We start from the raw sequence: 288,358 nt of genomic DNA, 5'->3' as shown, positions 1-288,358 counted from the left end.
GAAAAAGTACACTTCAAAAAGCCCCCATATAAGGCAGAAGTGCTGGATTGGTTTTATGAAGGGAGTAGTACTGTCTTCCCAAGAAGCACCTATGACTCAAGACATTGGGTGAGCAGGCACAAATAATTCTGGTGCTTTATGAGCAGGGGTTCCCGGCTTTCTTGACATGGCACACTGCAGACACAGCTTGTCATCCCCCCTCAGTGGGGAGCTGCCTATCACACCCTGGCCTCTCCAGCCCTGGCAGCATTCTCCACCACTGAAGTCAATGAAATTGCAGGCTTTCATCACCCCTGGGGGAGCCGGTCAGGTACAGAGTCAGCTGTCAATGGGGCGCATTTCACACACACCCCTTGCACTGCTCCGCCTGCCGATCCAGGGAGGTGAATTGGCAGCATCTGTCAACCAAAACACTGCAAACAGAGAGACAGATGCATTTTGCAAATGGTACAGAAAGGTTTTACAAGTGCCTTCATTTTACACATATCTATCCTGCTTTTACTGGAATCTGTCAGCTGAGTAGGGTATGGTGTGTAAGCATCCCCTCTACCCCAAACAAAATGACCTCAACTTAAATGTTTTTTAGAAGTTACCTCTTTCTGAACACTTTCAATAATAAATAATAAAAATTTACAAACTACATGTATCTATTTGTAAAGGGGGAAAAAAAAACGTTGCTGCAAAATATTATTTGCAACTACTGAAAATTCCAGACTAAATTGTTTGGCAAGAGATTTGGCCATCAATGCACTCAAAGAAACCGGCTCTGCAATTATCACTCATCAACCACCACCTACCAGTTGGGAACTAGTTGGAAAGGGTTTAACATGAATATAAATGAGGTGGGAGGGATATGTGGGAATGAGATTGTGGGGCATATTTGGGGGATTTTTTTTGACTTCTTTCCAGACATATTTCAGTTTACATAAATATTTGAGGGTTGGATCAGACAGGATTTGCAGCACAATAGTATTAGGAATGCCTTTGCAAAAACTGTGATATGTTTTAAATTAGTCTCTGAGGAGGGGGAGGGCAAATGAGGCTCTCTCAATGTATACATTCAAGCACCATTTCATTATTACAGACCAGAATGATGGGCTTCCCTGCCAGTTTCTCCTCTTTTTCTTGGTCTCCCCTCCCTCTTTGTGATTTCATTAGAAAGTGAACTGCGTTTTTTAGATGACTGGCACTACCTAACATTCCTTGCAGAAAGAAAGATGCTTGCTGAAGACCAGGGCTAGGCAGTACACATGGGATGTCATGTCACAAGCAGCCTCTTGCTGACCTCCAGATCTGGCCTCAGAGGGTTAAAGCTGCCTTTGGTGCCTGGGTGTGCTTGCCTCACCTGGCAAGTGTCCCTAGAAGGGCAGGAGAACCCACCCTCAGCTCAGGCTGCTTCCCCAAGGAGCAGACTGGAGGCTCTCCCAGGCAGTCCTTCGTGGGCCAGAGGCCAGGGAGACCACCTGGCAATGAAAAGGCTTTTCTACACTTTCAAGTACCTAAATCTCCAAGAAGGTATTTGAGGAAAAGCACTTGGGGTAGAAGGAGGTAGAGCAAGTTACTTGGAGCAGAGCACTGCAAGGGCGAGACCTGCAAAGATACAGTCTTGAAAAAGCAAACTATTCATTTAAATCTTACTTTCTCTTACCTAACTCTGGGCCAGCTCTTCAGAAATCAGTAGATACATTCTGGATTTAGACAGGAGTAAGGGCAATGATCTGACCTTTAAAAAGTTTTAATCTGATTCTTTAAAAAGTTTTTCTGAGAGTTGTTCAGGTCAGATTTCCTCCAGCTCTATCGTGCCAGGATAAAACAGATTTTCAGATACCTCCTGTTGAATATGAAACACTTTTATTTAAAGCATCTTTTAAATAAGAGCATTTTCACTACATAAAAGAGAGGTGAAATGCAAGAGCCTGTTGCTGAGTAAAGCAGGAAAGGGCTTCACAGTGAGATTTGATTGTTTACATTCAATGAAAGGAAAAGTCTGATTTAGAGTGCTCAGATTTAATCTCAGTGCAGATTAAAATGGTTCTATTGTGTTCTGCTTCTGTTTAGAAAGGTGAACTGAGGCTTTCGTAGGACTGTACAATTGCAGTATACACATGAGATTTACATGAAGTCGTGTCAGACAGTCACACAAAAGTGCCAGCCTGAGGCTTTCTGGCTTAAGCTGTGCTAACATGGTCTTTCACATTTTGAATTTCTACCTGGTGTTGTAAATAACCTCTAAAATCTTGGTGGGTCTGTCTGGTCATTTCCTGAGTTTCCTGTTTCTCCTGCTTGCCTGCAAAAGTTGGTAGTGCTGTACTATGGCTGTAGTTTTGCTCCGGGGGGAATCTGCAGCAGGTTACTGTGAGCACACCCGGTACTCCTCCTCAGCAGAGCAATTAGGCAGCACTCCCAGCCTCCAGCAGAAATTGACTTCTCACTGAGAGCGGAGGTGCCTCGCCCTTGAGTTCAACCAGAAACACATGCTGAGCCAGTGCAACAGATTTAACTCAAAACCAGAAGGACTCAGGATCTGACTTCTAGTGAAACTGAAATAAGCTTGGTTACTGCTCTTCCACTGCATTTTGTGCATATATATGACAAGAGGAGGCCTTAGGGCATGAAAGGGAGAGAGCTGTATCATTTAGCAAGCCAGTAAACCCAGCAGACTCCTGCGGCAGAGGCAACTTGTTAACACACACGTCCCCGATATCAGATCTCTGTTTACAGTAAATTGTCTACACTGAAATTTGTTAGAGGAAGGACACGTTAACCCAGGGCAGCACCTTATGATTCCTTGCACTGTTGGAAACAATATCTGCTCTCTGAGATTCAAAGTGACAAGCTAGGAGTTTTTAAGTTCTGCCCCAGGAGTTTTTAAGTTCTGCCCCAGGTTCAGATGGCCCTCTGCCCCTCACAACAAGAATTTTAGGTCTCTTTCGACTTTAACAAAGAGTTTATCCCTTCACACCATGAGGATATCAGCGTCCAGAACCTTGTGAGAATTGAAATATCACAAAAATGCTTTAGAGATGAAAGCAAAATAAAGTAGTGTGCATCACCTGTGTGTAAATTGATAGATTAAAGGCAGTCAGATACTATGGCAGAGGGGACAACCCCTGTGGAGACAGACAGACAGACAGACCGACAAAGTGTTAAGAAGTGATTAGTGTGGATGGCACTGAAGTGTCTTTCACACTTGTGATCAGCCAGCCTCCAATGACCAGAAGGTGTTTAACATACTGTGAAAAGATGATAGTATGCACTCAAGGCTTGGATTTTCTCTACAAAGCATAAACCTCTCTGTGGCTGCATCTCCTTGGCTGTCTCTGGTGCCAGACAGGTGAACCCTCTATGATGCCAAGAGCCAAAGTTCAGTTTATTTCACACCAGCGAGTGCAGATCAGAGCAGGACTCTTTGAACATGTTTTGGGGCTTAAGGCTTTTTAATGCCTAGAATTCCTTATGTACGTATGAATGTATTTATTTATTTGTTTGTTTATTTTTTCATGGAAGACAGCACCGTGAATTCTTTCAGTGCCATTATGGTTTTGTCTAGAGCACACAGACAAAACCAGCTGCTTCAGAGAGGACTAGGGCTGTCCTTGGAGCCTTGGACAAAATGCCTCTTAGGGACCAACAGATCTTTCCTCAATGGTGAAAAAGAAAAGAGAAAGGAAACTGTTGTCTTTTCCCTGACATTTCAGGTATATTTTCCCCCTCAAAATAACCTTTAAAAGAAGGAAGGATGACAGGAAACAGTGCAATTCAAAATTATCAGATTTTATGCGTTTGGAAATGCATTTGGCAGTTCACAGAGCAGTGAGTGGTGGAGTTACAGGGAATGCCAAGCCCAAAGTGAACCTGAGTGGTAAAATCTCAGAAAAAAAAAAAACTGAAAAACATACCAACAGTCTGAACCATTATTAGCTGTATGGGGAAAATCTGCACCTGCAACCACAGGGATATCTAATTTAAGCATCTGAAGCTTGCAGTTCTAGTCAGCATTCATCTAGTACTCTGGGAGCATTTGTTGTTTATTTTGTTTAAGCTCAGCTGTGATTTCCAGAATGGTGCACGGGTCAGGTCTGCGGAGCACCCCTGGTGTCCCCTGCCTTTGCAGCACATCAGAAGAGGTCACATCAAGCAAGACCTCACCAAGACAACTGAAGCAGCACCAAGTTGTCCAGGCCTGATTGCATCCAGCAGAGGGGCAGATGCAGGGCCAAGAGGATTTCTCCTGACTGCCTGCCAGTGGCTTGGGTGAACAATAAAATCATTGACGTGGGGAGGGAGGAGCCTCACAGCTGCTGGGCTGACTCAGTCCATAATGAACATTCCCTGCCCATTTTATAGGCTTGTCTGATCTTCAGCCCAGCATGAAGAAGTTCCTCACACATGTTTTACCTCAGCTATAGATTTCTGCCGTGTTTTGGTTCCCTTTTCATGTGTGTTGTGAACATATAAACACATCTCTCAGGCAGTTTCACATCAAGTGAAATTTGAGAGAAAATATATATTAAACTTAATTATTAAACTTAATTATTTGTCAAAGACTTTAGGACAGACTCTGCTTGAAACCCCCCACATGTTCATTAGGGGGGAGGCTCCTACAGATGAAATTGGCAGCTGATGCTCTAAGTGACCCAGGATGCAGTGGTAAAAGTGTGACCTCAGCCAAGAAAGCTAGAAAGAAGGCAGAAGTTCTTTTAGTTAGTCCTAGATGGAAAATGTAATTCCTTTTGCTAACCAGGACTGATTCTCACAACATCTCTGTGGTATCTATGAATCCTTGTTTGTCCCTGACATTTCCAGCTGTGCCAATGTGGGAAGTTCCTGGGGAAATTCCCTTCTTGTGCTTGTGCTTTGAACAGTCCTAGGTTGTGGAAAACAGCCATGCAAAAATAAAACCATGAAAAAACTTTCCTTTCATGCAGATTTAATTTTTTATACTCTCTCTTTTTTTTTTTAACCTTGTCTTCCTTTTTTTTTTTTTTTTGTTCTAAATAGAAAAATATAGATATATTTACTCACATGTTTTGGTAAATTTGCTGCTGCTAGCCACATTCCTCCCTTCCCATTGAGAGATAACACCCACTTCCATGTTCTTCCTGCATCTGGAAAGCCCCACAGATGTTTGCTTTGCAAAACCACACTCCATTCCAGCAGCAAAATGCCTGTAGCTACCTTGACAGTAATTTATTAAAATAACCTGGGAAGGCCAACACACACTGAGAGCACTGCAGAAGCAGTGAAATTAACTTCTGCATGATGTAAACGCTTTCATTATGATGAAGCAGATTCTGAGGCCAATTTAGCTGAACACTGTTGTGCTTTTTAATACTCAAAGAACAACATTTTTCAGTTCACTGTGACTAAAAAAGAGGTAAGTAGCAAACAGCAAGTGAAAGTATTCCAGGTTGCTCAAAGTTGCACTTAAAATTTCAAAAAACCCAGCAGAGCCCTGGTTTCTCAGTGTTCAAATCAAGCTAAAGGTGTCAAAATGCAAGTATAGAAATCAAAGAGTGGGCAAGGGAAACTATAGAGCAGTTATTGGGCCTGTGTAGTCATGATGAATAACAGACACAGGTCTGAACCAGAAACCCCTGTCAGGCCTCCCACCCTTCCTTTCACCCTTGAGGGCCTCCATGCCCTTCCTTCCCAGGCTGTGCTGGGTTGAGGGTAGAGTGGATCTTCCTTCCTGAATTGGGTTTGGTGTGATCAAGAAAGCAGCAATCTCAGAAGAGCAGGGCAAGCCAGTCTTCTCACTTCTTGGGTTGAACCCTCACAAGGATTTCTCTGAGGTTTCAGTGCCATCCAAACTGAACCTAAGCCTTGAAATTATTCTGCATTCAGAGTCACAAGACTCTCAGATGTAAGATCCTGACAAGTCAACCGGAAACAGAAAATGGCTCAAAATGCTTGATTAGAATATGTATCTCAGAAATGCTGCAAATATAAACTCTGATCATTGAATTGCATAATCAGACAGTCCAGAGAGGGTCATTTTGCTTTGGAGATAAACACGAGGTGACATGGGCTCTGATGAGTTCAGACATATCTACACATAATGAAAAGTGGTGACAGACACCAAAAATTAAAAAATTCTTCATTTTTATACTCTGTTAAATTTTTTACCTAATTTGTAAAATGGCTGTAATGCTTATCTCAACATTATGATTATGATGGTATAGCTGAAGCCCTTTTAATCGTTAGGCAAGAAGATTGGGTAACAAGAAAAAATGCTTTGCACATCTAAACTCTGACAGGCTATGCAAGCAAACAGCAAAACCAGGAGGAACTTGCATGTTTTAGAACCTTTGCTCCACAGTGAAAGATAGTGAGCACAGAAGTATTTGTCCACAGTTCCTATTAATATGCAATGTACAGAATTAACTGTAGGAATGCAAAGATCTCTTCTTTTGGTGAGTCATGTCTGAATATTTTTACCTGGGGTAAAAAAATCATATCTGTTACAAAACCCAGTCATAATAAACCTTCAGCACTGCCAAGTACCACCTGGAAAACAGGCACTCAACAGAGGCACACAAAGAAAGCAGATTTATTTATTCTGTGTGTCCTTTCATCCTTTTCTTTTAAAAAATGAAGCATTTCTGTTAACAAAAGAGCAAGAGAGTCTTACAACTCACACTATAATGGAATCAATTTACTTTAAAATAAAGCATGTGACACTGTACAAAAAACATAGGGTTTATTTATCTCAGTGATACCTAAGCCATATGCAGAGTTCCAGAAGTTTAAGTACTGAGGTATTATAATCTTCTGTAGTATCATGACACTCACTTGGGCTATTATACTTAAAAAAAAAAAAAAATTAAAAAAAAATACACCGTAATTTCACTGTTGACATATCTGCTTTGGAATCAGTCTCTGCTCTGGAAAGCAATTTAAAATAAATTGGGAGAGGGAAGAAGTTTTTTATCTTCCATTTTGCTCATGGAAGTGAGTTGATTTAGCTCCTAATCCAGAACTCAGGGACTCAAGGACAGCCCATCCCAGTGATTTGTTGAAGGCCATCCATTTGGAAATTGTCACAGTATTCATGAAAAGCCCACATGTGCTGTGGGGAAAAGAGTTTGAAAGGAGAGGAGGAGAAAGACACTCTTGGCATGCTATGTATTCTGCAAACTCCAGAACATCTCACACTCACAAAAACTAGGAATAAGTTTTATATTACACTAAGTTTGTAAAAAGCTGTCAGAGTTCAAGTCAAGGCTTGTATGTAAAAACTCTCTTTTCCCTTAATGTTGCAGCCTCTCCCATTATCAGATGAACAAACAGATTATGATGTTTGAGGCAGTATTCACACAAAACGTTTTTAAATTTTACGGCTTCTCTTCTGGTCATGTCTGTTCATGAATTTCAAGTGCATACATTGCAGTGTAACATCACAGGCAGACACAGGCACAGGACGTAATTCAGCCTTTCTCACGTGGAAGGACCCTGGGCCAAAAAAGTGCAGCAAAGTTTGTTGTCTGTATTTTTCTTTCTCTGCAAGAAGATATCCTTGTATTTTCAGGATAATTGACCCTACTTTGTAGATCACCAAAACTGTGTTGCAGAAGATTAGCAAATCACACAACCTGATTCAACCTGAATCCAATGCTCAAGGACAGAATTACTCTGAAGTGAGAAATAGGAAAAAAAATCTAAGCCCTTAATATCAGACCGATGAGACTTTATAACCCTTTTATGAAAAACCAGTCATCTCAAAAAATTGTACATATTTCTTGTTTTGCTCCCATATTGTTATTAAATGATAAAGTTCTAGATTAGAGAATATCTATAAATAAACTGCTATTAAAACAGCTGGCAACTTTTCCATTGGGCCTTCTTTCACTGTGTGATATGCTTTGCAACTGTAAGTAATCTACAGCAGTATGCTTAAGGAATAGCTATGTCTCTAAGACAGGATTGACCAAAACATAAATAAATTTCACAACACCTAGGAGGCATCCATTCAAAACTAGAATTGAGAAATTACACTTCAGAACAGTAAGAAAATTAGATTTAAAAATGTTCATATCAACCCTTGGAGAATTAAAATCTTTACTCCCTGGCTGGTAGGGAGTAAATTCTTATTTCTCCTACACTTCCATCTCCGGTTTAAAGATTGAGAGCTACTGTAAAACCTTACAGGCACTGCTATAAAAGCAGCTGTAATAAATTAGAATCTTGTTGAAAACTGCATGGTGAAGACCAACTAGTAGTCTCTCAATTATACTAAAGGGTCATAGTAGTAAATTGATTGGCTGGTAAAAAAAGAAGTAATTTTAATTAGCATTAATAGATGTAAGGATTTCAAAACCAGATACCATAGTGATGAGCTAGTCTGATCCTTGAAAAGCACTAAGTAAAGATTTTAGTGAGCTCTTTTCTCAGCCACATTTGTACCATTTGAGTGAAATAGTGCACCTACGCAGAATGCAGTAGTCAGCATCTCGATATATTTTATAAAACATACTAGCAGTTAGACTTAAAAAACCCCTCCAAATTGCTGCTTTTCTGGTCCTTCCATCACAATAAGGAAAAGGCATACAAAGTACCATAATAAAGAAAAGCGATGCTGGGAAAAATGAAAAATTTAGTTCAAGTGAAGAACAAAACAATGTATTTGTTTATACAACAGAAGTTGTCTCAATGCAATATCCCAAAGTCAAAAGCTCAAAGGATTCAAAAACATTAAAAGCACTCTCCTGGCTAGTGGCAATACCCTCAGTTCCAATATAGATCATAAATTTAATGAGTAAATGTATTACTACTGCAAGCATTCATACCTTCACTTAAAAGAGAATGAGCTGATACTTGGAATAGAAGTGTAACTCTTGCTAGATAATTTTTCTCTATTTATTGTATCTTTGAAAAATATTGTATATTTTTCACTGTTTGTTGTACCTTCATCAGATTTCTCTTCTAGGTCTGGATCAAAGACATAGTTGGGCTCCGAGGCAATAATTTGTACATCCCAAATAGGATAAATAATTCTTACAAAGATTTTGAATTTGAGGATTTAATTGGGAAATATGATGCAGAAATTTATAAATGGAAAATACTTATGATGCATATGAACAGCTTTATGAATTAATCTCTGCAGCCATGATGCTCTCAGGTTTGGATCCTGAGCTGAAATCTTTCTGGAATTTGCAGTCTGAAATTATTCTTGGTTTATTCGTCCCTTATTAAGTCACACTGCTTTTTGCCACTTGCTAGAGAGTCATAGAGAAATCAGCTGCTTAATTTTCAATGAAGGTAGTGGAGTTAGTTTTGATCTAAACCTTGCATTGTGAACTGGTATTTTTTTCATGGAATAAACCCCCAGAACTGACTATAACAGTTATTTTCAACTGGAAACCTGTCTGTACTAAGGTGTCTGCTAGCTACATGGAGGTGTGTGCAAGAAATGGGACAGGAAAGGCAGATTCACCTAATTGTGTGACCATCTACATGACGTTTGTAATGGGGTTCAGACCTATATTAGAATAAATTTGAGGTTCCCCACCCTGGGGATGTGATAACCACTGCTCTAGAAACACCGGAGTAGCAAAACTAAAACTAATTTCCCTGTAGCAGAAAGTCAATAAAAAATGTATAGAGGTGGAAATGTGTTTTAATGCAACTTGTGCTTTCTCAGAAACCTCTGACTTGAGCTAATATCACTTTTAGAAGTCAGCACCACATACTCAAAATTAGTGTGTTGTTGATGTGCCTTAGCCTTAATTACACTGGAGAAAAGTGAACTAATAATTGCTGTACTTCAGAGGCTCCACACCCAAAAGACTCTCAGGCTCCACAATCATCATAAATACTTGTAATAAGGAACGTTTTCTGTAACTTTTGTTTACACAAGCTTACTACTTCTGTGTCACAGCCTGCCCTGCTTCCATTGAAATCAATGGGAATTTTGCCATTCCCTCTAATGGAAGTAGCCCCTAGCACCCTGTTACACTTGATGATGATGGATCACTACTCCTTCCTTGCAAGAACAATGGTATAGCAACCATGCCAACAAATATGCATGTCCTCAGCTGTAAGCACCTCAATAGTCTCACTGGTTCCAGTGGAATGGCATAAATTCTGGAAATTAAATGCTCTTTCTGTTTGTTTTAATCTAGCTGACCGCTGGAATCCTCCTCTGTCAATTAACACATCTTTCATTAGGACACATACAAACCTGGTATAATCTAGATGCTATCAGCCAGCATATGGTTGATCTGGCTTAATATTGCAGGTCCTGCAACTGATTATACAAAAAATAAAAATCCAAACACAATAAATTTGTAGGACAATGAAGCTTTTGTTTTGGGGATCTTACAGTAGAAAAGGAAGGCTAGTGATGTTTAAATAGAATCCCATTCTGGATAGAAGTGCAGAGTATTGGGTCATCCCACCAAATATAAGAAACATATGTTATTCAACATAGTGACTCACACAATGAGAGATGTAGCATAAAGGGTAATTCTACCCTCCAAACAGACATAACTCTCAATAACTAATAATCCCATAAATACCAAGGGGCCTTATTCAGCTGAAAGTGTGTGCAGCCTTGTGAGCTTTGCAGACTGCACAGGGCCACAGATGTCAACTCCTCATCACCAGGCTACCCCTTCTTGTCCTGAAAAAACAGTGGTTCACTGCCAAGCAGTTGCAGAGCCCAAGATAGAGCTTCCCTTGTAAGTGACACGAGGCTTGATGCCACTGGTTCCTGTACTCCAACTCCACAATTCTCCTTGAGTTATGACAATAACTGGAATCTTGACTACAAAGCCAGATTGAAAATTATCTGTTTGCTTAAGAAGCCTGGTCTGCTTGGTGTGGAGGCCTTTGAACTCCTTGCCATATTTGGAGAGGAATCATGTCATTGTCATTGCAGGGGGTGCTGGATAATAAGGACAGACATTCTGAGGCTACATTGGCCTCTTCAGACTTGGTTGATGCTATGCTTTTGAACGAAGGCTTCTCACTGAGTTTCAGCACTAAACTTCCCCATATTACTGATGGAGCTACCTGGAACTTGGCTGGGTGCTTGGGAGGGGGACAACTTTTGGCACACCTCATAAAGCGGGCAGTGAAAGGGACTATTTTCCCTTTTGAAATATGGAATAACTATAGCCCCAGTTCTGGCCTAGTAGAATACTAAAAGTTAGCATGCAGCCTCAGTTGACAGACAAGAATGAAGAAAATCTTCAAGTGTAGAGCTTTGTATTCTCCCTGAGCTATAGAATAAAGACTTAATTTACTTCTGGGCCAGAAGTTTTAGTGCTCTCAAAAACACAGTGGAGTTGATGTGATCTGATTTCAGCCCCATTTTTCAGCAAAGCAAGGCGTATGTGTCCATACCATCCCTAAAAGCACACTTCTCTGGAGCTGCCTTCCAGTCCTATCTCAGTAACCTTTGAACTAATCTTGACAAAACAGTGAATGTATCCAGAAAGCCCTGAAGGTTCTGTGAAATTACGTCTTTGGGTAGAGAGGGAAAAAGAGGCTTGTTACTGCCTCACCTGTAAGCTTTTATGAGACATCTGAGGTCTCATAAAGGTCCACGAGAGAGACATGCTCATCCATACTGCTAAAGAGGTCCGTGGAGGAGCTTAGCCTCTGGGTAGCCACTGGTCTGCCAAGCTCATTTCTTTGCTCACCCATCAGCTTTGCTTTACAAGACTACAGCTAGCTTTATACAGTACAGCACCCAGCCCTGGCTTGGGAAATAGTTTGGTCAGGGGCTGCTCCCAGGAAGCACCATGAGTAAGTTCTTATTAAATTTAGTTCCTCATTCCTTCAACTCTTTCCCAAAGACATTGAACCGTCACTGTCCACATGGTCTACCCAAGCTCATGCAATGCCTATACTAAGTTTTATACTATAAACCCACTGTTTAGATGAATTGCAGAAAACTCTGCAGTCTTTATTTGCAAGCATGTTCAAAAAAACTCTACAACACACCAAAAATAACAATTGTTCCTTAGGGACCCCATCCAGAAGTAGATGGTGGTATAGAGTGACTCACTTCGCTTTACATGTCCTCAGGTCCAGGAATCAATTACCAGCTCCTTTTATTCAGCAATATAGAACTATATACATAAACCTAGCCCTTTTAGTTTTACAGAAGATTTTCATTATACACCAACAATGTCACTCTACTTGTGACAAAACGTCTTGCCAATCTTGGACTCTCAGCACTGCTATCAGCAGCTGTCCATTTTCAAGGTCTATTGTCTGTGAAAAGAGCTAGAAGATGAAAAAGGCCAAAATTAAATCAATGCTGCAGGAGCCCCTCTGAACTCATGAAGATGTGCCAGGACCTGCTGAGTGCCTTTCAGCTCAACCCCTCATTCAGAGTTAGCATCAAGTATTCCCAGGAGTCCCTGCTTTGCACACAGTACAAGTGGTTTGATCAAATAAATGCAATAATTGGACAGTTAATTGAAACCCTTTCTGGCCTGTGGTCTCCCCAGTGTGTAGAGTATGTTGAGAGGCATCTTGAGCCTGTGATCTGCTGCTTCTTGGGAGCCTGAGCTGGTGATGCATCTGGTAGGGATAACTGGCCAGCTCTTGTTCTGGGTGTTTAGGGGAGCAACAATGCCTGGGAAGGTGGGTTCTGATGTTTATTTTAAATTCCCAAGGATTTAAAAGCTCCTTTCCAGCCTTAGCCAGAATGTTGACTATAAATCCACAATTTTCGGTAATTGGACCTCATTAATAAATTCCTCTAGTGTTCCCAAAGGCAGGAGAGGTAAAACAAGAGCCACAGGGATCAGAGAAACAGGGAACTATGAGGATTCCTGAGTGTGTTGTTAATTCCACTTAATCAGCTCAGAGAAGCTCTGTATTCAAAAGAAAATAACCATGACTCACAAAATGCTCCTGCCAGTAGGGAATAGGATTCTCTCCATTTATAGTAATATTTTCCCCAATTTTTGTCCTTTCTTCCACTCCATTTTTAAGTAAAGAAAAAGACCATCCCTCAGGCACTCTGAACACCTCCCATGTTCTTGGGCCTCAGGGTAGACTGAAAGAGCTGTGCTCACAGGGAAAATCCAGCCTGGGTCCCTCAGAGCTTGTGGGAGACCTGTTCTGCAATCCCAATGTGCCAGAGGGCTTTTCCATCAGATCCAGACTGAACAGACTGTGAAGCAGAGGCATAATGAGGCAGATATGAGATTTATTGCTGTTTGAAGAGGACTCAGATAGTAGCAAGCTTCGAGACAGAGCAAGCCCCATTCTCCACTCTCCACTGCTTCCCACAGAAGGTAGACAAGTCAAACAAAGACAAGACAAATTACAGGGATAATAATTCAGGTCATGAGAAAAGCAGGGATTATAAAGGATGAGAATTCAGGAGGGTTTGCCAGGAGAATGGAGCTTTCTGGAGGTGGCATGAAGGAACACCTGAAGGGGCAGGTTCTCCAACACCGTGTGCAGAGCCTAAAGTGCTGGATTTTTAAAACAAGGAAGGCAGAATGAGTAGTCAAGAAAGAAAGTGGAAAGCTTTTGAGAAAAAATGTAGGGAAGACAAAATATTTGGTTAGAGAAAGTTTGCACTGGATTTGCAAGATGCCTATAAATTTTAGAGCATAAGACTGTGCGAGCAGATGACAAACAAGAGAGTTTGTGGAGCCATCAGAACCACTGCTCAAGCTGCTCAGAAATCTTGTCTCTGCAATTCTCCTTACCCTTCTTTCTCACAAGAAGAAATGAAGGTACTGGGTACTACTGTGTCCTCTGTGGCCTGAAGGGATGCCTGAATATCACAGAATCATTTAGGCTGGAAAAGGAATCTGAGATCATAAGGTCCAACCTTTGACTGATCACCACCTTGTCAATTAGGCCATAGCACCAAGTGCCACATCCAGTCATTTGCTGAACACCTCCAGGGACAGTCACTCCACCACCTCCTGGGGAAGATCATTCCAATGTTTGACAGTCTTTTTCATGAAGAAATTCCTCCTGATGTACAATCTGGTACTCCCTTAGCACAACTTGAGGCTTTATAGGCTGGTTCTGTCACATTCACTTGTTACCTGGAAGAAGAGATGACCCCCTGGCCACAGCCTCCTTTCAGGCAGCTGTAGAGAGTGATAAGGTCCCCCCTGAGCCTCCTTTTCTCCAGGATAAACACCCCCAGCTCCCTCAGCTGCTCCTCACAGCACTTGTGCCCCAGCCCCTGCCCCAGCTCCATTGCCCTTCTCTGGACTCTCTCCAGCCCCTCAGTGCCTTTCCTGCAGTGAGGGCCCAGAGCTGGACCCAGCACTGGAGGTGAGGCCTCAGCAGTGCCCAGCACAGGGGGACAATCCCTGCCCTGGCCCTGCTGGCCACAGCATTGCTGATCCAGGCCAGGATGCCATTGGCCTTCTTGGCCACCTGGGCACAGCCTGCCTCATGTTCAGCTGCTCTCACCAGCACCCCCAGGTCCTTTCCAGCCACTCTGCCCCAGCCTGTGGCACTGCCTGGGGCTGTTGTGACCCAAGGGCAGGACCTGACACTTGGCCTTGTTGAACCTCACACCATTGGCCTCAGCCCATGATCCAGCCTGTCCAGATCCCTCTGCAGGGACTTCCTGCCCTCCAGCAGATCAACACCACAGCTAACTTGGTGGTATACTCAAAACTTACTGAGGCTGCACTCAATGCCTTCATCCAGGTCATTAATAAAGAGATGGGACAGTACTGGGCCCAATTCTGAGCCCTGGGGAACACCATTCAACCAGCTGCCAGCTGGATGTGGCACCACTCACCACCATTCTCTGTGCTCAACCAGCCAGGCAGTTTTTACCCAACAAAGGGTGCACCTGTCCAAGCCATGGCCTGTCACATTTTCCAGGGGAATGCCACTGGAGACAGTATTAAAGGCTTTGATGAAGTCCAGTAGGCTATATCCATAGCCTTTCCTTCATCAACTAGGAGAATCACGTGGTTTAAAGGAGATCGAGTTGGTCAGGTAGGACCTACCTTTTCTAAAGCTGTACTGCCTGAATCTGATGCCTTGGTTGTCCTGTGTGTGCTGTGTGATCACATTTAAGATGATGTGTTCCATTATCTTCCCAAGCAGTGGGGTCAGGCTGACAGGCCTGTAGTTCCAGGGATGCTCCTTCTGGCCCCTTGTGGGTGGATGTCACACTGGCCACCTTCCAGCTCTCTTTGTGCATTTATAGATACTGGCTTCCTGTGTATTGCCCAATACCTGGACATGCTTACCTAATTAAGTATTACATACAGAAGTGGATGCATGTCTGCAAGGGAAACTCCATGGTCCCCTTAGCACTTCTGTGTGTGATTCATCCAGTAAATACATTCCAGGAAATCAATAGAGCACCTTGCAAGGGAATAATCCATCACCAGCACCACCCATCTCTTTTGCAGCCAGCATGACTAAGGAAAAAGTGTGCTGGACAGCAGGTCTTCCCTTTAAACATACCACTTAAGGTTTTCCAGCATAAAAATCTTCCTTGAAACATGTGGTTTGGATGTCCTGACAAGCAGCAGTAGGGGAAATATAATAAATGAAAACAGCTTCAATAACTAATCCTTATTTCTTTCTCTTTTCCATTTCAGATTTCAGACTTTCTCCCTACTTGTGTTTTGGAATCCTCTGGTCTCAGTGTCTATTTACTTTATTTTATTTTTATTAGTGTCCTTGAATGTAATGTAAGAATAAACATTTCAGTTTTCACAGTCCTGTGGCTTTTCATGGGAGCTTAGCTGCAGCCACTGTGTTTACAAAACTAAACTGCATCACAGTGTTTGTTAATTTGATGACCCTTGGATTATCCATATTTTTGATTGCAAAATTCCCATTTAAATGTAGAGTTTGCTGTGTTTTCATGGGTCCCAAGGGGAGTTTCTAGATCAAAGTTTTAGAGTCAAACAGGACCAACCAGTTTTATAGCTCACAGAATTACCAAGTTGTCAACATCTATAGACTGCTGGTGGGAACTCTGTCCCAGCAAGGACAGAGGGGACAGCCACTCATGTCCCCTCCTGAACCCACACCAGGCTCCTGCACTCAAGCAGGGGAAATGCAAGCAGGCTGAAACCTTTACCCTTGTGCAGGCCTCTCTGTGTTGAGATCAGAAGAGCCATGACTGGTTGGAGTCAAAGTCCCTCTTCCTTGTCTTAATCATTAGAGGCAGAATCTTGGAGGAAGGATGTTAGACACACAGAATCTTAAAAGCACTGGAATTATATGATGGATTACAGTAACACAAATCTCAAGTCTGGATAAGTAGGAAATTTGAAAGTAAGGTAGGCAGCATCTCCAGGTAGTGGGGAACCAGGGAATGGCAGCACTGGCACAGGGAGGAAGACATGCTGTCCTGCAGTGAAAGGGCAGTAGCTGGACTGGGTATGTCTGAGAAAACTTGCCTGGAGATGCAGGAGAAGAGTATTTGGCTCAGAGTACAGCTTAGCCGAAGAAAACAAAGGGCTGTTTCTCTCCAGTTGCCATTTATACACATATAAGCAAAAGCAAAGAGCCATACTATGGTCCCTAGAGAGTTAAGATCTTAAGGTGAAAATTATGGCATGGATATGTGTTGCAAGATGTATTAGGGAAAGAGCTAAAGAAAGGGAGAGAGCTGTGTCTTATATGAGAGATACTGTGACCAGCAAGAATGGGGTTCTAATGGGGTTTTGTTTATAACCCTATGTATGGTTTATTCAGTTCTGTCAGCAGCTGTGCCCTGTAAATATAATTTGTTTCAGTCCTGTAAAGTACAAGGCAAAACTGGCATATTTCCACAGAATTTCAGCAGGTCCTTTACCTACTGCTGGGCATGAAATCATGCCGCTGGCAGAAAATCATGCCACCTGCACAACCAGGGAGCAATGACAGATTCTTAAATGCATATTAAGGAGAAAATTGCTTATTTTAAATGCTGTGGAATTTGCTGGCAGAGAGCTGCATTAATGCAATGCCAAGATTATTTAGAGTACTCACCTCAGCAAAACCTTAAACTTCTGGAAACCAAGACACATGCTGAACATGTTAGTTCTGTCCCCATTGAGCAATGCCCCAGCTTGCCCATCGTACATATTCTGCCTTGGCACCATTGCTGAGCTGGTGGCCCGTGACCATGGGAAGCAAAGACAGGAGAGCTGCTTCTCAGTGAATGGTACCCTCACCTGTCCCATCCTCATGTACTGAACCAGCTTCCCTGAAACACCATCAAACCTATTACATTTTATAACCCATCTTTCCTTATGGAAACAAACCAAAAACCTGTCCAAAACAATACTGTTAGTTACAGGTCTTTAGCTAGCAAATTTCTGATAAATTCCATCTTGCTCCTGGTTATCCCCTGTCAAGAAGACCTTTTTAGATCCCGATGTCATAAAATGATGTCATTATACTTTAATCTTTCCCATCTGATCACACTTATGTTAGCAGCCTAGAGAAAGATTTGATTCCTTCACGCACATCTGCCCAGCTACTCTGCAACTGTGGCTGCTGCTCAGGGCACCCTCAACACACATCAACAAGCACTGCAAGCCTTTTGTGTCCTCCCTTCTCTGTTTCTAAATAAAGATTTTAGACATCTGAGAACAGAGAAACAGAAGAGAGACAAGCTTTAGATTATGTGCTGAACACTATGTATACCTATGCCAGAAGTAGAAAAGGGATACGGAAGGATGAAGGTGTATCTCCTGCACCTTGACTCATGCAAATAGTCCCCCTGTTGTGGGGTGAAGTCAGTATTGGAGTTAAGGCATATCCACATGAAGTAGAGGTTCAGCAGATTTTGAGGGCTAGACTTGAACTGATCGTCAGGTAGTACATGGTCTAGAACGTCTTTGTGAAGGGATGGTGGGGAAAGGAAAATACCTGGTGATATTCCCTGTGTGTGAATGAAATCCCTGAGTGTGAAAAGCCTTGAACAAGTACCTATGACCAGACCTGAATTAATTGCACCAAATGGGAGGGGAAAATGGGGAACATAGAAATGAAGCTGAATGAAAGTATGCAGTTTACCTTGAGAAAGGGTGATTAAAGGAGTCCTGCTCTGCACAAGCTCCAACAAGTCCATGAGCTATTCCTGCTGTGTGAGACTTGTTTCCTTGCACTATTCCCTGGGCAGCACAGCTGCAGGCTGTTTGCCATCTGGGCCTCTTCCTTAACAGAAGAGGTTATTTAAGTAAGGGGCAGGAGGGAAAGGCAGGAAAAAACATGATTTCCTTCATTCTAAGCAAATTTGACAGCCTGGGCTGAGCCTGCCTTGAGATTAGAGCACAACCTGCCAGCCCTACTGGTGTATCCTCACAGGGAGTGTGCAGCCCTCTGCACATGCACAGCCCGGGGTGCTCACTGTGCTCACAGAGAGACAATGGTGCCATTGAGCAGCCTGAGAGCACTGTTAGCTGACTGACTCTTCCATCCTGTCCTGTCCTGTGAATGCATTATTGATGGTGGTCACAGAGCTGAGGAGCTTGCAGCTTGCCTTGCGCATGGAGGCACCAGCTGCAGCTTCACTGGAATGTTACTGCTGGCAGCAGACATCCTCCCGTCCTAGCAGGAGGGAGAGGTGGGGAGGGTAGGCACTTCCAGACCAGGCTTTCCACTGCATTGTTCTTACAGCCAAATTTTCCCTTGGGATTACAAACAGCAGCCCTATGTTTTTCAGGGCTCCAGCACCCAGCCTTCAGTGTTCCCTCTTGTCCACTCCATGGCAGAGCTCCCACCTGCAGTGTGCAATGTCATCCCACATGGAAGAGAGACTGTCTGTCTCTCTTGTTCACTGTGCCTGCAAGCAAGGAAGGTCTGATAGTGAGTGACATGTGGGGTGCTGACATCCTGCCCAGCTGCTGGGCATGTACACAGCCTTGGGAGGCACAATGGGATAAGAGAAACTGTGAACAGCAGTCAGTAAAAGACAGAGAGAGCAGAGGCCTCACTTAAGTGGACCCACACCTGAACCTTTAATATGATGGGGAAAACATGTCTCTCATATGGATCTGAAGAGGACAGTGAGAACTTTGCTGCAACACAGGAAGCCACTGGAAAAAAAGAGAGGGGGCAACAAGGCTTGTGAAGAGCCTGGAACACAAGCCCTGTGAAGAGTGGCTGAGAGAGCTGGAGCTGTTTAGCCTGGAAAAAAGGAGGCTCAGGGAGGCTGTCACACTCTACAATTAACTGAAAGGAAGCTGTAGCCAAGTGGAGGTCAGTCTCTTCCCCTAGGCAACCAGTGACAGGATGAGAGGACGTAGTGTTAAGATGCACCAGGGGAAGTTCAGGTTAGCCATTAGGAAAAAATTATTCACAAAATGAGTGGTTGGGCACTGGAATCATCTTCCTAGGGAGGTGGTAGAATCACCATTCCTAGAGGTGTTCAAAGAAAGACTGGACGTGGGACTCAGTGCCATGGTTTATTTGACAAGGTGGTGTTAGGTCATAGGTTGGACTTGATGATCTCAACCTAGTTAATTTTGTGATTCTGTAAATCTATGATTCTGTGAAAATTGCTGCATCTGAAGTGGGGCTTGACTCTGCAAAGTGCGGAAGTGTGCTTTATTCTATATCACACCTCAAGTCTGTATTTTCCCATTTAAAGACCATATTTCTGTGGTTTAAAATGTGTTATTCTGATAAAGTTAACCCAAGAGACTGGAAACCTGTGGTAGCTTTAGGATGCTCAGCAATGTGTCTGCTGTACCATGAGACTCTTCTGCTCTTCCACCTTCAGCACTGCCCAGACCTAAGTGTTGATGAGATCTGTAATCTCAGAAACAACCAACAACACAGGAACCAGTCCATGGCATTTTCCAGCATGGAGTGGTGTTGTCTTAATCTGCGTTGTAATGATCTGGCATGGTAGTGCACCACTAGGCATTGCAGAAAATGCCATTCCTCCCACATCCCAATAACAGCTTATAGAATAAGAATAAGGAAAGTTCAGCTTTGTGATTCTTTTACCATAATCAAAAGTAGACCTAGCTAAAATATCTCTCCTCTGTCTATTTCTTTGCTACTAGAAGGAAAAAAATCCATTGGTATTTAACTACGAATTGCAAAATAATAGGAACTACTACCTAAATATCCATCTCATTCAAGCCAAGATTACCAATATACTATCTAGGAAAGACACAAAACAGCAAGTTATGTAAAGAGTCATTTAAGATGCAGAACTCGGGAATTAAAGAAGTCTTCCCAAAGCACAAGATTAGTACCTAACAAGTTTAGTGCTCACTTTAATCTACAAGCTCTTAGTATATGTCTGCCTCCTTAAAATGCTCAGGGCTGCTGTGTCTTCTATTGAGAGATGACAGTGAAACGTGATGGGAAAATGGTGGAACTGTTGTCCAGGTCACAAGAAGTACAATTTCTAAGTCAAGTTCCTGTCTTACATAAAGGTATTATGCCTTTTCTTAAAAGTTAAAATTATTTTCTGCCTTCTGGCTTTACAGGGAGGAGAATGTAGTGATTGGATATGTGGAGATGCAGTTCTCAGGCTCAGCTCTTTTCCACCAGAGGCAGGTATGTGCTACACCCATCCCATTAATTAGTGCCTGCTCTGGGCCTCTTGTGGAGGAGGATTGCCGTTTAAAACAGCTCTCCATGTCATTGAGAGTGTTCCCATGAAAGTACTCTGGCTTGTTAAGACATTCAAAATCAAACATGTGCCTGCCAGATAGAGGATCACCCCAGCTACAAATGAAAAGTGCCTTAGATCAGGGAGTCCATCCCTATGCTTAGGTGTGCTATAACTCTCAACAGAATCACATATCTGTTATCCTTTTTGATTTCTCTGCAGGATGCATGCCAAAGGCTTTTATTGTCAATCCAGAACAGGATCAACACAAGAGAAATTCCAAAACAGCATCAGGGAACAGTATGCTTGTTTTCTTCCCTCTCTTGTTATTTCCTCACATTAAACAATTCATTGACTTTATTGCTCCTGCCTGAGGCAAAGAAGCCTGGCAAATTTGAAGAGTATTTTTATTATTAGTTAGGTGAGTTTACTTGCCAAGCATACTTTCCCAAGTTCTCTGAACATCCTACTCATCAGTTGCTAACAAAGGCCCCATTCACACAAGGGCTATCAAACAGGTTTGCAGCATGGTTTACAACTGGCCAAGAGGGAGAGCTCTCAGGGCCTCCACTCTGTCTGGTGCTTTGGCATCCAAGGTCATTGACCATTAAACAAGACACTTAAGCCTCAGCAAGGAAAAGACTGGTCTAAAGGAAGGCTTAAGTGGAATTGTGATGCCTCATAACAAAATTGCACTTCCAAAAGTTCCTCCTCATAAATACAGTTGCCTCTGGTTTTTGGCAGAACACTCCCAAGTTACACCAAACTCTGCCCAGTATGTGTCCAGATCTGATGCACACTGGGCAGTCCCTTCTGTATGCAGCCAGTAATTGTTCCTTCTCTAATTTAATAGTTCCTCAAATAGGAGATATGGGCTCATCTGCATTTTCAGTCCAATGATGTTTATTGTACATTTCCTGTTTTCCCAGGGAGTGGCACAAGCACCAAAGCATAGAGGGCAGTAAAATTTTGTCCTACTTTCTGACTGAAATTGGACCCTGAAAATAAGATGAAATCCAAGAATTTTATTTAAGAGTGAGGGTGAGTCTGTAGAGTTTAAGAGATGACTCTCAAACAAGGCTTTTCTCAGTGAAGGAGGAAGTCAGAAATCCCAGTCCTGCTACCTCAGCTGTGGAGGTGGGCCCTTTACCAACAGTAGTACTCAATTTGTCCTACAGGGCTCTGAATTTAATCTGGGGACTCAGCTGCACTGCAGAGGCAGAGTGACTGCCAGGCAGCTGCAAGGCTCTGCTGGAAATTACCCTGGGGCAAGGAGTGGATGTGCAGAGGAGCGTGAGGGAAGGATCTGCTCAGAAATGTTGTTTGAAGGTGAATGCAACTTGTTGGTAACCTCTGCCTTGCTTGTGGATCCTTTTGGTTCAGGCAGGAATTACGGCTTGTCAGCACAGTCCTGCACAGGCCAAGTGGTAAGAGCTGTTGCTGCAGCAGTCTGGCAGAGGTGATGTGGTTGCAGACAATGTCCCAGTAGGACCTGGGAGTGGAAGCAAAGAGGAGGTGAAGAAAAGAGGATAGCTGAGCCCTCACTCAGTGGTGAAGACTCTCTGCCACTTTGCACAAGTGTGGAGGTGAAGTTGCCTGAGAGTTGGCATCAGACTGCTTTTGTGCATGTGCTCTCCGGTACCTGGGGATTAAAGATCTGCGTTGCACTTCAGGCATGCTGAGGGTATGTGGGACTGCTCCCAGGACACTGTGCTTGTGAGGAGTCCAAGCTAAAAATCCTTCATGGAAACCAGAGCAGCAGGGAGTGAACAGCCTGACATGAAGGTCTTCACTGACTCTATGCTGTCACATCAATTTCTCCAACACACCACACTGGAATCCTGTACAACCTGTATAATTATTGCAATTAAATTGTATTGCCATGAACAGCACAGTCCCACTCTTCCTAACAAGAGAGAGTCCTTTTAATCAAATGTGGCTGGAAGTAATTTTGCTGAGATTTCCTTTGAAAACCAGTTAGAATTTTTGTATTTTCTGTCCAGGGAAAGTCCAGTTGACTGTTCAGAGAGCACAGCCTGTGCAGTCTGCCCGTTCTGTGCCCTCCTCCCTGTAACACAGACTGAGCCTTAAATCCCACAATATATCCTTTTATCTGAATATAATGCATGGGGCAATGCAAGATGGAGCTGCTGGTAGAAGAGGTCATGAAGTTCCTCTGCACTAGCATTTTGAAAGGGAATCCTATAAAAAAAACCAGCCTGACATGGCTGCTGAGAAAGATCCTGCACTCTGTCAATGTCTTGGCATGTAGTTAGCACGGAGTATGGGGCTGGACACAAGCAGAGAGTGGGCTTTTTTTGGCATTGCCCACAATGAGTGTGGTTGTCCAAGGAAAGTCTGAGGGGGAGGCTGAGGGGATAGAAGAAGACAGACATGTTAAAAGAAAGCGTGTTCCTACATAATGAGACATTGTACCACATGTTTAAGAAGGAAAAAAAAAAGGGGAAAAAAAAAAGGAGGGGGGAAAAAAAAAGTCCAAGGCGGTGAAAGGATTTCCCCAGCAATGGAGTTGGGCTGAACATAGTTTTGGCTTACCATTATGGTCTATTGTGTATTTGTAGGCATGGGGATCTTACACTGGACCAGCCTTTGTGTCAAATCTAGCTGCAATGCCTGAGTCCCCCAAGCTGCCTCTCATCTGTGAATCAGCTTTCATTCGTTTCTACAAATGCAGCTGCTATTTTTTATTTAGTCTAATTTTAGCATATCTACCAGCAGCTGCAAATGTAAATGGTCCCCTTTGGTATCCAGCACGCCCAATTAGAGAAGTGGCCCACGTGAGGTATGTTGGTTTCCTCCACATAACTTCAAAAATAGACAAGTAATAAACAGTTTCTGCAAAGTATGATGTTATTACAAACTGCATTGCACAATTGTATGGGGTTTAATTTTTTTCTGATAAATTGTGAGCACAAATTGTAAAGTTTACACATAAACATTTCATTTCAAAATTGGGAAACCAAGGACTTTGTCCCTGAACTGCCACACTGGACCTGGAAACTGAAGCTCATTGGGAGCACAGAAACAGAAAAGCAGACTATTCAGGCAGCCATAGTTATAAATATAATATTGATAAATAAAATCTATTAATAAATTATAATTATTAATGCTTAATATTAAATTTTTATCAGTGAGTACCAGTCTTCAAGACAGCTGTTAGGAAATCCCCTGAACTATGGGGGGGAGGGGGGGGAAATGATATATCTCTAGGATTTTGATATATTTTTGATACATCTTGAGATACATGGTTTGTTTTCCCTGCTGACTCTCCTGCTCCCCTGCCTGTGGCTGCACCCAGCACCTGCCCAGCCCTGGCACTCACCCCACATGTGGGGACCAATGGGCATTTGGCTCCTGCCAGCACAAGGCTCATGGTCTGCCAAGGGCTCTCACACACTGGTGGAGTGCTTCAACAAAACCAGAACATTAAGACAAGAAACTGTGTCTGTTCTTCAGTCGCTGTATTTCCACTGCAAGGGTGAAAAACCGTTTTATTCCCCTTGCTGACACAACAGACTGGTCCTCCTTTGGTCTTCTGTGCATACTGTGAAAGTAATTCAGAGGTGGATATCTTTTATGCTTAGCCAAACTCAGGTTTTTTAGTTGTTGAACAATTTTGACTTGAGTAATTCCTTCATATTCTTTCAACATAAAAAAAAAATGTAGGCCCTTATCTTAAGACCATGCCTAATGATTGCTTATTTGGGGAACATGCTTTGATCTCTTGGCTTCTCCCAAATATATTTCCATTTTCTAGCCAGGGTCTAGGCAGTGTGGGATGGCTATGCCGACCATCAGATCAGCCCTATGCTGCCCTGCTGGTGTTCTACTAATCCTATTATGGCTTCGTGTATGAAAAGAGAGACCAAACAAGTTTCTGTTTATTTTTGTCTATGAGCTATGAGAAAGACTAGTGGGGTGGGAGTTTGAGAATAATAATTACCAGAACATCAGTACAATAAAATTATCTTGTACCTTTTCTCTTTCGTCATTGTTGAAGTTTCGTGTTGAGTACTTGAAACCAGCAACCCAGCTGTGATCTCACAGACCGCTGGCAGCCTTTGCTCATTAATCTTGCTGAATGGGAAGCAAAGAAAAATCTTTTACAGACGGAATAAGGCCTATCATTGATCCTTGTAAGGATGAGCACTCCACCTGGAAGAGACTGTGCCAGTTGAGGGAAACAATGCCAAAAATATTTGTGGGGTGAGTAGATGGGGAATTCAGTACTCTTGCATGAGTGCTGGGTTGGCCTATGCTGTTTGGTCATCACTTTTGGTAGTCTTTACATACTGCATTTTTACTTTCAATCATGAACATGCCACATACTAAAACTACTCCTAAATATACCTGGTGTCAGAAGCAAGCTAGATCAGCTCTGGTTGTCCTCACACACTTGAACAGCAGCATGACTTCTGCATGTGGTAGTTTTTGATTCAAATTTCAACCTAGTTACAGGGTTGTTAATACTGTCAATACCAGGTCCACCATACTGAAAAGGGAGTAAGTACAACTTTGAAAATCAGCACAGAAGAATCAGGCCTTCAGGTGTAAATTCTTCACACTTGTGAAGTGTGTAGTGGAAATGTCTTTGTGCAGTGGAAATGTCTCAGTCAAGCAGAAACACATTGGGTACTGCATGGTTTTTAAGACTGATAACAAATGGTTAATAATAACAGCTTGCTGTTTAGCCATACATCAATACTGCTTCCACATGCAAAAATGGCAAATACCATTTTTTACCGGTCAAAATCATATCACTAACAACTAAAGTACTCAAAAATATTATTGTAAAATATTCACAAAAAGTAATTTTACTAACTCCAGCTAACATGAGACAAAGCTGTTATTTATATAATTCATTGATGGAAAATTTAACACAGCTGGAAAGAGGCACTGGAGAAAACCAATAAAATTCCTCAAAGAGGGATATACTACTCTGTATTTCTCTATCACCTTATTGAAAACAATGACAGGGTTATTGGAAATGCGAAGAAAAAAAAATCAAGATCAATAATTTGTTGTGGTTCATGTCCCTTTTTTTAGTATTTGCTAAATTGCTAGTGATGCCTACTCAGCCTTTGCCAAGGGAACTAGTCCCTAGCTGAGGCCCTTGCCTCGCCAGCCATCAGTCCCACTCTGCCCAGAGGGGTGCGGATTCATGAGACGAGAGTCATCAAGTCTAAAATCACTTCAGATGGCAAAGTCAGCTTTTGCTCAGGCTAAAATTTTTTTCTCTTTAGTATTCTCACATTTGGAGGATCGCTGCTGCCACCTCTCCCAGCTCTCTCTGTGCTGCAGGGACCACCCTGCACAGGCCCTGATCTCCCAGCCCAGGCTGTGAACTACCCAGGCTGCACTCCAATTTCATGCATCACCAGAAGCCCAGGCTTCACACAAGGCAGGCTTAGGTGGCTGGTAGAACCATGGCTCTGCAACTCTCATAGCTGGGCTGAAAGAAGCTGCTGAAAAGAGTGATGGACCTCAACAAAGCTCTTGTCTTCCCTGATCCTCAACCCCTTCATCTTTGCTCCATTTGCTGATGGAGCTCCCACATGGGTGCGATCTGACTTGCCAGCACAGGGGGCTTGTCTGGGAACAGTGGGATGGGGCTCAGTGCTTCATCTTCCATACAGGATACATCCTTCCTTTTTGTGCCTCCCAGAAATTCAGTATGCTCATGGGCACTGGGCTGGCTGAGCCCTGTATTGTCCTGCATCTGCACCACACTGTCTGCACAAACCCACAGCCACTGAACCCTCCCTGCCTGTTTTCCCCCATTTCAGGTGGTGTCACTACCTCTCACAATGGACTGTTATGATCCACGAGTGAACATCTCTGACATGCTTTGCAAATAAAAGGTGCTGCATGTTCTCAGTGCTGTTCATTTCTCAGAACAAAGCTGCCTAAGAACACAGGACTTGTGCCATGTACAGTAGACATTTCTGGCATAGCTTTTATTGAGGTCAATATAATATTCATAACATTGCTAAGGGACTGCTTGTTGGACAAAAGGATTTTGCTACTGGCATTTATCTATAGAAAAGTTTTTCTGTTTTATGCCCACATACTAGCATATAATTATAGTAATAAAGTCTAGTCCCTCTCTTGAAGTGACTGCTGCCAGTATTATGAAATCATGGCAATAGTTGTAAAAATAAAAGAGGTCATAACCCCTCCACACACACACCCCCACTCTGTAGCTGATATGAAATAGCTTTGGTGGGAAAATGCAGACCTTTAAACTTTCTCTACCAAACTCAATGCATTCTGTATTTAACTTATCCTCTGAAACAGTTTGTGTTATAGGAATTTGAAAACTGCATATAACCATGGAAAAAGTCTGTACTTAATTAGCTACTGAGTTGAGCTCAGTTTAAGCAAAATAACAACCATTTCTTTGTGCTAACTTTTTAAAATTATATGCATTATATGCATCAGGCTGTCCTTACACCAAGGCTATTTGAGCATTGACTTCTGCTTCACTGTTCTAGTTTTGGCAGAGAGAAGCATCAGGAAATGTCTGTATGAAGATGCTTTTTCATGTCTACCAGGGCAAGAACATTACTTTCTCAGGAAAAAAGGCAGCTATCTTAAAAGTGCCATGATTTCAAGCACAATATGTTACAAGTTCCCAGGTGCCTCGTGGTAAAGAGTGGGAGGAAAGTCAAGAACAGGTAGGAAAAGCTAGTGCCCATATTCTTTGCAGACACTTTTCCTGGGACTTCTGCAGCAAATATCCCTTTTCCCCATTATAAATACAAATATTAGAAAAATGTGTTGGGTGACTCTGCAGGAAAAGCAGAGTGGGCAAGACCTGAGCCCCTGCATGTTACAACAAAACACAGAAGTCAACACCCACGTGCAGCACCCGGGACGGAGCTGGGCTGTCTCTTACTGCTGAGCATCTCAGGATGCAAAGCTGTACCTAAGTATTTTTGGTTCCTTTCTCTTTAGAATACTTTCACAGGGACCCTAGTTTCACAAAGTGTTTGAGCTACGCTACTGGAAGAAGTTTAACTTCCTCAGGTGTCAAGAGCAAATCTCCAAAAATCATGCCCTGCTTGTGAGTCTTACTCCTGAGATTATTTTTCACCCAAAAAATTGCAGCTTCAAATCTGGCTCTGTTCAAAAGATGACAGAACTGAAGGTTTAGTCAGAGAGTAAGAAGAGGAATTAAGACAAATTAGAAATAAAACAAACAAGCACAAGACTGCTGCATTTGACAGCCTCTTCCTGTTCCCTCAGCTCTTCATAGTTTGTGGAGTGTCAGAGGCATACAGTGGAGACAGCTGAAAAGTACAATTCCCAGCATGGCCCTGAGCGAACTGTCTTGTTTTGTTTTCTTAGCTGAGGTCTTTGGAGCCAGTGGGAAAATAAAAACAACAACAAAACTCTCAGTTGTTAATTCTTGTTTACTGGAAGTGGAAAATAAAGAAGAGTAAGCAATGTAGAGGGAGAGGAAGGTAGAAATAATAATTTACAGGTTGCCCAGGGGAGAAAAGAAGTTCAGAAAGGGTGATACAAGACAGAGGTTTTTAGAGAATGCTAGGAATTATGAAAATCTCAATTGAATGAAAAATTGGAGACTTATTATATTTTCCCTCCCGCTCCTGTATCTCATTTAAGGAGAAAACAACTCAGAAAATTAGTGCACACAGGGCACAAACAGGTTAAGCTTAGAGAACAAAATCAAAAATATGGTGACAGATCCTGTGCTTGTTTATCCTGGGGTAAATCTTGGATTGTCCCATTGGGACAACTCTGGGTTTGCCTCAACATGACTGAAAGCAGAATGTGGCCCTTGCACAATATGTCCAGATGTTCCTTTTTTCTATGATGAAAATGCGAGAGTTTCAAAGATATCTCTCAGACTGATGAAATTCACAGCCTCCACCCTCTCCCCATGTAGCTGTACTTAATTCAGCTGGTTACACCAGAGAAAACTGGACTTTTGGCTCACTGAATACTTTTCCAATGTTTTACATTGCAAACCAGGTTTGTTAGTGCCTGAAATTTAGCAAACTAAAGCTAGTCTAGTGCTTTTACAAAAACAGCTGGCCCAAGGGAAACCTTTCTGATGTCTAGGACAGCAACAATTTTTTTGCTTCTTGCCTTGTCTGCAGACTGCAGGGGCTACCAACAACCTGCAGAAGAGAATACTCCCCTTTTCTCTTGGGTATTATGCCAGATAATCAGCAAGCAGAGGGGTAATTGTTCATAACTTGCTGCTGAATTGCCTGGTGCAGGTGTATATTCCTCATTTCAGCTGTCTCTCACACTCTCTTTGGCTGGATGATCTCATTTTGCACAGATTCCTAGCACTTTGTAATGAATCCCAGAGATATAGAAAGGATCCATCATTTTATACTCCCATGTCAAATCCCGGCAATGTCTAAGCAGGTGCTCAGATATGCTGGATATCCAGAAAACCAAGATACCTGCAGAAGAAGATGGATAGTTGGTTTGACTCACTGCATTTTGTGGATGTGTTCAGTACATTGCAGGAGCCAAATACTGTCCTAATGAAACAGTGCAGAGGACTGGGTGAGAACAAAGGGGAAGGGAGTGGTAAATGTGTGTAATCCTGCCATTTTCTTTTCCTAGAAAACCCTCCACATTTTGAGGCGAAGGGGGTCATGTCTAGGAATCAAAGGTGCCTTGTCCTGCTTGGCAGTGCAGACAAATGCCTTCTCTACTTTCCAGTTAAATAGCAGGGTCTGGCAGGCTCTGCCTGGGGCCAGCTGGATCTGTCCATGACTCAGAACTTGCCCTCTGTGGCATGGCTGTCCAGGGAGATGGCACAGCTGGAATGGCTGTATGATATTCACAAACATCCTTTACCTCCTTACTCTGAGTGTATTCCATTGACCTTCCCCAGCAGTTAAGCCCTGGTCTGACACACTCAGAGTATTGGCTGGGCAGCCAAAAAACTTCTGCTGTTCTTCTGTTGTCCCCCCCAAAAAAGATCTCCATGTATCTTGTTCCCCATGAATCCAGCTGCAAAAACAGAGAAGTCAGTCACCATGACCAAAGAGCCAGCTTGCCCACCTTCACTCAAACTACATGACTGCTGGCATCATGCTGGTAAGAGTCCCCTTTGCTCTTTCACCAACTCTAGCCATGCAAACTTCTTCATACTGATCACCTATTACAACTGCATCTGTAGGGTCTGATTCTATAGTATCTGGGGCCCTTTATGGCCCTCAAGATGCCTTTGCATTGTACAGGCTGTCCCAGGACTGGTTATGTTACTCCCAGGTTTGATGAAGTGACAATAAAATGCATGGATGGGCTGCGGCCATGAGGTTCAACCCCGCTCCACAGAAGTTAACACTGATTCCAGTTTTCACAACAGAAGATATATTCCACAAAACTAACTTCAGCAAGCCAGAGCATTATTAAAATCAATAATAACAGATAAAAATTAAAGCATGGTGGTCCATCAGTGAAATTATTTCCCTTTCTTCTGTTGCTGAAAGAAAAATCCTCTCAGTTTCTTTGGCTGCATCTTTCCTGGAGGACCCCAGTGTCCCCTCCTGCTGTTCAGGGTGTTCCCTTGGTTTACCATGGTGGACCTGGGCTGAAGCAAGGTTGCTTTGCTGTCTTGCAAGTTGTGCTGCTGGAAGGAATGGGACAGCCCAGTGAGCTCCCTAGAAGGTTGCCCCTTCTGCCAGGAAAGAGAGGCATCACAGGGCCAGTGGGATCAAGGAGAGGGGTTTGTGGTCTTGGGCTAGTGTTACAAGCCACATCTCATACATGTCTCTTGTTCAGTGAGACCCTCCTCTCAGCTGATGAGCTTGGCCATGGTAAGCTGGACACCAGACTGGGTGCTGGTAATCGATGTTACTGCATTCTGGCTCTCTCTGAGTTGATCCCACACCCTCCCAGGGCAGTGGCCTTACAGCAGTGCAACATGGCCAGCCAACTTCAGCTCCAGGCTGTTCTTCCTCTGCAGAGTCAAAGACCTGCAGGACAAACACACTTTTTGCAGGACAAGTGTGCTTGCATGGTGTCCACCAAAACAGGACTGAGTCTACAGATGTTTTCCTAACACACTTGAGCACACTGACCAAGCGAACTCCTTGGTGAGCACACAACACCTGAAATAAATCCTCCATGCCACTGCTAACCCAATTTTTAACTACCTAATCAGGGAATAGCAGCAGCAAAGCAGAGTTGTTTAATACCTTTCCCCAGAGAAATATCCAGATACCCAGGGAGAAAAAAGCTGCCCTTGGGCACAGACTTTAGATACACAACAATGAGACACAGGAGGGGGGACAACACATGACATTGCCTTTGGCCAAAATCTATTTCTCAGGGAGATGTTTAGCAAAACAACAACCATCACCACCACAGAGCTCTCTGGGTTGTCACACAAAATGATTACACTGATTAGCCTTGAAGTTAAAATCAGGAAAAGAATTGTTTGGATCAATTCTTGCTAGCAGCTGAAAAGAGACACATACTTCCCTATATGGTAAAAATGCAGCTCATATTCAGTGGGGAAATGTGGATTTTATTTTCTTCAGTTACAGTGGTTAATCCTGTCAGTTCATTTTAATAATGTTTTTTATAAACCCATTCTGATCCAGATGTGCTATGTTATTGTGCTCTTTTCAGGGACACTGGGCATTTATTCCACATTTACAACACATTAATGATGCTCACAGAAAAAGAAAGGATTCAAAAGCTATGGTCCAATGATTATTTTTAACATTTTCCAGTATCTTTTTCAAAATGCCTAAATTCACTTTATCTCTACATGATAAGGCTTGTCTGCATACCAGGTTTGAAAAAAAATGATAAAATATCCTGGCTTGACCTGAGGATGACCTTTCTGTACACAAGCTCCGTTATTGTAGAGGAACTGAAAGCAGCAGTGCTTAGCAAAACCAAACCAAACAAGCCCGAGAAGCAGGCGGAGGGGCTGGAGCTGTCGCCCAGCAGAGAGGTGAAGCTCAGAGCACCAGCCCCTGTCTCTGTGCTTTGTGCACAAATCCCAGTGCAGTCCTGGGCAACCTGTGTCAGCAGTGAGCCCCAGCAGGCCCAAAGGTGCCTTCCCAGCTCCAGAAAGCCTTGTGTCTAAAAGCAGATCCAAACAGCTGTGGGCTGCACTGAAGAAATGTTCGGGAGTTTCTTTGGTTTAGATTTTGGTTTTGGTTTGGGTTGTTTTGTTTTGTTTTGTTTTGTTTTGTTTGTTTGTTGGGGGGGGTTTGGGCTGGTTTTTTTTCCCAGTCAAAGTTGCTGTAAGCCTCCTTGATTTCATCACCCTGAGCAGGGCATGTTCAAAGCAGGCTGCAACTGCTCAGAGATTGCTGAGGAATTTGGACTTGCAGTTACTCGCAGAAATTTAGATAATTACTCATTCTTTGAATGTGAGACATTTTTATACCCATGCAGCTCCTAATTACATGAGGAGCATCAAGTTTGTGATAGCCGGTGGATGCTTCTTAATGAGTACTGTTATATGATATGAGGATTTTTCACACAGACATGGGAATATACTTCTGGCTTCCTGGCATTCTTCCCACATATGAACTACTGGTGCTTTGACTTTGCTGGGAGAAGCTGCTGACCAAGCTCCTCATCTGCAGATCTCTGCTTTGCTCTGCACATCTCTGCTGCTTAGCAGAACAAATTGGGAAGTGATATTTCCCTTAAGATAATTTTTTCCTTCAGCTGAAAAACAAACCACTTTAAGAACTGCTTTGTCAAAAACTGATGATGTTTTTACTGGAAAAAGAAAAAAGCAAGCCTCTATGTAAGAGCTTAGAGTCACAGTATATGATAGGCGCTCTGTGGTAAGGGCATCTCAGTTTTCTGGCGCTGTGAGCCTGCTGGTAAGGCTGAAGCATATTCTCTAGGACACAAGGGTTTGAAAAACATTTCACTGTGCTGTCCCACCCTGAACTACTGACGCCGGGACTGGCTTGCCAGAGGAGCTGAGAGATCCCCTGCATCCCACTGAGAGGCCCACAAGGGCATTCTGCTCCAGGGCACCCCAGGGCCACTCCTGCCAGGCAGTGTCCTTGATTTTTATGCAGTTGCCCACAAGTGATGTGGTCAGGATCAGGCCAGAGAACTTTCATTCTTACAGATGGCTGTAAAAAGGTCCCTGTGTCAAAACCAGTTTTCTTTACAATATTCAGAACTTCCTTTCCCAGTGCTGGTTGATCCTTGGCCTCCCAAGGTACAGGCAGACTACAGATGAAGAAGCCAAGAGGAGTGGGGTGGTCTTGCTGTGCCAGAAGCAGTGCAGCCACCCAAGCCACTGAGTTATTAACATCCTGCATCAATTCATGTGCTTCCTGAATGAACTGTATTTTACTTTTATCGGCCATCTGTTTTTCAGACTTGACATTGATGGTTTCAGTTTTGCTACTAAAATGCACCTTGCACTCCAGAAAATATTTCCTGTTCAGGTTCCTGCCCAAGTGACTTACAGAAACTGCAAGGGATCAGACAGCGATGGAAACTTGTGACCACCTCCCTCTGCAGCTGCTCAGCGGCAGAAAAGCAGACGCAGCTGTCTGCTGAGAGGCAGCACACATGGTGAGAGCACTGCCCGCCCGGCCCCTCTGCTAGAGCAAACTCTACAGGACCCTCCATGGAGGAGGGAGTGAGAGCAGTGTCTGTGAGACTGACAGAACAGTCTCTCCTGTCCTCAGCATCACCCACCTGCGCCGTCTCTGTGAGCACCCAGCAGCCGGGCCAGCAGGAGCGGATTTGCCGGGATAATGTGTGCCATATCCCCCAGTGCCTGGGCTCCGGAATGTCCCTCGCTGGTCCCAGTGCCCAGTGTCCCCCAGTGCCTGGGCCCCGGAATGTGCCCTGACCTGGCAGCACCCTCCCTGGGGCCATCCTGACCCACGACACTGCACCAGCCCCGGCACCATGCCCTCCTCCGGTCCCTGGCATTCCCTGGGCAGAGCCAGCTCCTCCCAAGGCAGGGGCTCAGGGCGCAGCAGGTGTCCTGCAGGAGGAAGGTGTCTGGCTAGATGCAGGCAGAAGACTGTGTAAAGCACAGGGATATTTTACTTCACCTAAATAAATAAAGCAAAATGATTTAGCAGGCGCAGGCAGTTTCACACTTGTCATGAGATGAGGCTGTCCCATCACGTTCAGACCGTGTGTAAACTGTGGGTGATTTCACACTTATATCACTTGTATTTATTTCTTGCTAATATTGGTATCATGAGTAAATTTTCATAAATGAGCACAGAACCAACAGGGTTGCTCATAAGGCACTGCTTGCAAACCAGAGAAGTCTAAGAAGTCAGTGCACTTGGCATCAGGGCTACCAGGGATAATGCTGTGAACCAAAAACCATCAGAAAGGGGCATCATGGGACTGAAGCATATATAGGGACACTGCTACAATACCAGCAGGAGCAAACTTACTCAGACCAACACTTCAGTGGTTTATTAAGACTGAGTAAATAATGTAGAAATAACTATCAATAATTTAACCAGCTATTTCCTGAAACACTAGGGGATTTAAATTATTGGACAAATGTCATTTGACTAATTTGGACCTACAATGTGAAAAATTAATATTCAAACTACTTGAATGACAAATTATGGATATTATTTGACCAAGTTAAACAGGACACAGATGTATTACTTCTTTCTTAAACATATTTATGCCCAGTGCCAAAGCTGGTCTCCTGAGGGCATGTTCCTGAGCATGGAACACACATGCCTGCCTTGCACACCCCAGTATGTGTATGTGCCATCACTTTGTGGGTCACCATCTCCTGCTGCCACAGGCATTCTGACATTTGTTGAATCAGGATAAATGGTGATGTTTCTCCTCTTTCCCTCCCTATTATATTGATAAAAGTTTATGCTAATCTTGATGTTAGCCAGCTGACACCAGTACGAGGTGTGAACACAGCTGTGTGTGGTCATTCCAGAATCTGTTTATCCTAAATAAAGCATTTGCGTTTAGCTGTCACTGCCAGCTCTGACACTTCTGGGAAGGCTGGGTTCTGGGTGCAGGCAGGTACTACTGAGTTGCACAATAGCACATTAGATAACCATCTTTTCTAACAGACTTTTCCTGGAGCATTGGGCATCTAATTGTGGCTAAAAGACTGAAGAAATCTTCTTTGAAGTCACTGCAATTGCTTTGTCTGGACTATGTTGTATGGCTATTTTTTGGTCTTGTCAAGCACAGGCTGCTTGTAATTGATACAGAAAGAAAGAAAGAAAGAACGAGAAGAATAGAAAAAGAATGGAAAATGCCATGCTGAGGTGACTGAAAGTTTTTTGATATGTGAGGGATACCCAGCAGGATGAGCATTCATCTCTTCATAAGATTTTCAGAAGTTTTTCCAAAGCAAACACAGAATGTCAAAACAATAATTAATCAACAGGGTCAAGCTATTTCCTCCTTACTTGTATGTAAAGTGTGACATAGCTTTTCACACAGCAGTCTGTAAAAAACAGAAAGCAAGAACATTGAAAAAGCAGCGCTTTTGTGGCATTCACTGGTTTTGTTCTTGAACAGGCAGCATTTTTTTAAAGCAGCAAACCCAGCAACACAGGAATCTGCAAATTGTAAGAGACTCTTGCAAAACAACTCACACTTCATCTTAATGTACATCTGCAATTATAAAAGTTGTGAGAAAGTTGCAAAATAAACCGCAGCCCTGCAGGACCTGGTTCTGCACATCTAACTATGGGAAGCTGACAAAAAACCCTTTATATGAATCTCAGAAAGCACTGAAAATCGAAAAACAGGCCTGTATGTCCTTTGTGTGTCCAAGAAATTTCCCAGAAAGATTTCCAGTTTTACAGTTAGCTTTTGTACTGGAATAAAAGGAAAGATAGTAACCTTTACAGTGAATGGCAGCTCTGTGAAAGCACAATACTGTGAGAAAACATATTATATTACATATTGCATCATGAGGTACATTAATTAATTAGACAATATTAGTTTCTGTTGACATCAAGTATTCTTACTTTTCCAAATCAAATCATAGACAGTTTCACAATCAGAACAACATGTTTTTTCATCAGAGAAAAAAGGAGGTAATTATACTTTAATATCATGGCCTCAATTCTCAGGCTGTACTAACCTGCATTCTGTGAGAGATATGTGGAATGGATTCTACCTTGGACTGTCACCAGCTAGGACTTCCTCTGCATTCAGAGAATTATGGTTTCTGCACGCTACTAGGGAAAACAATCTGTGTCTGAGCTGTGAATTAGGTACTCCATCCTCACCAGCATAATTTATTGGATAAATAATGTGGTCTGGCAGGCAGGGAAAAGCCTGGGAGACGTGTCTCCCGGGTTATGTGCCTGGTTTTACTACCAGAGTACTTTACAAACACTCAGCAATGTCATAACCTTCCTGTGCCTCTGCTTTATTAATAAGGACCATAATAACTTCCACTTTTTGAGGAGTATTAAGAGCAATAGGTAAAAGATGTTGTGATTATCCTATCCTATGAAGAGCAATAGGTAAAATGTTATGATTATCCTAGAAATGATCATTGTTAGTACCAAAATTTTATTTTAAATGGTTGCAATACATACAGGAAGGAAACTTCCTAATTAAAAGATGTAGTAGGATTTAGATCACAATAGCAGAGGAGGTTTTGCACAGTAACAGTTAGAAAAGCAGAGCTGGAAAGCTCTACATTCCCATATAATTGTAGGGACATAAAGCCATATCAAGCATAACCACAGCATCCCAAACAGCATTTGTACATTGACAGGGACATAGACATATGGTAGACATGGTTGCCACAATGATCCTAAGCAACTGTAGCAACTACTTCTAGAGTTAGAAAACTTTTCCTTCTATCTAACCATGCAGACCTTTAGTTAACTTAATTACACCTTATCCCACTCATGCTGAATTTGGCAAGTAGTTTATTCTTGGATTTTGTTCCAGTAACAGCTAGTGTGTCACTTTCCAGCACTCTCTTTTTGAGTCAGAAAAAAACCAGCTCCTCACAAGCTGCATTTTCTCTTTTTGCTCTGTGAACTTCTTTGGACTTTCCTGTATTTGTTTATAACTTTAAGTGCTGAGTCCAAGTGTAGAGAATTCCCTTTAGCTGAAAAGCCTTACCCAAGCAAATACAGAAGAATTGCCTCCCACGATTTTCACATGGTAGCCTCAATAATACTTAACAGTATAACTGCTGCCATTTTTGTCACAGCCTTTTGTTCTTGCCTCCACCACAAGCCTGATGTCCTACAGCAGGACCACTGCCCACTCACTTTGCATCAGCACACTGATCTCTACTTCATAATATATCACAGCTGTCTTTATTCAATGCCATTTATTCAATGTTAGTCCTGTTTTCAGTCTAGAAAGGTCTTCCTTCTTTTTTTATTATTTTTTATCCTGTCCTCCAAAAGCCAGGCAATATTTTTCAGCCAATTTTGTAGATGCAACCATTATTCCCTTATCAAAACTATGGTTGAAAATACTGTATATAGAGAATATTCAGGTACAGATCACTGCAGCCTTCAACAGAATGTCAATTTGTTGGTAGCATTTTGCTGAATACAACTTTTTGGCTGAGTATGGATTAAACGTTTTGTACTTCATATGTCCTTAATTTGCTCACCAGAATGGAAGTTCTTTCAATTGAAGCCTATTGCCATGTCAAAAATAAGGACTATTTTCATTCTATTTTCATATTTTAATCTCAAAGAAGCACAGAAGTAATCAGAGTTAATATAATCTATTACTGTTTGTCCACTTAATCACAAATCTCTCCTACCATAAGTGGCCGATGCTTCCACAGCCACTGAATGTTTAAGCTAATTTTCATGAATTTAACTGTTGAAATAAATTTTAAATGTAGCATGCCCATGGATTTAGGCTGGCTCCCATTTAGAGCTACCAATGTCTTTAACCTTTATTAATCGTTCCCTGGGCCTTTAGGTGACTGGGCTTCCACCTGCATTCCCTGACAGCAAAACCTTGTAGCTCATCCCTTATTCTCACAGCAGCAGCCCCTCCCCTGCTCATACATTTGCCTCATGAGCTCAGCCTGGTGTATCTGCCTTGCAAAAATTCCATTTGGGAGCTATGACAGCATTCATCCCAAAACAGTCTTTTCATAACAGCATCATCCATTGCTACCCTGCTGCAGCAAGCGGCCCACATTCCTGAAGGGAGAAAGGTTCATGTAGTTCTGTATCCCAGTAGGGCTGATAGGGGGTTGTCAGGTGCCCCATTTGCCTCAAGCCTGGATGTCAGATCTGTGCAGGGAGCCAAACTCCTTCCACTTCTGGCCTGTCTTCAGCAGGACTCATGCTTATGAGTCCTTCACTTCTGACTCTGTGTGAGTGCAAAGAGCGTGAAACCCCTGCATCTTCAGCAGCACCAGGTGATGCTTGACATTGTGAAAAATGGGAGTCCAATATCAATTTCCCAGTCCTGCTTCATTTCCATAAACTGTGGGTGCCTAATTACTCTCACTGGGTGCATTTGCTTTATAGAGCCATGGTGATAGAGCATGGCAGCATTGGAGCTGGAGGCAGCAAAGGCAGAGTCTGTTAGTACAGTCCTATCCCCTTTGTAGTGCTGCTGTGGTTTTGTCCTGCATGCAGCTGCCCTAAAATACATCTAAAATCATCTGCTTGCTTTTCTCCTTTAGACATTGCATAAAACATCTAAATGGCAGAATCTGACTCCTGTTTTGTGCTGATTTAGCAGCTGGTGAGGTACTGGAGAATCAGGGTCTTTTCCAAAAATATACAGTCTGACTGCAGTGCTGACATTGCAACCTTAATGTGGTAGGTACAGAGCAGCTTATAACATCCAAAGTGAAATCATCACATTTCCATGCTGAGCATCTAGTGCTAGACAAGTGTATATTCATCTACCCCAACCCTTTCCTGGTAACAAAGAAGAAAGGCACACCTAGAGAAAACAATGGAGCAAGCTGTTTTTGGATACTATACTAAGACTAAATGCCGCCCTGCCTCTGCTGAAGACCTTCCGAATGTTGCAGCTGAGTCAATAATGTCTTTTCAAATCAGCTTATTCTTTAGCAGGCAGTTGCCAAAGCCAGAGCCTGGAGCAATCAATCCCAGCCTGTGGGATCAGTTTTCTACAGGCTGCTCACTCTTAGCCACAAGGTAACCTGTAGCTGGGTCTGTGAATGCAGAAAAAGTGAGCATCCTGCAGAGGACATGCTAGAGACTGCCCTTGTGAGGACAGCTCTGGGACAGAGGAGCTGGTGCTTTTCACCACTGTCATGTAGAACTGCTGAAATGCTGAAATCCATGTGAGATGGAGCCTGAGCCTCCCCACACCAGGGGTGTTCTACTCTGAAACACATGAATGCAAAGGCTGCTCTCAAGGACCGCCTCTGCTCTGCAACAGCTTTACCGCAGATGCTGCTGCAGATCAATGATCTGAGAAGGATCAGGGGAAGAGCAAAACAGTGTTTTCAAGTGGTTTCCTAGTTGTGGATGTGCAAAATTTGCCTTTAGTACAAGCACATCCCACATGCAAGGGAGACAGCTGACCAGGGGAATGCCAATCAATCAGTTCAAACATTTTGCCCTCAGCAAAACTAACCATTAGACTGCTCCAAACCCCTTCTCTTCAGAGTGTGCTCTCCTCTAGCCCTACTGCTCCCACAAGCACCAGTGCCTTTCCCTAGGGGCATCCAAAAGAATTGGCAGCTCAATATGCCCTGGACATAGTATATTATAGGTGTAATGAGCTTTTGGGTTAGCTACTTGTGCTTCCTGCAAACCTGCTCTCCTTTTCAGATGTTTTAGTTGTTATAGCTGTCTAATCAAGGTAGTGGAAGTTAAAACCACTTTGCAGTCAATCACATATGGTGTAGCACAGCCATTTAAGCCAATCTTTCCACCATTGCTGAAGACCTTGAAAGCTTGACAATGTTGAGAGGTCTGTACCAGGCAGAGAGAGGAGGTGATCTCCCAGGCTCCTTCCAGCCTCCTTCCAGCCTCAGGGTTCTTGGATTCTGTGAATAACAAAGTGGCTTCCTAAAGGCAGTTGTGCTGTGTGCACTTACAGAGGTGGTTAATTCATGAGACTGCTCATTAATAATAAAGCAGAGCATTGCTATGGAGAGAACATTGTACTTATTACCAACAGCTCTCCAGAGATCTGTGGGGTGCAGGATTCTGCTTCCTTTAATAAATAATGTATAACTGTTATTTCTATAATATTATGCAACTAAATAAGATTTCATGTAACCATTTCTGCTCATCATCTTTCACCTGTTATATTATTGTCTCGGTTTGTTTAGAGAGGATTACTTGTCTCCCCTTACCTGCTACATAAAACAATATCATTTGTCTTGACTGTTATAACACTCCTTACACTCCTTTTTCTGAAGGAATAACATGTTTATTGCACCTGATATATTATCCAATATCTAAATGAAAGGCTGAAATTGGGCAACACATCTCCACAGATCATCCATCACAGTCCTGATTGCTTGTGCATGTCCTTCCTGAAATGCATATCTTGCTTTGCATTAACTCACTGCAGTTTCCTCTATCCCACAAGAGAGTTAGCAGTGTTTAAGGACGTAAAACAGGCTTTAACCCGGCATAGACTTTTTCATTTTGAGGTCAGTAAGGCAGAGGTATATGACATGTATTCAGTGAATAATTTGGCCCATGCTGTGCAATCTCACTTGAATTTGGATATTTGGGAATGTTATGTCGTATGTAAAGCTCAGTGGCAACTCTAACCTTACAATACTTCTCTGACATGAGTAGGATAGACACGTGTCTGGAGTAGGAACCCAATAATTTGCTTCTCTGAAAACGGAGTTTTCTTTAAACCTCTGATATGCTCTGACATGGTGTCAGATTATATCAAAGCATTTTCCATAAACCAGTTTTGCATATGTGAGAGATGATGTCCATGGCAGACTCAAGGCTGAAATATTTAAATTATTAAAATATTTAATTTATGAGTTGTTTACAAATTTCAATTCTTTTGGCTTTCCCTGGATAATCCAGTGTATCTCCTCCTTTTCCCCATGACTAATTGGCTGCAGCCTGGATATAGAGAAGGTCTGTGTTCTCTGCAGTAACACACAGCGTCATTATCAACAAAGAAAGTTCTCCTGTTTGGTTTTTACCAGTGTGGGCTCAACATGAACATAGAGAATGCTTTAAATTCATATGCATGCTGTTATTTAAAAGTGATGTGAGAAAACCTAAAACTAAAAACTGTGTTATCTCTCATTTAGTAGCTGATCCCAATCCCCCCTCAGGAAGTTGAAGAACTTCTGTTAGCATAAGCACAGGCTTTTCTCCATCTCTGTTTCTGTCTGTAAGACAGGACTCCCTTTTTCTGCTGATTTCTGCTCAGGATAATGAAGAATTCCTCTGACTTTCACTCAGTGAGCTTTTAAACATTCCACCTAACTGAAACATGACTATTAGTTTCAAGTTTCTTGAAGAAGACTGTGGAGAAAAATTACCTAAACAAAATAGTTCATGGCATAAAATAGTGTATTTAAAACAACTACACATCATAAAGTTAAGACACAAATGTTGACAAGGCTCAAACCTATCAGGCAATTTTCAATAGGCTCCAGGAATCATAATGATCATAAGTCAAGAGTCAGCTGCAGTGATGAAATCTGCTTATAGGTAAGACAGTAAGTCATTATAACAACTCACAAGTTTTCTGAGATTTATTTAGATCACCCCCTGTGAACAGTGATGAGCCCAATCCAGTGATAGCAACAGAACAGAATGGTGTAAAGCATAACAGCAGCAATTGCTTTATGAATCTGCCTGGTAGTTTCTGTCCTAGAAGTAGTCACATTGATGTAGAGAGGGGATGGACAAAGCTCAGGGACCCACAGCTGCTGCAAAACTTGCCAGGAACATTTTGGGAAATCCCACTCACTGCCTGTTTCTGCAGCATGCAGACCTGCTCTGCTGATTCCCTCACACCTTGCAAAAGCAAACAGGTACCAGGATAATGCCACCAGTGAGACAAACTGCTACTTGCTGCACCAGCACTGCATGGGAAACAGACTGCAAGCAGAAGTTCTGGCTACATCTAAGTGAATTGATCAGTCCATTAAGCAAAGATCTCAAACTAGACTTTAAATAGTGCTGAGGAGCTCCAGTGCTGCATGCACTGGTTTCAGGTGACTATTTTGCAAGAAAACAGTTTAAAAAAAAACCTGTCTAACCTGTTGAGGCACTTGAAATACCAAAAGCACTTACAGTTTCTGGCAAAAATATCCTCAGGCAACAGTAGCTGTGCTATCTTGCATGCCCAATAGTACCTCCCTCTTGGCTGGTGTTGCTATCTGGGTACCCATCTCATTGCCTGTGGGCTTTAGGATGCAGATATTAAGGGCCCCTATGCCTAAATCCCCTGGAGAGCATTATTTTTCATGCATACCGGGACACACCTAAGACAAACTGAAAGGCTACATCTATTCTAGTGAAGAAAATGGTTTCTCTAGCCCTCAAGGCAGCTAGCATGGCACATCCATCCTGCATGCATTCAGGGCTTCACCCTGCTTTCCTCAAGCTGTTCCCTGGGAAAGGGGCCTGCTGTGGGCTAACTCTTAGCTGCTCCTCCACCTCATCTGCTGCAGTCTGGGCTCCCAGGGGCCCACACTTTGCCAGGGCTCTGCTAATTGATAAGCATTATGCAAGCTGCTGCTCAGATCTGTGTCTGGCTCTGCTCAGTCTATTAGTACACATCCCCTGTCCTGAACAATGCAGATGCTGGGACACTTCTGGCTTCACTCCAGACTGTGGGTTAGGGCATTTGCCTGGAAGTACCCTGTAGCAGTGTGGAGAGATGTAATTTAATTTCATATCCTGTTTCATTGCTCTCGAATATAAGCAGAACAAATAAATGATCAGATTTCAGAGAGAAACTGGAGATTCACATTTTTGCTCTTGCAGTGCAGATGCAAGTACACAGAGAACAGCACTTACGAGAGATGAACTGTCCCTTAATTCCCTCCCCAGCTTCCATAAGGCTCCCACTGCTGCTTGGAGATAATTTCATCTGTAAATATTGTTTTGAAATATTGGGGTTTTTTCTCCGTTCACAGACAGATTAGAATCACAAGAATATGCTGAAATGGGCCATGCTCATTCCCCACATGATAGAGCAAGAGTTCTTCTCAAAGATAATGCAAGCCTCCAGAATGAATCTCTGTTTCCTAAACTCATGAAAGAGAAGTGTGAAATAGGATCCTGTCTAGAAAGGATTTTGATTTATTGATCTGAGGATGAAGGACCTGTGTGGAAGTCTCTGCCCTTCACCTCGTGGCTGGGAAGACCCACGAGCACTGTGAATCCTGCAGGGATTAGCTTCTCCTTAATTACTTGAAGAGCAAACTGCTCAAATATCCAACCTGAGGGATTGGGAGTTATTCACAGTAATGGCTTTCAGTGCTGCTGTGTTTCTCACTGTTCTGAAAAGTAATTATGTCAGAGAAAATTTGCCAGACCTTCAACAACAGCTTGGATTAATGAATAACTTCATTCTGGGCAAATATATAGAAATATGCTCTTGTGAGCTTTGCTCTCAGCCATTTGAGTTGAGGTGCAACAATAGCAACAGACATCATACAAATCTTACATGTCTGTGTTTTAAGATCCTGGCTAGGAAATCAGTTTAAAAGGCAGACAGAAAGGAAAGGCATTTGAGGATGGTTGAGGTGGGAAAAGATATAAAGCAGAAGAGGCAGAAGTGGAGAGAGGAGCTAGATCAGGAGAGGGAACAAGCATGAGTGACACACCTGAGAAATTCATAGCACTCCTGCCAGGTCCTTAGCAAGACAGGATGGAGCTGAAAGTGCAGGGGGAAGGTCAGTGAGCAGTGAGCACAGCCAAATGGCTGAACCTGGAGCTCTGGGGACAGAGCAGAGGCCAGTGCTCTCCCACACAGCAGAATGCTGCACAATGGCTGCAGAGACAAAATGTGTTCCTGGGTGTGTGCCTGTGCGTGGCTCCAGCTCCAGCAGCCACCTCTCTGTGCCAGCACCATTTATTCCTGGATTCCAGAAAAAGTGAGTTGCGCAAGGTTGGTGTATGCTATCTCCATATAAGGCCTGGAGCGAGCCCATGCTGGCAGCTGGGGCTCTGGGGCTGCCATGGCACAGGTGCTGCTGGCCATGGGCACTGCACAGGGGTGCCTGCCCCTTCTCCCTGGGCTTGGCTGCTAAGGTGGCAAAGACTGTTGAGTCTGAGGCCAGGACTGAAAGGTGGGTTGTTGCCAAACCAAGCAGTGAAGTTGTTAGAGAAAAAAAGTTGTCAGCAGTTCTTAAACAAATATCTTTTATAAACACAATGCTGCCTGGACTGCATTGCTGTGAGCATGAGTGTGTGTTGCTGACACTAGCTCATATATTTGCCTTTCAGAGGTTCAGGAAGATGTGTGCTACATGGGTCTGAACCTGAAAGACAGAAATCTCTGTCATCCTGTGGCTGGCATCTCTAGTAGGTACCTGGTCCTCTGCCGAATGAGATTGCTGCTGGGGACCTTCCTCACCACGGCTACAGCCACGTGTTTCATGGGATGAACCACACTCTCCCAAGAGCTGAGCTTATGTGGCCAGTGAGTGATGTGGAGTCATTAAGAATATTCACAAGTCACTATTTAGCTATTCAAAGGACCCAAAAATTTTAGATGAATTAGGCCATGAAGCGCTCTGGCATTTCTAGAATAGTCTCTCAATTTGTTGCATGCAGAGTACCTTACTCCCTGAGGACTTACATACCCTCAAATTAATATTCCTAGATATATAGACAGCAATGTAGCTTCTCTTCTGAGGTGACTCTTGAAGCATATGGTCATCAGACATACAATTGCATGGAGCTACTCTAGAAATGATCCCCCTTTGTCAGCTAGCTGTACACTTTATTGACGTGTCACATTACGCGTTAAAAGGAAATGTGGTTAAGAGGGTTAATGGGGGTGATCTTTTTTTATCCACGCTCCTGGAGATTTCACCAACACAACCAGGTCATCCCTGTTTGTTTGCCAGTCACAACATCCCCTGCTCTGTGTGCTGCTGCCCCTCATTCCCCTGCCCTGGCCACAGCTGCCCCCTCTGCTCCGCTGACCGGGCACCAGCATGGGTGCAGGCCAGCGGGGTGGCACAGCCCTGGGTGCATTCTGGGGGCACGCCGGGAGCCTGGCCAAGCACGGAGATCTGGCAGTGCTGCCTAGCAGCTGTGGGTCCTTCTGGTGAAATAAGGCTTTTCCTGGAGGTCTTTGTTGTGCAACCCACAGTGATTAAGGCTTCCATGTTCTCAAAAGGAAATGAATATTTTGCAGGCTACGTAAGGAAGAATTCAGGAACTTAGGAGGCTAAGAGGGAAAGAATATACAGGCGTATAATTGGGTGAAAGATGAAAACCTTCAAAAATTGCTTCAAATGTTGGAGAATGAGAGAGGGAAATTGTTCCTCTTAACAGCAAAGTCACTGAAAGTGTTAGTAGAAGAAACAATGTGCAAATTTTGACTGGGTTCAGCAATCACCTTTGTTTAGAAAACAGAAGGCAATTATACAAGAAATTAGAGGGTTGCAAAGATTCTGAATTGCCGTAGTTCATTCTGACAAAATCAAGTGCTAATTTTTGAAATCATAGAAGTTTTACCTTTCCACTTTTTTATTTAGTAAAGGCTTTTAAAATAGACCTAAGCACTAAAGAAAAGATCACGAAATAAATATGCATCTTGAAGCAAAATGAAACATATCAGATAAAAAGAAAGTATTTTTTGCTACTATTTTTTTTCAGGAAAACTGAAAATTTCCATTTCTGTTTGACCTGCTTTGCTTCTATTCCTCTCCATTCATCAGTGTGGCCATCAAGGCAGAAAGTCCTCATACAGGTCACTCTAATGAGTGAGTTTGAAATCCTTAAGAGCAGCCTGTATAAGAGATGGATCTGTTGTGTGAAATCCTGTTGCTACTGTGAAGTGCCCTCTCTATTGAGGCATTTAGCAAACCTTTTTATCTTTGGCATCTCTGGTGCACATTGTTGTGCCAATAACATTACTGAAAACAAAGAGAAGGCAACTTGGCCCATTATTTGATAACCAAAACTAATTGTTAAGCTTTGAGCCTAATAGTGGAGTATGGGAAAGCTTCCCATTCCAACAGGTCATTTCTCATATGTCATATTAAAAACACATTTAAAGTCTTATCCTTCATCCTTTTACACCCTTTGTGAAAGGTCCCAGTGAAGTACTGGAACATAACAGGTTTAATCCAGAGTGTTTCATTTCTGACCATGCTGCAGAGGTAGCTAAGTAGCAGTAGAAGCTCATTACTAAAAACACATTGTCTGAAAAGGCCAAGGAGGAGGAACTCAGACATTTGCTTTAGCAACCTGGTCTAGTGGAAAGTGTCCCTGCCCATGGCACTGGGGTGGAACTACAAGATCTTTAAGGTCCCTTCCAATCCAAACCCATTCCATGATTCTATGTTTCTTCATAATAAGTACCATTGTACTCCTCAAAGCTTAGTGAGCTTTAATAGTACCACTTGAAGGAAGGGTGTTGTCTCCCTCCACAGAAAGTGCCTTGTGAATCCATACAGAAATGTCCTATTCTTCATTCAGTGAACTAAGGCTTTGGTTAAGATCAGCTCCAGTGATGAATTTCAGGAATGGGGGGGGAAAATAAAGCATATTTTTATGTTGCTGAACATACTGGGAAAATTTACTGAAATATTTCCTGTGATGACACTTCCATGTCTGCACATGGAAATCTTACTAAAAATTATTTTATTTATTTACTACTATTTTGAAACAGATATTTGGAATCCACAAATTATTTTAATAAATGTTAGCAGGAGGGAGTACTTGATCTTGGATAGTCTTCTATGGCCTTAAATTTTGGTTATATGGTAGGTAGTATGATCATGAGGACAATATACATAATACAATAATGGAGACATTAAAATAGCAATTAAATTAATATGTAATTCATCAGAAATATTGGTTAGCGAGAAGGGACACTATTGAAATGAAATCTTCAAAGAGAAGTGGGAGTTTAAGTCATGTGAGACATGTCTGAAAGACTACAGAGAGTTAATTTAAAGGGAAGAATCTGTAAATATATAAAAATAGCTGCCAGTTGACACCTTTTACAATGGAAGTCGAACCTAAGAAATGGAAGGCAACCAATTTTAAATGTAGGAAATTGTCCTTTTCCTTAGTGTTGTCCTGTGAAACACACAGTATTATTGCACTCCAGAGCTAGCAGAAATTTAGTATTTCTTACTTATCTGGGAGCAAACACATGAAGAAGAGAGGCAAACTACTGAGCTTGGTACAAATCATCAGCTAAGAACACAAGTATAAGGGGTGGTGAATGTGCTTTATATTTGCAAGGTTTTTACATTTGCAAGGTTTCTTGCTTCCTGCTTTGCAGTACTTACCCCTAGCCTCCCTGAGAGGCAGGATGCTTGACATGAAAGGACATCCGACTGACTTCATGTCGGTTCCTATTGCCCTCCCCCTGGAAAGAATCAGTGGATACAGGGCACTTTTGAGTGTGAAAAAGAGCCAAGAAAGAAAATGTTGGCGTGCTGTTCATGTGAGATATAAATATTTCCTTGTCATGGCTGGAGGTTTGAGAGATTTCAGACTGACTGGAGACACCGTGTTGTCACATGCCAGCCCCTTGTTCTTCACCACAGAACAAATTACTATTCATGAGGCAAAACCCTAAAACAAAGCCTGCCCTTCAAGTTCTGGTGGCCCAGTAGGATGCAGCATGGTTTAGGATGCTGGGGTATCATCTGCAGAGCCGGAGGACCCCGGGGGCATATTGCCCAGAGCCTGATGGCCATGTCCCTTTTGCATGTGCAGAGCTGAGTTATCAGCAGAATTCAGTGGACACAGCTTGACTGCTGCCAGTAAACACACCACTTTTTCAACCCATAGAGAGAAAGGGTGTGGATATTGGTTTGAGAAGTAGGGGGACGAGATGTACCAAACACACATCAGGCACATCATTGTTTCTGATGCGATGCATGGGAGTTTCAAACTCTCAGTTGGTTGTATTCCCTGAACTTGTTCAGACCTGTGATAGGAGACATCTGCTCACAAATATATCATTATTTCCAGAGAGCTTTGTACAAACAGCACTCCATGCATATAGTGATCACCAACCATGTAGCTGTATAAATTCACCTTGGTATAAAGTCTGGGCTACAGAACTATTATGTAATCAATTTTTCTTCAGCTTTCACCTCAGCTTCTTCCAGGGTCTTTCCAAGGCATGGATCCCTGTTTTCTTCCCAGTGTAGGAACACTCTAATGGAGACACGCTCTGAGCTGTCTCATCCACAGCAGGGATTGGGCATGCTCAAACAGACACATCTGCTAAGCCAACAAACCCTACGGCTTCAAGTTGTTGATTTGGAGCCATGTGGGATTTCTCTTTCTTTCTGCACCAGCTTCACTGCTTCAGCATCACTTAGTCTGTATGGGCTACCCAAGCACTCCAAAAAGAGGTGCAGGTGTTCCAAATAAGGACTGAGGCAGCCTGCCCAGGGATAGCAGAAGGCAGCGTGGTGCCTGCTCCTGTGACTGTTTCAAGCCCTTGTGGGTGGCTGTAGAGGGTGTCTCCCTCTCCACACAGCATAGTGGATGCCATGTGCTGGGTGAGGACAGGGAGGCCTCACTCTCCAGGAAGGAGGCATTTTGCTGTAGCCCCAAGGCCTTTAGCCTTTACTAAAGCAGTCACATGTCCTCTTATGTTGTACCTGATTATCTACAACACATTTTAGCTCTTTTTTCCTAGTGTTTGCTTTCCTGTCCATAGGCCTAGTTTGTGTTTGAGCCCGGAGCATAATCTTAGATTTGGCATTTCTGCAGTACACATTGCTTCTCCACTGCCAATCCCACAGAGACCTCCAGAGCACTGTGTATCTGCAGCCCATCCCTCTTCCCCTTCTAAGTCCTTATGTAAATTGCAAGTTGTGTTTACAATAGTATTACATTTTTTTTTAAGCCACTAATCAAATCATAAAATGGCACAGGCTGAAGTGTAAGTATATTCAGCTGGTACACAGTCAAGTGGAATTATACTTGTAGCATATTAAGTAGAGTATTTAAACTATTTAATGCATTAATGAGCTATCTAGATCATAGTATAGAACTGAAATAAACGTCTTTTAATATCATATCATATAATCTAGAACCAAATTAAGTGTCTTTTTTATGTGCACATTTCTGCTAAGAACACTCATAGACTCATAAAGTGATTTGGGTTGGAAGAGACCTTAGAGATTCAGCTAGTCCAAACCACCTGTCATGAACAGGGACACCTTCCACTAGACCAGGTTGCTCAGAATCCTGCCCAGCCTGACCTTGATACTGCCAGGGATGAGGCATCCACAACCTTGATACTGCCAGGGATGAGGCATCCACAACCTTGATACTGCCAGGGATGAGGCATCCACAAACTGCTCCAGGGTCTCACCACCCACTGGGCCAGCAGCAGCTCCTTCCCCAGCCCCTCACCATCCCAGAGGCTCAGGGCCTGAACACCCCACACCAGTTTCATTCCTGCATTGTGAAGATGTGGAGGGGACAGAGGAGTTCAGATACAATTGTCAAAGTACAGAATAAGAGAGAGGGAAAGTATGTGTACTGTTACTTTCTTCAGGTTTCTTTGAGCCAACCCCCTGATTTTTTGCTAATTGAGACCTATATCAACATTATTTTTCTGACATCAAGATCAGGATGAGTCCTAGACTTCTTTAATTGGTTTCTCCTTAGAAGTATTAGTTCTGAAATAGATGCCTCCCAGTTCTCTGGAAGTTTTCTAGGGCTTTAGAGAGTATTTCATATAAGCTGTGTAACCCACAAGCTTTTTTGAAATGTTCAGATACAAGTTATCTTGATTTACTGATTTATTAATGACTTTGTAATAGCTTCAGCTTTCTATGCTCCTTTAATATTTTTGCAATTAATAGTTTCGTTGTTATGAATAATTAAAAAATGTATATATACTGACCAGCTGAAATATTCCATCATTGTTGTCTGCTTCAGTTCACAATCTTAGGAATTAATTTTTCTCTCAAGTATCTGCTGATATGTGCATTAGGTTATCTGTTGTATTCTTTTCTTTACTTCATTAGTCTTTTACTTCATCTGGCTTCCTCTTTATATAAATGTTTATCAAGTTTCCACGTTTCTTTTAATTTTGCTTTATTTTTTTTTAATGTCTTGCACTTTACTTTGGTAAAGCTGGTTTTTAATGTGTAAACATTGGTTCTGATTATAGATTACTGTTTTTAAGCTACAGTTATTTATAAATAAATATCTGCTTTTAATCTCAGTTCCTCGTTTATATTTTTTCTCTGACTGAATGACTTACAATTATTTTCATGTTTGATAAATAGTTCCTTAAAAGGTCCCATATCTATTTGTATTTATTTCATATGGAAAACATACAAAATACATACATAGTTCTTTACACATAAAATGACAAAAGGGTCCCGATCACTTTTTTGCCTAAACAAACCTTAATTTGTAACTTTACAGACTCTTTTTCTTTATCTGAATATATGAGAGCAGAACTCCATAGGCTGGATATGACTGTTTTGAGGCCTTCTTAAAATTCTAGGGACACTGAAACACAGACAGCATCAGACCTCTAAAAAAGTCAACAAGAGTTCACCAATCTCTGTGACATAGGGGGGCATTTTGCTTCTTTAGAGAAACTTGTTAATTTTGGAAAACACCCTTCCTGGAAAAACTATTTGGCATATATTTAGCCCATGCTGAAGAGCTCTACAAAATGAGGCTGAATTTAAGCACATTTTAAAATGATCTCCTGGTACCTCTAGCAGCTATAAAAAATAAATCACAAAAATATAGAAAGAGCAATTGCTGTTAGCAAATGTTACCCAACTGTTGTAAATTAGGCATATGCTTAACATCACCCCTGTTAGCAAATGTTATCCAAATGTTTAAAATTGAGCATATGCTTAATATCACTGCTAAATTGCTGTAGGTTTATTCAGATTATAACCTGTTATACAATGCAGTATAACATCCATGGATGATTAGGAGAACAGATATCTCTGTATCTTACAATGTTCACATTTGTGGGTTTGCAGATAAACTGTTCACTGCTTGTTCCCCACAGCCTTGATCTACTAAAGTGTTTGAAGATTTTCTGAAATTAAAGCCGGTAAATAATCCTACCCAATCATAGGCCATTGCTGTGTTTAAAGGCCTTTCTGGTTTAGGGCTATAAATAGCAGTAACAATGCAAGTACTAGCCATCCAGATTTCTGCCTTTAGAACCTGCCACCAGTCTTTTTGAAACAGTGCCTGTCAGAGCTCATCAGTGTCCTGGCCAGCACGTCTCTAACTGCCTAGCAGCCTTGTGCTGAAACAGTTACTTGCTGAAAATGTGCCTTTGCTGAAATCAAAAATAGCAGCAGATCTGATCCAGCATGAGCTGCTTCAATCAATGTTCCTTGGCTCCTAGGATGAGTTTCTAGAGAAGAATGGCAGGGAGAGCACAGATAGAAGCCCTGCCACAGAACCATGGATAGGCTGATGCTGAGAGCTTCACTTCACCTGGAGAGGAAAAACGTCCTGCTTTGAGGAGTTTACTGCCCAGGGTAAAACAAACCTTTCTAGCCCAGTGAACATTTAATTACTTATACAGTATGAATGGTAGCAGGAGGAAGTGCCCCTTGAATGAATTCCCAGTAGCAATCCAATGGAGCAAGGATTCAAACCGTCTCCAATGCCCTGAAAGAATGCCTTGCTGAGTGAGCTACTATGCTGGTATAGGGATCATAGCTAGGTCTGCCTCCCATTTCTGGCTAAGGAAGTAAAAATAATAATAAGAGTGTTAAGATTAATACATGCAGCCCCTTTTTGGCAGAATAATAGGGCAGGAATGTGAAAAAAAAAAATGATCATATCTCTGTATATCTGACCTCCTGAAGAAAGTGGAAGTAAAAAGAAGAATGGAGAAGATCTGCTTGCAAAGCAGAAGCAGATGTCCTCGTGGGCAGAGTAATGAAACAGTGAGTTTGCAACCACACCATGAGAAGTGAGAGCAGGTGCAGTGCTACCTGTGCATTGAGGGACAAGCTGAAGGCTTGAAACACCAGAGCTCCTTCAGAGAAGTCAGATGCTCACTCAAAACAAGTAGCAAAGAAAAGTTAGTTAGTCTTCTGTTCCTTGGCTTGTTTAGCTTGATGGAAGCAAATAAAAACCTGTGAAGGGGTCATGACACAGTTCTGTTGTTCTGCTCCTACTGGATCTGGCTGACCTAAGAAAGCAAAATGAATGCATGGATCATCCAATCCATGAGGTGGAACGGGAGGCCAGGGTCAGCCTCCCAGCTGTTCGCTGTGCAGCACCAGTGCCTCCCTTACAGCCACATCTGCTATAATAAACCCTACAACCCCTGTCTCTTTGGAGGATGCTCTACCATTTCTAAATCACTCAAGACTTCAGCCTAGCTTGAAAAATGTTCAGCGAATGCAAATACTAAGCTCCAAAAACATGTGAGTGCAAACATATGGTGGTCCAAGATGCTTATGCAGAAAACAGCAAAACCTTAAACAACATCTGGAAGCAAGCCTGAGTAAAACCTCATTGGCATTTTCCTCTTCACAAAGTGCAGACAGGGATTTGTCTTAACCAAGAATTAACCAATTAACTGTTGATTAGGGAAGGAGGGAGGAGCAAAGGCTGGTTTGCAGTGGTCTGTGGAGGTTCCCAGCAGCACTGCAGCACACCCTGATGTGGCTGTGCTGTGCTGTAGGCAGCTGGCCCCGCTCAGGCGGGTCGCTCTTCCGAACCGCGCGCTGGGGAGCATCCGTAGGGAAGGCACCGCCGGCTCAGGAATGCCGCGCTCCTGACACTCTGTTTTACCAGTTGTCAGCTCTGTTTATAAATTGCCCACTTATAGCAAATCCACCACCTGCTATGGACGCCTCAAGCTGCCAAGGGCTTGAACGTACCTCAGAAGAAGCCATTTTGTGCTTTAGTCTGTTACACTCAACTCTTTGGTTAAAGCAGCTTCCCAGAATTTGTGAGGGCAAGTTGTTTTGAACAAACCTCTGGAACTGCTTTTCATAGACCTAAGATGTACAGTATTCCCTTTCAGAACAAAATAGCAGATCCACTAGGCCTTGAACATACTATCCGATATAAGCACAATATGTTTACCCTTTACAGCACCTAAAGATGAATTTAGACTGATAATTCAGAAAAATCCCAAAACAATAGTAATTTAAAAATTGAATCTTTTACTATTTTGTTCAACTGATTTGCAATTTTGATATTACTGGAATATGATTGTTATTCATTAATAACTCCCAGGTGGAAAATATCAGATGCTTGGATTTGTTCAAACTTGATCATCACTTCCTGTAACCAGCCTCCCTCAGCCTAAAGGTGCTCAAACAGCAAAAAGTTAACACGTGATTACACACAACAGAAAATGCAAAAGTCCTGTGCCAGACTCATTTCTGGGCTGGCCCAAGCATAGCCCAAAAAAACAGCTGGGTCTGCTAACAACTCAATTACTGCTGCAAAAGCAAAGGAACCCCAAGGAAAACCTCAGCTGCCAGTCTGTGGAGACAGAGATTCCAGAATTGCTAATAACCAGCTAAGAGGAAAGGGGAAGGGCTGGAACTGACATATCTTCAGCTGAAGAAGGACTTTTGGAAGTCTGCACAATGCAAGGTGTTCCAGGTTTTGGAATTTTTTTCCTCCTCCCCTGAGGTCAGAAATAGCTCCAAATTTGTGACCTTCAGGCATGGTACAATCAGTCCATTTATTAGTCAGGTTTTGGGTAGGCTTCAGATGTTCAAGGGGTGATTAGGCTCAGAGATTTTTTATTTTTGGGGGGTGTTTTTTTTCCACTGGGGTTAGTGGTTTGTTTCTGCATTTCTTTCCTTTTATGGGTTATAAATGGTGTAACTTGAGATCACTATGGCACGGGCTTTCCTTATGTAACCAAGTCAGAATTAATATAAAAGTAAGTGAAATATGGCCATGGATGACTTGAATGTATAGATTTCTGATTCTCTCTGGACTGTTAATTTCATTTGTTCCAGTGCAAAATTGGCCCAAAATGCTATTGAATAAAATTCTTGAACAATAGTAGTCTTTTACCCAGGTCAGGCTGATTCCACAACTCACAGTGACCTTGGCCTACAAGCCCTGTGGGGCTGCCTTGCAGCTGGACCACGCTCACTCAGGAAGGGTGTTTGCACCGTGAGCAAGGTGGTCCTGGTAATCTGTATTCAGGGAAGCTGACACCCAGAGATGCTGAAGACCAACAGTCTAGAAGCACTTCATTAATCTGTGAAGCTCACTGCTCCAAGATAAAAAGAGGTCAAGTGCTCAAGAGGACTCCAAATGGATTAGCTTTTGTACTGCTTCTGCAAGCTTCTAATTGCACTTGACATTCACAGATGACAGAAGAGAAAACTTCACATTACAAGGCATTATCCAGTCCTCCTTGTTGTTAAAGAAAAAAAGACAAAAAAAAAATTGTCCAAACAATTTCTCTGGGGCATGTGACAAGGTCCAGTAAAAGAGAAACTGTTTACCAGAGAGATACCACTGCAGTACGACCCCTCCCAAATGCCTCCCAAGTGCCTCCTGACTTGCCAAGAGCTAAGCACAGGGGCAGGGAACGCCGCAGCAGCAAGTCCTCATCACTGCTTGGCTGGCCCAGGAGGTGATGACTGTGCAAACTACCAGCAAAGTGTGCAGGCAGGGGGCTGGTGGGACAAGGATGAGTGCAGTGTGAGTGCAATAGACGGGCATGCCCAGCCAGCAGCCACCAGCACCTGTGGGAGTGGTGGCAGTGTCCTGGGCCTGTGACAAGGGAAGGCAGTGGGCCAGGAGCCGCCCCCTGACTCAGGGCATGTCTACCTTGCTGCAGCCCCAGGCTCAGGCACATTCCTCAGAGGAAGCTCTGCATTTATTTCAAAACATTGGTAAAATTATTTGCAATACATTGGAGAGGACTGTGTTATTGTTCTTTCCCTCTAAAATCAAATGGAGCTGTATACATTATGGGGACAATATGCATAAAACCCAATATTTACCAGATTTCCCGGGTACAACTTAAAACAATGAAATAATATAGTTTTAAGCATATGATCCACACATTAACACACACAGTTTGGAAGTATGTTTCTTTCCTCTATTCATTATGCAGAAGAAATCTAAAAATAAATTCAGATATTTGAAATACACTTTAGACCTTTGATGCTCTAAATGGATGGATGTCTAATTTTATTTCACTCAATCTGAAAAAAAGCTTTACACAGAGCACTTTGTATCCAATTTTAATGTTACTCATTTTTGTGGTTATGATTTCAAGGTTTTAAAAATACCAGAAAAGTATGAACTTACTGGCAGACAACTCTTTCACACCACAAATCTGCTTTTCAGACTTCAAAAATCATTTTTAAGCACTTAAGTCTGAAATTGTATTACTTTCTCTGAACATAGATTGGTAGTAAAAAGAGATTATGCACATCTAAATTCACATTTTTCCACCAAATATAGGAAAAGAGAGCATCTGAAGCCTAAAAACAGCTAAGAATAATTGTCAGTAAAGAGATGGAATCCCACAGATAGGAAGCAATATTCATATTGCAGTTTTAGGACACTATCAGACTAAAATAGGAAGATATAAACTTCCTAGTGAACTTTTTACTTCATCAGGAATGCTTAGGTTTCCTACTCTGCTTACATTACTATGCCAATGGGTCATTTCAGATGATTTTTTTTCCCTTCCCTTCCCTTCCCTTCCCTTCCCTTCCCTTCCCTTCCCTTCCCTTCCCTTCCCTTCCCTTCCCTTCCCTTCCCTTCCCTTCCCTTCCCTTCCCTTCCCTTCCCTTCCCTTCCCTTCCCTTCCCTTCCCTTCCCTTCCCAGAACTTCCCTTCCCAGAACTTCCCTTCCCCATTGATTAATGACTTTCTCCATGGGGAGGGGAACACCGCAGCAGCAAGTCCTCATCACTGCTTGGTGAGGACTGAAATACTCAATATAAATACAGAATACTGTTGAATTGTTGAATCCCATCAGTGAAATCCTTTGGAAAATGCTCAGCTGGGTGTACTGGCACAGGTAAAATTCTTTACCAGAGCTTAGAAGCCTGGGTGTTGGTGAATCGTGTGCAGCAGGCATCCAGTGAAGGGACAAATAACTGTTGCAGACTTGCACATTTTCAAGATCAAACTCTTACAGTAAATTTAGATATCTGAGAGGACAGAGTGTTACTTTGTCACATTTTACTGATGCGAGAGATACCTGCACTCATGCCACATAGCTTGTACAGGCATGCAGTCCTCCAAAGAAGCTGCAGCTTTTGGCTCCAGTCAACAGTACGTGCATCTTAACACATTACTTTTGTTTAGGATCTTGGCTGAGGGCCCAGCCTTTGGGTCACCGAGTGGATATTGCACAGAGGATATTTTCCTGTATTTGGTAACACCAGTTTTTCTCATAAACATGTCAGTATTGCGAAGCGCACATTTCATTTTTCATATTCTATATTTTCACATGTGCACCTCAGTGGATGGCATTATGCATGCAACAGCAGATCACCTACAAATGCTGACTTGCAATGGCTTCCCTGATCTCTACTATTTCTTCAGTTCCATTTGCAATTAATTTGCTGATCAATATGCCCCTAATGGGCACCTCCACTCAGCAGAGAAACTTCAGAAAAGCCATTTAATGGCATTCTGTGTCATTAGGATGATGCTGCTTGAGCAGGGAGGTTGGAGCAGATGATCCTGTAGTCCTTTCCAGTCTTACCAATTCTGTGATTCTCTGATTGGTCACATTCTGTTGCTGAGAGGGTTTCAGACTGTGCTTTGGAGTAGGTAGCCCTGCTCCTCAAGCCTCCCCTGGATTTTTTCTGACAATTTATCTACAATAACTAATACACTTTGACATTCTTTTCCCTTCCTACAACCTGGTTCCATGCAGTGTGATATTTCTTCCTACAATCTATACAGGAATACAGCATCTAATAACACGCTTGAATTCAACTTTCCTTGAAAGCAACAAGGAAAGAATTAGGCCTGAGTTGCTGCTACAGAACAGATACTATGAGTGATACACAACACACCTCAAAGATCTGCACAAATGGTTCCCATGGAACGAAATGCCTCCTCTTTAACAAATTAGGATAATTAGCATTGTAGCATATGTAGAGACAGAAGACTTCAGCAACTTCCTTTTAGTGCAGTAGTTAGCTTGAAGACTGAAAGAAACATCACAAGAAAATTACCAGACTCACCTGTGTTCCTACTGCCTGATATCAGGGCACAGTGTGTGAGATCAAGTGCTTTATTACAGGCTATATCCTGCTGTATTAATTAACCTTTTACAGAGTTTAGTCACGGGATACAGCTCAAGAAACCTAAGCTTTCTTCAGAGGTAACTTGCCCAGAATCTGGCCAGGTCACCTCACACCATTTAGCTCCCCAGACTTTAGTTTCACCATCACTGAAATGGGGCTAACAATGTTTTCTTGTGGTGCTTTAAGATCAGCTACTGAGAAAAGGTATTTTGTTATTATTTACGTAAAAATCTGTGTGACTTTGTGAGAGCTATGCAAAAATAAAGAGAAGATTAATACTTTCCCTGAAGTGCCTAACAAAGGACATGAATCTCCCCGAGGCAGGGAAATACTATTGTCACCCTGCAGCAGGTAGGCAACCAGCCACAGGCTACCCCTGCTGCTTTCTCTTCGCAACCACCTCACAGCCCCTTCACACTGACACACAAACCCAAAACTCTCTGGACACCTGCCCTCCCACCAGCACCCTGCTACAAAGTCACACTGCTTCACAGCTGACCTTGATCGAGATCTGGATCCTTGTAGCCATAGAATAAGGTGACAAGCAGAGGCATCAAGGTTCCACCCAAAAGAGAGTTTGGCTATTCAAAATTATGAGTTCAGAGGCAATCACCAGCCACAGTAAGTGTGCCACAGAAGCACGTGGAAAATGAGAGGTCAGGTAAACCATCTGAATCAGCCAGTGAGAGGAGATGTGAAATCTCCCATGTAAGCAGCCTACAGCTGGCTATTACATATTGGCAGCAGAGTCAAATTTGAAAAACAGAGAAAGACTAAGTGAAAGAAAGTGGCTAATTTCGATGCCTTCAGATCAGGATTTCAGATGGAAGACATTGCGTCCCAGCAGGCAACGTGTTTTATAAATAATGCTTCCCAGCTCTTTCCCCTGCAGACTCACAAGTGTGCGGCAGGCTGACCTTCACAGGTTTTGTTTTGGGTGACTGGCTGTCCCTTGGGAAGAGCCTGGGCCAACTCTGGACTCGTAAGTGAGCTAAAACTACCCATACACTGAAAGTACATCCTGCAATACTCAAGAGCTTCTTGCAAATCCAGCTTCCTGTTAGCTTGGGTACACTTGACCACAATCTTGTGTATTTCCTGGTGCACCTAAGCACCACAGCTGGTCTATGAATAGGGAAGAGTTAAATAGAACTTCCTGCCCTATCCCCCCCCCCCCCCCCCAACTTTTTTCCCTCCCTCTTCAGCTTTCTGGCTACTCACAAATGATCAGCAGGTCATTTTCTAGAAGTCTTACACAGAGCTTCACAGAGAAAATACTGTCACTATAATATTGCTTTTTGTGAGTCCTAGCTTCTGACTTGTGGGAAAAGGAAAATAGTGCTATGTCCCACAGCACAGTAAGCAAAACATATTTCATTTTGGAGTAGACTACTATAAAAGCAAATACTAAAAACTGCTATATGAAAACCTCAAGGTATTCACCAAAACATTTTTAATCTTTTTTTTAAATTAAAATGGTGGTGTTTTTCTTCCTTTTATATATATAGAGGACACTTTTTTTCCCAGGATGCCTTCCTGGGAGTAAGTTTTTGGGATTCGAATGGAATTTAAAATTAGGCTTATTTATTTATTTAATCTGGCTAGATACATGACTGGCACTTGGTTACATTGTTTCTTCTTACAGTAAGTAAGCAACAATTTTCTTTCTCATACAGCATTTCATTCTTCATTTGGCAAGAGTTTAAACACATCAGTATTAGCAATTGTAACCATATCCTGAAATAAACCCACTGATGTGCAAGATACCTCCAAGTCTTCTTTTAATTTCAATTAAAAGTTAGTAGAAACTCTTCCAGAAGGAAACATAACCAAAAGCAAACTATTTTAATGCTGTAAGGACTAACACTCAGGCAAAGTTAAACACAGCTCACTGTAAATTACAGGGAAGACTTTCCAGGAGTATGAAAGGATATAAGCAGACTAAATTTACTTTTTTCACTAGAAGAAATGACAAAAAAACACATGACAGAAAGAGAAGTCATCTGTCTAATGGTGAAACGAAGACCCAAGGTAATGTTACTATGACTACAGTTGTGAATATTCTCCATATTACCGTTCGGATTTATGCCCATCCTTGCAGACAGATTTCCAATGTGCAAGCACTGAGGAGAGCAACCTCTCTTACGAAAATCATCTGCCATAAAAGACCAGACAAAATGGAGGAGTGAAGAGATGCCCACTTGCACATTATCTGAGAGTAAGCAGGGCTGTGATAGAGCTGTAGGCTTGCTGAGGACAAACAGGAGAGAAAGCAGAGCCTGTAGGGCCACCACTCTGTGTTTTATATAAACAGATACTCCCGTGTCCCGACCTCCGGGGCCAAGAAGATATTCTTGTTCAAGGTCACAAGGAAAACAGAAGATGTAAATAGAGCCTGGCAGTTTTTGAAGGAGAAAGGCCCTAATTACATGGAGACAGACAGACAGGCTGCCTGTGGAGAGCTAGCTCTGCTAGCTAAGCATGGTGTAAACTGGGCACCTCCTGAAGAGCTTTCCCATTTAGTAATCACTTACAAGATAGCTAACCTAAGTGAAATCCCATGTATTTCATTAACAGATACTGTCACTAAAATGAAACTGACTTCCTGGATTCTTTCCAATAAAGCTACCAAAAATAGTCTCAGTCCACTGCCAAAAAATCAACACAGTCCAAATTCCCATGGAGAGAATCAGAGTGTGCTTTTTACTTTGTATAATTACTCACCAATTATTGCCATGTACCTCACTTGGAGTCCAGGAGCCACTACTATCATCCATAAAAAGGAGGCTGTGTAGTACACTATTTCTTTCTTTTTGTGTGTGCTGAAAGAAGAATGCTTATAGTAAAATAAGGTACTTGAGACAACATTGTATTTAGGGTCATTAGATGGATCAGATAGAAAATACACTGTTCTAAAAAAAAGTATTTGTCAATGTCTTTATATTAACACTAAATAAGGTTAACAGAAGTACGTATAGAAGTCTAGGGAGTCTGAGAGCCAAATCTCATGAGATGTCTCATCTTACTCAGAGAATTATGCATTTTTTAATCTCTTTAACTAGCCTAAGTGACTTGAATAGAATAATAATTGAATAACTCACAATATCAGGTCAAAAAGACATATTAATTCTCTTTAACGTTTCATCAGAAAGAAAAAAAACCCAAAATAAATAATTCTTTCTTTGTTGCTCTTAACTGATCCAGGCCTTCAGTCCACAGTTATGGGACACTACTCTTTAACTGAGAGCAGCTTTCTCCAGTTTAATTTCAGTAAAAGTAATCTTTGGGGTACTCTAGATGAACCCAGATGGCTCTTAAGAGCTGCTTTAAAATTAAGTACTTGTGGCTAAGCTTGTATGTTCATCTGTCAGCTATAGAAGTTTGTTTGCATGATAGGCTGTGCTATTAGCATTCAATTTCTATATCTCTTCTGAGCTTTGTGTGAGGCTCTGATCTGTGCCTGCCTTTGAAATAGGGCAGAATCAATATTGTTTCAGTTGTGATTAGGCTCATTTTGTGTGCAAGATACACAAGAAACTCTCTTCCTTAAAAGTATTTCCCTGCAACACAGCCCTGTCATTGTGAAAGGGAACAGGAAATGCTGTGAAAATTGGAGATGGTTAAAGTCAGAAGAATATTAATTATGTAGTGGGAAATTTGCTGAAACAATGCTTTTCAACCTTCTTCTGTTTGGAAGGCCCCAAAAATCTGCAAGTGTATATAAACCACCTATCAGAAAAAGAAATTAACTGGCTAATGTATTTGTGTTTGGGTTTTCCTTCACACTTCAGAGGAGTAGCTTCTGAGCTACAGCACTGGAGTAGAGATTCCATCTTCAGAGACCAGGATGTGCCACAGGTTCTTCATGATGTCCTGTGGTGACAACCTCAGTTACTATGATTTTAACCACAGAAAATGTATTCCATTCAGCAGCAGCATGATCAAATAGCCTCTCTGTTTGAGCTGTTGCAAAGAAAAGTCAAGCTAGTGTCTTCTGAAAATTGTTTGGATTTTTCTTGACTGATTACTATGCAGCTTTAATAATACTTAATTTGATACTTCCTGTCTTCGTGGATGACCTATTCCCAACGCAATAATTCTTAATTCTCAGTGTTAGCTAGCATGGGATGTGATGTTCCATGGTTACAAAGCTATGACCTTGCTGAATAGTATTGTATAATTTGACCATACTTACTGATCAATTTATATCTTAGAACACTTATTTGTCCATTTTTAAAATATAAGGGGAAATAATGTCAGTATCTGTCTCCTTTCTTTTCTCCAATTTTATCTAGTAAAGGTTATTTTTACATTTCATCCCTCTGCATAACTGAAAACAAATCTATAAATTCTCTCAGAAATATGCAACACATGATAATCAAAGTATCACCTATGTATAACCCTTCCATAAGCAAAGAGCCTTAATGTGTTCATATCTTTGCTTTGTCTTTAGAGAAATAGAATTTCAGGATAATTTTCTCATATTTGGGGTGATTTTAGACACCAATATTATTTCTTATTCAAGTACAGGAAGCATTTACATTGTAGGCATTCTTTCTTTCATAAATACATAGTAAAGGTCTATTTCTTGCACACAGATGCCCTGCTTCTCTGAACTTTGGGAAATTATGATACCTTCCCAGGATGAATCATAAAAAAAGATTCTTGCTAGATTGAATTTCAACAGTAAGAGCCTATAGCCTTCAGCACAAATAATCAACCATGGTGACAAAAATAGTTGGTTATTTTTGGTAAATGAAAAGTTTTGAATTTACACTTCAACACAATTTTTTCTCTTTTCCTGTATCTCCATGTTCATACTGTATTTCATTACTGGTTATATTTACAAGGCTTAGAGAAACTGAAAGGAAACAAGAAGGAAGGCTTATAGTTTAGAGGTAGTTTGTTGTATAAAAATACTTACACTGATCATAACACCTGGTGTTATGATGTGTATGAGAGACAAGTGCATATTTCCTGATTGTCAAAAATCTGCATCTACTAAAGCAGTCATTAGACATGGTTGGAAATAAAATTTGATTGTTTATTGACATTTTCAACAGAAAACAGTGTTTCCTATTTAACTTTTTACTAACAGCTTTAAACTTGTGATTTGATTATTTTTGTGTGCAAGATATAGGAAAACCTCTCATCCTCTGAAGTATCTCCCCAAAATGTGGCAGACAACACCCTGAATTTTGTAAACATGTGTTTGTAATTATAGTACATGGGTTCAAGCCATGCAGAAATAGTATGTGTACACTAGCAAAAGATATGGCTCAGACCTTTTGTCTGCCTGCTTTCTGTATCCAATCATGATTTTTGCTTTTCTGACAGGGCATTTTATTGCCTCAAAGTGACTTTTATCTGTGCTGCAATTCCTCCTTCTTTTTCCCTTAGGTATTGACAATATTCTGAGTGCTGAGGGCATTGAAGGCCCTGAGGTGACTGCTTGTCTAAGGACAGAATAAGATGAACTGCAGAGCAGAGCCAGGCACGCAATCTAACTCAGAGCCAGCCTCTGGTTTGCAAGGCTGCCCCATTTTCTCTGTGACCAGGGCACAGCATCCTGGTAAGTGTGCATTGTGCCCTGGCTACAGCTTTGCTTCCAGAGCAACACATGAATGTACAGTCACGCACATTTTGAATTAAATTTTCCAGTGTTCACATCCACAAGCCTGCAGGAACAGAATCTGAAGTGCAGCTCTGTAATAGATATACTCAAATATATATTCTGGATATTTTTTTCACTGTACATATTGAAATGCAAATGACAGGGTTTTACTTCTGCTGAAAGATTAATGATACTTAACCATGGATGTACATCAGGTAACTTAAAATCCAGGAAAGTGCCTCTGTTCCTTTGAAAGTGATTCTGTCCCTTGGCTCACAGTTGTGGAGAGTGCTGTGCCTGGGTGCATCTGAAGTCCCCAGCACTGCTTTCAGCAGAGCAGGTTCAACCTGGTAAGAGTAGTGATTTTCCTGAAGGGTAAAATCGTCTCTTGCACTGAAATTCCAGCTAACCAGAGGGCCTTCAAATGGCATGAAAGAAATACATATATAACAAGTTCTTTAATCCCTCAGGACCTGATGTGCCATAACAGATTCCTAGTCAATTTTTAAAGAGTTACAAGGGTGATGTTAAATTCTATATGCTTATGTAGTTAGCACTTAATAAATATGTGCAACATGACAAGTTTCATGGCCAGCTGAGTAACCTGCCCAGTGTTCCCCAGACAATGGGATATGAAGAGGCATTCCAGCACAGATATCACCATCATATCACCATGAGTGCCAGCATGTTTAATTTATTTCATCTCCATAAGGCAGTGATAAAACTTTTTATAAGCTGTATTTTGGAAAATACATCCTGGCCAAAAAGAAAGATCTTGACCTTTCTATTCACTTTTTGAGTCCAGGAAAGTATGTTTAACCCTGAAATATCACTTTGCTATAAAAAACCTTCTATTTATGTTAGACACCACTGCCTCCTCCCATGTCTAGATTCATGTGTTCCTTTATTTTTTCAAGAGGGAAATTAATCTTCCTTTGCCTTTAATATAACTGCCATAGGAATATGTTTTCCTATTAATGACAATGCAAATTTTATTCCAAACTCCATAGTGAAGGCAGATATTCCCCAATCTGTCCCTCTGCCCCTGTTAGCATCTGGTCTATTATAGAGAAGCAGAGCCAAAGCTCTAACAATAGAGTTCAGACAAGGCACCCAATGCTGTATAGCAGTAAGAACAGTCTAATCTTTTATAAACTGTGAATTACTTTTCCTGGACATAAGGCTTTCTTGTGTATCAAGCTGACTTAAAAAAAAAAATAAATAAAATTTCATGAGATTTTTTGGAGGGAAGGAAAGGGGCAAACCTTTCATTGATCACTTTGTTTTTTCTAGGCATGAAGATAATTATTCCCCCAATTTGTACAATGAGAAATAAGTTGAGAATATATGCATCAAGTCTGAAATTTTTCCTGTTATGACAAAAAGCTATACATGGTTTTACAGAGAATAAACTACTTAATTTAGGCTATAAGTCACTCTTTGATAAAGCCATTTACATTTCATAAAAGTACTATATTATTGTGATGGAAGCAACTATGGGGCTCCCTTATCCAGGCAGAATACCACAGGTTATGTATGACAGCCATACTAATTCCATACAGTGCTACTGCTGCAATCCTTTCCTGCCCTGGAAGTCTTGGTTTCCCATTTAGAAACATGAACTTTTCTCATGATCATTCCTTAGTCTCAGACGGTCAGCTGTATGAGATGAGGATATGTAACCTTGAAGAAATGTAATAATATTGGCATTTAGAAATCACTCTGTAGTCTTTTTTAAGTGCTACCACAATCTACCCAAGACCTGAACAAGAAATTATTCTTATTGATCTTATTATTCTAACCCAATCCAACCTGCAAAATGACCAATACCTTTTCTTTTCAGACATGGTGAGTCATCACAGACTTTAGTCTAACTGTTTACTTATTTGACTAGCTCTGTAAGAAGAAAACTAATAATAAATAAAATTATTCCATGAAATGTTTATAATTCTTTTTTCTTTCTTCTTCTAATTACAACTGTTAGAGGGTGTATTTTCATGGACTCAAAAAATTACAGAGCTTTATATTATAAAAATAAGTGTAATCAAAAGTAAACTTATGCTCTACTCTCAATAACATTCAATTTTCTTTTAGAGTAATATGATGCTGCATATCTATTTTGAAGTTCTCCTAAGTAAGTAGTATTGAGTGATTCACGCGGGCAAAGGATACAATATCAATGCACCTGACCACCTCTTTACTATGAAGAAAGTATCATACATAGAAAACGTCACTCTTGGGTGTTGTTAAAAGCATGTTTTCCCTCCATTTTACACTCATCACCCAGCTGATGAGTGCTGGTACAGGTCACACAGATTTCAGTAGTCCTTGTTTTACATAGTGTAGACTGAGGGCATGCAGAATTTTTGACAATTTTTTCTTTTTGAAATTAGTAGCATTTGTCTAAATGCAAGATGCTTCTTTGCATCACTTGCAAGATAAACATTGCTCTAAGGGATGGTATAATGCTTATTTCCTTTCAGATCTTCAAATTCTGATCTCCAAAATGGCTCTGGTAGAACTTTTCTTATGTTACAGGTTGTTAAAATGTGTGAATGTATTGCATCTGAAAGAATACTGAAATTTTGCATGACTATTCTACATTTACAAAATTCAGAGTTTTCTGTGCTGTGTGCGTGCAGCGCTGTATCCGTATGATCATGATTCATCTCCTCTGTCTTTCTCAGCTGCTAATTCCTTGCCAAGTTCTACAGTTCTACTGCTGGGTGCTTTGTAGTGTATAAAGATTTGAAATCAGTATGAAGTTGGCAACAATTTGAGAAATAAGTTAATAAAGCCCAATGCATTATTTATTTTTAAAGTCCTGGACAGTTTTCTTTCTCAAGTTAGTAGCATAAATCACCCCTTTTGGGTCTTGGGCTAGGCCTCTTTCAGTTGATGTTTCACAACATCTGTTTCACAATGCTGAGGCAACAGACAAACTAGTCTGCCTTGGCAACAGGCACTGCTTGCTATCCATTTATATTTCTTTTTAAATATTGCTGTAAAATTAGGCAGGAGGGGTTGCAGCAAAAAGAAATTTTAATATAATTGCCTTAATTTAGAGATGAGATTAATGCTTATCTTTGCCTATAATTGCAAGAACTTTATATGAGGTGTAATTGATGCATCCTGATGAAACTTCAAGTGTCTCAAGCTTCTTCTCAGCAATACATGGGATTGCTTGTGGGAGGCAGATGGGATAGCTGAGGTGATGAACCTGTGTTCAGGTCCCTGGGACCGTGTCACTAGGTCAAAGTCCCAGCGAAGGGGAGGTGCTGCTGCAAAGCACATATTCTCTGGCTGCTCTTACTGGCTTGCCAAGCTGCTGCCTCTGTCTCTTGGCTTCCCAGTGCAAAACAAAGCATGTTTGTGCTTTGCTGCTGTGTGGGTATCACAGGCCTGCAGTGGGACACGTTTGTAACTTACCTTTACATTTACAACAATGTAATATAACAAGGACCTGTCCATCCTCTGGCCCTTAGAATTCTCCTGCTGCTACAGGCAGATGATTTGCTATTACTCCAAAGCACACAGATGTGGTGATTTCTTTGTCTGAAGACAATAAACTGGATCATTTCCTCATTCTTCTTATTTACAGAAGGAAATATTAGAAGTCACAAATATGAATGGGCTGACAGTAATCTGTATTGCCTTCTTCAGGGTCTTTGATGTTGCAGTCTCAGAAAACATTGTTGCTTTGTGCATTGTGTCTTGAAATCAGGAACACTTTGATCTACATTTAACTGCATGTACTCATGGCCTTTATTTACATAGTTCAGATATTAGGGAATGACACTTCTGATCATAAAAGCAGTAGTGCTGATCTTTTAAAATTCTGCATGTATGGTTACATAACTGCCTTGTAAAATGCAAGCAGACCCTCTGTTTCTTACCTTTATTAACTGATTTTTGTGGTTGGTTGGGTAGAAGGAGGCCAAGCAGTGGTTGGACAGAAATGATGGTCATGTCTCAGTGTCCCATGGCTGTGTCCAGCCTTCTTGTCAGTCTGTGTTCAGAGGGAAGGGACCTGTTTTATTATCATGCTCCATCCCAGCATATCCTGCTCTCAATTGTTTTCAAAACCTGCCCATCAGAATTTCCCTACTAGTGTGGCAGCTACAACCAGCCATGGAAGACAGTCCCTCCCTAGAACATGTATCACAGTGGGGTGAGTAAAAAGTATGCAGAGCTGTAGGATCTGATGGGACTTGGTCATGCCAGGACCTCCCACGGTTGCCATCCTTCATGCACATGTGCATGGGAAATGTCACTGCAGAGGATGAGGATGGCTGTAGGCCCTGACAGTGTCCAGACAGGAGGGGACATCACCAGGGCAGGGACAACAGGGAATTCTGAGACCAAGCTACCAGGCTCAGAAGTTTGGTGATGCCTTGAACAGATCTGCTTCTGATGGAGAGTCATGTTTAATGGTAATCCAGTATGGACAAGGAGACAACCCAGACCAGAGTGCAGGGCTTGAGTGTGACACACACCACTTGTGATCCAGAAGGCTATAAACACATGTATTCTCCAGCTCCAGTGTTTGGAGGTTTATGCTCCAAAAATGTTCTAATTTTCAGGTGGCGAAAAAAAAGTCCCTGTTTATAAAAAACCCACAAACTAAAGTAAAAGAAATTAATAAGAAACATATTTATTTAATTTAAAATGAGGCAAGGAAAGACTTTTCTTCATACAGCAACTGTAGGAAATGTAAAATGTGAACAGGTAGAAATCCATGGCTTATTCCTTCACATTTTTATTTGCAGCAAGTTTATCCACATGTGTATCTTAATTTCCTGTACTGTATTCTTCTTTAAATATACATTGGCACAAAGCCTGCATATCATTTTACCCTTCCAAAAGTATTTTAATATATATTTCAGAATTTTCAACAAAAAAAGGATTATTTAATTGAAACTCCATTTAATTTATTGCATATAACTTTCCTTCTTTATCAAGTCATGTCAGATGCATGAGCTGACAGTTTGACAGCTGTTCTTCATTTAATGGTACTGTCAGCAGTTACATAAAAGGATAACATATGATTTTGTGAACAAAATTCAGCAGGAGTCCTGATTTAGTGTCTCAGAATATGCCTAATATGTATCTGTTGCTCTGTATATAATTTTATTTTTCAGCACAAGTAAAAAACTAGTGAAAAATCCCCCAGGACTTTAAATATGATTTCTTATAATTTTGTTACTTTTCTATATCTGAAGTGATGATTTCTAGAGTTGTAAAATGACCACAGTGAATTTGTGTTCAAGAACTCTAATGTACTCATGTTTATATAGTCTGCTTCTAATTTTGTCCTGATGTACACATATTTCTCATAGCAAGATACTGTTCTATGAATGAGCTTAGCAGGAGACACTGAATAAATACCATTGACTTCCATTCTAAGCAAAATAACTTTGGTAACTTTCATAAATGCCCACCCTAATTCTGCTTTAGTGTTACTTTAGCGACTATTCATCATCAACTGTTCTGGGAAAACCCAGCAGTATAAAAGATTATTCATAGTTATACAGCAATGTATAGAGATGTGTGAAACTAAATATATTTTAGATATCCCCAAAGAAAGGCCTTAAACATAAGCACGTCATTGTTTTAGAAATATAATACTTCTACCCAAAGTTTACCACTGTGGTCAGAACAAAAACTATATGCCAAACGCTGTTCAAGATGTGATTACATTTTTATGTATGAATTGTTCCCTTAACTTCTTCTGCCTTGTTCTAATTATTAGTAATGCTAACTAAACTATTTAATATATGAAAATTATAGTTTCAGATTGACTATTCCCTACACAGCATATAACATGGATGTTTGTACTTCTCTTGGTTTGCCTTTTTCCCTGAACAAAATATGTATCTGTCTTCTTAGTTCTAGCTAGGAATTGATTACAAAATGAAACTGTGGTACCTTTCCCATGATCACATCCTTCTTGCAAGTCAGTAGCCTTTAGAAGTCCAGGCCAAAAAAGTTAGACAAAGAAAAAGGTTACAGATTACAATGATCATGCTGATCTGCAATTTTGTCTCTATTGTTGCAAAGGGAAGAAAGAATATCAAGATCTAAAAAAGGGCTAAGTATCATTTGTAACATGAACTCAGTTTCTTATTCATCAGTAAAACTGAGTTAATGACAGTGACCAATTAATAAAATGCTTCTGCACACAAGACCTGGCTAATATAAAAACCCAATTAATCCCTCTTCTACCCTAGCAGAGAGACCATACCATAGAGTATTTCCACACAATACACAATTGAGTATTTCCATTTTTCTGAAATGAAGAACTTTCCTAATTCAGTAATTCTGCAAGACCTTATCCATTCTCATGATGGTGGGTTGAGGTTTTTTTTCAGCTACTACAGGCCAACTTAAATGCAAGATCTGTTGCATTCACATGAGGACTATTGAAGTATTGCTTGGAAGGACTCTCCTGAAAACATGCAGATCAACCTCCTGCTAAAGGCAAGCCTTTTGCCAGCACTAAATCAGATCAGTTGCGGGGCTGTTTAACTCAGCCTTGGAAACCTCCAAAGATGAAGGCATGACTACCTCCTTAAGATTCTGTGGTAGAAGAACATTTAATAGAAAAATATCCACCAGCAGACCAGCACCTGATAACCCAGTGTTAGGACAGCCTTACTGATAATATAAGCTCCACTTATCTCAGTATTCTGAAGATAGATGGAAAGTGAGGTGGTGTTTCAGTACAAACTTGTTTATTCCTTCTTGCTCCTTGTTAAAGCAGTTGTATCTTCACACATTGGCTGATTTACATCCTGCTATAGCACTGTACTTTGACTCTTAGATGGTTTACTTGTATCTGAATATAACTTTGGAATGAATTATCCATGGCCTGACTTTGATGGAGGAAGAGAGGCTCTAGATATTTTAGAGGTGCTTCCAATATTTTTCACATGGCAAACCCTAAAAGATGAGCTGTTATTGTATTTTAAAAATAAAACAATACCCCACCACTTTACAGTACACCCAATAAGACCTATTATTTCAGGATTTTTTTAAGTTTAATGTGATTACCATGAAATCACTGATATATCATTAAAATGTTAACAGAAATTGATCCTCAAAGCACATTTATGTCAGAAAACTTGAAAACCCCATGTGGTTTTGTGGCTGAAACACTGAATTAGGCAGACAGTGTTTTTTATTCCCAGCTTTCTACTTGCACACAGTAAGCAAATAATTTCATATGTTCTTTATCTGAAAAACAGAGCAAATGGCAGTAACCTACTTTACAAAGTGCTTTGAGATCTATTGATGAAAAAAACTAATTAAAAGATTTGCCTATACTAAATAAAAGGTCTTATCTCTGGAAATTACTCAAGAGGGCTTCAAATCTTCATACAAGCAGATTACTCTGATGGAAATATGTTCCTTAAGAAACTGATTCAGTTAAATCATTGCAACTTCTGTGGTACAAACAAGACCAAAGAAAAAGCCCGAAGCAATAACTGCAGGAGAAAGGGAATGCCTTTGTAGGTCAAGCAGTGTAGGGTAAAATTTTTCTGAAGCAAGCACTTCAGTCTCAGTCAGTTCTCATTAGCTTTCACCTCTTCCTGTTCTAGCTTCTGATCACACTGTACAAATGAACGTGCAAATAACAGCAAACAAAGTCCAGCCTTTTTACCTGAAGCTAAATCACACATTACTGGGTGTGCAATATAAACTGTATTTGAAACTTTCAGTAGATTGTGCAGGCATGGAAGACAATTAAAAAGAAATAAGGAACAACCTGTGCCAGACATGAACTTCCTAGTGTATTTTAAAGTAAAGATGATTCATTTTGGCAGCAGTTCAAAACCTGGCAGTGGGTAGAGAGGGAGACTTAGCCTGAAGGATAGATTGTGTTGTCGCTGTCATCCTTCCTCATAGTTTTGTCTGGAACAGCTTAAGAGCCTTTTCAGCAAAGCATGCTGAATCAACTTATTCTTGGCCAGCTCAGTTTGCTTTTTGCTGAGCCCAGTGCAGGCAAAGAGGAGGGTGTGACCAGTACAGCCTCTTTATTCTGCAGACTTCCTAGCCCCTTGTCATAGTTTCTACTACCCAGAACTAGCTAAAATTGAACAGGATTCATTGCTCAAGGTGTCTTGTGATAGGAGTTGTAGCTTTTGTGCATGTTCTTTAAGTGCAGAGGAGCTGTGTTATTCGCTATAATGCCACCACAATCCCCTGTGTCTGACTCATATAATCTAAAAAATTATTAGAGCTTAAAAATATTCATGTGGGGTTTTTTTGCTGTAACTGGAAGACAGAATAAGTACCTTGGAATGTAATGACCTAGATGAATTAGTTCAATCCTAGATTACTTTCTATTAATTTGTGGGGTAAGTACATGTGTTTGCAGTGAAGAGAATGAAACATTCTGCTTTACATGAGTTGATAAGCATTCCTGAAAGAGCACTTTGATGTTTGAATCTAAGAGAAACAGCATCTTAAATGTAGTCAATGACATCTACACCAAGAAACACTGAACACAAGATCTCTCTCTCTCTAAAACATTACTTGCTGGGGCAGAAAAAAAGGCTAAGATATTACATGGAAGCCCTTTTATCATTTCATAAGGAAATGGGCCAATGCCTGGTGTCCAGAGCAGTTGGTCTCATCTGATATAATTTCCAGCTTAGACCATGATTTTTCTGAGTCATAGCACTTTTCTGAGTGATTTAATTTGTCCATGCTTTAGGAGTTGTTGTTATACAAATACAGCATGGATAGTTACAGAATTACACTATTAAAAGTGTAGAGATACCCAAACAGTTCACTTTACAACAAATACTGTGTTTAAGGAGATCTTCATATCACTATTAACATACCTTTCAGAGACAATAACACATAGAATTTTGGTTTATCAGAAGTACTTTTCATTTTTTAAGAGGTTCTTCTGAAACTGAATTTCTCATAGGGACAACATAATTATCAGAATCATAAAAGCTGTGCTTTGGGAAAGAGAGGACACAGATGTTGCCTTTCTGGGCCTAGGGACCAGGAGTGCAGGAAGCAGGAATGACAGCAGAATCCTTCCCCTATCCCTGGAGTTTAACCATCAGGGCCATGACTGGTGCTCTGCAAAAGCTTAGATTGCAAAGGAGAAGTAGACAGGTTTTGACTCTCTAATTCTTGAGCTTCTGTATATCCTCTTCTAGACCAATGAATGCCAAAATACTCACAAAATCATATGGTAAGCTTAGGCTTACTAGCAACATTTTCATTCATACTTTCCCATCTTCTGCAACAAGACTAGAATGCGAGACATCAGTGGAATTCAGACCTCTGACCTTGTGAATATTCACAATGAGCATGCTTTGAAAGCATCATACACTTCAATCTCAGGACAGCTTTTGTTGTCTTTGGTGTGGTACAATTACTAAAATAAGATGGTTGGAATGCCTTTCCATGTACCAAAACAAACACCTTCACATGGTTCTGTAACATGCATCTGCACCAAATATACTATGGTTGTGGTTTTAAACAAATTGTTTGACATGTTTACAAAGCTAGTCTAAGTTTCAGATATGAATCACTGTTTTTCCAAAAAGTAACAGTTTATCTCATACTTTGTTGAAAGCAGGGGAAATAGAAACATTTTCTCTTCATAGCTATGACTTTGCCTTTCTTCACATCATCAAAATGCATTTGAATTTAACTTATCTATTTTCAATACTTTAAAAAAGAGGGAAGAATGGAGAAGACAGAAGTTTATCATACATACCTCTTTAATATGCTGTCATTAGTGATATTTTAGAATGAAAAATAAGAACCAAAGACAATACTAAGAAGAAAAGATTATAAAGAATTTTGTTTTTATTGACTGATTAACATACATGTTCACATGAGTTAGAGAAATAGTACTGGTTTATTTTATATTTAAAGTAGTTGCTTTACACCATTTCTATTAGGGGAAATACTGCATTTGAAAAATAGGATTTTTTTAAACTTTCTGCAGGCTTTTCCAATTGGCCATATTCTTCTTTCATAACTTCCTCTGTTGATACTTTTCAGATGCTCTTCAGCTGTCTTCAAACACCGGACTACTTAATATGATAAAAAGATGAGCTGTGTTGTTCTTTGATACCTATACACTCATGGAGTAGTGTATATACTACCCCAAATCCTTCAAAATCTGAAAGAGCAGCTTCTAGTGGACATGTATATACAGAAATATGTATCATATCAGACCATTGTGTTGAAACTGAAGATTCCCACAATGCAAATCTGAGTCTTAAGTATCTGGGGGGATTTTTAGAAATTTGGAAAAGAAAGGGTATCTAGTCAGGGAAAAAAAAAAAGATAGCTATGTACTGCTTAAAGATGCAGCAAAAGGCAATCTCCTCTACTAAAATTTAGTTGGCAGGATAAGAGAATAAAGGATTGACCTGAACTAGAAGGGTGCTTTCATATACAAAGAGAAAGGTACCTTTCCTCAAAGTTTAATGAGTTTACACCTGCAGATTAATGGATATCAAAGCTAGGCTTTCCTCATATTTAAAATGCTATTTTGTTGCTGCAATAATGTGCAAGTGTTTCTACTGAAGTAAATCCAAATAAATCTGAGTTCTTTGTGAGAAAGAAGGAATATGTGTTGTCACAATTCATAGTAAACATGGGGAGTTAGAATATACAAATAAATTTGAGAAAAATTCAGAAAGTTCTGGGTTTAGGAACTCAAAAATAAGGAGTATAATTTTCTTTATTTAGTATCAACAGTCTACATTTTATTTTATCTCTCCATACTTCATATATACATATTTCACTAGAGGCTGAAAGAAGTTATTAGAAAGTGGCTGCAGTAGTTCTTACTATAGACTGAAAGGTGTGCTACCACCCTGTGAAGGATCCTTTGTTCTGGTTAAACAGAGCAAACAAGTAGTTATAATCTCAAGACTTCCATGACTAATATGGAAAAGTGTTAATACACATTCTTATCTTGGATAGAAATTTAAGGGGAGACTGTTCATGCAGCTTATAATTAAGATGTTAGAAACCACCTAAAGAAATGAATATAATGAAATCAGTGAATATTTGTAAGCAAAATCACTTTCCAAATCTTGTGTGTAGAGGAATGAAACTAAATGCAGCATCTCAGTACTGTTCCTTTGTTAATGACATTCAAGAGAAAATTGTGACATTTGTTTTTTAACTGATCTGACTTGCACTGTTAGTGTCATGATCAGAGAACTGGATTAAGGCTGTTACACAACTAACTGGAAGTGGCTTGCATGGATAATACCTTCAACTGTAAGTCGTCAGTTATGCTCTGGAGACTTGCAAACCTTGACTCAAAATCTGAAAACTTTTGGCTTGTACCACAAAGAACAAGGAAGATAGGCAATCAGTCAAAATAAATTGTGTATCCTACCTTGGCAAGCATTAGAGTAATGTACCCTCCCAAATCCACACAAAATGTTTTGTCAAGGTCATTCCTTGCTTCTCAAAGCCTTTCATAGTGCAAACACGTAGAGCATTTGAAGTCAGCTCAGCTTTGTACACTGATAATATTTTTAGGTTACATCAGTGAGATGAAATGATCAAAATGAAAATTGCAAAACCACAAAATCTAATCCAAATCCACTAAAGAGGCAGCATATATATGTAACACACATATTAAATGTATTTGCATGTATTTATATTACATGAAAAATCACTTTACAAATGTCAAAGACCACCAACTAATGCAACAGCAATTTGCTGTGATTTCAGTATCTAGAAAAAGGATTATAAGAATGCAGAAAATAAAGGATTTTTCTATTCATGATTTATTGATAGGATTAGTATCCAGACATCATAAAAATTACAAATTAATTGGGTGTAGCTAAGGAAGCTATGATGTAGAACAGCTTGAGCTTTATAAATGAAAAACCTCAGGAACAGCAATCAAATTCCACAGGTATTGCTTATATTGTGGAATAGATAGAATATTTTTTAAAATATCATATCAGTAAAGTAGAACACAAGAAAGGTCAGAAATTTGTTTTGCAAAAATATATTTTATTTCTTTATATTTCTTTTGGAGCCAGCTTTTCATGAATTACAAAGATAAGATTATTGATTTTAATACCAATCAAAGACTAGAACTGAAATGTTACTTCCCTCAGAAATCTCCAGTACAATTTTCTCTTTCCAGAAATCACATGGGAAACTTTTTTATGACTCCTGGACTCCTACTTATTTATGCACAGAACACGTTGAAAGAACATCATGTTCAAAACACTTTGTCATTGGATAGTCAAATGCCTACTACTGATGTCCAGATCATATGGTTTTTAAAGATGTTTAGTTTAGATGATAGCTTTGGACACCAGGATTAAATGGCTTTGGAAACACTGTTCTCAGGGACTGTGACTGGCACACAAGCAATAAAGTAGTGCTGTGCCAACTACATTGCTGGAGGGAATAACAGAGATTTAAAAGCCTTTAAAAGCCATGCAGACTTTTCTAAAGAAAAGGCTGCTGGTGGTGGTGATGGTAGAGATCTGACTGTTTGGATCCCAGAACTATTCTTAAGATCTGTAGACTCCCTGACATTGTTACAGCTAATAGTTGTTTGATTCACTTCTACCATGGTGCCAGAAAATTGGCAGGTTTGGCATAAAGGGATCATATGATGAGCTAGGCATGGATGTTGCTGCTGAGCTTTATTTCCTCCAACAGCTGTGAGGTCCTTGGCAGGTCCACCTGCTGGATTTAGGAAGTGGAACAGCACTGCCATCATTGCTGGCCATCATGAATGGAAGCATACAGACATTATGACTGGTGGGCCAGGGTGGAATGAACAGAAATGAAAAGGAGGGAGAGAATGTGTCAGGCTGGATGCCATTACTGCACCCAGAAATGATTATTCAGATATGCACTGGCTCTGGAGAAAGCAAGCAGGGTTCTCTGTGGAGTGTTCCTGCCAGTCTCTTGTCCGTCTGGCAATTATTCAGGGAGGCAGTTATCCAGGGTTATCTGTAAAACTGTGTCACTCTTGTCTGCTCTTCTTTTGCAGGATGCTCAAAAGGATTGTGTGGTATGTGCTGGGTATATCAATCACACAAGACTGTTGTTTTACAGCCCACAGCCATGCTGAGATATACCAACCAGGCTTTTAATGTTTGCTGATGGTTGAATGCTTATGCTGTTTTCAATTCACTGTCCTCTAGTTACTGCAGCTGGCACTGTGTGATTCTGCTGCTGGCAGAGCAAGGGTGATGAGCAGCAGGCCGAGGAAAAGAATAACTGTAGGTTCCTCTTCAGTGGGAGTGAGGAAGTGGTCCTTCTTCCATCCTGTTGAGACAAAAATAAAAGTGAAATTCTTGCATCTGTTTCTCAGTAATTTGGAAATCTGTAGCTTCCAGGAACAAAGCTCCCACAATTTATTAAAAGCTGCACTTCTATTTGTGTCTTTGACTCATAGAACAGAAAGAATAACAAACACCTAGGCTGAAAGAGATTTAACAGTGGTAGCAGCAGGGTGAAGGAAAATTGAGCTCTCAGTGTTTTTCTGAGTCTGAAATGGTAGAGTTGCTTTCCCCCAGAGAGTTAACAGATAGTGGTGCTTGCAATAGATGGAATTGTTGATCCAGGTGAGAACTATGCTGTCAATTTAGTAGTCGGGAAGAATATAAGAAAAAGAGCTTATGGCTGCAATAATTTTGGTAGATCTTCATAAGTGATGTATGAGAAGAGGTTTAACAGGTTTTGCTCAGTTCATTAATACATATCTTTTGAGCAAGGATTCGTCTTGAAACTCAATAATATTATATCCCTCAGCCTTGTGTCATGCCTTAGGTAGGTAAATATATTTGTTACGCAGTTACAGCTGGGAAAAATTGAACCATGAAAGGATCATGACTTATTCAAGGCCAGAAAAGTCCTCTGTAGTACAGCCAAGAAGAATATCCAAGTTAGACATCAAGCTATCAATATTCTAAAGAATATCTGAGGTCAAAAATTGAACTGATTTCAGTAGCTAGTGCAAAATGTACAAACAAATGATAAAAAAAAAATCAAGGCAGCAGATATATTGTAGAAGGACTACACTTTAGCTTGCTGATTGCTCTGTTGCCTGTTTTTGCCTGTCTTTCATACTTAAATTGCAAATTCTTTGGAAAGAGATCACCTTTTTGCTTGGGATCATATGGTACATAGACCAAAAGGTTCACCAGTTCACAAGTAGATGCTACAGCAAAAAAAATTGTTAAGTGAAAGGAATGTGACTAGACAATGTAAGAGTGTTGTAAGTAGCATCATCACCATTATTTCTTAAAAGGAATTGGGGAACTGTTATTACATGCTTTGGCAGAACAAGGAGATTTAAGTACAGCTCTTTCCTTATACTATGTGTCTGAAACCTAGGTCAAAACATCACTTTCAGTTTCACAGATCCAAAAATCATTTTTAACAAAAGTTCAGTACCATGTGGACTGAAATGTGAGGGGAAAAAATCTTTAAATGTGTTTTCCATTAAAATATTAATGAAAAGCATAAGTAAAGAAAAAACATTAAGGAAAGAAATTTATAAATAGCAGTAGACTAGACATTCCCAGTGTGTGAGCAAAACCTCTATAATTTTCTGTAACAGATTCCAGTTTTACCTGACATTCTTTCCCCTGAGAAGTGGTACAGGATCCTGATTTTCTGAAGGAAATTTCTTCTGAAAGGTATACCTGTTATGCTGTAAAGTAAGAATAGTGCATCAGCAAGATGGCAAAGCATTTCTACAGAAAACAGTAATGCCAGCAGATTTTCAGTAAGACCTAGGAAAGTAGCATGAAAAGGTCCTCAGATTGGTTCTCATTTAGTTGCTTGACTTTTCCATTACATTACAGAGGAGTAAACAGGAAAGGATTTTGGCTTACGAGCAGGTTTGTTTTCCCTTTCTCACAACGGAAAGAATGAATAGAAGATAAAGGTGGGGATAAGTCTTTCTACACAGACTAACAAGATGTGGAGAATCCAGATTGTATACAGTATTAAAACACTTTTTGCATGTTTAGTCAAGACCAGAAACTATGGACTGTGTTATCTCTCATATTTATTCTGTTTGTGCATGATGATGCCTAGGTTATGTATTCAGGGGCACAGCAGATCCCTATCTCTAGCATGTTGAAAATTGTTGATTATTCATTACACTGTTACAAGTTTTGTGCAACAAGGAAACTCCTTGGCTTGCAAAATCTTAGTGTGTTCCCAAACAGAAGTTTCTTTGTGTACAACAGTAGATGTTCCAAATATTGCACGATGCTAATTTGAGGCCAAAGGCCTCTGTTTCATAACAAACCCTGGGTGCCGCTACTTGTGACTAAAAACTGCTAAAAGTCTCAGGTTACCTTCTAGAGCTGTGTTTTAGATAGACTAGGAAATAATCTGTGCAAGAGGTAACTGAGTATCTTTCAGAGCCCTTCGGGAAGTTTTGTACTTTTTTTTCAATCAGGTGAACTCATTTATTTGAGTGCAAAAAATTTTAAGAGCAAATGAGAAAACACAGATGTCAACCATCATGTTCAATTTCTGATTTCAAAGTGGTAGAGCCTTTATATTGTGCATAAATCTGTATTGCATGCCAGCAGTACACTACATAGTGTTCCAGAGTGAGGAATGGAAGGTGGGTTTTATTATCCACTGTGCTTCTTTCTCTGGCCAAGGCACTGTGGAGAAACACACATTTGGAAAGAATAAGGTGAATAAAAGGATTATAGGCAGAATGTACTTCATTAGAATTGAAATTCAACCAGTAATGAAAGGATAAACAACCATTATAAGGCATGCCATGCATTTTTAAATGATAGAATACTAATTCCACTTTGCATCTTATCCAAAAGTAATGCAAAACCTTGACAGACCTGGCCTTACTCAAAAGGCAAAGTAATGCCTTAACAGGAGTGGCATTAGCTATTTCTTATTGTGGTGCCTCTCACTGTCCCTGTATTTTATATTTTGCCCTGTTCTTAGCTCCTTTCCAGAAAATATTTCACCTCAGTGTACATGCACACTCCTCAGTACCCCACTGCCACCCTGACATTTTCCTTGAATTTCCTGTTTCCTTCTCCCCTGCTGGAGCCTTCACACCCCGAGAGAGCTGTCCCCTTGAACTGTCATACACATTGTATGCACCCTTACCTCCTAGATTTACTTTTATTGAAGATATGCTTCTTCTTCTCTGTATTCTATTCCAACCAATCACTAATGAAAGGGATATTCCTCTTCCATTTGATGAGCATTTATAAAATACCTAAAGTCATCTTCTTGTTCTGTTTAAATGTCTTTAAAAGCATAGGAATTTGTGTGGTTATTTTCTTTCTTTTTTCTGTAAATGTGATTTTATGGCAGAAAGGAATATTTGAAAAGATATAATAGTGCACTGATTTGCATGGAACTAATTTCATGCTGCGTCTACAAAGTGGATACTTTGTTATCTTATTCCCATGAGTAACATTCTCACTTTGTCAATGTGTCTTGGTCTGGGACTCTTCCAGAAAACTCTTTCTAATTTGCAGCAGAGGCTTTAAGTGTCAAATACCACCTTTATGAAACTCAGAATTAATTTATATCTCTAAGTTGTACATTACAAGAGAATATTAGATGATCTGCTTATCCTAAAGAAACCATACTTGCAAGATGACAATGAATTCAATTGACCTTCTGAGCGTCCTTCACTGAAAAACTTGCACAAGGACAGTGGTGGTGCGGCATCTTGGCAGACCACCTAAATAATTCACTCGGTGTGACCTCAAGGCTTTACCTATTGATATTATTCTGCAAGCATATAGAGCACAAAGAGTGTCCTCAGGTTTTTGTCTAGAGGGAAAAACTTCTTCCTATCTCCTCATGAGAGGATGAAATCACCGATCCCAGCAAATTGACCATACTAATAACCATTGTTGAGACGCTTAGTTAATGTTACACTTGGATGTTACACCAAATTCTGAGAAAAAAGCCTGAAACATTCAGCTTAAGTGCTTTGAACTGTGTGACTTCTACTTTATCTAAAAACCACACCATCTTGAAAACAACCTTGTATGCATAGCAATATTGGGTTTTCGTTTTCTCATCTCAGATCAAACAGCAAAACCACCCCAATGCGGTCGAGAGAAAACCCCGACAAGTAGAAAATTTACTTGAACCTCCCAAGGTTCGGTCATGTGATGTCTCCTGCCTTTCTTCTCTCTCGCAGTCTCTCAGGAAACAGCCGCAGCGGTAGGTGTGCGTGGCAGGGTATAACCCATCTGCATGTGCGTTCCTGCGCACACATGGAGGCGGGCGTGCTCCGGGACATTAACGCTTCTCCGTCGTTTGCAGACACGGAGAATGAGGACCTGAGGATGAGGGGAGCGGCGCCGGCCCACTGAGGGCAGCCTGGCGAAGGACGCGCGGAGGCTACGAGCGGGGATGTGCATTTAATTTCCTACTGACTCCGGAGAGGGACGACCAGGTGAGCTGGGGCACACTGGAGAGGCGATTCCTCGGCCGCACGCAGCGAGGCACCGCGGGCGCTCCGCTCCTCCCGGCCGCTCGCCGGCTACCAGGGCAATGCTGGGGACAGGAGAGGCTCTCATTACGGGGGTGCGAGCGGGAGCGCTCCGAGATCTGGGAAAGGCTTCTCCGCGCCCCGCACGGGGGAGCCCGGCGCGCCTGCCCGCCCCGGGGCCACAGGAGCCCCTGCCGCTCTCCCACACGTGGGGAGGGCCGCGTGGGGGCGCGGCCACGCTGGGCGCCTCCACCGGCTCCCGGGCTCGGCCCGGCCGCCCGGACGGACCCCGGCTCCAGCTCCAGCTCCAGCCCTGGCCGCGGCCGTGGCTGTAGCCCCAGTCCCGGCCCCAGCCCCGCGGAGCAGCGGCGGTGGCGGCGGCAGGCGCGGCTCCCACTCCGCCCCGACACCTGCGCGGGGGCGGGCGGGGTGCGGCCCCGCGGCACCTACGGGCGCGGCCCCGCCCCCGGCGCCCGCCGCCGCCAATCCGCGCCCGCCGTCCGCCCCCGCCCTACGCCGTTTGCGCAGGCGGCGCCGTTTACGCAGCGCGCTGTCCGCCGGCGGCCCCCGGTGCCCGGGAGCCCGATGTGACCCGACAGAGAAAATGGCGGCGGCGGCGGGGGATCGCGCCTCGTCATCGGGATTATCCTCGGGCGGCGGCGCGGAGGCGGCCGCCGCCGCCGCCTGCGGGAGCCTGAAAGGCGGCGCGGTGGCGGGGAGCGTCGCCGGGAGCGCCGGGGGGCTCTTGCGGGAGGCGGGCGGCGGCAGCCGAGAACAGCGCTCTGACTGGAGACGGAAGCAGCTGCGCAAAGTGCGGAGCGTGGAGCTGGACCGGCTGCCGGAGGCGCCCCTCTTCCTCGCCGCCGCCCCGGCCGCCTCCTCCTCTTCCTCCTCCTCCTCGCCGGAGCCCCCCGAGACGCTGCTGCTCCACTACCTGCCGGGGCCGCCGCGCTCCAGCCCCGCCAGCCCGGCTGCCTCCCCCAGCCGCTGCTGCGCCGAGCTCCTGGAGCCGCTGCCGGCGAGGAGCCCGGCGGGGACGGACCCCGCCGCGGAGCGGAGGATGGAGCCGTCCCCCGCCGCGAGGTGAGGGGCGCCTAAGGCTGAAGAGGCGGGCAAGGGTCGGTCCCGGCGGGCGCTGCGTGACAGCGGCGGCGTCGGGGCTGTTCCTGCGGACGGGGCTCCGGGCGGGCTCCGCCGCCCCGTTCCCCCCTGGCCGCGGGCCGGTAGCGGATGCGGGGGCGGCGGGAGCAGACGCGGAGCGCAGCTCTGGGGTGCGGCGAGCAGAGCTCGCCCGCCTTGCCGCGGGGCACCTGGTCCGGGGCTGAGGGAGGGGCACGGCCGGGCCGGGCTGCCCCACCGGCCGCAGCTGTCAGCGGTGCGGGGCTGCGCGGGAGCCGAGCCGAGCCGCGGGGGGCGGCCCGCCTGGCTGCGGGGTGCGTTTGTGCTTGACTTCGGCCGGAGTCCCGAAAGGCTTTGAAGTGTGAGCTCGGGGCGGTGGCGGGGCCGGGGCCGGATGTGTCAGCAGCCATTGGGGCTCGGGGCGAGCGAGCGCGGAGCTGCCCGCGGGGCCGCGGCCGGGCTGCGGGCGGCGGCTGAGCGCCTGCCCTGCGGGCTCCCCGGGCGCTGCCCGAGCACTTTGCTGCAAAACCGAGTAATCGACTTTATTATGTCTTTATTTTCTCCTTCCCCCCTCCCCCCGACTTCTCCGAAGTCAGATTCTAGTTCGCAGCTTCGCGATAATGCAGAACTGATTTCTTTTAGTAAGAAGAGGAAAGACTTTGAAGCATAAATATCCTCGTTGTTTTTCTAGGAGAAAGTAATTTTGTCGTGGTTTAGTCTAGGTGAAAAATTTCAGTGGTTGTATTCAGTGCCCTGGTGTTTGCAGCCTATATTTGCCTTCTATATGTACTAATTGATAAGTCCACTTCCTTGTGATCTGCCACTATTTTGCCTGTTTAACATGTGTGCAGCTATTCAGGTTGAAACGAACTTATGCCCGCAGTGAAGCAGTTTAAGTACTTTAGAACACATTTCAGCTTTAACACGTACTTGCTGGGTCTTACTGGTGTACGTGTGTGTAGACACTGCAGTATGACCAGGTAATTTTGATGTCAAGATGACAATTTCACCTGGATCTCTTGTAAGGTTTTATCTGGTGTGTACTCTGTAGTTTTAGAACTTAGTATTAACACCCATTGACCTATTTTAATGATGCCTTATAGTTTGACTCATCATTTAAACCTCATAAATATATTATTCCTGTTTGGACATATGGCTTGTGTGTTCTTTTAGTTGTTTCTTATGTCAGTCAAACCTCAGGAGTATTTTTTAAAGGTTGAATTACCACAGGAGTACTGTAATAAGAACAGTTTTCTAGACCAATGTCCTGTTTATATGTATTCTCAGCAATTCAGATGGATTTTGGCCTGTGGCTAGGGCAGTGTAAAATACTTGTTGTGGTGTGGTTGTGCAGATAAGAAATGGCTCTGTACTTACAGAAGGATTAGCAGGAAATTGTAAATGTTTTGGGGAACGGTAGTGATGTACACGTTTTAGTGAGTGCCTGGTCCTTTTATAAACTCTTAGCACCATCTTTGTTTTTATAAAGTCATGATATTGTAATGTACTGCATATTGTAATACATTAATAATGTATCAAGTTTCATGGCTTTCAAGAAAAAAAAGAATATGAGAATATGTTTGAAGAGGCTGAGTCTCATGGTGATAGCAAGTGGGAGTCAGGCTCAACGCTGGAGGTGCAGGAAGGTCAATGTGTGTTGCATCAGTGGTGAAACGCTGCATCCATCCTTGCTGGCTGGTCCCACAGCAGCAATGACAAAGCAGCTGTGGATTTTTTTTCCTTTTCACACGGGCAATTTTGCTTACTTTTAGGTACCTGTATTTGGCCAAATCACTGTGTTGAGTGTGTATACAAGTTAAAATACTTGTAAGCACTTTGTGCTATTTGACTAGGAATGTTAACAAATCTTAGAAAATACTGAATGCCAAAAGCTTTTCTCTTAAGTGTTTCAGTGAGTCTGCTTTGAGTTTATTATAAGGCCAGTTGAAAATACATAACAATTTTAACAATGATTGTCCTTCAGAAATACCCATAAATGCTCATTAATTATCTCAGTAATTCTGTGTGCTGTATTACCAATAAACAGATATTAGACCAAGTAGTACTTTATCAAGCTGCTTAAAAAATTTAAAACATCTATCTGTCCTCATTTTAATATTGACTTGTTTCAGCTGGAGGAGAGAGCCTAATTTATATGTGAGTAACAGTAATACACATTAAATTTGCCTGGGCAGCTGTTGCCCAGATATTTATTAAGAGGCAAACTTAAAGGCATAATTTAAAGAATGTTTTATCAGGCAGGCTTTGAATGCAGCTAGTTGTGCTTTCCTATAAGGATCTACTATTAGTTAGAAGATATTATGCTTGCTCCAAAGTCCCCCTATCAGTCTCTTTGGTATTACAGTTACTTCCTTTTAAATAGATTCTCTGTTTCTGTTTATGCTGGAAGAACTTCTTGAGCCTCAAAATGAACCTGAGAAGGGAAACTGACTGCTTTTGAATTATAGATGTAAATATTACCTTTTTCCTTCAAGCTCTCAAGCATTCTGCACATCAAGCACTAGAGTGAATGTTTTCACTTATAGCAGTGAAGGGTCTAAGCTATCTTATATCACTGTAAGAGAAGAAGGGAACTGTTTTCCTAGGAATTGCAGCTTCAACATGATAAAGCACTTCAGATCTTTTATCCCATATATATTGTTTATTGTCAATCTATTGTTTTTGTTCATAACAAGAGCCAAATAGTGAATTCATTGATAACTGTAGTGTGATTTCTTGTCACATGAGGGAAATCCATGGAGATAAAGAGCACTTCCTTCTCTGTGAGCTTAACAATATGCTTTTAAAACATCCAGACCTTAAAGTGATATTTGTATCTGAAATTGGTGTAGATGCCTTATTACTTTCTCAAGTACACCATTAGTTTATATTGCTGCAATCATGTTTTTATAAAAATGAAAGGAAATAAATGGTGCAGTTCATCTGTGTGCTATAACCACGTACTTTGTGACTTCCATGAAAATTAGGTGTTTGAAAAGGCATGTGCTAGATAGTTCAGCTGCAAGGCTCCCCTTGTAGATGTTTATACTGTATTTTTCTGCAGTTGGCGTTTGACACATGCTAGAGGAACCAAAGTCACACTGTAAAGCTGAAGTTTTGTCTGTATGTACAAGTGTGTTAGTAAAAGCTCATCAGTTTCAGCCCTGTTTATCAATTTGTAGGACCTTTGATGACTTTCAAAGGACATGAATGCTTCTAACAGAGCACTGGGAGATGTAGTGGGAACAGGAGAGCATCTACAGTGATCGCACAGCATGGCCAAGGATTTTTTTGTCACTGAAATGCAAACTTTTTCTGTTTCTGTCAGTATGTAGCTAAGGTAAAAAAATATATATCTTATTATTAATCTTGGCAATTCCCAGATAAGGTAAAATATAATTATGTATTTTATCCAAGTCTCTAATGCTTGATGTTTGTAACCATCTGTGTAAATAAGCTACCAAATTTTCTGCTTCCAGTTTGAGCAGATACTGTGGTGAGAGAAGATTGCCTTTCTACCTCTTCTGTGCTCTGCAGCTTGGGAGTACTTTTGGAAGAGGGTCACCTCACCCTCTACCATGTCTGATTTTTATCACTCTTAGTTATTGCAAGTGGTAGGGTTCTGCTTAAATGCTCTGATCTGGTATGGCAGTTTCTTTGTTCCTGTGCAAAGTAAATAGATTGTAACTAACTAATCTGGAGCTTTCTGTCTCATTGGATTTAGTGATACTAAAGGTTCAGTCTCTACTGTCACTCAGTGGAGTCTAAGTCTGCTCAGTGCAATACCTGTGTGTAGACGTGTGTAGTCATATCTTACCCAAAGGCTGAACATGCAGAGCACAAGATTTGAAGAGCAGTGTTTCCTTCTGTATGATGGATTTGAACTTCACAAGACCTTTTAGTATACTAGCGCTTTCAAAAGTAATGGTGCAGCTGTGCAGAGATTTATGCTGCTGCAGGGAGGCAGGAGGCAGGAGTAGAAACAAGAATCTGGGGGTGTAATGACTATGGGAATGCTTCTGTTGGCTTTCACTGGCTTCCAGTATTGGTGAAACTTGGCTTAAGCTTGTTTAAAATACAAATTACGCGTTGCCATGTAGCTGTTTTTTAAACAAACTTGTAAAGCTAGTTTTCAGCAGAAGTGGTGATAAGAGGATGGATCTGGTTTGAGTTCTGAGTTTCTAAGGCTAATCTGAGTGTTCTCAGAGGATTCTCTGCAGAGACCTGAGGGTCATCTTAATTTACTTTTTATCCGCTCTGCACTCACTTAAAGCTCTAGAATTACAGTTCATTCTTTTTCTTAAGGCAGAGTGGACAGAAAGCCTTTTAAAGGGCTTCATTACTTGTCTCTGTATGACAAGGAGAACGTGGTTAAGTGGAGAGCTGCTTTCTGTTGCCACTCTCCCTTTTTATCTTTACCCGAAGGCTGAGTGTATTGCCTGCAGGGTTGCTTCCGCTTTCCAGTCTTACACTGCACAAGTAGAACTGGAGTGTTCTGGTCTTGACTATTTTTTTCCTGTATGTTTGGAGTTTTGAGGGGGTTTTGGTTTGGTTTGTTGCTGGTGGGGGGAGGGGTTGTGGGTTTTTGGTTGGTTTCTTTTTTTTGTCTGTTTCTTGGATTGTAGGATTTGGTTTTTCTGTTTTTGTTGAGTTTTGGGAGTTTGTTTGTTCTATTTTGTTGTAGTTGTTTGTTTGTTGGTGTGCTTTTAGAAGATCAGTTTTGTTGACTATTGGCTGTAAAATGTCCTGAAAACACAGCAGCTCTATTTACTTGCTACCAAAGAGTAACTTGAAACTGGAAATAATTTATGTTCTATCTGGAAATGGATGAAATAGTTTTCAAATAGTCATAATAAAAGGTGATAGAGGCATCAATCCTTCTTTTTTTTGGCTTGTTAATGTCCAGTTTTGTTTTTTTTAAATAGTGTTCAGCATGTGATGATTAAATATTTTAAGATGTTTGCAGAAAGTGGGGTTTTTTCTTTAAACTTAAAATGTCATGGAGTATTCCTATTTGTGAGATTAAACTGTAATTCAAGACAGTCTACCTTTGTTTCACAGTATCTCCATATATTTCATTGTGTCCATGAAGTGTAAACTATTCAAATCATTCATGGAAATATAGCATAATACTGTCTGCTCTCATCTCTCTTGTCCTAGTATTCGAATTAGTAGTTAAATGACTGCTAATGTGAGTATTATGCTGGACAGCTTCAGTTCTTTCCTAGTATTTCCCATGCTGCTCCTGGTACTGCAGCTCCTTGTCCAGGGTCACTATGGAAGGTGGAAATAGAGTGCTGGGAAGTGAGTTGCATCTGCTTGACATCACTGACACCTGGCCACATCTGACATCTTGTTTTCTGAGCTCTTCCCCATCCTCTTCTTGAGCCTCCAGTCATCTTGCTTTTGAGCAAACTGAAATGAGTTCTTATTCATCTGTCAGCAGTGATGATCAGGTACTTTGGGGAGCTGGCAGTTCACCCTCAAAGGTGTGTTTCATATATGTGTTTCATTTCAGTAGTTATTTCTCTGAAATACCATCTTTCAGCCTGATGATTTTTGAATATATAACCATTGTGTTTCTCTCTCCAGGACTTTTCCTTTTGGATGCTGAAAGAGCTTGGTCTAAATATTTAAAATGCTGAAGGGGAAAAAAACCCCTAACCCTAATTTGTCATAACAAATTGAGAAACAGTTAAGGGTTTTTTTTTAATACAAAGTGTTTATATTACCTCCCTTTCTACTGCAAATAAAATGTCTGCACAATATAATTTTAGTAATTCTTAGTATTCTTTAAAATGGAGGCTTCTAAGGTCAGTGGATGATATTTTGCCTTCAGATAATATGTAAGTGCTCTGCATTTGGAGATGTATACAGAAATGTAAGTATCTGTCAAAGGTGTGGTGAAGCTTGCAGCTCATGTACAGTTTATTGAGCTTGTCAGATTAAGACACACTAGCAGGCTAGTGTTTGTTTACCACCATGGCTAAGACAATATTGCTATTGCTTTGAATTATGACTGTACTTTTGATTTCTGGTTGCTGAATATATAGTTTGAAAATTCTTGCTTAGTCAGTGACAGTTTTTCTGTTTATCTTTTTTTTTATTTTTTGGTTTCTTCTTTCATTGGTTTAGACGGTGGAGTTGCAAGGTCTGATATTAACAGTCTTTTCAATCTTTTTTCTCTGATTGCAGGTTTTAACTTTAGCATTGCATCTATAATTAGTGTCTTAAATCTTTCCATAAGTAAAGATCTGAGATGTCTGTTATTTCACTAAAGGAAATGCCTCTACAGAACTCTAGGCTACAGGATTACAGTTTTCTTTGCTTTATGTAAGAAATTATTGCAGTTTTGATTAGCATGGAAGCTTGCTGAGACAGTGTTAATGTATTCTTAAAAACTTGGGATAACTTAACTTTCATATTAAGGACCTGCTTTGCCTATTATTTTGTTAGATTATTTATATAAATAAAACATACAAAATGGCTTCTGTAGTTGAGTAAAGTTCTTTCACACTTCATACTTGAAATGGAAGAGTGAAGAGTTAGTTTTTAATTGTGTGGAGCTGGATGAAGTTATTCTTAAAACTGTACTAATATACATAAGTTTATTTTTAAAAAGATATTTCAGTAATGCCTCTATATTGATCCATAAAATGGCTTCTCCTGTAAAGATAGAATTACCATTGATTTTTGGGGTTTTTAACTGTAAGTTCTTCGTTGATTTGTAATGAACAGCTTATTACAGTCGGTCTCCTGATCTCTGCAGGCAAATCGAATGTCCCAGCCTGTAGAAAGTGCAAGGGCTTTGGGGTTTTTATTAGATTTTCCATGGTGTGGAAACTATTTCTAAAATGCCCACTAAATGCAGCCGAGCTTTTCAGTATCTGCCTGCTGGGGGTGGGTCCTGGTTTCTGGCAGGGTCACAGTAACCAGGATCACTTGCTTTCTCTTTGAACCTCCAAGGTTAGGGCTTGGACTGATGGCCTCATACGTTCTGCTCCACACAGCCTTGTTTACACACTTCCTCAAACATCTTCCTAAAATTAACTAAAAGTTAGTTTGTTCCCTGGAGAAGAATTTACTGAGTTGCAACTGCATGTTTCTTACCCTTCCCAGAGGCTCTTGGGAGGAAGAGCAGGGGTACATGGAAGAGAGATCTTAAGGACATGCAGATTGTTCTGCATTTGCTTTAAGCCAGTAGTACAAGAAGAGGGAGAAGAAGCTTCCCGCTTCACTCCCCTCCAGCCTTGTGGACAAGAAGGTATAAAATGAGATGGCTGAAGCCATGCAGAGTTCTGGCAGAGAGCAATGTAGGTGGCCTTCGGTGTTGTCATTTTAGAAATACCTTATGCCAAACCTACATGGAAAAGTTGGATCTGCTTGGTTTCTCTTGCTGTGAAGGTTACCATGCAGACTGAGTGCCCTTTTTTGTGGTGAGAGGGCACATAATAAAACAATAAATATTTGCGATTAAGCTATTCCATCTTTTCAAAGTTGTAAGGTATTTTCATGTAAGGATGTGTTCAGCATTGTAAAGCAGCATATACTGATACACTCGTCAAGCTGAGTGAGAAAAGGTGTGGGTTGGCAAAGTGTTTGACCTGGGAGATTTGTGCCTGCTCATTGTCTTTGGCTTATGCTGCATGCCAGCATCCTCTGTTCAATGTGGTTACTTTTGTCACTCATTTCTGCTATATTGCTGGTAGCAAAGGATTCAATCCTGAAAGAGAATGCTTTTTTCTTGTATAGATACTTCAAAGCCCAGTGACTCCAAGTTGACTCTCTTAGGAATGGAAAATATAGGAAAAGGGCTTAGAAAGTACCAGAGTATAATATAAAAAAATGTCAAGTGTTTCCTCTACCTGAGAAATGCTCATTATTTTAGCCAAAAAGAATTTCTCAGTCTGAGGGGTTTTTTTATTCCACAAAAGGAGAGAAGTCAGGATTTGCAGACTCCTAGACTGTCTGCAAATCCTGTCTCTTTTCTACAGTAGAAGATGGACTTCCCTTTCTGAAGAAAAAAAAAATTGTTGGAAAGGTTTGGTCTGAACATTGCCCGTTGACATGTCCTTGAAAAAGGTCTTGATGACATCTCATTCAAATGTTTACTGTCTGTTGCAAATAAAACAGTGCCAGTAAGTTTCCTTGGCTATTGCTCTTTGGGATACAGTTCAATAATAATGTCACAAACCTTTGTGAAAAGTGGCAGTTCTCAGAAAAATAGTGTCTTTAACCAAGCTGAGTATGGTGGTAAACTATTGAAACTATGAACTATGGTAAACTATGGTAGTAAACTAATGAAACTGCTTACTGTTCATCTTTCTAAACTCACTTGTTAACTCACAAGTTATACTTGATCTTGAAATTCTTATTTATATTGAAAACTCTGAAGTATAGATTAGTAGCTCTTTTGTGAAAAGTTAAGTGTATGTATGGTAAGCAGAACAGTGCTACTGTATTGCAAGATTTGTCTTTTAAGCGTGTGGTTAAGTTCCAGCACGTTCAGGTACAACAGTAAACCGTCTTGTCCCGGTAAATGTGCTGAAGTATTTAATTCTCCCTGGTGTCTCAGCAGTAAATTAGTATGCTCTACTGTTAGCTTGTTCTGACCTGCTCTGAGTTGCATGTTTGTGGCAGAGTTTTACAGTTCTGCTGCTGCTAGCGATGATGCCCAGCAAAGCCAAGTGGAGAAGGAGAATTGATTTGACACTTTGAAATCAGCTACATATGAGCTGCATTCCTTTATTTTAAAATTGACTGCAAATGAGAATAGACATCCAGTGCCAGGGCAAGCCGCTTGTAGACCCTGGGAATCAAGACTGCAGGGCAGAGCACAGCCAGAACTTTTAGATTTTTGGCTTCTTTTCAGCCTACCGGGTAGACTGTTGAGGAACTAGCAAGGGGAACTAGTAGGAAATCTGCCAGTTTCTGTCATGTAGACAGAGTTCCATAGGAGCTTCATCAAAATAGGTCTTTCACTTTTTCTTATTTGACATGATTTTTTGAAAGTATTTCTTCCCAGGAAGCAGCTTAGCTTGTATGCATTAGTATTTCAACTGTATTTAACATACTTGCATGTGCATAAGTAGTTGCGACCTAAATAGCTAGAACTTAGACAAAAACACAGATTTTAATTTTGGGAATGAGCCTCTAGGAAAAACCTTAAACAGTGGTGGAGCCTTATAAGGCTTTATTGGTATTCTTTGTGTGCAACTGTTCACTTTATGTGTATCTACCATATTTGTAATATTGGTACCTTAGCCTGAAATAAGGCAGTTTATCACTAAGTACGTGACTAACTAGTGTGGGGTTTGTTCAAAACATAAATTCCTCTTCAGAGGAAAATTGGTGCCTGAATTTACCATTATGCCCACCTTGGAGTTACACATGACTCTGTCAGTGTTCTGAGTGAGCTTTCTCTGCTTATCAGCTCTGTGTAGCAGCTAGCAGCAGGATGAAGCTACCATATCTGTTGTACTAGGTAAGTTCTCTGCACCTTGTGGTATGCAGCTACATAAAACTTTTTCTAGGACTTGTAAAGTTAGCAAGCTGGATTGCCTCTGATGCTTCAGGCACTCGGTACCTCTGTAGAATTTTGCGAGGAAAAAGAAGGATGCAACATCTGGTTATGTAGTATGTGCTACAAACTGCAAGACCTCCTGGCTGTAACAGAACCTCTACATAGAAGTGTGTGTTTTAATTAGCACGCTTAACTTGCTTTTGCCTAGGCTATGCTGATTTTTGGTGCATACTGATTTGTTAAATATCTAAAACTCATGGGTTTGTCATGATTAAAACCTGGATTGAAAGGATACAATGGTGCAGGTGGTCAAATCAAGATGGTGACTGTTTCTTTAATGTGCCTAGGACCTGTAGCTATGAATAGTAAGACTTAAGATTTTTTTAAAATACTCAGTTTGTTTCATCCAGCTTATTGGGAAATAATTCAGGTCTGTTCCATTAATGTTTGTGAGGGGAAAGACTACTGAAGAAATTTACCTTCTCTGGTTAACATTGGCACAAAAGCTATATTAAGTTTTTCTGATCATAGAGCCAAAAGTGCTAAAGCTCTGATTGGCACAACTAGTAAGCAGGCAAACTGGATTAGACCAACGCCAAAACCAGATGCAGGACTGATTTATACTACAGCAGCATTTTCAGAAATGTGACATGTCATCTATGCAAAAGAGCTCAAATGATGATACTACTTAGGACCAACTGTGTTGTGTCTCCCCTCTGTGGGGAGAACACAGCTTGTATTATGAGAGCTGATGCCTTAGGAAGGCTCTTTTTTTCATATTGTCAGTTGATCTCTGGTTGAGAAGACACCGTTGCCTCCAGATCTCAAAATATTTGTGCATCAGACATGGTGACAAATAAATTTCTCATTTGGTGGAGGTACAGAATAGGCATATGGATTTTGTGCTATTAATATTTTTAAACTACTGAATTTTGCTTGAAACCACGAATAATTATGCAAAGTTTTTTGGTGTAGTTATTATTGGGCATGGTTTTGGCATTTTTTTTTACTGTCAGTCTGTCCAATCTTTCCTCATGTTTCTTTTTAACCACTTTGGGGGAGGAAAAAACGCTCTTGTTCTTTTTCTCCCATTAAGTTCATTTTAGAGAACCAGCATTTCACTTTATCTCCTGAAGGCCCAATGTATGCTTCATTGCATTTCTGAATCTCATTGTGAAAAGACCTGCATTTTGATACTTAAAAGGAAATAGGAAATGAGACAATATGGGTCTAGCACTGTTACTCCCTTTCCATGTTCAAATAAATGGCATGTTTTTATAACTGGGAGGGGATGAAGCTGGCTCTCACAAGGGAAGTGGTTAGTTCTTACCATGGTGACTTTTGATAAGGGTTTGTTGGGCTACTGTATACTTATTTGCACTTGCTAAAATAATCTATAATGACAGGATTTAAAATTCTTAACCCTTTCTGTGTAACTGCATTGGTCTTTCAGTTGTTGTGAGTGGGCAGCCAAGGAGTAAGCACTGAGAACTCTGCTCTTCCATATTCATATAGCAGCTTGTTTATAATTTTGTGTAGGTGCATGACTGGCTAGCTAATGCTTAACCCAGACATACTAAGCAAGTATGGGAAGTCTGTCTCCTGAAAGTGGTGACCTTCCCTGTGGAGACTGTTCAGAGTGATACAGTTTGTGTTGCACATCTGAGCGTTCCTGAGGCTGACTGTGCAAATGCCTTCTGGTTTTCCAGGACAGGATTACGTGACAGTGTGTCCTTCACTGGTTCTGGGCTGCGGTCAGCCTTGTTCAAAACATTTCAAAGGTGTGTTTTCTTTCTGATGTTTGCATGGGCTTGGGGCTCTGTCACCCTTTGCTTGTCCCAGGTTGCCTGACATTTTAATGTAGCAATTAATTCAATGGGTGACATGAGTCTTCAGCTTCTAGTTCACAGTCAGGTCATTCCAGTACCTAGTAAAAGATTAACTTGTTGAGAAAAGTATTTCCATAAACAGTCCATTAGCAAGTCACAATTTCACATGCAGACTTTCCCCCAGCTATCCCCCAGGACACACCAGTGTGTCCTGGAAACTTGTTTTTATTTCTAGACTTTTATATATTATTGTGGTTTCATAATGATTTGAAAAGCACTTGCACACCTCCTTAAAGAAGTGAGACTGGGAAAGCCAGTTACTGTCCCATATTTGAGACGCTGCTGCTGACATACAAGTTTTCATGGTAAGAAATAAAATTAGTGTGATATTTGCCTGATCTTTGAATATTTTAAATTCAAATTTAATAAGTTATCTACATGTTTTAGAAAATGCTTTTTTGTTCTCTTTTTCTTAGGCATTTGTCTTGTAAAGGTCTTTCAGAATAGTATTCTTTTGGCTGTAAAATGAGCATATTGCAAATGTGTTTCAGTGGTGGTGGTGAAACTTTTAAGATCACGCGTTGATTTTATGTGAGTCCTTTTAAACTGAGTATGTGAATATGCCATTAAACTGGAGCACTTTCTAGTTGTAAGAGGTATAGCCATCTTTCCTCCACTTTTTTTTCCTTTAAAGGAAAAAAACCTTACATGGTGTAGAAAAGTAAATAAAATTAAATGGGATTATGAAATTGGAATAATCAGACAAATTCTGGGATAGAATTATTACTGTGCCACATCGTTGCAACTGAAGCTGAAAGTCATTTTAGAGAAGTCATAGTACAATGGGGTAATCACAAGTGGTACTCTTAACTCATAAAGCTGCCCAATGCTCAGAGTTCTTGGTATTCTGTTTTAATTTGTTGCTGCTTTACCATTTCATGTGCTGAATCAGTGCTGATGAGTTTCTTGGTAGCACCTCAGGGAATTCAGGTTTAGTTGTTGTTACTGATTTCCTTTGAGTGAAAGGTACTTCCTCTACAACAAGTGGCATAATTTATCCTTTCTTAAGTTGGTTCAGTGAAATCTTTGGCTTTTATTTCCCATATTTTTATGATTTCCATTACTATTCTTCAAGTCCTAGTTGTGTTTCCTATGTTTAAATATGTTGCTTTAAAAAACAACATTGTGGCTTAAGCTATACTGATTTTTTTTGTATGGATTCTGATATTAAATCTTTCAGCAGATTATGGAAATACGGACAACACAAGACTGAGATTTCACCTATGATTGTGCAAAAAACACCCATGAAACTTAAAGGAAAACTTTACTAAGGCAGATGGGACAATCTCATCTTTCCAAATAAGACTTAATTTTCTTGAATATAATTAGCTCACCATTTTTCTTTCACTAATTTCACTAATTTTCTTTCATTAATTTTGAATGAAGTCAGTTATGGCTGCTGGCAAATGCGCGAAGTCACTTTAAAATCTGTAGATTGGTCAAATGAGTCTAATACAAAGAGTGAGGAATTTGCTTCAGGAGGAATTAAATAATAAAACACAAGGATAAATACTCTTTTGAACTGTGCAATTTAGATTTTTACTTTCTGAAGATACTTTAACATAATTGTGGATATAAAGATTTATAGAAATCGGTTCTGGATGAGTTTGGCTTCATCAAATCAAAAATGGATTAAATGAGCTGGGCCTCACCTGTGCCTTAAGTACTTGCTGGTACTTGAAAAAGGCTCAGAAACCATACCAAAACTTCAAACTAGCAAATTCCTCTTGGTTTGTTTTTGTTTGTTTGTTTGTTTTTTATATCCAGTTGGGATTCTTATTCATTGTAGTCCCATTTTTACTGTGAACTTCCTCCCAAAATAACTGTCAAATCCCTTATTCAGTGATTTGGTTTTGGTTTGTTTTGTTGTTTTTGGGGGGTTTTTATTAATACTGGAGTTTTAAAACATGTTATTGTCTTGTATTGCTGTTTTCTAGGTTGATAGAACCTTTGTCTAAATGTTCACACAGAAAAGAAACCTCATTTTAGTTACACAATTTTTTAAAAATAATTTTTAATTTTTAGTTACATTTTTAATAGTTCTGAATTTCTCATGTTGGTATTTGATTTATATGTTCTCTGGAAAGAAATGGCTCTTCTGTTCTTTTTTCTTTACTCTGCCGTCTTTAACTAGAATTGCTTATGCTGAAAGTAAAGGTTGGTTTTGAATACAGCTGAAATACAGATTTAGTTACTTAAATGTGAAGCCTAAATTTGGAAACAGCTTTGGAACCTTGACATTTTTTATAAAATGAAACTGCTCCTTGGATGCTTTGATATGAATTGGAAAGCTATTTTAATGTGGAGGAAGGGAAGGGAACAATACAGGAAAATAGTCACTAGTAGTCTTACACCTTTTTCAGAAATGTAGTGCCCTTTTTTTTTAAAGCTGACAGAACAAAGCACCAGAAGAGTGCATTTATCAGCCAGTTTCTCCAAGTGATGTGGTTTATTCTGACTTGCTAAGGAATGAGTACACATTATTAAATGTTATTTACATAATTACTTTGAAGTTGGAAGTAGTTAAGAATCTTCCAAGAATAATGCAGAAAATTTCCTTTTCTCAAAATACATATCTTGCTTGAGGTGCTTTTGGTTAAAAGTCTGAGATGAGAACTGGCTTTCATCCTCCAATTTGAGCCAATAAGTTTTGGTGTTTTGCTTTTTTCTTTTTTTTAAATGGACCAGGATTTGTTGTTGCATGAAGAATTTATGAGATGGTTTTTAAACAGAAATAGAAAATTCAGTCAGTGTTAGTTTAACCTTCCCTTAGAACCCTGAAATAAAATTAAGTGGAAAAGCTCTGGAAACCAGATTAAAACACCCTTGAAAGCACAGAATTCACTTACTGCCTTTCTAATTTTAGAGCATTGTGGTGGTCAAATCTATATGAGATTTCATAAGAAACGGGTAATAAATTGGAGTTAAAACTCTCTGATATGCATTAGTTTCAGAAATTCCTGTTAAAACTACAATGCAGAAAGAGTATCTCAGTGAATTAAGTGCTGTGAAGTTACTAGGCTTGGAACTTTTAGGTTAGGTCTGAAGTGAAATGACAACACTTGCAAACCATCAATCTGCTGGGCCTTTTGTAAGACAAGATGGTTTCTCAGACAGCCTTGAAACTTGTAGTCTGTGTTGGTAAAGATTTGTGTCTGCCAGCGGGATGTGGAAAGGAAAAGAGTCAGGACTTGGCTTTGCTGAAACACTCTGGACCTCTTCAGCATTATCATTTATGGCCTCTTCTTCTGTGTTTGCCTTTGCGGGTTTTTCAGGTGTTTGTTCTTTTTTTCTTCACTGCACTAAACAGTAGGGAGAAAAGGAGGGACAAAATATTCTGTAGTGAAGTTCTGTACTAGATTTTGGGAGGTGGGCTTATGATTCTGGCTTCTTACCTGAAAGCTCAGACACTCGTGCTATGCTTGTTTAAATAAAGTTGTTCTTGTTGGTGCAAGATTGTATAGATAACGTTTGAACATAAGATTTAAAATTAAGTGCATATTCTTTCCTAATTACACCTATGTTTCAGTTTAATACTTAATTAAATTTATTGAATGCTCTTTAATAGTGTCTTATTACCAAGGAGGTCCTGGGAAGTACAATTAAATCCCACTATTAATACCAGAAGAGCTCTAATATATCTTGTTCTTATGACAACTTAACAATGTTTCGCACTAGAAATTGTGCTTTAAATGATCAAGTGAAGCAATGAGGGGGTATACATTATAATATCAGGATTTACTTAAAATTATAACAAATAATTGGTGATTATATGGAATGAGAAAATTATTCAGACAAAGATAACATTTTCTTCTCACCCCCCAGACACTAGTGGCGCTTGTGCGTTTGTGTTTGAGATTAGATATAGACATTTTCGCTTATTTTTCTCATACCATGTGTATTTTGCTGCCCTTCATAAGGGACAAAAATTATCGCTACGTTGATTGAATAAAATTATGTTTAAAAGTTCAGATAAGTTGCTTCCCACATTAATCATAATTTTTTGACAGCACTTCCATTCATGGGCTAGATTTCATGATCTTTTTTCTTCTTAGTAGGAACATTGCTTTTAAATTAATGCAGTTACATAAATGCAAACCTCTCTCTTTGCTTATTGGGTCCTGGACTGAGAAGAGAGTATGATATGCTGTGCTATGGATGAAAGATATCATCGGATATGGATAAGTAGTTTACTGTCTAATGCACCGTGAAACTAGAAATAAGTTGTAAATGGAACATCCAGCTGCTAGTTACATAGTAACATCTCCAAAATTAGACCATGTTTTCTTTACTATATTACTTTCAACTAAATGTATTACATGTGAATGACACAAGTTTTCTTTTGCTGTAAAGATAATAACAGTATAGTATCAATATTTGCATTTTATGAACTGAAAACAACTTTCCCTAAAAAAGAAGGCAGATCTAAGGAGTGTTTTCTCTCCTAGATGAATCTTTAAAATTACTGGTATAAAAGTTTTCTGAGATGAATTACAGGTAACAAGTACCTTGCAGTATTTGTAGCTTACCTCGTGCAGCTGAATCTTTAGGGATGGTGAGTTTGCTTTCGACTTGGTGCAAAGTCAAGAGGTAACACAAAGAACAGTCCCAGTGAGTATGTTCTGCAGTGCAAGAAAACAAAGTCCTCATCTCCAGCAGAACACTTCCTGTTGTGTTCTTAACAGCTCTGTTAGAGTAAATTGTTCATTACTTAAACAAATCTAAGGAGAAGCTGAACTGTGACATTGGATTGTAAAATTCAGTTCTGTGCTGATCTTACCTTTCAAGTTTATTTAATTACGATGTACTTCGAGTCAACTGGCATACTATTCTTTTTGGAACACTTCAGTGCAAAAGTCATGTAACACGAAGTCACACACACACATTTCCCTCTTCTAGTTTTTGAAACAAACTGCTGTAGTTTTACTTTGTCTGGCCATTTTAGTTTTTTTTTTAATGTAATAAACAAATTGCTTTGTAAAACATGCTCAGATATTTTAACAGTGCTTGAAATTAACTTCTGTTTTTCTGATATCTGCCTGTCAATAACTGTTTTTTGTAGAATTTTTTGCAAGCTGCAATGCAAGAAGAGAGAAGGGGTTTTTCTTAGTCAGATAAGAGAAAGCGAAAGCATGCAGCTGACTTCGGCAAAATGCTTTTTTGTTCTCTTACTTTGCAAGAGAAGGAGCCCTTATGAAGCTTTCTTAAACTTTAATTAGTAATTTGCTTTGTCTTAATGCTGTCTTTGTTATGACAAATACCACTCTAATGTGTTTTAGAGATTGTGAGAATGCATCTTTCTTGATCAGTGTCTGGTCATGTTCTCGCTAGGCTTTGGGAAGAGACTGCCGTTTTATTGTAGATTGCCTCAGAAATCTGAAGTGGTTTTTTTTGGTTTTGTTTATCTTAAATTCTGCTGCCAGCTTCCCTTCATAGCTGAGGTTCCATTTCCAGTGAGATAATAAAACACTAGCACCATCTGAGTACAGTAATCTGTTCCTGTCTGCTTGTTAAATGCTGAAAAAGTGACAGTTGTTTTGATAGTTTTGTGAAGGAGGAAATTACTGACTTCTTACTCTTTGTCAGAGACTTCAATGCCTACAGCAGGAAGATCTACTAAGATTCCAAGGAACATGTTCCAGGACACAAAATGTTTCTGTTTTAACTTTACTGTTTGGGAGGAAGCTAACTGGACATTTGTTTTGGTTTTTTGGTGGGGTTTTCATTTGAGCTTTGTTTTGTTTTTTTGGTGGTGATGGTGGCTTTGTTTGTTTGTTTGTTTGTTTTTGCTTTGGGTTTCTGTTGTTGTTTTTTATGGGTTTTAGTATTTATAATAATTTTCTGATTTTTTTTCTTGTATAATTTAGAAATAATTTTTTAACATACCATGGTGCAAATAGACCTTATTTTTAAGATTTTTTTTTGCTAGTATAGTTGCCTAAGGGAAAACCTTCATAAAGTGGAGCTTGCCTTTCTTCTCCTCTTCTGAGTTGTATATACATGATAACACTGACAGATGTGTATGTTGAATGTCTGATGGCACAGACAGCTTTCTTTAGAGTTTTAACATAAACTGTACTTCTACAGTTTCTCCTTTTTCTGTCCCCAAAAGGTCAAGTAGGTCACTCGGGTTTTTCTCTCTGCCAGTTTAATTTGAGTGGGACTTACTCATTGAATAATTTATTGGATAATTGTTAGTGTAGTTTAAATTCAGTAGCATATAATGGCATTTCTGGTTTAACATTTTCTGAACATTGAAACAGTGGAATTGCTTGCATGTTTCTTGTGTAATAATGCTGATAGTGTGGCAAGAAGTCAAAGACATGGAATATGTTCTGCCTAGAGAAGTCAAAGACCTTTTCAAGATAAACTTAGTCAAAGCAAAAATAAGGAAAGCAAAGCCTGTACCTGTAGATGAGTGCATTTTCTCAATACCTCCGGAGGATACCTGAGCACTCTCCTCTCTTTTGACTTGCCTGCAGGAGCAGTTTTGATGGCTACAACTCTTTTAATACTTGCATGAGGGTTTTAGAAGAAGCAAGAAGCTCAAGGCATGTGTGTGTCTTTATGGTAATTTCCTTAAGTTACTGTATTCCCCAGCCTACAGTCTTCCTGGTTTATAACAGTGGGGGTTTGTTCCCTGACCTACATTTATACACAGAGGTGGCATATATATTCAAATAAACAATGGGCATTTACCTCTAGCATGTATCTTAACGATTTTCTGTACTGCAGTTATTTCCAGCATAAAGGTTTTTTTTAGTTTTGTGGTGTGCTGAGTGAACACAATTTTTACTTTTTCTCTGAGGTCAGCTCAGCATGTTTTAAACCTCTTGGGTCATTTTACATGGCATGCCTTCAGTTTCTAGAGTCTACAGACTACAGTCTACATATGAAGCAACAGATGAAAGATAAAGCAGTTAAAAAATAAATCAGACAAATTCATGTGGAGGTATCCTCCTCTTAAACAAATTCAATTCATTGCTGAAGCCACCTATTGGCTGGTGAAAGTGGGGAAGAATCTAGTGGGAGGAGCTGCTCAGAGTCTGGTGTGGTTTTATCTCAGCACGCACAGATAGTTGCAGTTAGACAGAGGATGCTGGGCTGGATGGACTTGCAGCTTGGACTTACAAAGATGCTTCTGTGGGGAGATCCTGTGGAGCGACAGACGGTGCAGCTGGGAGCCTTGTGAATGCACAAGCTCTGCAGTTCTCTGTAAGCTCTATTCTTATGCTTAGTCATAATGATATGTTTCCTTTCTGTCCTGGAAATGTAGCATTTTCTTTCTACAATAAAGAAACAAAGGAAGTTGTTACTTTTGGGGGTAACTTCTTGAATAGAAAAAGGAAAAAAAAGGTGGTATGACTTGCTTTCAGTGTTAAGCTTTGTAATACATTTAGTCTCCTGGCTTAAGGTCATAACTCATGCTATCTTGCTGGGTTGAGAACAAATTTCAGCTTTTGAGGACTGTTGTTTCTGCTCTGACAGCTTTATTTTAGTCATAAGACTTTCTTCATCCTACAGAACTGTAGTCTTTAGTATGGTAAATCTTATTTCTGCATGTGGGGGATCTTCTGCACTAGAATAAATCTGTCTTACAATGCATGTGTATACTGTAAAAGAAGCGTGCTTGTCAGAAGTATCATCCTGTTTTGTTTTCCTGGGAAATTGTTGGAGCACTACATGAATTAGGTTGGAGATCAAATCCAGACCAACAGTTTTCCATTTTCTCGTCTCCATCTTAAAGTTTCAAAATGTGTGGTGGTATTTTGGGGTTTGGTTCTGAAGTCAGATCAATATCAGTAGGGATAAATAGAAATGAATAAGTTAGGTAGAGAAGAGGAGCTCCTTAAACTGACCTTGTGTCTGCAGAGATGGTATATGGGACTGTTTCAACAGGTTACCTACCCAAGTTAGGATAGCTTCTGGCCCCTTCTTCTTTGGATTGCATAAAAAGCTATTTTTCAGAGCCTGGGTATTACCTCAAATGTTTCTAGACTTGTTACCACTCTAGTTCTAATGTTAGTACTTGATCTAAGAGTACTCTAGCAGCAAATTCAAAATTCTACTTGCATATAAATATTTTAGGTACTCCATTTCATTATTATTTTTTAAAAACTTGGTATGATTTTTTTAATGCTTTAAATCATCTTAATCTATAAATCTGAGATGTTTATGTCTGAGGTTGAGGTCCATGACCAAACTGACAAAGTACACCCAGCACCTTAGTTTTTCTTTAATTGATATGGAGTGGCAGAGAGGGACATAAGAAGAAATGAAATTTGGATATGTTCCTTAAGTAGGTTTACTTTAAGATGAATACTCTGAAAAACCATTTTAACTTTTTTGCTTTTCATTCCTCAAGTTTTTGAAAGCTGCTTGGTAAAGAAATAAAAAACTTGTAATTTTTACTTTTTCTGTGTTGTCAGCTGGAATAAACTCTCAGTAACCTCTTAGAACCTCCAATTTACACATGTTCTCTGTGACATTCAGTTTGATAACATCCCCAGAGACTCACTTCAGCTTTTTTTCAAAGACTTCATTATAATGCTAAAAATACCTTAATAGCTCTGTCACATTCTGCTTGTAAATAGGAAAGTCTTAGAACTTTGTTTTGCTGGAAGCTGCTTTATCTGGCAGAAAAATGTAGTACTTCTGATATTTCTGTTTTGTGATCTAGTTCAATTCTGGCCTGTAGGGTAGATTTTGTGTTGAATTTCCCCTTTATTGTATGAGTACATGATTAAGTTGAAATACCAGAAGAAAATTGTCAGCTGTACTTCAGTTTTTGAGACAAACATTTGGCATTCCTACTTAGTTGATTTTGTGTTTTCAAGTGAGCTAACTAGGGAAAATGTTGCAATTTTTTTGTGCATGACAGATTTTAAAAGATTAACTACACGGGTTTTTTTCTTAATAGCCTTTCAATATTTTATATTATATTTAATTTTAGAAAATGAATTTTAAAAATTGACCTCAGAAAGTAGTTATTTTGAAGTAAACTGCATAGAAAACAAAGCTTTCAATCGCTACTTCAGTCTGAAATTTTACTCTAGCTTTATATGTCAAGTCTAAGAGTGCCCTGCCCTGAGAAGGGGAGCACAGCCGTCTCATGAGTCTAGATTCACATCACTGCTGTAATGACATTTCCTCACAAACACCTGGACTGTGTTTAAGTGTGGCCCTCAGCAGTGGCATGGCCTTCAGTCTGTGGTTTGTGTGTTCCATCCAGTGCTGAATTGTGTCACACTGGTTGCAGTGACAGTGTTAGGTGGTAAATTAAAAACCAGGAGATGCTCTAGGAGATGAGGGCTGCAATTGTGCTTTATCTCTCTAGAGCAGGTAGATGTGTCCATAAACAAGACCACATTTTCTGACCTTTTGTCATTAAAGTGTTAATTGTGAATTAATTCTAAGGAAACTATCTGAAATCCAACTTTGCAGGGGGCAGCATTAAGGCTTAGTACATAGGAAGATCCAGGTAATGGGTAAAACATATCTGTGCATTAAAGTAGTACTCATGTTGAAATTTCCTTGTAGGGAGGAGTATGTATGATATGCTTGCAGCAGCATACAAAGTTCTTGCTTTACAACTTAAAAGAGCTATGAAAATACTGTCCTGTAGACAGAGCTTTGTGTGGCAGGCTTTCTGCTTAACATGTTGATTTTTAAAATGCTTTATATGTTGGTGGTAACAAAAGAGAATATGAAATACTTTTGCTCATCATCCTTCCATGGGTGATGAGGGATATTTATACCAGGGATTGACAAAGCACATGTGCTTTTCCCATACAGCTTTAACTTGTCCTGAAAGTTATTTTTTTCCCTAACAACCACCACCCCCCCAAATAAAAAACAAACCACAAAGCCCCCAAAATATTCCAAGTACAGTGCATGTGAAACTGAAAATCAAAGTTCTGATGCTTTTTTACAAAAACAAAAGCATGCTGGGAAAATTTGAATAAAGCATGTGCTATTCACGACTGAAGTTTCTTTTGAACTATTTTAAGTAAATTACAGAAATGTTCTCATTTCCACTACTGCCTGAATCATACTTACAAATTCCTAATAATGATTGTTGTTAATCAGTTGGTGGAATAAAACCAAAGTAATTGTAATTTAACTTTTCCTTATTTTAGATTGCTTGTTTCAAATGGATGATAGACTGGGCATATTGTTTTTTTAGAGGGGCCTGCTGAGAACTGTGGAAAAATTGTAGTTGGGATAATGAAATACTTTCAGTTGAGGATGTTTTTGAGAGTTGACTTCTGAGCTAAAGGTATGAAGGGCCAAATATAAATGCAGCCACATCAATTATACTAGTAGTCTCCAAATCTGCACAGTCAGGGAAGACATTTTAAAAAAAAAGGAAAAAAGTTAGAAGCTGACATATGACTTGATTAGTTTCTTTTGTAGAACAGGTACTTCTTCTGAACTACAAACCTGCATATTTCTCCAGGATTAACAGCTTAGTTAAAAAAGCTAAAATAAGAAAGGCAGGGTTTCTCTGTACAAAGGTACAGTTTTGAAAAAAGTCTGCAAATAAAGATATTTGAAAACCATGCCGTAAAATTACTTTAGAAGGCTTTCTTAACAAGCCCAAATTTACTTACTTGAAATTCTAATTTCAGTATGACCTCACTTCTTATGTGTAATAGTGAAATGTCATCTTCCAGACAGAAGTTTCTTTACACAAGTTTCTCAAACATGTTTCACGAGAAGTTTGAGAAAATCCTGGAACTTTTTTGTTTGTCTGTGAGGTTAAGGGATGTTTCAACCAATCAAAAGTGTTCGTAATTATTTTAATTTTGGCATATGGGAAAAAGTTTTCTTTTATGCATATCTTAATTTTTATTAGTAGAGTTAATGTTATAAAAGCTTTAGTACATTCAGCTTTTCTGGTTTCACAGAAGAACTAGACTGCTTTCATGTCACTGTAAATTTCAGGTAAGCCTTAGTGTTTCATGAGAGCCTAACCACATGTTTTATATCAAAATTTTAAATTGATTCCTTTGGGTGTGGAGGCCGTAGTGAAGCAATGAAATGTTGTCATTACAATGCAGAATATTTAGACATTGTGAACCTTATGTGGGGACATCCCAGCATTTTTCATATATTCAGAATATTCATTAAAGGATTTTGGTTTTATTATTTTAGTATTCAAAATGGAAGCTTAATAATAATGTATAAATTTCAGAGAACTGCTCCATCAGTTGAATTAACTTAGATGGGGTAGAGGTCAAACACAACTGTGGACAGGAGATGAATGTTTGAGGGTTGCATTGATGAGCTTACATGAGTAGTCCACAAAAGCCTATATACTATTGCAGAACAAGCACAATGTTTGTCTTTTGGGCTATGTGGGAGAGCAGTTAAAAAATCTGAAAATACACTTGTGTGTTAATGGGTTTTTTTTATTATTTTAAAGCCATGGACTTCACAGTGTGCTGCTATCTCAGCTGAAGCAGTGCTTGAGGGTACTGCACAAGTGGTTACTAACTGCTTCTTGTCTATAAACTTTCAGGGTCCTTTACTAGGGATAAATTTCATGCCAGTTCAAATTTTTCTTGGTTGCTGGTTCATGGCTTGAAGTCTTTTCTTGCAGTTGTGCTTCAACTTTATTGTTGAAAAGTTTCGATGAGCACAGACTTGCTGCCACCTACCTGAAAGATGATCTGAGTAGTTGTTGGTTTTAAGTGATTAAATGGTAACTGATATCTTAACTGGTCAATAATGTAAAGAAAATCATGGCCTTTTGTCTTGAGTGTTGACAGTCAATTTCTGATGAAGCAAGAAGTTTAATGTGCAGATAGTTATAAAGAAGGATCGGTCATCATGTACTTTTTGAATCACTGCATTTAGATGACTGCCAGTCTTAAATATTTAGCTCAAATCCCAGGTAAAGCTAAACTTGAATTCTAAGTGCATCATTTTAATTCTGCTTCTTGAGTTCTTTTTTTAAGGGTAAATAGGTGAGAGAAAGATATTTATAATTGAAAACATGATTCCTCTGCCTGAAGTATACATATATCTCTATATTCCTGTGCTCCAAAAAATTATACATTATTTCCACTGAAAGTACCTTTGGTGCTTGTCTTAGAAACAGTGCAGTAGTTTTCTCAATGGGAAAGTAAATGAGCTCTTTTGTAATCATATTTTTTTGTAGCTTCAGCAATGTGAGGCTTCTCCATGAAAGATCAAGATTATCTCTTCTTATGTGCTTGCGGGTTAGGATAAATGAAGAATCTTTGTAAAGTTACTTTTATGTAATATCTATCCATGATCATAAAGCAAACAGTGAGTGCTGCTATTACTTTTTAATATTTTTGAAATAAGTATTTTAGGGATTTTTTCAGTTCAACTGTTTAGCTTTTTATTGTTTTTTGAACTCCTTTGTATGCCCACAAGACTTCTGTTCCATGATTGCCTGTCTTTTTTCCTTTTTATATGTTTCACATTTTTCACAACTTTTTTTCCTCCTTTTCTGATTCTTCTGGATGAATAAAAAGAAAAGGTAAATGTAGCTACTCTGATTCATCAATAATGTATGAAAGTTTAAGGAGGTACAATTATTGTAACTCTTTCCCAGCCAAACGCCATGCTCCCAAATGACCCTTGGGAGGATGTAGTAATGAGCAGTAATTGCTCTTACTCAGCTATAGTGCTGATTAGAGAAGACAGTAAAATATTAACTATCCAATCCTGGAGAGCCTTCCTGCATTCCTCTTCAAAAGTGTTTTTAACAGCAGTAGGAGCTTGTTCAGCATTCTGCCAACTGTACATACAGGTGACATGATTGTTACTCATGTTACTTAGTGTTTGTTACTCATTTTAAAATGTTACTATTTATGTTCAATATATTTTGTGGTCTCAAAGTCCTGTGTGATGTCAGAGACCGATTTGTTCCAACTACGTTGTTCCATAGTATTCTAGCTGTAACTACGTTGTAGTTCCAACTACACTGTAAGTACAAACCAGAATGTTTGAATAAAGCAGTAGTTGCAGATGAATAAATATCTGTGTAGATTTGGGGATGTTCCACAGTGTGGTTCATTTTTTCCAATAGGTCATATATTTTAGTCTTTTTGTACTGCCTTATGCATGCAGTGGCTTTCAGTGTGCAAAGTTGTGGTGTAATGAGTAAAGTGATGGTACTTTAAGAATTTTTGCTAAACAATCACTCCACACAATCCTGGAGGAAAGATAATATTTCTTAAAGCTGGCAAGCATGGGAATACTAAAAAGTGCTTGAGTCAAAAATTGCCAAAATAAATGCAAGAAATTACGAGTAGCCAAAGCATTTTCTGGTGGACAGCTGAAAGGCAAAAGTGAAGGTGCCACCCTCAGCTTCCTCCACAACATTTTAAATTCACATTAAGTGAATGCTATCTGATGACATTCTGCATGAAGTGCAATTTACCTTCCGCCCCCCTCCACTTATTACTTTTTCTGTAATGAATGAAGCCATAGTTCTAGAGATCTCAGGATAGTGGTCAGAGTGAGATGCAATCAGTGTGTAGAGCTGTATGTTCTGAGCAGTGGTTTTTATAAGCAGAGGGATGACAGTTCTTGGTAGCCCACAAAACCTTCAGGTTGGGAATAGTCTGCTGGCAGTCAGTGTGCTAACTGAAATCTGAACATAATTAAGGCATCTCTATTCACCACTAGGGTCTCTTTAAGACTTAGCCCTTCGTGTCAAATACTTCATGAACCTGGTCTTAGAAGGACCACATATTTGTCACTAGATAAGAATGAATTAGTTTTGCTGGTTTCATTTTTTAAGAATGTTTCACAAATAGGAAAACTGATACCAGCTGACCTAATAGCTCTTACTGTTACATCATCCCTGAAGTACTGTATAAACCTTCCTACTGCTTTTAATTCCTCTTGTATGGTATGTCTTGATGAAATCAGACTATTCCTTTTCATATACTAGCATGTTTTGCATAAGTGCAGTATCTGTCTATATTATCAGATTCTGATGCATCTTTCTAGATCAATGTAATGTTATTCCTCTCTTTTTGTGGGGGGGTGCCCATGTTTTATGATGCTGTTATTAGCAGTCGCTTGTGCATACTTGAATGTATTGTGCCTAGGAGCCTGGGATTAAATGGTTAATCTGTAAACTTCAGTGCAAACCTTTCTGATCAAATGTGATTTGCATGGAACAGTGTCTTTCCTCAAGTCACTGCTGACAAGCTGAAATTCTCATGGAGTAATGCTTCTCTTGTGTTATGCTTTCACACTGCTGTGTGAATGAGTCTGCAATTTGTAAGTCAGTTTTTAAGCAAATGCTAAAAATACCCATTTCCTTTACCCAGACCCATATCAAACGGAAATGAGCTCATTACATTTTTACTCTGACAGTATGTAATTTCTAGTTAGTATCAAGATTTACATTTCATAATAAGTATGCATTGCTATAAATTAAAAACTTAAATACTTTTATAAAACTTAAATATAACTTAAATACATTGATATAAGTAAGATGGGAAAGCAGCAAAGTTTTAAGATCAAATCTCGGGAACCCACTGAAGATAAGAAACAATGATATATTTTTAAGAAGTATACTTACTGTCCTATATTGACTTTCTTGTTTTGTTATATAGCCCTGATTTATTATTATGGAAAAATATTTTTATTGCTTGCTAACTTCACTGATTTTTTTTAATTTTTAAAAATTGTCTTGCTAAAGACTCTCTTCCTTATCTGGTAAGATTCCTGTACTTTTCTCTTTATTCTGTAGATTTTAAGGAGACAAAACAGGAGTTTCTGAGGCTGTATCATTTTTAGCCATATGCTCACAGAAGTTTTGAATGCCTTTTCCTCTTTTTTTTTTTTTGTCATGGTAGCTTGTTGTTTTAAAAAATAAACATTTGCAGTAGTAGCTGCCATCGTTAAAGTGGATGTAGTTAGTGTATGGTTGGCCTGTGGTTAGGTTAGCTGATAGATACCATCAAAAGTTCTCGTTGTTCCACAGGAGACAACCCTGTTCAGCACAGAGCAGTCTATACCTGCAAAGCCACTGCATTGTGAGCACTAAGGATCTGCAGAACCTAAATCTGGATCTTCATGGTGAGAGCCAGTTCCCTGGTGGCTCTCTGCTGATAGAAGATAATGCTCTTCAATAGGTATCTACCATAAGTGGTTCAGGGTTGCTGGGGTTATATTTTTTTCACCCAGCAGTTACTCAGAATAGGCTTGCAAGGAATTTTTTATGTTATTTCTGCATTGTAGGAAAACTTCTTGTGACAGAGAAGAAGGCCAAAGTGGGCTAAATGTTTCCACAGAGTCAGAAATCTCTGTGGAAACATTTAGCCCACTTTGGCCTTTGAGCAAAATTCAGTGTATACATGAATCTTCAGAGCACAAGGCCTTTTTGAATGGGTCTGACTGTCAGTGAGCAAGACATATCTCTCTTTAGTGCCTGTTTAGTATAGCTTACTCTTTATATCATGATATCACACTAATGATATAAATTCCCAATGTGACTTGGATTGATAAATATATAGACAAGAAATATGAAAGGAGGAAAAAAGATAAAGCTTAAACTTTAAAAAATTAGTACCAAATAACAGAACATAAATTTAAAAAACAAATTGGAATGCTTAGAATACTAGGGGCCTGCTTCATGACTTCTGATTGCCACTTCAGTATAACTAACTGATAACAATGATAATTGGTTGTAATTGTCAGCAGTGTATGCGAAGAAACAAATATAACCCTGGTGAGAAATAATGATTATCATGAAAGCCTGTCAGTCAGATCATTCTTCAGAAAGAGCAGGAGGAGTCCTGTAAAATTTCTTTCTGCATCCCTTGTCCCCTTCTGTGAGGCCAGACTAAACTAACCAGTTATTAAGACCTAAAATTTGTAGAGTATGTTGTGTTTGTTTTACAGAAATAATATATATAAGCCTTCAGTTTTTTTCATTTGCTTTCTTTCATTGTTCATTTTTATGATCATATTTTGCTGAGAGAACTTTCCACCAGTAATCTCTGAACATTTGGTATCTACTGATGATTCTGCCATTTTGAACAGCACCAAGACATTCTATTTTTTTTCTTATTTGTAACTATTACAGAAATAATTTAGTAGGTTGTAGCTTTTAAATTCTCCTGTCCAAGTTACTTGTTTGTATCTTATTTCCACCATTCTCATTGAGGGTGGAGAATGTGATGCAGGTTTATCTGCTTAACCCTAGTATCTTAAGCTGATTCAAAGCATAATTTTTTGTATAAAATATCTGATGTTCTCTACTGGTGACAGGGGAGTAAAATTGGCTTAGAAACTCTTAATCCCATGCATTATGTGTGGAGATGTTTTATTCTTCTCTGACACCTAATATACAATAAGAAATTTTGTCTTTAAAAATAGGACAGACGCTTGAAGCAGTAGGATATGTACTGGACATATTGACATATCAAAATCATTTCCAGTGAGAACTTTGTTTAAGGAATTGTATTTAATTAATTGTATTTAATTGTATCTCAGGAACCCTACATTTAATTCTCATCTTTCCATTATTGGCTTCCGAGTTCTGCATCAGCGATGGCCGTATCTGCTCCGACCTGATCCTTTCCATGTGTTGGCCAATCACATTTCAGCTAGTATTCCTAATTTGAGCTAGGAATTCATCATTCAGCCTTGATGAATCTGGGGCAAAAGATCAATTTGGTGCCTAAGAGATCAAACTTCATTCTAGAAGTGAAGAATTTGATTCTGTTAAAAAGGGAGTTGACTTACATGATACCTAACAAGTAAAAACTTGTTCTTCCACTTCAGTAAGAGCTAGAGGACAGCTCTAGAGGGCTGAGCTGGGGGAAAGAATCCCTAACACCTGTGTGTGAGATCCTACAATCTGGTGCTGGTGAACTAGTCGTATAGCTGTCAGTGAGCACTCCTCTTCAGTCTTTGTAATGACATTACTGCTGTTTTTGAAATAAGACCCAGTGCTATGTTGCACCATGATGGGGATAGGACTTGCATATTCTCTTCAGCTGGCATAACATGAACTGAGCATACTGGGTTCTGATCTCTGCTGGGATGCTGAAGTTTTTTATATAGTAATAAGTATATGAACCTTTATAATCTCATTTTGGGTATATTAAGCAAAATTCATAATTAAAATAATTAAACTACACAATTATTATTACCTTTGGGTCTCTTGTATCAATATAAATTATCTACCTCCTGGAAGTCCTACAAATTCTGTTCAATAATGGCATAAACTTTAAGGGTTTTAGAGATAAAGTACCAAATTCTCTCTCTAAAGCATTTAGTATGGAAGTGTAGAGTCCGAGAGATCATGTAACTTTACTGCTGTTTTGAAAACACCTGTGTGTACACCCTGATCAATCTGGACTGTGACTGGCTGACTAAATAATGAGAGAAAGAATTAGAGAGTCCTAAGAACTTTTCTGTAATACTGGTGTGAGGTGTCTGATAGCTTTTTTAAGAAACACATCGGACAGAAACCCATTTCATTAGCTTCGTAGCAAGTATCTGTTGCAAACAGAGGCTGTTGTTTCTTGTTTTGTAGGAGGACTCATTTTCTGTGGCTACTGAATAATGTATCTCAAAGGATTAGCTAGGTGGTTTCAGAGCAAGAAATAAAACAAATGTTTTATATAGGTGAATTTTACTTCATAGGAGCTAGAAAACCTATGCAGGAAATCTACCTCTGTATGTTTTGACATCTGTCTTTGGAGTTTTGAGCCTTCATCACTGAGGCTCAGATGAAGGATGATCCTGAGGTTCCACTGAAGGGGATGGCTCAGTCTGTGCAGTTAGGCTTTGATTGTGAATATTGTCCTGTTAGCAGTGAAATACTCTCTTTGACAATTGCACCTTTTAACATACCAGCCTTGGAGGGAGTACTCTTAACAGAGTAATACAACTAAATTTCACGCTTCTATAACGTCCAGCTAAAGTGTCTGTAACTATTTTAGGAAGCCAAGTACCTTTGTCTCTAGGATGTGTAGCACATTCAATTCTATTGTTAAGTGGCAGTTGCTGCCATTTATTACCAGCATGAGAAAGTTCTTTGTCAAGATTTTCATAGTATGTGCCATACCTTTTGTATTGTTAGAACGGACATGTGTAGTTAGATGGTAGGTATCAGCAGTAGCAAATCATCAGGAGAAGGAACAGGAGACATGTCAGGAGGTCAGACCATGGCTTGTCCATCTTGCTCTGTTTCTTATTTACTAGTCTTGATTTCATTAGAAGTACTTAATGGCAAAAGAGAAACCATGAGCAGTGCTGGAACTGTGGCAGGAAGCTGTCTAACATAGTAGTAGCTGACCTCCTCAGTTCAGGGAATGGCTAACTCTTTTGTCCCTGTTCTTCACATTGAGCACTGCTCCTATGTGCCATGCCTCCTGGCAGCCTGGCCAACAGCCTGGTGTTCTTGGGACATGTTGAGGCTTGGATTGCATTTAGCTGGGTGACCATATTCTTAGTTCTTGCTTAAGATCCTCAAAATGAGATCTTTATATCTCATCTAAGGTCACTTCCATTTGTGATTGTTATAATAGATAGCATTTTTATTGGACAGATTATAAAATGTCTGCTGTACGTGTTCTTTTTCATCCAGTGCTCTTCCATCAAACCTGTTAGTAACTCCATTGATTGTTCTGACATAGCTATGTTGTGACTACTTCTGTTCATAATGTTTCTTCTGGTTCCCCATGGTTTGACCACTGCTCATATGCAAGTTACTTTTGCTAATTTGCTTCGGATGTTTAAAAAAAAAAAACAAACAACTCAGCAACTAATAATTTTTCTTCTTGCTATGACTGGATACTTGCAGATATAGCATATAGAACTTCCTTTCCCTTTCTTGGTGAATTGACTCCTCTTTCAGCTTGTGTTTTTTCTGTCTTCCTGCTGCTAATAAAATGTGTCCATTCTGGCTATTGGATAAAGCTTTTTTACCCATACAAGATAGCAGGGAAGCCAAGACATCTAATTGTTGAGAAGTACAATGAAATGTACAATTGGCAAACGAACTGGAGCTACAGTTGAGCTTTCATAGGCCATTATATACTTCTGTAAGAAAAATACTTACAGTGAATTCACTAAGCTCTTAGAAATAAAGTTTGCTTATGTACTTTACCATAGTTCACTAAAATAGCATGTGTAATGCATACCTCAGTATAAAATACTGAGTCATTGATCCATAGAAAACAAGTTGTTAATGATCTAGCTACTCAATTGCTGTTTGCAGGTCTTCAAAACTGAGACACAGAAATGAAGGACATTTTGCTTTCTCTGGTCTGTAAGATGTTGCAGTGATTGTTTCCATGCAGTGTGTTAATCTTACTGTATTGAGTTTTGTAGTTCATGAAGCAAATAATCCAAAGTTAATAATGGAATTATTAAAGTGTATATCAGTGATCTTATGCATTAAACTCCAGTATTCATCACACTGTTGACCTTGCTCAGTACTCTAGAACTCAGTTTAGACCCATTTCTTTGGAATTTCTTGACTATTAATACAGGAGCTGTTGTCTGTTGGTTTGAAAATACCAATACAAAGAATTTAGAAGATACTTGGAGTTGGGGAAGGGAGGCAAAGTTAAAAAGTTAAAATTTATCAGAAAAAAAGTGCCTTTTATCTTTTTTTCTTTGACTCATGAGAAGCTGAAACATTTAAGAGCAAAATCCTTGCTTCCTAATGAAGCACAGAAGTGGGCTGTTGAGAAATGTAAGGCTCTCCTGGCTCAAGCATGTTCTCTGAGGTTTGTTTTTAGCTTGCTCATTAGCATTGTACTCTGATTCAAATTAAACACCACCTGAGAATCATTGAAGTATGTGGCTATTGCAAATAGGTGCTACTCTGTGAAGATCAAAATACTCTGTACACTGCAGGATGAAGTCCTTGGTGGAATATGCTCTGGATTTCTTGTTTTTATTTTGTGCTGAGGTAAAGTGATCTGATACTGGCAATCTAGACATCGCTGTGTAGAAAAACATTAGCTTGCCTGGAATAGATGAGGGAGTTTGCTTAAGATGTAAAAAACAAACAAACAAAAAAAACCAAACCCTGAACCGTGTAGGTTCAGGGTCACAAGGTGAGGGTATCTTGCAGTATGTAGGAGTTTGGTGCAGTCACAGGAAAAATATTTTTTCCATGGACCCAGCAGGTACGAATATTCTAATGAATATTTTAGCCAAGGCTTGCTTTAAAATATAAAATATGAAGTTGTTTCGATCACTTAAGAAGTTGTGCTCCATAAGTAAAAATAAATACATATGGATAAACATACAACTTAAATTCTGCAAGAGATAACTGATATACTAAGCAAAAGCTTTCAGACACAGTTGGTCTTTCCCACCTGCGTGTAGAGAAAGCACAAGAGTTCTTTGTGCAGAAAAGAGTAGATCGGTTTAGCTGTCACATGAGAGGAAGATAGCTGCTTCTGCTTTTTAGAGAACAAGCAGAGATTGTAAAGCCTCTACTGTTGTATTACATTGTTCATGAATTCAAGTCCAAGGGCCTCTAAAAGACTTTTTTTGTATCAGTTGGGAAGTTAATCATGGTTATATGAACAAATGAAATACTGTGTGGTTCTTTCACTACTGGTATTTTCTGTCTAGTATATGAAGTATTCGTGCAACCGAGATGGTTCATGCCATGAAGTAACTAATATAAAAATAATCATGTTTTAACTTGTGCCTATGTTACTTAAGAGCTGTGTTCTTATAAAATATTTTTTTGTCCTTGAACAGATTTTTTGACTGAGGAAAAAATTTAAAGTTGACTATTTATACAGTAGTTTCTTCTGCATTTGAAATTTTCAGGCATGTTTTTCATTTGAACTCTACCTACTGCTATAATATCTTTGGTTTTCATTAATTATCACTACTTTTGTGTCTGTATCTAGAAGGCAGTGTTATGGAATTCATTTGCATTACTTTTAAAATTAAGCAAGCATGAATGCTTTACTACCTCTGAAAAAACATTCATTCTTAGGTGGATTTTGTTTCTACTTATAAATATTTTTAAGTCCTTAATCACTAGAACCACACAGTTCTGCATATCTAAAATCAGTTATTAATAGTAGGTTTAGAAGTTAGCCTGAAAGAAAATATATTTTCTTTACAGTGTCCATCTGCTTATTACATTTCAGCACTGAACAGGAAGTATTATTTCCTGCCTCACAATCCTTTGTTTCCTTTGTCTCTACAATAAGAGAAGAAAAAAAATAACAGTACTCTCCTTCTGACCTGCAAAAACTTCTCATTTTCTTTAAAGCATGTTTATTTGTGATAAATGACCTCAGTAATACAATGCTGCTGAAGATAGGAATTATAATTTTAACATAATTTTATTGCAATGAAGAATGCAGGGGATATATTTTTAGGTCATCATACATAAATGCAGTTGTGACTGCATGGTTAAATGTTTTAGAAGCTGAGATTGCATGGAAGAAAGCAGTGCTTGTAGCTAAATTATTATTTACTCTCTTTTTAAGTTGTGATTTTATTTTTAGAATAAAATCTCATTCTGACAGTTGGCTTAATCAAGCTTGCTTATTTTGAAAGAGATTGGCTTCAAGAAGATGGGTGGGGATCATGTGCTGCTGCTTAAGAATGTGGTTTTCTTGGTGATTTAGCAGATAGCTCAGCAGAATCAGGAAATCTTCCAGACTGTTCATATTTGTTTTTCAGTGTCTGACAGTATTCTTGCCTTTTTGTTGTTGCCAGCAATCACAAGGAACTACTTTGCTGTAGGTGAAAAAGTACAAGCCCAAATGGATTAAATTTTCATTTTACAGATATGAACTTGCTGTGAATTTTTGCTCTTACTGTATTTTGCTCTTACTGATTTTAAGAGCTCATGAGCCATTAGTCACCTGGAAAGAACTCACAAGGCCACTAGCCTTAATTTTGTGACTTCTGTGTCTAGTTTAAATACAGTTTAGGCCAGGTTGGATGGGGCAGCCTGGTCTAGTGGGATGTGTCCCTGCCCACAGTGAGAGGGTCAGAGCTAGATGATCTTTAAGAGTTCTTCCAACCCAGGCCATTTTAGTATTCTCTGATACTTACTGTGTGTTAGTTTATGAGTTCTCTGTTTTTGAGCAGAGTTAATATATGAAGAAGCACTAGGTACATAGTTTCATGCTTGTGCGTGCTATGATTATGGGAATTTTTTGTCTTTAATTAATATTAACTTGGTAAATAATTTTTAAATGAAGAAAAAATGTATGAACCATTGCAATATTTGTGAAGCCTTTGATTAATGGCTTGACATTACATAGAGGATAATTTTTGTATTGGTTTTGTATTTGCCAAGATCTTCGTTTTTACTGGGTATTCAATGCGACAAGCAGTGCACACATTTTAAAGAAATATCCTTCTAAACAGGTATTCTGCTTCAAAGGGCAGAAGAGATTAGTTGTAACTCTTAAAAGGCTTTTTGTAGTCTGGTGGAAATAATGTTTTAGCAGCTGCATTGTAAGGAGAGGGAGAATAGGGTGGCACAAAGTTTAAGAATGCTGTGACATTATACTTCAACTGAAATTAATTGTGTTTATGACTTTTTTTCTTTGCTGTAGTCGTGACATGGAGAATAAAGAAACCCTTAGGGGGTTGCAGAAGATGGATGACCGCCCAGAAGAGCGCATGATCAGGGAGAAACTCAAGGCAACATGTATGCCAGCCTGGAAGCATGAATGGCTGGAAAGAAGAAGCAGAAGAGGCCCTGTGGTGAGTGTCACTGATGGAAGGACAGCATCTGTAGCAGCTATTGCAAATAAAAATCACTTAAATTTCTTTCTATTAGAAACCTTTTTTTCTTTGCAATGTCTCTACTCTTAGTTGTGGTGCTCGTGTCCGTTTCCTGTGTTTGTCAGGGCAGCGGGGCGGGCTGAGAGCAGCGTCCCGCGGTGGTTGCTGTTTGTTTTTGAGCCCGGGCGTTATCGGGGCGCTGCGCTCTGCGCGGCTGCGGCGCTGCTGCCCTCCAGCGACCGAGGGTAAAAACCTGCTAAAGCCTGGAGCAAACGCAAGCTCTGCTGCTCCTTCAGCCAGCTCTCCGCTCTCATGAAGCTTGCAAGGCAGTGTTCTCTCAGCCTTTTGGATCCTGCTTTGGCATAAATGGCTTTTAAGAAACGTAGGCAGATCAGACCTGAAATACTTTAGGAGTAGTTCCAATTCTATTCACTATAATGTTGCTTAATTAATACCCATTACTTACCTATGAACGTAGTTGGTTGATATGACTCCCATGTACCACTAATGTAAAGTTAAGATTATCTGATGCAATAGGCAAGTGTCTGGGGACAGCTTTTCTGGAACAGAAATAAGAAGGTTCTGTTGGTTCTGTTGTGAGAAGTAATGTTGAAAATACTTAAAAGTGCACCAAACCCATTACCTCAAAGGTTCAAATAACACAATTTTAACTTAAAAAATTTAAATGTTCTTGGGTTACTGAATAGGTTGAAATTATTTCCCTCCTCAGCCCACTTCCCTTGAGGTTTTTGGATGTGTTAATACAAGATTTGGTGCTCTAGATTCTCAGTTACTATAATTTGACACTTCTGATGTTTTTAACACAAGTAGTTTGTCCATAGGTACATGAATTTGCATTTTGATCTTCCAGACAAGGAGAGGCATTACTGCTTTGATATTACTGCATTAATTGATAGGAGGGAAAAAAGGGTTTTCACTGTTCTTTATATTTCTCTTGTATCTTGTTCGCTTTTGTAACTGGGCACTGAGTCCAAGTATCTCTTACTATCCTGAGGATGGAAAGCCCCTTTCAGTTTTTGTCTTAAAGAGACTTCTGGAACTTTCTAGGAGAGATGTGCTCTGTTTATCTGAGTCGTTGCTTGGAACTTCCTTCCAGTGTTGAGTCAAGCCTCTGAGACACTGAGAAATGAAGAACTAAAACTGAATCTACCCAATGTGACTGTTTTTAATTTGATTGCCAGGGAGGTTACTCTTCTTATGCATTATGTGGGTCTGGCTGGCAGAAAGCTGAAATAATGTCTTGAAATATTCCAATTCTCAATGTCAAAATTTAGTGTTGATGTAACAAAGCACTACTGTGTATGTGCTCCCTTTGCTTGAGCACCCCCTCTATCCACCATGCATAGTGGTTAGCTCAGTACTGGATGTGGTGTAGCTGTTTTGCTTGTATGGCAGACAAAAAACCTGGGCATGGTTTTTACAAAGAATGGGATACTTAATTTTGCTGGATTACCTCCATGTTTGAAGTCTTTGTTTTGCAAAAGTGTTGTGTTAAAGAAATAGTAGGCCTAGTATTTTTCAGCTGGTACTGTGTGGAATGCATGGATCCAGTATTATAGGTCTTGATAAGAACAGTACCCGTAGAGAAGAAAATTATCTTGGCTTCTACTATCCCAGTGGGGAAACAGCTGGTTTTTTTAGGTATCATGAATGATAGTTACAGGAGTACTTTGAGAATCAAATCAGTTTTTGCCATAACTAATATAAGCTGCACAAACTGACAGGAAGAGGTTCTTGCTTTTGTGTTGCATATAGATCATTAAGCTAATTCCTCTCAAATGTTAGTAGTATGGCCTAAGAAGTATTTGGATATCCATATAACAGCTTAATTACAACAAAGGAATTATTGATTAATTTGCTTTGCTTTAATGTGAAATTACCAATTAATAATTTTAACATCTGGTTTAATTCCTGCAAGGTGGTGAAACCTATCCCTGGAAAAGTAGATGGATCAGAAATGAACAAACTCTGTCTAGATCCTCAAGCTGAAGGACATAGCACTGCTTCTTCACCTACACAAAAAGGAAGACGTAGTCCTTCTCCTAGCAGTTCCTCTTCATCATCTGCTAGGACAGTTAAATCTGAGTCACCAGGTGTTAGAAGAAAAAGGGTATCTCCAGTGCCTGTAAGTTGCAAGCTGTGATGTAATTTTCAGTTTGGCTATATTCTACAATCTTGCTTATAAGGGCAGCTGGTCCTTCCTCTGTAGAACAAGATGCTGATATAAGGAGGTTATTACAGGATATCACTTGAGTGACCCATATATCTCATATGGTATTTCTCATGTGTGTTTTCTTTTTCCTTCAGTCCTGCTTTCATTTGCTAGGGAATAAACAAAGAAATATAAGTACTCAATCATGAATACATGTATGTTTTCTTAGCTTGATTAGCATGAAGAAGTGCTGGTAGATTTTTGTTGGTGAGTGGTTTTTTGTTGTTGTTTTGTTTGGTTTGGTTTTTTTTGTTCGTTGGTGAGGTTTTTTTTTCTTGTCTTTCTTTTTTTTTAATAACTGTAGTCAGTGTCTCCTGCCTGTCAGTTCTCTGGGCAGGTATAGTCCATTAAGGATGGGACTGTGGATGAGATGAAAATTCCTGTGGAAAAGTCTTACTGGTATGCTGTAGTGATCCTCTATTTCAGAACTTACCTTTATGTACAGATTAGGGAAGACTTATGCATGTACTTTGTTAGAAGTCTACACTTACTATCACTGCATTCTAGAGAACATCTAGAATAGAATGTTTTGAGCAAGAGTAACTGGCTTAATTAAAGAAGACCAAGAGTATATTTTGAGCAATATCTAACACTCTAGCTTGTTGTAAAAAGGGTCATCAACAGTTAAATTCACAGTGCAATTCACAATGCAATTAGAGGATAAATAAGATCTAATTGGTTTTATTTTCCCATTGTTCTAAACAAGTTTTTCCAGTATCAGTTAAAATATGTACTGCCATTCTTCTGAACTAGAGATAAGTATCAGAAGTTACAAGACAGAAGCACTGGTCCTTTCCTCTTGACAAGAGAAATTGAAAGGTTAAATAAGAGAAAACAACTATTTTTACCTGCTTGGGATTTTTGTTTTATATTAACTCCTCACATTAAAAACATTAGAAATCTAGTTTATATTTTACTTATATGATGGACAGTGAATTCATTATTACTTTCATCCTAACATGAAATTCAATGCATACAAATAAAAGCAGAAGATCTGAAATGGGATGGAACCATTAGTGCATCTCATAATGTTAGAAATGTGAAGAACTTAAATGAAGACAATCTTCCCAAAATGTTTGGGCCATTTACTTTTTGATTATGGGGAAACAATATTAAAAAAACCCCAAAACATCCTCATCTAAAAGTTGCTTAACTGGTGGAAAAGGGAGCAAGCTGTATCTTTTTTTTTTATTTTCTTTGGAAAATAAACTTTTGATCTTGAAGTTATATTCCCTTTTTTAACCTGCAGTCATAGCATTTTTTCATTTAGGAAATAGATTAGTGTTACAGCTATATAGAATAATCTCCTTTATGGAGTCATAAGTCCCTTATTATCTTCAGATTGAATTACAATTGATAATTCAGTAGTAATATGGTAAGGCAACCTATGACAACATGAAAATAAGAAGCAATTTGAAAGACTCCTTTTGTGTCCTGGTGTCAGACAAGCTTCAGCTGCAGAATTTCAATTTTCTTCTGCCCTTGGCTACTGGGCATGGGAGAAAAGTAATCCTTTTAAATCATATAGTCGAACAGATTGTAGTAGTTCCAGGTTTTGGGGACGCTTACTCAGTAAATAGATAAACAAACCATGCCTATTTAAACATTTTTTTGTCCTTTGGCTGCTCATGACGGAGGCATTGTGTAGTTTCAGAGCGGACGGATCACACCGCCTCGACGAGCCCCATCTCCGGATGGCTTCTCCCCGTACAGCCCTGAGGAGACAAATCGCCGAGTCAACAAAGTGATGCGAGCTAGGCTGTACCTGCTGCAGCAGATAGGACCCAACTCCTTCTTAATTGGAGGCGACAGCCCTGATAATAAATACAGAGTGTTTATTGGGCCTCAGGTAGGGAACATCTTTGTGTTGTCCATAGCTTTTATCAATTCATAGTTAACCTTGGAAAACTGTTCAAAGCCAGATTTGTTCAAATGATGATCACTGTTCTATAAATTAATGTTTACAAGTTCTAATCTGTACTCATGCACTACCAAAATTGGTTTGTAATTTGCAAATTACATTACATTTGAAAAGTTTCTCTTTTTTAAAAGAAAAAAAGACTCATTCTTAGAAGTGGCTCTGAATTATATGTCTTAGATGTTCTTGGCTAAAATTTGGTCAGTTAATTCCTCTATTCATGGAATGTGTATAAATTACAAACACATAATTCTCTTAATAGTGTGACAATTTCATTCATACCCATAATTGAGATCCTTTTCATAGGCTTTCTTGGTACTAATGTGATGCAGTACTGGGACACATCCAGGTTGGGTGAACAGAAGCATGTCATTTAAGTTTGATTGATGTCATCTTGTGACATCATACTTCCAGTGTGAAGCATAAAAATAGCTTCAGTTGATAAAAAAAAGAGGGGGGCAGGGGAAGAAAATAAATTGAAAACTGGTGTCGTAATTTTATGCATTCATGTATGCATTTCTTAATAATATTTTAGGAATTCTCTGTTTTTGTAAGGTTATGCAAGAGAACATTTATGCCTATATATGAAATACTTATTTTTGTTGAGGGGTGGGGATGTTCTATGATACACTTAAATGTGGAAAAATTGTCAAGTCAATAGAACCATAGGACATTCTTTTCTTTGCAGACTTGTAGCTGTGGCCGTGGGACCTTTTGTATTCATCTGCTGTTTGTTATGCTGAGGGTCTTTCAGCTTGAACCTTCAGATCCAATGCTCTGGAGAAAGACGCTGAAGAACTTTGAGGTAATCAATTTCTGATAGATGTAATAATGATCTAGAATACACTCCATAATGTCTTCAGGACACTATCTGAAACATACTGAAAACTGTTAGATTTCAAAGTAACAAGAATATATGTTTATAATTATATCTTTAATTCAGTCTCAGGAGTTTTGTAAGTGGAAAAAATTACCTGCAAATATAAGACATAACTGCATAAATAGTAGAGAGCTGTAGTTTGATGAGTAATTCAACTCATGAGATTTTCTATTAAGATTTATAGATCTGTCTCACTGATTTGCTAAAAGGAAGAAAAAATGTGGGTATTTTGAAGTAATTGTGTGTATACTTTAAGCTTATATTTATTTTCAATAAGCAGATAAGTTTTTGGTGTAAAATGTTTCTTGTGATCTTTTTAGTAGTAAGACTTCTGAAATTGCTGCTGCGACTGCTAATGCATTATTGTGAAGGTGAATAGATTTTTCCTGTTAGCAGTAGTTTACGCTTTGGTAATATGACTTTTAATTACAAGATATTCATAGCATAAATAAGACTGTTGCTATCTTTTTCTGATGTTAGGTTGAGAGTTTGTTCCAGAAATATCACAGTAGGCGTAGCTCGAGGATCAAAGCTCCATCTCGTAACACCATCCAGAAGTTTGTCTCACGCATGTCAAATTCTCATACATTGTCATCATCTAGTACTTCTACATCTAGTTCAGAAAACAGGTTAGTATTTTTTAAAGGAATTACAAGCTTTATTATGTAGTTTCAGAGTCACCTACATTCTTTTCGTTCAAAGCTGCGTTCATTTCAAGCCACGTTAAGTCTCTGCATTTGCAAGCAATCAAATCAAGCATACATTAGTCATTGTGGTACCAAGTGGGCATATTTGTTTTGTAACTTCTGTTTGGAAGATGTTAAGTAAAGTTGTGAAAATAATTTTGCGAAACAAACTTTTAAATCTTGAGTGCAGATTGAAGCATATGTCAACTTTGGGAGCCTATTGTTTGCAACTTTTTTTTTAGTACAGCACTTGTGCAAATGTTAACAAAAGAATAAATGTGATTTTTTTTGTCTCCTGTCCTGCTTTGGAGAAAAGCTTGTGCCTCTAACAATACACTGAAAAATGTTTAGGTTAAATGCACACTATATAAACACGTACATGAATATAAAAACAGAAGCAAGCATATGTTTTTAAAACTACTTAATTAAAAATGGTTGATTAAATTATTTTAAGAGAGCTATTAACATACTAGTTATGCCTGTGAATTCATGCCTTGTCTATGAATTTCCAGTGATGTGTTATTCTTTCATATTTTTTTCCTTGACTATTTCTACTTGAGTTCTTTTGTACATACTTTTCCATGGTTTTGAAAAGATACTGATTAATTTTTTTAACAAATAATTTGTGCTTGCATAATTTAGTGGGTAAACTCTACTTCATTTAGAGAGGTCAGACCAAAGACAGCAAGCCTAATTGAGGCTTTGTTTTGTATGAAGTGGAATCTAACTTAAGGAGTACTTTGATATGTTACTTTGTGATAATGAGCATATAGTAAGATGAATATATTCAGACAGGTTTATAATTCTGATATACAGACTGCCTTTATTCTCATTTCATCTTTTACTTATTTTTCCAAACTGTGTCTCTGTAAATAAGTTGCATAAACAAAGTTGTTAAATACATAATTACTCTGGAACTACTTACCTGGCAAGCCAGTTCCTTTTATGTCAATGCTTTGTGTAGGAAATCTTTTTTTTCGCCACAGGATTGTGAACTTTGCTGCATTAGTTATCACTTCTTACAGGAGGAAAGATTTTCAGTTGTTTGCCAGTACACCTCGTGGTACTGATTCACCCTGCAATACTGATTCAATCAGAGAAGCTACTGTTCTGCCTGTCTACTGTTCTGTCCAAATATAAATGTGTATGATATAGGAATTGAATAACACTGAGTATCAGATTCATTTGAGTTAGAAGTTTACTCAGTTCTGATAGTTCCTGTGACTAGCAATTATGTTTTGCTTACTGCTAATTTGTCAAAAATAAGTTTCTAATTAATGTATATTTACATATACACACACATGTGGAGAATTATTTTTAATTGTAAGCTTACTTTGTGGAGCTTTCAAGGAAGAAACAGCTTTGCAAGCATTTACAGAGAAATAGAAAGGAATACATGTGTATAGAAATAATGCATGTACAAGTTAATTTTATTTTGAAAATATATTGTTGGTGAACAAATGCAGGATGCCTGCAAAGTTTTAGATGCACACCAACTGTAATTTATTTTTTTTGCCATGAGTAATTAGAGTTTTGCATATTTAAACAGTATTGCAGTAGATTTAAAATCTGTGCTTTTCATTGCATGTTGTTTAAGTTTAGAAGAATTTTTTTTGGCAAATGGTTATCCATTTAAAAATGAAAGCGGATAAAAATAAAACAGAAACAGCAAAAAAGGGAAAATAGGTTTTTTAAATATCTGTATGTGACATGTATGTTAGTGTTTATGCGAATCTGTTCCATCAGTTTCTGTTAGTGGCAGAAAATTCTTGAGTAGTTGTTTAGTTTTTGAGTTTTAATATGTTCATCAAAGAGTATTTACAGTTTCTTGTAAAAGGCTAAAAACTGCCTTGTGACTCCTTACTTTGAAAGAAATGTAATGAAAAAGAATGTGAGTAGTTTTCAAAGTATAAGAATTCGTTGGGTTTTCAAACCCAAATGATAAATTAAAAAGTGAAGGTTGGTTTGTTTAAAGAAGCCTTAGGGAAAAAATGTTAAGTGCCCAAAGCTGGGCCTTTCAATCTCTAATTGGTATCTGACCTAGTTTGAAAACATGTCATGTGTTTTGTGACTTTCCCTTTCCTTTTAACAAAGTGTTGTCTGTACTCAGTGCTTCTAAAAATCTGGTTGCTTACTTATTCAGACCAAGGTTTAGGAGAATGATTCACGAATAGCCTAAAGTTATCCAGAAGTGATTGTTCCAAACTGGAAGTTAATCTTTTCTCACTGTTAAAGCCTGTTCTGAATTCTGATATGCCTCTTCTACAATCACAAATGTCTCTTTTTGTAGTATGAAGGATGAAGAAGAACAGATGTGCCCCATTTGTTTGTTAGGCATGCTGGATGAAGAGAGTCTAACTGTGTGTGAAGATGGCTGCAGAAACAAATTACACCACCACTGCATGTCAATATGTATGCTATCTTTGTTTTGTCAAGTTCTGGTGACTCTAAACCTGCAAAAGTATTATAGCTTAGTATGTTTTTGAGTTGTTTGTTTTATGTTCAGTTAAAAAAACAGAAATCTGCTTGTAAATGATGACTGGTAACTCTCAAAATTTGGTATCATTCAGGTACTATTGATACACCTTATTTCATCAGTTATTCACAAACCAAGTTTGTAATTCGATGCTCTGATAGAGAAGTTACCTGCAGGTTTAGAGGTTCACCTGAGTGAAAACAATATGTCTAATTAGAACAAGGTTAGGAACGGACTTTCAGCTCCCTGTGAATTGGCTGTAGAATGCATAAAAGTCATGTAGAGCTAGCTAGGGTTATATAATGAATTATGAAGTGTGTTTCTATAATACATCAAATAAAATATATAAATATTTGCATTTTGCATTAACAAATAAAATTTTTGTATATTTGAGGTAAAAAAGGACCTGAATTTCAGTTCATAAATTAAAATATTAATTGTAGTACTAAAGTGAAGCATTTGTTCATGCAGAAAAAAATGTTTAAGCACCCATATTTTAATGCTCAGGCTGTTGAAAGTGGCTTAGTTCAAAAGCATTAGTTATGAAACTAATGTTCTTCAGTAAAACTTAGAAGTAGTTATTCCATCTTCTGGTTTTGTACACTATAAAACTTCAGTGCATATGATCCTGTTGCTGTATTCCAGGGGCAGAAGAATGCAGAAGAAACAGAGAGCCACTCATCTGTCCACTCTGTAGATCTAAATGGAGATCTCATGATTTCTATAGGTGAGGATTCAGTTGGTGTACAATAAGCTATCTGTTTCTGGATCTTTAATTGATATTTCTGAATATGCTGCATTATTCACCTCAGATATTTAATTTGCAATCTGTGTTGTTCTTGATCCGTAGTCATGAATTACCAAGCCCTGTGGATTCTTCTGTTCTCCGTATGGTTCAGCAACAATCTCAGCAGCAGTCAGCAGTTGGATCACAGAGAAGAACTCAAGATAGCAATTTTAACCTTACTCATTATGGAGTCCAGCAGATCCCTTCTACATATAAAGATTCAGCTGAGCCATGGATTCAGGTAATTCTCTTCTGTGAAAGACCTAATAGACTCTAAAGTGTGAAGATGGGTTTAGCTGAACATGGGGTCAATGCACTTAAAAATGAGAACTTGTATTTCCTTAATTTCTGCTGTTATTTTTGTCTGGTATAGCCAGACCTTGATTTCAGGACTGTTAATGTCTTGAAACTGACTTCATACTTAGTAGTTAAAATTCTCTTAACAGAGTTTTTATAGAACCAAGTAGCATCTAATTGACGATGTTTTATTTCTGTCACAGAATCTTTTGTAATACACTGTGCCTTTGGACATATTTTTGCTGTCAGCCTTGATGACTTTTAACTAGAAATATCTTTCCTCTTTTTCATTGCTCTTATCAGGTACTTAAGTTGCAGCATTTTTCATTTTGACTCCTGTAATGTTGCTTTCTTCCTTGGCAGGTATTTGGGATGGAGCTAGTTGGCTGCTTGTTTTCTCGAAACTGGAATATACGAGAGATGGCACTTAGACGTCTTTCCCATGATGTTAGTGGTGCTCTGTTACTGGCTAACGGTGAAAGCACTGGAAACTCTGGAAGCAGCAATGGAAACAACACAAGTGCTGGAGCTCTGGGAGCAGCTAGTGGGTCATCTCAGACCAGTATCTCAGGAGATGTGGTGGTAGAATCCTGCTGCAGTGTGCTGTCCATGGTCTGTGCTGACCCTGTCTACAAAGTGTATGTTGCTGCTTTAGTAAGTAGTTGTTTACTTGTTGTATTCCACTAATTTTACATTACTTCATTTTAGAAGGAGGAGGAAATGGGAGAAGATAGGTGAAATCAGGAATCCTAATACTTGTTGAGCAGAACTGGTGACTTTCAAGTATGCTTTGAAAGTGGAGTGATCAAGATACTCATCATAAGTGAAAGGACATGATTTCACTGTCACTTGCCACAGTGCTAAGTATTGACAGTATTTCTATGTCTTTTCACTCTCAAAGAGGAGTTGACCAGTTTTAGCAGTGAATATGTAGTAAGCTATTTATCCTTTGAACATCTCACTGACATTTTGAACACAATTTATGTAGAACTAAATTTACAACTCTTCAATGCTTATTTACGTTTCTTTAAAAAAATTAAAATTGTGTATCTAGTTGGATTTCATATGTATTTTTTTCCCTTTCTCTTAGAAAACTTTAAGAGCCATGCTGGTGTACACTCCCTGTCATACTTTGGCAGAGAGGACTAAACTACAGCGACTTCTCAAGCCAGTTGTAGAGACGATACTAGTTAAATGTGCAGATGCTAACAGGTATGATGTCTCATGTACTTCATTTTGGATTAATACTGAAATACCTTAAAGCTTCATTTGGTGCTATTCATGTGTAACCAGTTGGTGTTAAAATAAAATGTGTAGGTTGTAAATATATGTCATTGTTTTGCTAGCCTAACTGCTGCTTGCAAACTTCTGGCTTGAAATATGTAGCCTTTGCAGGCAAGTGATTGTATAGTTTGTTTTTGTAAGGGCTTTTTGTCCCCCTTAAAGTAAAGGAAGATGTTAGGTGTAGTCATGAACCCATCCCTCCCATCTCCATTTTTGTTGTTTTGGCCTATTTCTCATGACTCTCCTTAGAGCTATTAGCAAGTACTCCTTAGTATTCTTCCTGCTTCAGCAGAAGTTGTAACATGTTTGCCATGAAGTAGTAGCAGTAACATTATAGTTCTGATTTGTAGTTCAAACTGTAATGGTAGGAGATAGCTATTTAGGGTGAGCTCCCTTGGCTTGAGTCTTCCTGTCCTAGGCTACCCTGTTTGTTCTTCCAGGCCAACCATTTCTTTTCCTTCACTGTAAACTACATGAACTAGAACTCCACCAGCTTGAGTTTTGTTTCTCAAGGTTTAGTTTCTAAACAGCATTTTTTTCTGAAACTGCAGTTAGAGATCCCCCAGCAGCAGTCTAGCAAGAGAATATCTAAAGTTAAAGTAGTAAGTAAAATAGAAGTGTTTTTATGCATTTGGCTACATTTGGCAAGAGAACAAGGTAATTTGAGATTTTGTTTGTATATTAGTGATAGACATTACATTTCTGGAAGTATCTTGGTAAAAATGTCACAACCTTTACATTACCATTGTAAGGTAAGCTTACCAAGAGTGGGTTATAGAAATTTACTGGAATAAGGTGGTGTGAAATCATTTTACACATAATTCCTAGGTGATGATTTTTTAAGTATAATGAAAAGGATGTTTTTCCTTGAAAGCATTTGCTAAAGGAGTTCTTCTTTTGGTTTTACTTTCTTACAGTCGAACAAGTCAACTTTCAGTCTCAACGCTATTGGAGATGTGTAAAGGTCAAGCGGGCGAGTTGGCAGTTGGGAGAGAAATACTTAAATCTGGTAATAACTTCATATACAAGTAAATTATGCAAGCAAATAATACTGGAATTTATCAAGTACAAGCATAGCAAAGAGAACAATATTCCTGTCAACAGTTTGGAAGGGGGCTAATTTGGGCAAACAATGAGTAATTCTGTATGATATAGTTCTGATCTTTGTGTAGACTCTGAACGTAATACCTAATCTTCATTTTATCAACTTTTTTATAGGATCCATTGGTATCGGAGGTGTTGATTACGTCTTAAACTGTATTCTTGGAAATGAAATTGAATCTAGCAACTGGCAAGCACTGCTGGGGCGACTTTGTCTAATAGACAGACTTCTGTTGGAATTTCCTAGTGAATTTTATCCCCACATTGTCTGTGGAGATGTCTTGCAGGCCGATACTGTAGCTGACAGGTACTTTCTTGTACTCTATACAAATGTTAGTCTTTGTTGAATTTGTTGTTGTTGATTTCATAAAAGAAGTAACTGTTCTAATTCCTGTAAACAATAACATATGTTTATATGCAAAGTGTGCTTGCTTTACAGAGTGAGTAGTTGTCTTTTTAAAAACAACTGACCTGTGAAGCATTTTTGAAGCACCAGTGCAACAATAAATCTCCTTACTACTTCAGAACTGACAACTAAATACCTTGTTTTGAAACCGCTTTTTTGATACTAGTTAACTAGAGTATGTCAGTTTATAAAACACCACTTTTCTTTTTTTAGGTATAAGAAGCTTCTCTCCCTCTTAACTTTCGCCTTGCAGTCAATTGACAATTCCCACTCAATGGTTGGCAAACTGTCACGGAGAATATTTTTGAGTGCAGCAAGAATGGTAGCAAGAATGCCCCATATTTTTGTAAAGCTGTTAGATATGTTGAGTGTGACAAGCTCAACTCATTATGCAAGGATGCGTCGACGTCTGATGGCAATAGCAGATGAAATGGAAATTGCAGAAGCCATTCAGCTGGGCATGGAAGAAATGCACTCTGGGGAATGCCGACATGAAGACTTTTTACACCTACCTGTGCCAGATAACTCTCCAGAAAATACAGAAAATAATACTCCTAATAATACTGTCCAGTTATCAGGGAAAAGTGGGAAAGGTTTAAGTGACAGAAAACTGAGTGCCAGTCCAGATGACATTTCTGAGATGCTAGCTGGGCTTGCTATGGGACTTCCTGTTTCATCAGTAACCACTGAGCAACCAAAACCAGCCATTCAAACAAAAGGAAAACCCCACAGTCAGTGTGTGAACTCTTCTCCCTCATCCAGTCATTCCCAGTCACTATTCCCAACACTTCTGTCTCCATCAAACCCATCTGTACCAGCTGGCACTGTAACAGATGTCTCTAAACTCAGACCTCAGGGATTTGTTCCCTGCAAACTCCCCTCACCTTCTCCTCAAACACAGCGGAAACTTTCTCTCCAGTTTCAGCGAAACTGTTCTGAAAATAAAGAACCTGAGAAACTCTCTCCGGTTTTCACCCAAGCCAGGCCATTGCCATCCAGTCATGTACATAGGCCAAAGCCATCACGACCCACCCCAGGTGATGTGAACAAGCAAGGAGAAACCTTAAAAAGCAGTATGACACTTGACCTGAATGATATTCCCCAATGTGATGTCAATAGCAGTGCAGTTATACCAAGCGAGGAGACAGTGTTCACACCAGTAGATGAGAAGTGCCGGCTGGATGTTAATGCAGAGCTCAATTCCAGTATTGAGGACCTGCTTGAGGCCTCCATGCCAACTAGTGATGGCACAGTTACGTTCAAGTCCGAAGTTGCAGTTCTTTCTCCTGAGCGGGCAGAAAATGATGATACTTACAAAGATGATGTAAATCATAATCAAAAATGCAAGGAAAAGATGGAAGCTGAAGAGGAGGAAGCTTTAGCTATTGCTATGGCAATGTCAGCATCCCAAGATGCCTTGCCAGTAATTCCCCAACTACAGGTTGAAAATGGTGAAGATATCATAATCATTCAGCAGGATGTAAGTATACGCATGAGAATTTAGGTTAAGTCTCAACTGAAGGTCACTGAAGTGATAAAGCAGTGCTATTATATTTCAAAAGTGATAGAAAACATGAAGGTGCTCAATACCCTTTCATAGGAAATGGGATATAAATTTGAGAGTACTAAAGGAATCCTTCCATGTTATTAAGAAATCTAGAGAAGGTGTTTGCAAGATAAACATTATATCATGTATCAACATTTAAAGTGACAAAAAAGAAAGTGTAAAATTGGGGAAACCAGGAAATAAAACAAAAAAATTTAAGCAAGAGTAGAACTGTACTGAGTCCTAATGCTGATTTACTTTGAAGGCAATTGTACATAACCAAACTAATTTTTTGAAAGAAAGAATGGGAAAAGATCTTGTCATCCTATCTTGAGAGAAGATGGAGATACTTTATTAGTCAGGAAAAAAAACCCCATATATATTTACAAATAAACAAAAAGCACAAGAAATAATAATAGATTAAAGGAGTATTGTATTTGTGATCCTTTAAGGCAGCAACACATAAAGCATAAAATTTGAGGGATAAATTAAATAGAAAACAGCCTGATTTTGGTTCTATTTATTGTAGGTGCAAGCTAAGGCCTTACCTTAAGCTTATTTGTGATCATTTGAGGTAACAACATGTTAAGCATAAAATTGGAGGGATAAATTAAATAGGAAACAACATGATTTTGGTTATATTTTGGTAGGTGCCAGCTAAAGCCTTAACTAAATGTGAGTCAAGGAATAGAAAAAAAATTCTGCTCCTACTTGTGTCCTCTAATCTTGCCTTTCACCTTCATGTAGTAACACAGAGGAAGCTCTGTTTCATGTAGTAGAGTATGTGGGTTACAGAATACTCTGGTGCTCTCATCTATATAACTATAAACTATATGAACCTATATAACTAGCGGTTCAAGGAAGTGTAAGGGAGAGGAGAGGCATGTAAGCTTGGATATTTTCTAACACTTCAGAATGTCTATATTTTAGATGCATGTTAGTAAACTTGGAATTGATTTTGAATTTAATTTGCAGACACCAGAAACCCTGCCTGGACATACCAAAGCAAAACACCATTACAGAGAAGATGCAGAATGGCTTAAAGGTCAGCAAATTGGTCTTGGAGCTTTCTCTTCCTGTTACCAAGCTCAAGATGTGGGAACAGGGACATTAATGGCTGTAAAACAGGTAAATACTTCAGGAAAGTACCTCACTTTCTTGTTTTTTCTCTTTCAGACCTCTTGTGTTCCTGCTTCTTCTACTCCCTGTCATGTGTTCTTACATGAAACATAATTTAAAAAACCTGTATGTGCATGTATTAACTTAATATATACAAGCTTTTTTAGTCTTCTTAGAGTGAAAAAAAAAGGCCTTTGTTCTATGCCCATTTTCTTCCATAGTTCTTCAAGTGTGTTTTCGCTTCTATCAAGTTCATAAAATGGTGATTGAGTTAAGAATGGAGCCCAGATAACTTGATTCCAAATGAATGCCCTATTTGCAAGGTTGCTATTTTAAATAATTTCTCCTCACTTGTCAGGAATATTTTCCCTATAACTTTAAATGGAGGAAATATAGTTTAGTATTTGTATCTTCTGATTCAACTTTGCTAACTAACTAAAGGTAGCTTGGAGGTGAGTATTCTTACTATTTAAATTAATAGATACAGAAGTTGTGGCTGAGAAGAGGCACATGCTTCAGTCAAGATTTTTGAAGGTTTCAGGTGTGAGTAAATTGTTCACACTAGAGCTGCCCTAGGGCTGAATTAGTAGTAACAAAACAGATGGCAGTTTAGTCCCAACACTTTTATCAGTTCTACAATGATAAAAGTGTAGAAAATGAAGTAAAAATCAAGTTTTACCTATGAGGTAGAGAAAATGTTTTGAAGTTGCTCAAGGAAAGAGTATGTGCCACCAGTTCTTCCTTCTTTGAAACTCTTTTGCTTGTGAAAAAGTGGGACTGTCCATGTGGTCCTGGAGAGATGATGATGGTAATGCCTGGGGAAATTCCCGGCAGCATACCAGTATGTCATATTTAGTATGGATCACAGCTGAGATTGGCTCCAATTACATTACTTCTGATCTGTCAAGTTGAATTTCTGTAAGAGCTTTAGTTATGAAACATTTATCATTTAATTGGTAAAATTTTATAAGGGATATTCAGAATCCCATTTCAAGCCTTTTCTTTCTTCGTTTTTCTCAATATTGGGAAACCAAGGGTTTTTTCCTAGTTTAAACAGAGTTGAAAAAAGATGGATGTTTCCCCACTCTGTACTTGGAGAAGATTTTGTTTGTACCCTAGAAGATCCCTCTTAATTTCCTATGACTGTCTCACATGGAGATATGTTCTCAACTGGTGGGGTTGGAGGTAAAAAAGTAGTTCCAGAGGGTGAAAACCTCTTCTTCCTGCTGTACTGAAAGGCGATTACAGGACTTGTACTTAAATTAGTAAGTCTGAATATTATATTTCAAAACAGGTGACATATGTCAGGAACACATCATCTGAACAAGAAGAGGTGGTTGAAGCACTGAGGGAAGAAATAAGGATGATGAGTCACCTGAACCATCCTAACATTATTCGAATGTTGGGTGCTACATGCGAGAAGAGCAACTATAACCTGTTTATTGAATGGATGGCAGGTAAACAACTGATGAAAATAACATTTGAGTCTTGAAATGGTATTGCATGGCTTGAGGTTGTGAATTTATATTTTCATTGCTGTATTCAGTCAGTGTAAAGGTCTACTTAGAGAACAGCTGAAGTGGATGTAGCAATATTCTTAATGGTGCATCCTTTTGTGATTTGGAATTTTCCAAACCTAATCTCTTAAAACAGTTGGAAACCCTGACTTTTCTTTCCATTTCCGACTCCAAGTGAGAAGTTTTAAATTTTGATTTATTTCCAACTGAAGTGCATTTTCAGTGTATCTGTGTAGGTATAGGTTATTGTTAAAAATAACTTTCCTAGAAAGTTTGGAATACCTGTCACTTATTTTGTCCCGAGATTTTTCATAAGAATTGTGTCAGGCATTGTGTAGAGGTATTTAAGAACATTTAAAGTAAGTTTCAAATAATAAGTAGTAAGTAGTGCTTTTGGAAAAATTAATTCAAACCTTAAACCTCTTAACTGGTAATCTAGTAAAAAAATTGAAGTGTTTTCATAAATGTGTAGACCAGGGACAAGAAAATCTGTCTTTATTTTGAGAAGTAGTTTTATTAATTTTATGAATTTTGTTTGCTGCTGTCCAGTTACCAAGTGGTGTTTTATACATCCTTATTTGCTGTAAATTAAAACCTTGCACCCTAAATTATGGTCAGAGTGCAAACATGCAAAGCCCCCAAGTATATTTCATTACAATAAGTAGTGCAAGAAATATTTTCTCAAAATTTAGAGTGCTAAACCTTTTAAGTGTAATTTTTTTCTGAAATATTATTATTTAGGTAGTTAAATGTCAGGAATTGCATTTACCTCATTCAAGCCCAGACTATATTACAATACTCTAAGAGAAAAATTTGAAATCCAAAATCTTGAGAATCTGTTACCAGTTTTCGAAAATAGAGGAAGATACTGCTTTTCCTTGATTGTCTGCATAGTTCTATGTATTGGATGATAAGAAACGTAAATTAAAATATTTAAAGGGAATACTTGCTGGAGGTTGCACTAACCTATTGCCTCAAAAAATAGTTAATGTTCTGCTGTTTACATGTTAATGTTGAAGTGTGGATAAAGTGTTGTTTTTAAGGAATTATAAAATCATTAGAAAGCATGAAGACTTTTGTCTTTAATATGTACAATTCAATTTAGAAAGTAATTGAAGAATGAACGACGTAGCTTTTTGACTACAAAATTATTTAAATTTTGGGAGGAAGGGAAGGGAGAAATATAACTTAGAAATACTAATATAGAGTTCCAGTTTTAGGATGCAGTGTTGCACTCTACTAACAGAATGTATTAATTGTTGATAGAATATATTGTTTTGTCTTTTAGGGGGTTCCGTTGCTCATTTGTTAAGTAAATATGGAGCCTTCAAAGAATCAGTTATTATTAATTACACAGAACAGCTTTTACGTGGCCTCTCTTACCTCCATGAGAATCAGATAATCCATAGAGATGTTAAAGGTGAGAATAACTGATAAATTCTTTTAGAATGAGTATTCAAAAAGCAGCATATGTTTTGGCCTGAGATCTGTTTGTTCTCTCAGATACCATCTCAGGAGTGGTATTTCTACTGGGATTGTCTGATCATTTATAAGAAATTCCATAACGGAAATTAATCAAAATGCTACTGAAATTAATCAAAATGTTTGTGGCAAGCTTGTGGGTATTTGCTACCTGTACTAATAGTTTGGAAAAATTGTCTGAGTTGGTTAAAATAAGCTAGTAAGTTACCATGCAGTTTTAAAACTACTGCTACTTAAATTAATGTTTATGCTGAAATGATAGTAAAATATGTGAACAAACCAAGATAAAGAGGCCAGATTTCTAATGTGTGGAGATACTGTGATGAGTTTTCTTACTCCATCCTAATTGAACATATACAGTTGCACCCTGAGTAAAATGTGAACTTAACTGGGAAATACCAGTCTTACTGAATTTTTCCCTTTAATGTCACTATAGCTGTCTGTGAACTGGAGGTATATTTATATAAGTAGAACATTCTGAGGGCAAATGTGTCTTTACTAATTCTTTTTGAAACAGTAAAACTTTATATTGTTTGTAACATCTTTAAAGCAACTCAGGGTTGCTTGATCATGAAATAACTTCAAATTTCATGAGGAGCTACAGGCAATGAAAGCCTCCAGGACTTTGGGTCACCATTTTCTTCCATTATACCATCTCCAGGCATTGTTCCAGAATCCTGTGTGTTTGCCCTCCTTTGAAAATTTGATTGCCTCTCGAAATCTCTTAGCAGCCTCAAGCTGTGTGCAGTATCATTCTGGCATAACAGAAAAGTGAGGTTATTAGACCGTATTCTTGATTTTTAGATTTCCTTGATACTGAGGTGGGGAATGTCAAACTGTTTTATAATTTTGAGGAGCAAAAATGTTCATCTTTTTCCCTGTAATAGAAAGCCAACTAGTAGTATTTTTATTGTACTGTTGACAGGTGCCAATTTGCTAATTGACAGCACAGGTCATAGATTAAGAATTGCTGATTTTGGAGCTGCAGCCAGGTTGGCATCAAAAGGAACTGGTGCTGGGGAGTTTCAGGGACAATTGTTGGGAACTATTGCATTTATGGCACCAGAGGTAAGAAACCAACTTTTAAAGCTATTTCAAAAAGTTTGTTTGAAGTCTTTAAGCTAATTCATGTAGCCAAATAACAGAAAATTGCTTTATGTGATTCAAATGTGTTTTAAATGCCTTTGTTCTAAAGATTGGGAATGATCATGGCAATGATGACATTTCTTTCTTGCTATCATTGTTTCAAGCAGTTGCTACAAGATATTGTTATCACAAGTGTTGCTACTAATGCCCAAATGACCATTTGTTCAAAAACTAGCCATTGCAAGGTACTTTGCTTGCTACTTGGTCAAGCATTTTATTTACTAGTTCTCCAGACCTGTGTAAATCTTGTGGCATTTACATCACTGGTCGTTCTCTTAGCCTGAAATGTTGATCAGAATACACTTGTTTGATGATGTGTTGAGGTTTACGTCTAAATGACTTAGAGCTAAGATACTTTGAATTATATAATCTGATTTTTGGTGTCTGTCTGTTCAGGTCCTGAGAGGTCAGCAATATGGAAGGAGCTGTGATGTGTGGAGTGTTGGCTGTGTTGTCATAGAAATGGCTTGTGCTAAACCTCCTTGGAACGCAGAGAAACACTCCAATCATCTTGCTCTGATATTTAAGGTATAGTATTTTGTTATTACCAATATACTACAAAAAAAGACACGTAATCTTGTGTACAGCGATGTGAATTTTAGAAAAGTGTGTAGCAGGGGTTGTTGCAATAGGTTTTTTTTTATGTTGGAGCTGTTAGCACAGAAGCAGTACTGGTACCAATATCATCATACTTGCTTCTTAAAAAAAACAACAAAGAAACTGATACCAAAAAAGAGATACGAATACATGATATTCAAAATCATTATAGAATGCTTTGTGTTGGAAAGAACCTTAAAGATAATCTAGTTCTACCTTCCCCACCATGTACTGGGACACCTTCTACTAGACCAGGTTGCTTAGAAATGTCTGATCTACACTATAAAAATATAGTGTAACAGGCTAAAAAAAAAATTAGGAGTAGAGTTGATCTTAAATTAGGCAGAAGACTGGGATGTTAACTTTTTCTTACATTCCTGTAAAATACAGAAGCTCTTTTTTCCATAAACCATTGGTGTAAGTATTCATATTTCACAGTGGGGAAAGTCCTTTTATAAAAGCCTAATATTCCACAATCAGATTTTTCTGAAAGATATTTTCCAATATGCCATGCTATATATGATTTTTGCCCCTTCCTTTGCTTGCTAGATCATTCATCTTGGCATTCATTTTTTATACTAAAATTTTTTATACTAAAAAAAATAAAAATTTTTTATACTAAAATTTTTTATACTAAAATTAACTAAAAAGTTAATTATTTTTAATTCTAAAGGTCCAGTTGAACTGTAGACATGAATGAAGAAAATACTGCTGCAAGTAAAGGAAGTGTTTGCAGAAAACAGACATTGCACAGCAGTGCTCAGAAATGTTCTAAGTAAAATCACTTGTGCTAAGAGATGTAATTGTCTTGGTTCTGCATCGCTGTGAATCTGCTGATGCCACTCTAGTGTTCCCAGTCATCCTGCTTTAATCCAGCTAGATAACATTAAAATTAATTTGATTGGAAGGGATCTGTGTCTTTCTGAGAAATATTTGCCTTTGGAGTAGTAGCAGAAGTACACTAAAGGCAGTGCAAGAAAGCACACCCAGTGTAACTTCTTGTAGCATAACATCGCTCAGCTTCATCTCTCTCTATGGTGTCTCATGCCAGTTAACAGTGAATGCAGCTAGTAGACTAAAGAATGTCCATATGTGTGCTGTAGGAGTTTTTCCTGTGGCCTGCTCTGAGATGATCACTGCAAGATCTTGCTGTGAGGAGAACTTTTAGAGAAAAGTATCAGGAGGGAGTCAAATTAAAAAGCAATAGGCATAAGGACAATAAACTGAAAGTAGTAATGTAATCTTCAAACTGCAGTAGGAAACATGCTGAATGGAGAAAAGTTCATCAGCTGAAATACCAGTTTGTAGAATGTTTTTGGACTAGGAGAGGAGGCATTATCACTGACTTCTAAAAAGTTATTTCCCCTTGTTCAGATTGCTAGTGCAACTACTGCTCCATCAATCCCTACACATCTGTCTCCGGGCTTGAAAGATGTGACTCTTCGGTGTTTAGAACTTCAACCTCAGGACAGACCACCTTCAAGGGAGCTGCTGAAACACCCAGTCTTCCGTACTACATGGTAGCTACTTATTTGTAAGGCTGAAATACTGAAGAAAATGCTACTGAATATACAGTAACTGTCTTGCAGTGCAGTTACGTGCAGCAAATTATCTTATTCTGCTGGCTTTAATGATAGATACATCAAGAGCATAAGGCCAGTGGAGGACCCTACCTAAGTATGTGATTGACAAATCAAAATCTTTACCTAAGCTCAGTATGCAACATTTGACAATTCATGCAGAGATTTGTAAACTGTGCCTTTTCAAACATCTGGCTCTATGTTAACATAAAAACATTTTTCCTTAAATCTGCATGATTATTTAGCAGATAAGTGACTTTTATTTTATTTAGAGCACTTTTTCAGCACTATTAGAAGCTGAGAGGCTCAAGATCTATTTTAATATTGCAATCACTGTTCAATTTCACATGTAGATGCTCTGCAATTAGTAAGTTTTCAATACTGGTTAAAAGGACATTCTGTATCTGTCCCTTTTAATTACCTGATGCTCTCTGAGTAACAAATCCAAATATTGATGGAAACTTTAAAAAAAGCATTTGCCTTCCTATAAAGTAATAGCAGGCACTCATGGTTCACTGTGCATTTACTGCTGGCCATGTAATTTCTTTTGAAATCAAAGTTTTTCTTTGTATTTTTAACTTTCATGAAAAGGGGATATTTTAAAATAGTCTTTAGAAAAAAAGATGCAAGCTGTGTCATGGAATATTTTCCTGACACAAGAGTTTTAAAACCAGATTTGCTGGAAATCTGGGATAAAATGCCACCTTCAACAAGGATGTTGAAGGCTCTGATAGTATAGGTTATTTAATAAACAAGATTGTTCTGTATAAAGCAACTTAGTCTGAACCATGCTAGAAGTTGTTGAGCCTTTTTTTTCATATAGCAGTTTCTTCTGGCAAATCGTTTAGAGAAGTTTCATGTCAAGGGCCCCCCAAACCCAGCTTCCATTAAAGTTTTTATGGGAGACTTTGGCATGTACTTCAGTGTGAGCAGGTGCCAAATGAGCAAATCTCATTCTTTGTGTAAAGAAACTGAGGTTACATTCTCTACTGATAACAAGTTTTACCTGCTGTTTTCCTTCTGCCGTACATCATCTATTTACTGTAGCCATTAGTGGTAATTTAATTTGAAAATGTTAAAAATATTACCATAAGAAAGGTATTTATTTTAACAAGAAACAAACTTGGACTTGAAGATCAAGATAAAGTAAAATGTGAAGTAAAGCTTCACCTGTAGTGCAAAACTTGTTGGTTTTTAGGAGATGTGGGGGTTTTTTTTAAACAGTTTTTTAAAATTATTTTAAAGGCAGGTTTTTAGATTCTGATGCATGTAATTCTGAAGGAAAATGGCAGCTTTTTCTTTTGCTTTTTTAAAAATGGGGATCTTTTTTAATCTAATAATGATTGTGTTTAATCCATTTTGAAAAAAAATACTGTTCATGTTATAACTCTTCAGAAGCCAGTTGGATTGTTGGACTCAAATAGAATTGGTTATTTTCAAAGACTCAGGACAAACTAAATAAGCTATAGTACCTTAAAAGTGTATAATACAAATTGGAAGCAAGACATCTTAAATATAAGTTTACATGAATGATAGTGCTCATACTAATAAAAAAAAAAAACAAACCATGTCATTAGTTGTGAATGTGTTTCTTTTGGAAATTTTACATTCCTTTGTTTTTGAAGATTGGCATACTTTGAAGAGTTAAAAAGATAATACCGAAATGTGAAGTTTGGTAGCTTTGTTTTGTACTTGACTTTTTTTTGACCACTTTAGAATTTCTCATTCTAATAAGATTGTTTCCAAGTCTTTCCTATGTGCAAGCTTTAAAGGATGCACTCTTGCCAATTCATGTACTGGAAGATCAGTTTTCAGATTAATACTGTTTCTGGCAGAAATGTAAACTGTATAAACTGATGAACCTCAGCTAATCAGTATTACTATGTAGATCACCATGCCTACCACATTTCAAACTCAAACTGCCTCTTAGGTGTCCAAATGCATTTGTTTGAGTTTGCATTTCCCTCGGCTTGCTGGTAATTGTGGTGTTTTTAAAATGGAGATGTGATGTAATATTCTTATTTTCTTTGGATCAAAGCTGGACTGAAAATTGTATTGTGTAATTATTTTTGTGTTCTTAATGTTATTTGGTACTTAAGTTGTAAATAACGTCTACTGCTGTTTATTCCAGTTTCTACTACCTCAGGTGTCCTATAGAGTTTCTTCTACCAAAGTTCACTTTCACAATGAAATTATATTTGCTATGTGACTGATTCCTAAGACTTCCAGGGCTTAAGGGCTAACTTCTATTAGCACCTTACTGTGCAAGCAAATTTTACAGAAATCTCTGGGTTAAGAAATTTGGCTTCATTGTATCCTTTGTTATTTTAAATATATCAAGATATTTTAATTAAAAGTTTTTACCCCATTGAACCAATTTTATATAGTATAATTTCTACGTATTTTGGTGTTTTTTGTCTTTATAGTAAATAAAAGTTTTTGAACAAACTTTGTCCTTTGCTTACTGTAAGACAAACACATTCCTTTTACTGATGGAAATAAAATATTTCTGGTACACTTCACTGTTTATACACAATTTCATACACTTGATATATCAAGACTTATTTTCTAATAAAGGGCAGCAACAAAGACTAATTTTTTTAAATTTGTGATAAAGAAAGGAACTTCTCTTATGACAGCACTGTTATCTACGAATCTCACTTGATTATGCCTTTAAGCCAGGAATTGTCTAAATTTTGCATTACTGCAAAGGTAACAATTACCTATTTAAGTGAGCTTGTTAGGTCAGTTCTGGAGCCATTGAAGTGTGTGTTGGAAGTCAATCTGTTGTTTTATGTTTCTGGTGAAATCATTCTGTTGCTTGAGATTTTAATTGCAAACTTAAGCCTTTTATCATCCAGGCAATCCATATATTGCAAAGCTGGGGCTTGTTTCAGTTCTTGTCTTTCTCCAGATATTTTTGAAATTTTAAAAATTAATAATTTTTTAATGGAAACAGATTTCAACTATATGCTTTCTTGTGACTATAAATTTTGTATTTTGAAGGACTGCACTTTTTATTATTTTTATTAGGTATGATACTTTCTGCGGATAGATAAAAGTGCATCAATTCAGAAAAAACTGGCAGCAGAAATCTTCAAATGAATTCTAATACCTGATTTCTCAAATCAGAAAAGTGTACTACCTGAAATGTCAGAAAGGAAAATACGTGGCAAGGATTTAGTAGGAGATAAACTTACTATAATGTATCTTTACCTGATATACTATAGAAGTTCTGAATCCTGCAGTACTGTGTCCTACTTGTGCTGTTGCAGCCTCCTTTTCAGGAAGGAGGGAGGGCAGAGGTCTCTGGTGCCCAGCAGACGGCAGTGAATTTCAAAGACATCTACTTAGGAAACCAAGTATGTGCACAGGGCACGTCCAGTTCTTCCACAGGCAAAGGGAAAGCTCTGTGCCTGGTGTGACTTCTCCGGTGGGAATAAAATCACGTTTCTGCGTGTTGGTCATAGGTCGAAGGTCTGATGGTGTTTCATCTTTGCAAGTTCTCACTTGAGGCTAAGGACTGCCTCCAGAACATGTTGGAATGTCACGTATGTCCTTTCATCACATGAAAGTGGGCAACTTGTGTGAATGGCTGTTGTGACCTGACAGCCCACCTCCTAAAGCTCTTTATTTCCTTTACCAACTTTTCAATCATTGCTTAGTCTTCCTTAGTAACCCGAGTCCCGCTGTGACTACCTTACTTTCAAGAGCCACAATATGCATATGATGTGGTGACCATGTATCTTGTTTTGTGGTTATAGCACACGGCTGCTGAAACCAGAGTTGCAAGTCTCGAAGACCTTTCTTCTGTAATTACCGAGGAAGGCCAGGAGATGGCAGGGAAGCACTTTGCAGCAGCCACTGTGCCTTTTCCTGCATTTTCCCTCAATTTCTTCAGTTCACACTAGCCCTTCCCTCAGCTCCTGTTCTTGGAAAAGATGAGGCAGGCCAACAGTGGAATTGAAGTGATTGTGGAATAAATCAAGGCACAGCTTTAAATATTTGTAAAGCTCTGAGATGGTAAGTTAATTCTGATAGTTACATTGCTTTGATGGGCCTGTCTCGAATTTCTGAAACCCTTGGCAAAATTTCAGGTCCAGAGGAAGGAGTGTAACCTCTTAGAGTGTTTTGAGGTCTGATTTCTCTCTTTACTCCAAAACCAATTCTCAAATGCTCTGTATTTTTTAAACTGCTTTCTGAATAAAGTAAAATACATGCATACATGTTCTTTTTGTCCCAGTTCATTGGCAGTGTTAAACTAAAACTGAAGATAAAGAGCAGCATCCAAAGATAAATTTTTTATGACACTAGGTATCCAAGCAGCCAAAGGACAACAGTGACCAAAAATTATTACAGTACTCTTATCTTTACATCTGTGGTGGTTTGTAGAGAATGGTTTGGGGGCCATTGCTAATTTTTGAAGACCAATTGCTGAATGATTGTTTTCCTCCCTATATTTTTTTAAATTACCTTAGAGATAAGTGATGGCAGAATGTGGCACCAAAAGGGTTTATGCCCCTGTTTGTAAATTCTTGTGATTTGTAGTATATCCCTTCAATCTGTGTACTTCGATGTTGCTGCTTGCTGTACATCAGTCAGTCAGAAGCTCCTTTAAATCTACAGTAGCTTATGATGCTACAAAGTACAACTCATGTCTCCTTGTGACCACAGCCACATACTAGCTAAAACTGTGGACAGAAGTGTAACAAGGCTCAGGTCTATAACTGAGCCACTCATTTTATGACATGGATCACAACTCTGGAGGACAAGTCTTAGGAGGAGCAGCTCAGGGAGCTCAGGTGGGGGTGGGGATGGGCTCAGCCTGGACAAAAAGAAGTTCAGATGTGACCTCCCTGAAAGGAGCTTGGAGCCAGGTGCAGGTCGGCCTCTTCTGCCGGGAAACGGGATGTGAGGATGTGGCCTTAAGCTGCTTTGAGCGAGGTTCAGGTTGGATATTAGGAGGAATTTCTTGGCAGGGAGGATGATAAGACATTGGAATGGGCTGCCCGGGGAGGTCGTGGAGTCACAGTCCCTGGAGGTGTTTAAGGGAAAATTGAACAATGATCCTCACAGTGGCGTTTGGACATAGGCTGGACTCGATCTGAGAGCTCTGTGACTATCTGAGACACTAAAAGCCCTTAGAATCGCTGGAAGCAGGCACTGGATGATTTTGGAGAGGTGCTCTGACAGTATAAGGAGTGGTCTTTAACGGCCGCTTCTCGATAATTTTTAAACCACCTTTTCATCTGATCTTGTCTTTCCGGACTGTTCAGTACAACACAGAAGGTGCAACTTAACATTGTTCCGAGAGAACCGTGTGTATTTCCGTCTGTAAGTGTGCACCCAGGAGCTATGCGTTTTCATTCCCGGTGCCTGCAGCTCTCTCCGCTCTGGGTACTGCGCCTCGTTACCCGCGGAGCGATAGCCGGGCCCTCACCCCCGGCCCCTGCGCTCCCCCTCACGGCCCGCCCTCCGCTCGCCGCCCCGCCGGCCGCTCGCAGCCAATGGCAGCTCAGGACACAAACGCGCCGGCCTGTGTCCGGATCGCGGATTGGCTGTTCCAGTTTGCGCGGGCGCGGCGCGGCAGCGGGGCGGTGCCGGGGCCGTGAGGGAGAGGCCGCCATGCTGCGGGAGCTGCGGCGGCGCTGGCGCTCCTACAAGTACCGCTTCGTGCCCTGGCTCGCCCTCAACCTCCGCCGCCAGCGCAGGTGAGGCGCGGGAAAGACCCCGGGCGCCAGCCCAGACCCCGCTGCCCCTTGTCGGGATGTTCTGGGGCGCCGCAAGAGCTCACTCAGATGTGCTTTAGCATTGGTCGCCCCTCGGCTGTCATTAAATACTTAGGGACATTAAAATGGTGTTTAACGTTGTAGATAGAATAGATAGATAGATAGATAGATAGATAGATAGATAGATAGATAGATAGATAGATAGATAGATAGATAGATAGATAGATAGATAGATAGATGATAAAATAAATAATTTCTTCTTGGTAAGATGTGTATGCCATCGGAAACTGGTGTTTGAATTTCAGTTATTATGACATGGTTATAAGTAACAAAATTATAATAAGTAACTAAATTAAAACCTTCCTTCCCCATGCAATATTTTTCTTGCCTTATTTAAAGTGTAATGAACTTTGTATTTTTTAAAATAAACATTATGATAATTATGGTTTATTTTCGGTGCTTTTTTCACTGAGAGCTCAGTAGGCTTTAACTTACTTGTGGTAAATACTCGGAGATGATGATTTATAGTAGAACAGTACTAGTTTTTACTAAACGGTCTTTTCCAGTGTTTTAAGAACAGTGGCTTTAGCTTGAACAAGCATGAACAAAGCTTGGGGCTTTCTAAAACAACAGTGTATTGAAGTTACTGGTGCTGCAAAATGGCTCTTCTCTATTTAGAAAAAAAAAAAAGTAATACATGTTTCTAATTTTAAAATATTGTATTTTCTTTACAGGACCCTTCGATATGTTCCTGAAAGCTCTCAAGACAAAATTATTGCTGATGAAGATGTCTTTGAAACACTACTGAAAACATTTAAAGCTCTGTTCATAAATGACTTAAGTAGACAAGCAGATATTCTGGCCTTACTTCCAGAAGTCAAGTGTCAATATCTAGAATTACTTTCTGTGGAGCAGAAGCAATCAGAAGTAAAGTCTTGTAACCATCAGGGTCAGCATGTGTTTAGTCCTGAGGAGGTTTTGTTCAACACGCTTGGGTTCACTGTTAGCAGAGACCGGAGTTCGCTGGTGTCTGCTGGAACTGGAGTCTTTGTTACCAGAGGTTTTGTTCCGAGGGGGACGGTTGTGTCTATGTATCCTGGTAATGGAGTGTTCATATTTTTGATTAAGTTAGATGGGACTTCTAACCATCTGATCATGGAATGCCAAAGATCTGCACTAATTTTTATTCTGTGGGTTTTCTTTCTGTTATTCCTTAGCAAAATCACCAGTTAAGCTGCATGAGAATATTTATAAACTATCTGGAGTTATTTTGGAAATATAAAAAACAATATTGGGAAGGATAATTTTGTTTATAAAAAAATTTTAGTAGTTAAAGCCTGATTTTTCCTGCAGCTGCAAGACTTGTTTCAGATTCTTTAAATGTAAATGTACAGGAGAAATTTAAACTAGATGAACAGAACAGTTTCATTCCTTGGGGTTTTCGTTTTGGTTCAGGATTTGAAAAATGAGGTTTGAGATCTCCACACAGGTCAGTAGACAATTGCATGAGCTTCTTCAAAGTACAGAAGTACAAAGTGGAGAATGGAAATAAAACCTTCATTTAGCAGAACTTTATTCCATGAAGTGTGTTTGGAAAAATCAGTACTTCTCTCTTCATCATTTCTTGGAACTGTATTTGCATACATTTCTTAAAAAGGTTGTAATTCTGTCAGTATGGCCAAGCTAGCAGCTCTGCTGAGTTGCTTTGGGTTTGTTAATGTTTCATACAGCAAAATCATCCCCCGTGGTCTCTGGCCTGTGCCAGCAATGGAGGATCAGGAGCAGCTGCAGCATTCCCTGGGCAGTGGAGTGCATATTTTGGAGTGCCTGGCCACTGCTGTTGAATACTCATGGACTGACTGGTTGTTGAGTGACAGTGAGAGCGCCTGCTACTTCTGCAGCGCACGTCAGATTTCAGGCACACACCAGATGTGAGCGTAGGCTCATTCAGAGTCTCCTGTGACTGCTCTTATAGCAAAACAAGAGGATGGGCTGTTGAAATGCCTTCTCAGGGTATTGACCTGCCATGCTGGGCATGGGACCTGTGTACAGGCACTGCAGCCTGCCTGTGGCTTTGCCTGGCTCCTTGTGAGATTGCAGTGCAGGATTTCTGCAGAGAGGTGCTGAAGATGTAGTGGGTGTGAGGGATGCAGGACAACGATTTCATGAAAATTGGCAAGCCAGTCAGCTTGCCGGTTGCTTTTCTCTGCTTTGGAAGTCGTGGCAGGTTAAATCCTCCCCTCAGATTTGGGAAACAGTCTGCTGAAATATTTTGTTCCTGGTTTGTCATTTTTCATCTCCTGGACCAAACAAAATCCCTGTGGTAATGGAGCGAGGTGTTTCAGATTTTTTGGTGAATCTGTGTGTATTTTTCAAGAGTCCTGGTGCAGTAGTAATAAAACAGCTTAGTATCTTAAGCTGTGTTCTCCTGAACAAGTATCACCTGATGTTTTCCTCTCTGAAGCACGCTAGTTGGCTTTAGGGCTTTATCTGGCTCTCCCAAAGATACTAATTTCAGACCTTCTATGATTTTCTGTGAGGCTTCTCTCTTTATTATGTATCAGCTCATTTACTTGAGAGGGGATTTTTTACATCCCAAAAAGTTATGTCTGAAAGTTTGTAGGTTTACAGATGTCAGTGTCACTAAGTGAGAGGGGATTTCTGTCCTACCCACTGTCTCTCCTTTGAGTTTCTGTGTGGAGGAGACTGAAAGCCCATTCTGACAGTTAACTTATTTTCTTCTGAAATAATATCTGTCTTGCAACAGGTACAGTATACAGAAAGCATGAGCCCATCTTTTTCCAGTCCCTTGGCAATCCCTTTATTTTTAGGTGTATTGATGGTGTCCTTATTGATGGGAACGATAAGGGACTGTCAAGATCAGTGTACAGGTAAGCAGAAGAAATAGAGGATTGTCACTCATCTGATTTAAAACACAGATACTCCTCATCTTCCCTGTTTCTTACCCTGAGTTTTACATGATTGTCATCCACCTGTGCATTGCTCATAATGCAAACAGCACAAGGGTGAGAGATGTTGGATGTGATCCATTATGTACTTGTGTCTTCATCTATAACACCAGTGAGATGCATTTTGCTGTAGAGACCTTCCTGTACAGAAAATAGTTGTACTACAGCAGGATGTAGTGTAAAAGTATTGAAATGTTTCTGAACTGTTACTCAAACCTGCTTACTTCATTAAGTCCAAGTCCCTGCTCCTTGTGGGACCTACCTAAAACTGAACCGTGTGACTAAGAGCATCACAGAAACATTCCTTGAACTGTGACAGACTTGGTGCTGTGATCCCTCCCCAGAGGAGCCCTGTGACTGGCCACCCTCTCCGTGAAGAATCTTTTCATAATGTCCAGTCTGAACTTCCCATGACACAACTAACTGGTTGATTTACCTTAAGATATAATTTGTTGCAATTTGTGTTTAAATACGATGTGAAAAGAACTAGGAGGTTGATAGAAATTAATACCTAGTTTGAATAGTACTACCCACGAATACCAGATTTTAATTTTTGGAATGAGTTGAAAGCTAATACTGTAATGAGTCTTGGCATTTTAAGAGATGAATGAAAGGTGTTGACACTTCTGTAATGGTAATGTTAGATGTTGATTTGTGGAAGAGTGTGTGGTAGTTTGGTGCAGGTTCTTCCACCAGGGTCTGAAGGACACCACAGACTAGTGGGATCTGTTGGTCTATGCACATGCCCTCCGCCCCAGGTGGGTTGGGCAGCTGTAAGTTTATGCAGTGGCCATTCCTACAGAGGAAGCAAGATAACCTGTGAGGTGAAGGAGCCATGATCCACGCTAATGCTGTTGGGCATTTCAGGTCTTGCAGCAGAAGAGATCAACTTGGCCCTTTTCAAATGAGTGATGAGAGCTGGCTCACAGCCACCCTGCAAAACCCACTGGCAGTGGGACAGTACGTCAACAACTGCTCACATGGTAAGTTGTCAGGTAAATTTTCCAAGAATGTGTTTGGCTTTATGGATATAAGTTATTTTGAAGGTGACAGAACAGGAAATTGATCTTATGGGGGCAGTAGTACTGTTTAAAGCAAGCACTTAGGGAGTAAAACTTTTCTGAGGTTTTTTTGTCACAGCTGACTGTTAGAATCCTTCCATGCAGCAACACTTCAAATACACTTTTTCTTTTCTCACTGATGCCCCAGTTTCCCTCCTGGTATGTAGAATGAAAGGCACACACCCCAAAAGTGAGATGGTGGGAAAGGATATCTGGCAAAATACCGCCGGACTAGGACAATTTAGAGTTGCAGATCAAGTTTCCCAGTATTGTTCCAGAAGGCTTTGTGAGAAAACTACCCACGGTGACATGTACAGTAAGATTCTATCACTGCTCACTTTGAACTGTAAGACCTTTTTTAGACTTCCTTACATTTATGCACAAAATCTAGGAAATCGTTGTCTTAAGTAACTCATGGGAACAGTTGTACTGTACAGAAAGTTGAATTGATACCGTACTCAGCTTCTAAGTGAGTTTCATAGCCTGCATTACACTAAAGATTCTCTGCCTCCAAGTAGCATTCAGAAAGGCTGCTGGAGAAGCAAAGCTTGCTGGGGATTGGCACAGAGATACAGAGGTGTTCCATGAAACTGTTTCCTCCAGGTCATGTGTATGTGATTTTTTTCCCTGCCTATTTTTCTGACATATTTTACCACAAGGCAAAAATATTTTCCTTTTTTTTTTTTAATTGTAAAAGCAAACACTGTGTATTTGACACTATTAGCAGTGCTGTAAGCTACCCCGGTACTAAACAAGATGTGCCTCTTCATTGACATGTTGATAACTGGGCAAAGCTCCTATAGTTGATTGCATACCTCTTGTGTAATTCAAAATAGGCCTTCAGAGGAGCACGGTACCTCCCAACAGAGAAATGGTTTTCAGGCTTGGTGAAGCATCTGGTTCTTCTGTAGCAGCACATTTGATGTTTTTACACATCTCTAATCCCTATCTAATAACTTTTTTTTTTTTTTTTAATTCCTAGAAAAAGCAGCAAATGTGTGTTATCAAGAGTTTGACGTGCCGGGACATTTTCCAGTAGAACTGAAACAGTATCTTCCAAACATCGTCTACAGCCATGACATAGAGAGGTTGGCAGCAAATGAAAGAGCTCATAGATTTGTATGATACAAAGCATACTGCATGTGTAAAGAAAAGACAGACATGGACGAAAAATAACAAACCGTATGAAGATGAGATACACAAAAGTGTGCAACTATATGGGGGAGTTACCTCTCTGAATAGACTAATTTTAATTATAAGACTCCTCATTCTTTTTTCCACATTTTCACACATGAAATCAGCATATCTCTGAAGACACAGTTTTACAAGCAGTGTTGCACTATAGTGCAATTCTTCTGAATCCCATAAAGCAGTAGTTGTACTTTGTATTACAGTACTGAGGCTTTTCAGTACATATCTCAAATCTGTTTCAGTCTTGACTAAAGCCCTTCTGAGATAATTCAGATTTAGGCTTCTTACTCTCTGTTCTCCATGTCTTCTGCTTATGTGACAAATAAGCAGATGAATTTGCAAGAAGAAACCTAAAATTGTATTGAGACAAGTGAAACACTGTGCAATATAAGGACATATAGTTACAGTACAATTAGTAAAATTACAACATCCTCTTTATGACTTGAAAGTCCAACTTTTTTCAGAAATTAGAACACTTGGAAATATTTCTCAGATAATCCTTTTAATTTCAAGGATGTATAAGAATTTTAGAGCCGATCATCTGAACTTTTAGTGTAATTCTGGAGTTATTTAAGTACTCTGAAATTTCATTTGAGAAAGTTGTGGTGCATATTGAAAAAACGGCTTTTCTGATTAAACTTAGAGTTTGTTGAGTGAAGGTTAAAGATGCTCTTGGAATCTGCAGATAATTAAGTGCTAATAAAATAAACAGTAGGACTAAATTCTCAGGAATGCCGGACACTGTACTTAAGGTGTGAAAGCACATAAACCATAGGACTGCTTCAGGAAGGAGGAATTTTGCTCTTGCTTGGAATCTGTCTAAGAAAATATGGTCTTCTGGTCATCATTTCTCCCAGTGTGCTGCCACCAGACAAAAATCCCATCTGCTTCTAGGTGCTTGCTTCAATACTGATGTATACCTTGCTGACAACATAGATTATCTGGTTTCTAGATCTTTTTATGTCTTATGAAACAGTTCTCAGTACTTATTTACCTTGTTTCATATGTTTCAAAATGGCCTCACACTAAATTTCGAATAGTGGAGACTTGAGTTCATGCTGTTTTCCACTTCCGGGTTCATCAGTACGCTAAGCATGTGCTCTCCTTCCCAGAACACTTGCTTCAGTTTTAGGGCATGATCATTCATTAAAAGGAAGTTTAGAGGAGTGGGTTTCTACCCCTCTAAATTTCTCTGTGCAAAACTGCCTGCCAGCTCCTGATTTTAGCTGACTGAGGGAGCTGGGGTTGTTTATCCTGGAGAAAAGGAGACCCAGAGGCGACCTTATCACTCTCTACAGCTGCCTGAAGGGCAGCTGTAGTCAGGTAGGGGTTGGTCTCTTTCACCAGGCAACAACTGACAGAACCAGAGGACACAGTCATAAGCTATGACAAGGGAAATATAGGTTGGATGTTAGGAAAAGGTTTTTTATGGAAAGAGTGATAAAGTACTGGAATGGTCTGCCCAGGGTGGTGGTGGAGTCACCATCCCTGGATGTGTTTAAAAAAAGATTGGATGTGGCACTTGGTGCCATGGTTCAGTTGAGTTGTTAGGGCATGGGTTGGGCTCAATGATCTTAAAGGTCTTTTTCACCCTAGTGATTCTGTGGTCATTGACCCATCCCTGCAGATGGCAGCAGGTCTCTGGTGCAGATAGGAGCTGGCTTCCTGGGTGGTGGTGTGCCCTAGGAGAGATGCTTTAGCCAGCTGGCACCTGTGGACAGGTGTGTCCACAGGAGTGGCTTCTGCTGCATGAACTTTGCTGTAGCTTCTGTTCCTGTTTGAGTAAGTGCGTCTTGCAGTCTTGACTAATTCTTTTCATCTCTGAATGATTGTGTGGAACAATTGAATGGAAATGCTTTTTGCATACCCACATAGGCTGTTGGTTTTTAAATTACATTTGTTTTGCTTATATTGCTGTCTGTATTCCAGTGTTGTTTTCCCATGTTCCCTGCCCTCCATTATGCATATTACTCAAAACTAATCTGGATGAGGGCATTGGTTTAGCTTCTTGAAGTGAAGAATTGAAAACAATTTAAAGGAAGATACAACTCTTCATTTTCACGTGTTTTGCTTCTTCTTTTACAGCCACTTGAGGTGTGTAGTTCTTGTCACTCTCAGAGACATCAAGCAAGGAGAAGAACTTTTTTCAAATTACTACACTGTTGTCAGCTGAATTATCAGATTCAAAACTGAAGAAATCTGTGTCAATAAAATATGTATGGTGCCTGTACTTCAAGTTTCATCATCATTTTTGTAAGGGAAAACTGTTGTTTTACCATCCAGAGAGCAAAACTGTAGAAATTAGGCAAAATTGAGTTTCTCTGAAAATAGTCCACATTTGATGCACAGGTGAAGATTTAGCTATTTACATCATTAGGTTCTCAGATGTTGCTGTTGTCGATATTTCTGTAGTTGTACTTGGTGTTTAGCTGTCCATAAGGTAGTTCATAAAATTAAAACCTAAGTTCTGGGCATGTAATTTAATCTACCAGATTGCACAGTTGTCTGTAACTGGGACTGTTGTAATATTTTTCCATTTAATTTCCTGTGCTTTAAAGGGATGCAGCTCATAAGAATGACTATCCTCTTGAATTGTATAATATATAATGCTAATCCTCATAATTCACAGTAGTTACTAGGTCTATTTTTGGTTTTCTCGAGGCTGACCCCTTTGATATCAGCTTGCTTTTAAAAAGCACAGCAGTACAGGCAGTTGTCCTGATCCTTTATGAAGCCCATTTTGGAACCATGCTGATGGGCCCTCAGTGCACTGTCATCTTGAGGCCAGCTTGAGCCGCTGGCTTCAGCTGTGCCAGTCCTGTGTGCCTTTAAGCCTCTCCCAGTCCTGATTCCAGTGATTCATGGCAAGCTTCCTGGCATGTAGCAACTTCCATTGCTTTTATTCTGCAAGAGAACTTCATTAATCAGTTGCTGGTATAAACAGGGCCAGCTATTCCCACGTTGAGTTTTGCTGCTGTCTGCAAACTGCTTTCAGAAAGATGAAACCAGTATTTAACTGCAGAAGTCCAAGCAAGTCTCCCAACGAATTTGTGGTTGGCATAAGCTCATGAGAGAGGAGGAGCTGGGAAATGCTGTGCTGTTACAAATTGGGTAGTGGCTGGGGCAGCCAGGGTGCCCTGCTTAGCTGCTGAGGCATCATCTCCTTTTCAGAATGCAAAGCTTTGTTCTGTTTGCATTATGTGGTGTGCTTCCAAGCCTGAACCTTGCGTGTCACATTCATTTGGAAGTCCTTCACTGCCAGAGGAGGCTGGCTATTTCAGCAGTTAACCAGCTGTAGTTAACCAGCAGAGCTCTGAGACAGTGGCATCAGGCTCAGCATGGGTTGTGCAAGTTTCATGATGATGCTCAGGGTGACTTCTGGTGACATTCTTTGTGTCATCACTGCTTGGTAAGGTATCAGAGCAGTGATCACCACTGCTAAAGAGGAATTCATCCTCCATGACTCTGAGGATCCCTTCTCTCCTGAGCTGACTCTTCTTCTCAGCTCTCTCAGAGGTTATTAGGACCTCTTGATCTATGGAGGAAGCTAGATGTCAAGTGCACTTGCATCCAGGGGGTGTGGTTCCCCAGGGAGCTCCCATGGCACTCTGGAAGGAGGAGAGCAGGAAAAGGGGGTGGGGGGGTGGGGGTGTGTGTGTGTGTGTGTGTGTGTGTGTGTGTGTGTGTGTGTGTGTGTGTGTGTGTGTATGTGTGGGGGTGTGCGTGTGTTGCTGCTTATTTGTCCCTTTTCCCTTGCTATTAAAACTGCTGTTCTTTCCTGGCCACTGCTGTTCTTTCCTGGCCACTATTCATCAGACCCTCCCATGATCTGACTTGCTAAGCACAGTAACACCACTACCACCACCACCACCACCCCATGCTTTCTCTGCTATTTTGTTCTCTTCTATTGCAGTGAGCTGAAGCAACTCATAGAAAACAGCTTCTAGAAGGGCCAGAGTGAGCCAGAGAGCAGGAAGCCCATAGGTGGTGTCAGAGTTGACCGATTTGACTCCCTGCTCTTACAAAGCTGTGCTTTCAGACAATTCTATTTTGCACATAAAGGTGATGCTGTACTTGCTCACTGCCTGCCAGGCTGCTTTGCTCCCCACTGCCAGTTGCTCCTCCTCGTGCTGGTTCTGGAGCTCACCTGGCAACACAGGGAACCATGTAAGGAACTGCAGCAAGAGGGATTGGTGATGTTCTGCCACCTTGAGAACTGTACATGTCAGGCCTGTTGGCATAGCAGGCAGGTGCGTGCCAGCCACAGCAAAGGAGCAGGTGGGGATAAGGAGTCATGCTGCAGGGCAGGAGTGTGCCCATGGCTCAGCACGGTGAAGGGAGCAGGAAAGCACATTTCTGCTGGGCCATCCTGACCTTCTCCCCTGTCAGAGGGACAAGACCTACTTACAGAGAGGGAAGAGAAATCCAAGAACTAGTAGAGGAAGTGTTTTATCAAACTGATAGCCACGGTTTATGCTTGTAGTGTTTGTTGCCTTGCAACTTGCAGACAAAACAAGTCAGTGGGCGAAGCAGCAGCAGTGACTGGTTGGGTAGATTTGGAGGTGAGGGTTAGGTTATGCTGTTCATAGGATCCCCGAGCTCAGCATCACTTGAGCAGCAGCCCCAAGCCCTGTCTGGACCCGGAAGCCCTCGGCAGCCAATCAGCCACTTTGCCAGGAACAGTGCAGCAGATTTAATCAGCTCCAAGGAGCTTCAGCAACCCAGAATGCAGTGAACAGGAACACAGCAGGATGACCAGGAAGGGATCCTTTGACCATCTGTAAGGAGCCAATAGAGACAGATAAACAGACTCATTATCTGGTGGGAAGAGCCACAAAAAGATCCTTTCAGCCTTGGTCCTATTAGTGTAAGCTAATATTAGCATAAGATTCAGTTGTGGTGTTGCTGTGCAACAGAGCTCATTCCCCTGCAAGCTACTGGAGTCACTGACCCAGCCATGTCAGAGGCCTCCAGCCGGACACAGACCTGCTGATGACAAATGTATCTCTCCAGAAATGTCTGATGCCTCTCAGGCTGGGCCAACAAACAGTTCTTTTGCAGAAGGTGCTGTGGTTGAAGAGATGTGTAACTGGGTGAAGGAGCAGAGGAAGAAGTGAACAAGTTAAGTAGCATTTGAGTGAATGAGTAAGAGATTGACCAGTTGTTTACAGAGAAGCTACACTCTCAAGACTCTCAGGAGTCTCAAACCTCCATGGTAGTGGAGAAGCTGATGGACTCAGAATCCTGCAAGGTAATTAGCCAAGGATCTTCTGAAGATGAAGGCTGAAAGCAGATCACTGCATGTACCAGGAGGAAGGCTTCTCCTCCTGAAAACAATTATGAATAACACCTGTTACAAGAGATATGAGGCCCTGGAACTAGAAGTCCAGACAACAGATGAGGTAGGTAAAGATCCTTCTGGAATAGTGAGGCCTTGTAAAACAACACCACCTGTACTTCACATCACAACATGTCTTTTAACAGAAAAAGGGGTGGCTTTAATAGGAGACTCCCTTCTAAGGACAGAGGGACCTGCAATCGGACCCAATGCACCAGGAAGTCTGCTGGCTCCCAGGGTCTCAGATAAAGGATTTTACTGGGAAGCTCTTCAGTCTAGAGGGGTATTTGATTACTTCAAACTGGCAGAGACAAAAAACCAAAGAGAAGTATGAGGGCCATTAAAAGAGCCTTCAGGTCCCTGGGACAACTGGGAGTCTGAAGGATCAAGAGTAACAGGTAGTGTTTTCCTTGATTCTTACAGTAACAAAGAATAATATTGATAGGATGATGAACCAAGGGAGTCTCAGTGCCCTGAGCTGGAGGACCATGACTGAGAATGATCAGCTCCCAGCTGACCCTGAGCTTGTGTGGGACCTGCTGCCCAGCTGGATCCCTACAAATTTATGGGGTCTGACAGGACTCATCCTATCAGGATGGATAGGATTCATTCATCAGAGAATCCTAAAAGAGCTGAGTGATGTTGTTGCAAAACTTCTCTCAATGATTTTTGAGCAGTCTTGGGAATCTGGAGAGGTTCCATCTGTCTGGAAGCTGGCAAATGTCCTGATTTTCAAGAAGGGAAAGAAGGAGGACCCTGGAAAACACAGGCCTGTCAGTCTCATTTCAGTGCCCAGTAAAATCATAGAAAAGATTATTCTGGGAAGTATTGAAAAACAGCTGGAGGACAATTCAGACACTGGTCACAGCCAGCACAGCTTCTTGAGAGGAAAAGTCCTGCTTGCTGAACCTGATTTCCATTTATGACGAGGTAGCACATGTAGGAAAGCCAATTGGTGTGATCTTTTGGATTTCACTAAAGCTTCCATTGTTCTCTCTCACTGTATCCTTCTGGACAAAATCAGCTCACAGCTGGACAAACACATCATGGGATGGGTGAGAGCTGGCTCATGGGCTGGGCACAGAGGGTTACAGTGAATGGGGTGGTATCAGACTGGGGACCTGTCACCAGGGGGGTTCCACAGGGCTCCATCATCAGGCCTGTGCTCTTTGACATCTTCATACATGACTTGGATAAATGATGAAAAGGAATACTAAGTTTGCTGATTACCCTAAATGTAGAGGAGCTGTTGACTCCCTTGAGGGCAGAGAGACCATAAAAAATTAGATGGGCAATAACAAACCATATGAAGTTTAACAAAGGGAAGTGCCAAGTTCTGCACCTGGCATGGGGCAGCCCTGGATGTACAGACAGACTGGGGAATGAGAGGCTGCACAGCAGTGCCATGGAAAGGGCCCTGGGGCTCTGGTCCATGGCAAGTTGAACATGAGCCAGCAGTGCCCTGGCAGCCAGGAGGGCCAAGCATGTCCTGGGGGCATCAGGGACAGCATCACCAGCCAGGCAAGGGAGGGGATTGTCCTGCTCTGCTCTGCACTGGGGCAGCCTCACCTCCAGTGCTGGGGGCACTTCTGGGTGCCACAGTATCAGACATTAAACTACCAGAGAACATCCAGAGGAGGGCCATGAGGATGTTGGAGGTTCTGGAGGGGAAGCCGGATGAGGAACAGCTCTGAGGTCACTTGGTCTGTTCAGCCTGGAGACTGAGGGGAGACTGCACTGTAGTTTTCAGCATCCCCAGGAGAGGAAGCAAAGGGGCAGGCACTGATCTCTTCATTCTCATGACCAGCGGCAGGACCCAAGGAAATGGCCTGGAGTTGTGCCTGGGGGGGTTTAGGTTGGGTATCAGGAAAGGATTCTTCCCCCAGAGGGTGTTTGGGCACTGGATCAGGCTCCCCAGGGAAGTGGTCACAGCACCAAGCCTGCCAGAGTTCCAGAAGTGCTCAGACAATGCTCTCAGACACATGGTGTGCAGTGGGTATTGCGTGCAGGGGAATGAGAGGTTGGACTGCAAGCTGCACTTGGATGATCCTAGTGGTCCCTTCCAACTTAGCATATTCTATGATCCTATGACTTGGCTGTTTGTTGCCTAAGCACTCTAAGGACTTAATCTTATCTTTTTGCTGACAGAAACTCAGGTTTCCTACCTAAATGGAAGTATAAGTTACATAACTGAATTGAGGGGAGCTTAAATATACACATACGAAAATACAACCATTTTTAAGACTCCAATACTGCAAGGCTAACAATTAGTTGCATCAAAATAAGAACTAGATGGGGTCAGTCCTAATCATTTATTCTAACATCGACCGTTATGCTAAACAACTAAAAAAGGGAGGTGCGGCTTGTAACTGAAATGTTTTGGATAGGTATTTTGTTTTGCAGATTGTATTGGCCATCATTAGAAAGACATCCTTGTATGTCTCCATCAGGGGAAACAAAGCTCATTACTTGGCAAATTACAACTTCTGTTTAGAATTATACCAGCTTGTACTCCAGTCTAAGTAAAAAAAATAGTAATTTCTTTACTTGAAGATTTACTGTGTCAGCCAGTGTAAAAACAAGCATGCTGGGTCTAGGAGAGAACTCCACTAACTCCATCTGGCATTTGACAGAATTGGTACATAAGATTTTACAGCTTTTCAGGGTCTAAGATCAGTGCTTGTTGTCTTGAGGGACTGGAAAATCAAGGCAAAAAGCATTTCAAACTGTTTAAGTTCAACATTAAGGCCTAGTAAAATTTTTGTATACACAGCTGTAATCTAGCTTGACATGGATTTATGAATTTGGGTGAATTTTCTTTCCCCAGAAAACAAGTATGTGTTCCATACAGCTTAGATACAGTCTGAGCTCTGGGTGACACTGCTGCAATATGTTACCTTGAAACTACAATTAAGTCCCATCTGAGATTTGCTATACTTTAGCCATGTTTTAAATGTCTGAGGGAAACCATTACTCATTAGCTACCTGCATCACGATGTGCTGCATTTTTCACTCCTTGGTGTACCTCTACAAAGATGGTAGCATGTGCAGAGTCCTTAAAAAGTGCATTCAGAGTTACTGCTAAATATCTCTGGAAATGAAGTGGCAAACACAGTGTAGATGCATGAAGAGATTTACAAATAAAGAAAGGTTTCCAGACATTTATTTCTGGAACTGTACACCAGGTATTAAAGTACAACAAATACAAAATAATGCTCAAAAAAATCAGTGTTTATGTACAAATATTAAAACCAATGCAACAACAGCGACTTCCTCTTGAACATCTGATACTAAAACATGTTCCGATTGTCACTTGATTTGTTGTTATGCACAGGGTAGTTACTTTGAACTGAGAATAACTGGAATCTCTGTTTTATTAGGAAGACTATAACCATTCCTACTTTATTGTACAATTGATAGCATCTTCCTCCTTCTTTCAATGAAAAATAGGAATAATAAAAATAGTAACCTTGTCATTATCTTACAAATAACTGTATTTTATTTCCCTGTCTGTAGACAATGTGCTTGTAATGCTGGGCAAATAGCGTCCCTGTTGGTCAGTTTATCCATTAGTTTACATTCAAAGTTGAAATACTCATTAGAAACTTTGGTTAAATTAAGTAGTATCACTGTGTCCTACTTGAACTGAAGTTTTCCTATATTTTTGCCCCTCAGTTTCAATTGCACAATTCACTGACCTAATTGTACACAATTTCATATTCTTCAAACAGTATTGTACATCCTTCAAGTAAATTCAGCAGTTTGACCATTACAAGAGGAAGACTAAACACTTAAGAACCTAGCATGGGAAGATGACGTGTGACCAACTGTGGTATTGCTATAATCACAGCACCAGTTACACTTCTACATGAATCTGCTACCCTCTTTAGATTCCCTGTACATAAAAAGGATACATTTACCAACACTGCAATTGCCCATTATGGATTTTTTGGTTTGTTTGTATGAAGAAAACACGTGGCAAAGGACAAAGAATTCATCACAGTTTGTTACAAGAATTGTGCTTCACTGTGTAATAGCCAAGGCATTGTAATTTCTTCACATGGTTGCAATTCAGTTAGCTCCATGCTAACTTCCAGAACACAATTCTTTTAATAAACAGTAACAAGTTCTCCATTTAAATGTTTAAACTGAGAGAAAAAAAGTAAGTCCAGCTTTTAAAAGTAAAGTTCAATAAATAGCTATTTTACATGGATAAAGTCATAGTGGTACAAATTTATGGATGTCACATCAAGCATGCACAAAAATGTTACTATACACAGAAGTAGTCAGAAAATATTGAAAGAGATATCTAAAAAGATATGAAGAATTTACATATTTACGAAATCTTGCAAATTATTGCCTCATTTTAACAAGGAATTAAAAGTAAACGATACCAGCTAGCTAGCCAACAGGCTAAATAAGATCAGCATTTATATTAGACTACCCGGATATCATTTTTCTCTCATATCATTTTCTGAATTTTGGTCAAAGTCTTTATTAAATAACTAAAGTGTCCATTCAACTTGCTGACAACCCAAACCTTAGACAAGTCTCTGCCTACTTTAAGAGCCCAGCAATGCATAGATAAACTGAGTATATTACTGCATCAACTAATGAAAATGGGCATGTTCATTTAAGTGCAACTGGTATAAGCATTCAGTCATCCTTGTATGATTTTTATACAGACCAGCCACTCACTGTAAACCCATAGATAAACTTGAATGTGTGACAATGGAAGATTATGGCCAGAATTCTACAAAATTACTTAAAATGGGCTGATTCATAAACGAAAGAAACAAGGTACAAAGTTCAGCACAAAACACAGCAGTAAGAAGCTGAGAACTTGGCTAAAAATGTCAAGAGTACAACACAGGGCCAAGGCTACCCGTTATTTACTGTGTACTTACTAAAGTTACATATTTCAGATGTTTAAGTTAAGAACGGATTACAAAATCATATCTACTTTTGTCCACTGTGCTAAACTAATTTGTTTTTAATATGAAAAATGTGCTATTGCATAAACACTTCAAAGCAATCTTCATTACAATGCTGTAAAGAAAACTCCATATGCTGCATCTGAAACTTGGGATATCAATGCAGTTCACAGTATGTGTAATAAATACCCTCTTCCCTTTCAAATATTAAAGTCACTACCTTCTAATTACTCAGCATAACCTTGAAGCAACTATTGAAAATAGCAACAATGCAAACTTAATTGCTTGAATAATGAAAACAAATTAGTGGCAATTAAACTTGTAATACAAACAGTGCAAAAAAAAAAAAGTATGGAGGGATGGGAGTAATCCTACTGAAGGGAGGTTCAGGTTTTCATTGGAACACCCTGCAAGTTGTATGCTACAAGATCTTACAAGCCAATACTATGCTTGCTTCCTGCAGCAATTGGAACAAACATTTGCAAGACAAACATCCTGGATGGCAAAATTGCACTCAAGGTTCAAAATAAAGAGATGTAATGAAGTTAAATAGTTGCTTTTATGAGATGCATTTATACTCATCCTTTCCTATTCAACCATAGAAGTGAAGTGCCATTTTGAAGCCAATGACTCGCCAAAACAAATAAATGCAATCCACGCTAAATAAAAACTTTCAAGCATGTACTTCAAGGTTCTACTATTACTATATAAACTAGATAGTCCCTCAAAACTGTAATACTTGAACTGCAGTGCTCCAAACAACTTAAGATGTCTTCCAAATGTAGACTGTTTAGTGGTAAATCCTAAGCTGTGCAGACTGTAGCTTTATACATCAGCTGCCTTAGGAAAGTTAAGGTACACGATTGCATTACTCTTCAAAGTTGTGGACAAACCCCTTCCAAACACAATATAGCCTAAAACTCATCTGTTTGAGCCAGTAAGTTTAAAGTACACAGACGTCTATGGCAGCATGATTACTTCTCTGTAAGGTAGCCATAACCTTTAATTTTGCAACAGCATTCAAGTATAGATCTTCACTTTACTCATCTTAAGTCCCTTGTGCTAGCTTCCACCAACATGAATTTGCTGCTTTGTAAACTGAAGTGCTCTAGTTTAGTATCACATGAGAGAAGGTTCCATTTAAAAAACATCCTTGTATGTTTGTGCAGTTTAAAATAAACAAACCCATCCCTGCCTTTATAAGGGGGGGGAAAAAAATGCTACATTGAGCAGGGATCAGGATCAGTACCTGTAAACATTGTTATTCCACTGCATCCATTACGGCAAAAGTAACTTACTAAAAAAGCCACTCCAATCCGTTCAGAACTTCTGTGCTGGTTTTGAAACGGTGGCCTCCGTCTACAGGCTTTAGGAAAAAAAACTGAAGCAGAGCTTAAAGCTGCATCACATAGTTCTCTTAGTCCCAAACTCTGCCACACATCCTATGACATTTCCACATTTATGGACTGAAAAAAGAAATTACTCTTGATAAATCAAGATATAGTTCTATACATACAAAGACATCACTGATGTCATAAAGTTCAAACTTCCAGTGAAAGACTAAGCAAACCTGATAGCTCCCATCAAGTTTACTACTACTGCATAAAGTACCCACTGTTTGTTTAGTTTTCCACAGTCATTCTGAATGAAGGGCAGCATGTTGGAGAGTGTGGGTATTGATAAAACCATTTGTCTCATTTGCAGATAGACTGCTGAAGTCAGCCACTGAAACAGCCATTTTGGCACTGGTAATGTGGTGTGTGTGGTTCTCAAAGTCCACACCAAGGTTATTTACAGAGACATCATTCATGAAAGATTCTGGGACAGCAATCCCCATTTTCAATCTCTTCGCAGGTCTTTCTGCCTCCTCACTGCACATGTTCATTTGGTTTAGCTCTGAATGATAAAAGCCAGTCTCAAATAAATTAAAACAATCACTTTCACCATTGCTAGGCAAGTTAAGCAATTCTTCTGTTCCAACAGGCACATGATTAACTGGTGCTCGGGGTAAGCTGTCCATGGGAGGAAAAGCATCATCCAGGCAGTTCACATCTGAAGTGTGGCAGACTGTAGCTACACTGTTTGTCAGTGCTGGAAAACAGATGAACAGAAATGCAAATGAAATAGTTGCTTGCGTAGTTCCAACAAAGATTTTTTTTTTCTTGATTTACCTGTCAACTCATTGGCAGTGATAGAGTTCAGAATGCTTAGCTGTTGGTCAGGAATGGTTTCTGTTCGACTATTAGATGTTAAGGCTGAAGAATGCACTGCTCCTCCAAGGGATTCTGCTTCATCTACCAAACGATCCATGTAGTCCCTAAAAGAATATTGCATCCATAATTTATTAGGTAACTAGAAAATAAGACCCGTAAATGACGATAGACTTAATTTCAGTTGCCATAGCCACTGAAGCTTTACACTGCAATGACAGAAGTGGGGTGGGGGCGAAGTCTTCTACATTACATAGATTTGCAACAGAAACATATTCCAATAACATTTTACTTACGTAACTCCTGGATGATGGTTATATTTCTTCTTTCCAAATCGTGTTTGCTGAGCAAAGTAATCATAACGTTCAGACTTCTTCCACATGTAGTAGAAAGCCACACACTCAGCAACTGTTCTGGTTCTTACCTAAAGGGCAACAAGAAGAATTGACAAGATTAATGCAAAGACTTAGGTTTTGTCATCTTCCCAATTCCCACTCCTGCAATATTGTTAGTTTTTGTTGTTCTGGAACAAATCTTTTCAGACTTCAAACAGACCTATAGTTTCAAGTATTACATTTGTTCTACTCAATGCATTACTGGAATTTTTTTTCTTAATCTAGGATGAAGCTCTATCTACATCTGAAGTACTTAGACATAAACATTTTTTAAACTAGGAGATATACCCTTTCTTGTGAGGGAAAAAGCTGAGCAAGTGAATGATCTAAGAGGAGTGAAGTACCAAAGACTCTGGATATGTATTTCTTTGGGGGAAGTCCAGAACTGTGGAGGCTTTGGCAACAGAGTTGTCAAACCAGAGCAGTAAATGCTTAAACAAAATAAAACTGTAATCTTGTTGAGAAGGTAGTAAGGACTGAAACATTTCACATCATCATCACATCATCCACAGTTCCAATTTTACAACTCTATCCAATATACAATGCTATCCAATACAGTCAGGCAGTAAAATATATTTGAGTGCTTCCAAACATACAGAAAGATCAGTGGTGAATCCAAAATGCCTCGGGGGCAGTAGTAAACCTTGCTAGTTTAGGCACAGACATACCAGGAAGGGGAGGAAATTAGCAGGTGTCCATATGCTAATGCATGAAGTCCCAGTTAACAAAGCTCTGCACTGCAGTGATAAGGAAACACATCTTGTTAAGCTGCTCCACACACTACATCTTGTCTAGCTGACACTTCCTATGTACAAGTGACATCACCTTATCTGTTCTGGATCCCAGAACTTTCCCTAAACTTTCCTGCTTTTTGCCTGGGTAAAAAACACAGCAGATTTCTTAGACAAATTCTGGACCATAGTGACACATCAACACATGTATTTTGTTCCGTGTTGGAAAACGTTATGTTTAATCTCTGATGCATTAATGCTTATTGGTAAAGTCCATTTAAAATCTCAACTATCCAAATTATTTAGGATGGGCCACACCAGGTACTGGGTAAGACCAGCAGATAGTTGCTGAACAGCAACCACAACCCTACAAAGTTCACCTGAAATACAATAAAGGTTCCTAAAGAAAGAAACCCTTTAATATAGTATCAAAAACATAAAAGAGATATACAAGACATTTGGACATATTGATATTGTAACTATTGCTTTTTGATAAAAAGAATAATAAGGCCTATTCTTCAGGCACAGAGAAGTCAATCAGAAGCAATCCAGACCAAGCTCAGAACTCATTTTATGCTCAGAAAAGAGAGTGTTATGGATGACTATACCTTATGAAAACACAGAACTCAGCCTGATTCTGTAAACTTGCACCTTCCTGGTGATAGAATAAATTGGGCAAAGATGCATTCTCCCCTCCTATAGCCATGGTATAGAAATACTGTTCACTTCTAGGAAAGGCATGAATTTAATTTGAATTGTAATGCACATGCATGCATAGAAGTAATGTCAACTTAAGCTGATTTCAGAGACAGTATATTAACTCATCTCACAATGCCTAGTATTTCCAATGACATTTGGAAACATTAGTGCAAAAGAAAGGAAAAATTAGTTTAAAAATGCCAAATTTATTTTAATATTGTTCTTATTTCCCTGTTTTATACGGCTTCTGACAAACAGATTGCCTTCACATAGTATCATACAATTTACCAACTCTTCCATTTAACTGTAAAATACTAACCTTGTTTTTCTGTATGAGATGGAAGTCTTTTCCATACATCAGAAGTGCATTTTCAAAGCTTCTGCATTCTTCTTCTGACCATGCCGTCATCTCTTCTAGATAATTATAAAAGTAGCATGAGAAACTTGATTTCACTCATTAATCTTTTACAAAGAATAAAAATTTTGTTCCTAATGGAAGAATATTCAAATGCATTCTAAAAAGAAAGTAATTCAGTTATTTAGATCATTTTATTCCCCTACTGAGAAACTATCCTACCTGAAATTTAACATTCTTCTTTACAAAGAATGATCTAGAAGAGTTTGATTTCAGAAATCTTTCATACTTGAAGGCAAAGGATATTTCAAAGGTTTATTGTTCTTAATACATTTGTCATCAAAAAGTAGTGATTGATAAACATCACTGAGGTGGTGTTTTTTCTCAATATTTCTTGTTACACAGGACACAAGGAACAGTGGTTGTTTGAAAAAAGAGCAAAAGAAAATCCTGTCTTATGGATGGCCCTGTTCTGAGTGAGCATCACAGACAAAAGGCCTGAGAGAGCTCAGCCCTGCTGTGCAAACCACAGGAGCAGTGCTAGGCCCACACCCTCCCAGGCACTCAGCAATCTAGGCCATGTCTGACCCAGGATCCAAGGACCAGCCTGGATGTCAGCCGTGGTGCATGGCACTGTAAATCACAGCTGAGACACAGGGTGGGATGAACTGTCATCAGGAGGGCAATTCCAACCTGACACTGACAGCCAGATGGATCCAGCATGAGACAGACTGCCCAGAACATACAACACCTTCCCTGATATCATAAACCCCCTGGTGAGGTAGTTTTTCCACACTTGGAAAAGGCATAATGCACCATGGAGGAGCGCCTCAGCACCCAGCCTAGGTCAGGAAGCCATACAACACCAACTGACAGGGACTACAGTTAACATGATTCAGGCTTTTGAAAAATAAGGGATATCAGGGAACCCAGAAAAAAACCCCAAATAACCACCTGGTCCTAAAGAGCCACAGGGGGTCACTTCTAACCCCATCAGATCTCAGATCTCTTAAGGAGAAACTGCAAATTTCTTATCTCCTTTTTTTTTTTTTTTATAATTAAGCCTACATTTTCTAAAGCTGGATTTTGGTTTGACAAACAACAACAAAAATCATTCAAGATTCTTGTTAATTTCCTATCTTGACTGTAGCTTTGGGTATATATATAAGTAAGGAGGGATTTTTCAGATCTCTTACATTCATAATGGTGATTCAAAAAGTTTCCACTCAACTAAAATGTAAAGCCAGTGGGGCAAAATGCATTCACACATTTCAAAGTATCTCTGGAAGCAGACACTGAAGACTAGACCTTTTTGCTCCCAGATAAAAAGCGATAATCACTCTACTGCACAGCTGTTTTTTTCTTTCTGAGCCCCATTAATTTTGCATTCCTTACTACAGAGTTCTCAGCCTTTGAAGAGGAGAAAACAGCCCCATGGAAAGTCTCACTGCTAAGAAACTCGCCTTGGAGGGGTATATTTTTGATTTCTGTACTGAGAACAGTAGTGAGCTTCAGTGGGTAGAGTGGATCATAGTATAAAGGCTACTTGAAGAGACAGACACTGACAGCACTACAGAATCATAGAATCATTAAGGTTAGAAAAGACCTCCAAGATCATGAAGCCCATCCTTTGATCAAACACCACCATATCAACTAGACCACAGCACTAAATGTCTTATATCCAGTTGTTTCTTGAACACCCCCACGGATGGTGATTCCATCACCTTCCTGGAAAGTCCATTTCAATGTTTAACAACCCTGTCCATGAAGTTCTTTGCAATATCCAATATAAACTTCCCCTGGTGCAGCTTGAGGCCACTTCCTCTCATCCTATCACTGGTTTCTTGAGAGAAGAAGCCAACCCCCACCTGGCCACAGCCTCCTTTCAGGCAGCTGTGGAGAGTGATAAGGTCACCCCTGAGCCTCCTTTTCTCCAGGATAAACACCCCCAGCTCCCTCAGCTGCTCCTCACAGCACTTGTGCCCCAGCCCCTGCCCCAGCTCCATTGCCCTTCTCTGGACTCTCTCCAGCCCCTCAGTGCCTTTCCTGCAGTGAGGGCCCAGAGCTGGACCCAGCACTGGAGGTGAGGCCTCAGCAGTGCCCAGCACAGGGGGACAATCCCTGCCCTGGCCCTGCTGGCCACAGCATTGCTGATCCAGGCCAGGATGCCATTGGCCTTCTTGGCCACCTGGGCACAGCCTGCCTCATGTTCAGCTGCTCTCACCAGCATCCCCAGGTCCTTTCCAGCCACTCTGCCCCAGCCTGTGGCACTGCCTGGGGCTTTTGTGACCCAAGGGCAGGACCTGGCACTTGGCCTTGTTGAACCTCACACCACTGGCCTCAGCCCATGATCCAGCCTGTCCAGATCCCTCTGCAGAGACTTCCTGCCCTCCAGCAGATCCATACTCCCACCCAAACTGGTTTTGCCTGCTAATGCACTGAGAGTGCACTTGCTCCAGATCATTGATAAAGATATTAAACAGAAATGCCCCCAGTACTGAGCCCTGGGGAACACATCAGCAGGGTGTGATTCCATTCACCACCATTCTCTGGGCTTAGCCATCCAGGCAGATTTTACCCCAGCAAAGAGTGCCACTGTCCAAGCCATGGGCTGACAGCTTCTGCAGGAGAATGCTGAGGAAAAAGGTGTCAAAGGGTTTGCTGAAGTCTAGGTAGGCAACATCCACAGCCTCTCCCTGATCTACTAGGTCTTACTCCTCCATCTATCCCTTACCATTTTAATGAGAGTATGACAATTCCATTTGAACTGGAATTGGTATAGGTAAGGACTACTAGTCCTTAGGATGGAATTTTGGCCTCTAAGCTGATGCCTCAGGTTTTAGCTTTTATATGTTTCAGATTCTGTGCTGCTTTAGTGTGTGGTTCTGAGCTTCATATGAAGGGATGGTAAGCTCTCTTCACAGAGAAGGCAGACAAAACAATTCCTTTCCTAGCTTGGGACCAAGGACAACCAACCCAAATTTCAGGCCCAAGAGCATAAACAATGGCAGAATGAGAAAGAAAAACAAGAAGGATGGGACTTCATAACCTAAAGCTATAACTGGACAATTAACTCCAATATGTAAATGAATCAGAACTTATAAAAGTGAGAGACCTCATCTCTGGTTGCACATTTTGCGACCATTTTGGGTTCATCTTGTGTGTAGCCCTGGCTGGGCTCTTGTACTGCCCAACATGTAACCATTAGGCCTTTTAATAAATCCTTACTTTGCTCTTGAACTCCATCTAGCCTCTGCTCTAGGTCACCCTTCACAAGGCATCAAAGCTACAAAAGAACAGAGGTATTTTTCAATCCTGAAACAGGAACCTAAGTTCCAGAGAGGTATTGGACTTAGGATATAGCCCTACAGCTGACATTTTAAGGGCTACACAATCTCTTCTTGTACATGACTTTTTAAAGCATTCTTCTTATAGTCCTTATTGCCCCCTTCAGCTTGACCTTAGTGTCCTGATTTTGGCTGAGATAATTTTCCTTCTAGAAGCTGGTAAAGTGCTGTGTTTTGGATCCCGTATGAAAACAATATTGATAACAAATTGATGTTTCAGCTGGTGCCAAACTGTGCAATTAAGGACATTTCAGTGTCCTGAGCTCTGCATTGCTCAGGTGCCCCAGAGGCTGGGGGAGCATGGCCAGGAGAGCTGACCTGACCTGGCAAAGGAATGTGCCATGCACAGACCAGCATGGCCAGGATGGGAACTGGGGGGAGCTGCTGGGGATGGGCTGGGCATCAGTCAGCAGGTGCTGAGCACCCGCGTCACTGTGCATCACTGCCTCCCTGGGGCTTTAGTCCTCTGTCTTTCCCTTTCATTACAGTTATTATTGTCATCAGTATCACTAGTATTATTACTGTATTCTTTTTTTGTTTCCATCATTAAACTATTCTTAGCTCAATCCCAAAGTTTTACTTTTTTCCTCTAATTCTCATCTCCACCAGGAAAGGAGGCGGTGGGGCAGACGTGAGTGAGCAGCTGTGTGGTACCTCAGTTGCCAGCCAGCGTTCAGCCACTTGGACACCCGTGTCTCACAGCACCTACGCTGCATACACTCAGCTTCCCTCTGGATCTGAGGGCTATCTGCCAGAATATCAACTTACAGCAGAGCTCGTAACTCATTCCACTTCACACAATACACATGCAAAAATACAGGACAATACCCCATCTTTGTTAAATGACAGAACTCTGGTTTTTATTTAAGGGATTAATAAATAATAAGGACAAACAAGATGGAAGCCCATTTTCCAATGCAGACTGAAGGAAAGCTCTCCATGCCCCATGGAACTATACAACAGAGCCTGTTCAGGGCTGGCATAGCACAAATGTTAGCACAGAGTGGGGGCTTATTTATGTACCAACCTACATTCTGATTTTAGTACAAATGTTATCAGACTGTAATCAATCATGATCTCAAAGAGGTATTAATTAATAGTGGGCGAGAACAGCTTTATAGCAGCAGAATCGCATCCCTCCCCACCCTTCTCCTCAATCTGTTTCATTGTTACAACAGCTGTGGAGGAAAGAAGGGAAGGTCAAACGCAAATCCTCAGCCTTTCTACAAACTGCAAACTTCTGTAGCAGAACTTTCAATTGGCCAACTGTCAGATTACACCTAATTTGTGCTCAAATCATAATGACAGGGATGTGCTTGATAATGTGATTCCTACTCAAGGATTTTCCACACAACTTTTTTTTTTTTTTAAACCACACTTTTCTGAAAAAACAGGTATTCCCTTACCCTGAGATGCCTTTCCATTTGAGCAGTATCTCTCAATTGCTTCTTTAACATTATGGCTGCTTTTAAGAAGTTCATACAGTGCCTATAAAATAAAAAAAAGTCTTTAGAAAAAGTCCAAGTTTTCTAATATCCAATCTAGACTCCAAAACTAGTCTTCCAGCGAACATATCTAGTGTAAAAAAATAAAGGATTTATCTTTACATATGATGAAAATTTAAAAAGAAGAGCCAAAACCAAAACCACCCAAAAGCTGAGGCAAGATTTAACTAAAAAAATGTAAAACACTACATGCAATCATTGAAAAGGCTGAATTTGTCAACAGTATGACAATCAGAAACATCACAGATCACAAGGCTGCTAACATTCAAATACTCAAGATTTTTAAGCATGTGCTTAGAAATTTTAAGTAAGATCCTGACTTCATAATATCCTACACTGAGTAGCAGTGCCTTTCTAGTACAAAGCAGAGAAGGAGACCACATGTTAATTACAGAGCTCTGTGTCACAAATGGAACAGGATATAAAACCTACTTGTTCATTGTCCCGTGTATGTAGTCCTTCAGGAATTCTGCCAATCATTTTTTCATTTCCTGTTCTTAAGGAGGTTTCAAAAAGGTATTCCTTAACTTTACTTTCTGAGATCACATCAGGTTTCCAAAGTAAATGGTCTTCATTTTCATAAGCTGATAAAACAGAAATCCATTCATGCCATGTATAACATTTTTAAGGCTGTAACATTAACAGCTGTTTCACAAAGAACAGGAACACAGAAGCAATCAAATGAAGCAATCAAATCAAGCATGACCATACCACTTTTAAACTGCAGATCATTTTAGCTATTTAGTAATTTTGAATTAAAATTTGCCAAAAATTACATAACAAAATGGCAATCTATATGACAATGTGATTTGTTTTTTCATTCCATAGCAACTGAATGCTGTTAAGAACTTGGTATGTTGGATGCTTTAAGTGGTTTGGATGTACAGTCCTCCACAGTACACTGAAATGACATCTGCAATTCTCAGATAGCTTATTTCAAGGATGATACAACACACAAGAGCTGACCTGAACCTCTGTTAGTCTGTGCATATGCTTCAACACTAGATTAAACTATAAATCCTTTACTCTGATCAATAGATGTGATTACAATTGCACATCATGTTTTATGTACTCTCTTGGCAATACAGAATTTAATACAAACATAGAATCCTAATGGCTGTACAGTGGAAAAGATGGAGATGCTCAAAGCTCTCCTAAAACTGCAGGAAACAACATTAGGCTAAGGTGAAGAACGAAATGACACAAAGTTCTTTTACAGCTTAATAACACAGAAAGCTTTCAGTCAGACACGTTCCAAGTGTAAAGTTTATAGGAGTGGAGAACTGCTTTCTAGCTCAATTCTGGCAGCTGGATTACATAGCACAAATGTAAGCCCCTATCTGCCATCACTAGTTCTTCCAGGCATACAGAAAAGGCTTTCATTTAACCCTCCAGCCCTACTACCAAGCCCAACCTTCCGGAGTGCTGGTGATACTCCTCTTCAGTTGTCTTTATCAACCAAGACAATGCAGTGCTTTTTGCTGGAGTCCATTACTAATAACCCCAAAAGAAGCTCCTTGAGCTCTCTGATCTGGCAGCTGCCCCTTTGCTCTCGGCCATGCTATCAGACAACACTTTCACTGCTTCTCTCTACTACCAACTCATTACAGAGAAAACCATCAGACTGACCCCTCCTTGGTCATCTTCTGGTTATAAGAACTTCCTTAGTTCTTGGCTAAGGATAAGTCAAGATGTGGAAATAGTAAAAGAACTACCCACATAAATCCAGTCCTTACTTCTCCATTTTTTGCAACCCACTAGCACACCATGCTTGAATCTTAAAAAACTGGAGTCTTTCCCAGATCTTAATCAACACAAAGATATTCACTTCCTAACACTTCCAGCTCCATTCCTACCAAACATTCTTCTCTATTGCAAAGGATTATTCCTCAAAAGAGTAAGTGGAACTGTTAAAAAGATTCAATACAAGTCACTCAAATAATATCCCCCTTAAATGTTAAAGAACCTTACAGAATATCAAAAATTTACAGAAAAAAACCACAGAATGCCCTTCATTTATTATTACATCACCCTACCTGTTTCTTAATTTCCCAGCTATTCCACCCATGACCAAATTTTTTTGCATTATTTGCCTTTTTAATTTCACAGCTATATGTGCTATGTTTCTAAAGAAACAAAACTCTATTAAATAAGGATCTTTTTTTCCACTCTAGCACAACTGCAGTTTTTAACCTAAATTTGCACTGAAGTAACATCATATTTAGAACACCTAATTTTTAAGACACAGTATAATAGGACCTATACAAGGAAATTTAAAATAGCTTATTGCTTTGTTTTCCATACCAATTTTGTAACTCACATGATTTTACCTGCCAAAAAAAACAAGCAAGGAAAGAGACTGTTTTGAACCACTCCAGTGTAAACTAAGTTACATGCTCATAGACCAGCTATGATTCTCCAACAAAAGTAATTCCTAACTCCTACAGTGAGTTGACACTTGATATTACCAGACACTTCAGAATAAAGCCTCTAATTTTGACATAAGAAGGTCCCCTCTAATTTGGAGAGTCACATTTCTGAGGTGTAAGTATACAGTTGTGCTACTTCTATTTTCTAGTACCTTTTTTTAATGGTCTCTGAGACTTTGGCGAGGTAATTTAAATAACATTTTTCTATCAAGAGCTATGTATAAACTTAAATAAGAAGTAAAACAATTAGAAGAACATACCCTTTTCATCATCACTGCATCTGCCAAGGTAAGCTGGAATTTCAGCCTGGTACTGTGAACCAACCATTATTTCCTGAAAATGTAAGAAAGATGAAGAGAAAAAGTGATCAACAATATTTTGCATATACAAGTATAAATAATGTCATTAACCTGGCACATGACATAGAATTCCTAAATGAAGGTACAATTTTAGATACATACTAAAAATCTTACTAGATTTTTTTTAACAGCAAAGTTCTAACTTTAAAAAATGTAATTATTACCTTTCTCAAATCTTCAGATGAATTACCATTGTCTGCCTCTACATCTTCACCATCAGACTCCTTATCTCCATCACAGGTGGTGTTTGCTTCAGAAACAAAGAAGTTTGCTTTTAGCTATGAAGAATTTTATGTTCAAGGATAAAACTACAAGATATCATTTACTTTTGAAAGGAGCACCTGCTTTTATTCAGGGAGACACGTATTGTCTGTTGAGCCAGATTTCCACCAAAACCAAACTAGAAGGAAGTCAGAACTATTTATATTTGTATATTTGGTATTTGTATTCGGAACTATTTGTTATTTGTATGCTGCAGAACTGAAAGATTCATCATCATTGCAAATGACACAATTTACTGTATTTCCAACTGCCAAAAGGAAACAAGACTTTTTTTGGTTGATTTTCTCAATAAAAGCTTATACATAGAGAAAAAGCAGAAAATTTCCAGGGCTATGACACAGCCTCAGGTTAATCACAAAGAGAGTAAAGCTGAAGGCATGCCTTTATTACCTACTAAAACCTTTCAACGGAAGTTTTAATGGGTATTCACAACATTCCTTGAAACCAGGCTGCCTTAGCACAGAATGAAGATACAGGAGAGACAGACAAAATGGAGTAGGTAAAAGAGAGCAAAAGACTCCTTATTCCTCTCATACCTTGTTTTTTTCCTTCCCTTAGGAAGAAATACAGCAGAACCCCCCAAACAATTCAAATACATTACTCCATAGAATAACTCATATTTTAGATCTGGAATGCTGTAGCACTGGGTTCTGAAGCAATTCTACTGTTATAGTTGTATAATCCCCAGCAGAAGGGAATCTACAGTTGTGACACAATTACACCTATTTGGTGTTCCTACCAACTTCAGAAAAAACATAAACTGGGCTGAAATTTTAGCCTGATCACAACTAGAACATCATGAACATAACAGACAATATCCAAGACTACATGGACTGATGGTCTTCTTCCATAGTAATTACTAAAATCACCAGTCTATCACTTTTTGGTTTTATAAGTAGCAAGCAAGAGGCTAACCTGAATGAATGGAAAAATATGCTTGGACAATCAGGCAATTATTTTGCTCAATTAATGTAAACTCAAGGAAACAGTCTGTGGTGTATCTTAAAACTTAATGTTATCTTAGAATCTGGGAAATGGACAGAGACCAGAAAAAAGATGGAACTTTTTTCTGTGCCAACAGCACAGAGAACTGATATCTCCTTCCCTAAAATGGTGGATATTCGACCTTAAAATGTCCAGCCTAATGTTCTAATAAAGTAACATTTTGAAAGAAAACCATGGCAGCAGAGAACAAAGATGACTGTTTCTTAATCCTCAGTACAGATGAGGGGCTAAACACATTTCTCTATGAAGCTGCCACACTTAAAATGTCATATTCATTAACAGTTCCCAAGTGCCACCATGTTTTGGAGTTTAACTGAAAAGGGGGCATTACAATTTTAAAGGTTTTTGTATCTCCCTTTCAATACAAATGTCCTGCATTTATCAGACAGCAGCATGCAAAGGGCTATGTTTGCTGGTGACTGAGGCAGCACAATCTCTTTATTCCCCCCTCCTCTACAAAAATGAAATTCCCCATGTAATACCTTAAGATATTTTCCAAACTAAAACTGTGATATAAGTCCTCCATACTGCTCTTAACTCTAGGACACCAGTGAACAAATGAGATGCAACAGGCAATGAGGAATATCTCATCCAGGTTGGATAACTGAACCACTGGTTCTTTCCCATCATAGCTCCATGGATGGTGAAATTCTGGTGGTCATGAGGTTTACAGGCGCCATCCCATATAAAACTACTTTGGCTCACCCCATGAAGTCCTATGGAAAAGTGCTGAGTGTGTGAAGGGAAATAATCACAAAGACACTGAATCCCAATTCACATCCACAGGCTGCACAGAGGAGCTGTGGCTCCTGGTTTAAAAGCAGCAGCAAAAATTTTAGTACAGAAACACTAATTTAAAAGATGGGTTACATGTTCATATAATTCACTATGGAATTCCACTAACATGGAAAATCATGAAGGGTGTTCCTCAATACTGTGTTAACTACTGACTATGAAGTCATTGTATTTATAGAGAAATGAAGTTTACTTGTGCTTTGAGCAGAGAACCAAATGTTAAGTGTTTTAGGTATTCAGCAATACCAACCAAAGGCAACGTTCATGTACAACATCCTGCAAAGCACTGGTTTTCAACTCCTGGTCAGTGAGTAGTACTCCTCAATTTTGGTATTTTAAGGTATGAAGCTATACATAATGCTATGACTTTTTGAGTACTATTATAAAATTAGGTTTCCTACATCTTAGTGGCCGAGGAAAGAAGTCAGTAGCCTCATGTGAAGTAACTGACGGTGTCAAGTCATCAGCAGAGGACTGTGTTTCTTCATCATCACCCGACAAGAGGTCTTTAGCAATTTCCTCCTGTATCATTAAAATAAAAAAAATTAAATCTCAGAGTGACTATAAAATACAATTCATGAGCAACTTAGATTCAGCCAATTGTAAGCCTCATTAATTAAAATGAATTACATTCCCATAAGAAAATGTAGCAGACCCTACTCCTTTAAAGAAAAAGCCAGTTTGCTCCTACTAACTCTAAGAACATAACCTTTCATTTCAGAGTCAAACATAGTGGTTCCCCTCTGTCTTCTATTAAAACAAATGCACAAGAATGAACTTCTGCAAGGATCAATCTCACATGTTCCTCCAACTGCTTCCAGTAAGAAACACCAACGTAAACTGCCTCACGTACTTAGCATTCGGTCATTCTTTGCATCACAGATACACTAAAGCTTTAGAAGCCTACTAATGCCTCCTAAACTCTGGGAAAAAGCCAACCAACCAAAAAGAAACCCCCAGCCCAATTTTTTGTAGACTTTGCCAAGAGGATACTTCTAGGTAACAAAACACCAAAAAATTCTGACTTTTTTGTAGGTTAAAGAAACAGTATTAAGAAAGAAAAGGCACACTCTTCCTCCACTCACAGATATGTTTGAACTCCTCTAACAGAGATTTGGAAGGGAAAGAACTGTATTAGACAACTAGCCGACTACATTTTTGTAGCCTCAACACAATCGTGAATCATAATGAGAATCAGATGTGCAGAGCCATCATTATATCCTTCTTGCTGTGGAGTTAAACATTACATCATACTCACAGGAAAAAAAAGACATATACTTACTACTTGCATACTTTCTAAGCTGAACTACAAGCTGCACATGCTTTGTGGCCAAAAATCAGAATAAAATCTCAGAATTTAAAGTTAACTTGCAAACCACAAAAGCTGAAGTTTCAGGGTTTTGTATCAGCAATGCAACACATATAGTCACTACACATAAAACAATCTCTCACCCCCCATGGCTGAGACCTTTCTGAAAGATTTGCATTTGAAAATAAAATTGCAAAGCATTCCAGAGTACATTTTCAAGTTATTTTCATACCATTTTTTGGTACTTGATATGTGGTTGAAGTCAGAGTTATTTCTGGACATCGCATATTTTATACAAAAATCCCACTTCTTAACTAAAAATCCCACTTCTTAACTAAAAAAACCCAAAACAACTAAAAAACCTCCTACTTAAAATTCTTGACATGTATTTCAGAAGAACTGTTGACATTTTCAGTTTTCTTTTGCACTAATATAGTGACACTAAAGTTGCTGTGCACCATTATCAGAACTAGATGTCCAATACCCTTGAAAGGATCCCACAGTGACAATAAATATTGAAATTACCAAAGGTGTACTTTGTAACATCAAGAGATTATGACGTGTAATTTAAAGCCATCTGGATTTCTGCTTTTAAACAACAATTCAAGTGAAAATGATTCAGACTTACTTTATCTAGAGTCATATCTGGAAGTTCATCTGCAAGTTCACTTGGAGAGCTATTTGCACTGGAACCTGGCATAACTGGAATCGTGGGCTCATAGCCATAGAATGCTAGTAAATCTTCCAATGGCATGTTTCCTTCCTAATACAAGAAGATTAACAACACGTCAATGTATTGTCAATTACTTGTAAACAGTGCAGGCCTAAGAGAATAAGACATATTTTGAAGAACAGAAACAAAAAACAAAGAAAAACTAAGCTGAAAGCAGGAATGATTAAAGGTTTAAAATATTGTGATTCTATGATAACAATAATTCATAAACATGTCTCTTGGCATATAGGGAAGTTCTGTCAAGCTGTAGGGGAAGACATTTTATTGGATGCAACTAAAGAGTAAATATTAAAAATTTGCTCCTTATCTGATTGCTACTGTAGAACATGATTTGTCAATATTTCTTCAAGAGAAATATAGAAAACCTTGAACACTTCATTCTTACACAGCTATAGCTGCGCATGTGAAAACCCCCACTGAAATAAGCCAATACAGCAACTTCTAAGCCCTTCCTTTTATCTCCTGCACAATGTATTTTATATGAACCATTGAGAATGTAACAAGACAGCCAAGAAAAGGCAAAAATCAAGAGAAAGGTGTGATTTTTAACTTGTCTTTTCCAATACCTTTTGATCAAGTGATTCTAATAACTATCATCATACTTTCATCCTAATACAATTAATAAAACAATAAACAGTGAGGAATTTTTTTCATTACCTGGTTCAAGACATCAGAGTATGAAAAATATTTTCAAATATTTACCCCTTTAGAAGTTATACCTCTAAAAACGTATTGTCGAACTCATACACTATGTATGAGTTTTTTCTTTAGCCAGGCAAGGTTTTAGTCCTGTAAAGACTTTTCACAATGGGTAAATAGAAACGCATGTCCAATTCTTTCCAGGATAAGGACTTATAGTAATAAAGTGTTTAAGATGAGTGTATCTCAGTTCTTCTTTCTTCTATTACAGAAGCAAATTTTTGTAAAATTTTGTAGAGTAAAACCTCCATTTTAACCATCAGACCTGGCAAACTGCTTCACTACTATAACAGCAAGCTCATAATCAGCAAAAATGTAATTTTAAAGGTAGTAAGGCAAGAAAAAAAACATCAGGAGTACAAACACTGTGAATTCCACATGCAGAAAACTTGTTTTTACATGGACTACACAACCACAGCCTTGTATTTGATGCTAAAAAATACACTTTTTCAGAAGTACACTGACCAAGACCTGCAGTTATGCTGAGGGGTGCACTAACAGTAATGCAAATAGCACCAATTTCTCGGTGTTCAGTGTTCAGCAGGCATGTAGAATGCATGCTACACTGCCAGGGATGAACAAGAGGTGTAAATATGAAAAACTTCTTATTAAGAAGTGTAAAATGGAATAGAAAAAGCCAAAGAGCACACTGATCATTTTGTACATCTGCTGAATGCTAACCTGAGACATAGAAATACCATTTATATAGCAAATTAATGTGACCCATTATGCATAATCCAGGGTTGTTTGTTTATTGGAAAAGTAAAACCTGACCGACATAATGAAACACAGCTAGATGCCATTTTAATAGTATGCAAAATGTACAGTTTCAACATGCAAGAGATCTTAGATAACAGGCCTCTAAAACCTATGCCAGTGACTTCTCTACCAAATCAAATGTGCTACTAAATCAAAGAAAATATGAGCACCAATACCTTTAAGAAGCTAACTTCAGCCTTTTCTGTGATGATGCACTGCTACATCCCAACCTGACTTTTCCTTTTATACAAGCAGGAAACGCATTTTTGCAGAAAACTGAACTATACAATACAAATTGAAGGGCAGGTTGAATATTCTTTTCACTAGAAAAGTTACAATATGTATGAAAAGAAAAATATGTATAGAAAGTACATATGAAATATGTATAGAAAACTACAATATGTACATTCACAAGGAAGAGATTCCTCTCTTACCTTTTCTAAATCTTCAATTTCAGAGCTGAAATTTTTGCTTTCTTCCATCATTTCCTCTTCTTCAAGAGTTCGCTCATCATCGTAATCATGTACCAGCATTTCAGCAGATGGGTCAAAGTCATGATCCTCAGATGATAAAGAGCCAACTATCAAAAAAAAACTTAATGTGAGAAACTATTTCCCCTGTACCAACATTAGAAATTAAATCCCAGCAAAAAAAAAATTGCATTAATTCTCTTACAAACAGGATCAGAACTCTCAGTGGAGTAACAAATTTGTAACTACTTGACAAATTCAGCTGCTTCTTTAGATGACCTTTCCTTTTCATATTTTTAAGTAATAAGGACAGCTTTCTCTCTTGCTACAAACAGAATAGCAGAGAGAAGTACCTAAATGAGCAAAACTAAATTTTAGGAAATACAATCCCAAATTAGTACTTTACTGAATAAAAGATTGTTCAAAACACTCTTGAAATCATCATTAAGCTACAAAGCACACACATCAAAAGATATCAGAAGCTGCAAGACTGTCATCTACAGACTCTGATTTTATTGATCTGATTTATATGGTAACAAGCATGGTTGTTCACTGGCAAACAGATAACTAGGTAATGAATTAATGTCCTACTAACAGCAAAGTAAGTGAGATTCGCTTCCAATTGCTTTAGCCTTACAAATGCATCTTCTAATAAAATTAATTTGTAGCACTAGATCTAGAAAAATACAGCAGAATTTCAAGAAATGCTATGGAAAATACACTAAAAATAACAAAATGCTTCTAATGGATTTCATTAATTAACAACCCAGTGTGATACCTCTGTGGTCCAACAGACACTTTTTAGTTACTGAAGACAATACTCAGAAGTATTCAAAAAAGTACTATTATTTTAAATGCACTTTGTCATTTGAACGATTATCATTAGTCAACTAATTTTCAAGACGAAAATATTCTGCATCAGTAGTCAATATTCTGCAGTCAAGAATCACCAAATTACAGGGTTGCTTTGCTCTTTAATGTTCACTTCTTTATGGCTTTCAGGCTGGAGGAAAAAGAGAGATTAATATATTTCTCTTCCACTTCTGCTTTCCCCTTATATACTAGTGGTCTGTTGCAATCCTTAGCTTTCAAGCATCAAAGAAAAGGTTTATCAAGAATTATTTCTATCAAGGAACTTCTTCAAAAGTTTTGAAATAAGTAACTACAAATTTTCAACCCCCTTCAAAAAATAATACAATATTCCTCTTTGCAGTGCTTTCAGCCTTGAGACAGCTGTATATACCAACACTTCTGAACCTTAAAGAACGCGGCTTTTCATCATTTATGCTAAGTATTCATTCTGTACACGCAGGTAATTGAACTTTGTTCAGCTTGTCTAAGACAAAGCTATCAAAGTTTGTAATATCACACTGTAGAGAAACATTCAGGCCAAAAATGCTTTATAGTCACATGCTATTCATATTATGGTCTCACAGAACTTTCAGCACAGCTGATGCTACTACAGCTCCAATAACGACATTATGCTTTTAATCCTACTGTTGGCCATCACATCATGCTCAAGTTTTAAGAAAGTCTCAACCGCCTTAATCTAACATGCATTTACAAGGGTGTGATCAAGATTATTGATTCAAATTGCTTTTCTAACTCACTTTCCATTTAACTCAAGGGGAAGTTCTGTTCCATAGACTTTACATTAAGAAGTCCCACTTCTCCTGTAGTTCTGAAAGTTCAACACCCCATTTAAAATATTCAAAACTATGTTGAAAAGTACGAACTCAACAAATTTCATAATAGTTAAAGATGATGACAAACACTGCAGAATGCCTTTACATAGAAGCAAGTATGTTCCCCAAATACTTGAGAAAAGCCCTGCTGATGTTAATGATGCTTGGTTATATAATGTAGTCCAAAGAACCTTAACAGCATTTAGTTACAGCCTTAACATATAATCATAACTTGTTATGATTTTAAACATTTTCTGTTATTACCAAGAAGTAAAAAATTTAGACAAGCCTGTAGTTATCAGCAACAAGAGAAGCTGTCTCTCTCCAAGCTATCTGGCTTTACTGAGGTGCTGCCTCAAAAGTGCTATACAACTCTGATTTCATTTTTGGTACCGAGGAGCCAATTTCTAACTGCAACTGGACTTAAGTGAAGGATTCCGTAGCGCACATCTCCTCTTAAAAACCTGGCAGGCGGTTAACAGCGTGCACACGAAGCCTTAGGAAAACTATGAGGGGATAAATTTGGGAAGGAGCAGCAAGGAGAGAACGGCGTGCGGGCGACAGGCCGGGTGCCGATGCAGAAGGTGGGCGAGGACGAACCTGGGCTCGAACTCCCAAAGGAAGCCTGCAGGGAAAGGAGACAGCGAGATAAGAGCGGGCTCCCAGCGGCCCGGCAGCAGGCAGGGCCCTTCATTCCACGCAGCCGTCGGAGCTGCCCCTTTTCCCCGCCGCCCCGCTTTTCCCCGCTCCCCTCCAGCCTCAGCCCCAGCATCCCGCCCTGCTGGCCGTTCCATCCCGCTCACCCGCGCCCATCCCTCCTTCCCTCGCTCCCGCCTGCCGTTCTCCGTCCCTCCTCCTCCTCTGGCACAAGGCCCCCCCCCCGGGGCCGCGCCAGGCCCGGCCGGCAATCCCGCTCCCTCCGGCCCCGGCCAGGCAGGACGTGTCAGGGACCGGACTGGCCGCCGCCTCGTCCCCGCTCCCAGCCCGGGGCTCGCTCCTCCTCCCTCCCTCCGGGCGGTTCGCCATGGCCCGCGCCGCAGCGGCGACACCGCCGGCCCGTCCCGCGGCCCCTCCGCCGCCCGCGGGCCGCGCACCGGCACCGCGCCCGTCCCGCGGCCTGGTCGCGCAGGCTCCGCCGCCCCGGCCCCGTCGCCCCCGTCGGTCCCGCCGAGCAGCCGCGGGGGCGCCTCCCGGGGGTGCCGGGGCGGCGCGGGGGCGCTGCGGGCGCGGGGCCCCGCGGGGCGCCGGGCGAGCCCCGCGCCCGGCCCGCTCTGCCCGCTCACCTCCGCCATATTGGGACGATGGGGCCGAGCGGCGGCGCCGCGCCGAGTGCCCGGATGGCGCCGTGAGCCAATGGCGGCCGCGGGCCCGCCGGACCGTCCGTGCGGGCGCGGGGGGACCGGGACTGGCCGGGCCGGGCCGGGCCGGGCGGGGCGGCGGAGGCGGGGCAGCGAGCGCCGGGGACCCGCCGGGACCCTCCTCTGGCGGCGCCGCCCCGGCCGGCGACGGCGCTCGGCCCGCCCCAGCCCGGCCCCGCCCGGAGAGGGCGCCCGCCCCGGCGGCGGAGCGGCTGCGGGGGCAGCCAGCGGAGCGCTCGGGGCCCGCCAGAGCCGTGTGACTCCGACTCCCCGGGCCGGGAGCGGACCCGGCCGTGTCACCTCGGTACCGGGTGCTGGTGTGCAGGAGAGCTGGCGTCACGCTGACCCCTACGCCATAAGTGTCAGGAAGATGAAGCAGAACTCCAAAGCCTTCAGCCTTTCTCGTGTGCGTTGTCTGCTCTGACAAACAGAGAAAGTAAAATTTACTTTGCAGTGTTTTTATCTAAAACGTGCCATGTCTGTTACGTGCAAGTTATATCTACTCCTTTTTACACAATCACGGCATTGTCAGACCTGGAAGGGACCTCAGGAGATTCCCTGGTCGAAACCCCTGCCACAGGGTGGGCATTCAGTGTCTCAAGAGAGGGAGACTCCATGGCTTCCCTGGGCAGCCTGTTCCAGTGCACTGCCACCCTCGATGTAAAGTTCTTCCTCATGTTTAGGTGGAACTTTTTTTTATTTTAATACATGGTCATTACATCTTGTGCTGTTGCTGGGCACCATTGAAAAGAGTCTGGCACCATCCTATTGGCACCTGCCTTTGAGATATTTATACACATCAATGAGATCTCCTCTCAGTCTTCTCTAGACTAAACAGGCCCAATTCCTGTAGTCTCTCCTCATTAGAGATGTTATGAATGAGGTCCCTATATGTCTAGAATTTAGCAGCAATTTTAATTGAGCAGCAATTTTATATAAAATAATGCAATCAAATATAATCAAGCAGGTACAAAATAATTTCGCAGTGGTTCAGATAAAGCATAAGCAAAACCAATCTATTGGGAAATAGGGAGGGCTTCCCACCCTGCCTCACATACAAAAGGCAAAAGGATCCAAACACAACCTATATACTGTATGCTAATACATATTCATCAATATTTTCCCATAAATCTCCTCTTTTTGATTTTTGAAATCAATGCCACTAGACTGCATAGCGCATGCTCTGCTTGTTTCTAAGGGGTCTTCTTTAGCTTTTGGTGGTCAATTCTGATGAAGGCTTGTCATCATCATCACTGTGCTTTGAACAACCCCACATGTGCTCCAAGTCTTGTGTTATAGAAGTCAGCATTATATTCCAAAAATAAGCCTTATTGTTTCATAGATACCTGGAATCATTTAAATTTTGTCCATTTCAAGGTCGACTCTCTAATTATCCTGAGGTCTATTCTGTTTTGGGATGTTATTTTTCTCAAACTACATCCTGCATCCTATTTTCTCATGAACATCTGAAAACATCTGTTTTGTGACACTAATTACATACCCTTTTCCTCTATTACTTTTTAAAAAATATTTTCTAAAATACTGATATAGTTACAATTGTTAGCATGAATCACATTCATTTATCAGAGATGTTCCAGTCCCATCATCTTTGTTGCCATTCACTGGACACTCTGGTATTCCTTGTCTTTTTTGTACTGAGGAGCCCAGAACTGGACACCGTACTCCAGATGTGGCCTCACTACGGTCAAGTAGAGGGAGAGGATCAACTTCTCTTCACCTGCTGGCCACGCTCTTACTGTTCTCTTAGTAGCAATTTTTCCCACTCTACACATAAAGTTGGGTTGGGCTGTCTTTAGTTTGATTCTTTCATCCCAGGTTATAAAGACTGATGCTTTTAATTTTGGATTCACAAGTTCCTGCTTCTGGCCAAATTTCAATGGCCATACTTGCTATATTGAATATTGCTCTGCTGCAGGGGTGGTGTGTGTCACAGCAACACTCACAGGCAGCAGTGCCCAGGCTGTGTCCCACATGGGCACTGGGGAGGCTCGAGGCTGTACACAAAGTGAATGGCTGCTTTGGATGCATCCTAAGTTTGGTTTGGAGACAGTTTAGAGATCTCAAGCTGGTTTAGGTACCTGAATAGGAGAATTCTACAATGCTCAACTCATTCTGCTGGGACCTGTTGCTCTGAGAATCAGAGTAAATGAAATTGTGTCATGCTGCATAGGTGAGTCTAACGTAATTCCAGGACTCAAGCTGTTTGTATGCCTTTGAACTACACAGCAGCTACAATATAGTCATACTGCCCTCAATGTACCTGGGGTAGAATGCTGACAATATAAAAATCACACAAGTCTTTGCAGAAACACGTATTTTATGAAAGTTATCACAGTCACTGGCAGCTTCATCAGTACCTCAACCTCTGTTGCTTGATCAGCCTTCGTGTTCCTTGAAGTTACCTGATAAAAATGGTCAGTATCAGACAGATGAGCTCTGTCAGGGCATGCTGCACATTAAGAAGCAAGAGTCAATCCTTTCCACTCAAAAATTAAGAAAGCAGATTTAATCTTTTCCACCTCTGACTGATCCAGAATGCCATTATAACCCACGAATGTTACTTAGTCTTTCTAAATTTTGTTCCCTCTAAATACGAATCCAGTTCCCTATACTCTTGAGCCTCAGGTTGGGTAAGGCAAATAGCTTCTCATGGACTCAGAATGTGTAACACACACACAGGCCTGTTCATATTATCAATAAAATTGCACAGAAAATGCAGCAGGAAAAAAAAAATCTCAATTCAGGAGACTACATATTTGCTCCTATCTACACTTTATTAATAGGAATGCTCTCCAATTTGGATGCAAGTACCTGTTTCCTAATTCCTGAAGTAGATTACTTCAGAGTCCTTTGACTGTTTAACATGATTAAGCTTTTAAATGGTGTGCAATTTTACAGAAAACTCTATTGTTAATTTGCTACTTAAAATACTTTACCAGATTTAGAACTGAGTTTTTAAATTATAATTCAGTACTCTTTGAAAAAATAGTATGAGCTCAGAGCTCTATCACAGCCGGTCATGATGTGAATTCCAGAGCTGCCATATAAGATGCAGCAAGTATTCTGGAGAAGCTACTGCTTAGAGCTGTGGACAGGGGGCTGCAAGGAAAATAAAAATTACTGGATTCTAAAGCATAACAGTGAAAAGAATTTTCACTGAGATTTAGTTTTACACTTGGGAATTGTAGCTATACAGGAAAACATACAAATATTTGCACATTCCAATACTTAAGATAAAGAAAAAGAAAAAATCTGGATCTTGAAGGAAAGAGTTGCTTTGATCCTGTATCACAGTGGGGTTTGAATTGTAATATCTATAATGCACTTGTATTCTATGCTGTTACAAGATGTTTTACTTCCCAGAGATTTTTACTTAGTGCAGATCAAGATAAAGAGTGAGGATGGTGAATTACTGGGCTAGAATTGTTTTTAATAGAAATGGAAAGGAGCAGGGATGTGATTGCACCACATTTCAAGGTGTCTTTTCTCTTGAACTGGAATCAAGAAGATGGGACAAAAATCTGCCTAAACTGTACTTTATGAAGTAATGGAGGATGATACATTATATATGTTTTGGCTATATTTTATAATGGGATTTAATCTGAAACAAAAAATTGTTTCTATTAATTGAAACAGTAAAGAAAGTACAAACAACTAAAATTAATTATAAAAAACATGAAGCAAAAAAACTTGAAACAAAAAACCCCAACAATGCAATGAAACTGAGCAGTTATAGATAGGGAATTTTAAGACAAAGAGGGCAGAAGCTCTAGAAAAAAAATCTCTTGATCTGTAGCATTTTTTTTCCTTCATTCCTAAAGAAGGGTAAAATTTAGTCTTTTGCTTCCTGCACTCTTAGCGTGTGCTGTGAGGAAGAGAGACATGTGATGATCAGAGATTACCATAAACATGTTTGAAATCTTAGTTTGTGTCTGGGTGGTGTGGATATGTGCTACTTTCTTACTTCAGTCCACACTCTTCCAGCAAACCATTGCCCAAAGCCCTAGAGTAATGGCCTCAAATAGGCCTTTCTGTAGGCATAAGGAAAAAAAAAGCAAAGCCTGCTTGTTCAGGAAATGGAGCTGGTCTTAGACCTTTTTTTGGCTGTATCTGTGCTAGTAAATTAAATATGCTCAGGGATGTTTGCTTGACATTAAAACCACCAAGAAGCACAGAACTTCTGTCCAGAACACAGAACTTATGTCCAGACCTGCACGTATCTCTGCAGCCAAAACCTCTACTTCTGTCAAAGACCAGCTGTTGTAGGTGGACAGTTGAACTCAGTAACCTGAACGGTAATGAAAAGGAAGGCTGCTGGTCATGAAACACATGGGAACCATCCTAATAGTTTGATGTCAAGGATGGCTGTGTCACAGCAGTGTTCAACTTATTGGAAAAGAAACATTATAAAAATACAAAACACTATCTCCCACCAATCTATATTCTTTGAGCTTTCGGAGGAGAGGATGAAAGGAACCCCATCTGTGTACTAGGCGTATGGTTTACTACTCCTAATCACATTTCTTGCTGTGCAGATGCCATCAATCTGAGGATTTTATTTCAACAGAGAGTGGATGTGCAGAGAAAGTTTAAAATCTCCTAGTTGTTTGTAATGGCTTAACTCAGTTGTCATCTAAATACTGTGCAACTGCCTGCTCATTTTCCCCAGGTAGGGAGAAAAGTCAGGAAAAAAAAGTAAACTTGTAGCTGGAGATAAGCACAGTTTAATAATTGAAACAAAATAAAATATAATAATACAAATTATAATGATACCAATAATCATCAACGTCATCAACAACAATAATAATGAAACAGAGAGAGGAATAAAACCCCAGAAAGGCAAGACATGCTCAAATGGAGTTGCTTTTTACCCAATGCAGGATGTCCAGCCTGTCATCCTGCAGCAACAATCAGTACCTCCCAGCCAGCTCCCCCAGCTCACATCCTGGCCATGCTGGTCTGTGTATGGCACATCCCTTTGGCCAGGTCAGGTCAGCTCTCCTGGCCATGCTCCCCCAGCCTCTGGGGCACCTGAGCAATGCAGAGCATGGGACACTGAAATGTCCTTGGCTATGTTTGGGGGTCACTGCTCTCTGAAAAGCTAACACGTGCTCTGGGTTTCAGAGCAGGGGATGCAGGGTTTTGGGAAAGGTTCCACGCGGTCTGGCCAGGACGTTGTAGACAAAGGAACTCAGGCATTTTAAGGTGCTCAAGGAGCTGGCTTCCCTGGGCATGAGCAGAGTCTGCTCTCTTTAAAATACCAAGTTTTGAGGTACAGGGTTCAGAGCCGGGGGGGAGAAACAAGACGAGCAGAGGTACATTCCTTGTTATTTGGCTTTTTCTCCATTTCCCTTTGTTTGAGCAAGACTGCTCGAACTTGTAAACTCCAGAACACGAATTTAGCTGAAGACGTATTCCCAGACTTTCCCAAGGTTATCAATTCATGCCCTACTTTGTCCCAAAATTGAATATTGTGGACTTCTTCAGGAGAAATTTGTGGGAAGTGTAGAAAAAGCCACCTTATAAACTGTTTCAATTTTCCTTTAGAGAATGTTACATTTCCACTAACTAAAATTCTAACAATCTGATAATACGCTCCTCTTAGTGCTGTGCTTAACTTAGAGCCCATTTTAGATGTAAAAGGCACAGTACAATCTCCTGCCAACCGAAAACAAAACCAAATCAGCTACTGATTTCCAAAAAACCGCAGTTAAGGAACGAAAACACGCAGATGTTTAGCCCTTCACAACGCAGCTGCTTGAACTGCTTTTAAATGTGCCGCTGGCAGCGGTACGGAATCGGAACTCGCCAGGCCGTGCCAGGGGATAGACAGAGCCTCCCCGGCCCGCACCACGCGGCAAACCCGACAGCAGATATGCCCGGTGCCGCGCCGAGAAAGCCCGCCGCGCTACGCTGCAAACTGCGCCGCCATGGAGGGGAGGGCCAGGGAGAGCCTCCCCGCGCCTCCGAGCCGCCGCCGCCGCCGTGCGAGCCCGCCCGCGCGCATTCTAAAAGCGGCAGAGCCACGCCGCTGTGGGCTGTGCCTGATGCGCCATCGCTCCCGTTCCGCGGGGCTGCGCAGCCTTTTATGTGCTCTGAATAAGAGCAAAAAAAGAACAGATCTCACGGCAGAGACTGTAATACAAGCTTCTACCCCCCTAAGGAGCAGATATACTCACCCCAAATCGATGCTGTTGGTGGCGTGGTCTGGCAGAGTCTTCTCTTCACCTGAATAGGACTCCTCCAGGGCAGGAGGGGCAACCGTATTCTCCTCTGGAAAATTTGCTCACCAGAAAGGAGCTGCACTTTCCAGAGGCGCAGAACGTCCGCGAGACTTCTGTGGGATAAGTCCCAAAGTCTCAGCTGGAGAGCTATGCTGTCAAAGCTCTTCCAGCGGACGCTAAGCTGTCTTAAAGTCTTTCTGAGGTTCTGAGGTTCCGGGATGTCTTCTCGGGGCTGCAGGATCGAGCAGCCTCACGTTGGGTGCCATTATATTGGAATTAAATACCAATATAGGCGGATGGAACGTGCCTGGGTTTGTCTGGCCCTTGCTGCTTGACCAAGGGCAGCAGCTGTGGTGGTTCCACCTCAGAGACACCTTTGGCTGGCTGGGTGCTGCAGCTGGGCGCTGGGGACAAGTCCAGGCATGCAGGAGCTCAGGTTTACCTCTGGCGGAGAGCCTTCAAGGCAAGGTGAAGGAAAAGGAGTCGGGTTCTGCTGGAGGGTTTCGATCCAGAGCTTTATTCCTGGCCCACAGGCCTCTGAATGCAGCAGCAGCTCCAACAGAACCCAGGAACCGCGTGGTTGCTGTGTCTCTGAACCCCGGGGAGAGGGGGAGGGAAGGGGTAGGGTCCCACCGACCAGGTAACGGGGGGAGTCTCAGGGGACAAATGACACCTGGATGGCCCAATGTTCCCAAGGGTTGAAAGGCATCTTTTGAACTTTGTCAATCACACGATGCTCTTTCTAGAATGCCAAGATTGATGGACAGCACTCAGCAGGGGGCAAGGGAGGGGAAGGGAGAGGGTATTGGCACACCTTGGGAAAGAACCGGGATGACTGAGACAGGCTATTACATCACACCACAACAGCTGTGGAAAGTATTTAATAATAATAATAAAAAAAATTAAAATAGCAAAAAACACCAATAAGCAACAATTTAATTTTAGGAGTGAGCAAAGCACCTTATTTTTGGTGAAGCTTACAAAAACTGAAAGATTTATAGCGAGATGTTTTATCTAGACTTACAGATATATGACTTAGACATGTAAATAATTACAGCACTGTTAATTGCACAAGAGATGTGCACCAGAGGTGGTTTAATATGTATACTTCAATTTAGGAGATTTTTACAGAGGTCATCTAAGGAAGGCTTCCTAACAGGGATCTACCTGAGGCTGCAACCTTCGGCCCTCCTTAGATTTTAACACCTCTGGGATGGATAACCCTGGTGTGAAGGAAATGAATGCTCTGTTAAAGGCACAGCTTTCTCAGGAAGGTCTTCTTGCACAGAGAAAGCATCTTTCTGATCACCTTCTGATCATGCTGAAATGGGACTGCCCTTGCAATATAACTGAAAACAACTGTTCCTCAGCTATGCAAAGAAAAACAGACTATCAAGTACCTCCTCTGTATGCCCTACTGTTGGTCAAGGAGGAAGTTTTTAATGAAAAGGTAGGTATGCCATTCAATTATAAACAATTGACAGCCTAGTAAGAAACAGTTTCTCCTTGGTATTGCACATTGCTGGTTTTGATTTTATAACACTTGCAGATGTGACACACATTATGAGGGAAAAAACCTATTGTGTTTTTTAGTGTCTCTCAAAGTATTTTAAATGCATACACAATAGCCATCATAATTCAAAAAAATATTTTCAAGAAACTTGTCTTTACTTATTAAAGATATGCTATTAGGATTTCTGGCACCATTTCTATAATGTAGTAAGATATCTTTGTTTTGGGAGAATTGGGGGGGGAGTATTTCCTAAACAGGAGGCTTGGTACTTGTGTTTTGAGGGTATTTTGCCTATTTCTTTTGAGCCAATTTGTAATAATTACAGAATCACAGAATCCTTTATGCTGGAAAAAACCTCTGAGATCATAGGATACAACCTTTGATCACCACCTTGACAATTACACCAAAGTTCCATGTCCAGTAATTTCCTGAACACCTCCCAAATTGGTGTTGCTCTGGTAGGACATCCTTTCCTAGACCCATGCTGGCTGGGCCTGATCCCTTGGCTGTCCTGTGTGTGCTGTATGATGACACTTCAGATGATCTCCTCTATGACCTTGCTGGGCTCCAAGGTCATGATGAGAGGCCTTTAGTTCCCTGGATCCTCCTTCTGGACCTTCTTATGGATGAGAGTCACATTTGGCAACCTACAGTCAACTGGAACCTCCCCAGTTAGCCAGGATTGATGATAAGTGATAGAAGATGGCTTAGCAATCTCTTCTGCCAGCTCCCTCAGTACCCTAAATGTAAAAGTTCACAGGATGTATCATTGTCTTTCAAAGAGTTCATGAAGATACACATGCTTTCCAAAAACTTTATACTGTGCACATTGATGGGCAAAAGTTGTAGAAAATCCTTACAAAAACAGTTTTCTTCACTTCAGTTGGATATGCAAAGTTTCTAAATTAATCTAGTAATTAAAAAATGGGGGAAACAAAAAAAAATTGGCACAAGTTGGTGCCAAAACAGATTTTGCAAAGAAAAAAGGGCTAAAGCAAATAAAATTGGCCATGAAACAAAACAGCATTAAACTGAGATCTGCTTGTATTTAGGAATGTGCAAGATCCTGATACATGCCAGTTATCTAGTCTCTTTATTTCAAATTTAATATGCTCTATGATCACAAGTTAGCAAGGCTAATTTTAGGAAAAACACAGATTTCGCTTTATAGAGACAAGAGTAGGGTACGGAGAAGCATTTAGTCACTTGGTATTGAATGTTTAGATCACAATTCCTTCAACATAATTCCTTTTTTATCTAAACACTTTCTTGTCATTAACAGTTACTATTTTAAGGGTTCTTTTAAAATTTAGAACAGTGAATATTCACTTGATATTACTTCGTAGGTGGCAGAAGCTGAGTACATTTAGAATTCAGATGCATAATATTTTGGAGAAGATGTATACAATGACTTTGTCCTTCAACAGAAGAAATGTAATGTAGGCAGTGTTCACCTGGGACCTATTTGAAGAACAGTTGCACCCTCTTAACCTCTATTTATTATCTCTCATAATGAGGAAGGAATACTACTTAATGAAGATAAACCATTCAATTGGCTTCAAATAGCCCTTAGCTTCATACTGCCCAGTGTTTATGGAATGTGTTATTGGAGATGGGTGCTTTTACTGGTGAAGGGGAAAAAACTACTAGTCAGGCTATTTTCAATTACAATATGTGTGAAAAACTTGAAAGAGAGAAGCTGCTCTTTTAAAAGCTTGGTTCTAAAAGAGTTTCTATCTCTAATTAGCATAAAGAAAAGCATGGCCTCCCCGTTTTTGTCCTGGCTTTTCACTACAGTCACCAAGATACTGATTATTTGAGATAGGAACAGACATTATCTTGGGAGAGGGAAAATGATCAATTTATTTCAAGAATATAGGTCACATTTTTATAATTCAAAATTAATAATAAGGTATTACTTCAAAATATGGACTGTTAACTATAGCTTTATTGAAGTCTTTGCCCAAAATTCTGGTCCTGTCAAAGTCAGTGGTAATTTTATTATAAAAGTTCTTCAGAAATTAAGAACTCAGTAAGAACTTATGTTTTAATTTCCAGACCTGTCTTGTACTTACTTGCTTATTATATTAAATGCATTGGATGCAGAGATGTTCGGAACTCTTGCAAAATCAAGTAACTAGAGGTTATACATAATATAATGCAAATAATAACAGCCAATTATTTTATACAGTCAAACCCTATTGTCTTATTTATGTAGACAGACCCACTGAAATCTGGAATAAATTGGTAAAGTCACCTTACCTTTCCTACCTGGAAGGTATAATACATAAAAATAGACAAGCCCAGATACTTTACACTAGTGTTCATCATGTTATTGCAAATGATAATGACTAGATGTTGTTGTGCACTTTTTTATACTGCTTCCATTCTTTTAATTTTGCTACTTAAAAGATAAGTGAACATGCAGCTGAAAGATATTTAAAACTTTGCAGTAAGGATGATTCATTAGAACTGTGTTTGTATTGAGGAACTCTCACTGTGTTTTTAGGAACTAATTATACAAATAATCATTTGCTGAGAGAAACATACATTAGGATTGGGGGTTTTATTATTAACATTAGGTGGCCATTTCCTTTCTAATTTTTAAATATTGGGCTCCCTGCATCAGAAACTTTCTGGATCAAATCTGTATAAATCAGATTTAAGCCTCTTACATAGAAATTTTTATTCTGGCTTTCTGTCTGATCTTTTGGTTTGGATTGGTTGTATATTGGGCACACTGGATTTTTAAGAAAAGGTAAAGTGTTTTGTACATCTTCTGGAGTGACACAAGAATGTGTAATAGTAGGAAATTAATTATATTTCTATACTTTTCCATAGTATTTCCTTAATTAACAATCTGAGTGTGTACTCTACTCATGTAAGTATCTTATATTCCGCTACTATAAATGAAAGCACATTTCAAGTGCCTGTGAAAATACATTTTTGGTCTTGTACTTCATCTCATTCGGTGAGGAAGGAGAGGTGGTGGGGTGTCTTTGTACAGTAGGGAGTGTTTCAACTGTTCGAGCTCAAGGATAGTGATGTCATAAGTTTGAGTTCCCATGAGTAGGAATCAAGGGGATGGCCAACAAGACAGATATCCTGGTGGTTGCCTGTTCAAGACCACCTAACCAGGATGAAGAGGTAGACAAAGCATTCTACGGGCAACTGAAGGATATCTCATAATCACTGGCCCTTGTTATTGTGGAAGACTTTGCTTTAACTTGCTGGATCTCTGCTGGAAACTCAGCACAGCAGAGAAGAGGAATCCTAGGAGGTTCCTGGAGCATGCGGAACACAATTTCCTCACACAGATGGTGTGAGGGAAGACCTCACTTGACCTGCTGTTTGTGAATAGAGAAGGACTGGGGGTGATGTGGTGGTCGGAGGCTGTCTTGGGGATAGTGACCACAAAATGACAGCTTTCAATTCTTGGTGAAGGAAGAGATCAGCTAAACTTTTGCCTTGGCCTACCCAGAGGGCAGACTTTGGCCACTTCAGGACAGTGGTTCAGAGAGTCCCTTGGGAAACAATCCTCAATAACAAAGGGATCCAATAAGGTTGAACATACTTTAAGAAGGAAATCTTAAAGCCACAAGGGCAGCTCATCCCTATTTGCGAAAAGATGAGCTGGAGGGGGCAGGGAGAAAGAAGACTGGCCTGGCTGTATAGGGGGCTTTTCCTGGAACTCAAAGTAAAAAGGAGATTTTATGACCTTTGGAAGAAGGCAACTCAGTATACAAGGAGTATACAAGGAAGAAGTGTACAAGTGTATTAGGTCATGTAGGCTGAAAGTTAGAAAGGTAAAAGCTGAGCTAGAACTCAATCTGGCCACTCCTGTGAAAGATAATTAAAGGGTTCTTATAAAAAAAAAATAACAGCAGAAGGAGGACCAAGAAAAATTTCCATATCTTATTGGATGCAGAGGGAAACATTGTACCTAAAGATGAGAAAAAGGCTGAGGTAGTTAATGCCTGCTTTGGGTCAACCTTTAACAAGAAGACAGTGTTATCAAGGCAACCAGCCCTCTGAGCTGATAGACAAGGAGCAGAAGGGAGCCCCTCTCCAAGAGAATTCAGTTAGTGACCTACTGAGCTGCTTAGACATCAAAAGTGTAGAGGGCCAAATGGAATCCACCCAAGGATACTGAGGAGCCGGTGGAAAAGCTCACTCTCCCTCATTTACCAATGGACCTGGCTAACCTGGGAGGTCCCAGGTGACTTGAGTGGAGATTGGCCAATGTGACACCTATCTACAAGAAGGGTTGGAGGGAGGTTCTGGGGAGCTACAGGCCTGACGTTAGTGCCTGGCAAGGTTATGGGACAGATCATCTTGAGTGCCACAGTGCAATCACATGGCATGTGCAGGACAGCCAAAGGATCAGGCCCACCCAGCATAGTGGGAAAAAGTAGATCCTGCTTGGCCAACCTGATCTCTTTCTATGAACAGGTGATTTGCTTGGTGGATGAAGGAAAGGCTGTGGATGTTGTCTACCTAGACTTTAATAAAGCCTTTGATACTGTCTCCAATGCCATTCTCCTGGAAAAGCTGGCAGCTCAGGCAAGTGCTCTGTTCACTGGGTAAAATCTGCCTGGATGGCTGGCCCAGAGAGTGGTGGTGAGTGGAGTTACATCCAGCTGGTGGCCGCTCATCAGTGGGGCTCCCCAGGGCTCAGCACTGGGGGCATTTCTGTTTGATATCTTTATCAATGATCTGGATGAGGGGATTGGGTGTGTATCCTCAGACAACACCAAGTTGGGTGTGAGTGTTGGTCTGTTGGAGGGCAGGAAGGGAGGGATCTGGACAGGCTGCATTGATGGACTGAGGCCAGTGGCGTGAGGTCCACCAGGACCTGGGTTGTTGGTTCATAGCTGGGCCAGGTGGCAGAGCACTGCCCTGCCTTTCCTGCTCACGTTTGGCATCAGGCTGTGCTTATTATGAAGGGACACAGGGAATGCTCCCACACCCTTCCTGGGAATCCTTGCTTTTGCAGCACAGGTAAATAGGACAAACAACTTCAAAGATGAAGAGAAAGGAGGTTTTAATGCACTCAAGACTGTGATGAATCTTGAATTCTTGAACCTAGAAAAACACTGCTGGTGTTAGAAACTGGAACTGGGGTTTAAATACTCAGAGTTGAGCTGAAGATTAATGTTTCAGAGCTTCTGAATTGTTTCAGAGTTTCTGTCAGTTTAAAGATGAAATTATCATGTGCTTTTTCTACTTTATGTTCTCAGTTATTGATTTTTAGTTTCTAGTAATTGTTGCTTAGTTCATTTGCTGTTAGTCTGGTAATTGTTTAGTCAAGTTTCTGGTAATTGTTGCTTTCTAGTGATTTCTATCAAGTTACGAAAAATAATTTACTTTGGCCACATATACATGCCTGTAAAATGCATTTAAAAGAGAATCCTACAGTATGAGATAATTTTTGTCAAAAGTCAGTACATAATCTCAGTTTCAGTGCATAAACTGAGATTATACACTGACTTTAGACAAAAATTATTATAATTTAATACTAATTTAAAACTTGTGGAGGAAACTTTCAAAGAAAATCCACAATCAAATGCAGGTGCTACGAACGCTTGCCAGCGTTCTTTCTAACGATATTGAAATATTAATTTTGTTAATTTACTTTTTTACCTAATTAATTGAAAAAACAATTTTGATTGAGTTGGTAAAAGGATTTCAAAATTGCAAAACAGTGATTTAGGCATTTAGATCCCAGGCAGTAAGAATCCTCCCATCACTTCTCTCTCAAAAGTGCACACTCGGAATAACTGTGCGGACCTCCAGAGTATTTGCACTCGTGCGCTTGAACACCGAAGTGTCGATTTAGCGAAGATTCTGATATTTATTATTAATGAGTGGTTATTGGTTTTTACTGGCCTCGGGCCCCTCCGGCACCGCGATTAAGCCGCGCTGCGGATGCGGGCGGCGCTCGGTGCTGCGGAGCCCCGCTCTGTCCGCGGCAGCGGGCATGGGAAGGGACCTGCGCTTCCCGGGGCCCGCGGCGCCGCGCTTCCTCCCGATGGGGATCTCACCGGCACACACTGGGCTGATCCAGGGCCGCGCTGGGCGGGCGCTCTCGCACACACACGCGGCCTACGGGCCTTCCAGCCGGGGTCCCGCCGCGCCCGCCCGGGCCGGCCCGGCTCTCGGCCTCAGCGGCCGTTGCCGGCACCGCCTCCACCTCGGTGTTCGTTGCGCACGCGCAGGCGGGGCCTCGCCGCTGCACGGTTAGTGACGGCGGCGCCGGGGACTCCCGCCGCGAGGGCGGGGCGCGCTCTGGGGATTCCCCGTCCCGCGCGGAACCTTCGGGATGGTTCCCGTAACGTCACGGCGGGGGCGGTACCGCGGAGCCCCGCCCGCTCCTCCCTAGGCTCCCGCGCGGGGGCTCTCGCGGAGCATGCGTGTGCGGGTGGGGAGCACTGCGGCGCGGAGCGGAGCCATTTTGAGGGAGCGAGGCGAGCGCACGGTGTGCGCGTGCGCGGGAAGGGGGCGGGGGCACTCGCAACAGCCCGGGACAGCGCCGGCAACGGGCGCGGAGCGGATACAGGGCAGTCGGGCCGCCACGCTCCTTTCCCCTTCGTGCTGCCCGGACCGCCCTCGGGGACGGCACGGGGAGCCGCCCCCGGCGGGGAAGGCGGGGCGGTCGCCAGGAGGGCCGAGGACGGGTGCTTGGCGGAGCCGCAGCGGGAGGTCGTGGACCCCGAGCGCCGGGGCTCTGTGTGCCTGCACACCCCGAGAGCTGGAGTTCTGTGTACCCGTACACTCCGGAGCGGGCGGCCTGTGTCCGCACACCCCGGCAGTGGCGTCTGCCTGTCCCCGCAGCCCGGGAAAGGAAGTATGCCCCGGGCCGCGCTGGGGCTCCCTCTGCGGCTCCCGCTGCCCCTCCGGGAAATGTCCCTGGCCCAGGTCAGCGCGTCCCGCCCGCGTGCCTTCTGTACATCTGTTAGCTTCGCCAATAAAACGAGACATGACCCTTGCTTTCTTTGCCTGTTTTCCCCCCACTCTCTCCTCCCAGCCCCCACTGCCCGTGGCTCCAGGCCCCAGCCTGTTTTCCTGCCGAGCGGGGCCGAGCGGCAGGAGGAGGTTTCCGCTGATAGGCTGCGCCCCCCGTCAAGCACTGCCGCCGCCCTCTGTGGCTGCGAGTGGAGGTGTAACCCAGGCTTCCGCTCGCGGGCTCGGCTCCGCGGCTGCATCCGTGTGTGCTCTTTGGGATCCAGGTTCCTGCTTGCTTCTGTATTTAAGATTCAGGCGTGTTTGGGTGTTGCTTGCTTCGTGGTTGTCTAACGCCAGTCCGAATTTCACAGGGGAGAACTGATTTTTCTGGTTCTTTTTACCTTAGGTTGCTTGAACGATAGAGTCAGTCATGGATTGTTTGTAGCCTTTTGCTTCAGCTGGCAGAGAAGAGAAAAGGTGGACACTGACCTGCAGCAGTTCTTCCTGTGAAAGGAAGAAATATTGGACATTGTTCTGGGATAATTTGCGCGTGCTTTGTCCAGAAAGGGCCTCTCAAACAAGCAGTAGACATCTGGGAAGAGAACTGAGGAAATCGTGAGGTTTTTTCTTCTAGCTGTGTCGAGCACATCACCCTTGGATTCTTTTGTCCGCATGGCATGGATACATAGCTAAATTTATGAAGTTCTGAATACTTCAGCTGCAAAAATAAAGTGCTTTCCTCTTTTTACGTACTCTTTTTCTTCTCGGCAACATTCTATCTGAGTCAGAGGCTTAACCAGTTTTGTTAACTGGCTGCAGGTTAAATGTGGCCTGAGTCACTGTGGGGACGTTGCTGAAAAGTTTCATGGCAGATTTTTTTTCCCCCTTATTTCATTTTTTAGATTTTCTGACATAGTCTTCTCTCATTTTGCAGTGAGACCGATTTTATAAATGAAGAATTTAATAGATGTTTGTTTATACTTGTTTCTTTTGTATTTTATTTAATATTTTTCTTGAAAAATGTTGTTGCTCATAAGCAGTATGGAGGTATCCAGATAACTGTTTACAAATGCCTCTGCTACCGGAAGGTAGGAAATTTCTACAGTTCATATGTGAAATTTGGATTTTTGATATCACAGTCTGTGGAGTAAAAACTGTATTTATTTCACTTGGAGCTGATGCTGCATATAGTGGTATCTACATGCAATAGACAAGAGAAGAAACTGTCAGAGAAAATAAAAGGCTTTTAAGACAGACATTGGCAGACTTTGTAAATAGCCTTGCAGAATCTGTAAGCGAGGAGGATGGGTAGCTGATTTCTGTGCGGTCAAATCTATGTCAAAGTGCCACGAATGTAGTATCAACAGGAACTCGGGATATTATCTCAAGGAAAACAAACTGGAAAAATATAAATCACGCAGTACTAGCACCTTGTGTCGTCCTCTTGGATTAGGTAAGTGTTGTAGTGTTCATAAATCAATTTTCACTTGAAAAAACATTTTATCGGTAGAACAGTTAAACCTGTAATTTTTACTGGTTAGAGGTTCTTTGGTGGTTGTTTTTTGTTTTGTTTTGTTTTTTGAGAATGTTGAATGTTGAAGCTTGTTAATTTTTACTTGCTGGCTTTTATAATGGAATAATTCCTTAAGACTTTGAAGAATACAGCTACAAGGAGAAATGTAAGAGTGTGATTTTTATGTGAGATTAAAAAGTAGCTATATCTAGATTAAATCCACGAGGAATTTAGCCTTTATGTTAATGTTGTAGTCTCAAGAGTAAATGTTACATCTTTTTGACCAAGTCTTCTGGATAGGTTGCATGTGCCATTCCTTCCATTTGTGTTAGATGTGTTTGCAGCATCAGGCTAGTAATAATATAGAGGGGTTTTCACTCTTTTTTTTCCTTTCCACTATTCTTTGTCACATATGAAAGCCAGAGGGTGTTTTTTACCAAAAATTATTTTACTGTCTATGCAGACTAAGTTTTATCTGTGTTGATATTGTAAGATTGATTTTAGTGTATTTACCTGTTCTGTAATGGCAATGAATTGGACTGACTGGTCTGCGAGTGTAGCACTTCAAAAAGAGCTCCTTCTCCTTGGAATGATACAAAATTAAATCTAGTGGTGAATTGGCTTATCTTCCTTGTTATTTTTAGATGTATTGTAGTTTTCTTCAACCCACAGGGATTAAATATTTTTTAATTTTGGCATTAATGTGTTTATAATAATTTTTTGTAGGTTTGCATTCAGCAGAGTGCTACTGCCGGAAAGAAAATTAAGATGGACAGAGCAACTTAATTCAAAAGTCAGTGGTAATTTTACTGAAGTTCTCTATCCTCTACCCCACCCTGATGATTCATAAGGCTTTAAATAATTAAAGCATTTTTGGGTAGACTTTAAACTGAGCGTCTGGTAGAGGTTACACTTTTACCTCAGCCGTCACCTTCTAAAATATTTTTGAGAGCTTCTCCAATACTGAAGTAGTGAACTAGTGGCAGTAGTGAACTAATGAAAAAAAGGTTTTCTTTAAGGGCAGTGCGAAGATATTTGGGAAGTTTGCATGTCTTAAAACCTCGTAGAAAAAGTGTAGTTAAGCATGTGAAACTGTATTTAAAAATTACTGCAGTGTATTTTAACTCCCGTGGCTTGTTATTTTGACCACAAATGAAGGACTTGCATCTACATACGTTTTGTAAATTCTTAGTCTCACTGAAGTTCTTATCTCTATGTTGTCAATATCTAAAAGTTGAACTACCTTCAGTTTTGTGCTTTGGATGGTCTTGCTGCTTTGTTATCTTAACTTCTGTTTCAGTTTTGCTGTTTTGAAAATATGGAAACTATGGAACAGGAGTAGGAGTCTGTTGCTGTAATCTCTGGCTATGGCTTGTGGCTCTTCTGTATTGAGTCTAGGTGTGGCTGGGGTTGACTGGTGAGCTGAGCCACTTGTTAAAGAACCAAACCAATAGAAAAAGAATGATCTTGTATATTCCTTTACTTGTATGACTATGATTTTTTGAAAGCATTTGATAGATGGAGAGTTCTGGTGTGAGTTGCCATTTAATTTGATTGTTGTCTATTGTATGCGCATGAGAGTAATAGAAATATTCACTTCTTAATTCATAGAAAAAGTGATGTGTTGCTTGTTTTTCCAAGCTATTAATTTTCAGTGCCGACATACTTATATTTCTTTTCAAGATGCTCTCACTGAAATCAAGGAGCTACATCCCCCACTTACTATTTTGGGTGGCATCTTTTTCTACACTCTTCTTCTTCTGGAAGTTTTGAGGAGTTTGCTTTTTAGCTTCATTAAATTATTTCTGTTTTTACACTTCTCTGTTTGCTGGTAGGATAATTCTTTTATCCTTTCACAGTACTTACACTTGGGAAGTAGGGGAAAGGAGCACACAAGATTCATAAATGCTTATGGTTGAAAGGGACAACAAAAGTTGGAAGGTCCACAAAAAAAATCACTGGGTTTTATACATAAATTGCACACTTGGCATTGAAATGGGTATGTCAGTCCCTGGCCTACTATATAAGCACACAGCTTACATAGTAGGGATGGGGTAGAAAGGAAGAGAGAAGGGAAGAGATGAATTAAGGAGAAGGAGAGAGAGAAAAAGGAAAGAAGAGAGAAAAAGAGATCACCAGCCCTGACTCCTACTATTGGTCTGGCTATGGGGTGTCCTGGGATGTGCAGGCAGGGTGTGGTGGGGTAGCTTTTTAGAGGTAGTTTCCTTGTCCTGAAACAAAGGTTTTCATTTTCTATGTAGATCAGTTATCTTGTATGGTCCATTGTTTGAGGCCTTTCTGGAAATGGCTTGGAGGCTTTTGGGGGATCCCTGATGATCTCATTATCCCCCTGTGGCATTGGGCTTTGGTCAACAGTTCATGCTTGCTTCTGTGCTGGTTCTATCTTTTGTTTTTTGTCTCTCTGTGGACTAGAATGAGGATGCTTGTCCCAGAAGAGTGCTGTCCTACCCCTGCATGGCCCCTTCTCCAGCCATATCTCATTTTCCACAAACCACTGGTTGGCTCTGCAGTTATCCAGCTATTGGTGTTTGAGATATACACATTAGCCCCTTTTCTTCAGGGATTCTATAGGAGTATGTTTTTTTCCTATTTGTGAACATATGTGTTTGACAAGGATTCAGGAGTGTTTTGCAGCTGTGCCCTTGCACCCTAAACATAATTCATACCTACTGAGGAGAGAACGCCAAGCATGCTGGTCCACTTTCATTTCTTCCCTAGATTTTTTTTTTTCCAAGTGCTTTCAGTCTGTTAAATGCTTTACAGACAGCTATGAAGATAATGTCCTTGCTCCTGAGAGCTTATACTTTAAACCTTGATGTAAACATATCTTTTGTAGAGGGATAACTGTCAGCAGGTTGTGTCTTTTACTAATGTGTTTATTCTGGTAGGTTCTTAAAATGGGTGCATTTGTACTGGCTAATTCTTCAGAATGGTGCAGGTTGCTCTACTGTTTGAAAAAAGTGTTGGTGGAAACTTTCGAGAAAAAGTACCCTTTAATCCTGCAGCAAAGATGAAACAATTATATCAGTAAAATGATAGAGGCAAATTGTGCAGATATTTAGTGTTGTACAAGTTAATGTACTTTGTGCTCCTTTTATTTTTATTCTAATGAGGTTAATCTGTTTAACTTTTGTGGCTAGCACTGTTACAGTGACCGTTCATCAGTAATGTCTGAGGAAGTTGCTTTTATTTCCTTTTTTTTAGTAGTAGGAATAAATTCTGTCCTGCAAAGACAACTATTTGCAGACCTTACTATAAACAGATGTGAACAAAACTTGTCACATTTTTTGTTTTGTTTTTTCTTGCTCTATGTGTTTGAGTAACTGAATGTGGTACCTGATGATAATGCCCTATGTGGTGCTATCAACTCTTCCACAGTCTCCTCCTTTCCACCCATGTCTTAGGTAGACATACTCAGGGAAACAGCTGAAATAAGAAGTTATCTGCTTTATATGCTCAGAATAGGGCAAAACTTCTGCCTTTATCAGCTGCTACTTCTTTCTCGTGACAATTCCCAAGTGCTGAAGCATTCCTGGTGATTTCCTACATAATATATGCTAACATAGTGCAGTGATGTAATTCAACTCACACTTTAGCTTTTGAATTTGTACCTTGTTAAAGGGCAAGAAATGAGCATCTATCAGGCTTTTGCTGAATGGTCAGTACCATTTAGTGGAATCATTGCACACCCAAGTGTGTTACACTCTCAAGGAGAAGAAATCCGGCTGTAGTGAATTGAAGTTACTCAGTTGAACCTGGCTGTAAATGTGAAGTTGTTTCATGTTATGAAATAACTTGCATTTTTTTAAAAATCTGTGTTTCAGTACAGTGCAAAAACAGAAACTTTTTTTTTTTGTTAAAAAGTCATAATTATTTTATCCAAAGGATTTAGCAGCTTCATCTATATCTAAAACATTTCTTAAAAGATGTTTTGATTGTTGTGACATTTATATTTGATTCACAGAGGTAATGTTAAAACCTGTTGCTTGTGAACCATAACTGTATAGAGTAAGGGGGACCATATGATAAAAAGCAGTGCTCATATTCTAGATCCTTATGCAAAACACAGTGTGCTTTAATTGGTTCATTTTCCCATAAGGAATTTAAGCACAAAGTAGAAATGAAGGTGGATTTTTTTTGTTGGGTTTTCTATATTTATGCTAAGTCTCTGTAAAGATAACTATTAAGTCTGTGGCTGTACTAAGGAATGTGTTGGCTTTAATTGGTTAAAAAACTGACATTATGTTTTGACTCTGCATATTCCTCATACCTAAGTGTCAGTGCTCAGATCTAGCAGAGGACCTTGCTCCTTCCTTAGTGCTCTGCAGGAAACCTTAGTTTTTATACTTCTTTTTAAAACGTGAGGCAAGAAGTTTAATTATAAATTGTATGGATATCATCTTTTGTTCTTCTGTGTTGTCCAGTGGTAGAATATATATGAGGACAGTTCTGTATTGGATGGTGGGGATATCAAAACTAAAACTAGAAGTTTTGCTTGCTCTGCAGTAGCGTGATTGAGAAATAAGAGGCTACAGTTGAACTGTTTCAGAGTTTTTTGTTTAATTGGTGGGGGAGACCTTCAGAAGTTCAGCTCCCTTTCCTTTCTGTTGAAGGTATGAGTCTTAGGCAATAAATTTTAGAGAACCAAAAAACTTAAGGGAATTACCACAACCAAGCCTAATCTTTTTTAAAAATAGTTTTTCATTGAAATGCCACAAGGGGTGGCATGATACTCTTTCTTTCAGAGTGTTAAAAGTTTGACTGTAAAGATGTAAACTTTTTCTGTTGTTATGGCTGTTCATTTACACAGAGAGGAAAGAAAGAAGGAAAGAAGGAATCTTCAGTTGAAGTGTTTGTCATGCTTTTGCAGCAATTTGTGATCAGTAGAAATGCTTCCAGTTTCAAAAACTCATAAAGCTTGTGTTGTAAGAGTTTGAATATTATTTTCTGTTTTAGTGACATACAAATTTTGAACAGCAAAATAACTTAAAATTAGCTTATTTTGATTTATTGGAACTACATGGATCACAGAATAGTAAGGAAGATATTGAGTAAACTGTGTCTTCAAAAGGGGAATGAAAATTAAGATTTATAGATTTTAAATAAAAGTATTGTTTAGATCTTATATTTAGCAACTTGATTTCAAATTAGTGCTACTCTTAACTAGAGATAGCAGGGAGGCATAACAGAGGGATCCGCTATCACTGGAAGTTTTTCTTTTGAAAAGAGAAAAAGAAGATGTGTTTTATGGCAGAAGAAAAAACTTTTGGTAGTGTGGGTTATTTTTAAGATCTGCTTAGTATGAAAAAAGTCCTGAATGATCCTGTATTTGAAGAAGGAGTGTGTAGGCTGATGGCTGAGTCTTGCGCACGTAGTTTCTTTGCCTAATTCAGACCAATATTGGTAGTTTTCCTTTGGCTAATGATAAAGAGTTGAAGCCAAAATTTGAAGCTGGCCCATGGTGGGAGGACTGAAGGGCCAGTGTTCCAACTATTTTGTTGGACCCTCTGAAGTTCATACATATGCTCTTGTTTGTCTTCTGATGAAATAAGAATTTGATATGTATGCTGGAGCTCATTATCAAGGAAACAAAGCAGTAGCAGCAAATTGAGACACTGAATATAACCTTTTCTTTCCATGCTCTTGTAACAACATTGTAGTGTGCTTTAATTCTCACAGCTTACAACATTCTTCTAGCCCGTTGGTAGATATTATGGTAAAAATTACATTGACAGAGTGAGGGTGGTTTGTCAAATGCGTGTAGTTGAGAAGTGAATTTGAGGATCCCCTATGTAATTTGTGGTGTGCTGTACTTACTGTGATAATAATCTATGAGGCATTGGATTAAAGCTCATAGGAATGTGCTGCTTAGATATGCATACATACTATTTTTAGATTCCCTTGGAAAATATAAATGTGTATATCATGTCAGTGCTTTTAACATTTATTCTGTTCAAGGTTTTCTCTGTGCAAATCAATTGTTTCAGCTTCTAAACTGGTCTTCAGGGAGCATCAAGAAATTTGTATCTCTTTTCTAATTTTTGTGATTCATGGCTTGAACCTTTCCTCTCCTCCCCCTATGGTTGCTAAATTTGAAATTCCATTCACCAGCTTCAAGTATTCCTTGCTGTTGTGAGTTTATATTGCCTTTTGTTTTAATGGTCTTTTGACAGTTTCTCAAGTTTCCAAGTGTCACAGAAACCATTTCCTGAGAAATGATACAGACTATACAGAGAGAAAGCTTAAGTATAGAACCTGAAGATACAGAACTGATTTCCTGTGGTTTTCCTTGTCTTCTGGTGATGTGTTCAGCTGACAGGGTTGTTTAGGTTTGTTTTTTTTTCCAGTTTTGGCTTTATTTTAAAATTTGTTTTTCCTACAAAATTCTGGTCAGCTCCATTTAAATAGGGTGTAGCTGTAGTATGGTAAGTCCGTTCCAAAAGTACATACCTTTTAGCTAAATTTTTAAACTTTTAGTTAAACTTTTAGTTAAATTTAACTTTTAGTTAAAACTTTTAGGTTAAAATTTTAAAATGCAGAAGTTTTGGCTATTTTACTGTATTATTGGCTAGGTTTTTTTTCTTATTATAGTAATGTCACTCTTTTATCTGTTTCTTCATGTTAGAACATTATGAAAAAGCAAAACTGTTTTTATTTATTCTCACAGTTCAGACCGATAGTGTTACCAAATGTATCTTATCTGCAGTAATGAAACCAATTTTAAGCACTGAAGATGAGTTTCTGAGCTGGAGAAATACTTTAATTTTGTTCACTGGAAGAGACTTCCCTGAGGTTGTTCACTACCTGTGGGACTGTCTCTTCCAGCTGAATACTGGTTAGACAAGTTAAACAACGCCCTTAAAATTGGGTGGAGACTGTCTCTGGTCTCATGTCATCTTCAAGTTCTGCTGTGCCTTTTTTCTCCACCCTCAGTGAAGAAAGAATCAGGTTAGGGAACACTTAAATACCATTGTAAGTCCATGGGGCTTGCCAGGATGGTTCCATGATGGGTGTTCCATTCTGCTGTGTGTGCTGATATTATTGCAAAGCCATCTTTGAGAGGTCTAATGGTCATTGGGAAGGGTTCTTGTGTAAGAGAGCAAATATTAATTTTGTCATCAGGAAGGATGAGAAGGAGGATCCAGGGAACTACAGGCCGGTCAGCCTCACTTCAGTCCATGGGAAGGTTGTGCACTAGCTGATCCTGGAAACGTGTTTCCAAACATGTGATGGACAGGAAGGTGAGTGAGAGCAGTCAGAAGGGCTTTATGAAGGGGATGTCACACTTCAGCAAGCTAATAACCCTTTACAATGAGGCAGCTAGCTTGGTAGATGAATAGAGAGCAATGGATGGTATTTGTCTTGACCTTATTGTGTTTTTTGACATTGTCATGGAAAAGGTGACAAGTATGTGTGAAGTGAGCAGTGAGGTATATCCAGAGCTATCTGAATGGTCAGGTCCGCAGGGATGAAATCAGTGGCACAAAGGCCATTAAGAAGAAGCTGTTCCAGTGTACCCCAGGGTTCACTGCTGGAGCCCCTGCTATTGAACATCTTCATTGAAGTCCTGGACAGTGGAGTAGAGTTTACCCTCAACAAGTTTGCAGATAATATAAGAAAGGGGAACTGGCTGATACAAGCACTTGATGTTTGGTCTGCTGCATGGAAGAATGTGGGTAGAGGATCCTCATGAATTCAAGGGAAAGTGTGAATTTTCTGGAACAGCAGCTGCATATGCCAGCTAGAGAAGGACCTGGGGGTGCTGTTGAGCAGCAAGCCAACCTCGAGCCAGCAATGTGTCCTTGTGAGGAGTAAAGTGAAAATCTCTGTGCAACATTAGGAGGAATGTTGCAGGCGGGTCAAAGGGAGTTCAGTTTTGTCCTTCATACAGACTTGTTGAGGCCACATGTGTAGGACTGTGTTACACATCCCTCCAGGATGTGTAACACTCTTACGGGCTCCCTGATACAAGAAAAGGTGAGGCTTGGCAGGGAGAGTTCAGTAAAGGACCACAAAGGTAATAAGGAGACCACAGTATTTTTCCAATGGGCAGAGGCTGATATTGATTTGAAGTTCTAGGGAGGTAAAAGTTGGCCATTAGTCTTAGATTGAAGTTTAGGGAAGTACAAGTTCGCCATTAGTCTTTCAGAGTTATCTTTGGATGTTATGTTTTAATTTTTCAGGTCCTTTCCAAATTTAAAATTAGTAAGCCGTTAAACTCACTTCTCATGTAGAACTGTGAAGATGCAAATGATGAGGGAGACTTTAGTTTTGTTAATACTATTAATGGGACTAGAGGCTCTAGGTACAAGAGAACTGAAATCCCAAATGCTTTGATTACATCTGCTTTCTCTGCCCTGCCATCTTGCAGTATTTCAGAAAGTGATTTTTTTTGCCCTGCCATCTACGGGCTCTCGTGTCCACTTATACAGACAGTGCAGAGATTGCCTCCAGCTCAATTCTCACAACAGTCACTTTTCTGATTCCTGTATTCCTGAGATGCTCTGCGGCTATTTTCAGTGTTGTGTAAATCTTAAAGGGAGATTTGATTTTTAATGCTGTAAAGGTTTGATGAATACAATTAAATCTAGAAGAAATTCTGGGTAAACAATTGTCTTTAAAAGGGACCACAAGTGACCAGGTGAATTATGTTTTTGTGTAAGTAGCCTTTGTTTTCATTATACGTTTAGGGCCAGATTAAATACTTTTGTCAAGGAATTTGCTATTCTACTGTGTCATTAGAAGCAGTGCAGAAGACATTATATGAGTTTCTACTATGTGATAGTAGTCTGCTTACACAGTAAATTTTCTACAGTATGAGCTGGAGACCTTCTTATTTTATTTTTAAAAAACTTTATTTCTTTTTATTTTAAATGTTATTTTTACTTTATTTGTAATTTATTTTTAGTTTAGTTTATTTTAATTTTCATTTCAGTTTTAATTTTATTTATTTTAAAACTTTGTCTGTGCTAACTGTTTTCAGTGTTTTACAGATGCCTGGCATGGGAGAAAAATAGTCTAGTTCTGTCTTCATGTCTTATCCTTTTTCTTCATAACATTTGGCAGCACAAGTGCTTCCTGGTGTAGTGCAGCATTAGTGAGGTGGTACATAGACACAGACTCTGTCTGTAGTGGCTCTGCAGTTACCCTGTACTGACTCTGGTATGTCACTGCAGTGTATTCCCATTTTTTTGTGCTACACAGAGATACAATCTGGAGTAACAGATGCCTGCTGGGGTTCTGCACTGTGCTTAGCCTGTGGTGCTCTTGGGCTCCACTAGGGGTTGGAAAGTAGTGCCAGGTACTCCAGTCCGCCTGCTTGGTGGAATTGCCCCGGAGTGAACAGCATGAAATCCATGACTAGCATGGCTGTGGTGGCAGCTGTCCCAAATTTAGCACAAATGGTGTGACAATGAGCAAGCATTTTGTTCTGCCTGTGTCCTCCACCCCCCTCTCCCCAGTAAATAAATAGAGAAAGAAACCCCAAGTGTTAAATTAATTTTTACTGCAAGAAGTTACAGAGCTTTATTAAAATGCGACAAATTGTGTTTGTTAGAGACAAGATGTACTGCATGACACTATTTCAGCTAGTTTGTTTATCTGCATCTCCTTGATCTGTGTATTATGAACAAGCTTTGCAAATGAAACGTAAATGTTAGTAAGTTTGCTTGTAGCAGTAAGAATGAATGGTTGCAGATAAAGTGAAAATTTTAGTATTAAGATGAAGTTTCAGGAAGCACTTTGCTAAAGTAATCTGAAAGTAGGCTAATAGAAAAATTCATGAATAGAAGGGTGTTCTCTGCTTTTGTATTGTGTTGAATTGTACTTGTATTATTGCAGGAAAAAAACAGAATTTTACTTATGTTTTAGTTGTAATGGGTGTTCTTTGTGCTTAAAAAATAGTTTTTTCAACTGTATATTTATTTCAAATAGCACAGGAGAGAGAAAAAAGTGGCTGGAGAGACATCACACTTGTGTGGTTAGCACTGAAAATAGTGAAAAAAAAGTGGATTAGCTCTTACAGTGTTACTTTCGTGTAATGCATCATCCTGCATGCTAAACTCTTTAGTTACAATGATTGGGGTCTGATTTAGAAGTATAATAGAAATCAACAGTTTCAAATATTTGTCTAAGTCTTAAAACTATTTCAGAATATTGTTCTTATGATTTTCAGGACCTTGTGTCTGTCCACCTTCAATCTACTGTGATTGATACCCTGTGATTCTGGTGGTGTTTTGGATTAACACATCTCCTTTCTTGCTGAAATTTTCTCCTTTAGATGTTCATAACCACTTTTTAAATAAGTCTTATGTCTTCATTTTGTGAGGCAAAGTAAGCCAGATTCCTTAGACAATTCATGTTCCTGATCACTGAAATAGTTTGTTATTGCATCAAATAAAGTTGAATCCCTCTGTTGTTGTTGTTAAATGTGATTTCACTTGTTTTGTGTGAATTTAGAAAGAAAAATGTAGTAGTGTGAGGAAAATTTGCTATAGTCTTTACTGTTTGATTTCTTAATTAAATTTGGTAAGCACAATGGTACTTGTGGTAACCAATGGTACTTGTTTTAGCTTAATTTTTGTTGTTTTTGCAGGTTTGGGTGTTGACCCTAAATGTGTTTCTTAGCCTTTTCCCAGAAGTCTTGACTCTGATTCATGCAGTAGCTTTCTGATTCCCTTTTCATAGCATGTTACTTTTTTTGTAAGACAGAGACTATATATCAGTTTTCCCCAGATACTATGCAGATAACACAAATTCATTTAGAATATAGGGTTTCCTACTGGTTTACAACTGCTAAGAAATAGTTTCTGTCACAAAAGAACCTTGTTGACTCAATCAAAAAAAGCCCAGCCCAACCTTTTCTGTTGTGTTGGTTGGGTGTATTTGGTGCAGTCTTATTCCAGCTGCAAATATGGCTCAAAGCAGCTGACTGAGTAATATTTATTACAAATCTCTTCACTGTACATTATCTGGAACCAGCTGTTCATTATTCCTTCGCAGTCAGTACCTTATTATTGAAGATCATACTTCATAAAACTTCAGAATTAAATTTTATTTAATTGAATATTGGATTAATTACTGCATGTTACTTAAAGCAAAATTCTTTACAGACTTCTTTCAGATTCTCCTCTCAAGATGTAAAACTTAAAACCAGGATTTCTTTCTTTGCACTAAACTATTCTATTATCCACAACATAGCAACACATTACTTTTATCTAAATTTATGGGCTATGGAAGACTTTTGTTACTAAGGTCACTACACTTTACTTGAATTGGTCACAAGAGGCTATTGCTGAGATGAGACAATAGTTTGACCAGTCCGACTAAAGACTTTTAAATGTATTGGAGTGTTAATAGTATGAGGATAGCAGTATTTCAGTATCCTTTTCTTATCTTTCTAGAATTGTGCAGCTCTGCTTTAGTAGCTGAGCGTCTGAGCCAAGTAAGCTTTTGCCACAGTTCGGTTAGAGAATGGCAGATATGTGCTAATAGGGAATGGTGACTTAAACATTCATTATGAATTTTGGGCCTGCTCTTTTGTTACCAGCAGAGTTTCTGAAAGCACTGGAATTGTCTGACTCTGTGGTATTTACCTCACTAGGTTTACTTCTGAAAGCTGTGTTAATGCTGGGAGTGCATCAGCTGCTTTATTAGTGTTACTGAACAGTGTTTATGTTGTGTGTATGCAAGAGAAAACTTGCTGGTAGATGTATAGTTTCATGTCAGTGTAATATAAAGCAATTTTATGCTACTGACGTTTGTTCTATTCAAATACTTAAAATGTTGCTTTTGTTTAATTAAAAAGTAGTAGATAGTGTGTATGCGACCTAAAGAAAGGTTGCAAAGGCTTTCATGGACACAGAATGAAGATGCATATCTGACTCTTTGGGGTAGCTTAGGTACAGACCTGAATAGCAGGGAAAGAAGGTAGAAAGAACCTTTTTAGTGTTAGAATGTGTTGCAGTATAATTTGATAGTTGTTGGTCCAGCTTAAGTTGGAAAACAAGCAAGAAACGCACTAGTGTTGGCAGCCAAGCTGATCACAAAGGTTTAAGCTTAGTAAATCCTGCCTGTGGCAGTAGAGGTGCCTTGCTGACATCCCATTCTTATGTTTTGTGATCTGTTTTCAGATTTCACATTTTCGCCTTTGAAAAATACCTTCCTGAGAATGAAGAGTATCCTAGAGCTATCAAATATGTGTCAGATCATTTGAACAGAGATCATGCTTATAATAATTTTTTCTTTACATATAGGGCAAACTTGTTGGCAACATCAGAAAGCTAGCAGCTGTAAGAATGTTTATGAAACCTGGTATAATTTGGAACCAGTAACTTTAAGCTGGGTAGACTATGTCCTCTAATACAGTTTTAAAATATCTTTTCCTGACCTGCCCTTTGTTTCCCAGTTTAATTTTGTCTGGGATGTTTGTGCCTATTCAAAGTTAGAAAGGTTTAATAATGAAAGAACTCTCTGTTCCCACGTCTAATTGCTAGACCAGGCATATGTACAATTAGGTGAAAGAAAATCTTTTCTTGACTTAGGTGTGGACTATCCACAGGAGTTGTTTTTCATGTTAATGCCTAACTGCAAACCTCTGAGTTTGGTCAGGTAGTTTCTAGAAATACGTCTGTTCTTTTTTTCTTGCTGTTTTTTTTTTTGTTAAAACTATTTGGAAGAATTAGCCCTAAAAGTTTGTCTTTTATGAATTTGTTGAAACTTATATATATATATTCTGTTGCTGACTTGGCTCTGAGTATTGTGTAGTTTTGGCGCAGGTCTCTGTCTTAACCATTTAAGTTTATTTCTTTCTAAGAAAAGGACTGACTCATACGACAGAGCAGCAATATCAAATTTTTTTCAGAGCTTTTTAGCTGAGAACATGAGGAAGACTTGAATCTCCTTCTAGAAAAATTTTTGCATGAAGAAATAGGCAGCCAGTGTCGGTGAGCTGTGGGAAAAGGTCTTTTTGCAAAATACCTTTTCCAGTCCTTGATTACTTGGTGATCACGCAATCTTTTGTGCAAAGGATAAAAGGTAAGTCTGATAGTGAGTTAATAACAAACTCTTCTTGTGGCAGTTGCATAAATAATGTTAGGAAGCTTGACTAGTTTTCTAAAAATTTTAATATAAATCTGTTAAGTCACATTGTTAGTGGATCTTTTGTGCTGTAATTAATAGCTGATGCACCAATAACTCAGTGATATTTTGTGGAATCTTTAAGTTTTCACTTAGTATAAACCTAATCTTACTCATTGTTTTCAGACTGTAAGTGCCTCAGTCTGAAGACTTTGTTGTTGCTGTGTCAATCTTTCAGTACTGAAAATCTGTCTTGATAATTTCTGAAGATATCATGATTCTTCTGCTTGAAGAGAACTGTGTCCAAGTGAAGAGGAAGAAACTTTTTTCTTGCTGGAATCTGCTTCTTAATTTAACATCTCTTCGTTCATTTGTAAACATATGCCCTTTTGTATACTGTTGCTGAATGGGATATCAGTAAAAGTAAATGTCGTTCCTTTTAGGAAGAGAAGCGATTTCTGTGATGGTTTATTGACTCCTGAATTTTGTTAATTTATATTTTACTAGTTTGATATAACTGGAAATACTTAGGAAATTTCTCTGGATTTTTTGCTGAAGTTGGTGTAGGAGTGAGTTGAATCACTTCAGCAGAGTAATTTTAAATTAGTTATTTGGGTGAGACATACCTTTAACCTTGTCCCTGTTTAACTGTACTAATTGTATGTCCTACCCCACAGTTTATCCATGGTATTGGATGTTCCCAAAAACTTAGATATGAGCTCATGTCATTAAAAACAAACAGCAGCTCAACTAAATACAGTTTTACATAAGTCAAATCTTACAAATCTATTAAACTTCCTTTTAGAAGCTGGAACAGTCTTGTCTGTTGATGGAAATCTGCAGTAGCATGCAATATTCTGGTTCAGGCTGGAGAACAACCATAATTATGAGTTACCAAGTTCAGATTCCACATCTCTTAGTAATACATTACAGCAGCCAAAGATTAAAGTGAATTATATCTGTGCTCAATAACAGATTTGCACTCTGCTGTGCAGAGATGTGGAATTCACGTTTATTTGGGCCCCCCTATAGAATGTGTGTGGGTGTTTATTATATTTTCACTAGCTGGATTTCTAACAGCATGTATATCGTACTAGAAATTTTTTGAGTCATTGACCATTTTGCCGTGACTAGCTGCAGAGCACGGTTTGGTTGCCCTAGTATAATTCAGGGAGTGGTTAATCCATTTCTTTCCTGTCTCTGCTACAGTTCAGCTTCAGGTAATACAGTTCACATTACCTTGTGTTCTCTTGCTTATTGAGTAATATTTTCTTACCAGTGAGAACAGTGTAGGGTAGAAAAAGTATTTGTGGGTTTTAATAGTAAACCATTACGTTCTTTGGCCCATTTTCAAACTAGAGAATTTTACTGGATATTGATACTCTGGACATATAGACTCTGTTTCCATTGAAGAGAGGAGACATAGAGACATTGTGAGGTTTGTAATGAGCCCAAGTATGTAGGTTTTTCATAAGGAACTTTCATATGGTTGCTGCTGAGACTAACTGTTAGGGATTAATTAAAAATATCAGCTTCTAGGAAGCTAATAAAATAACTTGCCAGGTCCCTTCTAGATAGTACCAGAATGTATTTCAGCAAGCTAGTTTTGCCATAGTGTTCTTGATCAGACCTTACACAAGATGCTTCATCCCATTTATAGGAGGAAATAAAGAAAGAAATGTTACATTTATATTTTCATAATTCCTGTGATATATTTGATTTATATGACATTTTACTAATAAAAACACAGATTTGATATTGTAAATGATATGATGATAGATTCTACATCAGATCTGTGAGGAAAACAATACGGGAAAACAGAAGTGAAATACTGAACAAAAGACAAGAAGTGTAATCCCCTTGTATTTTCTTCTGATTACAGGGACTTGCCATGAGGTGCTAAGCCTTTTTTCAGTGATTCGGAGAGACTGGACCTAAATGGCGCAGCATGACTTTGCTCCAGCCTGGCTTAATTTTCCTACTCCACCATCATCAACAAAGGTATGTTTTGTATTGTTGTTTTGAAAAGGCACTCTCATTATTAGGGAAATCTAAATGTCATAACCTCAATCACAGTAAAAATGCCAATCTCTTAATGAATACTGTGATGACAGATGACTGCAGTAGTTTTTTGCTTCAGCAGTTTAGTTTATGGAGAGAAGCACATATCTGGCCTTGGCTGTGGTTGGTTTAAGACTGCCTTCTTCAGTTGTTTAAACTTAATTACTGTGTTCCATGCTAGAAGTACCAAGACAAAGCATGTACTTGATGTTCTTGTTTCTGATTTTTAATTGTGTCCTTTAAATTTTAAGGGAGTATTATTCTGTCATCCAAGTGATTAAAAGTATGCTTTTTTAGAGTTTCTGAAGTGGCTCTGCAGTTGATGGTGGAATGCTTGTTGCTACTGGTGGAGTGTGGTACTTTCATATTGTTAGGCATCTCCACTCTGGTTGTTCATTTAGACTACTGTTACTTTATGTAATGGGACAGCTTGGAAATGGGAAATAATAATCTCTTTTAATTGTTAAAATTAGTAAATATTCCTGGAAGTCTTGAGTATATCTATCTCAGAAATGTTTTTTCTACTCTTTCTTAATTTGTGCAAATGCAGAAGCAGAGTCAGCAGTGGATATTAAACTCCTGTTATCTGTTTCCCTATTTGTAGACCTATCTTCACTCTTATTGTTTGAATTCAACATTTATATCTGCTGCTATGAGAATTGCTTTGTTTTTTTTTTTTTAATATATAGACTTTGTGCAGTCTTTCACCTCCATGGAAAATGCTTGGCCTTGAGAAACTTAGGGCAAATAGGTATTAGTAAATGCACAGAGAGATGGCAGTGTTAATTGTGTTCCTAATGCTTTGATTCTGTATGTCTACACAAACATAAACACATTTTTTTAGTCAGGTCATTGAATGTCCTTATTTATATCACTCTGTTTATGTCTCCTCTACTGTGACCTAGCTAGATTCTTTGTTTAGTATTGTCTGTTTCTGGGAACATAAAGCCTATCTGTTCCAGGATACATAGTGTCTGAAAATCCAAATTAAGAAGCAGTCTTTGTTTTCATTCTCTGTGATTTCTGATTAATTCAGCTCTTTTGATCTGATTTTTTCAATGTAATATGTTTTAAATTGGAAAAGTATTTGCAGCTTAATTGATATGGTGTCACAATTGCAAAACAATCTTCACTACATATTTAGAGAGTCTGCTGCAAGAGCTTTACCTGCATGCTTTATGTGCCAATATAGCAGGATAAAACAAAGTTCCAGAAGTGCTCTAGCACCACTGGAATATATCTGAGGCATTTCTGAATTGTATGCAATTTTGTTGCAAGTGCATTTTTCCTTCCCTCTTTGATGATTATTTGCCTCATGGAGTTTAGTTAGATTTTCTTCTCTTTCAGAAACTCCATGTTGTATGTATTACTCTGTTGTAATATTTGTGTGTCATTGTTGGAGTGCACCTTATTTCCCTGTATTACCTGCTCCCTCAGTGATGAGCGTTCTGTGATACACAGCCCATTTGGATTTTAAGTGCTTGAAAAGTCTGTTTGTAGTTCTTAGTTTGCAGAATAAGACTTGTGATTCCTCCACGAGGCAGGTCACAAGTGTTGTGGCTCCCTGTCCCCTCTATTTCCTAAAATAGACTTATTTTCTGCTGTATAGCAAAAAAGCAGAAGAGAAAAGCAGGTAAGAGGGATGGAGATGACGAAGAAGACAAGGTGTCTCATGTTTCATGCAGAATGGAGCTGGGGTGAGGCTATGGTATCAGCAACATTTGGACATTTTAAACATTTGAGAAGTAGAATCTGAGCTCTGCTTAGTCAATTTTTATATTCCTGAAGTGTGATCACTTTCAGAGATTACACCTATAGGACCCTGGTTTTCCCCTTGAGCCCGTGGTAGCTGAGATGTTTTTTCTTACATAGCTTAAGGCTGGCATTACAGAAACCTGCTACCAGGAAACCGTGATTGTGAATGAACTTTTTAATGTGACATACAGATTGCAGCTTGATTGTCGCATATCATCTATTGCTGCTGATTTCCATTTAACAGCAAGCTTTTCTCATCTCTCTGTCAACTACACAGCAAAATCCACCTAAATAGGTGTGTGTCTGTCACTCAGTGGGTTTTGTTCAGGTCTGGAGCTAATGTGTTTGTGTCAGTGCAGTATTACAAATGGGCAGCTGGAATGGGAAGGTGTTGTGAATAGTGAAGCCATTTTGGGACATGGACAGAACTTTTAAGAAAGTTTTGCTGTGAAAAAGGTATGGGAACATTGCAGATAGATAAAGTCAGTTTTACAGTTCTCTTTTACTTCTTGTTAAGCAGTTAGACTTCCTGTATGTCTTAAAATCTATGTTGTTTCTATCCCTTTTTCTTGTTTGGCTGAACTGGGTCAGATAGTTTCTAAATTTACGGAAGTAATCAATACATTTCCTTTTGACTACGAAGCTTACTGTCATCTCTGCCTCGAGAGGCTTCATAGGCAGGTATCTCCATCATGTGGGGAAAATGCAAACTGCATGATCTTTGCACACTGTTCAGAAGTGTTGGATTCCTGATAGCATGTACAACTCAAACACAACATATAAAATGCTGTCAGTTATACTTTGTAAAAATGTCGATTGTTTTGAAGTTAATACAAAAAAGAAAGTTAAATTAAAAAAAAAATCTTTAGATGTTGTTGTATGTAAATGAACACATGAAGTATCTTCTAAAATTTCACCTAAGATTGGCAGATCTAGTGCTTTCTGAAATTTTTGGCAGCTCAGTCAAAATCTTTTAAGGATTTTCTTTCACTTAAATATTTAGATCAATTTGGTAATTTTTGAAGTTTTTATTTTAACAATTTTTTGCAGTCTTCTGGCTTGCTCTCTCCAAGGAGAGTTTGTCAAGTAATTCATGTCCCATGTCTCAGATTGAGAGGATAGTCCCTGTACATTTGACTTCTAAAAATAACCAGTCTAAAAATACCTGCTTTGATTTTTAAAGATATACTTATTTGAGTTTGAATTTTAAGCAGTGAATATTGAACAGCACCTTGAGCTCTACAGGGGTGTTTTCCATAGAGCTTTGGGGATCTTTTTTTGTGTGTGTGATTTCCTCTGTGGGTTAGGTGGGAAGAAGGAAGTAATTTTAAAGGTACACCCAGAGAGAAGTTATAAGGAAAATACGGGTTGTGTAAGGAAAAATGTTTTTTAGTTTAATCCCTTTAGGTATGAGTTCTAGGCAGGATGTAGTTTGATTTCTTGGTGCTGTTCTCAAGATACGATTTTAGTTTACTACTTATCTTCCTACTGATATTTTAAAGATTTATTTCTTTAAAAATTCTTTAATGTGTGCTTATAAGCTGAAAATTTGAGGTATCTTTGTGAATCTGGGCACTTCTGATTCTAGATTTTATTAGTATTTCATAACTACTTGTATTTGCCTTTTTAAATTGTAATAATTCCAAGATTAATGAATTAGGGTTTGTTTGAGTATAGCTGCCTGGGGTGGAAGGGATTCCTTGCTTTCTATGGAATGCCTGTATGTAGCCTCTGCAAATCCAGATTAAGATCCCAGACTTCTTCTCAGCCTTCCAAATTGTGATCTTCTGTCCTTTCTTATATTTTAAAAAAAAATTTCTTCTGCTGCAACACATGTCACTTATGCTCTGTTTTGCTGCCGAAACAGAGTAGACACTTCTTACCTTGTGTCACAGGCATGTGACTCAAGGGCTGTTTCAGTGTCCTGGATCAGAAGATGCAGCTTCCACTTTGTTAGCCTGAGAGATGGTGACACAGCTCTGCATGAGAGGACTGCTGCATTGCCTTTCATTCAAAATTCTTGTAAGAATGAATTATATACTGTCAACAATGTGCATGTTACAGTTCTGATGATTAAGTTGTTAGTAATCAGATCTCAGGTCTACCACTTATGCTCCTTTGCAGTCATCGCTGAATTTTGAGAAACATTCTGAAAATTTTTCATGGACAGAGAATCGTTATGAAGCAAATCGCAGAAGACACAATTCTTCGGAAGGGTTTGATCCTAACACTGGAAGGCCAAATGGAGGTATAATTTATGGAATACTGTGAATATGTTTGTGTCATTTCTTTGTAGCATTAGCTAGAAAGCAATTCTGATGATGACAGCTCATGTGTGCTAAATTCTTTTTCTGCAGTGAAAGAGAGGTAATGGAAAGACATATCTGGGAGAGGATGTGAGCATAAGGGTTGGCTAAAGTGATGCGATTGCAGGTGTATTTCTCTCTTGAGTAGAATATGAATGTTGAGTTAATACTCTAGCCAACAACATATAAAATGAGTAGCCAGAAAAAGAGATTGACTTGTTGTAGCATTGGCTGGCTATTTTCTCTCTGGCACTGTTTTGTGAGATCCTTCCCTGCTGCTTATGCGATTGAAAACTTGTTTCCTATGCTATTGTATCCCAGTGTATAGAGCTTGTGATTTAGCTTTCTTAACAATTCTGCAGAGTAAAATATTATTTTTAAATGGTTTGTAGTTACATTTATTTAAAATTTTAAAATCCAAGGGCATTTTGGGCGAAAAGAGAGGAATGGTTGGCGTTCACAAGGCAGAAATGGTCCAGAAAATATAAACCGACGTGGAGGGTACCATGGTGGAGGTTCCCGTTCTCGTAGCAGCACCTTCCATTGTGGAAAAGGCCAGGGACTGCATGAAAACAGTGTACTTGATAATGAAACCCAGAAAAAGGAAGAAAAAGAAGTACCCAACCAATTTGAGGCTGAGGACTTCGTAAGTAAATTGTAATTACAATTAAAAAGGTTTCATTTTGTCTGCAAATACCATTTTGTCCATTACAAGTCGCTTCATGAGATTTCACCAGTTTCAGATCATCATGTAAGGAATTTTCTGTAGGTAAGGGAGTGTTGGTAGTTTGTCTAATAACTTGTTTCTCGTTTTATAACCAGATTTTTCACTTATATGTTTATTATTGTTATTTGTGTATTTAAGTGAAACTACAGTTGGATTCCTATCTGCTGTGGTATTGTGTATGTATTAAATTCTACACAGTTACCTTATTGGAATCTGAAATAGTAACAAAGTAATTTTCATGCCTGTGGCCTTTGAGCTCTGATGCTTTAACCTGCAGTTAGGATGTAAGGGGAAGGGTGATCTTACTCTTTTGAAGAAACATACATGGCTGGTTTTTTGCTTTCTCTGCTGCTGTCATATAATGGCATTGGCTGCTGCCTGAGATATTTTGTTAGAGAAGAGAAACAAGTGAGCATTGTCCTGTTTGGTTCCTGGGGGAGGTGTTTAGTCTGTCAGCAGAGGTCATGCTGCTGGTGTTATTGTGATTCTTTAGTTCATTCATCCCACAGTTCAAGGGTTACTTCTTTTAATAATGACAAAACTTTCTTTCAGCCATCTTTAAACCCTGAATATGAGAGGGAATCAAACCAGAATAAATCTCTAGCTGCAGGTGTGTGGGGTGAGTATTTTTGTTGTTTTTAAATGCAAAAATGTAGCAGAGATCTGAAGTTGTTTTATTTGAAACACAAGCCTCTTTTTAGAATTCTAAATGTATAGATTGAGAAGACTTCAATATTATTACAATGTAGGTATCTTTTTGTTAAAGGGTAGCACTTCCATATGCGTATCAGTTAGCTAGTCTGTAGATGCCACCACAACTAATACTCTTTCCCAGAATAAGTATACATCTTTTTTTGTAAAGGTGTCAAGAAATCTTCACCTTTATTTTCAAGAGGAAGTGCAATGAAGGCTGGTCACCTAAATAAGTGGTATTGATTGCTAGCTGAAGGCTTTGTAAAATGTGTTGGAAGAATTTGGAGAGAAACCTGGGAGAGCTGGAAGAGTAGTTTAGCTTGCAGAGATTTAAGGTCTCTTTCTGGAAGCAAATGTCTTATGCTGTTGGTTGTGTTTGTGTATTATTTCTATGACAAATACAATCCTGGGCAGGGACATTGGGCAGACCTGAGGTCTGGATTGTTTTCTCATCCTCACCTGAGTGTTTGGCTAACATTTTACAACTTCTAATGGGCTTTATGTTGTCAATTGTTTACCCCAAGAAAGTGGTAGCATCAGATGGCAGGGGGTTTAAAGTAAATGTACTCACAATACGAACATTTCTCTTTATTTAAAAAAAAATAATTAAACATGAAAACTTTTACTTGTCTACTTAGACTACTGCTAATACTGAGATTTTAAAGGTATTTTAGTTTGCTGATTCTTTTCTCGTCCTTAACCGGTATTTTTTGCATGATAAGTAATATTAGATGTAAGCCAACCCCTGAACATAAATATCTAATTGCTGTAAACCTTTACAGCATCATAAATAATTGGACAGCTTTCTGGTTTTGTGTTGTTAGCAGCTTTCATGTGATAACCTATCTTTCAATAAAAGAGTTGTTTTTTAATTGAAAAACTGAAGGCTGTTATTATTCCCTTTAGAAGGAAAAATTATTCAGGATAGAGGAGTGTTATGATCCCTTCTAATATCTGTTAAAAACATAGGCATCTTTTAGATTCCATTTTACCTTGTGCATATGTGATGGGACCTGTAAATATTATGAAAAATCTTGTCATGAGATTTAATGAGAATTAAACTTACAGTTATGATAACTATTTTGTAGCATCTACCTGCTAAATAAAGCAAAAGTCATGTATTCTTTTAAGAAAGGGTTTGTTGGTTTTTTTTTAAACAGAGGGTATAGTGACTATGTGAAGTAGAATTGCTTGCAGGGAGAGGAAATAATCCTTGAAAAGGCTCTTAATGTAGGAATGCATGTACAAAAAAAGATATTTTTTTTCTTTTTGAAAATTTTAGAACTGTTTTAATGGATGTTCCTTAATGCTGCTAAATGGCAGTTTTTCTAGTTTGATAGCTGACTAATTTGTATGTCTCCTAATTTGTTCTCCAATGAACACAGAAATTTTGTTCTGTTGTGTCCATATGAAGCATGGAGCTAGAGAAACTCGTCATTGCCATGGTCTAATGTGTAGTGCACATCTTGTCTCATGTTTATAGAACCTCAGTGCAGAGCTCTAAACTGAGCTGTTAATAAATATATAACTAATTATTCTTTAGGAAATCTTAAGGGGAATATGAAAGCCATAAACTCTTGTGAAGTTTGAGTAACTATCAACAACTAACAGTATTTTGATTGTAGAATTACTACACAGGAGTCTCTAGAAATGTGTAGCAGGTTTCTTTGAAGAATATATTTTCTTTTAAAAAGTGCAATTCCTGCATTGCCAAGCGAAATATTTTTAAAATGATGACTGTAGAAAATGGAACAGAACCTGTGTTTTTCCAGGTTCACACAGTATGTTATTTGTGGAGCTAATACTGATTTATGTTCCTGGTTTATGCCTGTTTGCTCTGGATCAGATGGCTGTTCCGGTACTTTATGAACTAAAAACTAGTGAGTTGTGTACACAGACACACATACACACACATATCTATATACACACACACTTCTTTTTTTCTTCCAGAGTACCCTTTAAATCCTAAATCTAGATCTCAGAGAATGCTGGTCATTAAAAAAGGCAGTACAAAAGAACTGCGGATATCTGGATTCCCAGTAGTGGGAAGCCTTCACTCGCAGCCGGTAAGGAATGGAACTGGCACAAGTGTTTATAAAGGATTAGTCCCCAAACCTGTAACTCCACCTGCAAAGGTGAGTATTGGATACCAGTGTTATGAAAAACATGCCTAGAAACATCATGCTGTAATTCTCAGTGTGTTTATTTCATCCCTGAGAATACTGTTCCTACATTATCATGTATTCAACACTTGCAAACTGCAACACACCCCAAAAATGAATAGAAACAACTTTTTTTACATTTTTCTTTTTAAATTATAATTTAGTTTCTCTTTGCTTCTCATCTACCCCTTTTTAGAAGTGCAACAGCTGTACAAGGGAGAGTAAAAATGATGGTTTTTAATTTATGGAATAGCAGTCCCTTTTGTATATATGATTTCAACAGAACAAAATAAGGTACATTTTAGAGAGGTATAGTCAGCCTATTACCTTCAGAATTTATCCCAGTTATAGACAGAGATGACATTATAACCTAGTAGAATCATTCTGGTCTCTTTCCAAATGCGACTTTTCATACACATAATCAGAATATTCTGAGTTGGAAGGGACCCACAAGAATCATCAAGTCCAGCTCTTAAGTGAATGCTCCATATGGACTTCAAACCCATGACCCTGGCATTATCACCAGGCTCTAACTGAGCTATTCTCACTGGCTTCATCTCTATTTTTTTGTTTCAGGAATTTTTCTGTGCTCTTGAGAGCCATATGGTGGATTAGTTCTTAACTCTGTAACATTTTGAATCTAAAATAATACTTTCAGCTGTTGAAGTCCCATATTTCATTTTTGATACCTCAAATATGAGGATCTTAATTGTTTTGAAATTTTAGTTTTTATATAAACAGCGTGAACAGTATTTATGAGCAGATGAATTGCTCATAAACAGCCTCTTTTCCACAAGAAAACAGATGTTTGCACTACATTAAGGTTGCAGTTATGATTTGCTTTTGCTTAATCATTTTTCTGAAGATTCTTGAAAAGAATCCTTTTTAGTTAATGACTCTTTACTTCTCTGTTTATTCTTCTGTCTAGCCCACACAGTGGAAAAGCCAAGCAAAAGAAAATAAACTTGGGAATGCATTTCCTCATGAATCTGCATATGGTGTTGGCAGTTTCAGTCCTTTCAAATCAACTGTCAAGGCATTTGCTGTAACACAAAATTTAGTGAAAGAGGTAAAGTAGTGGCTGTAGTTAAATATATAAAACATTTAATTTGCTTAAGGGAGGATGGTCAGTAAATTTTGTACAGAATTGTATTAAGTATGTTTTTTTGGAACTTAACATTCAGAAAAGGTGGAATGCACATCACTAGCCTCAAAGTACTGCAGTTTCCTTTGTAAGTTTGATTTAGAATAAAAACCCATATTAGAAAATACAGCCTGATACTTTTAGGCTTCAAAACTGCTAAAGGTATTACATGTTTCAGAAGGCCCACATAAACCTGCATCTCTGGGTTTACATCTACAAACTGTTTATACCAAAATACAGATCTTCCCTCTACTTTTGATTGTGAATATATGCAAAATCTGAAAGAACAGATACCTGTGTCTTTAATTAAAATTTTTCTGAATGAACACATTTCTAACATTCTTTCTTTTTCTGACTTCCTTCACTAGTGTAATCGGTCAAATTCTTCATCCCCTGTTGACAAATCTGGTCAGCTTCGTTTAACAAAATTGACAAGAATGCGGACTGATAAGAAGAGTGAATTTTTGAAAGCATTGAAAAGAGATAGAGTGAAAGAGGAACATGAAAATGAGAATCATGATGGGCAAGAGAAGGTAATTTTTTTCATACTTACTGTAGATCCAGTAGGTTTCAGACAAACAATAAACTACTTCTGATTTTGCTGTAAATAGCTGTTAAGTAATGGTTTTGGATCCCTAAATGAAGGAAAGGAATTACCTTTTGATTAATTTTAAAACATTGTTCCAAGTACTACTCTTCCTCCAGTGCTGCTTTGTAGTTTCTTTTTGTCTTTCTGCAGTATCTGTTAGTGCATGTTGATGACTTAAGTACTTGTGTGTCTTTAGCAACAATAAAAAGGATAAATTAGGCTTAGTAAACTAATCATACATGAATTTATATTGGAAAAGACCTTTGGTATCGGGTCCAACCATTAACAGTACTGTCAAGTCTGCAAGTAAACTGTGTATTCAAGTGTAACATCTAAGTGGCTTTTAAATAACTCCAGGGATGGTGACTTAGCTGCTTCCCTGGACAGCCCATTCTAGTGCTTGACCACCCTTCCTTCCTGTGGTGGAAAGTCTTCCTGGTGTCTAACCTGAATCTCCCCTGACACAACTTGAGGCCATTTCTTGTGTCCTGTCACAGTGTTGGCCACAGCTGGCCACAGCCTCCTTTCAGGCAGCTGTGGAGAGTGATAAGGTCACCCCTGAGGCTCCTTTTCTCCAGGATAAACACCCCCAGCTCCCTCAGCTGCTCCTCACAGCACTTGTGCCCCAGCCCCTGCCCCAGCTCCATTGCCCTTCTCTGGACTCTCTGCAGCCCCTCAGTGCCTTTCCTGCAGTGAGGGCCCAGAGCTGGACCCAGCACTGGAGGTGAGGCCTCAGCAGTGCCCAGCACAGGGGGACAATCCCTGCCCTGGCCCTGCTGGCCACAGCATTGCTGATCCAGGCCAGGATGCCATTGGCCTTCTTGGCCACCTGGGCACAGCCTGGCTCCTGTTCAGCTGCTGTCACCAGCACCCCCAGCTCCTTTCCAGCCACTCTGCCCTAGCCTGTGGCACTGCCTGGGGCTGTTGTGACCCAAGGGCAGGACCTGGCACTTGGCCTTGTTGAACCTCACACCATTGGCCTTGGCCTGTTGATCCATCCTGTACAGACCCCTCTGCAGAGCATTCCTGTCCTCCAGCAGATCAGAATTCTCACCCATTTTGGTGTCACCTGTAAACTGACTGAGGTGCACTTGTCAAATCATTGATAAAGTGGTTAGTAGGGAGCCCTGGGGAGCCCCACCCATGACTGGCCACCAGCTGAATATGGCTCCACTCACCACCACCCTCTGGGCCCAGCCCTCTAGGCAGTTTTTACCCAGTGAAGAGTGCCCCTCTCCAAGCCATGGGCTGCCAGCTTCTGCAGAATTCTCTGGAATACTGTGTCAAAGAAAGGTTTTATTGAAGTTCAAGCAGAAAACATCCACAACCTTTTCTTCATCCACTAAGCAGTCCCCTGGTCATAGAAGGAGATCAGGTTGGCCAAGCAGGACCTGTCTTTCCCAAACCTGTCCTGACTGCGCCTGATCCCCTGATTGTCCGGCATGTGCTGTATGATGGCACTCACAGTGGTCTGCCCCTACCTTCCTTGGTAACACGGCAAGTCTGACATGCCTGTAGTTCCCTGGAATCTCCTTCCAATACTTTTTGCAAATGAGCATCACGTTTTCCAACCTCCAGTTGCCTGGGACCTCTCTGGTAATCCAGGGCTGCTGGTAAATGATGGAAAGTAGCTCAGTGAACTGCCAGCTCCCTCTGTACTTTTGTGTGAATTCCACCTAGTCCCAAAAGACTTGTGAAGGGCAGTGTTTCATACCCTGGCTGCTAGTTATCCTATAAAACACAAAAGTTTGTTCTGCTTCTCAATGATTCTCAAACCATTTTCTTTCTTATTAGTGTTTAGGTAGCCAGAAGTTCTCTATTCTTGGTCTAATCAAAGGAGCAATAGCTCACTATATGCATAAACCACTGGTTCTAACTAATTGAGAGCTTGAAGGCCTATAATGGCTGTGTATAATATGCATCAGGTTTCTTTCAGTCTGAATTGATTTATGCAGTGTTCAATTGATACTAGAGAATATTTGTGTCAAATGCTACCAGCCACCAAATTATCATACCAGTTATCATAGTCCAGGTGAAGATAAGTAGTTTATTATTCAGAATGAGGTGCTTACAAGCCTGTTTGCTGTAAATTAGTGGTTTAAAATGTCTTATTAAAACAAAAAATCCCATAAATTAGAAATCAGCCAGATAAACAAGTGATTTTGAGGAAGCGAATTAGGCTTCTGAGATATTAAAAAGGAAACAGTGCCAGTGTACATTGCTGATAAAAGTGAGACTGACTTTACTGACCCTGATCTTATTTCAGGCAAAATGCAATTTGCTGTAATGGGACTGTGTAACTAATGTGTCAGCTAAGAAAAGCCTGCATCTTTTCATTAGGTATTCTGTGACTGAGTACCCTGAAATGGATATTAGGGATAGTTTTGTTCATGTGTTCAGGAAATACACAAAGATTTTGATTTAAGATTAGAAAGATCTTAGGAACCATCTAGAGATTCAGAATTATGAAATAATGAGGCAAATTGTACTCAGCAGCTGAATCACACTCGGAAGGAGCTGTTTTGTCCTATAGAACTGCTTAGTAAATGTATACATTTTTCTTGGTATTATGTGACATATTCTTCAGGCATATAATGTAACAGCTGAATGTATGTTTACTGGGATATGTGTTCTTAACAATATCGTGCTGACTGTTCTAATATTTCTGAAAGCAGACAACATGTGAGTGGGAGGGAAACAATGGTGGTGTTGATCCTGTGCTCTGAAGTATGATTTCTTACAGATGCAGAAGATTGCATTATTTCCTCCTCCTATGGGTAATGATGTTATATGCCCAGTTTAGGGATTTTGTTATTGAGAAGTTGTTAACTAATAATGATTGTACTCTTCTTTGTTTTTACAATTGGTAAGACTTCTGAGGCTATTTGTCTCATTGATAAATATGAATTACAGGTTGCTGAATGAGTAGAGTAGAAAGAAATACCTCATATTTATAGACTAAAGACCTTTTAATCTTTGAGTGAACCTGAACAGTCATCTTTGTAAATAAATTTTCTTCCTGATTTGTATTTAATGTCTAGTAATTTCCAGTTGGTGTTCACAACAGCCTGAGAAGCTAGGGTTGAGTGCATGTGTGTAAGTGAGCTTGTCTGAATTTAAAGAGCAGTATGCAGTCTTTCTGAATTCATGGCAGAGACTTTGCTATTTGAGGTATGGGTGTTGTGACCTGTCCCTTAGACTAAGTAAACTTGAGAACTCATATACTTTCAGACTTCTTCTGCCACATACAGCTCTGATATTTACTTAGGAACAATAAAAATTCAACAGCCCATTATTTCTGTAAGTATGAAGAACAGCTGAAGTAGGTTTGAATTTTAAGAAGTATGAAACTTTGCAGGAAAAAAATTTGGGGAAAAGCTTGTGAGGTGCTTTCTGCATTATTTGATCAGTAGTGTATCTTAGGAATTCTGTAGCATGCGGGTGTTGCAAATGCCAGAACAGAATTACCTGTGAAGTACAGAGTCTCTCCATTTAAACTTAATTTAAACTAAACAGAACTACTGAATTGCAGCTCTTCTGAATATGTACTTGTGGATGGAATTAACTTTTACATTTTGTAATGTAAAATTATTTTTGTATTTAGGATGATGCGTCCTTCAGCTTGCATAACAACAACAGTCCTCATGGTGAGAGAGATATAAACCGAAACTTTGAAAATGAGATTCCGCAGGAGAACGGCAATGCTTCAATTACACCTCAGCAGATCATTCAGTCTTCAGCTTTCCCTCAGGCAAATGTTCTTTCAAGCTCACTTGAGGCAGAGCATAGGTATGTACCATATAAAACATAAAGTGTTTCTTCATGGTAGCTGATCATGTTCATAAATTCTTGCTAGTGCAGAAGTCAGAATCTGAAAATTGAGAAAGCATAAAATGTTTCTTGACTAAAGTAAAATTTATCTTTTAGACATGTACTAATTTAAATGAGATATACTTTGTTTCTTAGACCTGTGTACTGATTTACATCCAATTTTTAAGTAAAGAAAGTTTATTTCTTAATAAAGAATATAGCAAACTACATAGTGATTTCATCCCTCTGATTTTGGTCTAGGTGTCTGGGAGGAACAATACATGTAATTGCTGTTTGTATTAAAAATATTTTAAGTGCTGCATTTTATATAAAACTTCAGTGAGGTTTTAATCATTATTAAAGTAGTTAATTATTTTTGTAGCTGACTTGTTGACACTATTAGTGATATCACAAGACAGTCCACTGGAAGGTGAGAAAGTAATTTCATGAAAAGGATTGAAACAATTCTATTATCCCAGTAATCCAACTGCAGTAGCATTTGGTAGATATGAGAATATCTGGATAATCACAACCCAGTCTTCTGTCAGATTCTTATGGTTTAGACAGATTTTTTTTTCAGTGATAGTCTATACATTGGACTAGACAACTCTTCATTTTGTAGTGCCTGTAGAAGAAACTTTCATTTCCTCTTACTCCTCCTGAGTATGAAGAGTACAAAGCACCCTGCTCAGTTCCTTTTTTCCCACCAGTGGCAACATCACTGCCATAAGTGACACCATGTGGGATAAGTCCTGTCACTGGAGCGTTGTGGATGGTGGCAGGCTCCTCAGGAGGCGCAGACAGCAGGAGAGGTGGAGGAGTGGTGTTGTATCTAATGGATGGGGTGGAATATTTGAAGCTTGTGGCTGGTGATGGCATGGTTAAGGGCCCCTGGATAAGGATTAAGGAGCAAACAAAAAAAGCAAATGTCCTTGTTGGAGTCCACTGTAGGCCACTCACCCAGGATGATGACACTGACTGTCCTTTAAGGAGCTAAGGAGCACCTCTAAATCAACTGCTGCTGTCCTAATGGGGGACTTCAACTTGCCAGATACTAATTTGGAATACCAAAAATGGAAAATGGTGCTTGCCATTGTAGGGAGAAAATCTGTGACTTTGAGAAAGACAGAATGTTCTTCATCCAGAGGATAGCTGGGCACTGGAACAGGATTCCCAACAACACCAAGCCTGACAGAGTTCAAGAAGTGTTTGGGCAGTATTCTCAGTCACAGGGTATGATTCTTGGCATTGTTCTGTTCTGGACCAGGAGTTGGATGCCACATTCTTTGTGGATCCCTTCCAACTCAGGATATTCTGGGAGTCTGTGAAATCTATGGCCACTAGAGGCTCATGATTTTTTGGCTGGCAGATGGGAGTCAGATCTAACTCTTAGTTTTTCAATTCAAATTACTTTAAATAGCCTTGTTAGGATTTCTGGGCAAATGTCTTTCTTCTGTGGTATCCCAGAGAGGCTGTGTGTCCATACTGCCACAGTGCTTTGGCTGTGAGCTCAGCACACATGTGGACAGATGGTATGGTAAACCTTTTTGTGGTAAATTGCACAATGGGTCACCACCTTAGGTCCCAGGTTACTTTTGCATACCTAGTAAAAGTATTGGCACATTTGGTACAACAGGGCTTCCTTCCTGCTGGGGAAGTTTCCAACGTGCAGCAATCCTGTTGGTATCAAGTTGGCTAATCCAAATAATTTTTTTATGTAGTTCATCCTTCTAACCATTCTAGAGTGGTGTCAGTTTAAAGGGACAATGGTGCTGCTAACATTACAGAATGTTGCTTTAAAGTTAGTTAGCTATTAGCCTAAATTTTACTTACAAAAACAGAAGCTCTGTCGCTATTTACTTCACTGAATCCCATGCTTAGGTCTGAGCTTGCTTGCAGTAAAACTGAAGCTCAGCTAACTATCATTGAACTGCATTTAGCCTTGTGTTTTTCTGTACAATATATTCTCTTAGAGTTTTGGATGGCTTGATTGTTCCTGCCTGTTATGCTTTCCGATTTGGTCCAAATGCAACAGAGGATACAATTTCTATTTCTGTTACTGTCTTACTGATTTTTTTTTTTTTAAGCAGAGTAGTGCTTTCTCCTTCTACAATTCCAGGATTTTGTTACAGTTCTAAATATGCAAATTTTCCCAGTGCACGTCCACTCACTGTATTGGGATATAGAGTTCTTTGTGGGGAGGATTGTGTTGACATTTTTTGCTGATATCTGCCTAAATGAAGTGCCTGGTATATGGTGTCAGCTGTGAGTTTGTCTTGCTATTTTAATATATACACTGTTTTTTAGCTATTAAGTGTCAGCTCTGGCATACATTTTAGAAACCTCTTTGCTTTTTGTAAAATAGCTTTAGTCTGTTTTAATGTTTAAGGTCAAAAGATACCTGGTTTACCTGAAGAAGGTGCTAATCCTTTTGGAAAAAACTTGCAGCAAGCAAACTTAATGACTTCATTGTTAAATGTCATGGTATCTTCACCTTCAGATAATCTCTCTTTTTATACGATCTTCAAATGTAAAACCACTTTCTTCCTGCTCAGATACTGCCATCCTTCTTTAGGAGCTGGCCAAAACATGCTGATAATTGCATCTTTGTATATCTTAAGCTTAGTTACGAGAGGAGTCTTTCTTCTCCTCATTTCTTCCCCTTATCCCAAAATCCACTCCTAGCTGTTTGAGCTGAAAAACCAGCATGTGCTGTTGGCTAAGACTCAATTGTAAAGAAGCCTGACACAGCTCTTGACATTAGCATGTGGTATAAAAAATAAATCACATGAGGCCGTTGCATCCTGAATTGGTTTCCATCGAGGGACACCACCAATATTCCTTATGCTTTGCTCTGCTTTGTTATTCAGGAAAACCTCCAGAGTCCTTCAGTGTGTCTTTGTCTCTTCATATTGTTCTCAGGGGAGTGAATACATTGCTGCTTCACTGACAGTTTTAAGTTATGTTAAGAAAACACATTCTTACTGTTCTGATACAGATCTCTTGCCTTAGAATAAAGGTATAGTTTTTACCACACATGGTGGTTGGATAGGGTCATCTTTAAGGGACCTGAAAACTCAGCTTCTGTGCTTTACATAGCTTTTACAAGACTTTGAACTCACACTTATGTAAGAGTTTGTTTAAAAAAAAATCTGGCTGATTAATCAATGAATTTGTTACAGGTCTTCAGATATGTATGTAGGCAGAGCTTGAAATGTTTGAGTGTGTGTAGTAAATTCCTAATGTTGTCCTTCTTAATTTAAAGGTTGTTAAAGGAGATGGGCTGGCAGGAAGACAGTGAAAATGATGAAACATGTGCTCCGCTAACTGAGGATGAGATGAGGGAGTTTCAAGTCATTAGTGAACAGGTAAGACAAAGTTAATTTTCCATTATAAACCTGCAGTTAGTTACCCTAGATGCCTTCCTTTGAGGAGGATCTGCAGTAATTTTGATCATTAGGGATGTTGCTGTTGCAGTACCATTTCAGTACTGTGCTTTTGGAAGTACAGTTGCTTCAGAAAAATCGGGTACCAGTGCTGACTGTAGCTCAGGCCTATTCACTAAGCATCAAGGCAAGGGTAGGGTGTACTTCTGGGTAGTTTAAGTATTGTTGGTGGTAGAAGTGCACAGGCTTTCCCTTCTTTTTTTTATTTTTTTTTATTAGGAGTGTTGAGTAGACCTGGTGGGGTCAGTGAGAAAGAGTCAGAAATGAGAATAGTGTGAACATTTGGTAATTCCAATATTATTTGAAATATTAATAATTTAATAGTGGAATATTAAAATTTCAAGTGCTTGTTTTAGTGCGCACATTCTGCATGATATTGAAAATGTGGTAATTCCTTTATTTTTTGCAGAATCAGCTGTTTCCTTTCTTCAGTGTCTTTGAATTTCCAATTGCTGAGATACCCATTCCGCTCTGCTGCAGCATCTCTTCTGGGCTCCTTCCCTATTGTCCTTTGCCCTTCTTAGCACAGATGTTTGCAGCACTGTGGGAAAGGGGACTGGATTGCAGGGAGACACCATGAGGGAGAAAGGATCTCTGGGGCGAGATGTGTGGGGACATGGGTGAGAACAGGGTGAGCTCTCATTGACTGCAGGAGTTCAGCACAACTGGAGACACTGGGATACAGGTGGCTGGCCAGAGGTGAAGGCTCACAGGGCAGTTATCCTTTCTGTGTACATATGAAAAGCTGTGGATCCAGTGTAGCCCAGAGGTGAAGATGTAAAGAGTATTGAATTGCAACAGATTGTTGTGTTTGGCATTTTCTTTCTCTAAATGTGTCATGTTTTCACATTTCAGTTACAAAAAAATGGCCTTCGAAAAAATGGCATTTTGAAAAATGGCCTCATCTGTAATTTTAAATTTGGCTCCTGGAAAAACAGCACTTTCAAACCTGCTCTGGAGAATGAGGATTCTGAGACAAGCAGCAGTGATACATCAGATGATGATGATGTGTGAAGACTTCTGTAACATCTGTAGAAGTCCATTTGTTCTTGTGAAGATTGGGGATGTTTTGTCTAAGAACAAAAATTGTCATTTATGTAGTAACATGCCCACTACAGAAAGAATAATGGGACTTTCCTCTGAAGGAAGCAAGGAATGTTCTGTTGGGTGTGTTGAAAATCATTATAAGTTCTCTGTAAACGAATGTTGTAGAATGAGGCCTTGTGTTGACCCAGTGTTGACTTCCATCACTGAAGCATTTCTGACTAGCAGTGTGACAATGTTACAAATCAGAGTTTCTCACTTAATAATAAAAGCAAAGAATTGTGTAATGTCTTGCAAAACTTCTGTCTTAAAATGTCTAAGGAAGAAAAGGGCAGCTTGACACAGTGTTTTGCTTGCCAAGTCATTTTTTTCTTACAGTGGAAATCAGTGAGTCCACTTTGTACGCAAAAAGGGCAATGTAGCACGTTGGCTACAATGAGCAAAGTGCACTAAAACTCTTCCTTAACTGAGTTGTTGAACTGTTCTACAAATAACTGCTCTTTAGCCATTGGTTGTGTTGTCGTTGTTATTAATGGCAAAAGACCCTGGTGTTACAGTTCCAAATTTCTAGAATTAACTTTTAAATTGAAAGCTTTAAGGGGTATAGCAAGACCCTTATTCTCACAGTGACTTGTGGGAAAATAAGCAGTTTGATTTTACTATTTGACATGTGGAAAAATCATTACAGTGACTGGATTGAATTACATGGGAAATAAACTGATTTACAGAGTATTGTCTCAGTGCATAGCATCACGGGTATTGTTTTTAAGACAGCTAAGTTTGTTTGCATTTATATTACATGTACTCTGGCAGCAGTGCAGTTGTGCATTTCAGTGCAAAGTAAAAATACTTTCGTCATTAGATCTTGCTTTTATAGCAGCAGAAGTATATGTGTGCAATAACCACCTCTTTTGCTTGCTCAGTATAAGACTTTTTCTTTATGATCTCACATTTAAAAACCAATATTGTATTATTTATAGTTTTAGTTGGTTTATTTTAGTTCTTTAAATGTTGTCCACAGTTGTACAAGCTGTGTAGCATTAATTCATAAGCACAACTGCTCTTGGGGATGTTGCATAAGTTTATAATATAGCACATATATATATATATGTATATGTATATATATATAGACACTTCCCTGTCAAGATGTTTTTGAATTCTACTACTTCTTATAGTAAATTATTTGCAGTTTAGAACTTGAAAGCAAAAATATTTATAAAGTTGAGATTCTGTCCATATTTCTTTAGGAAAATACTCTTTTTATAAGGTGGCATCAATTTTGGGCCAAATTTGGTATGTTTCTCTTTTTTATTTATTGCTAATTTAAATAGATATTTCTTTTCAAGAGGTCAGTTTTTGTATTAGAAGCTGCTTGCAAATGTTGATGTAGTTAATTTTGGCATGGTGTATTTAAATACTCAATTTCTAATCTCAGTTTAAGAGGATAAAAATGTTTCTTTTTTAAAAAGAAAACTGCCATATCTGTAATGATGTTTTTCCTACCTGCTTGCCTTATACACCTTTTTCCTTCCCTCTCCTGATTTTTTTTTACTGACTTTGACACATGGTTTGTTCACTTTTTGGTTTTTACATACTATAAACAGGATCTTCTGCCTAGCTTAATTATATAGTGATATGTGGATGCACTGTTTTAATAGGAAGTGAAAATGTTTTTTTCTTGGCATTTCTCAAAGTGGGGTGTAGGCTTCTCCCCCTTCTTTATTCAATTTTACTTTATTTCATTCACCTCAGGAATTAACTCTGAGAAGTTAATGTAATTATAGAAGAGCTGTGTTAAAATTGTATAGACTTTGGAAATTTACAAGTTGGAACTGAGAAAATTATCTTTAGAGGAAGTAGGAGTACTAGTCATACTTGGTACTTCTTCTTTGCTAGTTTATATCCTGAAACTGATAATGGAAGCGCTGATTATAATGAACTGTGGGCAAAGCAGGTAACAGGAATTGGGCAGTGGTTTTGCTTTGTAGAGTGAAACACTTTTATAGCCTTCATAACTTTTCTCTGTCTGGTTTCTCCTCTTGTGTCTGCTGATACTTGTGGATTAATTTCTGGTAGGTTCTACAAGTTCAGAGACTCCTCATAAGTGTGTGTGGCCCCTGGCTTAAGTGGTTTTCTGCCTGCTCTGTTACTTCTGTTGGCCCTTCATGGCAGTGTGGGAATGGGTGAGATTTGATATTTCCACTGAGGAACTGGATTCCCTTATGTTATATTTGCTTGTGACAAAGCTGAGTAGAGTATCTGTGATCTACTGTGTCACCTTAAGAAACTTTTAGTCACTTACTGTGGGAACTCTTTTAGTTTTTTTTTTCCTGGGAAATGTCACTCAAAACAATGTTTGGTTTTTGTAGTATACTTCCATAAAATGTATGAAAGCATTTTATTGTTCATCTTCCTTTTTTTCAGTGCTTGATGATGTAGAGAAGAACGAAATTGGATTCTCTAGTATTTTACAATGCAACCTTATGCATCTTTGACTTTGTTCCAATGCACTACAATTTAAGTAGTGCATTGGCCTTTTTGTTCTCTTATACATAAACCATGATCTATTCCCAGAATAAGTCCTCTCTCGTTTTTCTGCTTCAGCAGGTGTCTGTGTTAAAGGATTGAGAAGTTGGTGACTAAACTTGCCCATTTCCTTAGTGGGCACTAGTAAGCTTTGGAGATACTTTGTCAGTGCTGGGTTAACAGAGCTTGACTTCAGTGGTGTTAATCACAGGTGGCTGCATGCAGACATGATTTGAAGTCACACTTCTCTTCATCTTCCTGGCTTTATTGGCGGAGAACCATGTATTCCTGGTTCCCTGTTCCAACCCTCTTCAAAAGCAAACAGTAGTGATCACTCACTGGTTTTTCTGATCTGCTGTTGATGGAGAATGTACTCTCTGCCTGCTGCTGGCATGGAGGGTGCCTAAGTTTATGGTGGGGAGCTGGCGATCCTTCACCTCATTCAGAAAGACCAGAGGCCTCCCTCATTGGCTTGTACAGGGCCTTTCTTAAGGTGTAAAAGAAGCTAGTTGTCTTTGTGGAAAAGTGTTAAAACTACAGTAGAGTTGTCCACTGATTCATGTTGGGCCTTGTCAAGAGTCTGAAGAAGATTTTAATGGTCATCCCAGTCTTTGAGAAATGTTACCAAGTGCAAAGGAAATTAATTTTTATTCTCCTCTGCAGTTGCCTGTGAGGGATAAACATCTGCTTGATTTGAGATGGGGGACTTCAACTTTAGTGTTTCTTTTTAAAAGAATATCTATTTTTCAGTAAATGCATTTAAACTACTGGCTACTAGAATCTGGAAGTAGAGTTTAGTCAAGGATGCCTTTGTTTATCCATTTTCAGTTTGCTGCTAGGCAGCAGCTGAGGTAATTTACTGATCTGCAGGGAACTTTTGATCTGATTAAGGATTATTGCACTTGAGCACCAAGGGTTACTGGCTCATTAGGATAATAAATATGCTGACTAGCTGGTCATCTTTCCTCATGCTGTTGTTCTTGGTCATCAGTGAGTTTTATTGCAAACTGAATGAGGTTTGTTTTGTAGCCTGGATCACTCTGCAGCTGTCCTTAGAGGTACCTGGCAATGCATTTGCTAAACCAGCACTGGCAGATCTGCAGAGCAGTCTGGCTCTGGATGGGGCACAGGATAGTGCCAAAACCTCTTCTCTCACAAGAGGTTTGCACTTCCTCAGGAGATTTGTAAGCAAATTCTGAGGTCGGTCTCTCTTACTGGATTGCCATCTGGAGGAGATCTTCAGACTGAAGAAAAACTCACTCCTTCAACCAGTGGGTCAGTGGAGTTTACTGCTGACTTCAGTGTCCACCACAGTCTGCTTCCACCGTAGTCCCTTGTGCAGATCAGATCATCTGATGGATGTGGGAGGTCTCACAGGCCTGTAGCAGCATGTCTTCCTTAAATTCCTGAAAAGATACCCAACAGTAGGCTTGGTATGTAGACTTCATTCTTCTTGGATATTCTTAGTATGCAGCTATTTATTTCCCTGGCACTGGCATGATTTTCATAGAGAAATGCTGTTCCATACCTGGAAAGCAAGTGCTCATTTAGTTTTGTCTTCTATGCAGATGAAAGATACAGCTTTGAAGTGAAAGAGTATTTTTGGTAAGTGATGCTTGCTGATGTCCAGGCAGGCATCTGCTTAATAGACTGATGGAGCTTGGGTCAATATGGGAGAACTTGAGTTCCCCTTAGGAGATGTGGGGAGAGAACTCTTTCTGTGAGTACTAAGCAAGACACTACTAAGTTTCAGCTTGGGAAGCAAAGGGAAACAAACTCCTTTCATTCTGTCAGGAAGTGTCAGATTTGAGAACTGTTGCAGGAAGTTGCACATGCTTGAGAACTTGGACCAGCCTGGTGACCTGAGCTATTTCGTTTTACTAGTTTAACAGGCTGGTGGTGTGCTGTCCTGAGTTGTGATCTTCTAAGCCTGTAGGTTCTGAAACAGACCTGTGCATTAGGTACCAACATAGGGCTCCTGGCTGGCTCTGAACCCAGAGGGTGCCTGGTGTTGCCTTAGTGTTAGCAGAGTTGTGTCAGGGAAGGTGGTACAGCTTTTCCTCCAGTCAGCTACTTGGTGTAGCCAGTACAGGAGATGGTGTGCAGCTCTGATCCAGCTTAATCTAGCATGGTGGCTTTAGTATTGTGGCTTCCTTGTTCCTTTTGTGTGATAGCTTAAAGTCTGGGGGCTCTGTGCTATTCTTATGTCTCGGGTAGATGGTTGTTAATTGCTGCCCCGAGATGTGCAGGATGTCTCTGTTTCAGCCCGCATGTCTGAAGAACGAGTCAGAGCTCTTCAGTTTTCGGTCTTGAAGTTGTTTATTAACTCTTGTCTATAAAATTTTCTTTCTGCCCAGCCGAGGTCTGCTCAGCAAGGCAGCCAAAGGCACTCTGACCGCCCCTGAGGTGGTGTTGTTCTTTTATACTACAAACTACATATATCATATTTACACTTAATTCCCAATACCTATCACCTATGTTAGACAGTGCACTTCTACTCTAAACCATTCCCAAAGTGCCAGCATCACTGCAGAAAATGGAGAAGAAGAAGAAGAAGAAAGGCTAGACACCCCCAAGTTCCTCCATCTTGTCCCCACAACCCTCATACCAAAAATCCTAAAATCTGTATTTTCACCTTGTGATAATTTTATTATTATACTATTTAAACATCTGTGACTTTCAGGTCCTCATACAAAGCTGGTAACTTGCTCCAGGGATCATAATCAAACCTGCAGGTGTTCTGGGCTGTGTGCCAGGGTCTCCGAGCCCCCCAGTGGGGTCCTCAGCAACTCTGGACACCCAGAGGGATGTAGTGAGTTCTGACACTTGTGTATTCCATCTCCCCTTGCTTTCTGCTGAGGACTCCTGAAGCAAGTCAAGGAGCCTCCTGTCTGGGCTTAAGTGACTGCATCATGGATAGGTGAAAAAGAGAGCTTTGAGTTGTTCAGCATACATGTGCACACACTGTGTGGCATGGATGTGCTCTATTAGAATTTGAGTGTAATACAAGGGGACATTGTAGAATTGTTAGCAGTAACTTATTTTCTCTGCTTGCCATTTGTGCTTGGTTTTACTGATGTTCTTGTCATGAGCATCACATTTTTTTCCTGCCTTAAATTAAAGCCAGGCTGAAGGGGCCTCTTCCTCAACGACTGGGTTAATTTTTTATTTTCCTAAAACATTGCTTTAGGTAACAATTCATGTTGTTTGTAAGGATAATGAAAATGAAAGCTGTCTGAAATGAGCTGATCTGTAAGGAACTGACATACACTATAAGCAGCCTGCTGAGTCAAGCCACTGTTTATGCAAAGCTTCATTACCAGAAGCTGAGAAACACTACTTTAGGCATTGGAAGGCTGTTTCAAAAAGAAGCTCAAGTATGAATGTAAATTACACAGATATTTTCCTAAACCCTCACATGAACATTTATTTTCTTTGTTTCAGTTTTTTTTATTGTCCACCTCCAAAGTGGGCATGCACAAATAATCTTTGTACAGAATAAATGCATTTTCATAATTGAGATAAAAGAATTAGTTATTCTGACAATGCAATTTGTAAGTATCTTAGTGTTCCAGATAAATGATAACTTAGTATTATTTGATTTTTTGTCTTTCCTTTTATAAACTGCTGAAAAACAAGCACATTGTTGTAGATGAAACTGGTAGTACTGGCTACCTTATGTTTCCACTGGCTGTGGTTATGGTTACCTTATGTTTCCACTGGAAGAACCTGTTCCTGGTCATTTACTGCTGAATATACTGTGGGACCAGTTTTCCCTGTCTGACCAAGCCCCTCAGCACGCAGCTGCGGGCTGGCAGAGCCCAGCAGATGTGCCAAAGGCAGATACACTTGTTGAGAACTTAGAGACAAAAGGGGGTAAAAATTTTCAGTGATGAGGGCAAATGGGAGCAAACAGTCTCATAATTTTGAAAAGTAAAGGTCTGCAGTAAGTTTGTCCTGATTATGTAGTTGGAAAGTGAGTCTTCTGATGACAGAGAAGCATTCTCCCTGCCTGGTGGTGGCTGGTTTTGTGTTAGATTACAGCCAACTTCTGTTGCATGTGATGATCCCATATTAATGCTGTTTCACTGTAAGAAAGTTAACGTCTTCACTGGTTCATATAGAGGTTTGATGGGGTTCTCTTATTTCTTGTTCCTTTTTTTTGATTAGTGTTGGGAGAACAAGCAGATCGTGATATGCCAGGTTTAGCAATGAGGAAGCAAGATCCTGATTTTAGTGGATGTTTGTGCAAATTCTTACCTTAACCTTGGTAATTTACTGACTTGAAGAAAATGGACCATACTGCTGGCTAACCACAAGGATACAAAGGTAAGTTAACATTGAAGGACTCAGCACAGAAGTACCAGAGGAGGGGAGTAGTTCTGTGTTTTGTACATGGCAGGGATGATGTGTTAAGTAAGTCAAAACCAAATACTGAGTTAGGCAGATGTCCTGATGTCCTGCCAGGTGAGTGGTATGTGCTTGTGCAATTAAAAACGTAACAGTAACACATGCCTGGGAGGGCTTGAAGATTGCATGTGCTTGTGCTTCCTGGCTTTCAGCAAGGTTCTCTGTTTATAATCTTGACTTTAATTTTCTTTGAATACCTTTCTTGTGCCACTTGACAAATCACAGAATCATGAGGTTGGAAAATACTTTTAAGACCATCAAGTCCAACCCATGCCCTAGCACCTCAACTAAACCACAGCATTGAGTGCCATATCAAGTCTTTTTTTAAACACATCCAAGAATGGTGACTCCACCACCTCCCTGGGCAGACCATTCTGGTATTTTATCACTCTTTCTATAAAAAACTTTTTCCTAACATCCAACCTATATTTCCCTTGCTGCAGCTTAAGTCTGTCTTGTTCTGTGAGTTGCTGCCTGGTGAAAGAGACCAACCCCCACCTGACTGCAGCCACCTTTCAGGGAGTTGCAGAGAGTGATAAGGTCACCCCTGAGTCTCCTTTTCTCCAGGCTAAACACCCCCAGCTCCCTCAGTTGTTCCTCACAGGGTTTGTGTTCCAAGCCCCTCACCAGCCTTGTTGCCTCCTCTGGACCTGCTCAGGTGTCTCAAGGTCCTTCCCAAACTGAGGGGCCAGAACTGGACACAGCACTCAGGGTGCTGCCTCACCAGTGCTGAGTACAGGGAAGGGTGACCTCCCTGCTCCTGCTGGCCACACTGTTCCTGACACAGGCCAGGATGCCACTGGCCTGTATGGCCACCAGGGCACACTGCTGGCTCATGTTCAGCCGGCTGTTGAGCAGTACCCCCAGGTCCCTTTCTGCCTGGGCACTGTCCAGCCACACCATCCCCAGCCTGTAACCTTACTGGGGGTTATTGTGGCCAAAATGCAGGACTCAGCATTTGGACTTGTTAAACCTCATCCTGTTGGACTCTGCCCATCCATTCAATCATTCCAGGTCTCTCTGCAGAGCCCTCCCACCTTCCAACAGATCGACACACGATCCCAGCTCAGTGTCATCTGCAAATTCACTACTGAAAGCCTCAATCCCCTCATCCATGTCATCAATAAAGATATTGAAGAGGACTGGCCCCAGCACAGACCCCTGAGGGACACCCCAGTGAGCAGCCCCCAGCTGGATGCAGCACCATTCACCACCACCCTCTGGGCCCGGCCATCCAGCCAGTTCCTAACCCAGCACAGAGTGCTCCTGTCCAAGCCGTGGGCTGCAGCTTTTCCAGGAGTGTGCTGTGGGAGACAGTGCCAAGGCCTTGCTGAAGTCCAGGTACACAACATCCACAGCCTTTCCTGCATGCACCAGGCAGATCACCTGGTCATAAAAGGAGTTCAGGTTGGTCAAACATGACCTGCCCCCCTAAACCTGTGCTGGCAGGGTCTGACACCCTGGCCATCCTGTGAGTGCTGTGTGCTGACACTCAGTATAAACTGCTCCATAACCTTACCTGGTACAGAGGACAGGCTAACTGGCCTATAATTGCCAGGATCCTCCTTCCCACCCTTTTTTATGAATGGCAGTCACACTGGCCAGCTTCCAGTCCTCTGGAACCTCACCAGTGAGCCAGGAGTGCTGGTAAATGATGGAGAGTGGCTTTGCAAGCTCATCTGCCAGCCCCCTCATCTCCTGGAATGGATTCCATCTGGGCCCATGGATTTATGAACATCCAAGCATCTCAGGAGTTCTCTGACTGCCTCCTCCTGGATAACAAAGGGACTGTTCTACTCCCTGACACCATCTACCAACCCAGGAGGACAGCTGTCCTGAGGACAAGCCATCTTCCCACTAAAGACTGAGGAAAAGAAGGCATTAAGCACCTCTACCTTCTCCTCAACTGCAGTTACTGAGTTCCCTCCCACATGCTGTAGAGAACAAATGTTGGTCTTACCCTTCCTTTTGCGGTTAATATATTTGTGAAAAGGCTTTGGCCTCCTTAATTTTTTTCCTACATGCCCTAGCAACCCCCCTTGAATTCTTCCTCAGAGACCTGACCCTCCTTCCAAAGATCATGCATCCTCTTTTTATTCCTAAACTCCTTCAAAATCTCCTTTCCCATCCAGGCTGGACATTTGCCTCATTGTCTCATCTTTCAGTACATGGGGACAGTCTGTTCCTGTGCCCTCAGGATCTCAGTTTTGAAGCAGGCCCACCTTTCCTGGACTCATTTGTTTTCAAGGGCTGCTTCCCAAGGAACTCTCTGAATAAGTCACCTAAATAGGCCAAAGTCTGCCCTCTGGAAGTCCAGTGTAAGAGTCCTACTGATGTTCCTTCTTTCATCAAATATCAAGAACTCTATAATTTCATGATCACTCTGCCCCAAGTGGCCTCCAACCACCACACCTCCCATCAGCCCATCTCTATTTGCAAACAACAGGTCTAACACAGCTCCTCTCCTGGTGGGCTCACCCACCAGCCACAACAAAAAGTTTTCCTCCACACACTCTAAGAACTTCCTGGACTGCCTCTTTTCTCTGTATTAAGTTCCCAACAGATGTCTGGTAGGTTGAAGTCTGAAACATTATCCAGCTGCTTACAGTATAAGTTGTCCACCTCTTCATCCTGGTTGGGTGGATGATAACAGACTCCCAGTAGGATGCCAGCCTGTTGGCCTTCCCCCTAATTCTTACCCAGTGGCACTCAGCCTCATCATCATTAGTTTCAATACCCACAGCATCAAAAGCCTCCCTGGTATAAAGGATCATCCCTTCACCTCTTCTCCCTTTCCTCTCTCTTCTGAAGAGGTTGTACCCGTCCAGTGCAGAGCTGTGTGTGTCATCCCACCACATTTCTGTGGTGGCAATTTCATCATAGCTCTGCTCTTGCACCAGGGCTTCCAGCTCATGTTTGTTGCCCAGGCTGTGCACATTGGTATATATGCACCTCAGCTGGACTGCTGATTTCACCCCTAACCCAGGGGACTGCTTCCAGAGAGCCCAGCTGCATCCCCTTCCCCTTCAAACCTAGTTTAAAGGCCTCTCAAAGGTGGTCCTGATATTATTTTCCTGTCATATGAATGGGAAAATTAAGACTGAAGAAAAGATGAGAAAAAAGCTGGAGCTTCTGTAAAATTGCTAAGGTATTTTTAGGAGCAGACACAATTCTGTGGGGTCTTACATTCAGAGGGCATCCTCTAAATGACCCAGGGTGTAGGAGTGCACCTATCTAAGAGATGCATCACTGCAAGAGTAGGGTGGGAGTGGGGAGAGAGGCCAGAGCTCTCTGAGGAGAGGGAACTGGTACTTGACTGAAATGGAGTAAAAAAAAAAAAATTATGCACAGTCTGGCCTAGGTCAACACTGGGCAGCCACAATATAGCTTAAACCTTTTTTTTTCTTCACCTTTTTGTTTGGGTTGTATTTTTTGTGGTTTGTTTGAGTTTGAGTTTTTGTTTATGTTTTTGTTTTTGCTTTTTGTTACTGGGTTTTTGTTTGTTTGTTTCTGTTTTGGTTTTTCCTGGGATGTCTTTTTTTTGGTTTGTATTTGAATTTTTGGTTGCTATTAAAATTTCTGAAAGGCAGATGGCCTCACCTTTGAATTTTTAGTAGATTTTGTGATGCAGATACAGCCAACTGGTAGCAAAAGAACCTGCTGTGCTTGGACTGAGGGAGCAGGACACAGACAAGACACCTTCATGCACTAGGACTCATTGGCTTCTTTCCCCTATGCCCAAAGGCAGGTGGCAGCTACAGGCAGAGCTCTCTTCACAGAGTGAGGGTGGAGAGATAAGGCTGGAACAGAATCTTCTCTAATGAGCAGTAGAAAGCAGTTTCTGAAGAAATAGTGAGAGCCAGGGTTGAAGAGGACTCTGCAGAGGCATAGCTCTCATGTCTGTGTGGTGGAAACAGTAGGGCAAAATGAAGGATGGTCAGCTTGGCTGTGCTGAGTAGAGGAGCTTCTGCAGTGGATCCAGCAGCTGGGCTGCAGCTGTGGATCAGGAGCTGGGCTGCAGCTGTGGATCCACTGCTGGGTCTGCTCTGCCTGGTGGGGCTGTGGGGGCATTCAGGGGTAGAGCTGTGAGGACAGACAGTGACACCCCAGCTCAGAAACGTGCCTGGGGGAGGAGGAGAAGCTGCAAGGAGAAGGACCAACCATATGAAAATCAACAAAGGAAGGTGCCAGATTCTGCCCCTGGGATGGGGCAGCCCTGGATGTACAGACAGACTGGGGAATGAGAGGCTGCACAGCAGTGCCATGGAAAGGGCCCTGGGGCTCTGGTCCATGGCAAGTTGAACATGAGCCAGCAGTGCCCTGGCAGCCAGGAGGGCCAAGCGTGTCCTGGGGGCATCAGGGACAGCATCACCAGCCAGGCAAGGGAGGGGATTGTCCTGCTCTGCTCTGCACTGGGGCAGCCTCACCTTGAATGAGGTGCTGGGGGCACTTCTGGGTGCCACAGTATAAGAAAGATACTAAAATATTAGAGTCCAAAGAAGAGCAACAAGGCCTGGTGACAGGCCTTGAGGAGAAGCATGTGAGGAGCAGCTGAGGTCACTTGGTCTGTTCTGCCTGGAGGAGACTGAGGGGAGACCTCACTGCAGTTACAACTTCCTCGTGAGGGAAAGAGGGAAGACAGATACTGATCTCTTCTCTGAATGACCAGTGACAGGACCCGAGGCAATGGCCTTCTCAGGGGAGGTTTAGGATGGATATTAGGAAAGGGTTCTTCACCCAGAGGGTGTTTGGGCACTGAAATAGCTCCTCAGGGAAGTGGTCACAGCAGCAAACCTGACATTTCAGGAGGCATTGGGACTATTCTGTCAGGCACATGATGTGACTCCTGGAGATGGTGCTGTGCAGGGCCAGGAGTTGGACTCAGTTGTCCTTGTGGGTCCTTCTAAACTCAGCTTTTTTCTGTGGTTCTGTGACTGATGGAAGGTGAGTGCTTACTATTGTATAGGGCAGACTGTACCTGGTGCAGGCATCAAATGCCTGCAAGGGGACAAGTGGATGCCTGAGTACTTTACAGGGTGTTTAAGCCCTATCAAAGAGTAATCATGGAAGCATGTGGAGGAAACGTGGGTGAAATTCACCGGCTGAGCAGTGAATTTTGCTCAGTGGTATGTGGATGGGGGAGGCAGGGAAGCTGAACAAAGGAACCTGGTACTGCCACAATTTCACTGTTAATTTTTTTAAAAAAAGATGATAGAACCCCTCTCTGCTATATGAGGTAGCTATTAGGATTTACCAAACCAGGATGGACAGATTTCATTAACTAATATGTGGGAAGCCACAGCAAAGCTGAAACCTTTTTGGTGACCTCTGAAATCTTGGCAGAGCTGCGGAGGGGCAGGGGGCACGGTGTTGTTGGCTTTACTGGGATGTGATCTGATGGAGCTGGTGGTGGGGGAGCTGGGTGCTGAGTGCGCTCAGCCCCTGCTCCAGGGAGCACTGTGGACCCGGGAAAGGTATTTCATAGCAGCTCTAGTGTTAGGGGTGCCCAGCAGAAGCTATGTTCTGGCTGCTGTTGCCATCATGTGCCAATCAATGCATGGTGGGTGTGAGGAAAGACCCCACTACTGTTGAAATTTCTTCCTGAAATTTTCAAAACAAGAGGATAACATATATAAGTCAGTGCTGCAGAGGGCACTAGCACTCCGTCACTCCCCTCAACTGGTGTGTTAATTACGTAGGGCTATCGATGTAATTCGAGCAGAAGGGAGGTTTTTGCAGCGGCGCCTGCAGGCTCTACAAGCCAGAAGAGGGTGCTGGAGATCTTCTGCTTGTTCGGCTCCTCCTCTGCTTACAGCTTTCGTGGAACTACTATTAATATGGTTTTGTTTTTCTCAACTAGTGTACCTAAGTATTCTGGGATTTTTTAAAAATACTTTACTGTGGCAGCACCTAAATGCAGAGAAAATTACCTTGTTCATGGAACTACTTTGATACAATACATGCCTGTACTCATAAAATGCATGAAATGGCAGTCTGCTGTAAACTGGAATTTGGCTGATCATGTTCTTAAGCAGAACAGCCTGCATGGATAGGTCTGTTGTAAATCAAGGAGGGAAAGATCATTCTGACATATTTTTAGCTACACAAACTCTCTGCATACAACATCATTAGTTTAAAGAAAAGTTTATGGAAATAAAATCAGTTGTGTTCTCTGTTCTGCTGTGGTTCTCCCCTGAAGTAAATCCTCTGTTTGTGGTTTGCAGGCTGTCTTATGTACTGAAATGATGCTGCTTGAAAGTTTGCAGTTAAGTTTGGGTAAAGCTGATGTTTTCCCATTAAAACTTGGCCTCTTTTGAGATGTATGCTTGCCAATTCACAATAGGACAGGTACTATTTTGCTTTAAAAAAGCCAGTTAAAATGGACCACAGAATAAGGCTTATTCTGATTCTGTTAATCAGTAAAAGCTGACACCAGAGGACAGAAAAGATGTGGTTGAAACATGCTCTCATGTTTGCATTTGCAGCTAGATGGTTTCTCCTCAGAGCTGGGATGATATGGCTTTCTGTAGCCTGCAACATGCAGCTCACTTGTAGGAGTTTTCTTTTCCAGTGGATTTTTATAAGTCTTAATCTCTGTATGCCCTGCAGATGCTTGTTGGAAATGAGCCATGAGTGCTTATAAGATGTTTTTGTAGCTTTTGGACAAAAATCTTCAATTTTGAGGGGCTAGCAATTTTGAGACACCTTTAACTGGAGATGTAATTGCCTCATTCAGAGATGGAGAGCAAATCCCTTGCTGTTCAGCAATAGGAGTAACAGATACAATGACTGAAAACAAGACTTCATTACTTGATTTTTGACTCTTAATTAGAAGAAGATTTCCTTTAGCTATCCATATCTAAGGGAGTTAAGCAATACAATGTGTTAATGTGCCAGCCTGTCCTTACAGGTATGAGGTGATACTGCCTCTCTTCCTCAGGGAGATGGGCAACACTCCTCCCTAGTTTCTTCTTTAATCAAAATATTGGAGAAGGAGATGCTGCAGGTGTTTGTGTCCTCAGTTAAATGACCTTCAGTCCCTCAATCACATCCTTCTGTAGTTGTGGACATGTCCTGCTCTGTGGGGCTAGAGAGCTGGTTAAGCATTTTTATAAATAAAAACCACAGACTATATTTGTAATGGAAGTCAAGCATTTACACAGCACAAATCTCTTTTGTGATAGGGCTTTGGGAATTCATATAGGCCCAAGTGAAATAAAGGTGCCCACTCTTGTCTCTAGCTCCTTGGAAAACAGCAGGTATCCATCCAAGATTGGGAAAGTAAATCCATAGACCTTTTTCATATTACTTCTATACTGGAGGAATTAATCCCCCATCTGCCCACACAAGAGCTTTTTCTCTCTCTCTCATGCAAACCTCCACTTTGTTCACCATTCAAATCAGGGCCCAGATTTTCACACCTTTGAAAAAAGACCAACCCAAACCACACTTTCAAAGGGTAATTTGAAAGAAATCCTCTGCCTCATCTTCTTCCAATTCTTTGGTTGCTTTTTTTGCCCTCTAAGAAGAGCTTGGGCGTTTCAGTTCTCCCTTCACTCAGCAGCAATACCCCGAGTGTTTCAAGTCTGAGGATTCCTCCCCATCATGCCAGAGGCAGAGCAGATTACATCTTTCACAGGTTGGTGGTGGCAGGAGTGGTGCAGAGGCTGGGGTGTGCACGGTGGGTGCATCTCGCTGCTGTAAGCAGATGGCATCACTGTGCCGCAGTGCTTGAGGCAGAGCTGTGCAGCAGAGGGAATTCTAACAGATCCAGACCCATAAAATCATTTTCATTGCCTCTAAGACAGGCCCAAATCATTCTTTTTTATAGGAAAGAACATTTTGTAGTCTATCTTGCTGTACTGATAAAGGCAGAATACATGAAGCACACTAAAATATGAGGGATCAGGCTGCTGAGACAGCAGGTGCTTGAAGGAAGACACTTGGGCTTACAGTGGATGGACAGTAGAGCAAGGTGAAATATAGGAGAGGTAACTAACCCTCTCACAAATGTCACTGTATGATGTGATGTAAGTATGCAGATGGCTCTGGAGGTGAGAGTTTTAAGTAGGAAATATAATTTTCTTCAGCAGAAGTATTGAAGTTTTCTTGTTAAACTTTTCATGACCTTCTCTTGGAGAGGTTGTAGCAAAAATATGAAATCTATTAAAAATACATTGTGAGTTTTCTAATTATTTTTTTTCTTATCCCATAGAAAACTCTTAAAACCAATGCATCTGAGTGCGTGTGTATATGCACATATGTAGAATTCTTTAGTTGTATAATGACTCTGAGAACAGATCATATTTCAGTCCTTAGTTCCGTTTTGAACAATCTCATTTTTGTGGAATGTTTCATTTTTTTCTGCCTTCTCTGCTACAGGTGTTTAGAAGTTTAATGCTGTTTAGAAGTTTAGAAGTTACATGCTGTTTAGAAGTTTAATGCTGTTGCTGTAGGCTCTAAGCCCCAGGTACCCAAAGGTACATAGGTGGTTGTAGTGGGAAGACCTGCAGCTTTTGCTGAAGGTGCCTGGCTCCACAACCTGAGAAAGTGCAGAGGAGTGCCTGACTGCAGCTTGTGCTGCTTTGTGTAAGCAGAATATGTCCTTATCCTCCCTCCAGCCTGGGACTACTTCTTGAGAGTAATAACAAGTTACTGTCTATGTTTGTTACTGATAAAAATCCTGCCTTGATGAACCAAAATATAAACTCTCTTCTAAGGCCTGAACACTCACAGGTTATTTTCAAGTGTGGTAGGTATGGAACAAATAAATCTAAATGGGGATCTCGAAGAGAAGATTGGGTATTACCATGCTGTCTCCTTCCTGACCTAGCTCTTCCATCACCTGCAGATGGCACCTGTGCAGGCATAATGCCTGCAGGTCTCTCTAAAAGCATCTCTTCGTGTCTGGTTCTTGTGCTGGCCACTCAGTTTTCAGTATTAGTTAACCACACATTGGCTTTTAAATGTGGCAAGCAGTTCCCCTCAGAGCAGGGAGGGTGCTCTGTCCCTCTGCCAGGCCTTTCCCAAGTGTGAGGAGCACTGCAGGGCATGAGGCTGCTGCTGGGGTCCCTTCTGGGGCCCACTGATGCTGGTGCACCACCAAGCACAGTAGAAACAGTTCCCCTCTTCAGGACTTTTCAAGAAAACCAGTTTTGTTCTTGCTGGAGTATGTGATTAATATTTATGTTTGAGCAGTGAATTGACTTTCTATGCAGGGAAATCAGAGGCAACCTTTCCAAAGGTTATTTGGCATATGTCTAAAAAACATGGTGTGTAGTTGAGAAACAGAGAACTCTTCTCACACAGTGTTTGTGCATGCAGATTAATATTTTCTGGGGTCAAAGTGAACACTTAGTCCAATGAACTCGTCATGTTTGTTTGTTGGTTTTATAGAGCTTACCGCGTGCTTGGGTTTACATTTGGGAAACAAAAGCATCAATCAGCAGCTCTTGGCTTTTGTGTATCAGATTTTTCCTAAATGGAATGCAAGTACACTTTTGTAGTAATTAGCTTTGTGTTGAAATTATTTATTATACTCTTTCTAAACCATCACATGAATAAAATAAAAGGGTAGGGGCAAACCAATTTTTTTAAAACCAATACTTCTATAACTTGTTACCTGCAGGTCTTAAATCTTAATTTTCTTCTGTTTATTCAGAAATGCAAGTTATTGACTTCATGTCTTATTGATTTTGAGCATTTTCATATTGATTTAAACAAATTTCATTTTTCTTTCTGGATCTCTGTAGTATTTCTATACACAGGTTTTATAAACAGCAAAGTTCCCATGCATCAGAATAATATTTAATTTGCAGACATGTAGGGACAGCTTGACTAAACCATATTTCTTTTCTACTGAAAATCAATATTTTCTTGGATCTAAGGCCAGCTGGCAATGTTCATGTAAGTATGCTGATTTGTGTTTTATGAGTCTTAAAATCTTATTTTATTCTGGTTCTACAATGCTCAACAAAAGTACTGGGTGGAGTTGGTCACATAATTTTTATTAATATTATGTCTAGCTGAACAGGATTTACACAGCTTTCTTCAGTAAGGAACTGACAGAACTTCACATTTCAGAATTGTGGAATGGTGGAGGCTTTCAGGGACTGCTAGAGGTCATCTTTCCCAACCTCTTTGCTCTCTGGAGCTGGCTGCTCAGGAGGGTCATGTCCACATGGCTCTTGGATGTCCCCAAGGATGGGCAGGGGGTTAAAATTCAGCAAGATTGCACTCCCTGCCCTGGTAGCAGGGAGTGATATAACCCTGGGCTTGTGGTTCCAGCTTCTGCTGGGGTTTACCCCCAGGCTGGTGCCCCTGCTGGGTCTGTGTGTCCCTGTGGCTCAGGGCAGCAGTGGGGCTGTGTGTGGCCCCACGGGCCCCACTGTGCCACACTGGGGCACAGCCCGTGTGACCTCTGCCAAAATGCTGCCTGCCCTGAGTTCTGCCCTGCAGAGCTGCCCCGGGGAGGCTCAGAGCTGCCAGCCCACCCTGCTGCTCTGAGATTTTCCCTGTTATTGCTGCTGTAGGGAGAGTCTGAAAGCTTTTGAGTTCCTCAAATGGGATTGCCCACAGTGTGTCAGTTGTGGCTGCTGCCCTGTTGGAGCCCCGGCAGTGCTGGGGGAGGGCTCATTGCCAGGACAGGGTTGTATGGCCCTGGCCACCCTGCCAAGCCTTTCGTGATTGCTAAGGGCTAATAACTACTGACAGTGGGGACTGCCTGTGTTCACTGCGATCAGTCCATCCTCTGTGTTTATCACTGCCAACAAAGGCACACAAAGCAGGGGGGGCAGATTGGAAATGCAGTGGATAGGAAGGCAGAGGAGCAGTCTTTGTACAATACTTGGAGAAAAAGTTTTAGCAGGCCTGAATACCTGGCATTTGACCCCCTCCTCTTAGAGATGAAGCTGCTCTCCAGAGTCAAGATATCCAATAGTTCTGTGTTGTCAGGAGTGTGAGAATTGATCCTTAGGGAGAAGCAGGCCTTGGGAAGATGTGTCCCATGCCCAGCAGAGTGGTAAGAGCTGCCAATGTGATCACTTTGAGGGCATGGAGAAAAAGGTGGTTGTCTCTTAGATTCCTCCAGATTCTTGAAAGTTAACTGTGAACACAGGTATGTTTTTGCCAAGACAAACAAGCAAATGGATATTTAGGAAAACAAAACAAAAAAATTCTGGAGTTTAGGGGAAAAAAACTTATGAATGGCTGGAATCAGCAACAGGTGAAAAGCTTGTGTGTTAAAACAAGCCAAATACCTGATAATGTCAAACACTGTTCAATGAGGGCAGGGGACAGATATTGCTCCCAGAGAGCTTGCAACTATTTATTCAAGGCATAATCCCCTGGAATTAAAAACATGAAGAATTTTGTCTGTAAGTTGTGCCACTTGCTTGAAAGCAGCACTAGTGTCTGACCTAAAATAGTGAATACCATACAAATTGAAGAAATATATGGGTAACTGGAAGGACAAGTACGTTATCTCTGCATTTCTGCTCTTCCAGAGCATGAAGAAAACGAGCCTTCCTGACATTTCTACAGCATTTCTTCCCATTTTTTCACAGAATGCTCCATCAAAATAGAGCCAGCTCCAGGGTACTCCAAGTCAGGTTGTAGTCAGGTATTGGGAAACTGGAGGCAAAGTAACTACTCATGTGTGCAGGGGTGGAACCTGAGAGGGAGACTGTTTTCTGGCACCTGGGCTCCCTGCATGTGGGGCTCCCTCCTTCCCTGGGTTTGTGGCATTGTCAGCTGATGCTGGGGAGCATTGCCAGGTAAATTGACCAGGGTACTCCCGTGTACTCATTGTTCCTGTAGTTCCTGCTTCAGTGGCCTTTGTCTTGCTTAAGCAGTGAGGAAGTTTTAGCTGCCTTCCTTCTGGTTACCAGGGTAAGTCTGGCCACTGCTCTGTAATAATTCAGTTGCACAGATCTGGCTTATAAAGTTCATATGCTCTTTTTAAAGAGTTAAAACCTTTCTCACGGTGGAGGTAAGATTGTAGTTAAATCTTTCTGTTTATTAAAATGTACTCATAAAATGGAGCTATATTCACACTTTCCCAAGCAATCCTTAATATGGTATTAGCAGTTGCACAGAGTCACTTCCCATATCACTATAAGATGGCTGTATTTTATATAGCAGTGGAGTGAAGGGGAAAACAGGCAGCAGGTTATTTCCACAGCCATGCTTGTGTCCCTCCCTCCTGTTGTGCACTCTTTGGAAGCAGGTCAGACTTTCCTGAAACACTGTTTTTTGTGAATATCTTTACAATATGGACAGACCTGCACAGAACTATTAATAGTCATTTCGTCAGTGAGAGGAGGAGAGATCTGAGGTTTTAGGGGTTAAGGTATAACAGAGGTGGAAAATGAACAGGTGACAATTCTTCTAATAGACACATATTTAATGCTCCAAGCACTGTTCAGGGGAAGCAGTGCCTTGCTCTCTGTCTACTCCCTTCCAACTCGGTCAATCAGATGTGCAGAAAGCTAATGAACTCTTTTTCAAACAAGTCCTTAATCAGGAGCTAGTGCTGTAATAATTACATCCTAGTTCCTTGAGGGCTCGTTGAAGTAGTTACTGATTTAAGGACATCTTTGGCTTGAAAGTGCTTATGTGAGGGGGTATTTGGAAAGCAATAAGTAGCTCTAATCTTCTCAGAGGCCATGTTTATTTGATTGTAATATAAATAATGCAGCAGACTCTGGGGAAGGTTATTCCTTGTGTGTATTCTGGTAGTGTTTGAAGAGGATACACCTTTGGAGGGTTTGCTATATTTAGGAGTTGGTGTCAAGTTCTAAATCAATAACTTATCTGGGAGCTCGTGCATGGATTTCATGAAGTGTGCTCCTGCAGAGATGGGGACAAGCACTGCCTACATATGTTGCTCTCACAGTGAGGCCCCACCATGAAAAGATGTTACATAATGCATGTGAAAGCTACAGCTCAGTGACTGAGGTGGAAGATAAGATTTCAGGCAAATGCTAAGTGTGAAATCATAGCTCATCAGAAATGGATGAGCTCCTACTGTGCTGGATGTTGTGTTCAATATCTTGATGCTGAAGTTCAGTGGCTGATCCTGAAGGCCACGTGCTTTATAACAGAAGTGTAAGTGCATTAGATTATTTGGCTATTGTAATTATTTTTCCAACCAATGGCAGAGTTTTCCCCAGACCCATTTAATAGAGGACATTAATGCTTAGTGTGATTTCTTGCTCCTTCACATTGCAAGTCTGGCAGTGCTGGTTTTGGAGATCTGTGGGAGGTGGCACATTGCCAGCGCCCTCCAGTTTGCAGGCAGATTACATTAAATGTACTCAGAGACAATCAACTTCCTTTTGAAACACTGGGAGTAGTTTTCCATACCTTAAATTAAAGAAGCTCCATCTACGTCAAACTCTTGATTTCCAGGAAAGATGAAGATTGTTCAGCAGGATTGTATCAACACCAGATTTTTTTTTAACCTAAACAGTATCTGACTAAATGAAAAAGCCCTAGCAGAAACTGCTGACCTTTTGCATGATTACAGACTCTGCCCTGCTGAAGAACTGTAAATGAATCATCCTGCAGTGAAATATAAACAGGATGCTGTCCTTCCATTGCCGCTTTGTTTACCAACATGTGCTCATCAAACTGCAATGGTATCAAATTAGGTGATGACAGCAGTTTATAGCAACACAGAACCAAGGGTCAGAGCTGTGGGAGTGGGTATTAACCCCCCTTCCCCATCCCTTAACTGCAAGCATGGACTGAAGCAGTGGAGATCCCATCCCCTACTTCCAGGTCTGAAAAGTCCTGTTTTGAGGCTGGTTAGGGTAAAGGTTCCTGATGATGTCTGAAGTGCATGGAGAACTTGATTTGGGACTTCCCTCCCTTCATTCAGGTTTCACCTGGAGCGACAAAGCTCAACCAAATCTCAGAGTGAAGTGAGAGTCATTGCCTCTCTTTTCTCCTGCCAGGTTTCTTGCCCACATGAAAGTGAAGCACCAAGATGCCACAGTTAAAACATGAAACAGAGTAGCCAAAATCACCTTGCTGGTTTGGTTCATATTGAGGTTGGCTGTGTATTCCTATTTTGGTCCTTATGCTGCTTTTTTTTCTGCTTTATAGGTGAAGCCACAGAAATCTAGATTTGCTCTCTGTTTTCTGTAACAGCACCAGGAAAGCAACCTGATGCTAGATTGGAGCAAAACAACTGCTGAGCTTAGATGGTTCAAGAAGTCCTTGGTAAAATTAATGGAAGAGATTGAATACACAAACTCTGATTCAGGGAAGCCTGTAGGTACAATTTCCACAGAAATTATCACAATGGTGCCATTCTTCTTGCACTCATGTTTCTGTTCTTGGCTGCTGGGGAGGCAGGGTGCCCAGCTGGACCTAGTCCAAACATGAAGTTTTTCATATGGGTAGATTTGGTGAGTTTTAAATTAATAAAAATGACTAGAGTTTTGTGTACTTAGTTGACTTTATGGTATTTTTGAAATCTATCATGTTTGGTCTAGCATTACTGGGATTTAGAAGGGGGCACTGATTTTTATGCCTCGGGCATCCTGCAACTATTTCAAGGTCTCAGGTTCTTAAAATAGTTTGCTTGGTATGAAAGCCAGCATGAATGCATAGCAAAATTGTAGCAGATTATGGAGGCAAGTAAAGAAGAGAGAGAAGAAAATTATTTAGAGATTCTTTAGGGAGTATAGAGTAAAAGGGTGCAAGGGTATGTCATATACATCAGTGTCTGTACAACTGAGTTCACAAATTCAGCTGTAGTAGCTCCTGTCAGTCTCTATGCCTTTTTCTCCTTTTACATTACTGCTGTTTACTCCCTTTTTGACAGTCTTGTATTATATGACCTCTGTTTTCATAAGACAAGATGATTGAAAGGAGTTTGAAATATGTTTGCAGGTCCCAACCCACAGGACAACTGAAGAGTTCAAAGATTATTGATGATCTTTCTGAACCAAAATAGCTCATGTTTGGCTTGGCTTTTAAAAATTGAAATCAGATAATCCTGGCAATAATGCTTTTAGGATGCTTGCATTTGAGTTTGTTTCTTGCCCTGCTACTTTCCTCCTTGAAATAAATTTAGCTACAAAAGACAGCTCCTCTAATTTCCAAATTAAGCACAGAATTGAAAGGGATAGCAGGAACTGGACACAGGATTAGTCTGAAGTAAGTAAGGAAGCCTGAAGCACAGTATTAGGCCAGCTCATGTGAGATAAGGACACATCCTGATGAGTCCTCCCCTAGTCCTGCCTGGTTGTGTGTCTATTTGTTTAGTTATGGACTTCAGTTTGGTCATCACAGCAGGCACACTGAGAGCTCTCTGGTCTCTAAAGATATCACAGAGTGGATGTAAGCAGCTGAAAATCCTGCTTGTAGAGTTGTCACTTGCTCAGTCAATGGAAAACCTGGGAATAGAGACATAGAAATGGAGCTTTTCTCCACTGCATTTATAAAAATGATCAGATCTCCATGGGAAACTTCAGGTTATTTTTTTTTTAACTCTGTCATCCTTCCTGGGATGGTAGGAGCAGGGGAATTCTGTATATTTGGGTTTTTTTATTTACGTAAGTGAATTCTAGAAACATCATTAAATTATTTGTAAAATATGAACTATGCTAAGATTGTCTTCAGGATTAGGAATGAATCTGAAGAGCTTGCACTCAAATTAGGTCTTTTTTTTCTACCTTTTTTCCAAAATTTGTGTGTTCAAGGGAACAGGTGTGTGCCATAGCCTCCAGCTAGAACAAGAGGCTCTTGCCGTTTGTGAGAAGTCTTTCTTTCTGGAAAGACTCTTTTTGTGACTTAAAATGTTCTGTTTCAATAAGACTTGGACTATGAAGAGCTAAGGTCAAGTCTCATATGCCTATTAAAGGATAATTTTGGATTTGAAAAGTTTAATGATTTGTTACTGGATGCTTCTCAAGGACTGGTCTGTGAGCCCTAATTTCCGCAAAAGTGAACCTAGGGAAGGGAAATGACACCTTAGGCAACTGCAAAGACGATTCCACTGAGTGTTGGAAAGGACCTTATTTCTGTTATGCTAATTTGAGAATTCATAGTGTAATTTTTTCCAGATAGGTCCTGTTGTGCATATCAATGCTTATGTGTGCTCTGTGATTCCTTTTGCCTCTGGTCCAGGTCTTCTATTCCAGAAAACAGGAAAAAAGCACTGATTTAAGTAGTGGGTTACAAAGGACCATAAGGTTTTGCAATCTAGCGCTGCTAATCGTGCGCATTGCAGACACCTTCAAAAACTGTATTTTCTAATTAATTTCACCTTTTCATAATTTTGTCACAAAAATGACACTTTGCTGAGAGGCAGCAAATACTTTACCTATTGCTGTATGCCTCTGCTTTGCGGCAGTGGTGGTTCTGAAGTTTCCTATATAAAATACTGCCCAGGAAAATGCTGGCTTTGTGCTTATCCTACTGCCTGGGAACGTCTGCTGCTGCATGATTAACCATCCTCCTGGATCAGCCAGACATTGCTGTTTGGAAGACTGCCCCTTATCTTTCATCCATTCACTGGCCAAAATTATCTCTGCTACTCTGAGTTTATGATACAAATGGGGGTGTAATTTTGGCACTGGCAGAGAACATCTACCAGATCACTGCTGTCAGGGAAGGGTTTTAGTTCTAGAGCATTTGCCTGCTGGCTGTATAGTCCTCCATGCCCCAGTGCCCCATGAATTGGCTCAGATGACCTTGATCCCTTGGTAAGCTGATTCAGCACTTTGAATTGGGAAAAAAACCCCCCTAAGTCTATTTGATTCTTTCTGAGAAAAGTGAAATGCTGTCTTCTGGTGAGTGTGAGGTGTTTGCTTGAACCTTCTTTTAAAATGTCTTCCTGGTTTTCACACAATCTGTTTGCATGCACTTCCTGCTGAACTTTATTTTTCTTCAGAAAAGAGGTTGTTGCTACAGCTCTGCAGCTGTTCCAAATGCACGTTAGCATGAACAGTCAGCGTAGCATCTCATAAATCACCAATGTATCTGAAACCAGCTGAGCCAGAAGGAAGCATACTAAGTGCTCACAAATAGTGTGTTGTTTGGAAATGGTATGGTTGATGGAATGAAATGGTCTTTCTTGTGCATCTTATCCTGACAAAGCTCATCACTGTTTTTTTTTCTGTTATTTTAAGCTAATGGACTAAAAGGCTTTTTAATATTATGCAATGAAGTAGTTAAAATCAAACAAAGCAAAGACAGTTCAACAATTTTTTATGTGCTTCACTTTTCCAAAGCTCTTTGCAATTTGTGCAATCAGGGTCATTAGGAAAAGTGTGTGGTAGGAAGGCAGAGGACAAAAGGACAGCAGATAGTAATTTCTTAAATGTAATAATTGTTTGTATAGCGGTCAATGAGAGTTTGCTCTCAGACAGTGGAATGGATCAGGACTACTTGATAATCTTCCTTTGATTTTCCATATTTTCCATAACTTCCCTGTCAGTTGCCTGGGGCAGTCTATTGTTATGGGGCTCCAGGTGATGATGTGACCCTGCTCAAGCCTCCCAGTGCCTGTGGCTGATCCTTGTGCTGAGCTCAGCAGGACAGGGAGCAGATGGTGGAGGACGTGCAGGGGTCAGTGCTAGTGAATCCTCTTTTCTGAACACAGGATTGAAGTCCTGCTCTCCTGGAGCCTGGCCCTCCACAGAGCAGAGCACTGAACCCCAGCCCTCAGGCTTTTTAGTGAAAACAAATTATTGCAAATGTTGTTTTCAAAAAGGTTACCTTGTTTTGCAAATGCTACTTGCACTATTCTCTTGTTTTGTGCTTGTTCTGGTACATACTGGGCTCAAGGTGGAGTTTTAATCTTGCTTTAAAGTCTGCACCCCCTGGGTCTCTACATTTAAAGGTTTTTTTCTTGTAATCCACTATTTATGCTGATTTATTTAGATTTTTCTTCTTAATGTACTGTATCTGAGTCCTTAAATTCACAATAACTTCTCTCACTATTAGATGTCTTTTAGTTCACACCTGTACATGGGAAATTATTTTCAAGCCAAATTTCTGAGTTTCAGATTCTTGGTAGATATATCAGGGTCTCAGAATTTCTTTGATCACTTTTATTTTGCAATTGTCAGTTGAGGTCATGGAGCAAAGTATGTTTTTCTGTTTTGGAGATGATGAACTGTTTGGTTCATGTGGGCTTCTAATACTTTTCTAAGGTGGGAAAAAAGTTGGTGAGTGAGCAACTTCTGTGGATGTTTACCATTGTCTGTGTGGTTATCAGCACACAGCCCTTTAATTAAATCAGATAACAGCTAATTGCCCAGAGTAGGTATTTTTCTAATCTAACACCCCTAAGGACACTTTTTAATGAACACAAAAGCAAGATTTGAAGATGCTGGAGCAGCCTTGTCTCCTAGCTAGCAGCAGGTCACCAGTCTTGCTGTGCTGTGTGTGCTGCTGTGTTCCAGAAATGGCAGAGCTTCCTTCTAATCCTCACTTTAAAGGAGAAGGAAATTTTTATCTTGCTCAGGTAAAATATAAGTTAGTTTATATTTCTAGAAGCCATGAACTAACTATAAATAAAAGAGCTGACATCAGTTGCCGTGACTTCATGGATACCCAAGCTTGCTCTTGAGCTGGCACAATGAGTTCTCATCCAAAAGAAGAGAGTGAGTTGGGCCTTGGTCTGTTTCAATGAGATTTTGCTGAAAACATGGGAGAGAACATGAGAGATTAAAGGAGTGGGAGGAAGCACAATAAACACAGGTAGGGAGAGAGGCAAAATGTGGGAAAATACCCCCTAAGAAGGGGAGTCAGGCTCGTGTTGTAGAAAGGCTGTCTCCTCCTTCAGCAGCAAAAATTTGCTTTATTTATTAAGGTTGTTTAATGGGTTCCCTTAGAAGACTTTTTATTTCTTTTTAACTAAGTTTCTTGTTACTTCAGCAGATTTTGACTGCATGGGCTGAAATAGTGGGTGTTGTGAATCTGTCCCAGGTGAACTGTGTGTGTGCTTTTGAAGGGGGTTGATGGAGAGTGTAGAAGGCTTTGCCCACGGCTACCTGAATGTTACAGGCAGGCAATGCTGGATGGGGAGAGGTATGAGTGGCTGGGGACAGCTCCACCTTTCTAGGTTTCTGTTTTTCCATCCTGGCCTCTGTTTCTGCAGACTTCCAGTGAGTGATGGTTAGCTTGGCTTGGGAAATGAAAATGCCTTTGTGATGAGCAGGAAGAAGTGAAGCAGTGGCTGTGAAATGGTGTTAAAGGAAAATATATAACTGGGACAAGAATATTTTGTCTGTGGTAGGAAAAGGGGAGGTCACAGCTGGACTAGGTCATGCAGAAAGGTCCAGGATACTCCTGTGGAGCCTGGGAAGGGGCAGTGGGGGTGAGGAACACCACGACAAAGTTCAGTGTCAGAGTAACAACATAATTATTTTGTCTGAGTATGGTTTGAATACTTGTCAGTAAATAATATCCTCCACAGGGAGAACCAGAAATATGGATTGAGCAAAAACTTTTGTAGGGAAAGGGCTGGTTTACAGCATCTTCCAGTTGTATAGTTCTGGGTAAAACCTTAAAAAATTGCCCACAATTTTCCCTCTTTTCTTTTCATTTAGAGATAAAACGGATATTCTGATTTTTTAATTTGTTTTCTTTTCTTAAAGAGCAAATCAATGTTACCCTAAACATTTACTTTTTAAGAAAGAATTAATGAATGAAAAGGGCAAAGTTAGAACAAAATGTTCTGAAAATATTAAAAAAAACCAAATAATAAAGCAATAGTAATTTTCAGAACACCTGCTTTTACCCTGAAATCAAGCTGAGAACCAATGCCAAAGCAGCAGTCTTGTCTTGGCTAGGTAAAAACATTTATGTCCCAACAACATTTTGAATGCAACTCTAATTCTGGTGTTCTTTACCTTTCCCATGATGGCTTTTCACTCTTAATAACAGTCTTCTGCTGCATTTCAGTGTGATCTGGAAGGACACTGTTCAAGTGGAGGTCTGGGGGCTGTATTCTGGTTATGCTGAAATTGTGGGCCTCAGCTGTCTTCAGCTTTTCACAGCAAAGGTCTGCTTATCTCTTTTGTCTGTGAAAGACAGGAACAGAATGGAAATACAGAGTGGAGGGGGAAAACTGTGTGGGAGCCTCTGGTCCAGGGCAGATGGCAGGTGATAAAGACTTGGCCGTGATGCTTGGCTAATGAGCTCCTTCTGAAAAGGGCAGAAGGACGCATGAGAATGCCATGGTGCACCTGCAGCTGCAGCTGAACAGGCAGGAGACTACTTTCAGAGACGTCTGAAGACTTTGTTGTTGCCAAAGTTGCTTTGCCATAATAATTGGTAGCAAAGCAGTTTCGACTGAGCCCAGCATTCAGCTTGCATTGGGTGTTTTAATGAAATGTTTTTGCAGGCTGCCAAACTATGCCCCTTCACTAATAATATATAAAGCAATAGGCCTGTGGCTTCTTTTATAAGCCTATGTTTATATTTGTTCTACTGAAAGGACCTAGTTTTGACATAGTTAATTAGTGGTAAGAACCCAGAATAAAAGCTTGCAGGTCTGAAGGATACTTCAGCTCTTCACAAGCAGCTCTGAAATATCTGCTCTCAGAAACTTACTGTGGTTGGTTTTGGTTCAGGCAATACTTCAGTGTGTGTATGCTTTCATCTGCTGGGCTGTGGTTCCAGAGAGCCCTGACGAGGCATGCAGCTGCTGAATCCCCAGATATAGATGTGATGCTTAACTGTGATGCATTCTTTACTTGTCTTCAGTTTCATATCTCGTGGGCCAGTGCTGTATAGCTGCTTGTGCATGATATGCACAGAAACCACTGCACCTTGCTGATTTGTATTCACCCTTGTAAACAGCAGCTGATTAAACACGTAGAACAATACTAAATTTCGAATGGACATGTGAAAGGAAGAAAAGTAATAAAACTTCAGGAACAGTTGTAAGGCAGAATATGACAAAAATGTATCAAATAGTCCAGTCATTCTGTTCCTCTGGGAAGTAATTTTTTCTTAAGAAAGGGATTTTTTTAGCTCTGTGTTCTTTCTGTTAAATGGAACATATCTAGGCTGAAGCTGCTGAGATGCAATAAATCCAAACCATAAACAATCAACTCACAGTGTAGCTTTTCAAGCTACAAGAGCATCTCTGAGGAAAATCTGTTGAAATTCATATTTACCCAATCCATCTGGCAGTGCTGGCATGTCTTGTGGTGGCTTTTATTGGAGATTGTTGTGAAATGTTTACTTTATTGTTTTTCTTCTTCTTTCCACACATTCCCTCCCAACTCCCACTCCCACACTGTGACCTCACAACAAAGAGATTAACCAGTCTCTACCACAACTGCTCTGGAACAAAAAGAAAGTATGTGTTTTGCTTTTTGAGGAGAGAAGGTTGGCAATGATCCTTGGCTCTGATTTTGCTAGTGCAGATGAATGTAGTTGTTTTCCTGGAATTTTGTATGTACGAAGTTAAAAGAGCTACTTGTGTGAATAAAATTAAATTCTTACCTTGGTTTACAAAATTGAGGCTATGCTTTCAGACATATGGGTATTTGTTTTCTTTCAACAATTAATTACAAATGATGGAAAACTTCTTTTAATGTGCCATTAGGCAAAACGTCATTAGGATTGGTAATCTATAAAAGGCATTTAGGTCACGGATAATTTCCAGACTGAAACTAATTCTCCAGCATTTTAATGACTCTGCCCCCAGTGTGCATTGTGGGAGTTCCACTGATTCTATTGGACTGTTCTTGTTTCCTTGTCTTGCTGCTGCTCCTTCTGAAAGAGACTTCCAGGGAGGTCACAGGTGACAGCAGCGTGAGTAGGGCTCTAGTGACGTGCTCTTTAGGTCACTGAGGTAACAGTGCATGGCAAACGTGTTTAACTTCCAATAATGGAATAATAGCCACGAGGACAAATGACTTGTACTCAGTAGCCTTGCATTTAACAGATATTCTATCATTCTGTTACGTTAAAGATTTCTCTTCCATGAGTTCCAGAGGAGACATTGTAAGATAAAAAGCCCTTGTTCCACTGGATTACTACAGAGGAGAGAAGATGCAGCCTGCTTCCTGATTGTGTATAATAAAAATTGAATACTCTGGACTGTAAATCAGAGAAGATACCATCACAGCGTGCAGCCCAGATGAGAGCTCAGCCACAGCAGTTTCCTAGATTCTGGCATTTCTTCCTTATCAGCCTGTAACACAGTGGCATGAGCAGATGCACTGACACTGCTGAATAATATCACTTACATGTTTGTCTTGCTGGCAGAAAAAAAGAGAATGTACAGCTGCCCTGCTATCTTCACCCTGTTAAACACTCCTGTTACAATGGGAAGCGCTCTTCCTGTTTGGATTGTTTTATTTTTCATTTAAAAAAAGTCTCAAATTAAGGAACCAAGACTCAGAAGTGACTAGGGTTTTCCTGCACTGGCTAGTGTTCATGTTAATGTAGGTGCTGCAGAAGTATATAATGTTGAGCCACAGGCCCCAGCTCCCCATGCAATGAGCAGGAGAAGGGTGTGTGTGTAGGGGGGGATTCTGTCTGTGAGCTCCCATTCCCACCTCAGCTAAATCATGTGGGCTTCAGCAGTACATGGACTCTGTGAGGACAGTAAAACAACTTATATGTGCTGTGCTCTGTGAACAAAATAGCAACCAAGTCACTAGAAAAAGGGAAAGGTGTAAGACATTTCAATACTGGCCTTGAAAGAGACATTTTCTTGCCAGATGTGTAGTGTGGTAGATGCCAAATGACCTGAAGGATGGGCATACCCAGAAATTTGTCATCTCTTCCTCAAGTATAGTGTTTGATTTAATGAGGCATTATCTCTCCCTGCAGACTTTGGTTAGCCAAATTGCTTCTTTTATGATTAATGCTACAATGCTCTTCCAGGACAGCCAGCCCCAAATGCCCTCTCTGAGCTGCCTGCCAGATGCAGTGCTTCTGTCCCTGTGGGGTGTCATCTCTGTGTGGATCTCTGTCTTCCTCAGTTGTTTCTTTTTCAGACTCAGGACTCTGAAACCATAAAATCCCAAACTTTTCCTTCTTAGCTGGAAATAATCCACACCTTTGAACATTGTGCCTCTTCTCTGAACCCTTCCCAATTTTATTATGGGCTGCTGAAGATGAGGGTAATAGAATTGCATACAGTATTCAATTTATGGATAAACTTGGATTTATATAGGGACATAATGGTCTTGCTTTTGGTCTCTGTTACTTTTCCAAGAATTCTTATTATTCAGTTTGCTCTTTCAACTTCTACTGAGCACTGAATTGTATTTATGTAACTATTTATCATAATCTCAAAATTTTGCTTGAGTGGTAATGGTTAGCTTGCAAAACATCATCTTACATTGGAAATTAGGATATATCATTTTTTCCTTTAAGACTGACTTTATTATTATGTGTCCTGAATTTCTGCTGTTATTATCTCCAGTCATTCAGTTTCATGAGGTTCTCTTCAAATTGTTGAAGATTGCCCTTTTCAACTACCCTGAAAAATAAACATCAGCAATATCACCACATTGGTGTTTCCACATCATTCTAAATTTGTTCTATGCCACAAATCCCAGTGCAGAACCTTGGAGAATGCTGCCTGTCACCTGTCTAGAAATCCTTGGTGGATGACCTTGCTGAGATGCATCCTCTGACAATCATACATAGACCTCCACACAATTGTGTATCTGTCCAGACAACTCAGAGAGGTTTGTAGAGGAAGGTGCACTTTTGGGAATCAGTTCTGATGTTTTTCAAATAATTTCCTCTCTTTCCATGTTGGGTTAGTGTACACCCATCATCCTTGATTCTGGATATATTCATGCTTCACAAAACAGGAAGGCATCCTCAACACTGTGAGGTCAAGGAAATGCTGAGCTGGAAGGGTCAGTTTTGGTTACTCAAGCTGTGAGACCCCCTGCTTGAAGTGCATCCTGTTGCTTTTCTCCTATTCCTCAGGTTTGTGTTGGTTTGACCAGTGGAGTCCTACCTGCATAATTTATCCCGAGGTCATTAAGGAGACTGTGAAATGACAACATGGATGCCCTAAGACACAAGTGAGGGGACAGTCCCTCCAGAGGGGCAGTTCTCTTCACAGCTCAGCTTACAGTCAGCTCTCCTGAAGCTGCCTGCACACTTTAAGAGTTCTTACAATTATCCCTCCTCTAACTGAGCATGTAGTCTTCCACATGCTTTTAGCTGGTGTTTATTAAAGTTTGTTTCCTTTCCTTGCTTTTTAAGAAGCTTTTAGTTTTCTTCCTAAGGAAAAAGAAAACTTCAGCCTGGGTTTGTCTTTGATACATTTGTGTTTTGCAGTTTCTCTTTCACTCTGTCTTCCTTAGATGGCTTTTTCTCATTTGCTCTATAAACCTTAAATACCATTGAGCTTTGGCTAATATGGGTTGTTTTTCATAGTTCACTAGGCCTCCCTCTTCTTTCAACATGGACTATTTTTTCATATTATCCACTCATATTGTGCCTTCACTGACTCAAGAAGTTGTAGAAAATATTTGCTATCAAAGCCAAGATTCCATAGAGGAGAGCCTTCAAAAGTTTTGAGGTTCAGTTTCCTTCAGTCAATCATTTCCTTCAATCGAGCATGCACAAAATCTTTTAGTTGTGCTTTCACTTTATTTGATGTAATTTGAATGTTCATACCTTTAGTCCTATCTTCTTTGCTGCCTATATTAGCATCTTCCTTAATCAATATTTTATTTCTGATTTCAATGTGTTTTAGGTCCTATCTATTCATCCCTGTAGTATTAGAACTTTTCTGACTTATGTAGCTGAACCTAGCCAGTTTAATTGCTGTTCAAATGTCACACACAAACTCAAAACTTCTCACATCGTTACCATGCATATTTACTTCTAAAACATTGTTTCCTCTTCAGTCTTTTCTCTTTCTTGCCAGCTTCTTTGACTAACTATGAAATTATTGATACCCAACTCATTTCTTTGTACATGTGAGTGCATGTTTGGGTGTGTGTTGAGTCCTGCCAGTAAACTGCTTTACTATGCATTAGCTTGCTCCACTAATAATTTCTCAGAGTTCAGTATTTGTTCATGTTTCATGCTAATTTATAGAAGTTCAGTCTTGAGTAATACACTTACTCAGGCTTTGGAGTATGTAAATATTTCCCTTCACTCTAACTCTGAATTACTCTGGAGGATGGTGAAATTACATGGAAAACACATGGTTTTTCACTTCATTCTAAAAGGAATTAAGCTTTACCTAAGTCATATGTGATGTGAACTAAAAGTTATTCTATTTTTTTTTTTCCATTTGAGTATGGTCATACTTGCAGTAAAGTGTCTGTGGTCTTGATTTAAAGAATTACAGAATTGCAGAACAGTTAGAGTTGGAAGGGACGTCAGGAGATCATGCTGTGCAACCCCTGTGCCAGGGAGGGGTCACCCAGAGCAGGTGACACAGGAACACATCCAGGTGGGTGTGGAGTGTCTCCAGAGAGAGGGAGACTCCACAACCACTCTGGGCAGCCTCCTCTGGTGCCACCCTCAATGTAAAATTCTTCCATGTGTTTTAGTTTATGGACATTGTTTCTTGTCCTGTTTCTGGACACCATCAAAAAAGGAAAAAATCTGGCATCATCCCCTTTGCACCTGCCTTTGATATATTTATGAGCGTTAACAAGATCCCCTCTCAGTCTTCTCGAGAGCAGACAGACCCATCTCCCTCAGTGTCTTCTCATAAGAGAGAGGCTCCAGACACCTCATTGTTTTTGTACCCTTCTCTGGGCCCTCTCCTATATTCCCTTGTCTTTCTTGAACTGTGGAGACCAGAACTGGGCACAACACTGTTTTTGGTGCTTTGGCAAAAAGGCTTCATCAATGTATATTGCATTTATTCCTGTTAGAACAAATTCATTGTGACAGTCCAAGAGTTTGGGTTAATTGCTCTCCACTGCTAACTTGAAAAAAAGGACTATTGGCTTCCCATCAGATTGTACAACTCAACCCCATGATGGAATAATGGAATAATGTATTGGTTTGACATAATTTGCCTCAGATTAATTTAAGGTACACAGCAAAAATATTTGATGTAAGCAATACCCTATCTGGCACACTGTTTAGGCTCAAGCATAAAAAGAGCACATAGAGAGCAGAACCCATTGAAAGATGTCTGACAGCTGGTATTAATTGAATAGATTCAGGGGATTACATGAAATTGAGGCAGCCTGAGAAAAACTGCTGCTTCAGTGGGGATGTTCAGTTCTGCTCAAGGGTGATCTGACTGAATGACATGCTAATAATTTTTGAACAAGAAAGTCTAATTCCTTCTGCTGCTTTTGCCTAATAGGGGGAGACCTCTGTGCTCTCATAGCACCAAGCCTATGAGCAGGGCTCATTCTTCTCTGTCCATGCTGTACAGATCACAACCAGACCCCCAATGTTAAAATTCACAACAATCCCTGCTAAAGAAATGGTAACCTCATTCCACTGTATTTCTAAGGTAACTCATGCTTTGCTAGTAATTCCCATCTCCTCCTTGGGTCACCAACTCTGTTATCTGTATTCCATTCCCCAGGTGATGCCACTGACCTCAGTTATTCATACTTAGATAGTAGTACATTGATGTATTTTCCACGTGTAACAGTGCACTGATACAAAAACAAAGTAAAAAAGAGATATTAAGAAATACCTAGGTTGCAAGATTAAATATTTACAATGTAAAGTACACCAAACTGAGCAGTATTTTGAGCAGCCTTATTTAGCACATGCAGTACAATTTAATTTTAAATTACAAGAAGACATATCCTGCTTTGGCCCAGGCACTCAGCCTTCTCTAGTATGGAGAACCCAGCTGCTCTAAATCCTCACTGAAAATGAAGACCAGATGAGGCTCCTCTCTCTAGCATCAGCCTTATTTACATTGCTTTAGGGGATGTCTAACAGGCCAGACAGGTCCTGGTCAGGTCCCCTGTCCTTCATCTGATGGGGCCTCTCCAGCTGGCTGGTCCAAACCTTGCTTCTTCCAGTTTATGTGAGGATCAGCAAGGTGTTCCACTGGCGACTGCCACCTCTGCCTGATGCCCAAGAGTCCAGTTCCCCATCCAGACCAGGGAGCACCCTGACCCAGCCTCGTTGAAGGCAGCAGAGAGGGCAGCTGTTCCTGGGGCAGCAGCTGGAGCTGTCAGCAGCCACAGCATACCAGCAAGCCTCTGGTCTGTAAGCTGCTTCAGTCTGGACAGATTTCCACATGAACTGCAAAAGCATTCTAAATAACCAAGGTTCATCCTCTCTTCTTTATCTCTCTCTCATAATTGGCTGCGATCCTAGGTGTCTTCTAAGAATGACTCACCAAGTTCTAGTGATTTCTTTTACCCTGACCTCTCTTCTCAAACAAAAATGGCTGGTTTTACTGAAAAATTCCAGAAAGACTGGAACAGATATCCAGTGTTGAGGACTTAAGTTGGAACAGTCTGTCTGGGAAAGCTGAAATGGGGAGCATAAGCAGGCATTGTTTCCTAGAGGAGGGCTAGTAAGGTAATTAAGCACATGGTGTGCTAGTAGTCATTTATGATGTCTTCGAAGGAGAGGAACAGCAGCTGATATTGGGATTTTAGGACTGCTACATAAACAGTCATGATGCATTCTCTCCATTCACATAAGGATTTTTCTAACACCTCATTAATTTATTAAAACTGGACAGCAAATCTTGAATAAAATAATGGCAATGATCCCAGAATAATTAACTACAGATGGCAAAGTCTGTTTAGTTAAAAACACACACAGAAAACAGGATACCATTTATTGTTGCTGTTGTCTCTGAATGTGCATGTTGACTTATTAATAATTTTGGGGCATAGTGAGTGGTTATGTCTTCTTGCTATGATTACTATTTATTTTCAGCATCTGTTGAAAACTGTTGTTTTTGTGGTGCTGAATAAATCATTTTAGGTACAGGAAACATTAACAGTGAACCATCTGTTTTGGGATACATGAAGATCTCATTTAAAAGTGACATTGAATAATCACATTTGCATTTTGAACTTTTAAAAAGAGAACTTATTTTTTAAACCATGATTGTTTGTGTTAACATTTTATGTTTTCCTCCCTTACAGAATCAATAGTTTTTCTCTGCAAAAAAAAAAGGATTCTGTCTCTTTGAAGTTATTCAAACTTTCAAGCTTCCCTAAATCATACGAATTCCTCCAATCCCTGGAACATGCATTAATACATTTAGAAGGATTATGATGGGCAGGTGCAAAAGTTTTTTAAAGTATCCTTATAATCCTAATAATTAAAAAAATGATGAAGCAGTTATTAAAATGCAATGCATACTTTTATAGCCCAGATGTTCCCCTTTGTCAGGGTGCAGGATAACCCTCAGGATTTCCTCCTCATCTGGGCTTGTTCTCCAATGGATGAAGCCAGTGGGTGTCTCTCCACTGCTGCATGTGTGGCACAGGATCCAAAGCTTCTGAAATCCATTCTGTACAGATTCCAGAGCTGGGAGATGTTTGTACAGCATGTATGTCATGTGCACAGCATGCCTGAGTGCACTGCCACCACGTAAACTGGTGCCTGGCAGGGTTTAAAAATTCCAGGGCATGCATTCCCTCTAATCCTGGTGGAAGCAAGTGGCAAGGGTCTCACAGGGATGAAGGCACCTAAACAAGACCAGGTGAAGGTAAAGCTTTTAGCCATGCAGATCATCTGAGCACTCCCTTTGCTGCCACTACACAAAGCCAGTTTGGGCAGTTAATTTGTTCCTCTTAAGATCCATAGACTGAACAGGCCTTTGGAGATTCACATCCCTTTTCACTAAATGCAGAGGAAACCTTGGAAAGCCTGTTAAGATTAGACAATTTTGTTTTAGGTATCTGTAGGCAGAATGAATGTCTCCCATCACAGAGAAGCTCCACACCTCCTCACCCTTGCTGAGCTTGGCAGTGTCTACTGCCCTGGGTGCATGAGGGTGATATCATTGATTTTATCCCATCATGTTCATTCCCAAAATCTCATCCAGGGAACAGATTTGCTTTCTCAAACCAGCTAGGAGCAAATCTAAGACTCTGGTAACCTCAATAAAGATGGTGCCTGGTGGCATGTCCCCCAGCTCACAGATTACTCCAAGAGCTGAGGACAAAGGCTGCCCTTCTTTGGTGTCTGGGGAATCCCTAGCACCTCAATACCACCTGTGCATTATAACTTTGTATTTTAAATTTATTGTTACTCATGCTTTATAGTGAAACGAACATGGTTACAGATAGCTGGTAATCACTGAAGCAAACCTGGGTAGCTCTCTCAAGTAACAGGCCTTATTTCTCTGAAGAAAATGGGACAAAAAATTAGGGCCTAGCAGATCACATCCTGCAAAACAGTAGCCAGTTCAGAGGAGAGAACTAAAACCGTAGCAATTTTTTCTCTTTAAAATGCAAACAAACTCTCCACTAAGGCAGAACATTTTCAAACTCAGAAGATGAAATATTTTCTTGCTGGGTGTTTTAATTGCAAAATACTGTTAAATCAAAATGATATACTGTGAGTGAAGATGTGGCTATCAAATTCCATGAATAAATATTAGGGGAAAAATTGTTTGTGCTTTCCTCACAACATCTCCTGAAAACTGTAGTTTTGGAATTTAAGAACCCATACTCTTCTGGTCAGAGAGATTGTGGTTTTAGTGAATGAAAAGTATAGGACTTAGAAGGCCTGTAGCATACATAGTTTAGCAAATTGATACTGGAAATTACATAGCTGCAATCTTAAAACATCAAGGATTAACCTAAATAAGTCACAGAATATTCTGCATTGAAAGAGACCCACAAGGACCATCCAAGTCCAATTTAAGGGATTAGCCTATACAGGGATTTGACCCACGGCTTCAGGCTTAATTAGCACCAGGGTTTAACCAACTGAGTACAAATAAGGACAAATTTTTGGCTACTGAATGCAGGTATGAAGAAAACTGCATCATGGCATGGTGATCTAATCAGTATGGAAGACCTTAGCCTGGAAACCAGTGTACCCAGACATGCTGATTTTATAAACAAACTTAGAAGTCTTATGGTTATAGATTGGTCAATACTGCATTCAGAAGTGATCTACAAAACCCTTCTATGTTTCTAAGATTTTTCACATGCAAATCAAAAACGGAAAGTGGTTGTTAAAAAATGCCTTAGTATGAGAGCACATATTGCAGAAACCTGATAGCTCTTTTCCTGTCTCTTCAGCGTCTGCTTGTCTTATTTTTCTTCCAATGCTGTATTTTAAATACCAGGTTTTTTATGAGATTTGTTTTAAGAAAAAGGATAACTTTCTAATGCTGTTATTTCTTTATTGAATTCAATTGTTCCACCTGAACTTTTACTTTAAGTGGAAAAGGCCTTTGTTTTTGCTGTGAGAGTTAATGACAGATAATTTGCTCTGTCTTGCATGTATCATTTATAGTGGTGAGGAAAAAAAATTCTTATTTTGGAAAATGAAGATACATATAATCATTACCCCCCACAGATGAACATTATTTTGGAACAGAGAAAAAAAAAGGCAAATATTTTCCAGCCATAATAAGTTGCCAAAACTTGAAAAAAATTTGTTTAATTTGTTTTGTCAATATTTTTTTGCTTTTTTTTTTTTTTTAATAAATGAGCTCAGCTTTAAGTGGTGTCTTTTCAGTGGCTCCCATCACCTTGTAAGAGTGGTCTCCAGCTATGTCAGTTCCTACTATACCACTGTGCCTGAATTTCCTAGCTTGGTACAATCAGTAGGGGTACCTGGAAAATGCATCCACAAAAGACTGCCCAGAGTGCCCAAGATTCTCAGAATCTGTTAAATTATTTATTTAACAAATTCAGATTTGCAGAAGTGTTTCTGGCAATTAGGAGCTATGAAGGGTTTGTCCCGTATTTAGAGGCTTCAGGTTGGACCAAAACAGGAGAGATCACTCTGTAGTTGCTCTGTATTTTAAGCATCTGTCACTAATATTGCTCAAAATATGGTAGTAAAAAGTGTGAATTGTTACTTTGACCTAATACTCATGCCAGCATTTGGCACATTTTTTTTTTCGCAAAGGGGCTACTTATTTCTGACAAAAATCATAACAGTAATAGGAGGAAACCCTGTATATTTTTAACAGCAGCCACTAATGTATTAAAATCTGATCTGGCTTATAGTACATATTTTCAAAAAGAATAGAGAAAAGATAAAGATAGGAACACAATTCTAAAAATTAAAACCAAAATATGAGTTTTGTTACTAAAAAAAAATAGGGCATGTCTAAGCCTTATTTTCACCAGGCCTGCCAAAATTTAGGACTGAGTGAAGTCTGAATGTCTTATTTTGTTTCTCTCATCCCTTTAATGAAGAGACATGAATGATGGCAGCTTGTAAAAGTCCTTTGTCAGAGTGTTTCTCTCCAGAAAATTAAATGGAGGGTAATCTGGTCTGGACTGTTAGGGTAGCACTTGAGAGCAAGCATTCCACTTTGGAGGCAGTCCTGAAACCTAGGTAAGGTCCTTTCTTCCAGTGGGAAGAAAGCTTGATGGAAAAAGGACCATGGCAGGGGCATTAAGGATTCAGTAGGCAGAAGAGCAGGGCTGCAGGATGCCTGGGTGTGTGAGGAGGAGAGGAGGGAAGGAGTGTCAGCAGGAAGGTGCTGGAGGGTACCCAGGAAGCTGAACAGAGAAACTCAGCAAGATAAAAGGAGCAAGATGGTGAGGTGAATCAGAAATGGAAAGACCTGCCTAGAGAGAGAGAGGAGGGTTGGGACCCTCCATGGGGACACTGTACCCTCACGGCTTAGGGGCTTTTGGCAGTAAAAGTTATAAATCTGAAAAGCCCTGCAGACAGAGATATAACCTTCCCTGCTGGCCACCAAGGTCATCTGCAGAGGGGTCTGCCAGCCTGTTTATCTGGTGGCTCTGTGGTTCAGGCACAGTGAAAGCAGCAGTCTGTGGAAATGATAAAGCCTACAGTTTCTCTGTCACCATGAAACAGTCAAGATTTTGGATCTAATGTCCAGGACAGGGTTTTTGTACTCTGATTTGGAATGTGAAAATAAATATTTATAAATGGATTTCCGTTAGAACAGAGATGAACCAGTAGGCTGCATGGATTTTGAGCTGGCAAACAGCCTGTTAACTTGCTATTCTTCTCATGTGATTTTTCCTAATAGAGCATCTTGAAAGCTGATTGCATCATCTCCACTCTGTTGTAGTGTAAACTGAGGAGATAACAGAGAAATTGCAGAGGTGCTGAGCTGCTCACAGCTCTGATCTTGTAATAAAGTGGTTGTATTATTATTTACAAAATAACTGATTCATTCAGGGATGCTCTGAATGAATTGTTTTGAAATGTACACACCATATGTTCAGTGATTCAGTTTCTATCATTTCCACTGAGTTGTCTCAGACATTATATCAGGTTCATTAAAATCTTAAATTCTGCTTCTACTTACCATATTTTTTTTGTTGCTTGTCTACATAAAATATTCAAAGTAGTACTTTGGAGGCAGCTGTAAGCCAAAATGCTGATAGCAATAATAAGACCATAAGCCACCATCTCTAGGATTTTCTGACTGGGTGAGTGATCTCTTTTATGTATTTAAAAACTTTACTGATCCAGTTGCCACTGAAGTCAGCAGGAGGCTTTTTCAAAGAGAGCAGTAGAGGGCTGAACTCCCTCTTTATGTATTGGTTTTCATAATGCTGAATTTTACCCCTCAAACCAGAAGAGAGCTGGGCACTTTGATTTTGATTGATCAAAACCATAATGAGAAGGGCTGTTGATTTTGAGGCTGTGCTGCTTGATCTAGCTTTTGTCTGAAAGCATCAATCTGTAATCCTTGTTTGAAATAACTTCTCTTCATAGCAGGAGCTTGGCTGCAGTACATGTGTGGTTGTGCAAGGTTTTGTTGTGGCTGGGACAGGATCCATCATACAACCCAGGTCTTTGGGAGCCAGGAGACAACTTCTACCTTCTCTTTCCATTACTGGGCATTCATCCTGGAGTGAACAGAGAGCTAGTCTAATAAATATATCAGCCACTTGGTATTTAGGGCAACAAATACATAAACACTCTCCCCCCTCATTAAAGTAAGAATTTCAATCAGTAACCATTAGTTACAGTTAATTTTTAAACGATCCTTTGCACATGCCCCAGCATTTTGTCCAAGCAGAGAATGTTGTATCTTCTTTCTGGTCAGGAAACTTTAAGCCCAAAACGTTATTTTTTAATTAAATATACTACTGGCAAACATATGCCCAATATATTTGTGTTGTTTTAGTCAGCCGTTTGTAGCTTAATGGTGAGCTATAATTATTTAAATGTCAGAACTACTTATTTTATTGGAAAATTCTGTATATCTATCCTTTCTGGTTAGACTCATAGGTATTAGAAGCAGAAGCACATTGCTAGCTCATTTTTTGTGCCTGTAGCAGAAGGCAACTGCAGGAGGAGATAAAGTCCCATCAATTTTTGTGCTGTGAAATTCTGCTCCCAGCCAGTGTGGGAGAGCTAATTATGGTGAACATATGGATGTACAAGGAGATAGAATTTCTGTGCAAAGCCAGGCATTAAATGGGATTGGAGAAGATTTTTGCATGGACATTGGAAGTTATACATCCTGTTTCCGCTCTTGGCCCAGCAAAAGCAAACCTCTGAGGGAGGAGAGCTCAGAAAATACCCTGTAGCCTGTTTGGCAGTGCCTGCTGTTGAAGTGGCTTAAGTGGCTTATTGTCCTCAGCTGTCTGCCCTGCTCCATCTTCCAACTGATCTTATTCTGTGATTCTGTGATTCTGCTCTTGCAGGGGCTATGGAGTAGGACATGCAGTCTCAACTCCAGCCAGGGCAGGGGTATTTTGGATTTGCCTGATAGCAGCTCTCTCTGTGTCCCTGCCCAAAGAGGGGTAAACTGAGGAGGTGGGCTGCAGACATCAAAGGGGTGGGTGGTATTTGAAATGGCATGTGAGGAAATATGTCATATTGCATGTCCTGAAGGACCAGAGGGGTAAGCAGTAGGTTAGGGATTGGCCTGTGAGATGTTATTTTGTGCCAGCAGCCACGAATCACCAAATCCAAGAATGAAGTTTGGTCTGTGCCATCTCTGTGGCTCTCTGGGAAATTCTGTCCCAGTAGACCACACAGTGGTTAAGGAAAACATTTGTTAACATTTTGTGTTCTTAAGTGTGGTTATAGAGCATGCCATATATTAAAAACTGTGCTATTTCATACTGGTTTCAGCACAGCAATTTAGCTTATGGCTTTGAAGCTGGGAACAATGTTACATGAAACATTAGACTCTGAGTTCCCTTGAGCAGCCCTTGTTCCACCACCCACCACACCCAGAGCTCTGAAGCTGTTTCATTATAATCCCTTGTTACAGCAGCTCCATTCAGCTGTTTGAAGTCTGGGATTGAATTCTGCTATATAAACTTTTTTGCCTGAGGGCATGTTTTTCCTTCTTCAAAAGGAAGAATAAAGGTTGTAATATTTTTAGTGGGCTGTGATTGTTTCTGGTGCAATTTGATGTTAGCAAGGCTGTACTTAGGCAGTCTCTGGCATAAAGATGACAGAAAAGTGATACTTGAGATGTCTTTCAAGTTTCAGTGACCAAAAAAAAAAGGACAGAAAGGAAAAAAAAGAGACAAAGAAAAAAAAGGGACGTTCTATTTAATGCTTAAATGCAAATTTAACTATCAGGAATTTGGGCTGATTTCTGGATCAACACATTTGTGAACTAGAGTGGAAACAGACTAGGTAAATACATGTATAGGTGCACATAGTCCATACAGGAGATGATGTTGATCCTTAGAGATATCAGAGCAGGAGACAATGACAGTCAATGACAATCAATTCACAATTTGCCTTTGTCTCTTTGTGCAGGATAACACTCACTAGCAATTTGTTCCTGTTACAGCACATCCTCAGCATCTTACTCACCTTTGTGCTGTAAGGGTGGTGGTGGTGGTGTCTCTCACACAGACAGCTGCAGACAGCGGGTGCAGCTTGCCCCTTTACCCCCACATCTGCCCTCACATTGGAAGGAGACAGTACAGAAGGCTCCTTGTTTTATGGGCTGCTTCACAGGCTGGTCCCAAGCTGATCAGGCAGCTCTTGGCTCCTCTTGATGTTGTCCCACAGCTCGCCCTGTTGCTCTGGAGAGACTGCACGAGCCTCCCTCTGCGAGGCAGTTCCTCATGTGTGCACCCCACACAGGCCCTTCAGAGGCACTGCTTAAACCTGCTCAAGAACCATCAGCAGCTCACCCAGCCACCCATGGCAGGCAAGATAAAGATGGAGCCATGAGCTTGGGTTGCACCCATACTGTATCTAAAGCATCCTGAACTTCCTGCAAGATGAGAACTTCTGTTGTCTCAACCCATAGTGCTAAAATGAAAGTGCAGAGTGTTGACTACTTTGGCTCTGGTTTAATTTTACTGAATCTTCCCACCCACAGGATGCTTGGCCTATGTAAATGAAGACAACAATGAACAACACTAATAAAAATGTATTTGCTCTGGTCACCTTGTACAGAAATTCTTAAGAGTGATTTTGGTCTTGGTTTTTTTTTGTTTTAGTTTTTTGTTTGTTTGCTTGTTTGTTTAATAACATCAAAAATAAAAAAAAATTTAAAAAAAGAGGAAAAAGAACCCTTAAGGGGAAAAAATACTGCAAAGGTACATAGGTTACCAGGTTAAGACTTAATGATTGGGCTTACAAGAGCAGTAATTTTATTCAGTCCAGATCTCAGAGCCCCAAGTGTGGGGCACTCTGGAAGACAGTGTGTGCCTGCAGCTGCATCCTCCAGGACTGCATTGTTTCAGCTGGCCACCAGTGCAGGCTCCTGGCTGCCAGCTGGCTGCACCACACAGGGGTGCACTGCTGTTCCATTTAGCACCCCTCTGAGCAGACAATGCAGATTTCACATGTTCTATTTTCTGTTTACTCATCCAAACTCATGGTTAGGCAGACGCTAAGGGTATTATTATTTCATGATGCTGATCTTCATACATAAATATTAGATCTAAAGAGCAAAATCTGGAAGTGGGGTAAAAAGGTCACTTAGTTTCTTGATCTGTTTCTGTTTCCCTTTGAAGTCACTAGGAATTCTGTCACTGTGTCACAGTGGGAATAAGAGCAGTTTCTTTTATGATCAAATAAGACTGGCTTTCATATAATTAATTTCTGAGATCTGAAAACATTGTACAAATAATGAACATGTACACATGCCAAAGCTGTGTAAATTCCCATATACTGCTTGTAAGAAAAGCATGTATTTGCCATTTTTGTCTAATATTATCACATTATTTCTTGTCTTATGGCCACACCTATAGTTAAATGTATCTTTTTGACACACACATTTTGCTGGCTGCAATGGACATCATCTTGAAAAAGGATCTTTTTTTGGTTGTGTAATACAAGCTACATAGGGTGGGATTCACGTGTCTTCTGCTGCTTGGTAGTTTTGCACTGTCTGCACAGCAGTACAATCCTATCAGTAAGAGATGGGATGTTTCCCTCTAATTGCCAGCTATGGCATGGAGTATGCTACAGATCTCTGCTGAGGTGAATCTGGGTCAGCTCTGCCTTCAGGTTCTGTGTGATAGGGGCCATAGCTGGCTCCTCATGAAGGCAGGATGTGTAACACAAAAGGAAACATGTGGGAAAAACCTGACTTACTATTACTTACAATTAAAAAACTGAAACTCTTGGGTATTTACATTTTTTAATATTTCTTAGAGTACCTAATTTGTGCATTGAATTGTACCTAATTTTATGCATTGAATAATAGAAAATGTGGCTCTGAGAGATGGAAGTTTCTCCATGGTAATAAGGGAAAAAACCAATTTGCTTTCCACAGCTCTCCAGAAAATACCTGCACAGTTTTGTCTTCTGTTGGTTAAGAGTCAGTATATTAATCTGTCAAACAAAAGAGAAAGGAAATGTAATACGAGAATGAGTTATAACACAAAGTGGTAAATATAGCCTACACCCAAACACACAGCCCCCCCAGTCTTTGGGAAAGATGGTAGTTAGGTTCAGATACCACAGCTTAGACTCATTTTGTTCTTACTACCCACATCACAGAATTCTGCATATTCGTTTCCTGTATTTCTGTTTTCAGTTCTTCCGATTATAAAGACCTTTTAAAATTGAATTTTATTACAATATATCACAGCAGTAACATTCACTTGATGACAGATTTTTAAAAATAACTTACTATTTTTTTTTCTGATCAAAGAGACACCACAGGAAATTCGATAAAGAACCAGAGAATTCGTTCCCTGGAGTCAGTAGCACATTAATATTTTTCATATATGTATTTGCTGTCATCAGCCACAATTCTGTTTCAGATCAAGGGTAAGGGAGCCTTTTTTAATGTGGGAGGGCAAGCTTAAAACAGGTAACATTTGTCTTGCTTTAAATCATCCTGGTTTTTAAAATCCCTAAAAGCTTTTAATTTTCTGTATGACCAGAAAATATTCACTTCATCTCCATGTTCAAAGTGATGAACTCTGGAAAAAACAAATTATCATATGGTGTTAATTCTCCATAAGCAATCACATTTCCAGCAGTCAGCTGGCTTAAATTAAGGCGTTATTAAGCTTTCATCTGTAGAAAATGATACGTGCACTGCTTTGAAAATGTAGAATAAACTCAGCAGTTTATTTTTCTTGAATATAAATGCCTTTCTTGTATGCCTATATGTGATGATTTTTCAGATACAATGAGATTAAAAGAGGAGAAAGGCTCAGGGAGCTTGCTTAGGCCTATCAGTGTTTACTGACTGTTCACAACATAGTGCCAGGCTCCCAAATCAGCTTCTGGGGCAGGTGTTTGTACCCCTGGGTGTGTGAATTAGCAGAACACTGTCAGTCTGAAGCCTTTTGCAGCAGGGCAATTATTGTGCTGGGATTTACAAGCTCCCAGCTCTGGCTTTAAAGGAACATCATTGGTTTGGGTAATAAATTCTTGTAGTGCTGGGATTTGACTCTGGTGACTGTTTTGAGGATTTTTCAGATGTAGGGCTGAAAATTAATCAGAACCCTGAATGTTTTTCTTCAGCTTAGTGAGGTTGAAAATGCCCCAAGAATTATGCACTGCTCTCTGTTAAAATAATTCCAATATATGAACATTAAAGAATGGGGTCTTTATTGTTTATTAGATGTACATTTGTTAGACAAATGTGGATGTGTGAGGAACTGTTGTTACACTGCACCACTTTAAGGAGAGATCTCATTCTTCATGTCTGCCCTCAAGCAACAGTGTGGGGTTATCTGTGCCAAAATGAAATGTATAACTACATGCCACAAAAAAATTGCAGCTGTCTTTGGTGTGCCAGCACAGGCCATACAACACTGCTGGTACTCATGAGCTGCTCTTCTGGGCTAGTGGTGTCACAGAGGTGAAGCTGCAGCTCTGTCAGGTACCTCTGCCTTGCCAGCATTTCCCTCTGTTTTCATTAATACAGTGTGACACCCATTACTGCCTTTGGGGGAAACAGAGAGGGGAAAAACACTGCTGTCACAGTGCACATCATCAGATGCACTCTGATCTGGCTCGAAGGGGGAATGGGGTGCTTCCACTGACTCTTCTTGCCCAGATTTGGGTGTGAGTGGTGGTGGAGCATCTCAGCCAGGGCCTGTGACCTGTTTCTCCTCAAGTGCTTGGACCTCTGCAAGTCAGTGCACTCTGAGCACCGTAGCCACAAAACAGCCTTGTCTGGCTTTTCCCCTCATCTCTGCTCTCCATGAGTATCCCATGCTCCCCATCAGTGGTTCTTTTCAGGCAAGTGAAGCAAAAAAGTAACAAATGTGTGACTTTGCCTCATTTTAACAAAACCTCTTTATGAAATGCAATTTGAATATCATGCGAACAACACTTGTGTGGCCACACATGCAGTGAGTTGCAGCTCTTGTGCTGTACATTGGCACCTGATTCTGAAAAGGAAAGAACATCTCTACAGGGGCAGGTAGAAAGATACTGCCACACTGGAGTCAGTAGGAGCCTTGGGTTTATAATGAGAAGGAATTGCTGAGGGGGTTGCAGCACTTGTGCTGCATTAGTCATCAGTTCAGCAAAATACAGGGACAGGTGGGTCCAGCTGGCTGCTGCTGCACTTGCCTCCTTTTCTGGTGCTCCCACAGTTCTCTAGTTTGAAATTCTTAATGATTTGATTTATTCTGTTTATTCCCTTAAATGATTCAGACATGATGTCTCAATTTATGTTGGGAAATCTTTCTCTGTTTGTTTCCTGGGATCACAAACTGATTTAAATTATTTTAATCTTGCAGTGACCTATGTAGCTTTATGTTCACATAGACAAATGAGATCGAGGCTCTTTCCTTTGGAAGGACTGCTGTGATTTAATTTTTGTTTTCTACCTTATTTTCTTGAAAACCTAGGTCTCCAAGATGACATAATTCTTCATTATGTTTGGAGAGGAATTCTTTCAGCGTGTTTGGAGAGGAATATAAATCCAATTTGCATGAAAAGATATATTAGTAGAGATGAGTGACATGCTACACATACTCATAGCAGATCTGGGTTTTCTGTTTTCTTCTGCCTTTGCTATCAAAATTTGCTATAATCACAGCTTTTTTCTACATTTGTAGGCTGGCAGTGATAGGAAGAGTATGGGAAATTGCCTTTTCTCAGTGACTCTTTATGATTCTGTGGCTAAATGGTATCATAATTAATGTCACAACAATGGATTTGAAAAGGTGAGATTGTAATCAGAGTTCAGAATTTTCCAAACTGGTGATTTTAAAGGGCCACTCTGTTCTGCTAGGTTTACAATGCACATTGTAGCTTGGCATTATATCAACACTCTGGATACCTGTAGCTTGGCATTATATCAACACTCTGGATACCTGGTGCCTCTTCAGGTTCAGTATCATGATATGGATTAAGTCCTTCATAGCAGCAAAACAAAACCTGTTTTGTAGTAGGTTTCTGTAACAGAACACCAAACCTTTGGGTTTGGCTTTTTAGAAACATTTCAGAGCACATTCAGACATGATCAAGTGCATTTCCCCACCACTGATGTGAGGCAAGGGCTAAGTTTTTTGTAGGAAACATGTAGAGCAGCCCACTATTTTACAGGTGAAAAAATTTTTGGCACTTAAGTATAGAATTTGCTAATGTGGTTCTTGTTGTGATTAACCCCATCTCTTTCCTCCCATCTGGAGCTGGCCACATTTGTAGCTGTTTGGTAATGGAGAGATCTACTTGGAATGATCAAAAGAGCCAGGGACTGTCCAGGCTGCTAAGCAGATCTTGCAGCAATGCATCCAAATGCACGAGACAGCTCCTGGCCCCCTCTCATCGCTCACCATAAGTACAGACATGTCTATTTGTCAGCAATAAATGATGGAGACCCTGAGCTACTGCGTGGCCCTGAGGGCATGTAGCAGTGTGTACAGCTCTTTTCCACTTCCTGGAAGCAGGGTGGTGCTGCTGACTGTGGGGAGCAGTACCTATCTCCAGATCATGCCTGGACACTGGTGACAGTGATGCTCTTTGCAACAGGTCAGAGTGTTTTCACAGATGCCCTGAGGCTGGTGAAGGTGAATGAAATGTGCATGTGAAATCACTAGCAGAAACAGAAAAACAAGGATTAATGAAATGTATAGGTTAATCACTACAGGGCATTGTAGAAGAAAATTCGTTCAAAGAATTTGATAACAAGGAGGCAAAGAATAAATTAAAGCATGAATCTGTGGTAAAGAGATGAGGAGAAACTGGAGGGGTGCCACAAAACATCCTGATAAAGAAAACAACAGAACAATGGGAAGCAGGAATTTAGCCTTTAAGTTAAATATCCTGTCAGAACACTGGGGTTCAAAAGGCAGATACAGAACAGAGTTTGTTGTCACTAGAAGCAAACCTAAGAGCTGTGCCAGGACTTGGCGGCCAGTGGTACTGCACTGCCACTTCACACACAGACTGTTTGGATGGGTGCCTGGGTGCAGATGACCCATGGGACACCAAGGAAAACCGCAGTCACTCTATTTTTCCTGGGATGGGGTGAGCTGAATTGTCCTCACAATCCCACAGAAAGTGAATCAATGTTTTCTACACATTTTGAGTGTAGGAGCCTGGTCATTTTTGAAACATCTTCTTTTAAGAAAATACCTTTGTCCAGATTCGAGTTAATACACTTTTAACAGATCATTAAGAGATTTAAAAAAAAAAAAAAAGATATTTGCTAGAGAACAACTTAGATGACGTCAAAGGAGAGAAAAACCAAGTGGTTGTGTTAACAGTGTCAGCAGCTGTCTGAGTGGCTTTTACATGCAGTAAGAAATAATATCTAGACACATATTTTTAGTGCTTGATCCTGTGCCTTGATAGAAATCATCTTCCATTATTCAGGCATGCTGGTGGAGATAGAGCTACTGATTTCCAAATGTTGATTAGAAGTAGTCTTCTGTGTGGTGTTACCTGAAAAAAAAGGGTATTATTATTATTATTTTTTTAAATAGATTTTTTACATGTCTTTTAAAACACCTATTATATGCAAGGTAAATATGGTCAGATGATTACTTTATCAATTATTCTTCAACCACTTTTGTAGAAAATTCCTCAAGGTTTGAAGGTTTTTTTTCTCAGCTTCAGTGTATTAGTCTTCAGCATGATTCACGAACTTGAAGGTTGAACACTATTTGTGCTCAATGCAGAATTTCCAAGATGAAGTAAAATAAAATGCAGGGTAAAGTAGTCTGCCTAATATATTTTTTTACTAGCTTTAAAGCAATGAAAAAAATAAAGCCGCAGCAGCAACAATGTCATCAATGACGACAGCAATAACAACAACAATAATAAGAAAGCAAAGAGTGGAAAAGGAGAAGATGAAAGAATAGAAAAATTTGAATAAAAACTGAACTGAAACAAGAGAAGGGAGATGTTCTTTCTGAATATTACAGGCTGTTTTTTACCACATGTACCTCGTGTGAACAATGTTTTATATATAGATACACATACAGTTTTTATGGGTTTGTGTTCCTTCTCTCACTCAGAATGCCATACATTCATCCTTTTTTTTGAACAATATGCTTGTAAGTATTCAGGAACAATTCTTTACTTTGTAAGAAAGTTGTAAATGGACCACTCTTCCTCTCCCCTAAATTTAAGAACATGTTATGAAATTGTATTATAAAATCTGATGTGGGATCAGGCAAAATATTTTGTCTGGATTAAAGATCTCATTCGTAAAACTGATGCTTTTAAAGGTTTAAAAGCCAGTCAAAAATAAATTACTTATAAAAACTAATTTCAAATGTTTTAATGCCAAAAGTTGTTGAAACATTTAATTTTTACACTTAATTTAATTTCTAGCCAACTTTCTATCACAGCCCTATTGGTATAGTGTTTGAATACCTCACAAGTATTTGCAACACTTTTGTCATAAAAGGGAAGTTGTTATTCTTGTTTCATTGAGTTTCCACTTAGTGCCTTCAAGGAAGAACAAAGACAATGTTTCTTGTCCAGAGACATGAAACAAACTGTGGTGAAGTTTCTCACACTCCAATTCCAACTGCCAGAGAGCTTTCCTGGGAGGGATTTTGTTCTAAGTATGGGGACCATATATTTGGCAATATAAGGACAGATTTGATTCCTCTTCATAATTGCTAAAATTTCTACTCTGGTTGCTGTTCAGTGGTTTTCATGGCCCAGCTCTTTCTTGTGGGTTCCATCAATACTTGCCTGGATTAGCAGGAATGCAGATTTTGGATAAGCCAAGAGACTAAACTGATGTGTCACTTTTGGAGGTATGTTAGGGGAAACTGTTTCAGTGAGAAGGGTATGGTTTACACTACACATTTTTCATTTTGTAGGACCTTCTACAGCGCCAGCTGTGGTACCAAAGTGACTTGGTAACTAGCAACAGGTATTAGAGGACAACTAGAATCACAAACAAAGGCTGCCTGAATTTTTTTCCTACACATCTAGGTGTAAACTGAAATGCAGACTGAGAACACAAAAGCTGTTTTGGAAGACAATTTTGTTTCCTGTGTGCTTCCCCCACTGCCTTTCCCTGCTGCCTGCAGAGGGCATGAGCTTCCAGCTGGCTGGGTGAGGGACTGGGTGGGCAAGAAGAGCTAAGCAGGGCTGGGGCCTGGTGTCGGTCCCTGCTGCTGTTGCCTCTTCACCAAAGGCTGGGGAAACTGTTGCCTTTGCAGAAGAGAGAGATGCATGGTTCTCCTCTTCCTCAGGAGCTCCAGCCAGAGTGGCAGCTGCCAGTTTGGTGTCCACAGGGCCTGTGGGGCAGGAGACGCACTGTGCAGGTCTCCTGCCTCTCCTGCTGTCTCTGTGGCTGTGCTGCTGGGACAGCTGGGTCCCTCTTGGGGGCCAGTGTGGGGGTCTTGTGAGAGCCCTGGGTCCAAGGGCTTGACCCAGATGAGTGATCAGAAAGGCATTCCCAGTTCTGTGACAGCTCTTTCTCACTGTTGTTTACCCCCTGAGAAAATTCTTGGTCATTGTGCCTGGGGTTGTCCATCTGTGGGAGCAAGGACACGTGAGATGCAGCTGCCCTGACACAGCTCCAAGCCTGGCTTCAACCCTCAAGTGTCTCCTTGTGGTCCTGTCCCACCACTGGCCGCTCTCTCCTACTCCGTCCATCCTCTGTCTTGGCTGGGAGTAGAGGTTTGCCTTGTCCTGCATAGACATGTCCAATTCCTTCTGGAGACAGCAGCAGAAGCCAGATACCAGTTCAGCTGTAGGCTGCTCAGTGAAACAGCCTGACAGACTTTAGCATCTCTTATGTTCTGTTTGTGGGTAGAGGCTTTTCTGCTTTGTTGTATTTACTCCTCATTTTCTAACTTTACCCTTTGGAGAGCTAAGAGAAGTGCAAACTCAAAATTTGGTGTCTTAAGGACAATTAAGGTACGTGTCACACTTTAGAGAGCAGAAAATTTCGAGCTTGGCAACTAATATTTACAACAGGTGATATGCCTAAAGACCCAAGGGGTTTAGGCAGTATACAGGGCATTATAAAGGGATCCTACTAACCAGGTCAAACTAACACAGGATCACATCTGGAAAGGCAAAACTGAAAGGCAAAATATCTACCTTAGCTCCAATTGAGCCCATGGGATCACAGACTATTGTACATGCAGACAGTCAACTGAGCAAGAAGGCTTTGTTGACAAATAATTGTTTTCCAGAGCAAACTCATACTTATTTATTATTTAAGGCCTATTTATGCCTCCTTTCAATTTTCTGGAAATGTATTCACATCTCTTAAAACAACACTATTTGTTTTCATAATTTCCTGAGGGGAGTTATAGGTTCATTTGCTGTAATTCAGCTGTGCGTAATGTTGGTACCTCTGCAGTGCCCCAGGTTCCACTGTAGTTTGCCACCTTTCTTCATAAACTCCTGGTGGGAGCTTCAATCATTAACAGATATTAACATCATAATTCACATCACAGATACTTTTCCTTAGGAGCTTGCTAGTTGCCGCAAGAGAGCTGGAGTGATTACATTTCCTGAATCAGTTGCTTGTTTTCCTGTTTGTTATGGAAATGCATTTTTACTAGCCCCCCCTACAGAGCAAAACTCAAGATTGTTGCTGCTCTTGAACCAGCTCTGATTTGTGATGTTGTCCTCACTCATGAGTTAATATGGTTAACAAGGAGTCTTCCTTTAGCTCTTAGTGTTTACTTAAGGCATTTCCTGAGGGTAGGACATAATGGCAATCCATAACAGGTTAATTTGATTATTATATGGACCATAAATCAGGTTTTAAATTGATTCAGCAGTGAGCAGTATGAGGCTTTATCATTTGGGATCCTCATGTCTTGTAACTCCCCCATGCACCAGTAACTAATTGTTATTCATTATTGCCACCAAAATTAGGATGCACTAGCTATGGTTCAGCAATGAGAAAAAATTTCCTTTTCTGATTTTATTTTGTGGATATTGCTCTATTTCCCAGCTTGGAATGATGCAATGGCTAAACTGGAGGACATGGGGATAAAATTAAGTTTGTTTCTACTTGGAGCAGAACACATGCAATGCATGATGTTACTGAGCGTGGCTGTGAATCTAAAGAGGGAGATTTTCAACAGTTGATTTTGCTCTTTCTGTTCATGCTGTTACCAGCTAAGCGCTATGAGGGTGTAATGCAGCTGCCTCCTCTCTGTGCTGCAGTGGAAGACACGTGATGATGGGGTCTGCTAGACACAGTTTATTTAGGATAGCTAATTTTGCACTCATGTTAGTTTTGTCCCCTCAACTAGGTGTTGCAGATCCTGACCATGAGCTGGAATAACTGTGGTATTGGGAACAAATACAGAACTTTATTACAGCCTCTGGATTTCATTGGGGGAACCTAGGCCACTGGGTTTAGCTCAAGTTAACCTTGCAAGTTCTGTGAGTCTGAAAAGAGTCTGCAAAAGGGTGAAACACTTAAAATTTTCCTTTTGCTTCTTTGTGATTTTTTTTGAGTGTGAAGTCTGGTGCACCAGGATCTAACCCTGTTACTATCCTGCTTCATGTTATTGCCTTTAAGTAGAACGTGATGGTCCTTTCTGCACCCTGTCCAGGCAGGGTAGGCTGATGAGGTGGATTACATGATGGTGTACCTCTGCAGTTCCCAGTCCCATCACTTTCCTACTCACCGTGCTGCTGTCATGTGGATGGAAGTGAACCTGTATGGCAGGGCACAGTTGGTGTTTCCCTGAGGGCAAGGCCACAGGGCATTTGTGTAAGAGGTGGTGTACTTTGGGTGGGTGGCTTTTCCTGCTGACCTGACCTCAACACCCCACCTCCATCCCTCTAGCTACTGGATCACATGAACCTGCTGAGAGCAGAAATGGGGCTGAAAGCAACCAAGCTTAACCTGGTGTAGATGTATTGTACAGTGCCTTGGTGTCCTGTCTGCAGAAAGGGGTCTGCAGCTGCAGACCTAAGTACTGCTCTTCTGTAGTGTGAGTGTTATCACTGCTAAAAATGGCACTGTCTCATCTCCAGAAAGCTGTCTTGCATTCCTTTCCCTGATTGCGTGAAGTGTGTACGAGAGTGAAGGTCCCTTTAGCCCAGAGTCCTGTCTCACATGTTCACCCTTGGTGGGTGCTCAGATTAATAAGGAGCTGGTCATGTACTGAGTACTGAAGCTCTCCAGTCTCCTGCGTTCAGGAGGAATAGGCAAGAGTTTGCACAGATGTAAGTTGCTACTTTTGTTATCCTCTCAGTTGTGTAGTCCTTTTACAGATTTGTTTCATTAAAATAGCAAAGAAACTTTTACCAGAAGATGCACCTCCACTGGCTAATTTCCCTTCTCAGTTTTTATTTTAACCTCTGTTTTATTTGAGCCTCTCAGTTGCAAAGCTGAAGGGCATAATCTCTTTTCAATAGATTCCCAGTGGGTATTAGTCAGCAGAGTTCTGTGGGATCAGTTTGTGCTAGCTGAGACTTTGTCCCTGGGAATTATAAATGTGGTGGAGCTTCAAGGCCTGTACAAATTTACAAGAGGAGTTTCTCCTTTCATGAGTGATGTGTTAGATATCTCAGGTCAACTTCACTGCTATTACTTCAGATAAAAATAATCAACTTAGTCTGATTAGGACCAGTGTGATGAGCACCTCTATGGTTGTACTGTGCTGATGTCTGTGCTCAGTGATTATCAGAGCAGAGCAAAGTGAGTACATATTAGATGCTGCTTCTATGCTGCTGCTGTCTTGTTGTTGCAAAGGCTTTGCAATCTGTATCCTCTGAAAGCAGGGTGCATAATTAATTTAAATGGTGCTTACATGCTATGAACTTTTTTTACTCTAGACAGCCTTGGATATTTTAAAGCTTTGTGCTTTACTGGTTATTTTTACACATTTCTAGCAGTTCTTTTGCAATTCGCTTGCTCACAGCTTTTAATAGCATGGTGGAGCCGATCCTCAGGTGGCAGAAGTCTGTGAAATTGTATTGACCTATGCAAGCTGAGTATCTGACATTTTGGTTGTTTTTTATTTTTTAACATTAGACAGGATGAAAATTCTTCTGGTTTATCTCAAGCATGCACTTTATTCAGTTTCTTTTAGAGAGTACAGTGGTACTCTATGGTGTAAAGAACTGAACAAACTCCATAGCTATATTCAAGGTTATTTAGAGGAATAATCAGAACTCAAAGGTATTTGGGTGTTCAGCCATGCAAGGGAAAGTCGAGAGGTATACCACATAGCTTTACTTTTCTTCTGGAGCAAGGGGAAGATGAAAAGATGTTCTTGCAGGATGCTTGCAGGATTCCACATGCCTGAGTGGTCCTGGCTGTCCACAGCCCCTGCTGGTGCAGTGGGTCTGTTTAGATGCAGGTAAGGGGAGATGGCAGCCATGGTGGCTTAAAAAGGGCAGAGAACTCCCACCAGGGAGCAACAAGAATGTGTTTTTTTGTAGATAACTGTAGATGGTTTTTTTGTAGATGACTGTAGATGGTTTCCTGCTGCCTTTATCCTGGCAGCTGTGCATACCATTAGAAACCAACAGCAACCTCAGTAAGACTGGTGTTCTCCATTCCTCTCTTAAGCTTTTTCACTACATCTCCACATACAGTAACCTTCATTTGAAATGTTACAGGACTTTCCAAACTTGAGTGCAGATGGCCATGAGAAATCTGATCTGGCTCTGAAGTTGGTTCTGCTTTGAGCAGGTAATGGAGATCACAATCTCCAGAGGTCCCCACCAACCTCTGCCTGCACTGCTCCATTTCAGTGGGACATTGAAAACCACACAGCCAGTGAAGCAGCTGCAGGTTTCCTGCCTCTGCAGAAATTTTGTAAAATACACAGAATATTGGTCTGTTTTCTGTTAGATGACTCTGTTCAGCTGACTTGTAAAATAGTCAGTGTTAGCACCTTGATGAAATTAGATTTTATAAAGCAGAAGACTTTAGCTGAAATGTTCAGGGACAGAAATTGTAATCTGTAATATGTAAGAAAATAATACCCAGAGAAAATGCTTGGGGGTATACAAGAATAGTGGATTTCATCCTGTCACCCACCTATAATCTGTAAGACCCAGGAATTGTCTTGTATTCTAGGTACCTCAGTGATCAATCAGGGAAAAAGTTTTCATATTATTTTAATAATGTTTTTACTTTCTCCTTTCTTAACACTTTTTAAAACTTCACAAAGTGAAATTTTACATTCATTCTAAAATCAAAAGTTGTCCTAGATCTGCTGACTTTAACTTTATGATGCAAGTTCAGGTAAAAGGATTTCATAGATGTTATAATGCCATAGCTATCACAGATTTCTGCTAGTTCACTTGCTTCAGCTTATTTCAGACCAACTGTAGTGATCTGTTGGCAGCGTGATGTAACCCCACTTACTGTAACCCTTTGTGCCTGCCCTGCCAGCCGGTTGTTCCCTCATTAGGATGTATTTATCTAGATGCATTTTTTCCCATAGTTTCTAAGCTATTTGGTTTGTATGGTACTGTGTGTTATCTCCTCTGTTTGAAATAGTATCATACTGAAACTTGTCATAGAAGTTGCCAACTTGGAAGAACATTAAAAAAAGAAAAAAAAAAGGGGGGGTGGGGGGAGTTTTGCTTTGATCCCTTTGGCCAGACTTTGTATACTGCCTGAGGGTGAATTTGCACTCTTATTTTCACATTTGAGATCCCACTGCTCCAAAGTCCAAATATCTTTGTGGCCTTTGATAGTGTGAAAGAGAGTTCTGGTATGGAATGTGCAACCTAATATTTGAATGGCATGGTCTCTTCCTATGTAGTGGTAAATAGTGCCTATCAAAAGCACTAGTTTGTTTTACTGATTGGTTTGCAGCATTTCAGATTAGTCCAAATTACCTTTGAACTTCTTAGGGCTGTAAAATTAGCCTAGATAATCTTGAAAGAATAAATCACCCTTAGTGTTTCCAGTAGTGTCTGGTTAGACTTGTATGACTCCATGTAGTGGTTTTCTTTGAGCACTGTCATGAAACTCCCAAATCAAAGGCATATGAAAATGAGTAATAATTTATTAAAATAATAAAATTGGATAAGTGCCAACTGCACCTGAAAATGGTGCACATCCACAAAGGATTCTTATCCTAGGAGACAGCTTAGGTTGTTGGAGGACATGTCTTCTGTCTGGGGAGAGGACGGGAGAAGTGCTATCACCCAGTAGAAGGTGATCAACTCCTACAGCACATGGTGGTAACTCACCAGTAAAGGGTGCATAAGCTTCATAACAATGTCCTCCTACTGATAGTGACATTATTTTGATACATCTGAATTTTGTATCTTTTTCTGAGTATAGTCTCTGACAAATTGATTTATATTGTCTTCTGTAAAAAGACAGTGTGTATCTACTTACCTACCAGGTTTCAGAGGGGTTGCTTGTGACATAAAACACATACACTCATCATCTGTCTGTGCTTTGAAGGAAAATAAAGACAGGGTCAGGTTTTGATACTGCTTGTGATATGGAAATAAAAGAATCAGTGATGTGCAGCTGTCTTACTTGAGGACTGGTGCCTGTACCCATATTGACAGTTTAGTAATGAATAACATGATAATATCTTTATTGATGACCTGGATAAGGAGATCAAGGGCATCCTCAGTCTGTTTGCAGATGATACTAGTTTGGGTGGGAGTGTGGATCTGCTGGAGGGCAGGAAGGCTCTGCAGAGGCACCTGGGCAGGCTGGATCATGGGCTGAAGGCGAGGGGTGTGAGGTTCAACAAGGCCAAGAGCTGCGTCCTAACTGGGAGTCACAACAGCCCCAGGCAGTGCCACAGGCTGGGGCAGAGTGGCTGGAAAGGACCTGGGGGTGCTGGTGACAGCAGCTGAACATGAGGCAGGCTGTGCCCAGGTGGCCAAGAAGGCCAATGGCATCCTGGCCTGGATCAGCAATGCTGTGGCCAGCAGGGCCAGGGCAGGGATTGTCCCCCTGTGCTGGGCACTGCTGAGGCCACAGCTCCAGTGCTGGGTCCAGCTCTGGGCCCTCACTGCAGGAAAGGCACTGAGGGGCTGGAGAGAGTCCAGAGAAGGGCAATGGAGCTGGGGCAGGGGCTGGGGCACAAGTGCTGTGAGGAGCAGCTGAGGGAGCTGGGGGTGTTTAATCGGAGAAGAAGAGGCTCAGGAGAGATCCGTCACCCTCTACAGCTGCCTGAAAGGAGGCTGTGGCCAGGTGGGGTTGGCCTCTTCTCCAAGATAACAAGTGATAGGACAAGTGGAATTGGCCTCCAGTTGCACCAGGGGAAGTTTATATTGGATATTCAGAAAAATTTATTCACTGAAAGAGTGGTTGAACATTGGAATGTACTGCCTAGGGAAGTGGATGAGTCTCTATCCCTGGAAGAATTCAAAACACATTTTTATGTGGTGTTTTCATGACATGGTTTAGTGGAGTGGTGGTATTTGGCCAAACTTGGACTTGATTTTAGAGATCTTTTCAAAGTTTAATGATTCTAAGATTATGTGATCTTTGGCCACCAACAGGTTAATGCTGTCAGTGGTCCCTTGCTACAGCTCCAAAGAGCACTTGCTTGGGCTGCAGGGGAAACAGCCTGTGCTGCATCATGTATATAACCTTAAGGACCGAGGGCTGGCATTACTAGAAAAATCCAGATTATTCTCTTCTGCAAATGAGAGTCAGATTTGGTGTCTGCAATTAGATTATTAAGGCTGCCAAGACAGCCCTTCAAATATCTGTGGAAATATAAATTGCAAAATTTTTCCAGGGTGACTGGGGAATTCTCCGTGGATGTCCTCTGTGAGTTTTTTTAGGTGAAGGAAATTTTGCATCTCAGCTTTTGCAAGGTGTTGTCTCTACTGTGTGGTTGCACTTTGTCCTGATCTCAGAACCCAGAACTCTAATATTGCCAGGCCCTTGTAGAAGTGGCAGTAGGAACCATAATTATCAAAATTTGTGTTCTGTTTGAGCTTTCTTATGCTTGGCAGCTGCTTCCAGACATCATTATTTAATAACTTTTTGTGGAGGTCTCAGGAGTTGTTTTCAGCTGGATTTATTTTTGGATGAAGGCAATATTTTTTTAAAGAAGTATCTTTGATGAAATAAATGATGGAAAGGAACTGAAAAGCTGTAATTCAGTCAAGACATTCACTTATGGCAGAGATTGTAACAGCAGCTTGATGGAATTAAGGTTTTTCTGTTCAGTGCAGAAGCAGGTATTTTCACGTCAAACACAAAAATAAATTATTATTATATTTTATTAGTAATGACAATATTTCTATTTTTATGTTAAAATAAATATAATGTAGTATATAATTTGTTTCTAAATACAGATGACAAAAATAACATACTCTTAATTCAGACATGGAATGCATAGTTTGATTGTTTATGTAATTTTGGTTTTGTGTTAGTGGTTTTGGCAGTACATCTGAAAATGAAATGTTATGGAGAAAATTAAAATCAGTGATCCTTTAAAACTTTATTTATAATGGCAGGATACAAATAATTATTGTGATCGGAGGAATGAAGTTTCTATATCAGAGATGATCTAGCTGGAAACATCTGATCCATCTTTGTTAAGGAGAGAAGGAATGAAGCTCTGGCTAACCTCCATTAACCATTGCTGGGCCATTTTGTGGTGTTTGTGCTCCCCCACTGCTCCAGGGAAAGTTGTGACTTCCAAATTCCTTTTTTGCTCTACCACAGATAGTCCCATTATTTAAAGTACACCTGGGCCAGGGAGATCTGCAGCTCAGGGAAAATTAAATTTGGCTGTCCCAATGTGTGCAGACTGGTTATTTTCATCTGGCCAGAAGCTCTGCAGACATGGGTCTGCTGCTGCAGCTGGGTGCTGGCCGGGGAGCACAGGGAGCACTGATCCTGACCAGGGCCCATGCTCCTCCTTCAGCTTGCTCTCTAGCTCCTTCCTTCGGAGGCCAGCACTCTGGGGTGGAAAATAAGCCTCTTTCCTGCACTTTCAGCAAGTTACTGCCTGTAGGAGTTGTCTGCTTTGTGCATGCACTGTCAATCCAGCTATAAAATCACTTTTGGCATGATTTCTCTGTTATAGTAGATATTCACTCGCTTGGATCTTTTTATAAGCACTTGGTTGCTCCATTTCCTAACCTTAAATGATCAACCATTGGATTTGGCTTGCATGTTCCCAGATAAATATTTTAAAATACAGGGGGGAAAAAAAGCACAGGGACCCACCCTATAATCAGGAATGGATTGATGAGGAGATGCAATTCAGTCTTCTTTATAGTATCTTTTTATTTAATAAATGCTCACCAGAGCCAACAGATACTGAATTCCTGAGGTGGAGTCTTGTATGAACAAGTACATTGGCAAACTAGAATAAATCAACAAGTAGTAAAGTGGGCTATGGATTACATTTAATTATTACTAGTGGAATGCGAAATTTCTTCAGTTAATCTTTTGGTTTGCCTTCTCATGTCAGCAAGTTTCTACGTTTATTCTGTTGCCCCTTGTTTTGTATCTTATATCCTAGATAATCCTGACAATGTGGATAATTGCTTTTGATTTTGCTAGATAATAGATTATGTCAATATACTACACATGGGAACAAATTACTTTATCTTGCATACTCTCTGACCAAATATATTTTGGGTAGAGTGGTCAGTTAGCTTATACCCAGCAGGACTATATGATTGATGCTGCTTGGGTACTATATCCACTAAAGAATGATTACACTCACAGCTGCTCATCAGAATATTGTGAGTAACTGAAGTCCTTTCCCTTATTACACCTGGACAGATGAGAGAGTTGCTGCTGGAAACTTCCTGAAGCTGTGGTCCAATTAGATGAATTTTGGCAAGAACACACTTATTCTCAGTTGAATCCAACCAACAGATGGCTAGACAGTCTCTGTGGATTTGGCAGAGAAGGTCCACTCCTGTGACTCTGTCTGGAGTAGCTCTTATATGGAAAGAACAGTGCCAAAACTTAGATTTTGTTGATTCTGCAGTTCTGATAGTTAAACAGAGCTGGTTTTAAAAGCGAGTTGCTGACCTGTCAACCTCCACTTTCTGCTGGGGAAGATCATGGAATAGATCCTCCTAGAAGCTGTGCTAAGGCATATGGAGAACAGGGAGGTGATTTGAGAGACCAGCACAGCTTCACCAAGGGCAAGTCTTACCTGACCAACCCAGTGGCCTTTTGTAGTAGACTGGCTGCATCAGTGGACAAGGGAAGGGCTGTGGATGTCCTGGTCTTCTATAAATCCTTTGATATGGTCCCTCACAACATCCTACTCTCTAAATTGGAGAGAGGTGGATTTGAGAAGTGGTCTGTTACATGGAAAAGAAATTGGTTGGATGATCACATCCAGAGAGTCATGGTCAAGGATTCAAGAGTCTCAAGGGACATCGGTGACAAGTGGTGCCCTCAGAGGTCTGTATTGGGACCAGAGTTATTTAATATCTTCATCAGTGATGTAGACAGAGGGATCAAGTGCACCCTCAGCAAATTTTTCCAAGCTGAGAGATGTTGTTGATACTCCTGAAGGATGGGATGCCAGTCAGATGGACCGGGACAAGCTGTTAAAGTGGGAATTTCAAGAGCTGTTACAGGTCCAAGTGCAAAGTGCCTGTACCTTCACTATCAACGCAGTCTGGCAGATGAAGAAATTGAGAGAAACCCTGCCCAGAAGGACTTGGTGGTGATACTGGGGGCATGTCCCAACAATGAGGGCTTGAAGCCCAGAAAGACAATAAGTAGTAAAGTAGGATATGGATTACCTTTAATTTTTCCTGGTGGAATGGAAAATTTATTTACTTAATCCTTTGGTTTTTCAAAATGCAAAATACAGTTAATCCTTGGCTGTATCAAA

At 40.2% G+C, this 288,358-nt stretch overlaps 4 protein-coding genes and 1 long non-coding RNA gene across 16 annotated transcripts; 3 read left to right on the top strand and 2 right to left on the bottom strand.

The window, feature by feature from the left end:
* Nucleotides 1-74,517: 74,517 nt before the first annotated feature.
* Nucleotides 74,518-79,545, bottom strand: LOC143691969 (uncharacterized). The gene is made up of 3 exons (XR_013179789.1): nucleotides 79,171-79,545; nucleotides 77,127-78,179; nucleotides 74,518-75,816 (listed from the first exon to the last, which is right to left on the bottom strand). It is a non-coding gene; the product is annotated as an uncharacterized LOC143691969 (long non-coding RNA).
* A 288-nt stretch (nucleotides 79,546-79,833) lies between these two features.
* Nucleotides 79,834-140,544, top strand: MAP3K1 (mitogen-activated protein kinase kinase kinase 1). Of its 3 annotated transcripts, none has more exons than XM_054652458.2 (20): nucleotides 79,834-79,963; nucleotides 115,096-115,246; nucleotides 117,207-117,413; nucleotides 119,149-119,349; nucleotides 120,107-120,223; nucleotides 120,779-120,927; nucleotides 123,275-123,396; nucleotides 124,106-124,187; nucleotides 124,311-124,488; nucleotides 124,908-125,198; nucleotides 125,635-125,756; nucleotides 126,746-126,837; nucleotides 127,047-127,236; nucleotides 127,549-128,815; nucleotides 129,857-130,009; nucleotides 131,295-131,457; nucleotides 132,806-132,937; nucleotides 133,925-134,067; nucleotides 134,542-134,673; nucleotides 136,117-140,544. In XM_054652458.2, exons 2-20 carry the CDS (start codon nucleotides 115,103-115,105, stop codon nucleotides 136,264-136,266), a joined length of 4,035 nt encoding a protein of 1,344 aa, XP_054508433.2. In that variant the 5' UTR covers nucleotides 79,834-79,963; nucleotides 115,096-115,102; the 3' UTR covers nucleotides 136,267-140,544. The 3 variants fall into 3 exon arrangements, with proteins under 3 accessions (XP_054508433.2, XP_054508434.2, XP_077027358.1); XM_054652459.2 differs by lacking the exon at nucleotides 79,834-79,963 and adding an exon at nucleotides 80,542-81,082; XM_077171243.1 differs by lacking the exon at nucleotides 79,834-79,963 and adding an exon at nucleotides 99,637-99,745.
* Nucleotides 140,545-141,907: 1,363 nt separating this feature from the next.
* SETD9 (SET domain containing 9) lies at nucleotides 141,908-149,502 on the top strand. Its single transcript, XM_054652761.2, has 6 exons — nucleotides 141,908-142,033; nucleotides 142,786-143,150; nucleotides 144,819-144,942; nucleotides 145,888-146,003; nucleotides 147,064-147,169; nucleotides 149,358-149,502. The coding sequence occupies exons 1-6, from the start codon at nucleotides 141,948-141,950 to the stop codon at nucleotides 149,443-149,445; spliced, it is 885 nt and encodes a 294-aa protein (XP_054508736.2). The 5' UTR covers nucleotides 141,908-141,947; the 3' UTR covers nucleotides 149,446-149,502.
* Nucleotides 149,503-155,756: 6,254 nt separating this feature from the next.
* MIER3 (MIER family member 3) lies at nucleotides 155,757-178,770 on the bottom strand. Of its 5 annotated transcripts, none has more exons than XM_077171218.1 (13): nucleotides 178,595-178,770; nucleotides 177,237-177,936; nucleotides 175,591-175,736; nucleotides 173,594-173,728; nucleotides 172,058-172,178; nucleotides 169,739-169,824; nucleotides 169,476-169,548; nucleotides 167,219-167,370; nucleotides 166,688-166,769; nucleotides 161,899-161,993; nucleotides 160,051-160,178; nucleotides 159,716-159,861; nucleotides 155,757-159,635 (listed from the first exon to the last, which is right to left on the bottom strand). In XM_077171218.1, exons 2-13 carry the CDS (start codon nucleotides 177,241-177,243, stop codon nucleotides 159,181-159,183), a joined length of 1,626 nt encoding a protein of 541 aa, XP_077027333.1. In that variant the 5' UTR covers nucleotides 177,244-177,936; nucleotides 178,595-178,770; the 3' UTR covers nucleotides 155,757-159,180. The 5 variants fall into 5 exon arrangements, with proteins under 5 accessions (XP_077027333.1, XP_077027335.1, XP_054507655.1 ...); XM_077171220.1 differs by having other exon boundaries at nucleotides 177,576-177,936; XM_054651680.2 differs by having other exon boundaries at nucleotides 177,912-177,936.
* Nucleotides 178,771-192,914: 14,144 nt separating this feature from the next.
* Nucleotides 192,915-228,452, top strand: GPBP1 (GC-rich promoter binding protein 1). 6 transcript variants are annotated; one of them, XM_054652926.2, is made up of 13 exons: nucleotides 192,915-193,345; nucleotides 193,779-194,825; nucleotides 195,612-195,678; nucleotides 209,866-209,984; nucleotides 213,924-214,047; nucleotides 214,528-214,751; nucleotides 215,385-215,451; nucleotides 217,476-217,660; nucleotides 218,616-218,756; nucleotides 219,200-219,364; nucleotides 223,025-223,209; nucleotides 226,496-226,598; nucleotides 227,532-228,452. In XM_054652926.2, exons 4-13 carry the CDS (start codon nucleotides 209,922-209,924, stop codon nucleotides 227,688-227,690), a joined length of 1,416 nt encoding a protein of 471 aa, XP_054508901.2. In that variant the 5' UTR covers nucleotides 192,915-193,345; nucleotides 193,779-194,825; nucleotides 195,612-195,678; nucleotides 209,866-209,921; the 3' UTR covers nucleotides 227,691-228,452. The 6 variants fall into 6 exon arrangements, with proteins under 6 accessions (XP_054508901.2, XP_077027271.1, XP_077027268.1 ...); XM_077171153.1 differs by lacking the exon at nucleotides 192,915-193,345 and adding an exon at nucleotides 193,394-193,656; XM_077171154.1 differs by lacking the exon at nucleotides 192,915-193,345 and adding an exon at nucleotides 207,769-207,941 and having other exon boundaries at nucleotides 193,394-194,825.
* Nucleotides 228,453-288,358: the final 59,906 nt, after the last annotated feature.

The sequence above is a fragment of the Agelaius phoeniceus genome, chromosome Z (genome assembly GCF_051311805.1).
Source record: "Agelaius phoeniceus isolate bAgePho1 chromosome Z, bAgePho1.hap1, whole genome shotgun sequence".
Lineage (NCBI taxonomy): Eukaryota > Metazoa > Chordata > Aves > Passeriformes > Icteridae > Agelaius > Agelaius phoeniceus.
The sequence above is the reverse complement of the archived record's forward strand: the minus strand, read 5'-3'. Positions and strand labels throughout refer to the sequence as shown.

What these genes read in the sequence shown, in the direction of transcription:
- MIER3 (XM_054651680.2), bottom strand. An exon ending in CAGATATGACTCTAGATAAA is followed by an intron (nt 172,179 to 173,593) that starts GTAAGTCTGAAT and finishes TTAATGATACAG; the next exon opens with GAGGAAATTGCTAAAGACCT. An exon ending in ATACACGGGACAATGAACAA is followed by an intron (nt 166,770 to 167,218) that starts GTAGGTTTTATA and finishes TTTATTTTATAG; the next exon opens with GCACTGTATGAACTTCTTAA.
- MAP3K1 (XM_054652459.2), top strand. Translation starts at nt 80,604, where the DNA reads ATGGCGGCGGCGGCGGGGGATCGCGCCTCGTCATCGGGATTATCCTCG. An exon ending in GAGTGTTTATTGGGCCTCAG is followed by an intron (nt 119,350 to 120,106) that starts GTAGGGAACATC and finishes TTTTCTTTGCAG; the next exon opens with ACTTGTAGCTGTGGCCGTGG. An exon ending in AATCCATAGAGATGTTAAAG is followed by an intron (nt 132,938 to 133,924) that starts GTGAGAATAACT and finishes TACTGTTGACAG; the next exon opens with GTGCCAATTTGCTAATTGAC.
- GPBP1 (XM_054652926.2), top strand. Translation starts at nt 209,922, where the DNA reads ATGGCGCAGCATGACTTTGCTCCAGCCTGGCTTAATTTTCCTACTCCA. An exon ending in TCTAGCTGCAGGTGTGTGGG is followed by an intron (nt 215,452 to 217,475) that starts GTGAGTATTTTT and finishes TTTTTCTTCCAG; the next exon opens with AGTACCCTTTAAATCCTAAA. An exon ending in CTGTAACTCCACCTGCAAAG is followed by an intron (nt 217,661 to 218,615) that starts GTGAGTATTGGA and finishes TCTTCTGTCTAG; the next exon opens with CCCACACAGTGGAAAAGCCA.
- SETD9 (XM_054652761.2), top strand. Translation starts at nt 141,948, where the DNA reads ATGCTGCGGGAGCTGCGGCGGCGCTGGCGCTCCTACAAGTACCGCTTC. An exon ending in AACCTCCGCCGCCAGCGCAG is followed by an intron (nt 142,034 to 142,785) that starts GTGAGGCGCGGG and finishes TTTTCTTTACAG; the next exon opens with GACCCTTCGATATGTTCCTG. An exon ending in GGTTGTGTCTATGTATCCTG is followed by an intron (nt 143,151 to 144,818) that starts GTAATGGAGTGT and finishes GTCTTGCAACAG; the next exon opens with GTACAGTATACAGAAAGCAT.